This window comes from Excalfactoria chinensis, chromosome 2 (assembly GCF_039878825.1).
Source record: "Excalfactoria chinensis isolate bCotChi1 chromosome 2, bCotChi1.hap2, whole genome shotgun sequence".
Lineage (NCBI taxonomy): Eukaryota > Metazoa > Chordata > Aves > Galliformes > Phasianidae > Excalfactoria > Excalfactoria chinensis.
The window spans coordinates 23,939,501-24,227,858 of record NC_092826.1 but is presented as its reverse complement, the minus strand read 5'-3'; the positions used below and the strand labels follow the sequence as shown (position 1 = coordinate 24,227,858).

Here is a 288,358-nt window from a genome sequence, read left to right as displayed (position 1 = left end):
TGCAACTCTTTTAAAATCTGAGTCCAACCAATGTCCATGGTTATCTATTTCTCATTGCCCTTTGATTGAGATCAAGATGCCCAGCAATTTTGACAGTTGATTCCTAGTTACTATTCTCATGAAGTTTCGCATAATTTGATCGTGAGACACAGGTCTGAAGATAGCAAAGTCTCACTAGACTCATAGGAATTGATATCAGCACTATCATTGTAAGCCTAAAACAACCTTTGAATAAAAGATGAGGAGATTAATTTGAGAAATTAACAACCAGGCTTTTTACTGATATGGCGGGTTAGGAAAGAACTTGAATTTCTTTGCAAATATGCTAATTATGTTGATATCTAGTGATTTTTTCTTTGAATTTTATTTGCATTTTAAAACATTTGACCTAGTTTTAGAAATTTTGGCAAATTATCATCTACCACCAGAAAGACCTAGATGACTTGGTCCATAATCCAAAGGGACCAGGGTACTATTGCTTCCCAGCAATGTAATTGAGTTTCCTAACAATAAACCTCGTTTCCACTGCTTGGCAATCTTACTAACCTCTGTACAGCTGCATTCATTTGCCAATTTAAGTGCCTAACTCCCATTTTCAATGTGGCACAGTGTAGAAAGTCTGAAGTAGATGCTGCAATATCACAGTCTAGTGAATCTTTGTGCATGTAGGAACTCAGTCCTTGATAAATAGACTCACCAGGGAGGTGGTTGAGTCACCATCCCTTGATATGTTTAAAAACCATTTTGATGTGGTGCTCAGAGACATGATTTAGTTAGGGTAGTATGGTTAGGTTGTGGTTGGATTTGATGATCATTAATGCCTTTTCTAACCTGAGCAATTCTGTGATTCTATGATTCTATGTCCAGGACAACAAGCATGCACATTTATATTATTTATTTATATTGGCTACATGAATGCTTACTTGGGCATTTCCATTCTGGGATCCTTTGACTAGTGTACACATCAATTTGAAGTATTTAGGATTAAAATAAAAATTATATATTATTTTAAAGAAATTAATTTCTTTCAATTTATAAAAATAATGTCCTAATATGCTATCAATTTAAAATCATATGGAGCATCCATACTCTACATGTCTGCTTAGTAGATATCAATCCACATTCAGTACATAGTCTGGTCACATCTAATTTCTTGTACAAGTGTGCATGCTGATTAACATTTCCATTTGTGAACTGCTAAGGTGAGGTGACCTTGGTCAGGAGTATAACACAGCAATGTGGCACTGCATCAGATTGCTGAATTTAGCCTCTTCTGAAATATGGCATCTCCTTTCTTCACCCCAAGCTATTAAGTGAAGCAGGCTTTCTTTTCCTCTTCTTTATTTCTATGTCTCATTGCAATAAATATGGAGACAGACTGAATGAATGCACGGTTGTAGGTAATAAGCTCGGGCTGTTATTTCTTTAATCTAAGTTTTGCTGTTAAAAGTCACTACACAGAATTCTATTGAGTTTCACCATTAACCTTCACAAACTATTGTGCTGCCTGGTCATTCAGACACAATTTCAGTACTAAATACAGATGCAATAAAGGCTGACCTTGCCATGTTTATAAGGCATAACGTACAGGGCAGATATACTGACTACTGCAAATCTGTAAGAAACAAGTGTTTAAATGCATCACTTCATGTATTTTTATATGCTTAAGTGTTTATAATGATTGAGTAGTCATATATCTTTTTGAAATTAGTTGAAAAAATAATTCAATGTGAATGCAGTATCAAAGTTTAGTGGAGGGATCATACAAAAAATGAAATGAAATATAATAAAATAAATCTAATCATAGAAGTAAGTCTCTTTAACTTCCAAGAACAAAAGAATTTAACTTGTCATATAAAGCTACTCTATATGAATATACTGACTCACAGTTCCTCTGATGGGATATTCAAACCATTCACATATGTAACAAAGTAATACATTAAATTCATCTTCACACAAGAATATTTATAAAAGTAGATAGGTTTGCTTCAACAGGGCAGTAAGACAATTGGGTTTCACTCTGTTTTTAATTCCAATGAGAAAGTGCTCTATTAAAATAGGTTCTGTACAGTAGACTTTTCATAGAAAAACTAATCTTGGACTTCAGAGACAAATAGTTCTTGGTAAATTGTGGCAACAGAAGAAACTTTAAAATTTTTAACCAAACTTTCCAACAAAAAAAGTAACAGGCTGAAAGCAGAAAAAAGAGCTGTACCATTGTTTGCTAATGTGAATGTTTTAGCATTTATACATACATATATATATATATATTTGGAGATAAAATATTAATAGTTTATATAAACTACTAATGAATTGGTGAGTAAAATAAGTAACACTTTGTCTAATTTCTAAATAATTTCATGGCTGTGTCTAAATTCCTTCAGCAAACATCTCTACACTAGAAATCAAGAATTCCAAGCCTGTATTACATCTTTCGAAAGGTGCAGCAGCCCATCACTACAGTAGGCATTTTGCCATAAATATTAGTGAAAGCTAGAGTGAAATTCCAGTAAATGAAGATTAAAGGAAACCACTTTGAAATTGGCTGAGCTGAGCAAAGTAAGGAATTCATGTACCTTCTAATGTTGTAAATCAACTTACACTGTGCAGTTTCAGGCTATTTAATTAACAGCTTCTTATTCTGCTACCAGGGTCATGAAGACAAGATACAGAATATGTAGTAATTTTACCAAGGTCTGCAGTACGTTTTAGGCCAAAATACTGTTTTTTCAATGAATAAAACTCCTGAGTTAAAATCAGACAATTTTTTATCCTCTTTCTTCTTTATTATTTATTTTATTACTTTATCTCTTTGTCCATTTATTCATGGCCACCTCTCATATTCTTGCATAGTCTTAGTCCTGTGGCAGTTATGACAGCAGTCTTTCAGTTTGATATATAAATCTCAAAATGAGTACAAAGTGAAATGAGGCCCAGTGGCATTCAAAAGCATAGTTCCTAATACATGAAAGCTATCACATCTGTAGTTAAATGAGTATTTGCAAACGCAGCATAAAGATGTAAATGCTTATTCTTGAGAGCCTTAGGTACAAACAAACAAGGGTGTTTTTCTACACTAGCAAATTTTCATCAAAACCGCATGAAAATATTAGATGCTACACTCAGGCCCAGAAAAAAAAAAATAGAAATGCTGTAGTTCATGGTCCTTAGTAAATAATCCTCCTAATGAGTGGTTCACAATGTTGAAATCTTCAGTGCCTTGTAGTTCCACCAAGTCTACTACACAAACAAAATTTTTACAGGTATCAGACTTGGAGTTTAAACAGTGAATGTTGTCCTTATTTAAAAATGAAAGCTGACACAGAAAAACAAAAGTAGTCATTCTTCATAGGAAATGGTACAGTGATAATTCAGAGATGGAAGTTGGAAGACACAAGGAATTGCAGATCTGGACCTTTCCATCCAGATGAAAGAATTAACTCTGTACAATACTTCTAATAATTCACGTATTTTTAAATTTGCATTTTCTTCTATATGGTTTCTGGAAGGGAAAAAGTATATACCAAAACCAAAGATCTCCTACCTGGACTGTTGAAGTAAAATCTAACGTACTTCTTCTATGTAAAGACTCAAGTTTTCCATCCTCAGAATCCACAGTATATCAACAAATATGCTAGTGAATTTAAAAACTTACCAAGGGTAAGTGCTGTAAATACAGCAAGCAAACATTATTTGTTCAGCATCATATGCATGTTTAACTTTACCTTCGGATCAAGCAGGGAACACAGAATACAAAAACAAAATGGAATTTTTCTGATACTGAAATCCCTTCATGAAACAGATCTCCCACTAAATTAAAAATAATGATTATTTTAACATTTCTACTGTTTTAATGGGATTCTAATCTGAACTGAGAAATTAGGTAGTACTCCAAACCAAATTAAAAGTTGTTGAGGTGCTTAGATACTAGATAGCAATTGGATTTCAAGCAAAACCTATTTTGTTATTGCTTTAACGTGCTGTGATTGTTGACTGCCACATGTAGATGTACAGAATGGTGTGAAAAACTGATATTTTTAATTCTTTATTTTAGGTTTTTATCTAAGGTGAAAGGACTCAGCACTTCTTCCACTGCTTAATAAAGGTTTTTTTCCACATAAATTGATGAAAAGCTTATGCAAAGAACATAAAAAAGAATCAAAGCACCCATTATTTAGCACACTGGCCAAATTCTCCCTCAGTACAAAATCTTGTTTATTTCTTCTATTTATTTATTTCTTTATTTATTTCCCGGTGTCTTAGAAAACAAGCTTCCTGGCAGGACTGTTAGTTTAATTTCAAACACATTGTTGTTAATTTCAAACACATTGTGAGAAAATTTCTTATAAGTGGTCAAGACTTTTTAATGGTCATAAAATTTTCTCAGGATCTCTACATCTGCAGAAAATAAATCACAGTCATTTCCTTCCAAACAATTTTTTCTCAGTATTTTCAGAATATGTACATAAAATAAACTATTGTCAGTTCCAGTGATGAGAAAATGAATAATGTAGAAAAAATTATTATCTGTTTCTCAAAATAAATCTTTTCCACTTATTATTCTTTAAAGTTTGGAGACAAACTGCTTTTTTCTGATTTTAAGTGTTACTGCTATCTGCAGTTGATAAGTTTGCTTAAGTGTGAACTAAACACTGATAAGAGTGAAAGAAAACATCAAACCATCTTCAAATTTCTGGACTCTCTGAAAGCTTGTGAGAAACGAGACCCAGGTGTACACAAGTACCTCTTCACATTCTCTGCTCTTAGATTCACTGTTCTCACTCTGATTATCCTTGTCTGGGTCCACAGTAAAGTCCAGTTAGAAATAGCTTTCTGAAAAGAAAGCCTGCACAGAAATATCTTAAATATTTGTCTGCTGACTCCCTTCCAAATCATTAGTAAACTGAGAAACACAACTTGACTTTAACCTATTCTGAAAGAAAACCTGTTCTCCTTAACCATCCATTATATAAGACTTGCAAGAAGAGGGAATATCACTGTTCCAAGAGCGTTAGCTGTGCACTGCATTTTAACAGGTAAAGGTAATGTAAAGGAAATGTAAAGGTCAAGGTCAATTGCTTCTTTGTGTTCTGAGGCATGGAATACAATAAAGGAGCATATGTTCCTTCTTCCCTGTAGATTATGTGTCTTTGTTCCTCTTTACCTACCGTTCAAAAACTAATTCTCTCTACCACTGTGTTAGCGTATGACTAATAATAAAAACAGATATAGTATCATGAAGCCTTCAATTCACTGATTTTTTTTTCTTTTCTCTTTACACAAAATTGACTCTAGTGCCACAGTTGGAAGAAAAAATGATTTATCTGTAGAAACTGTGCCAGAAGTCTGATTTTAATATTTGTCATTGTATTTTGCCATTTATTTCCCAGCGTATCCAAAATTTCCCTTAGGTTTACACACATCCTAGAGGAAGCAAATCTGCAATAAATGTAAACAAGTTGTTCCCTCTACGCTTGTTTTCTTAGCATGTCTAACATAAAAAATGTGTGACAATCTCTAGGTACACTTCTACGTGCTATAGAAAAATAGTTTTCATGTGAAAGCACCAACTAAGGAAAATCTGTTATTCGAAGAAGTTATCAGAATGTCCAAGAGAGATGATCTGTTTTTAAAAAGATCTTAGCAAACAGTGGTTAGGGCATTTATAATGAATGTTTGAGACACAGATTCATGTCAAATATTATTCAAAATAACAGTTGTGCACCAAATTTCCATTACAGTTTATGAGAATGAACTTGAGTTTACCACAACCCATTGGTTCCTCACTATAGATCAGATCACTGATATGCTTTGAAGGATAGTCTACCTTTTTGTCTTTTTCTTCTACTGTTTCCTATCAGCTGACTTCTCTCTTACTTGTGTGTATTTGTGGGTATATGTAAAAATAAGTGCCCAGGAAACACAAGAAAATGTTTAGAGAAAATTTAGGGGAAATATTTTGCTATTTATCATGAGCAATCCCTACTTTTTTAACAAATAAGAAGAAAATGAGCACTCCTTTTACCAAGTTTCATTGTTTTCTGCACTTTGAATTTGAAGTGAAGCGTTCTGTTGGAATATTGGTGCTTGTGATCACTAAGCAAGTTCCTCAGGAACCCACTGATGTAGGTGTCATTACAATGCGTTTCCACTGAAATTTCAAGCATGGTGCTATAAGTGGCATCAATATAATCAATATCACTTTCACCATGAATTCTCATAAGCATGTACAACATCAGTCATTCTCCTTTCGTTATAATTTCTAAAGTGTCACTGCCAAATGCACAACATTCCAAAACCTTACACAGCACAAAATAAGTGTAAAAGCACTATAAATTTAGTAGGTGCAGGTTATTAAAAATTAGTCTCATTCATGTTTTATAGAATGCTGAACTTGTGAAGCTACTTTGCATGCTGTAATACACATGTTGACTTTCTTAAGAGAAAGTTCCCTACAAGCACATGTTGTGAAACATCTAAATTACAATTTGTTTTCTGATACAGAAATTCTTGAGGCGCTCAGGATGTCTTCACCACAGTTTCTCAGTGCTAAAAGAAGCTCAAGTACTGCACAATTCTTTTTTGTAGTCTTTAAATGTTGACCTTCCTGACTAATGAACTGAAATTCCCAAAAGAGAATCATAAACTCCATGGCCATCCTGATGGGCAAAACACAAAGGAAAAGGAATGAGAAAATGCAAAGTTAATTAAAACCGGCAAATAAATTTTGTGAGATACGTACAGATCTTCATACCTATAAAATGAATGAAGAATATAGTTTCTCATTCTAGCAAAACCCACTGAAAAATATCCCATTGTGTTTCAACATATTTTTATTGTCATATCCTTTGGCTTTTAATCCAGATCTCTCCAGGTTTATGTACGTATGTGCACATCTCTTGAACTTATGAAAGCTTCCTAGCCAAACAGGCTTCCTCATGTAAATAGTTTTCAATTCAAAGGGACTTTATTTCTGGAATGTCTGACAAAATAAATAAATAAATAAATAAAAGTAATATAAAAATTAAAAAAAAATAATAACAAAATAAAAAAAATAAAAATAAAAATAAAAATAATAAAAATAAAAATAATAAAAATAAAAATAAATGGTGTTCATAGTTGTATAAGAGTTCCAAAAGCTGGGTCTCTGTCATGAAACTTCTGCGTTACCATGACTTTGCCCATACTATCTATGACCTTTATTTCTATCTTATTTGGACTGTTCAAAAACTTTTCACTCACAGCCCAAAGGTATGAGACATCTGAAACTTTCTGAGTAGATTATACCCATACTGCAGAAGAGAACAGAAAGTGTCAGGATAAACTGATGCAGGGATGGTGATGGGAGTGGTGCAAGTAAGGCCTCTCATTTACGTCCTTCTGAGGAATTAGTCTTTTATATTGCTTCTCAAAACAAATGTCAATACACAAGCAAGCTATTAGTCCAAACAGCTAGCCAAAGGCTGTATTACCTCTAATGATATCAGCAAGACATATTTAGCTTCCTAAAATCCTTCAGGAAAAATTGTTTGTATCTATGCCATCAGCTAGACTTTTCTGTCCCTCAAGTCATGTGTCCTGATATTTGTGTTAATATAAATAAATTCTCTTCTCCCCTAATAGTGATTGGCTGCATGCAGACTGCTTCATCATGATTTCTCCTGTGACAGCATCTCCTCAAGACATGTCACTTCATGGTCTTGTGTTGATTGGCACAAGTGGAACTTTGATTGTAATGAACGGGCAATGCTCCAGTCCTAACTTCTTCAGCCATAAATATATGCGCTTGCCATCTGTTTTTTATTGTATTTTGAAATATGCATTTCTCTTTGTTTAGCATGCTCATGAATGATCCCTAATTCGCATACCTAGATAAATAACTCTAGAAATTTTGTCAATACTTGGAAACAAGTCTTCCTGTGGGCAGGTCAGGCCATTATCTGTTAATGATTTATTTCCAATTTACTTATAGGCATCACTGTGTTACCTTCTTTTCATTTTCTTAGCAGCTCTGTTATCAAATCAAACGAAAAAATACAACAACAAAGACCCGTCTTAGTGGTCCAAGGTCTTCATGCCATACATATGGCCATAATACATAACTGAGTTATCTGCCCTTCACAGCTCTCATCATTGTTTCTAACATCTGTGTTAGACACTTTCATTACAATTAACACACCATCTATATGCACATCCTACCTTTCCAGCATTTGGAAAGCCCAAAGAATAAAAAATAATAGTGTCATGTTTTTTTTTGTTATCGGTATTCCACATCATAGCATCACATAAAGCATGGGAAATTAGAGTTAATACTCCAGTTCCATGGACTGACAGCTTTCTGGACACCTGGTTCTCAGAAGAGATGAACTAGATATCCCGGAGGATGGTGGTTGTGACTCTGGCTCTCAGTACAACTTTCTTAGCATGGTTGCCTCTCTCTGGTTCCAAACTACTTCCTTTTCTTCCTTTCTTCATATCTTCATATCTGTTGGCTAGGGGGACTTCCGGGGCAAAGGAAGGCACTACTTCTTCTCTGAGGATATTCAAGATGCTAACCTCCCAACCTCCATCATCCCGCATGTGTTTGCTCTCTGGAAGCCTTATCTTCTTTCCCTTGCTGTGACTTAAGACAGGGCTGTCAGTCTGCCCATGCCACTGTGTAACGCCTGAGGAAAATCTCTCTCTTCAACTGATTGATACATCTCAGCCGGTCAACGTCATCTCACAGCCTGGACAGCTGCTCAACAAGATTACCAAGGTGGGATCATCTGCACCCACAGCTCCTCCCTCTTACCTCAGTCTCTTGCGCAACTTCCAGATTCCAGATTCCCCCTGCACAGAGGCTTGGGCAGGTCTTTCATTCCTCAGGAGCTCCATCTGGGTGAAGACATCAGACAGAAAAGTTGTGGCCTCTCCCTGTGTGTTGCTGCCTCAGCACAGCCTTGAAGGTATTTGGGAGCCATGTTAGTTTCAAGAGAATGCCGCTCCCTCACATTCCCAGATGAGAGGAGCAGCCTGTCTGACACCCCCCTGCACACTCTGCCTGCATGAACTGATGCACAAACCTCTGCACCATGCCCTTTTTGCATGTCCTGTCCACAGTGCTCCTGGCAGCTGTGCTCCCTGGGAACAACACCCTTTGTACATCTCGGGGGGTTGGATGCCCTCACTCACAACTCTGCCCATACCGGGTTAGAGCTGCCTCTTGTCACTGACTCTACTCTTCCCACTCAGAGGAGCTCCTTTGCTCTCCCTGTGCTGCTTTGTGCACTGTTTTTTCTGCAGAATTGTCACAGTTTTATCTCTGTGAAGGATACCTTGGTGACACCCTCTGCTCTGAGGTGTATCTGGTTGAGTTTTTTGATAAAATGCATGTTAAGTTATTCTCTCTCAGGGTTCTTTAAAAAAATTGGTAATTTTCCAAATATACATGTTAAATAATCCAATTATGACCTTTCCTCTGATCCATAAATATAATTATAACCAAACACAATAATTAGTTTTTGTACAGGAACAGTCAGGAGAAGTACTTGTTTCTAACCATACATCACTGTTACAGCTCCTCTGACAACTACCAAGCTTTGAAAACAATAGGCTTCAGGGTTCACTGCACATCATACATTCTAATTGCATGAAAGCTAACGTTTCAGGCCTTAGTTTCCTAAAGAAGTCAGCAAACACAGCTCTTCTAAGAGCAGAGGTGAGCTTCTTTCTTTCTTTTTTTCTTTTTTTTTTTTTTTTGGATATAAGTAAAGACACTAATTTATCTTTGTCTTTTTAGTTTTTCTTAGTAGAAAGTCTGGAAGATTGCTAGTCTTTCAACTTCCAAATAACTTTGCTCTAGCAAATTCATTTTTAAATGTCAATTTGATATGTACATCAACTATTGAAGCAGTGGTAATACAAATCAATGCAGTGTCCTTTATCCTCTATTCCCCTACAATCCTACCTTCACCCCCCACAGGTTATGGTGAATGCAAAAAATTCCAAAGTACAATATCACAGGTGTAAATATATTGGATAAATTACTAGTCACTGCTTGATTCTCTGAAATGTTAACTGAAACTAACGGTCTGCTTATATGCAAAGCACACATGTATCTGAGGGTCTGATTACTGGAGCTGAACACTAGATTTCTCCCTTGTCAATTTTGTTATGTTCTATCCAAACTACCTTTCCAACTCAGTCAGAAATAAGCAGCTCCACTTGTGGAAATGTCATCATGGCATCATGCAAAATTTTTGCTGTAGACGATGATCTAGTCTGCAGTTATGAGGCATATTAATACAATCATTCCCTATGAAGCCCTATGAAATCTCTCTGTTCAGTGTGATCCAGACAAAATGAAGTACTAGCACCCAATCAGCGACTGTGTTGTTGCCACATTGTTTGGCTGCCTCACAGCATCAGCAGCTGACAGGGTAAATTACAGACAATTGAATGTTACTGATATAGTTTCAAAATGTTTTCTATCTGCTTGCCATTATCTATTTTAATTATTTATTTATTTTTCTGTAACTTCTGTGAACACTTAGAAAAATTAGCAAAGACTTTCATTACAAGTGTACCTTTATTTTGAGTGTTCAGATATTTTTCTTTTGTATTTACTCTTTTTTATCTCCAACTTCTTTGCATTGTGCTTTAAGTTCAAGACGTCAGATATTTGATATCACTGACAATTTATAGTTTGTAGTCAGGCATATTCTTTGTCTCATTTTTGAAAATCACATCTAGCAGATAATTCAATGACCTCCCAAAATCCCAAACTGCTACCTCAAGTCCAGTTATACATAACTCATAATTGTTGCTTGCTTCCTGTGAGATGTTCTTTGTCCTTCATTTGTTGATTATATCACACATGTTATCTGATCCAATATATCTTATCTGATATTTTCCTTCCTTAGGACAATCACAATTAGAGTTGTTTACATGATTCAACTTCTGCTTTTTAAGCCTGTTTCTCTTGGGTTTAGCCTTTTTACTGAATGGGAGTTTCATCTCTTTCTACTAACATTATTTGACTGTAACTCACAGCCATTGGTGCTGTTAGTGTCAAAACTGTTGCATGTAATACAGACATTTTCTGTATATTCTATTAAATAATTTTAAAAGATACTATCATATTGGGGATATAGTATGTTCTAGCAAAGCCCAGAGTGTTTTTCCTTGTGTTTGAACTAGTCCTAAACAAATAACACAAACATAGCCTTTAAAATCACCACCATATTTACAAAACAATCTTGAATCTTGAGAAAATAAAATTGAAAAGAGCAATAGATCAGTCAACTCTGTCTGGGTAGATGAAGGAAGAGCAGTGGGTATTATGTACCTTGACTTCAGCAAGGCATTTTATACCATCTCCCACAATATCCTTGTTATGAGATTCGTAGATGAGTGGACAGTGAGTTGGACTGGCAAATTCCTGACTGGCAGAGCTCAGAGGTTTGCCAGCAGCAGCACAGAGTCTGGCTAGAGGCCTACAACTAGCAGTGCTCCCCACGGGTCGGTGCTGAGACTAGCCTCACTCAACATCTTCATCCATGGCCTTGGACGAAGGGATGGAGTCCACCCTCAGCAAGTTAGCAGATGATACAAAGCTGAGAGGAGTGGCGGGCATACCAAAAGGCTGGGCTACTATTCAACATAACCTGGGCAGGCTAGAGAGTGAGGCAGGAAGCCATTTGATGAGGTTTAACAAGAGCAAGTATCAAGTATCAAGTCTAGCACTTGGGGAGGAATAATTATATACTCCAGTACATGTTGGGCAATGACCTGTTGGAGATGAGCTCTGTGGAAAAGAACCTGGGGGCCCTGGTGTACACAAGGTGGGCTACAAGCCAGCACTGTGCTCTTATGACCAAGCAGGCTGTTGAGATCCTGGGATGCATTACAAAGAGCATGGTCAGCAGGTAGAGGGAGGTGATCTTCGCCCTCTACTCTGCCCTGGTGAAGTCAGATTTAGACTACTATGTCCAGTTCTGAGCTCAGTATTTAATCCTCATCTATCTTTACTGCCATGCTGTTAGTGGAAAATAGTTGGTATAAGCTGCTATCATACTTCACGTGACCATCTCATTACTTCTTCCTCCAAAAAATGATAGACTGATTTATTGAGAGAGATGTGGTTCAGCCCCATTCAGGTGATTCACTTCAGGTTTTCCGAGCTCAGAGCACATTGTAGGCACATTCTGAGTCTTCCTTGATAAGTAACTGGCTCCTTTTAGTAACAAGTGGCAGAGAGAAGCCATTAGTACTCGTCTGTTCTTTGTTTATCAATTCCCAGACCATGTCCTGGCAGGGCTTGTTGAGAGGGCTTCAAACTAGGTATGAAGGGGAAAAAACCAGGACTGTAAGAGATGAACCTATGGGAAAAATGATGGGATTAGGGATGAGGCAAGAGGTATCCAGGATCTTCCCTAACACAAAAGGACATTAGTCACAAATGAATCTTAAAGTCTAATTTGAAAACATACTTTACTTTTCAGAGCTTTACTAATGAGCTTCAGACTAGTTTGCAACATATGCGAACTTGAGTTCATTAGAAAAACAATTCATACGTCTCATCGTTGTGATAACTGAGGTCACTTGGTTTGCCAGCTGATATTATTTTACTTGTTTACCTTGGCTTAAAGAAGTGTGACGCCATCACAGCCTACACATTCCTCATGATAGGAGTAGAGGGGCAGCGCTGAGCTCTGCTCTCTGGTGACAGTGAAAGGTCCCAAGGGAAAGGCATGGAGCTGCATCAGGGGATAGTCAGGTAAGTTTAGAAAAAGGTGATGGGCATGGAACAGGTTTCCAAGAGCAATGGGTTTGGCCCCAAGCTGGTGGAGTTCAGGAAGTGTTTGGATAACACCCACAGAAATGTGGTTTGAATTTCAATTGTCCCTGTGTGGAGTCAGGAGTTGATCTCCAAATTCTTGTGAGACCCTTTCAGCTTGGGTAATTCTATGATTCTAGGATTGTTTGGAAATAAAACATTTGAAAATAGAAGGATTTAGACCTTGATTACTAATATTTGGAGAAACAATTACTAAAGTAAAGCAGATAAGGAACCGAACACAAAAAGTGCCAAAGGGAATTACATAATAGATATTACTTGTAGGTAAGCATTACTTACTAGGTTCCTGGTACCTGGCCTCTCTCTGCAGCTGCAGAGCACTGCAGATTTTCTACATTCTTTTTATTCTCTATCAAACAAATAGATGCAATGGCTTCAATGCCTTAGGGAATCTAAAATAATGCTAGATGCCAACATTTAAGTTATTGAATCCTGCCCAAAGTGTCATGAAACCCTTTCTCCAGTTGTTAGGTCTGGATTTGTCATCAAAAGAACTGAGATTTTTGCTCCACAGGGCTCAGTTCCTCCTGAGGCAGTATTACTGACATATTTGTTTACTCCTTCATATACCTGGGTTTTTATGATTTCTGCTGAAGTTTTAATGTGTGGCTGAAGAATTCTCTTATTTCTGCACTACTGCACGTAGAGAAGCTCTTAGTGTTCATGTCAGTTTTAGTTTTTCACTGAAAAAAAAAAGCCTGTGTCATAAGTAAAAAAGGTTGGAAGTGTCTGATACCTCTCCTGCTTACATCTAGCCTTAGGAAAGCAGTCCACTTGTGAACAGTACATAGTCTGAATACAAGGAACATAGAAAATGAGCAATATCACAATGACGAGATATATTGTCTCTTCATCTTTTCACTTTGATTCTACTTTCAGAGAAAAAAAACAAAAACAAAAACAAAAAACAAAAAACAAAAAAAACAGTAAATAGCTACGGCATACAGGTGACGTAGACAGTAGCAATCAGAACAAGGATATAAATTAATGGAATATCCATACTGTGTACAAAGGAAATGCATGCAAAGCAAGAAATGAAAATGAACCAAATGCAAACACCCTTACTTATGTGATCTTCTTGACATGGAAATCTTATTTTAAGTCAAACAGACAATATATGTGTGCAGAGAAAGATATTGGGAGATTTGTGTGCAGAAGACGCACCATATCAGGTACACACTGACAGATTCTATGTGACATTGCTTTAAATGAGATGTGCATTTGACTACCTTATAAAAGGATTTAAGACTGATCACCAGTTATTCTGCATAATTTTGTGATTTCAGACATCATACAGAAAAGCAACATGTAATTTCATAAAGTTAAATCTTATTATTTCCAAGTCATCTGTAATCTCACTCTTCTTGGTTGAAGGTTTCTGAAACTGTGCTGACAAATTCATTTTAGAACAAGAAGTAATAGAGTGGCTGGACTGGAACTGAAAATTAAGCATCAGAGAATAAGGAGTTAATGGGTACGACACTATCAGAGAAACAAAAGCAGCTGCAGTGCACCAAGTTGTTGGGCAACACAATTTAACCAATCAGAATTTCCTTCTTATCTAAACAAGTATAATTATCTGTCAGTGTTAATTATTGTGCTAGGGTCTAGATTAATGGAATCCTATAAAGCTGCTTTTGTCACCTGTAGTTCTGTCTTGTTCAATTGTTATGTAAATCCTCTCCCTTGTGTTTGGAAGGTTGCTGTCAGATTTTGGCTTAGCCTTGTAAGAAGAAATGAGTTTACCAAGGACAAGGTCAATAATAAACGTTTCTAAATTTTGTATTTTATATTACTTCCAATTAAATCACAACTACACTAGGATTAAAATATGTTCCTGTCTTGTCTGGAGCCTAACTGCAATGCTGTGGCAAAGTGTTGGAGAGCCTTGTGCCATTCTCTACAGATAATCCACCAATTACATTGACTCATCTCTTTTATTATCTTTGATAAGAGAAATAGAAGAGTAACAAATCGCATACATAAGAATCATAGAATCATACGTAGGTCATTCCAAAAGTAATGCCTCCTATTTATTTCTATGGAATCTACAAGAGCAGAATAACTCTATTAAATTACCTCTCAGTTCATAGGGGAAGCTTATAAAAAGGAGAGAAAACATCTTTTTACAGGAGAAGGTAGTGATAGGAAAATGAGGAATGGATTTAAACTAAAAGAGGGGACATTTGGATTAGATGTCCCAGGGAAATTTTTCACTAATTGTGATGAGGTGCTGGAACAGGTTACCCAGAGAAGTTAGGGATACTTGGAGGTGTTCAAGACACAGTTGGATGGGGCTCTGTGAAGCCCCATCTAGCAGTCCTTCCAGTGACAAATGCAGAGTACACAGAGCAGTCTATAACTGTCATTAGTCTCATGATAGTTTTGTACCCTTGCTCTCATCTGCTCTGAATTTGTCAGTTTCTGTTGTGATAAACAGGGAACACTGTTACTCAGTTTATCCATATCCGCTGATAAATAAAATCCATTGTTTGGCAACCCATAAACAATTTGTTTAAAATGATAAGTCAACCTCAACTGCCAATTGAACATGGTTGAAAAAGAGGGGGGGAAGGGGGAGGGGGGGGGGGGAGAGGGAGGGGGAGGGGGGAAGGGAAGGGAAGGGAAGGGAAGGGAAGGGAAGGGAAGGGAAGGGAAGGGAAGGGAAGGGAAGGGAAGGGAAGGGAAGGGAAGGGAAGGGAAGGGAAGGGAAGGGAAGGGAAGGGAAGGGAAGGGAAGGGAAGGGAAGGGAAGGGAAGGGAAGGGAAGGGAAGGGAAGGGAAGGGAAGGGAAGGGAAGGGAAGGGAAGGGAAGGGAAGGGAAGGGAAGGGAAGGGAAGGGAAGGGAAGGGAAGGGAAGGGAAGGGAAGGGAAGGGAAGGGAAGGGAAGGGAAGGGAAGGGAAGGGAAGGGAAGGGAAGGGAAGGGAAGGGAAGGGAAGGGAAGGGAAGGGAAAGGAAAGGAAAGGAAAGGAAAGGAAAGGAAAGGAAAGGAAAGGAAAGGAAAGGAAAGGAAAGGAAAGGAAAGGAAAGGAAAGGAAAGGAAAGGAAAGGAAAGGAAAGGAAAGGAAAGGAAAGGAAAGGAAAGGAAAGGAAAGGAAAGGAATTGCCTACTAAACATCTATTTTAAAAGAAAGCAGTGCATGTGAAATGAAATAACTTAAAATCAACTACTGAGCTTGTCTTGTATCCTTGTGTTATTTGGGGTATATTCATAATGTTTAGACACTCAAATCAATAAAGAAGGGTTATCAATTAAGGCTAAGGGCTGAAAACACAAAAATGACTAGGCAGTGGGGGTTAAGCACAACATAGGCAACAATGAAGTTATTTATTTCTCATTAATAAACAGCTTCAATGTCATCAACATCTGTTAAATGGAGATGATTCTGCAGTGTGCGTTTGACTATGGCAACATATCTCTCACTAACCTTCTATTATTTTTTTCCCTAAATCAAAAGCAAGTCTCATTTTTTCACAAGTTTCTGACCTTCATATGACCCTGTATTTATTTGCCAAACACATGATAAAACAGAGTGAAATTACTCTTATTTCTGATACAGAGCTACATTCTCTTTGGCCAAGTACTTTGTAAAGAAAAAAAATATCCAGTTCATTTTTCATCTTTGTAAAGAGAACAATGAATCTGTTCATTTTCCAGAAATGAAAAATGGACCAGGCATTATTTATAACATCTGCCAAGACTCTGGCCAGGTGAGCATCTATAGCAGCTTTGGAACAAGAGCGGTGTTGGCTGAATTTTCTCACCTTCTCTATGTAAACACACAGGTGTTGAGAGAATTTTTACATATGTTGATGGCTTTTAACATACCATTAATAAAGGACAGGAGAACACAGAACAATTAGTAATGCAAAACAGTCACACACTATTACAAGACCACCAGGAGATTCAATGAGTGATTAATCAATCATGGTTCATTTTCCTTGGGGTGTAATAAATCTTTAATATTGATTAATGAATTGGGTTTGTTTTTTTACTAATAAAAAATACAAGCTGAAGTGGAGAAAGCTGCTGTCATCTGTCACCAGATTGGCCATATGAAACTAATAAAGTCTACAAGCTATGAATGGGAAAAAGAGATAAAGATCAGCATAATAATAATCAAGTTGCAGAAGAAAACATTAGCATTTCTTTTGATTTTTTAAAAAAACACAACTATGAAAAAAAATAAATATTCCAAATATCTAAGGAGAAGTCAGCCATACAGCACCTTGCTGATAGCAGTGGCCTCTCAGTGACCACTGAAACTCAAATGCATATCTTTGTTGTAGGGTTTCAAAGATTCCAGCAATATGTCCTAAAAAAGTGTCAGTGTCCCCAAAACTGAAAGGCTGTTACAGAAACTACTCTGAACTCTACAGAACAGATGGCCACTAAGATATCTTCTATCTGATCCCCTCCAAACTTCCTGTAAGACCCTTGGGCTAGAATATCAAATTTCAGTACTTTGCTTCAACACACTCAGTTTTCTTACAATTTTTTTTGTTTATAGAACTGTGATGTTTACAAGGCCAAATCACTGCCATTTTATATAAGCAGACTGTATTTCCTGAAGAGTGCTGTTACTTCTATTCAGTCCTCTTAGGATTTAATTAACTTTCTCTTCCACAATAAGAGACTCACTTTCAGTGCAAAATGTGAAATAATTTTCAGCCTAGAGATGGCACTAGGAACCAGATATCTTCAGCTAAATGCCAAGTGGACATTTTGGTTGTGATTACTTATTAGGGGAACAAATTTTGACTGGAACTTTTGGAGAAAAAGCAGTAAGTTTTCCTCAGCCCTCTTTTACTCACCTGGATCAGTATGAATTATAAATATGCAATTGATTTTGGGAATGTATTTGCTATTCCTTTAGTAATTTATCATGTTTCTGTGCGATAACGCAAATTCTATCAGGAAAATTATTGCTTAAGTTTGTAAAAATACTTCTTATGATTATTGAGAAGTATCTATTGGAATTATGCAAAGATTGTAATTACATTAGCCCTTCTTGCCCTCTGGAAGATAAAAAAAATAAATTAATTAATTAAAAAAGGCAAGAGCTTTTTTAAGTAACGATGTCATAAAAACACCTTCTAGAAGCATAATTTTATGTTACTATTTACATGAGTAAAGTAGATGTTTAAGATAATAACATCATGAAAGGAGTGATATTGGAAATGTAGCTTTTGTAATTTTCAGAGCAGTGCTTTGCTAGCAAATATTTTTTTTCCTCAAATCATTATCACTACTTTTTGCATGTATGAGACTTGATCTCACCCATCCAAGGCTCATTTCTGAAGTCAGTGAGGAATGATAAAACTGTTCATGCATTCAGTGGTACCTGCAATAAAAGAAGAGGCCCAATAGTAGAATGAAAATAAAAATAACTGGAAAGGGTAAACAAGAAGAGAAGAGATAAAATGTATTTTACATTGCGGAATGCAATTACATTTGAAATATAAAGGCTTTGGTAGTGGGAGTAAAGTATACCACATTGGGGTTTTCTTTTTTTCTCTACACTCTGCAGTCTATTTCTTTTCTTTTTTTCCTCATCCCAGCTCAAGAGCTACCTTCATCAATGTTCAGAGATAGTTGTGCCTCTTTCAAGTTTCATTTCTTGTGGAAAGGTCAACAAGAGGCAAGAGAATACATTAAACAGTTCCTGATTTAACTTTTCTAATCAAACATAAAGCTAAGAGTCTCCTGGTACCCACAGATTTCTGGAGACTGCTAATGCCGGGCAGAAGGGCAGGAGGTCTTAGAGACAGAGTTAGTCAGAGGAGCTGATAAAGGGAAAAAATAGCTACAGCAAAGACATTTGATGAAAACATATCAAGTGTGCAGGTTTTATGATATTTTTTTTTTAATAGTAGTTTGGTTTATTATTTCCCAATTACTTACAAAGTATTTTTTATTATTTCTTTTTGTGTAAAATAGTCTCAAAAATGAAAGTTAAGACAATGAATGATAACATTTTTTATTGAAGAGGAACTAAACCTTCTGATTACAATGGTAACGGAATGGTCTTTTGATTCTCTTCTACTAACACTCTGTGGGACAATTAATATATCCATAATATATCAACCTGATCTCGTACACAGATTTATCTTCTGTCATTGTTCATCTGTCTGCATAAGCTATATGCTTAAGTCTGGCAAGCTCTTTAGGATGGGAAACTTCAGTAAGAGGAGAAAAACACAATGCAGAGGATGTGTAGAATAGAACTACTAGCCCACACTTCTGCTTTTTGGGGATCTGGTTCTCATCTGAAAAAGAGCTTCCTCACTAAAGATGGTGCAAATACATCCAAGAAGCCTCTATAGGGATCTGTCTGGAAGAGCCTGCCTCTGTCACATCTTTTGTATGACCATCACTTGTTCCCTTCCAGACCATCTTTCCATCACTTCTGCCCCAATCAGGAATGGTTCTTCTGGCCTGTTTGTAAATAGTAAGGTAAATATACACATAATTAATATGCTTCTTTGATAAGTAGCTTATTCTTATCACACTTTTAAGTCCCACAGTCTTCTTAAAGCAGTTTTCTTAATGTTTTTTTATCTTCTTATATTTTTACAGTAAGTTCACGTATATCATTTTTTTTCAACTCTGTGATTTGCTTTATTTGCTTTACACTCTCTTAGCATTGCTCTGTAATTCTTTTGTTTGTCCTTTATTCTTGAATAACTTCCTGCATGAATCATACAGATAATGAATAAGATTGTGCGTTACAAAATGTAGGAATATATAATTCCTTTAGTAAATAAGGTATGGTGCAGTTCTCTGTATTTATATTGGTATGTCTTAATTACAAGAATCCTGGGTAATATAGGCTAATTTGAATTTGCTTGGGCCTCTAACTTTTAAGAAAATTCTCCGTACCTAAGTGAAAAGCTGTAGTTTTTCTGAATATTAGTGGCCAGGGATGAATTTCCCTTGAATCGCAGTATGTGATACCATTCTTATTGGTGCAATTACACTGTTTTTCAAGATGTGCAGTGATTTATTCTGCTGCATAAGGAAAAGCAAGCATTTTTACCCTCACAATTTTTTACACCTTCAGAATTCTCATTGCAATGCTTCCCATCCCACTAAAACTTATTGGAGATGTGTTTCCTTGTAATTGAAACTGGGAGGGCACATACCACATCAGCAAGTCAAGGGTCTAAGACAGCAGGATAACTGATGTTCAGAAGTACATTCTGTGACACAATGACGTACTGTCATAAAGAAAACCAAATCATCAGAAGCATGCAAGGACTCCAGAAGTGTCAGATTGAAGGCAAAGCAGTCTATGAAACTTCACTGAGCAATCTCAGTAAAGTAAAGATGGGTAGCATTTTATTCAGTTATGTAATCTTAAATATTTTTCTAATTTTTAAAAAACAGTGCAAGATTGTAGTGACTGGATTGAAAGGAGGCAGGAGGATTCTCCTTATCATTGCTGGTCACATGTGCAGAAGCTGAAATTTACAAGGGCAAACAAAAAAATACTTTGCCCAATTGGTCGCCCACAAACATACATGATACCAAACAGAAACGTCTCAAGTTAAAATCAGTGGCCTGAAATCTATCTACAGCAGAAAACATTTCTTACTTTAGTTAAAACCATTGTAATGTGGGAAACAGATAATATGAACTTTAGCTTTCTTAAACATGAGCATTAACTTCATTACCAGGGCAGCCTGGTATAGTGGTTGGCAACCCTGCACATAGCAGGAGGGTTGAAACTAGATGTACATTCCTCCCCACAGCAACCAGACATGAGAGATGGGAGTGTCCAGAACATGGGAAACAGATGTCGAGAAGGGAATATTTAATCCTTCCTCTTGAAATGGGATGCAAGAAAGTGGGGGAAACTTCTACAAAATCGCAGAATCATAGTATATCCTGAGTTGGAAGAGATCAGCAAGAGTCAATACTTTCAGCTCCTGGCTTCCTTCAGGACCACCCAAAATTCAAACCACATTTCTTAAAAACATTGTTCAAACATGTTGTGAACTCCATCACTTGTGGCCATGCCCACTGCCCTGTGAAGCCCATTCCACGCCCACTGCCTTCTGGTGCAGATCCTGTCCCTCATCCCCAGTCACCCCTCCCCTGATACAGCCCCATGCCATTCCCTCAGGCCCTGTTGCTGTCACAGAGAGCAGAGCTCGAAGCTGACCCTCTGCTCCCTATAAGGATCTGTGGGCTACCATAAGGCCTCGGCTCCTCATGTATCTTGTACTCTTAAATTTTTCGTCACGTTCCTATGGAACTTCCTATGCTCCAGTTTATGCCTGTTGCCCATTGTCTTGTCACTAAGACCACCAAAAAGAGCCTGGCCCCATCCATTTGACTCCCACTCTTTAGATATTTGTAAGCATTTGTAAGATCCCCTCTCAGCCCTCTCTACTCTCAACAGCTCCTCCCAATTTAGAATTGTCTACATATGTATTCTAAGTATATTCAGCACTGAAAATATACCTTATGGTCCTGTATTTCTGAGTGCTGTATTGTAGAAATCTAGCTTTCAGAGATAGGTGCTTACTGGTCCTTGAATGTAAAATCACTGATTTGCATCAAAATGATCACCAGTACTTTGAGTCATTTAAAGAACCAAGTCACTCCTGGAATAGATATTAAGCTTTTGCTTTTTTCCCCAAATATATGCACTTAGCAGCCTTAGACATCAGCCACAAACATGATTACAAAACCTTTAAGTCCTTTGAAGCACTGTCAGTAACTAGAACATTTATGATCTCTCTTGAGCCTTGTTGATGGAACTGTAATGAAACACTGCCCTGATGCACAGCTGACTTTCCCAACACTGAGTCCTGAGTTTCCCAACATTCTCAATCTCTAAAAATGAGAAGAGTTGCTGCTACATTTTAGAACATTTTTTTAATAGATTGCAATGTTTTCTTCTGCTGCGAAATTTTCTTTACTGTCTTTGAGGTAGAGGTCCCAGTTTAGAGCTTTGCTATGGACTTTTCTGCTGTGTCACTTGTAACAGAAAGTTGCATTTAATGAATTATTTCATGCACCCCTAAGTGTATTTGGTGAATTAAAGTCTTGATATTAAATAAAACAAAACAAAAAAACAAAAAGACCATAATACTTATGCTATACTACTACAAAGAGGAGAAATGAACTCAGGCTTGTAAACGTCTTCTATAATCTCATTTTAAAACCTGAGAACAGAGGGGAAAAAACAGCAAAGGAATGTGCTGCATCAGGTTAAACAGTTCAATAATTTGTAGAAGTATGGATTAACTTAGTTCTTCCACGTCACTACAGAGTAAATAAGAGTTGTGCAGATCCTGAGCAAAATACTCCAGTAATAACTATATCTTAGACATGGATTGAGCCTAGTACCCCTGGAACAGTTGTATGGTCAATAACTAAAATGACATTAACAGCAGGGCATGGTGAAATCCAATTGTTTCCTCAGTTCCATTCCACTTCACTCTGCCACGTGCCTGGTAGAAAACCTGTTTGTAATGAAACACAGCATACCTAAACTCAGATTTGACTTCTTTGAAGGAGTTAAGGAGAATGCTTGCTTCTGTTTAGCTTTCAGTTTAGTTTAGGGAGACATTCACTCATTCATCCTCCTCTCACTGGATCAACAGCTGTAATATTTCCAAATAATAGACATACAGCATGCTCATACAATTAAAGCAATGTTACAAAGATGGCTGGGGAGTTCAGTGACTAAGCAAAGTTACTTTAATCATATCTTCCATTACTGTCAATTGCTAAACAGGAAATATCATGCAGTCATTGAACAGGAACAGAACATTTCACTTACAAGGCAGTACTTCTTAGAAGGGAGAGGTTGGAACTTCAAGGGCATAAATACACTGTGAATTTCTTCTGTGAGATACCGACACAATCAAGGGATTAATATTCCCTGTAATTCTGTGAAGTTCAGGAAGATGCCTATGAAGTTGCATAGAGAGGGCCATGGCATTCACAGATCTGAGATCTGTGGAAAATGTGCTGTTAGAAAGGTCACTACTACATGTCCAAAGGGTGTCTGGGGAAGCAATATTTAGATTAAAAGACAAAGAAGTTACCCAAAAGAACTATATCTGTATGTGTGCTACACTGGCCCTGGAGTAAGAACACCACTATCAACAATAAATCTATTTATTTTTTTCAGTGGCTTGGATTTTTCAATAATTTGTTACCATTCCCCTTCAAAGGATGATAGAGAAGTTTGTGTGATGGATCTAAATCTTTCCTTCCTCTGGAGGAAGGAACCATTTGGAGTCCAGTGGGGTGGTGTAATTGTGAGCTGTAAAAGGTCAGTTTAGTCATCATTTCAGGTCACAAATGCAGCATGTTGCTAGGAAAGTACACAGGGCTTTTTTTGAGTGGCATCAAGAAATTCATCTGACATCTAAAGGCCAGTGAAGGCTAGTATGGCCAAGATGCAGTAGTCAGTTTGTAGATGTAAATGTCAACAACTGACAGCAGTAAAAGAAGGTGAAAAATAAGCAGAAGCCCTATGAAAAGAAAAATTTTTTAGGAAATATAGGTAAGATGTGTTCAACAGGTTTGCACATGCAAAATGGTCACAATACATTTTACCAAGTATGCCTCAAGGACACAGAGAAGGTAAGAAGTCTGTAAGATAACATTCAAATTAGATTCTCTCCTGTTGGAAGTTAGAGCAGGAAAAGTTTAATTTATTTTAGGATTAGAAGAGTAACACTTTTCTGTAAGACAGCCTACTCAAAAACAAGTAGTTTACCTTTCTATGAGAGTCATCCATACGATGAAGGAAAAGTCTCTCAAGACTTGAGCCTACCCATCTCTTCTTAACTCCCCCGCTCAAGAGGAGAGTTTATCTTGCCAAAAGAGGTCTTCTCCTTACATGCTTTTGAATTTTTTGCATGGGGAACGTAACATAAATGTTAAAATTCTGGTGGCCTGTTCTACTTACAGCCATTCAAATTTATTATGAATGAAGACAATAATAACAGGAAACACTCCACAGTTCAGCTTGAGATCTATATCGGTGTCTCATATTTTAAGTAATTTTATTTTCATTTGCTAGGAGGAGCCATTCAGTCTGGACTAAATATCCCTTTCATGTTTATCACAAACAATAAGTCTCTGATCTAGCAATTTGCACTCAGTAGGTATTTTTCTGTCAGAAAAGTTTCAGCAATAGTGCCAAACTAATTTTTTTTTTCTTTTTCTTTTTTTTTTTATTTTTTTATTTTTTTTTTTGCAAACCAATTTGTCTGGTTTCTACCAGACTGCCCAGAGCACCTGCTATTCTGCATCAGGAGTTTGCCAGAACAGAAGTGTCTGCATTTGTGAAGGCAAAGATAAGGCACAAGTAGTGCTACTTAGTAGTTCCAAACCACAGATGGCTAATATAAACACTTAGTGAAAAGCTCGCTCTCACTAATGAGAATATTTCCAGTATTCAGAGCTCTATGAGGCAGATAAAAATTTAGATCCAAGATTCTCTATAGCACTGAGTTTTATTTTCGCACTGCAGATAAAGAGACTACTGACAAAATACAACTTCAGCTTGGATTTGACTTTCCACTTTGTTTTGATATCTTTGTTTTCATAGTGTTACGTGGATCTACATGTAGGTTGTTAAAAAAAAGTCTGCAGGCTATTGAAATGGCACACTCTTTTCAAACCTGAAACTACCTGAAGAAGCATGTGCAGTTGTTATCATCTCTCCAAGAAGGAAAAGACTCTTGGATATTTCATGACAGAACAACATTATGTTTATTTATGCTAATTTCTTCTTATTTCAAGGAGTTTTTCTTGTTATTTTAAAAATGTTTGCAAATTTTATTAGCCTTGTTAGAAAACTCAGTTTCATAGCTGGCAGGTAATTTTAACACTAATGACTTCAGTAGGAGACATCATTTGTAAAACAAACATTTAAGGCCCTGGGCACTTTCAAGAAATGAAAGTAATTTAATTACCTTAATTAATTTTTTCTTTCTGGAGTTAGAGATAGCTTCAACCTTTCACTGTAGTCTGGCACAATTCTGTAACTTTGAGAACTCAGTAGAATTTGTAATCATAAGCAATATTAACTTAAATCCATGTTTTTTTAAGGAGTCTGCCATGTGCCTATTTTTACACAGAAATTCTCCAAATTTAATCTGTAAAGTTGCCTCAAAATTTTCCTATAGATATAATCACAGGTCTCAGCTCTGCAGAGTTTACACATTTTGGAGGAACTGCCAAATTCTTAGACTATCCTTAAGAAAGCGTCTGGCCCCTTTCTTCCATGGTCCCTTCCACTGATCTGGCATCAAGGTGTGATGGGAAAGACTTCCCCTCCTGCTTAGAAATATATATTCTTTGAAGAGAATTTCAGTGGCAAAGTGAAGCAAGATCCCACAGTAACTGCAGAGTTCTTCCCATTTGAGGCATTCCCAGATGTAGATAGAGTGGTCCTACTTCTAAAGACCACCCTGGATCACTAGTAGGGACTTCCTATCTATGCAAAATCACTTAGAAAGAGAAGGAAAAACCCAATGAATTAAATTTCATTGTTGAAAATCGATACTTGGATACATAGCAAGACAAAGAGTCACATGGTAAGATAACTCAGCTACCGCATTTGCATAAAACTGGTATGACAACATCATTATTTTCTTCCCTTTATACTGAAATATTTGTATGCTAGTTTTGGGGCGTATAAAAGGTATTTGGACCTCAGATATGTGTGAAGTTCCTGCCTGAAATGAACATACAAGGTTCAACTTTAAAATTTTATAATAAAATCACAGAATCTTAGAATCCTTAGAGTTGGAAGGGACCTCTTCAGACCATCTAGTCCAGCTCCCCTGCAATGAACAGAGACACCAGAGCTAGATCAGGTTGCCCAGAGTCTTATCCAGCCACTCCTTGAAAGCCTCCAGGGAGAAGTAATGGATTCTCCAGGGGATAAAATGCTGACAAGCTCTTTATTTTCTGGTAGTATTGCTAACTACCAGCTCCGGCAGTTGGCTCTGGGGCCGACAAGTGATGAAAAGCCTTTTTCAACACTCGTTCTTTCATTTCTGAAGCACATGTCCTGTCCTAGCATCACTTGACTTCAAGGAAGGTCCTTTGGGATGTAGTTTTTCTTCTCCCATTTTCTAATGTGGCTCTTATGCATGCATCAGCTTTTGGGTATGTAACTCCCAAAAAAGAGGACAGGAGGTTAAAAAGTGCTGAAAACTTACAGCCACAAGGGCAGTTCCTGAAATGTGTGAGTGTGATCGCCTGATATTTAAAACCAAGGATCTCCAGAGCAGCTATTATCAGACACAGTTGTGGTAAATGCTCTCAAAAAGGAAAGCTACAAGCATATTGCACACTTACCCATAGGTTTGGCATGACTGAATTACAAAAAAAAATGGAAAAGAGATGGCTGTCTTTGATGCATGCACTGCCTAATTAATCCTACCACAGGAAATGTTTCTATTGATCTGTGCTGTGTAAATTTCTGTTGACCAGTATCGCTTGTAAGTGCCACATACTTCACGCTCATGCAGCAAAGAAAGGTGTTCCCAGAAAGGATGCAGTGATTGGATTAATCATGAAGTCTTAGAAGACAAAATATGGAACCTGACTCAGCACATTTTTTAGTAATCAGTCATATGCTTCTTTCCATTTAGAAATTTTAAAAAGAATGTGAAGGCATAGGTTTTGAACAAAAAAATTTCCATGCAACTCATGATTACCAGTAAGTTCTCCCTCAGAGTAAATCTAATTCATCATGTAAGTATAAAAAATAATCTAATACACATTTCATTTAATTTTCCCACAGAGTTTATTGAAGTCGTGTGTCAGATATTTGCTGTAAGATATTCCTGCTAAGCACTAACATCTGATGCAGTGAAATTCTATTGAACAATCTGAAAATACGAATTTCAACAAAGTATATCCATGTACAGTAAGGAATCAGAATGACCTTAAAAAAGTGCTGTAATTGAAACTGAACTTCACAGTAATGGTGTAGGTATTATTGCTGCCAATTCAGAAGTATAGCTTTGCTTCTACCTCTGTATTTTTACTCAGCTAAGCAATTATCCAAGTGAAAATTATTTATTCTTCATTTTTATAGGACTGTAAAAAAACATGTTTCTGGAATTGATTAATTTCAGAAGTTAATTCAGTGAAACTGTTTACAATTCAAACTTCAAATAAAAAAGAGTATATTAACTTCCTTGGTATCATCTTCTGCAAGTACATAGGTTGTTCTGAAGGTTTTATTTACAACTGATACAAAGAGCACAATAACACTATTTGATAGAGCAAATCCTCCACTACAAAACAGTATTTTTCAGCACAGCCACTACAATTAGCTATGCATTTTTACAAGTGATGAACAAGAGCCTGCATGTCACCCTTGTAATAATCTGCACCAATATAGGTGACCCACTCTTTCTGCACTGAAGTAGATGATCTACAGCTGCTGTGATTATGAAGTTGTCAGGAAAATGTTGCCCATGCAGTCCATCTTTCATCATCTCAAACAGATAGAAGTCAGAAGGCACCAATTCCAGACAATTTGGTGGCTGTGTTAGGACAGTCCAGCCAAAACTGGCAAATTGCTCTATGGTCTTCAATCTGGTATGGGTGCAGCATGTTGCAAGAGAAAGGCTGTCTTCTCTGTCTCTCTCTCTTCTACAGACTTATGGGGGTTCAACATGTCCTGACAAGCTTGCATATGGTGCTCCTTTTGTTCTTCTGTAAGTGTTCATGGGACCCATCTGATCCACACTTCACAATATTCCAGTGTTGCCCCCACATTTTCCAATGCATTGAAGCTCCATACATAGTTCCCTGGTCCTAATCTACTGATTTGAATGGATGAGCTGACTGAGACGCTTTTCGTTTTGTGGTATGACAGCTGTGTATCACCACTGGGAACGTAGCTTGTCTTTCATGTCACAGTTGCTAGTGCTGAAATGTACCACCTATGGCCTCATGGGGCTCACATCCTTTTTTTGGTCTCCATAAACTTTCAGCAAGCATCAAAGAATGTCAACAGGTGCATTTTTTTTTTTTGCACAGAGGAATTCAATGACACATCTCTGCTTCATACCCACTTCCATGTCAGATGCCCTTTTGTCAGACTGTCCCTCTGCTGCCATCTGTTGCACAGCACAAAATGTAATGTAATATTGGCAGGAAGGTTCAGTGTCTACTCTCATATCACCAACATCTGCCTTTGACATCATAGGCCGATACAATAAAACAAGAGGCATTTCCCAAAAAAAAAAAAAAACGTGAGAGATTGTTTGCTTGTTTGTTTATTTGTTTGTTTTGTTTTTAACAGAAAAATAAAAAAAGAAAAGAAAAGAAAAGAAAAGAAAAGAAAAGAAAAGAAAAGAAAAGAAAAGAAAAGAAAAGAAAAGAAAAGAAAAGAAAAGAAAAGAAAAGAAAAGAAAAGAAAAGAAAAGAAAAGAAAAGAAAAGAAAAGAAAGAAAAGAAAAGAAAAGAAAAGAAAAGAAAAGAAAAGAAAAGAAAAGAAAAGAAAAGAAAAGAAAAGAAAAGAAAAGAAAGAAGGAAGGAAGGAAGGAAGGAAGGAAGGAAGGAAGGAAGGAAGGAAGGAAGGAAGGAAGGAAGGAAGGAAGGAAGGAAGGAAGGAAGGAAGGAAGGAAGGAAGGAAGGAAGGAAGGAAGGAAGGAAGGAAGGAAGGAAGGAAGGAAGGAAGGAAGGAAGGAAGGAAGGAAGGAAGGAAGGAAGGAAGGAAGGAAGGAAGGAAGGAAGGAAGGAAGGAAGGAAGGAAGGAAGGAAGGAAGGGAGAGAAAGAGAGAAAGAGAGAAAGAGAGAAAGAGAGAAAGAGAGAAAGAGAGAAAGAGAGAAAGAGAGAAAGAGAGAAAGTGAGAGAGAGAGAGAGAGAGAAAGAAAGAAAGAAAGAAAGAAAGAAAGAAAGAAAGAAAGAAAGAAAGAAAGAAAGAAAGAAAGAAAGAAAGAAAGAAAGAAAGAAAGAAAGAAAGAAAGAAAGAAAGAAAGAAAGAAAGAAAGAAAGAAGGAAAGAAGGAAAGAAGGAAAGAAAGAAAGAAAGAAAGAAAGAAAGAAAGAAAGAAAGAAAGAAAGAAAGAAAGAAAGAAAGAAAGAAAGAAAGAAAGAAAGAAAGAAAGAAAGAAAGAAAGAAAGAAAGAAAGAAAGAAGAAAGAAAGAAAGAAAGAAAGGAAAAGAGAGGAAAAAAAATGCAATTTGGCAAAAGGAGTATCAAGGAAAGAAGTGATTTTGAGCTAAGGCTTAAGCACTACAAATGTGCTCGCAGCTACGCAATTATAACAAAAGCAGAAGGAAAAAATTAAGGGGCTGAGCAATTGATTCGAATTAGGGAAGACAAAGGAAAAAATAGAGCTTTCTCCTGCTTGAGTTTTAAGAAGCAAAGCATTTGCTGGAATTCTCTAAGAGGGAAGATCTTTTCTAGGTGACAAACATCCTTTCTGAATGGCACTGTCCTTATGAGAAAGACTGCAGGATGATTGATGGTGCAGATTTTATCTCTCTTGTCTGTAAGCTAGTGTTAACCCCCAGATCTGAGTTCTGAATGACTTTTCACTCATGGTACTGTGCCCACAAGGAGTCTTGATCGTGACACCAAAAGTGGTGCTTACTCTATATTTTTTCATGGCTTTCCCTTTACACAGAGGGGATGACATGAAGAAAAACTTCAGGCACTTATTTCTGCTTCTCACCAGTCAATTCCATCTGAACAACATACAGTTTGAGTGTAGGGGATGGAAATTTACCAGTGTAAGAGGATGAGAGCTGGAAGGCACAGATTTTGTGGTACAGATCAAAGTGGGACAAGGATTCAGAGTTGAAAGCATTAGTTCAACAGTAGAGACAAACTATCAGTGGCAGTATTATTGCTCCTTACAGAACACAATGGTTTTAGAAAAAATAGCCAATATATCAGCTCAGTCACTAGAAAAGATGGAAAGATCTACAACAGAGAAAGATAATATATTCTGTGGTTTATATTGATGGGAACATGAGTACAATTTTTTTGAAGAAATAAATAATATAAGCTTCTATCTTCACTGATCAGATTAAGGAAGAAATTCCAGAAGTGCAATTACCCTATATAACAGTGGATTTTCCCCTTTAAAAAGAAAAGAAGATAGTAAAAACAAAATATGAATGTTGGTGTCTACTGTACTCTGGTTGACTATGTATAAGCATAAAGTGTATTTGGAGAAGAAAAATATGACTATTAGGTAAGCTGGTATGTCAGAAGACATGATAAGAATATGATCTAGCTCAGAGTACTATCAAGCAGATTTATGCTCAGCTTGCTGGATCAATATGACAAACCTAAAGCATCCCAAATTGATCAGAATAGATTCACATATGCTGATATGTGTGATGAATATACAACACATCTGCTGCTCCCAGAGCTGTTGGACTCATTGCATGTGTCCACTCACCCATCTAAATTTTCCAGATAAAACCAAATAATCTTGTAAATAAATGAATTGGTTAAATAGCACAACAGAGAGAAGTAACAATGCACTCACTAAAAATACCATATATCTACTTAAAAAACAAACAAAAAAACAAACAAAAAAACAGAAGTAGAAAATTTGGGGAACTGAGTTCTTGCCTACCAGAGTCCTAATTCCATAAGGCTGACAATGTAAATCCCACAGAATCTTTTTATTTCATTGCCTTCATCTTATTAATAAGAGCTGACAACAAAGGAAAGGAAATTTCTGTACCCTAAAACAGAACAGATTCACTAACTAGCACATAGAAGATGCTGGAGCATACACAGAAATGAAAATATAAAATAGATGCATGTGGTGTTACAAAGACTTTTCTCTGATAAACTTGCATTTTCCCAGTAAAGAACAAAATTTAATTTCATGCACAAAGCCTGTGTGTGTGGTGTTTTTTTTTGCTTTTCTGGCTTTGACATCATCCTGTAGCTCTAGTTATTACTGTGTAATTGTCTTGAAATGTAGTTATTGTTAGGAATTGTTGCAGATGTTCCCTGTGTAATTCAAACTAAATGAATATAGAATTAAATTACCAGCACAAAGCTTTACCAGTGCAAGTTGCAGTAAAAATTGTAAATTATTTTATCTCTTCAGAGGAAACTATCCAAAAATGTAATGGAGGATTTAGTAAGCAGTATTTCTTTCTTGGGCATCTAGAAAGATTCAAATGGGAATGTCAAAGTCAGTGCTGAATAGCTTAATATATTGCCCCCATTCAAGAGATGTAATGGTGAAGTACCATTCTTCTGTGACTCTGATTAGGGAGAAGTCAATAAAAATGCACCAACAGCTGCCTTAAAATTTATTGGGACCTAGGATACTTCTGTAGACTAGTGGAGCATGCGACTACTTTTTATTATATACCATAGCTTCTAGGACTTTCCACTCTCTTTTTAAAACCTCAAAATGTGCTAAAGACCGTGAAGAATATTTAGTACCAGCCCAGCCATTGAACAACAAAGAGGTAACAATTATAACATAAATCACTTTGAAGAGTTGAACCTGATCCTCCACAACCACACAAATCAGGCCAGCTACTTTGCCAACATCTGAAGAACTGGGTATTAATATACCAGTTATACATAGTGACAAGGCAAACATCAGTATTTCAAGCTAGGTTTCAGAGCTGGTGTTGCATTAGCACCAATAACGAGTGATACCTTATGTTCAGTGTCTATTTAAATGCCAACACATAAATGAAAAGGGTGCATCTGCCACAACATTTTAGGTGCCTTTCTGGGGATATAAGGGCTTACAGTGAATCATTAATTACATGATTCAGTTTTGGACAGCTGGATGGCAGCCCATGAATGCCTCTGTTTTAACTTATTAGCCTTGCTTTATTTCTCTTTACAAAACAGAGGTGAGTAGGGGATTCTTGTAGTTCTAATTTTCTTAAAATGGAGTACCAGTAATATTTTGGGCAACTTTGGACCCTGAATGCTGCTGAATATTCTGCGTTTGTGAAGTTCAAAAAACGTCCAGATGAAAACTGTGATACTGTGTGTATCTTAATGAACTTTGAATGTCTAAGAAGCAGTTTGGAAAGGGTAGGTTTATTTGTTGATTTACTGTTTGTTTCCTATGGCTATTTTGGAAGCTTTGAACCACTTTAAGATTGGTATTTTCAAATAGGTCTGGATTTCATGAGTGTAGCTAATGTTATCAGTAAAATCTGGATTTTTGCTAGTGTATTTCTTTTATTCTGTAGACAGTTAATGCCAGCAGTAAGCTCTCCAGACTTTCATTAAAGTCAGTGACAAAAGCCTACCAGTTCTGAAGAATAAATGCTCTTTTACTAGTAGAAACTAAATATCATTGTTTTTTATTATTGTTGTGCCTGTTTTTTGGTTGGTTTGATTTGGCTTTTTGTTGCTGTGGGTTTTTTTGTTTGTTTGTTTCCTGGTTTGCTTGTTTGTTTTTGTTATGTACCATTCATGACAGATTCGAATCAAAATCCAGGTTCTGCAGTCCTACAGGAATCTCTAAGTCTACTAGCTAAAGCATTGGTAGCATGATTTCTGTATTTGGATTTAGGCCTAAAGCAGAAAATAGACATTGTTTTTTTCAAAACCAAGTTCAAAAGATACTAGGCGAGATACTTCACAACTATGTTCCCTGTACTATCAACTTGTGCAGGATGATTACTTCTCTAAAAGAGAGCTGGAGTAGTCACTGTTTGGTTCAAGTTAAATTGTTAATTCCATGGGCTAAGCCACTCTACAGGGACAAAAAACATATGCTCAGAGTGTGAGATCTAACAATCCACTTGGCCTCTCAAATTCTTTCCCTCAGGCTGCACATGAGACACACAGAGCAATAACTTCTGAAGCTGTACAATAGTACTGAACACCTTATTTAGAGTCGTAGCTTTGTTCTTTCTAGTCTTGTCAGTAACTCATAAAAGATATTTTCTGCAATCCTTGACATGCCTTTGCTCAAAACCTTAACATATATTTTTAAGGTAGTTATTGATATGCACTGAAATTGATTGATTTAATTGATTTTATAAGTAAAAAGTAATCATTAACAAGCAAGTAAATAGGTTGTAATAGGGATACATAACTATTTTTGCTACATTTTGTTGATGGCATTTTAATTAATTGAAGTGTTATTGAAAAATATTTTCAAAGTAATATATTTAGAACACTAGAATTTATTCTAGGCCATGATCCCATGAACCAATCTGCACAAGCATACTAACTTTTCTGCCCAGAAATACATGTATGGTGCAAATAGGTAGGTACAGCATGGACCTCCAAAAGTGTGCAGACACTTTATTTTGTTCACTCTACAATATTTTGTTCAAGCAAAACACTTCATACATACTTTATTATTCATGGTATAATAAAACAGATAAGATTTGAAGTTTGTTAAACTATTGACAGATTGGTATAGGTATTTGCACATTACATTTCTTATCCCTTTTTCTTTGTTCCTGGGTTTTAATAGTAGTCACAACCTCCTTCTTTTTGTAGGTGGTTTTAACAAACTTGCAAAGGTGCTTACCTTTTCCTGAAAATAGCTTTTGAGGAATTTTTGCATTTCTGTATTAAGCAACAAAGTTTCTTTTGTTCTTTATATCTTTTTCCCTTTCTTTTCAAAAGCGTTCTCCTCTTACCCTTCAAGTCTTCAAACTGAGTACCCATCTTTCTTTTTTCTTTCTTCTTTTCTATCACTTCCAATCTCATGAGTTATTTCACTGAATCTTTAAGGTCTGCACTCTCTTGTGTAGTTAATGGTCTAAATAATCAGCACAAGCTTTTATCTATGTCCGAATTGTTTGTTCCAGCCCTGAAACATCACTTTCCAGGTCTTATAAAAATGCTGCCAAAGTGATCTTTCTTATATGTAATTCTGATCTTATCTTTTAAGCACACATGCTGAAGTTTCCAGCTTGGGTCTTTCCCTAATCACTCCTCCCTTCTTTATATAGCTTTTCCTGATGATCCCACCAAAAAAAAACATTACTTTTAAGAAATCCTTAGGAAATTTCTTGCAGTGAGGAAAACTAATGATGAGTTAAAATTCAGTTTGAAGGTACTAAATGAATCATAATGCAATATTGGTACCTATGGTATACATTAAGATATATTGTTGAATATCTGACTGAATCAGAGCCTAAATAAATGTAAATTTTTTGTCTTTGTCTATGAATAACTTAATGCATCAAACTGATATTTCTAGTCTGCCAAGAACACTGTTTGTATAAAACAAATAACACTAAACCAGACTCCTACAAATTTTTACTATGATGTTTTGCACTTAGATTATCATCTGTCAAAAGACTGCTCTCAAAGCACTTTACAGACGGTAACTAATTAGGCCTAATGACATTTCTCTGGAAGTAGGGAAGTATAATTAAGTCCCTTTTGTGAGACAAAGATTTAAAGCACAGAGAGATCAAATGATTTCCCAAGGTCGTGAAGGATATTATGGAAGATGTGGGAATATAATCCAAACAATCTGATTCTCCAAGACTGTGCTTTAGGGTCAAGAACACAGATATCAGCTATGGGTGGAAAGTAGCTTTTCCTTTCCTTTCTTTGTTATTACAGAAGTACAGGAAATTAATTGCCACAAAGACAAGCTTTCATTAATTCCACACCAATGTGCTGCTAAAGGGTGCCTGTATTAGTCTATTCGGAAGGAAGTTATTTCCCTTATCTAAGAATGGCTGTTTACACAGAAAATGGGGAAAGCATGTGTTACTAAATTGTCCTCAGTAGACTGACAAAGTATTGCCTGTGTTATCCATATTTATTGATAATATCATTTTCTACTTATTGTAGATTTGTCAGCAGATTTTGTTCATTTTTTTTTTTTTCTAATTCTGAGTAGTTCTATTTCTTAGATTTAAATCTTGCAGTGAAAAGGAAAAGGCCATAGTTTAAATTTATTGCAAGAGGTTATCTCAGTGACTCCTGGATATGTAAACTCATGCCTTAGCTTTAGCTACAAACTTTTAGGATATCATTTAGCATTTTTTAAACTTTGATTTAGAGTAAGAGCATTTCCTGATCTTTTCTGAGTCAGCACTGATTAACAGGAAAATGAAATGGGCAGCTACTATCTACAGGTAACACATAATCTATTTTTGAAAAGGGGGAATAAAAACAAGGAAAGAAGGATACAAAGAATTGTGGTTTAGAAGCTAGTTCCCCTTTGTTCTCTGCTTAAATTCCCAAGGGTCTCGCCTAACTAGATGATAGTGGGGCAGGTCTCTTCTCACTAGTCACAAGTGACAGGATGAGGGGAAATGGCCTCAAGTTGCGCCAGAGCAAGTTTAGGTTGGATATTAGGAAGAACTTCTTTACAGAAAGGGTAGTTAGGTACTGGAATAGGCTCCCCAGGGAGGTGGTTGAATAGCCATCCCTGGATGTGTTTAAGAGCTGTTTGGATGTGGTACTCAGGGATATGATTTAGTGGAGGGTTGTTAGAGTTAGGGTACTGATTAGGCTGCGGTTGGACTTGATGATCTTCAAGGTCTTTTCCAACTTGGGTAATTCTATGATTCTATGATAAGTAAAATAGGTATATATGACCCGGTTTTCAAAGGTGCTTAAGTATTTAACCATGTGGTTAAAAAATGATAGGTCCTTGTGAAAGCACCTCAGTCTCACTGGATAGAGAATAAAGACAGAGAATAGGCATCTCTATACAGACCATGTCATGCAACACTTTTTTAACTATATCTTTGTCTCTGTCTTAAGTTTTGGATGGCTCTTTTAACTTGCTCTTAGTAAAACTGAAATAACAGTGCAGAAAAGGAAAGCAGGGACCCCTCTGTCTGCCTGTCTCAGTACCTACTCTACTCAAAATTTAAGAAAACAGAGACTTGAATTTTGAGGCTTAGCTGATGATGAAAAGCAATAGACTGCACTTTTTTTTTTTTTTTTTTTTTTTTTTTTTTTTTTTGCATACTTTTTAGTTTATTTCCAGTGCTAACTGGCTTACTGGACAAAGTTTTATTGTAGTTCATACAAAACAGCAAGCAGTATTACCACTGGAAGCTACAGTTGGACTTGCTGAGTTAGAATATACAGGGATCTTCAGTCAGACAAACATAGTATCTTGTTTCTCACTCTCCTGTACAATTTGATAGGAATTTGCACCTCTTTGTGTGCTGATTGCACTGATAAGTCACCAGTCTAAATGTGTAGCAACAAACAAACAGATAAAGAACTGAATCAAAACATTGCAAAAATAACCTTTTTTGAATAGCCACACCATTTTTGCTGCATTAAATATGATGGATTTGATAGATTTAGCAACTGAATCAGGCAACAAGCAGTATATGAACCAGAAAGAAATTGATAAAATGTTCCCCATCTGGACAGTTTTTTTGTTTAGTGAAAATTTATTTTATTATAAATGTTTTATTTTTAGTTTATAAATTGCAACTCTTAAACACTTCATTGAGAAACCAGCTATAACCTAACTACAGTGCTTTTAATATCTACAAAGAAATGCTTCACTTCAAATGAATACCACTGACTTTTCACCATGCTGACTTTTCTCCTGACAGTTATTTTCTAGTGATGTAACAATTAGCAGTATGGCAGCACCCGGTATTTGAGATCAAGGTACATTATACTTGCTGTTGCTGCAGTAAAGCTTTGCTGTCCTCAGTGTGAATGTAGGTGAGTGAAAATGGCTGTTTCAGAAGATGAGAGATAACATCTGCAGGATTCCAGTTATCCAGCAAGGCTATTACAGCCTAATATTTTAGTATCTAGTTCCAAGGGCATCCAACAACAGGCAGGGCTCAGAATGATTCCCAGCTGGCAATGCTTCTAAAAGAAACCAGACGCTGTCTTAACTTGGTTCCAAGTTTAGAGATGTAATTGTGTACTGATGGCCATGTGGCTTTTTAAAACAGAACATTTAAATAATGAATATTTATCACGTACCTTAAGGATATGATGCTAATATCTTTATCTCTTTTTGCACTAGAACTGTCAAATCTTGATCCAGACAATGGCGCATTTGTGTTGTGGTTGTTGGGTTGTGTTTTTTTTTATTTTTTTGCTTTCTTTTTTTTTTTTGCTTTATTTTTTCCTACATGGATCAGCAGTCATAAAACATTGTCAGTTTGTATGCCTGTGCAGTGTCTTTACTATCTCCCAAAATCATACTGGCATCCCATTCTCACCTTTGGTTTCCCGCATTTAATCCAACTGTCCCACAATAAGAGTTACTGTATAGGAAAACAGCACTGCAGGTTCTCTCATCTCTTCTCCTTTCATCCCAAATTCCAGGTGTGATCAGAACTCTCGTAGAAGCTGGCAGCTCTTCACCCCTGTTCATTGCTGATGTTGTGATCTTGGCAGAGACAATCTATAGTGCTCTACTGGTAGCACCATGCAGCAGTTCTCACCAGCCCAGACATCACACAGTGACACTGTGAGACAGCCTGGCTATTTGGAATCAAATATGAGAGGTAAAAAGAGCTTTGTTGCTAATTTATAAAGTCTAGGAGGGACTCTAAGGAGTCAAGGGGAAAAACTCCCTGCTGCTGTTCCCTGAGGATAGTCATCTCTGTGCTGTACGTGGACTGTACACATTGGAATAGGAGAAAAAGCAAACCAAAAACAGCAGCCTCCAGACCAGAGGTTGTACCTGTCTACCAAATTTCTGCCCCTAGATATTTCAAGTGCGGGACTAAGACACATCATCCTTGAATTTTTTTTTAATTTTTTTTTTCCAGTATGTTTGTGTTAGTTCATCACATATTCCAGACTAGCTTAACGGGCTGAGTAAGATCCATATAGACAAATGAGTTAAATACAAGCTCAAAAATACATAACCTGTGAGCACAGGCTTAAGATGCAGATGGTGTGTCAGCAGTCCCTTTACTTCTTCTTGCTCATAATACGATTGCGTTATAGCACTCGTAGCATAAACTCTTTGAATGACATTACAATGCAAGTGCTGTAGAGGCATAATATTCATACATTATAAGGTATTTTTATTACAGTGCTACCATTTCTGATACGAATACACTTGTCTGCCAATTTTTCATAATGAACCTATTTTTCTCCTAGCATATGAAAGAAAACTAGCAATTTGGTAGTTCATATTTGTGTTTTCATGTCTCAGAAACAGATCACAATTCAGAATAATACTGTAGAATTTGAATTAATTCTTGAGTCTTTCATTTACCTTTCCTGTGTGTAAAATAACAATATTCACCTGTGAAATACTTAATGTTCATCCTTCAAAATACAATACTTTGAAAAAAGTAAGCATAAAAGCCTCCAAACTATTTCAATTAGAGGGCTATGCCAAAACACATAATAACATAGCACTAACAGAGAAGCTCTAAAAAAAAAATCAGATTAACCACAAAAGCAGATAAAAATGACTTCACTGGCCCATATTGCTTTGTCTGAGTTGGGTTGTATTCAGAAATCATCCTTGCTAAATATGGAGTAATTAAAACAAAAATCTTTGTTAGTAAAGAACTGTATTTACATCAGTCTTCCAGAAAACCAGAGGCCGTGCCAGAACAGTGATGAATGAGCATTAAAGAAAAAGTTAAAATCAAACATTTTAAATAACTGATACTTCTGGGTGTTGGTAGGATACAGCTCAACTGACTTCAGCGCACTTAAAAGTTAGCCTGAGCTAAGATCTGGAATTGCCAGGCCACCATCCATCTCCCTCAGTGTAGACAGGACAGGCTGAGTTGTCTCTAAGTTGGCTCTCTCCCATTTTTAAAGAGGGAATATAGCATAGAATAATTTATACTCAGGCCTAAAATGAGTAAAATAAAGGGAGATTAATTACATCTTAAAGCCTGCACATTTAATACTGATGTGAGTTTTGTCAGAAACTTCTGGGAGGGCCAGACCACATCAACACAAAATGATCACATCAGCAAAAATGTGGAAAATGAGACTGATCTAAACTTGAGATATGCTTTTCATTATGTGGCAAAATTCCTCTCAAAGTGACAACTGCTGCCAGGAGTGATTTTCAGCTTTCAAATTATATCTGGCAGCATCTTTGCCCAGATTTCAGCTAATTATACAATGGATGTTTAAAGGTAGTTTTTAATTCCATAATGGATTCATCACAATTTTTTTGCTATGAAAAGTGCTGAATGTAGACCACATGCTTCACTTCCAGTGAGATGAGTGTAGGAAAATCTATAGCTGTCACAAAGCACCTTAGTTTTACCCAAAATGCAGAGAAACAAATTTGATTTATTAAAATTTTTCAAATAAGATTTTATTCAGAAGTGCTAATAATTGTAGATGGGAAAAAAAATCATGGAGAAAATACATACCGAGACACATCCCTGTGCATAAAAGACAGCTATATGCAGCCCTTGGAAAGCGTGCATTAAACTACGTGCACAGTCAAAACACAGTACATTCTTTTGTATGAGCAGCTGGCCAAACTGGACAAGATGTCCACAAGCAGTCAGGGTGCTTGGAGTGGTTCATGTGCATCCAGATTTAACTCAGCATATGTAGCAGAACCATCTGGTGATGCCACAGTTTTATCTTTTTCCCAACAGCTATCTGCAGGCAATCCCTTAGCCTTTGGCCTCTACCACCATCAGTTGCCTTATCCATAGCCTAACCGTTTTCTCATTTGTCTGCTTCTTCTGTATTCTCATGATTATGCCTACATCTGTTTTCTGTAGCCTTCAAGGTTTCATTGCTTCAAGGACTGCTAATTATCTACCTGTTCTCGGCCTGTGACCATCTTTTCATAGGACACCTGATCCCAAGGTCTAGTTCATACTAATGGTGCTCACAAGCTCAGCCTCACAGCATGCCTAACCACCACAGAATTAACACCCCTCAAAGGCAGAAACACACTTACTTGTGTGCTGTGATCAGCATAGGCTACACTTACTGGCCAATGGAGCATCATAAGCACTCTAAAGCACAGCTACCATCAATAAATTGGGAAGGAGAAATCACACAGCTAAAGAGAACTGTTTTGCTGTAACTCTACCATGCTGTTTTGCTTTTTTTTTTCTTTTTCAGTCCTTGATCCTTTCAGAAAGCTATATTATTTTAGTATGTGATGGAGAGAAAATCTTCATTTACATTATATCTGCATCAAACGGATGGTAATCTATTTGTGCCTTTCCTTGTCTTGTGAAGGTGGGGGTTCCTGAGCCTCTTGATGTCAATGTCAGCCTTCAGAGAGTCTGATAAACAATCCGTCCTTCTTTGCCAGTAAGACATTTTTTCCAACAAGTTTCTAGAGAGCCACTGCTGTTTTGGAAACCTGTTGGTTTCTGTGAAAGAGCTTAGAACTTCAATTACAGATCTGAGGCAATCCCTGAGCCAGGGCTTAATTTTCTCACACAATAAGGGGTGGAGAAAGTTCTCAGAGTGGAAGTCACGCACCTCTCCCTTTCACTGTTGAGGTCTGAGAGATGCCCAGTAACCTCTGTGACTCACTCTGAAGTCATAAATCAGTAGGCTGTTGGGATATTTTCAGATGCCTGCTGTTAGTAGCAGATGAGAAATCTGTATCTTGCATGCCAGCCAGAAAGATAATTCAGGAAGTGAATGCTGCATATTTAGAGAGTAGAAAATGTTGCAGAGTCAAATTTTTCATTTCCAGCAAATCTTTTAATTAACATTTATATATCAGGAATTAGCACACACATCCAAGTTATTCACACAATTTTTTATCTTTCCTGTGCAGGTGCACCAAAATCAGTTTACTTTCCCTTTCCAACTCTGTTATGCTGAAAACATCCAGTTCCCTTAGGGTGCTATTGGGAAGCAAGGACATTTGCCTCGTGTTGAGGTGCTCATTAGAATAGAGTACTCTAGGAATAAATTGATACCATCAGAGTAGGGAGATTTGTGTAGGAAATCTTATTATAATGGCACCTAAACTAATACAAAAATAGATGTGTAGACAGGTATAGAGACCTTGTGGTAATCAATGGACTAACCCAAAATTACAGATGGGATTCCAGGGCAAACTAGGCTGTAGAAAACATTCTTCTTTTTCTTTCTTATCATCTGTTAACAATGCACATCAAAGCACAAAAATATTATTTCAATTCTTTCATTTGCACAACATGGCAATATTGAAATAGTCACTTTGATTAATCTGCATTCATTGTATGAAGAATAATTTGAAAACTTGAATCAATCTAAAATGCATTACTTTATTCAAAGTAAAATCTCCCATTGCAAATGCAGAAGCAAAACATTAAAGTCAGAGGCATTTTAGACCATAGAGTCTTTATGTGTGCAGCACAAGATTTGGTACAAGCAACTTCTTGCCACAGACTCGAGCAAAATCTGTGTAAAGGAGACCTGTTGTTTTCCTTATATTCTTTCTGATGAGAACACTGTTGCAGTCCTGTACTCAGTAACAAGTCATACTATATGGATTTTCTATTCCCTTAGGAAGTAGTGGCATAAAATGTTTCTTCATCCACATGAGTATTGTCTGGATTATTGGGAAGACTGGCCATATCACATGTACTGAGTCAGTTGGAGTTTTGAACTCAATGTCACTGTTGAGTACCAGTCATTGATTAATGTCATTGATTTGTTGTGTGGCCCAAGATAGATTATTAAACATGAAAACATTTTAAGCCAAGCATGTACAAATGTTTTACCTTCTTAGAATATACAGCTGAATCCAAACATAAATGTACCATCAAATCAAGTGTTTATGCAGAGATGTAACATCATGTGCTAAAAAGCTAAGTTAAAATTTTATATTTAACCTTCAAAAGCCTGTTTGAGCAAGTATTCTTGTTAATAGTCATTAATACCAGTAGGAGACTTCTTGAGTACCTCCAGCTGCGCAGGATTAAATTTGCCACCTCTACCAGAGCAGAGTGAAGCATTTAATGTAGTCAGTGTTTTTGAGAAAAGCACCACCACTTCTGAGTACAGCTTTACTTTGTTTTGTTCTGATTTATTTAGTATCTTTACCCGCTGCTGCCTTGTGCTTTTCTTTACTTTTTCCTTCTTTTTAGTTTAATTAAGTGAATTGAAGTGAACAAAAAAATCTCAGTTACTTTTAAATTCCCTGTTACCACAATATCAAACATTCCACATTTGTGGAAATTGCTTCTTGCATCTTTAATTTGTATGCTGTATGTAAAAGGACTGTAATCAGGATCGATCCCAGAGGATTATTAGGCAGAGAAAAAATGTAATGCAATAATAGTGAAAGAAAAAGAACAGTGCAGCAGTGAAAGAACAGCTGCAGAGAACAGACTATTAGAGAATGGAGTTATCTGTCATGTAGCAAGGAAACCTTTCCTGATCCCTTCTGAATTGACAGAAATTATGGTGGGGAAAAAAGTTATTTATACATATTTGACAGATGAATTTTCAATGATTAAGAAAAATAAATGCAGCCAAGTAAGTCTAATGAGTGATTAGTCATTTACAGTGTAGTGGGTTTTTTTCAGCTGTCATCATTGTGCTAACAAAATCCAAGTCAGGTTTCTACAACAATAACAGAACAGTTATCCCAGGATATTATAGGATCATTGTAATGGTGCCCTAACAAAGGAATTAACTTTTATCTTCCATATGTGGATTAGAAAACAGAAAAAAATCCAGTCATTAAGTATACAAAGAACTCTTACAGGAGGGTGGAGGGCTAGTTACTAGACTAAAGTAGACTAAGGCTTAGTTAGTAGACTAAGGGTCAATATCAAAGGAATATCATTGTGTTGATAACGGAACTTTTGAAACAAGTCTACAAAAACACATAGTCTAAAAATCGTGAGTGCTTTTTAAGTCTCCTGAACTAAAAAGGTCAAAATGTGACTGACCTGAAAATCATCAAATGAATATTTATTAGACCTAGGCAGCTGTAACCTGGTAAATGGAAAGATAAGCTGAAAAAGATGACTGGTAGAACAACATAAAACTGATCTCATATGTAAGTCTCCAACGCTACTGATCAAGGACTATTGATACGGCCTGAAGAACTGAAACTCTAGGAGTGAAAAGTCTGGTAATTTGAAAGTAACATTAAAGTTGATAAGTGATGATTACTGGTAAAAGTGCAGATATAGCATCTGAGATAGACAGCAGAGGCTTTTTGAACTACAACTAAGGGAAACTGAAAAGTAGGAAACTGGTAAAAAAAATAGCCTGTGAATGATTACAGCAACAAGGCCATGAGAATATCAACAATTTCAATTCACAATGTATTCTCACAGAAATGGCATCTCAAGGTGATGTACAGAACTTGAACTGTCAAAATGTGGTGATGACTTTGACCTTGGACTAACTTCTAGTGTTTCTGTTAATTACAGTTCAATAGCAAAGAGAGAAGTGTTACTGAAGGAAACTGTTATCAGCATTTTGGTGAGGGGATGCATATTTTGCCAAAATAGAAGTTATTGTGTATCTCAAAAAAACTTATCTGAAGCGATGTATGAGTTTGAAGGAAAAACAGAAAATACTAACGTAGACAGTAATTTCTATATTTGATAGATTCCAGAGAAAATGCTAGGACAGAGGTGATAAAGACTTTGCTCTTAGAAAGCACTGTGAGAACAAGGAATAGAATGTGGACAAGAACACCAATGAAGCATTTTGACTTAACATGGAAGAGTCATGCCATGTGAAATCGGCTTTTCACCTAAAGAAGCTTGAAAGGTGACTGCTGATTCCTCAGCGGTTGGAGGAATGATGGAAAAATTGAGCTTGAAACCAATTGGAAGCCAATAACGTATTTCGTGCCATACATAACAAACACTATTTTTCGTATCTGGTATCTGATGACTGACCTGCTCTACTCCTGCAGGCAGCAACATAATAATACTGTGAAAGACCAAGCAGGAATTAAAATCCATACCCGTGCGAGGGAAAATCAAAGCATCGAGATTCTTACCATTTTTGATGTCACTTACTTGTATTTTAGTAAACTCTTTTTAGGCACAATAAGCCTGTTTTACTAGTATCTAAGATATGGCTCCGAAACTATAATTGTCCTTCAAAATTTTAAGCTTGTTTCAACGCCAACTGAAAAAAATAAGCAACTTTGTTTTTCACACCAATCTTCTGACATTGTCTTCTCAACTTCAGTTATGACAACTTTGAGCTATTACATTTCAGAAGATAGGATATTTTAATCGTATCTTCCCAGAAGCCTTACAGGCAATCTCTTCCTTACTTTTATTAATGCTTATTATGTCAAGATCAGTCAGTTCTGCATCTGCTTAGTTTCTACAACAATTTACAGTGAATCTGTCCACTGAATCCCAGGAGTCTCATTGTTATTTCATAGCTGACACTATGCCAACACAGAGATGCTCTTGAGATACCTTTATTTCTTCCAAGATTATGGTTATTTTTATTACACAGATTTCCCAAAGTTGCCTAATCCAATTAATAGTTTCTGATGTTTCTGTTCTTATACTTAAAGCTTCAACACGTTCCTCAACTGTCCAGAAATGCCTGTTTTATGAAGAGAATGAGATTACCTGAGGTGACACATGGACACTTGGAAACCATACTAGCTTACAAAGGTTTCCTTCCATGATACTTTTCAACTTCTTGCTGTTTTCCAGTGGCTGCAATGTCTCCTTCTTTGCAAATATCATTCTGTCTTAGGTTGTGCCATCCCTTGTCTCATTCAGGTGTGCAAAACACTTTCTAAGAGGTAACTGTTCATCATACTGATAGTTCACCCCCAGACTATCCCTGAAAAGCCTTGATGCCAGTATTATGACGGTCTAACAAATACTGCTCAGAGACTTCAGAGCCAGTGTGAAACATGGCTTGTTGTCTTTGACTAAGTCTACATTAGCAAGGAGTCTGATCCAACAGAAGCAAATGTTTGGCAAAACAACTGCACTGAGGACCCTTTTGGAGGAGATCTGAGAGGCCTGTTCTCATGGTAATGAGAAGATACACTTGGAAATGGCTGGATTATTTTCAGCTGGCAATTACTGTGTTTGCTGTTAGTCATTCACTGAAAACTCCTATCCCAGGATACTCTTCCAAACAGAGTGCTCCAAGGATATCTTCCTAGTTGCCTCTGTTGCCAGGTGTGTTCTCTGAAAGACTTCCACCTCTGCAGATCTTGTTTCTCTTGGCTTTTACTAGATAGAAAAAGTGTCAGCAGAATTTTCTTTTCTTTGAAAAGTGCCAAATAGGTCATTAAGCTAGTGCTGAAAGTGTCCCTGACAACACAGTCAGATTTCTCTGTCGAACAAAATACAAAATACAATGAATTCCAGCTTCTCTTTGTGAAGAGGGGATGGCTTCAGACTGCTTTCTCTGAACCACTTATTAAACTGTTGCTGATGGCTGCATCAGAGTTGGTGTTTAGCATGTTTAAACTGCAAATAGCACAAATACTATGCTCTGTGTTGACTTGATAAATTCCAGAGACTAAGAAGACTATTCCTATGCATCTGGAAGAACAGGTACCCAGTGGAATCACTTATGTCAAAAGGAGCTTGCAAACAGGAATGGCATACCTGGACAGGCATATGAATTGTGTTACTCTCTCATTTGCACCCAATATGCCAACCTTGACATGTTTGTCACCCTCTTTCTCCTGTGTCTAAACTGGTCTAAGGTGTCAGAGCAGAAATGTCTATGCCACTGCTTTCTAATATGCAAATCAGATCAAATTTACTTTGACATTTTCTACCACTGGATATTTTCTCCTTTAGCTCAACTGAGGCTAGAATTTATCAGATTAATATCTTAATTATAGATGTAACCAATGTAATATCCATGTAATTATACTGGAAATTAATTAGGCATATTATATTTAAATATTTATTTGAGCACAGTCTCTATCCCCCTCACTTAAATATTGCCTTCTCTCATGTACAAAATCTGAGGCTGAAAACAGCCTGATTGTTGTTGTACCAGAATACAGTATCAATTACACTTAGACTCCCACAGAGAGGAAATCAGCCAGTGCAGGGGGTTCCTTTTCCAAATTAGATTTCTTGAAATACTGGAAATGGAAAAATGCATGAAAATCCATTATTGCAATGAACAGACATTTTATATTCATTCATGCATAGCAGCACATGGAAGATTTTTTCCCTTGAAAAGATTCTTTGCATTATGTTATTATACACAGAAGAAAACAGGATCTGATTTGAACAGAATTAAAGCCTATGAGTATCCAATTCTTTTGTTGTTTTTTTGTTAAGCTATTGTAGGTAAGTAGTGCTTGAATTTTCCTAGCATTTTATCACTGATGATTTTTGCTTCTGTTCTGAGGCCTAATTAAGTCAAAAGTCAACAAAATGTATTATCTGAGTATCATAGAATTACAAGGTTGGAAAGGACCTACAAGATCATCTAGTCCAACCACCCTCCCATTCCTTGGTTCTTCTCTTACCGTTGATATATTTGTAAAAGGATTTTACAGACCCCCCACCTTGCCTTAGGTTCCCCCCTAGGCAGGTCCTCCATTTCCTCTCCTCACTCTCCCCCACTCACCTCTCCTTCAATTTCCATCTTCTCAAATCTGTTGCTTAGAGGGAACTGGGGAAGTGGGCTAGGCAGGCAGGGAGGGCTCCCATAATGCCAAGTCAGGACTCTCTTCCAACCCTTCTCATCATGTAATGTGATGTAACATCTCAAGGTCATGGAGTTTGTCATTGCTCAGACATCCTCTAGCAAAGGTCTTCAAAGAGAAGAGCGAGACCAAGGCTTTCTTCCTGTGCTCTCACCCCATGTGCCAGCAGTGACTGCTCTGAAAATTGCAGAGAAGTTATATCAGTAAGTGACAGTCACACTGTTATTCCACTGTGGTCTCTGAGGAAAAAAAAAACCACCACATTTCCATAAATCTCTGTGACAATCAGATCTAGGTCTAAAACTGGAGGAGTCAGGAGAAGCCAGGTGAAATAATATTTAAAACAATAATCTCTTGAAGTTGCAGTTTATAGTCTTTGTGGATGGAGATGAACAAACTGTACATATAGAATAACGCATGCGTTATTGAAAAGAAGGGTAGCAAAGAATACCATCGTACAGCAGTATACATGGACTGGATATTAAAATTTCCCTCTGTTTCAAGGAGATATTAATCACAGCAGGAAAAAGTAACTTATTTGCCTGTCATCTTTACGGACAAGTATATGTATAAAAATGTATAAAAGTTCACTAAACAGCTTCAAATGTCATCAATACTATTCAGATAAAACCTTAAGATCTTTCAGTCCTTTATGCCAAGGCATCACTAAAAGAAATGCAGGGACACAATAGCTGTGAATATAGAAAACTGTTTGTACACAATCAAGTTAGGTAATGGTGCAAAAAATTGCTCCATAAATCAATCAGCCCTCTATACTTGTTTCATTATGGAATAATATAGCTCTGATATCATTTCACTAAAGTTGGCTAAGCTTCTTATATTTGATTTCCATCCAATTTTTTTTTTAGCAGAACTCAGCATTTTAGAAACAAAGGAAAGAAAAAAATCCAGTACAGATGTACATTTTCATGATGTTTAATGCAGAACAGCAAGGTTGCAGTACATTAGTCATCATGGCAAGCAGCCTATGTGGAATATTAACTAAACTTTGAAGAAAAGCTATATTTGTTCTAAAAATCTGTATGGGTGTTTGTAGGACATTTGAATATTCCAAAGTAAGTGTGAGAGTTATTGTTAAACCAGGGAATTACCGCCTAACCTCTCCCCATAGGCAAACATGTGCAGTTCTAGCTCACAGTAATATGTAACCATATAGTGATACCCTAGGTCAATTTTTACTATGTATTTCCATCCTGATTTGTTTGAATTTACTCTGAAAAGCCATGTACCAAATGATATTTCCAGGTTCATGGCAACACCTCACTCCCAGTTCACCTCTTGTATAGCCTTGGTTTGATTCTGTTAAATGTCCACAACTCTTGTGGAAGGTGCTAAGCTCCCTCTGTTACCATTTAGCTCAATGGAGTGACAGGAGATTTTGACCACAAGTGTGATCATAATGTCACATTCAAGATTGCTTAGAGTGAAATAAAATCATATGGATCCTTATAATCATCTTGGATCAAATTTTGACACATAATCAGTAGTCATCTTTTATATTAAAAGTAAACACAGCCTCAAAAATATAATCTTACCGCCTGTACTCCTTTGATGATGGAAAGTAAAATCCATCAGACTGTTGTCCTGGAGATTCTTTTATAAAGGGTAAGACACAGTATCTCTTTTTCAGTGTGTGAAATTATGCTGCTACGTAACAGATCATTTCATGGAAACATGAAAAATCATGCAAGCAAGCAATTTACATGATTATGCTTTTAGTGCTGCATGAGCTAATCATTGTAGGGTAATTCTGGCACTGATGCCATGCTATTTTGCAAGTTTAAAAAAAAAAAAAAAAAGTTAGGTATATGCATGCCTTTAAAGAGTTCTCTTTGTGTATTCATATTGCCGATCTTTTACATCTGTATTCTTCATCTATTTCTACAACAGTTTTGTGGATTTTTGTTTTATTCATTCTACATTTATTTAATTACATTTTGACTTACCTTCTTCCTCCTTCATGCTGTGATACATTCCTTCCTCTCTCTGCATCATAGAATTTTTCTCCATTTCTCTGTTGATCCGGACATAGCTTCAACTGTATCTTGATTTGATCTTATTCCTTATATAATTAGGTTCCACACTGTTCTGAGGAAGATATACCTCACTGCAGAAGGTATTTATCCAAGTAGCAAATAGATTACAAAGGAGTTTGCAAGATCCATCCTATTTATCAGTCAGTCTTGAACTGACCAGTGATGCACTTCTTCCCATGCTCTCTACCACATGACACAGTAAAATATAACAAGTTCCACACAACACAGGCCCATCTCCGATAAATAGGGATCAATGTTAGCTTTGTTTCATATGTCCATTTGTGTCAGACATGAGCATCCAGATTTCTGGAACTGTGTTCATGCTGCTGGGTCCATGTGGTACTCCAAGACTTACAATCTATTCTGTAAGTTCTTGGAGCTCTTTGAAGTATATGGTCCTCACCCTCAAACTTCAAAGTATATTCCAATCTGGATAAACACATATTGCCTGAATCAATCTCCCTACACCGTATAGTTTTACTGTAATAGAATATGGCTGAATCTTTTATTTATTTTTTTTATTATTATTATTTTGTCCTTAATGGAAGGCTTAGAAGCAGGTGTTTTACTGACAGGAAAAGTAAAAAGACATTCCAGTTTTTCATCCTCCCTAAACCAGGTAAATCATCATCAGCTGGCAGAATCGTAACAGCTAATGCAGCTAACAGAACTACAGTGAAATATGTCTGAGGTTACTTAGACAGAAGGAGGTTGGTGAGCAGATGTAGACATAGCTTATAGGTAAATATATCAAAAGAAGTAGGAAGTAATAGCTGTAAAATAAGGCAACTGGAGAAGAACAGCTGACAACACGACAGAGACAGTGAAAGTGAAAAAGGAAGAAAGGGAGAGCAAAGCTATAAGTCTTCTGAGTTACAGAACAATCACTTTTTCTTCAGTTTTACTCAACTTGAAAACACATATACTTCTGAACCTTGCTTTTCAGAGATTAGGAAAATGGTAAATCTATAACCTAATCATTTGGATAGTTACAGTGTTGCCCCCCTGTTTAGGTAAAAATGGCTAGATTGAAGATTAGTTTGGTTTAAACTAGAGATTTGTGTAATTATCTCAGTCCTCTGTGACTACACTTGTACTTCTCACGGGCAGATGCAGGATAGCCAGACTGCAGCTATCTGCCATTACCAGATAGATAATTATTTTATTTTTTTTCCCCAAATTAGATTTGTTTTTTATTGATAAGCATCCAACCTCCTGTCTCGCTCCAATCTGTAGGAGGGAGGCAAGGTTCTTTGATATGTGTATACCCGGCGTGAGATTAAGAAGCAACGGTTCAAATGTTGGTCCAACCAGTTTATTAAAGTCCTGGCCGTTTTAGGGAGATGGGGAAGGGAAGGTGGGCGATAGGAAAAGTAGGAAAAAATAAGCAAGGAGTCTGTAGAGAGCAAGAGAGATAGTCACCACCGTGGGTCCAGCGAGGTACACAGTAGGTCCGCTGATTTCAGGAACTCGTCTGATCACCGCGGGGGATGGGAGAAAGTCAGGGAGCACTGCAGCAAGCCGGCCTTCCGAAGAGGTTTCCCCTCAGGGAATTCTCCGTCAAAGCCATCTTTGGGAGTTCGTCTCCAGAGATCGTCTCCCAAGATCGTCTCCCAGATCGTCTCCAAAAATCGTCTCCCAAAAAATCCCCAGTTTAGCGAGGGCCTTTTATCCCCCATTTCGGTGGGGTTGTTTTTCTTCTTCTTTGAAGTTTGAGGATATCTCGAACAAACACTGAATGTCTAAACAAGCATCTTCTGAAGGCAAACACTCTTTGTAAAATGGTTTAAAACCAGCTTTTGTGACATTCCTGGCCCACAGATAAGCCAGCAGGGGTTGGTGGTGCTTCTGTTTGCCAGACACAAGCATTATCGCCTTCTGCAGTGGTCCGCTCCTTCAAGCAGCACCCCTGAAAAAGACTGCTTGTCCTGTCTCTGCTTATCTTTGCAATCATAAGCAGAAATGGCACAATAGCAACCACCATTCACCCTCCTAGATAGTTAGCAGTCGCCAGTCAGAGTCTTATCATCAGAAAAACCTCACGAAGCAAGCTTTGAGACAACAAAAGAAAACCAGATCTGTCCTTCACACCTCCTCTATATCATCCTCTCTGTAAGAAAAGGAGAACAATGAATTTGAATGATGGGAAAAAAAAGAGACCTGAGATACAAGCAACCCAGACAAGTAATTCAATATTCTAATTCTCAGCCAGGAAAAGTTCAAGATATTGAAAGGTTTTCAGAAAGTTTTTGGGAATTTTAGTCCACAGAGAAAACTGGCAACATGGGTTATTGCTTGACAAAGAAAGAACAAATAACATGGGTCTACCCTTTACATAGACTTCCAGGAAAACCCTTGAATAAAGAAGGCAAAGGAGTGGTCTTACAGACTAACCTTTGGTAAACTGGTTTAAAATCCTTTTCTCTTCTTTGAAGAGAAGAAATAGCTTTAGTTCTCTTACCTAAAGTGAAGATCGAAGCACCTACCAGGATCTAATATCCTGCTAGTAAATCTCAAAAGAGATTTACTTTGCAAAAACCATTTCAGATTTAGATGAGGAAGGTAACTTAAAGATTTTTAATTTCTTCTTACTCCTCAACAGCTGGAGTTCATAGTTAATGACTGTAATGGATGGAGAAAAGAGTGCTGAGTTTGTAAATGAAGTCAATATGGAAAGTTTTTCTAGCTGCAAATTCAGAAAAAAAAAAAAAAAAAAAAAAAAAAAAAGAAGAGAAAGGACAAAACCAGGACAAATGTGTTTTACAAATGCTAGAAACATATGCAACAAGATTGCTGTATTAGAAACATATGCTGAGGGAAAATTATGATTACATTGGAACGAAGAAGGCTTGGTTAAATCAAGCTATCAACTGGGAGATAAAATTACCAAGGTATGAAGTTTGCAGATGGGTGAGGTAAAACAAAAGTAACGAGGGAGGGAGCAAATTGCGTATTGGGAGAATACTGAATAAACAGAAATAAATGACACTAGGATTTTGGCTGCCTCAACAGAGGCTATCTGAAGTAAAATGAAGAGTGAAATATGGAAAAAGTTAGTCCTTGGACCGTGCCAGAGACTTTCAGGAGAGGATGAGAAAGCATATCAGGAAATGTTTTTACAGATGAAGGAAGTGTGTGTCAACTCCAGTGTAATGATTGTGTTTGGAGTTCAATTACCTAGACGTTTCCTAGGAAAATATTAGTGGGAAAATTTAGTAAGGAAGCAAAATTATGAGAGCAATACAAGATTGCTTCCTCACAGAACATGCTTAAAATCCACTCAGGCCACAGGAAAAGAATAATGTAGACATAGCGAAAAGAAATAAAGTAAATACAGGAACAGAGTGAATGCTGAGTGGGTTATTAGATAATTTATGGAATACCCAAGATGAAATGCCAGTAAGAATATGAAGGGGTAAGCAGCAGTTGTACTTTGAATAAAATCAGACCCTTAATAAATAGATCAAAGGTAGTGCTAAAGAATTAAGCTCCATGAAAAGAAATTCTGCAAAATATCTTATCTGAAGATAAGAAGAATAATTCAAAATACAAAATAATACATCATGAATGAAGAAAGAAAATATCTGCAAATATGTCTGTGTAGCATAATGCTTTATCTAGTCCTATGCACTGAATAACAGGAGTAGAAGCATCTTATTGCCAGCAACACAAGTCCGAAACAGAATGAACTACCTATGCTCTTTTGTCCATCTATTTTCTTGCCTGTGTTGAAAAGAGAAAAAGTGAGTACAAGAGAAGGGACTGCAGCTGAAAAATAGACTGACTGTGAAGAGAGAACTTACACATTTAAATGGATTACCTGACATTCCCATTCTTCCAGGTGATGGAGTTCGTGAATGACTTTGGGTGCCACACACGAAGATTCACAGTGATCCTCCACTGCACATTTCAGGCAAGCACTCGTGTCTATGTGGGGAACCTATGTTCAATATCCTGTTTTGGATACTAGAGATTGTACTCAGGTCTCTGAGGAGGCTACTTTCACGTGAAACAGGTAGTCTAGGGTAGAGTTCTCTTATACTTTCTTTCTCTGTATCAGTGATTCAGTATTTGCTATTTTTTGAGTCTTGGTTGCCAGAAAAAAGCTAAGTGATTAACTGAAGAGAGACAGGGAATATTCCATGGAATATACATGGAGCGACTTCATGCAGAGGTGTTGAGTGTCCTAAATTTTGTATTGTCCTGCAGCTAGTTCACAACATTCTTATCAAGAGTGGAAAATGAGTTTAAGCTATTATTTTACTCAAGGAAAAAATGTGAAGCTGTACCTGACACATCTTGGTCATGCCCCTGATCCTTCCAGCTTTTCTTCTTCATCTTTGTTACTGGTTCAGAGCTGTTGCAGAAGTTCCTCCTTCATTCATCACTCTACTTTTATTTAAAGAAATAAATGTGTCAGAAATTATACTGAAACTAGTTTTGTTTTAAAATCATCTCTGCTATATTAATTTAATATCTATAAAAGTTTTCTGTTTCACGTTATCCCAAATTACTTTTTTTACTCTTGGAATTGCCACAAAATAATAAAAAGAACAGAAATAATTTCCACTCTCCTGACTGTCATAATTCTTTTGTTAGAAAACTACTTTTCCCTATTTTTGTATAATGTTCAGAGCCAATGCTCTTGTGCTAATCATCTCAGCCAAAATCATTTTTCATTCCTGTCTAGACACAGGACTAGACAGCCATTCCTAGACACACAAGGGATGCAGAGAGGGCCTCTTAAAGTTATCTCTGGGGGAGGAATAGACAGATACTCTGATGGTTTACACTGTGCAAGAAGTGCATTAGGGTGTATTTCTACTTCTCTCTCAGAAATACATACAAGACTCCTCAGGGTAGAATTCTTCTAAAAAAAGTTGTTCGTTTTCTGAAAAGTAATGATTATTATTAATAGGAAGTTTAGCTACACAAGAATATTCACATATGTGAAAAGTAAGTCAGGATGAAAATTTATTAGGTAGTGATCTTAGTCATTATTCTTGGATCTAAGACTATATATCTCAAAACTCTTCATCATATGTTGAGTTAATTTACTCATATTAACTTCCTCCTGTTGTTCAGTTTTCGCTGCTCTTCAGTATTGTACAAATGGCCAATATATAAGCCTCAAAAAACAACAACAAAAAAGTGTATGTGAGTTGTATTGATCCAATAAACCGGTTTCTACCCAGTTTCATCCCTGCATCTATCTTTGGATCAGTAGATTTTACATGTCCTATTAATTCAACACTTTTCAGACAAAGAATGGTATATTTTTTACTCCCCAAGCAGCTTTCAAAGATTGCATGGTCTTCTGGTAGATGAATAAATACTATACAAATGGTTTTAAATGCTAAAGAAAAACATGTATGCAACTGAATTCTAGTTGAAACTAAATCTTTGAGGTTCTCTTCAACCCAGGCCATCTATGATTCTATGATTCAGTTCTTTCTGGAAAGTATCTTATTGGAAAAGCTGAAAGGAGAAAAGAAACATGAACAAACGACCTGGGTCAGAGTATCGCCACCTGGAATGCTATCTTTATGTGATGCAAAATGTAGTATGCATACTTCATCTTGCAGCTCTCACACAGCAGAAGGTTCAGACTTTCTCTTCCTGGAACAACTTGAGAAATAAGAGTATCAGTAGCTTGCTCACCAAGATTACTGGAATTAATGTTGAGGTTTGAAAGCCTAAGGCTAAGACTCTAAAGATTAAAGTATATTTCTAATATTTTATATATTCCTTGACATTCATGGAGCAGTATTAAATAGTTGCTTTCATAGCTGTTTCATTACAGATTTCTGATAATCTACATATTTCTCCTTTCATTCATATTAGGCTCACGCTAATATAAAAGAGGCTGATAGTAGTAAGTTCTTGTCTCTGTCAAACAACTATCAATTTAGGAAAGATCTACGAAATATTTTAAGTAGATATTTTCAGTAGATGTCTGTAAGGATTTTAAAATTTCCTACTACATTTAAGATCATATTTGCACAAGGAATGTGATTGATTCCTATTTCAAATATCTCCTTGTGTTGAATCTAAGCATCAAGAAGGAAAATCTTTCAGGTTTGTTTTTTCTTTATCTGAATGAAACACACATTAACATATAGTTCATTGTATTGCTTATTAGTGATGTTGTCATTCATTCATACAGTCCACTCCAGCAATGTGGAAGTACAATGGCATAAAGGTCAAAAAATAGCTCTGAAAAACACCTGATTAGTCACATCTAGAAATCCAATCTTTTTTTAAGCACTATTCCTAACTGCCAAAGTATAAAACAGCAACAATAGGCTAGAATCTCTGGACACCAGCTCATTCAGCAATCTGAGATGCCAACACTACACAGCAGTCTGCCCTGACAGACCTATTCTCTAATCTGAACCCAACTAAGTTAGCTGTACTCCAAACACCTGCAAGGAAGTACATGTGCACATCAGGACCTTAATTATTCTCTACCATCACAGTATACTCATATTCTGAAGTCAAATTTAGACCTCCATTTTCTACTTGCATTTAAATGTGGAAATTAATCACTTGGGATTATAATTATACATATGGTGCTTGGGGAAATTATTTTAATATCCAAAGTACCATATCTTTAGCCTGCATTTTGTTTTAGACATGTTAGATAATGCTTAATGAACCATTTTACATCCTATTAAATCTTTATAGCACTCACTCCTCCTACTAATAAATGCTTAGAGTCAGTATCCAAGTGCAGTGTAAAATCAGATACACATACAAACATATAATTTTCCCACATGCTAGAGTTATATAACTTCATAAAGAATTATAGAGCTCCATGTATTTGGGGTAGTGTTATAGTAATTATTGCTTGTGGTAAACTATAGTAGGGAGAGATCATGAAACATAAGTGCATTATGGTTACCAGAATTTTTATATGTGACTCAAATTAGTAAAGTAAATGTGATATTTATTTAATATAATGCACCTGGATGCAATTCCATTAATGAATGATAATGTGCTGTAGAGTTTTCCAATTTATTAGAGTAAAAACATTATTCTAGATGCAGAGGCACATAGTATTCTGAAAGTCTTTAGACTCACACAGTAGTAACATTTGCCAATAATCATGTATTTTCATAAACCTTAACAACGTTAATTTAAAACAAGTGTGTATTGATTACTGAAGAATGGGACAGATACCGAATCTGAATCAACTTACAAGCAAACAATTAAATCTCACTCATGCTAATAGGGCAAATTAACTCACCCACATAAAGATTCAGGCAAATATAAAAGTGAAAACAGAAATTTGTAAAGAAGACTTGAGGATTATACCATATTCCAGTGTTAAGAAAACATTTGACCCACAAAATTTATTCCATTGATATCTTCAGCAGCTGTGACTTGATCAAATTTTAAATACTAAATGGAAGAATTAAATGCCCCATCCTTGACTGTACCTCTGAATTCCAAGTCCTTGCTCCCAGCACTAATCTTGTTGGAGAACAACTGGGAGAATTTCCAAACCGAGAACACTTCTTCCATTTTCATTCTTGTAACAAAAATGAAAGCAAAAAAAAATGTGCAAAAAACAAAGAAACAAACAAAAGGCTTAAACTTTCCAAACACTTCAGGCACATGATCTCCAACTTTCTAGTTTCAGCCTAATTGATTAACACTACAAGCAACAAGATTCTTATTATATGGCGACAACCATATATATTTTTGTGACAATATTTGTCTATATTGATGGGATAAGCAAACTATAAAGATTTACTAATATCTTTACTGGAGCTGCAGTAATACCTGGCAAAAATCACCATCTAACAATCACAAAGCTCTCTTGACAAAATTATCTTTCCAAACTGATAGAATCTGCTGGTCGTGTTTAAAATGAATCTTTTATAAAATGGTTCCACTCTGACCAAGTAGTTTCACGTCTATTTTAGGATGCACTTCTAGCAAATAATACATCATACCTAAAGATAAAGCAGTCAGTACTGCTTAACAATCTCATTTTTAACCAAATCAAATGATGTTATTTAAGTTTTATTTTCTTCTCAATCAAGTAGAACATTCTCCAACCTTGTCTCTCAAGGAAGCTTTCAAGTTGTTTGACTTGGAACATGAAGTATATTTTAACAATAGGAGACAAAGAGACAGCACAAGGCTCTGTAACACGTGAGCCTACATTGAAGTGATAAACTGTGATAGCTTCCTACTGTTCATAGACATAAATTCTACTTTTCTCAAAGACTTGACCCAATGTTGTTTGTTAAAGTTCTGAAACTAGAATCTGTCCAGTCATAATAATAATTTACAGTGGAATTAAACATGCAGAAGTATTACTCAGAAGGGACACTATTTTACAAATAAAATGTCATCAAAATACTGTAATAAACAGAATAAACAGGCTTTTAAAACACATGTATTACTAATATAGGAGGGACGATTTCTTGTGACATTATCTTGAAGGTGACTGCAATGTAGAAACTGCCATAAAGCTGTTGGTTCATCCAATCTCATATTTTGCCTCCAACAGAGGACAGTATCTACAGCAGTAGATAAAGACAAAAATGTTCAGTGTTTAATGAGGATTCTAATGAGATTTCATTTAGCAGAATCGAAGAATCTCGTATTAAAAAAAAAAAAAACGAAAAAGAAAAAAGTTGTAGTTGGACTCTAATGAAGACAGAACAAGGGTGTTTTCATGTTTAATTTCTCTGTCAGAAATGCTTTCTGCTTCAGAACATTTGCATGATCCTTTGACCTCTCAGTATGCCAAGCCATTTGAGAGTACCTACCCTTTGCACCTCTGCATTCCTGCTCCTCATTCAGTGTTTTCATCTGCAGTGACACTGTCATCAAATTGAAGCAAAAACGCAATGAAGCACTTATATGCAAAGTTCAGGAATCAAGGCTTCAGGCTGATGGAAGTGATTCAATGGCTGCCTCTCATTAAATGTTCAGAGAAAGGGAACAGTTGTGCTTCTTTAAATAACCTGCTCTTTCAACAGTAGAACAAAAAAAAAAAAAAAAGAGAGAGAGAGAGAGAGAGAGAGAGAAATGCCCCAGTCGTTAACATTTTCCTTCCAAAAATGAAAACGGAGCAACTTATGTCAATGTACAGTCAATTATAATAATATCTGCCAGCTTGAGCAGATCAGGACTGAAGGATAAAACTATATATTTTGTTCTGCTAAATGGTTTATTAAAGGGTAAGGTTGGAGCTTTTATCATTAATATGCCTGAGAACAGGAGGAAATGGGAACAGAATAAGAGATCTTCAATAAGCAACACTGGGCTAGTGTTTAGAAAAGAGGATGAGGGGAGATGGCATTTTGATTCCCAGTTCTGCTGAGACTCTAGTGTGCATGAGAAATGTTTAAATCTATGAAACCTCATGAGCTTGACTGAAGCTGGTGTGTAAATAACTATGACACTCACAAACTGCACAAAGCTAGTCCAGTCCATAGACTACTTTCAGGGCCTAAGGTAGTGAAAGTACCTTCCTATTTGTTAAAGTACCTTCCTATTACTTAAAGTACCTTCCATCCGTTGTGGATGCCCCCGTCCCTGGAGGTGTTCAAGGTCAGGTTGGAAGGGGCCCTGGGCAACCTGATCTAGTAAACGTGGAAGTTTGGTAGCCCTGCTAGGCAGGGGGGCTGGAACTTCATGATCCTTGAGGTCCCTTCAAACATGGGTCATTCTGTGATTCTGTGATTCTGTGATTCTATTTAATCTAAAAGCTTCCCAGGCTCTTGTATTATAGCAGGCTGCAAAAATGTGTGTCTGTACTCAGCATCAACCACATCTAAAACATCCCTCACAATTGCTGCAAGGGTAGAAAGTATGCTTCTGTCCTCTGGATGAAGCTGAGCCACCTTGACAGCAGTGTCAGAGACACTGAGGCTCCATAGAGAGCTAGAAAGGCTATTCCTTTCTAATAATTAAGTAGGATTGTCTTGGACAATAAATCAGCTGAGAGGCTCTGTGAGAGTGAGTGGGTCCTAGGTGTTTAGAGCTAAATACAGGTAGATTTTGAGAGGTCAACCACCCCTCAAAAGATGTAAACCTTCATTTGAATCTTTCCAATTTGAGCTTTACAGCTAGAGAAACAAAGATAATTCCAGGGAATTTTGCCTAACCCTGTTTAGAGTCTGGAAACACCTATACTGTGTGAGACAAGATGGTGCCAGTAGTTTTGTATCATAAATGATTGGATCCTCTATCCTTTTACTTCTGAACAGTTGAAATATCTGCAACTACATCTTTTCCTTTTTTTCTCCATAATTGTGCTTTTTTTCCTGATGGCTCCTCTCCCTATTGCCCAATGAATTTCACAATAGAACGGGGCATTGCCAGGGCTTGTGCTTTCTCAACTGTCTGTTGAAATGTAACCTACCAGTACTTGACACAGCAACCACCTTCCAGATTTCGTGCTACTTAGGCCTCAGTTTCCGTCTCTGTTTAGAAAAGTGAAAATGAAAAGTAGTTAGTGGCTACCATACTGAAAAGCTTTTAAAATGTTGTACGGAAGGTGCTGTAATTGCAATATGCTACTCATTTCTAACTTTAATCATTTTGAGGGAGAGATGAATCAGACAAAGACTTTAAAAATCTGTGACATTACAAGGGTCTACATTATGTTCACAAAAACATAAGTCTAGCTGCTGATTTAGGAACATGATGTTGATTTTATGTAATTGAATCAACTATATGTAAAATTATTACCAAACTTTTCCACCAATGTCCTCGAGTGAAAGCTGAAAGACATTCTGAATAGTTGTTATGATATGATGTATTTCTAAAATTGAACCCTAGGTTATTCCCTCATTCTTTTATGCTAAGTGCCCTGTGGGTCATGATTTTACCTGGAAGTCCTCATCTCCATAAATGACTCCATTTCCATAAAATAAAATGAGGATAAAAAATTGTTTGCTTTGTTTCTGACCTTTTTTTGTTCTTTGTTGTTGTTGCTTTGTTTTGTTTTGTTTTGCTTGAAGTTAAACAAATCCTTACTGTTAACTTCTCTTTGCTGTGTGGACCTGGGACATTAACACTTTAATTCCCAGTACACTACATGATGTGATGATGTGGAATACTGTTGACCATAAAACTATAACATTTACACACTGGGACAGTTTTAGCTGAAGCTGAATTAAATGTGACCCAATTTCTAGCCAATCTCTAACATAAATAGCCATTTCTGATAATGCTGCAGAACACATAATTCCAAGTAACCTTCTGCCTACCAATAGGAACTCATGCAACACCAGAATAAATCAAACTAATGAACTTTTTAAAAATAAAGTGAATTAGCACTGATAGTTTTGGTTCAGTGCAGTAAAATTAGTGATGAGGATGAGTTTTATGATTTGGCTTGTGAAGTTCCTTTTACAAGTTAGGGGGCATTTTGATTCAGATCCTAGTCATAATTAAATGATTTCATTATTAATCCCTGCTACTAAATGAGTTTGTCTTTCATTATACTCATCCATATTGTAATAACTGATAGCATGAACTAATTGTTGCACTCTCAGGGAGACATCTGGCAGTTTTGATCAGAACCACTTAGATTATTACAAGGGGAAAAATAACTTATTAAAATTGGCAGTCGCAGAATATTTGCAAGCCTGAATCGCATATTTAAACCCTTTATGTCTCATTTATGAGCTGCATGAGATGAGCTGCACTGTATATTTCATGGTGGTTTATAGAGGTAGATAGATAAAATCTAGCAAAAACTTTTCATCAAAATCAAAGTTTCAGGGACAGTGAGTTTCTCAGATTTATTATTATGAAAAAGTTACCGTGAAAAGCTCTATAGGACCTAAAATATTCTAATTTAACATTTTCAGAATATTTCATTTTTTCTTTAGTTGAAAGTACACACTGATATATGTTCTGTGTTATTTTATATCTACAGAAAATCAAAACAAAATATCTCAAAGTTTTATTTTCACTAAATAATCAAAAAACATCATAACAGACTACAGTATTTTGGAATTTTGTTCTAATATGAATTTAAGCTACATTTTGAAATCCTGAGTACTAGGAATTTCAGAAGTTAAATGCATGAAAACAATTTTCTCTACTTTTCTTACAACAGTTCTTAGCACAGATAGGTTACATAGAAATTCTGAAAAAAAAAAAAAAAAAAAAAAAAAAAAAAAAAAGAAAAAAAAAAAGAAAAGCAGAGAAAAAGAAAGAAAAAAAGAAAGAAAAAGAAAAAAAAGACAAAAAGACAAAAAAAAAAAAAAGGGAGGGAAAAAGTAGAGAAATAAAGAAAGAAAAGCACTATCAGGTTTTGGTGCTGGTTTAAGATTTCCTTGAACTGTATCTGTCTCCTTGGTCCTGTATCTGTTCTCTACAAATATAAGAGCTACACCTTTCCTCTCCTCACTTTTTCTGCCTGGGATATACTCTTCATCTCACCGCTCCTCTCCTTATCTCAATCTTCAGTTTTGCACACCTCATGGACACACCCAAAAGCTGTCAAATTCCATAGGCAATCCTCTGTTCTGCATATTCATTCAAGAGCTTCCTACCATGGTATCCTTTGCAGTCATTTCTTCTTATTAACTATTTTGTCATCTTCCATAGCACTTCTTTCAGTATCACATATTTGCCCCTTAAATATAAACATAAAACCTGGTCAAAAAAGAATGTTATGTGTTGTAAAGGATGGTCTATGAGACAAAAGTTATTGCAACATGTCTATCAATAAAAACTGTCTGTCTGATTAAATGTTTTTGGAATGTTGATTGTCACTGAAATAATATTCCACCTGTAACTGAACTATCTACAAAGAGAAGGAGTTATAATTGTTTTGCTTTCTCTAGGGGCAGTATTCTCAATTTTTTTCCAGTTGTGATTCTAGACAGTTTGACACAATCTGTCACTGTTATAGAACTATTGGAAAAGTAATTAAGCATGTTTGATTTTTATTCTGCAAGCTAACTTTAATTTAATTTATATTTTGTTTTTGTTTTTGTCATTGGATAATTCAAGTATTCCCATTAATACAGACAACATTTTTGGATGAGTCAGTGAAAATAATCATTTCATGTTTATGATGCCATCAATTATATTTCACACTGATGTGAGTCACTGTTTATTCTTTACGACTATTTAAGAACTTCTCTATCATATTCTCAGAATCACATACATTTGTTTACATAATATAATCATAGACTAATTTAAACTGGAAAAAACATCATGAGGTCATTTAGTCCAACTTGTTATCTTCAGTTTAACCCACTGTTTGTTCATGTAATCTATAGTACTTCTTCCAAATTGAGTCTTGGAAATATTGGGAATACGAATATTTCTTTTTAAATTGTCAGTTTTGCTGGGAATAATTTTTTCATGGGAAACTACAAGATGTACTGAATTTATAACTTTGAAACATTTTAATATCAGCTTTTAATATAATGTCATTGAAACAATTCAAGCAGATAATGTAAATATTTACAGAATAAAAGTATACTATTAAATGTGTTCATGATATTACTTTATTGTTTAATTGTCATGAAATTGTAAAACGAAACTGGGAATATAATTTCTCAGTTCTGGGGGAAAAAATACAAAATGTACTTGCAATCTTGGAATTATATACTGATTTAAACTCTACATTCTAATTGTTCATCTTCATTTTTTTTCAGCATATTAAGCCTGAGAAGTGCAGGTAGTATCTTACTATAAATTTACTCATTTCCTTTACCACGTTACTGAACTTGTAGGAGTTTGAGCACAATTGCTGCTTTTTGAATTCAATGAAAATCAGTTGAACTCATTTAAAGTTGAAATAATTTTTAAAAAGCAAGGTACCAACTTAAGGTACCAAAGGAAATAAATAAATAAATAAATAAATAAATAAAAATCTTTACTATTTCAAATCAAATCTAACATTGTGAAATTGCCACATACTCAAAGTATAGCAGTCAGTGGTTTGTATTCTACATGGCAGCAGGTCATGAGTCATTGCTGTAGCCAATACGATTTAAATTCTCTACTGTTTATTTTCTCATACTATCTACCCTTATTAAAAAGGCAGGATGTCAGTGCTCAGTCGAGTTAGAGAGCTCTCTTAGTTTCTTGTAGCATCAGAATAGTTCTCTTTATTGTGTTCAACATACATCTTATATACCATTCACTTACAAGCAAGACATTCCTGTTCCTCTAACAGTTCCTCTAATCAGTTAATTGGTCCCAGCTTCTCCCAAACAACAGTGATAAAAGATGAAAGGTTTCTTAAAAGTAACAGGATTAACAATGCATATCAGAAGAACCTCCTGTCTACCCTTAGTTGCAGACACTGCTTGCTCTTTATCTCACACTCTGGTCTTCCAGGGCTTCACAGTGATAAGGTCTACCAAAGAGTCTGATAAGCTCTTTGGTGACTTTCTCACAGTCACATCTTCTCCCACAGTAAAATGCATTTTCAGCAAGTCCACACTGCCGACTGTGTTAGAAAATAACTAATGTGTAAGTATACCTGAGGCAATTGCAATGCCTGGAACAGACTAGGTATCTCTAGAGTAAATAATATGGTGCCAAATGCTGGATTGTTTTTAGACCAGTCCTTGGCATGCTTTTGACTGGGCATAGTGGAGAAGATAGTGTAATCAGGAGGCCGCTCCCTCGAGGCAACTGATACGCAGCAAGATGGCTGTAGAGGGTAAGAGAGGTCAAAAATATAGATAAAGCTAATTTGGAAATGTGGTTCATTTGCCTGACAGGTTTTGCTTAGTGAAGGAACTGCAAAAGACAACCAGGGAACTGCAGGATACCACTCAAAGCCTATAGGTTTTGTTACTTCTGTTTCTCTCCGTGTATTCATTAGACATCGGAATGAGATCATAAAATAATCAAAGGGAAAAATGAGAATACAGAATATAAAATGCAAAACACAGGAACACACTGAGTTTTGCTGCCAGTCAGTTGTCTGGACGGCTCCATTTGTGCAAAGTGGCTACAATCTCCACTGTTTCTGGTTCTTACTGGGAAGCACAGCCAGCAACTTTCTGGCACGGTTTCCACTGAGAATGTGGAAGTTGCTTTGGATGCAAGATTTTACTTTTCCAGAGGAAAGACATGGTCTTGGATTTCATGTGGTCTTTTGTCTTTTTATGATCTTCTGTCTCTGCATGGCCTTTACATTGATTTTATTTTTACTCATTTAATCAATCTTCTTGTAGATTATACTTTGATCATTTATTTGTTTTTTTACATGCATTTCACTTTCCAAAGTAAAGACATGGTCTGTGGCACTTCAGCCACATGCTGAGGTTTCACAGCTCCCTTATTCACTGCTCTAACATATTCCTCCTTCCCTAAGAAGAAATCTGCTTAACCTCATTCTCTCTTCCCCTCAGTTTGCAGTCCCATCCTTTCCCTTCCGAAAGCTCTGGCTTGTCAGGTCCCTTTGTAAATCATACAAATTCATTAATAGGGAATAAAATCAACCAACTTTCCAGTTTTGCTTTCTGCAGGTTTAGCATGTTTAAGGGATCTATTAAATGTTGGGGCTAAATAAAATAAGCAATGGGACAGCGTGCCTAGAATTGGGAAAGGAAAGAAGAGTGGGGTAACAAAAGATACCCCCTTCAGCATAGTTTTGGTAGGCAGTATCTCCCCTCTCTAACGTGAAACTGCATTGCAAAGATCCATTCAGGAAGGACAATTAAGGAATCAGATCTTAATGACACCTTGGAGATACACAGCAGCTTAACAATTGTATCAAAAAAGTTAAACATGCTTTGCTGTTGGCTGTGCAAGTTGCTACTAGTAACATTCTGTTACTACTGTGCAAGTTGCTGGCTGTGCAAGTTGCTACTAGTAACATTCTGTTTCTCTTTTTCTATTGGAGAAGACTGTGTATAGTGCAGATAAAAGAAGTATATTCATCAGCCTCTACTCTCTACAAAGTCCACTGAGTTTACCCCTGGAAGAGAATCAACAGTAGAGACCTGCTCTTCTTGCTTGTGCTGTTTTCTTTTGTCCTTTATTTGCTTTTCTTTTATCTATTTATGAATGAAGATCCATTAGGAGTATGCTGTCTATAAACTTCCATGAAGTCACCAGACAGTCTCAGACTGTTGTTTGGGAAGTCTTGGTGATGATTCACATTCATTTCCCTTCCCCATTCACCCCTCTTTGCCTTAAGATCGTCTCAGACACTTGATTTAATTCAGGTGCTTTCTATTTTATGCTTTGCAATACATTAATCATAACAGCCTCTAGATGAGTCTGTTATATGAGAATTAGTCATCTCCTATTCATTAGTTCACCAGTAATTTGAGTTGTCTGACTCTTAGTCTGATTTAAGAAAGTATCTAATTATCCCAGGAAGATTTCTTTGAAAACATATGAAAGTATTTTCCAGTCTGTTAAAACTCCACTGTTCTTTTTTATAGATAATTCTTCCAATAGATAATTGCAACCTATACTTAAATAATGTAAGTTTATACAGCTTGCTTGAACTTTATCCTTCTCTACTGGAGATAGAAGAGTAGCCCCACAGAGATTCTCACAAAAGGTAACTTCAGCTTACAAAAGCTCATCTTTTCAAGTTGGCTCTAGAGTCATTGAAGAAGTAGGCTTCCAAGGACAAGACAGAGCCTTCCTTAGGTGGTCTAATCACTCATTAAATTGGAAGTCTGGTACGTCTGCACTTCTGATAATAAACTCATACTTAAATGATCTGATTCAGACTTTCATCCCACAGATCTGTATAAATAGAATCCCCTGTAATTTACTGGGTCTGGGAGAGTAGCTATCCTGTATCTGGAATACCCTGTATTGTGTGCAGATACATAACTCTGTTTCTGGTCCATGAAAAATTTCAGAGTGAGGTGGTAACATTTACACAAAGATTTATGCCACTATTTCTTACACAAAGATTTATGCCACTATTTCTTCTCATTATGCTCCAGTCCAGTCCACTACCATCTTCCTATCTCTTCTGCCTGACAAATAACTGAGACATGGTCTTAACAATTCTATGTTTAAATAATGTAAAACTGATGAAGAAGTTAAGAAACGGCAAACAAATGTTCAGAGCTTTGCTATGGAAGATTTTGTGAGTTCTGTGGAGTCTCATGGTATTGGGAAACAGGACCAGTACAGTGGAAACAGGTATGACAGTATGAACAGGTAGTCCCACTGACAATATGCTAGAAATGTAGTTCACAAATTTGAGGCTGTGATCCCAAGAGGCTGAAGTTCCAAAACTGTATTTTCAGTTCCTTTATGGGAATTGCTGAACTAAAGTAGGGAATAAAGCCCAAACAAGCCAGTAAGAGAACAGACTCCTCTAAAAATAAGAGAAAGAGACAAAAGGAAAAAAGATAAGTCCCCTGCTTCTGATACACAACACTGGATGTTGGTTTTGGGACTAAAGAAAGCAAAGGAGGAAAAAAGATTTTAGTCTTAGTCCTCTGTGTTTCTGCATGCATTCTCAGTAAAGCACAGGAGTCTCAGCAAGCAGTGCAAGAAAACATGCAGAATTGCAGGCTGGTAATTAACAAACATATAGCACAACTGTTTCCAAATGGGAAAGCTGAATGTGGAGTCTTCCTGAAAGACACAGAGCCTCAACAAAGTCTTAAAGCAGCTAACCAACAAATAGAAAAAATGGTATCTATTTCTCTGTGGATAAACCTGACTGTTCTGCTAAGTTTCCTGATGAGGATTAAATTCAGAAAACAGAAGGAAAAGTGAGAGGGAAACCTTTGCTATCCAAAAGCCACAGACAGGCTGCAGACAGGGCCTACCTCCCCTAAGACTGAATGGAGGTGAGTGAATTTATGTATTTACACCTGCTTCATCCAGACTTACAGAAGAACGCCAAGTAATATCATAGGAGATTGTCTTTCTACTCACTCTTTGTGTCAGCAGTTGGAGATCATCCCCTTTCTTTTCAAGTGAATGATGCATCCCAGTTCTGACCTTGTATCTGGTTGTAGTCAAATGGAATACCTGAGGCAGAGTAGAAGTGTGAATGTTGAAATATTTAAAAAACAGCAAAATCTGTTTTTTTTTACTAGTCACATGCCACAGGTGGTTCAAGAATATACATGCCTCACTAAGCACCAGCCCTCTGGGTAGCTTTGCATAAAGACAGATAACAAAATAGTAGATAATATAACACTGACTCCTTTGAGGAAGTCCTAGGAGCTGTGCATTTAATGTCAGTGTTCCTGAGCCTACCCAGCAGCCACATACTTATGGCGAGGTTGGCTCCTCCAGAAAATTTTTGAAATAGAAGCACACATCAGTGGTTTCTTACTAAATTGCATTTAAGTGTAAAAGAAGTATATAACAAACTTGACAGAATGAGAGACTTGGTATATTCATTCTCAAGACTGAATGAGATTTCTTCTAAGCTTCTGTAAAAAAAAAGTCTACTTTCTTGTGCTTGTGTGTGTGTGAGGAAGTATTATTTTTCTGCTCTTTTTTTTTTTTTTTTTTTTTTTTTTTTTTTTTTTTTGACTGTTCAGCTGTGTAGAAATAAATCATGTTTTTACTAAAAGTGAAAACATGGTTTATCTCACTGGGGCATAATAAATCTTGGTTAAAATACAGATTTATTTTTTTAATGTAATGATTCTATGTTTGAAAAATGTTAAGGTTGTGACAAAAATCAACAAAAGCCAGGAAACTCAAAGTTAATGTTGAATTGTGTCCATAAAGCACCTCGTTAAGCACAGTCATTGTATTCCATATGGAATCATACATTTCCAAAGACACATTAAATTGTTTGTAATAAAAGGGCATATCAAGGACAGAATCAGTGGATGATCCTGATCCACCAAAAACTGATCCTAGTACTCCCATGTTCTGTAGTCCATGAAAACTGGCTCTGTCAAAATTGTAAGCAATGAAGCATTCTGCTTAGGGTAACCCGTCAAAAAAGAAAACCCAAAGAAATAAACTAAATCTTGAGTTAGATTTCAGTGCAAGTTATATAGCAGCAGTGCTTCACTCCCTGTGCACTGATACTTGTCACAGTTTTCCATAATGTTTTGGAGACTGAGGACCTCATGCATCAAGCATTTGCACTGACACACCAGCAAATACGAACTGGAGCACTCCAAGGTTTTCCGTAGGGTCACTGTGGGGTTGACATGTACCCCATTGCTTCCAGAGTTTGTAGCTTTGAAGTAAACACACCACACAGCATGCACTGCACAAAGGTTTGAAAAGTCTTTGAACAGAGTTGGAGAGAGAATTTCCAAAATCTCTTCAGAAGGACAAACATTTGTATAACGTTTAAAATAAATGTTCTATAATTTCCATCCATATTTCATATGTACAGTTTGAGAGCTCACCTTATTTTTTTTCTTTTCAGAATTTAAATAGTGGAAAAAAATAATTTTGAGATACAGAAATGCTCTGTATCTCATTTGCTGTGCCTGGGAGTGCTCTCCGGTAAGCTAGCTTAGCAGGGAAGTGACTGCTTTTTATTAGACAAAAGGGCAGGATAAAACCATTTTCTTTTTAAAACCTTATTGTGTGCAGTATCCAGGAAGTCTGAAGCTTAAAGACTGCAGAGGGCTGTGGTGGTCTTGGCACTGAGCAGGCAGGTGATTCTCCCTGAGTCCCACTGATGAGCAGGGACTGTGGGGTCACAGTACAAGATGAGTGCCATGACATGGAAGCCAGAGGTCACATTCTTACAGGGGGATCTGAACATATGATGTTGAACAACTGCACCCTGATCATCAAAACCCAAATCAGGAGGCCAAAATTTCAAATATCCAAAATCATCACTCATTCTGAAAAATGTAGGCCATCTTTTCCCCTCTCCTTCCTCTTTAGTAGCTAGAGCTGTCTTTGATCTACAGTTGCTTTACATTTTTCCCCAGCTAAGAGAGAGTCTAAGCCAGATCAGATTGAGCTGTCACTCACAGTCAGCAGCATCAGAGCTATAAGGTGTGCAAAGCTCTCTAGTCACAAAGGCAATTTTACATGGATATACCTGCGCTTGTTACGTGAATTCAATCTCAATAAATAACTTCAATTTGTAAGGTAAATTTTGGATCTTGCCTAACTGGTAAAGAAACATCCCAGGTATTTTAGTGTGGTTGTTGGCTTAATTCTTATTTGAAGAAACTTACATGACTTTGTTTGAGATTTATTCCACTAGAAAAAGGATTGGAAACACAGCCCCTGAGTATTTGTACGTAGTATGCTCACACAGGTAAGCAGATTATTACGCGGTTGCTGCTGAGGTACGGCTTCAATTCAGACATCATTTGCCACCTCTCATAACATATGTTTAGACATGAGTTTCTATATTAAACTCATTTTGATTTTCAGGCCTAGAGAAAGATTCAGGCTGAGTTTAAGCACCTAATATCTTGCCTACTCACTGATGTGCTGAAAAGATCTGGGAGTCTCTAAGGCTTCCCAGCTTACACTTAATATTTCCTGCTTTTTCTTTAAACTCTCTTTGGACCAGTAACATTCACAAACCCAAATTCTCTGCTTCCGTTCCCAGAACAAGATGTCTGTGTCCAAACTGCCTCTGGCATAATGCCCCTGACTGCGTGCTATTCCTCTCACAAGGGCCACAACTTGATGTCAATAATTAAACTTCCCACTCGATTACCAGGAAGTTCCAAGCCCTTACCCTGCATTACTAAGTGGTATGAGTGCTGCTGCAAGGGAAGAGATAGATGCTTTAGTGCTTAGTGCATACTTTTCCTTCAAGGCTTCTTTAAGGCTTTATTTTTTTCCTGAAAAAATAAAGCACAGGATGCACTTTTAAACCTGGCTGACTATATGAGCCATCTAAATTCACATATAATCAGCTAACATCCTGATTTCCTGCAGTGTTTAAGTTTGCAGCACATTCCGAGGTAATTCTTGGTGTGCTGGTACTCATGTTTATTCCAGTCCATCACTGAATAAATAACTCAAGATCCCTTACTCATTCCCATCATGGTCAGCATGTTTGAAAATCATCTGTTTTTTATTTTAGAACCTAAATAACAAACCAGAGCCTAATTTCACAGATTTGAATATTTTGACCACAGGAATTGGTCTTGAAAAGCTTTTGACAAAACCACTCTTATTACTTCATCCCGTTGAAGCAGTAAACTGACAGATAATCCCCTCTTTTCACTTGTCAGTGCCAAAATGTTGACTCTTAGTAGGAAATACAAATGCAACTGAACCAATTCTGGACATGTTTAGTGTTTATTGCCGAGATTTCGATTTTCATGTGTTCTTAAAATAGTTACATTGCATTTAAGCAACACTTTCATGACTAAGAGCATAATCTCACTGAACAGAAAATTTCTAGAGAAGGATTTGCAAGCAGAGTGATTAGAAGAATTGAGAGTAATTTAGAAAAATAAACTTACTTGTCTTTCTACTATGATTTTCAATCTTGACATCGCTGTACTATTGCTATGACTATTTTAAAAAGCATCTAAAGTGAAAATGTTGTACACTTAAAATATCAGTTATGTTGAAATGCTCACATTTTTGCAGATATATGAATATTTTACTCTCTCTTTTAGTTCCAGTTTAATATAATAATTTCTTCCTCACATTAACTGTTATATGGACCTCTGCACTATGAGACCGTATTCCACCTCAAAAGTAGCTGCATTTTGATGGTGGATGAAACAAGCCATTACGCAGTTCAATGTGTTAAAGTGCTCTGAGACCCTTTGGGAGAAGGTATTAGAAATATGTGTACCAGAGGTATTATTTCAAGGCAGCAACTCTGCCAAATGTTCAACTGAGATTGAAGCCTTACAGCTGAGTTGTTAACCTCTGGAAACGGGAGTTTAAACTGCAAATGCTGACCTAACCTTACCTCCAGGGGAGCAAATGGTAATAATGAAAAATTATTCAGCTTTCACCTCCTCTCCAAAGAAAAAACAAACATTTTAAGCTCTCTTTCTCCACTTAATTTAGGCATGCTTATTGGAAAGATAATAATTCCCATGCTTAGTAAGCAGTATTTCAACTTTCTGACTCCTATTCAGCAGGAAAATCATAAGGGCAGGTTGCTTTCATCCTTGCTTTGTCAGTAGAAAAGAATTCAACTCTTGACCTGCTCAGAGCCTCCAGCAAAAAATACAACAAACATACAAGGTACATGTACTGGATACTCAATTTGTCTCAGAATATAAAACCTCAGAAACAAGCAAGGTGACAGGAGAACAATTGGAGGCATAAGATGACAGGAAAATTGTTATTGTAGATCTATCAACTTTGGTTATTACTTCTAAAGAGAAGAAAAAGAGAAAATACTCTCCAGAGATTTAGTAGACGGTAAGAGAGAGGAAGGAAATCAACCATGTTCTCCTTTGTAAGGCAGAATATGTTCTGCTTATAACACAACTTTACAGATGCTTGGAGGTAGACATTACAAAGCAGCTTCATCTGGTGGGACGGCATTTACTCATCAGAAGTTGTTGTCATTGCATGTAATAAGTGTTTTATCTCTTCTGCTCTAAATATCTGACTTATAAATTGAATGTGATAGTCTGCCTGAAACTCCCAGGAAGAGGGCCTTAACTACTGATTACTGTAATACAGATAAGGCAAGGAAAAGCACTACTGAAATGATAGTATTTGCGAGGTTCCCATGCTTTCTCCTGAGCTTTTTCTGCTAACAGAAATTGGACCAGTTGTTAAGACAAAATGTGGTCATTTTTTATGCTTTCATAAAAGCACTACTTTTAGTTTCTTTTAGTTACTTTTACTTTACTTTTAGTTTTTTTTACTTTTAGTTTCTTTTCACTACTGCTCTCTGGAGCTTCTCATTTCTCAAGAATATCACAGTCCTTCTCAGCACCTTCCATTTCCACAGTTTGGCCTGGAGATTTCTGGTAACTGTATCTCTACATATGAATGACCAAGGCACTCTGTCTTACAGAAGGAGATGCCATGGGACCCTGTGCTCCCCAGCCACAGCACAGCTTCCTCTCTGCACAGAACACCAAAGCTTATTTATTTGTACTTATATGTGTGGTACATGTAGGAAAAAGAAGGCATGCTTAATTGCTTAGAAATATTTTACAGCTTTGAATCTTATATTCAAAAATACCTTCAAGTGCTGACTGTAAAAGTTTCAAGTGGTCCCACAAGAATATACAATGCATTCTGTATATTACTCCTCCACAATCTTCACTATCAACAACAAAAACAAAATGAAAGAAAAGTCACATTTATTTTCTGAGTCCAACCTGAATTATCTATAAGGATTTAAACATAGATTAAAGTAAATGTAATTTTTCCACTTCCTTCAATTCAATTGATCTAGGTTACATTTATATTGGAATATAAATAATAACAATAGCTTAAATTATAGTAACAATGAAATCAGATTATCTGAAGTGCTATATTTTCATACTTGCCGTCCCAGTAACTGCCCTCCATCATTTCCCTACCAGGGAAAAGTCAGATTTCCTGTCAATAACTTTGTATTGCCATTTTTTCCTAAGACAAGAGGCTAAAGATAGATTTTTCACATGTAATACAGTTGTGAATCTGACTTTATTGGAATTAGATACTTTAAATCCCAGTGGTCATCATGGTGCAGAACCTAAATTATTTACTGTTCTGTGGTGAATTATTATCTATATTGATCTTCAGGTGAGTAAAATTTTGGTTAAAAAATCCATCCTTGAGTAACGTGAAAAAAAAAAAAAATCATCATCTCATAGAAAGAGAAAAGCTATTTTATTTCTGAGAACAATTTTTATTGGCTTTATTGTTTTTTTTAGTTGGTGCCAGAGGAAAATATTTTATTTCAATATGAAACTCATCACAGCTACACAGAAGTTGGCGTATCAGAGGTAAACATGGCTGTAAAATAGTGAACATTATTATGTAGATCTAATTCAATCAAAACCAAATTCTTCACCATTTTTTTTTCCTAAAGATACAGCAGCAAATGACCATGGCATTATGGTATTAAGATCTGTCAGATCCACTATTTGAAATGTGCCAGAAACTGTAAAATCCTTCTCAAGAGATCTTCCAGCATGCTACGGATCTGTGATCGGGAAGATATCTCCCCTACTCTTTGCTGCTTGATTCTTCTGGCAGTTTCCCAGTCACTAAAAAAGCTCAGAAATGCCACAAGATACATTTAAAAAGGAAGTAATATCCTTACTAAGCTCATTCCCATCAGAGATCATTTCTTTCCTAGGAGAGGATCATACTTCTGTTGGCTACGTGCAGAGAATGCAAATGGGAAAAATGTGCTTGAAGAAACATTGTCAGAAAAAGCATATGCTGTGCAGACCCCTAAAATCATTTCCAATTACTCAAAGACTGCATCAGGCAGTGCCTTAGGCAAATGTAAGGTACTGTTGTACCCTAACAGTGTCTAACTACTGCAGTAACTTTTGAACTCTTAGTAGCTGCTAAGATAGAGAGCTCAGGTCAATGCTCAGTGGAGAAAACTAAAAGTATTCTTAGTACCATAAAGAGGATGGAGGGAATGAAATAACACTGAAGTCACTTTTGAGCACAATAACACTATTTGATAGCACAGATCCTCAGGTAAAATACATTTGTTTTCAACACGGTCACCACCATTAGCTGTGTATTTTCATAAGTGATGAACAAGAGCCTGAAAGCTGCACTCATCAAAATCTGCACCAGCAGAGGAGACCCACTGTCATTGTTGCCACTCTTGCAACATACCACCCGCCAACTCATTGTGCTCACATCCACTCTTTGGTTTCTATTAATGTTCAGCATGAGTGAGTGAATTTATGTTTATGGGTACAATTTTTTCCATGCAGAGGAATTCAGTCCCACACCTTTCCTTCATGTGTGCTTCCACATCAGATTTCATTTCTACAGAGTATTCCTCTGCTGCCCTCTGTCACACAACATCAAAATATAGAACATCAACAACAAAGTCCAACCTCTACTACCATAGCACCAAAATCTACCTCTGACACTGTAGGCCAACATAATAAAACAGGAAGCACTACTTTCAGATCAGCCTTGATAAATATCAACCTTTTATGCAGGTTTTATGCTTTTATACGAGCTAATACATTTGAAATAAAATGTTACTCCTTTTCTACTTGGGCATTTTCATTTTGGAAAAGCCTAAGACATTTCAGATCATATACTCCACTCCATGTAGTGAGATAATTACTTACAAGGTGACACAAACAGTATCAAGAAAGAGGAAATGAAAGAGAGCAAAATAGCAAGAGTTTCTGACACAGTAGTCTTTAAGACTTTGATGCATCAGAAAATCTTCCGTGTTTAATATTGAATTTGCTGGCAAAAGATCCAAATAAGACATCAGGAAAGGCAAAAGGATTCTGGTGGTGGAATAGATTGTATTAACTTATCACCTTGTAATTTACTGAAATACTTCACAGAGAATCACAGAATTATAGGGGCTGGAAAGGATATTTTGAGATATCTAGTCCAACCCCCTGCTAAGGCAGATTTGCTGGAGTAGATTGCAATGGAAAGCATCCAGGCAGGTTTTCAGTATCTCCAGAGGATGAGACTTCACAGCCTTGCTGAACAGAGTATGCACAGCTCTCCACTCATCTAACTGGCTGGGCATGACACCAGAAGGGTGACAGACTGGTTAAGTATGACTTCCATATGGTGAAAGCACGTCAACTACTCATGATAACCTTCTTTTCTTCAACTTGCTTGGAGGTGACAATCGAATAAGCTGCTCCATCACCTTTCTGAGAATGGAGGTGAGGCTAACTGGCCTGTAGTTTCCAAGATCAACCTTCTTGCCATTTTTAAAGACTAGAGTGATACTGGCTTTCCTCCAATATTCAGGAACCACTCCCATTCTCTATGACCTTTCACAGATGATAGGGAGTGGTTTGGCAGTCACTTCTGCCAGCTCCCTCAACACTCAGGGCATCCTGTCAGAGCCATGGAATCATGTATGTCAAGTTTTCCTATCATCTGCTATATTTTTTCTCAGAAATAATAGGAGGCATTACTTTTGGGGTGACCTTTATATACATATGGAACTTTCAAATCTTTTATCCTACAGTACATTAATCACCTTCTTTATATCTTGTGTCCATCTTCTTGTTGTTTACCTACCACTGCAGGAGTTGGCCCCTCTCCTGTGTCTTCAAGGAAACAACTTAGCTCTCCAGTATCTGGCCTATCACTCGTCCTCTCCGTTCTCAACACCTTATGGTACTGGTGCAGTGTCACACAGATGTTTCAGTATATTTGATATTTTCTTTGGCATTATTCTGCACTGAAGAATGCTTCTAATCAGACTATGAACAACTTCCAACACTAAGAATGAGACAATACTTCAGTAACCATAATAATCTCAAGAGGCTGATGCTGAAGCTTAGTCCCCCACCTTGGCTCATTTGAGCACTGATTATCCCCAGAAGCCAAGTATTTTAGCGCCTCTTGATTCCAGATTCCAGATGTTTCTAGTTCTGAGCTTCCACCTTGCAGATTTTTGTACCAGACATTCTCTGCCTGTAGTTTTCTAATAAAATGAGCAACTATTCCCAAACTGTTTCACCTCAGCAATGTTTGGGTAATGCATTTCCATTTTATATAAGGTATACATAAAGAGGGAATGCATAATTAATTATGCATTAATTAGGCATTTATCTTTGCAACAGAGAGAAGGATAACAAAAGCCGTGCATAGAAGCCATGAAGATAAATAACACAGCATTTCATGTGTATAAAATATTCCCAGAAATCTAGGTTCCATTTCATTACTAGTTTTGTTTTTTTTTTTTAAAAAAAGAATGATTTTCTTGGTTACCTTCCAGAGGTAGCTGTCACAAAGGCTAATTTCAGATTGCTCAAGGCCTTGGGAACAGAGATGCATTTATGCAAACCTTACCCTAAATTAAAAACAAAGAAAAAAAAGAAAAAGTGAGCAGGACCCAGGTTCACAAGGAAATGATACACAGGAGAGTTTTACTCCTCACAAACTTCCATCTCCCACAGTTTTCAGATTTTTCTGTCATTCATCAACATTTACAGGCTGGTTTTCAAAACAGCCAAACTACTAGGCAGGAAAAAAAAAAAAAAAAAAAAAAAAGAAAAAAAAAAAAGAAAAAAAAAAAAGCATTGTTATCTGGGGAGATTGACAAACTGTTTTCTGTAGTGAAAGGATTCCTTTGATCAGTGTATGAGAGCCTTCCTCTTTACCTATCTCCACTAAGTTCTCTCCTGGAATGTTATGTATTGAACGATTCAAAAAAGATGTGAGAAACAATCAGCAGGATCAGCAGGGATAATTAGGTGTTTCAGTGTTAAGGTCTGAATGAATTTGGGTTGTTTAGACTTAAAGAAAATGAGACTGGAAGGGGAACATGGCAATTAATAGTATACAGATCACTACCAAAAATTGTATCATCAAGATAGAATAAAATATTTTTTATGTTCACAGTAAATTGAAGAATCCTAAAAGATTATGAGAAAACCTTTGTAATGGAAAGGCAGTAAAACACTGGAACAGATAACAGAAAATGCTGTGGAATTTGCAGAGACTGATATGAACATTTGTCTAGAGATAACATAAGAGCAGCTAATTCTGGTTTCTATCAGGGAAATAGATCAAGAAACCCGTGGAACTACAGGCCTGTTAGCCTGACCTTGGTGCCAGGGAAGGTTAAGGAGTAGATTGATCACATGGCAAGTGTGGGACAATGGGGGGGATCAGGCCCAGCCAGCATGGTTTCATGAAGGGCAGGTCCTGTTTGACCAACCTGATCTCCTTCTATGATCTGGTGAATGAGGGAAAGGCTGTTGATGTGGTCTACCTAGACTTCAGCAAAGCCTTTCACACAGTCTCCCACAGTACTCTCCTGCAGAACCTGGCAGCCCATGGCTTGGATGGGTGCACTCTTGGCTGGGTGAGGAACAGGCTGGAGGGCTGGGCCCATAGAGTGGTGGTGAATTGAGCTAAATCCAATTGGTAACCTGTCACGAGTGGTGTTCCCAAAGGGTTGGTGCTGGGGTCTGTCCTCTTCAATATCTTTATTGATGACCTGGATGAGGACATTGAGTGCACCCTCAGTAAGTTCGCAGACTACACCAATTGGCTAGAAGTGTAGATCTGCCTGGGGATAGCAAGGCCCTACAGAGGGATCTAGACAGGCTGGATAGCTGGGCTGAAGCCAATGGGATGAGGTTCAATAAGACCAAATACTGGGTCCTGCACTTCGACCACAACAACCCCAGGCAGCACAACAGGCTTGGGGCGGAGTGGCTGAAAAACGGTGTAAAAGGAAATGGACCTGGGGGTATGATTGATGCTTGGCTGAACAACAGCAGTGTGCCCAGGTAGCCAAGAAGGCCAGTGGCATCCTGGCTTGCATCAGAAACAGTGCTGCCAGCAGGAACAGGGCAGTGATTGCCTCCCTGTACTCAGGTCTGGTGGGGTTGCACCACAAGTACTGTGTCCATTTTTGGGCCCCTCACTGCAAAAAAACATTGAGGTCCTGGAGTGTGTTCAAAGAAGGTCAACAAAGATGGTGAGGGGTCTGGAGCACAGGCCATATGAGGAGCATTTGTGGGAGCTGCGATTTTTCAGTCTGGGGGAGGCTCAGGGGAAACCTAATTACTTTCCATAACTACCAGAAGGGAGGTTGTAGTGAACTGGGGGTTGGCCTCTTCTCTCATATAACTGGTGATAGGACTAGAGGGAATGGCTTCAAGCTGTGCCAGGGGAGGTTCAGGCTGAACGTTAGAAAACACTACTTCTCTGAAAGAGTGATGAAGTAGTGTAATGGGCTGCCCAGGGAGGTGGTGAAGTCACTGACCCTGGAGGTGTTCAAAGAACGTTTGGGCGTTGTGCTGAGGGACATGGTTTAGTAAGAACTATTGGTGATGGATGGACGGTTGGACTGGATGATCTTGTAGGTCTTTTCCAATTTGGTGATTCTGTGATTCTGTGAAAGACAAACCAGAAACTGTTCAGAATCAGGATAACAAACAAACAAACAAACCACTGCATAATAAATATACACCTATTCATATAAAGCAGTATATATATAAAATTAATAATAATTATTCAGCAATCCACCTTCTCCCACAGCTGTTTGCTTTCTTTCAGATGACTTGCTGGCAGCAACACAATTATTTATCCTAGAGACAAGCAAGCTATTTTAAGGTTAATTCAGTATATAGCATTTAGATTTTGTAGGGTTCTTGTAAAGCCCCTGGTTTTGCAATACAGTCTTTACTTCAATAAAGATAAATTAGTTACTGTAAGGATATGTGGAATTAAGAATGGAAACTGGGTTCTTCCAGGGGTGGTCATACACTATCCTTGGATCCAAAAAAAAAAAAAAGCACCCATGGGTGTAGGTGGAGAAAACAAGTATCATAAAACTAAAACACTTAATGCCTACCAGTTCTTTTTATTTGCACTGGAGTTGGTGGTTGCTCTTGTTCCTTTGAGAGTGATTCTTCAATATCCTAATATGATGTAATTCTGTAATTGTAGGAATAAAATGAGAACTTATTCCAGGTGGGAAAAATTGAAGGATGCTTAATCTGTTTCCTTGTAGCAGATGAAATAAGTGATATCCATTAGTGTAGTAGCAAGCAGCTTCTTTTAATCAGGAAGCATAAGATGAAGCTGAAATGATCTGTACATATCATCAGAAATAAAAGGCCAGCCCAACCACATGTATCATTTTATTAGAGTTTAATAATTCCTTAAGACAAATCAAATGCCACATTCTCATTTTATGGGTAGCATTATAATGAAGATTAGTTATTAAGTATTTGGGGACAGTAAGCATGATAGATGCAAAAAGTTACTGAACTTCAAAAATATTTCATGGATCCAATCATTCTAATGGCCGTGATTTTCCCACAAATAATTATTTTCAGACAAACATATGTGGGTTTATGAGTGCATGATTTCTATGTCTTTCTCCAGAAAGGTGGATGAGAATTTAGGATCAGCACTAAATAAAAACAGAGCTTACATATCCAAGGAAAAGCCTTCCTTAAATGGTCAGAACCACATATCAATAGCTTCAGACCAGCCCTTTATCTGGGACTGTTCAGCATGCAAGCTTCCAAGCTGAAGTGTGAACCTTCCAGTGGTTAGACTCCCACTACCTAGAAACCATAACGACCTATTAATTCCTCAAGTTTATTCACCTGAAAGTGCAAGTTTAAGAACTAGATTTGTCTTCCCCAGGGGAGGAAACTGAATCAGGAACTTACCTCAGACAGTATTTGATCTGATCTGAAAGGTGACTGAAGTGCAGCACTGCACAGATGAGTGCTGTCTTTGTAAGTCCTCCCCTTGGTGCTTCTATGCACAATGGTCTCTGACAGAGTTTCTTGGCTTAGTCTGCAGACCTGCAAGCTGAAAGTGGCCCTCTTCTTTCTTTTTGGAAGTGTAAAATGTCAGTTATTTGAGGATTTTAAACTGCAATACACTTTCTGTTCTGTTCATTTTTAACACTTCTAGTTCAAGGGAGAGGCATTCATATCTTCAGGAGATAGAAAATCTATAAAAAGACAGAAGGCTTAACATTTTAGCTGAAATAAACTGAACAGAGAATCTGTCATAAGACACTTATTAAGATCTCGACCTATTTTTCAACTGCAAAATAATTATTAAAGTAAAATTTGTCTGCTCGTGATGATTTGATCCAAAAGCAAAGCACAATGTTTTTAATAACTCCATTTGTTTCACTGGAGCCTTCCCCCAAATCAGTTCATCTTTTCCCCTGGACATTCTTCTGATTTTATAGAAATTAAAAACTGGAAAATTTCCTTTTAACTGGAAAATTTCAATCTAATTCTGCTTTTTATGGCTTACTGTTTTATACTTTTCAGGATATCACTGGGAGCCTGACCTATGGAACAGAAACATTAATTCTTGTTCACTTCTGCTCACTCTTGGAGCATATTAAGTGGCTACTGTCACATCTGGACCTTCAGTGTGAGGCAGATCATTTGCCATGGGTCACAGGATGCACACTCAGACCCACATACATGCAGAAGCCAACCCTGAAGAGAGGGATGGATGACCTACCTCTAGCACTTGTTTTTTTTGCCTTAAAAGTAACTCTTGACCTTGTCAGGACCCATCAAGTCCTGAATGTATGAACTGCATTGCTCAGCAGGATTTTGAGATTGGTCTCCTGATCACAAGTTGAATGAGTTCTTTGATGGCTGTGGAGCCAGAGTTAAAATCTAAACACTTTAATTTTCTAGCACAGAAATTTGTCAAAGATGAAGTTTTGATGTTTCTCCAAACATTTTTTTCTTGAACCAAGCTTGATGCCTCAGGTGAAAAAATGGCATTAAGCCAAATGGCATGCCTGTAGAGCCATCTAAGTGTAAAGAGAAATCCCAGAAAAGGACATTTAAATCATTAATAAATAAATAAATAAATATAGCGACAACTTCAAGAAGAATTAAGTTATACTACAGAAAGGTTTGAGAATTACCCTAAATAACAAGTAAAATTCCAGGCAGTGTCTGAGAAGAAATAAGGTGATGAACATGCTAAGAGGGCACAGGGAGTGCGGAGAAGGGGGCAAGGGATGTCACTGGTATGGCTGGGGTAGAATACAAACTCCTCACTGCTGTCCCTGTATGCCTTCACCTGGGGAATGAACTCATGGATAAGCAGTGCCAGAAATTTAGGCTATGCAGCGTGTTACACTCTGGCAGGTGGATCACTGGGTGGAAGCAGCAGTTGTGTTTACAGTGACAGTAGATAATAAAAGTAAGATAGGTATTTGAGTTGGTTGTACTTTTGAAAGGTACTTCTAATTCGTTTCCTTGAAACATAACTATAGGTGTTTGATTTTTTAAGAAAGCAAAAAGCAATCACATCACAAAACAAAGATGAATGTGTCAATATACTTCTAACACGCAGGTGCTGAAATAATTCCTTTGCAGTGTAAACACTCGCAGTGCCTGAAGTACAGCTTATTGCAGCAAGTTGATGGACACCAAGGAACACAAAACAGTGATTCATCAGCACTGAGAGGCTGCAGATTTAAGCCAGAGCAGCAGCTGCTAACAGGTGCTTCATATTCTAAACTCTAATATTTGTGCTCAGCCTTTTCTCCTTGCTGTGGAATGGAAAATTTGACATTAACGCTCCCTGCAAATTTTTCACAGTTTAAGTCCCTGTGTTATTCTGTTACATTCATCGTATCCTGGATTAGGAAGTACAAGAGAGAAACACAGGTGCAGTGCATACTGAACTATGACAGAAATGGCCTGAAAGTTATATAAACTAAGAGGGAGGCATGGTTCCACGGCCGCAACTTGGACAGATTAACAACCACAAGAAATTATGAAGATTCTGGCTTCACATGGACAGGGGTGACTTGCTGTCTGAAAACACAGACCCTAATGGAGTTTTCTATGAAAGATAGCAGGGACAAACCTAGCTTTTCAGTGACTCTGCCCTAAAAGCAGAAGATGAAATGTAGACATTATTGTACATTGCTGCATGTTTCACAGTACCATTCCTCTGCAAATCAAATAGCTGCAACGCCAGCTGTTGACCAACCCTTTTTGTGAAAGTTCTCTCTATTTACACTTCTCTCAAGACAGGAATGAATTTTATTCCATTAAAAACTTCTTCCAGTGATGTGTACTGTCATATAAAAGCAATGAACAATGGCTACTAAATTCTATTTGAAAATTAATGGTTACAGAAAATGGTTTTACAAATAGCAATGAATTCAGGAGGTCAGGAGTAGGGAAAAAAACAACAAAACAAAACAAAAAAAAATGATTACTAAGCTAAGAAGAAACAAGGGGGCTATTATAAATGTAAAGAAAAATCAAATATTAGGTTCATGTAATCTAGCACAATAATTTAGTTCTGGAAAAATGTTCATGAATTAATTTGTGCTACACTAGAAGGAATTTTATAGTTAGAAGCACTGACATAGAAGTAATTTAATAAATGTACTGTATCTGACTGTCTTCAATCAACAAGTTTTTCATTTAAGTTAAGAATTATTATTCACTTGAATATAACTATTTGTGTCTGTATGTCTCAGAGTGGCCATTACTGAAGGATCATCATTATACAAAACCTCTTCATTTTGCCCATATTGTCAGAAACATTCAAAGCAATAAATACGTACACACGTAAATATGTAAAATAAAAAGAAATATCTACATAAAGTCACATCAACTACCTTAAAAATGTCAAATAAGATGCCTTATTTGGACTCAGTTAACATTCTAATATTATTTTCTGTTCTATCTTTCCTACGACACCAGTATCTCCGAGAACTCAATATTTTATGCATAATAAGTTGATGTAAGGAGTTTTAACATGAGAACTCAGACATCTCATCCTATGCCTTCTTTCCTATCCAAGACTAGAAGTTTCTGTTCCCCATTATTGGAGAGAAAGTGAAATTTACTGTCGATAAAACATTGCAGTGAATCTCAGGATATCCAACCTCAGTTCTCAGATTCTCGGTTGCATATATCTGTATTGAAAATTGATTTATTCAGTTTACCCACTACAAGTTAGACTTCCTCAAATTAGCTACCCGGAACTTGACATCACATTCCAGTTGCTGTCCTCTATTCGTTTCAATTGCAATGAGATATTTTTGGGAGTACCTCAGCACAATTTTAAACTGATCCACACTAGGAATTTTTCTCCAAAAAATTGTGAGTGACTTTCCTTTTCCTTTCTATAATAAATTGTTGGAACTCAGATGCTAATGCAAGAATTCAGTCATTTAAGTGACTAGTGAGTTAGTGCTTCATTTGCAATTATCCAACACTACCAAAGAGTCAGACATTTGGAATTTAAAATGCAATATTATATGAGTGAGCAGACATACTTGTGTGCACAAGATCTGGACACAAACACTGCCTGGATGAACCAGCCTACTTGTACAGGCTCAGGCAATAATCTAATCTCTTTGTACTCCAGTAACTCTATTTGAGAAATGAAAATGATTTCTTTCCCACACATATTATATGCTCAGTCTTTTCCAAGTCTTTGAAAGTCCAAGAAATCAGTTGCTGTCAATATAAGAACATTTCTTCAATTATGTTTATAATAGACTTTGAGACACAGGATGTCGTCAGTGAGAGAACTATCCACTTGGAACTTGCATTTTGATTCAATGTGTAAGAGCTTATGTAGAGAAGATAGCAAATTCTCAGCAAGAAGTTAACAAAAAGATTTCAAAGTATTCTCTGCCTTCCTTTTCTATAGTGGCATGGATATATCTCCATGTCCAGGAAAGAGGAAAAACCATATTAATTTTATCAGTGCTTATTTCAAACTAGGTACACAAAGGGGACTGGATTCAGTGTTGAAAGCTGCTGCTATATGAACTGTAATACAAAAGAATAAATTTTATTTGTTAATTCAGTATCCATGCAATTGAAAAATAGCAGGAAGGACTTAGCAAGCACTGTCTTAAGTGAACTGGATAATACTTCATACCTGTTTGTTCCTGGCTGTTAGAAAAGTCACTGCTGTCCCCCTACTGTAAGATATTGTGAACTCAGTAAACATCAATAAAAATCAACAGTAAAAATCAGTAAGCATCAATATACATTATTGGATAATGCAACTGGAAGTGAAAAAAGAGATACAAGTTCAGAAAGTACAGATTATTTTATGTACATTGCAAGTGTTTCTTTGTTCATCTATTGCCTAAACAGCTGTAGTCTATAGAATTATGACAAAGAAAGAGTACATGTGTAGTTAATGCTCCACAATCCCACTGTTTCTTTTCTTTCCACACAAGTACAGTCGAGTCATTTATCTGCAGAGCTGATGATAGCTTTTCATATTAATATTACCCAACACCAAGTATGATCTGGTAACTCGTTAGAGTTACTAGTGATTGATAAATACCTCACTGGAGTCCATGCAAGACTTACACTGGATATTGGGGGCAAAAATGTCGAGATTTTTACTCTTTTACCAATGTCAACTAACGAGCTACAGAATGCAGAAGAAATTCCTCTTATGAAGCTCCAAGGGCATCAGCTTGTACTCTGTGTTCCTTTGCTTTTGGGACATGCCTGGATTATCTTCAATCTCTGTTCTGTCATTACTGTATAGTGGACTTACTTATGCTTTCCTGTGTTCTTTTTATTTATACAGCTGAATAATCTTTCGCTATTTGTTTAATTTCCTTTGCAAGCTCTGGCTCAGACTGACTTTTGGCATGTCTCATGTTATCTCCATACTTCTTGATCTTCTAAACATAATTGTATTGCTGAGCAGGACATTTTCCTGTTACTGGTAGGGTGTCTACTTACTCCTGTGATTTGCTTTGTGGTGATTATTCATCCAATGAGATCTGGAGTCCTACCCTAAAATATCCCCAAGTCCAGAATATAAACTCCACATGGATTTCTGTGCTTTTTACACAATCAGATTTCACGATGCCAGTTGCTACTTCCTGATTTTTCAGCGCAACTCATTTCATAAATCTTAACATTTTCATTCACACTCCAGATGCCAGCCACCACGATATTTCCTCAGCAAACAGAAAACAGCTTCTGTCTGCACAAGCAATCAAGAGATATTTTATCTTCTAACAAAATGCAAGTACCAGCCCACTGGCCAGATAGCTCATCTGCCACCTTCAGCTTTTTTGCATTGCACACTTACCGTAGTGTTAGGTAACTTGTAATATTTGCCCCATCTAGCCCGACCTCTTTGGCATTTTTGAACATGTCAGCCTGCCACTATGAAGAATCCATAGACCTATCAATGAAATCTGTTGTATACTCTGTTCTTTTTTCTTATGTTTAACAGAACATGAAATACTGATTTTCCATATATTTGATATTTAAAGTATCGTATCATTAGTGTTTATTATTGCAATGTCCCACCAGAACCCAGAAATTTTAATAGTGAATTTATACTGTCAGAGAGCTCTTTCTATCCAACTGTATCCTGTCTACAATCAAAAAGGAAAATCATCATGCCCACAGAGTGCTGACCCATTTTCCTGAGAATACCTAGGATATAAATAATAGGTCATATTTGCTGGTGTCACGTTAAGAAAGGGGTCATATTAGCATTCCTTAGAGGCTCCTCAAATCACATCTAATTTACGTGCACGATTCTACGTGCACCAGCATTACTTTGCTGGTGACTCACTCCTATTCAGCCAGCAGCTGTTTCTTGAACCTTCTGACAAAAATGTTGAGCTCTGCTCCCTTTCATTTCCACTGTTTTCCCCGAGCATTTTCACCTGTTCTTGGTTTGATTAATGTCTCCTCCACTTCTTTCTGCCTATTCCCAGGCTTACACAGAAAAGTTTTCATGTGTTGTACATGGAAGGTCTAGGACTTGCCAGTTGACTCCCTGGCTCATTTCCATCCTCCCTGGCACTGCTTCAGAACCAGATAATATTCTTTTGGCAGTGCACCCTGACATGCATATTGGTAAGTCCCTCTCACTCCCAGGAAATGGAGACTCCAGAAATTATTCTAGTCACAGCCAAAAGAATACACAGAGAAGTCAGGAGCGAATTCACCCTTGGTTGTTATAAACAGTGTGCACAGGTCAGCACTTTGAGAATGGACTGCATCTTGAGTCATGCCCCTCATGCAGTGACGGGCAAATGCCACTTCCCAGGCATCAGCAAAACTGTAATCAATCAGGAGGAATGTGCATGGTGGGCTTCAGCGTTGGAGGGAACCATAGCAAAGGTATTTGTTTAAATAACCTTGAGTGGTTCCAGTATTCTATAAGTGATGTGGAGGGGTATAACCACCATAATGAAGAATTAGGCTAATAGGAGGAAAAGCAGTGATCAAGTATGCAAATTTCACAAATTGCGTCCCTACAATTATTTTGTATCTGCAAGGATATCTTGATTTATCCAGAAAAGTGAGACTAGGCTACAAACCAATGAAGTCTTGCTTCACTGCAACAGTGGAAAAAACAACTGGAGAGGTGCCCGTGGCACCCAAAGCAAAAAATTTTACAAGGTATTTTTAAGAATTCTTCTATCTGCACATACTGCTTGGCAAAACTACTGAACAAATCTCAGAGCCAATTTTTGTTAAAATGTCACCATCTTTCATGCAAACAGGTTTACTCAGTACACGACCTCACAAGAAGTGTATAAGTGCATTACTGACTCAGAAAATAAACCTACGAAGTTGAAAATGCAGCACAAGCATTAAAAAAAAAAAAAATAAAATAGGATAAGGAAGAAAAAAAAACATTAAAACCACTAAAAATTTCATTAAATGCAGTTCCTTCTCAAAATGTAAAAATTTTTGGACAGTAAGTACTGCAAAGCTTTCATTATCACTGCTATTCTCATTGTTTATGCTGTATAATTATGCTTAAGACTAGAAAAGTAAATGAAAACTACTCAGTGAAACCATTGAAATGGGAACATTATCTGAAAAGCCAATTCTAATAATGCATAAATTTAAATCTTATAATAATTTCGTAATAGGAGAAGAACTCCTATTATTTCAGCATATGCAGTACTGTCATGGAGAGTAAATTTAGCTTGAATCTCACAGCTCTGTCAGATCAGCCAATGATCTGAGTATCTTCATAAAGAACAGATGCACAATACGATAACTCAGACAACTTGCTAAGTTTTCTCTGCCAGTGGGACCCACTTGGTGCAGCCAGAGTCAGAAGCCTACTTTCTCACACTGTAGCAATGGCATGGCTCCAGTAGCAGCTCTCATCTTCCACCCAGCTGCTGCTCTTCACATAAAACCTCAGAAAGAGAGCGTTTGTTATCCATCAATTGCAAAGGCCTACAAAGAACAATGGGACCTACTGACTGCTCCTTAGCCAATCATTCAGCATTTTTAAAACTATTAGAGACAGCAAATCTCTACTCTGCCCATCCAGCCATTGATGTTGTTCAGAGCAAAGTGAGCTTCAGCTCAAAAGAATGTGATATCACAAATATGGATTTCCTAGAAATAGAAAACTTGGACACTGTATAGCTATTAAAATTTTCTCACAGGGAGAGTTCTGGATCTTTGGATTTCTCTACGCTGGCTCTGACATTGAGATTTTCTTTAGAAGCGGTTTCTTTTCAAGTGCATTTTCATTCGAGAAACTTCATTCCTTGTTTGCATTTCACGTCTAAAGCCAGCCTACTTTGGATGAGTCATGCTGTCAGCAGGCATTGGAGCTTCGAGCATGTTGGATCTGCTGTCTTTGGTCATAAATGTCTCTGTGATTTTTGGGAGTTCAAGACATGGTTCTCTGCACTGCAACAAGCCATTTTTTTCCACAAACTCCTTGTCAAAGGAGTGTAATAGGACTGTAGTGGGCATTTGTGAAAAAGTGTGAAGAACTGGAGATACCAAAATTCTAACTTCATCTAAACATCAAGAAAAGCATTGTTAGAAGTACTTAAATTAAGATTTTAAATCCTCTATTCTCTTCCATGTCAGCTGCTTCAGGTATACTCACATAAAGCACTACTCAGGGGCAGGGTCAGCCCCTGATCACAAGCTGACTTGTTTCTCCATCACAAGGGTCCTTGCATTGTGCCCTTCAGTCTGGGTGATGCTTTCCAAACAATCTTAACAATGAATTCTTATCATCTGAGGTCTTGCTGCATCCATTGCAGTAGGTGCTTCTGTACTGTGTTGTTGTAATTCTTCATGTTCCTCACAGGATCACAGACAGGAGTCCTCCATTTTGACATATTCCCCCAGGCTCTCATTTTCAGATTCCTCTGATGTCTGTTATTCAGTATTTTGATTTATTTTTATTTTTTAATCCTCACCAATATTTCAATTAAATCTGCCACATCAGGGAAAAAAATATCAGTATTTCACTGATTTGGAGGTTTTTTGGTTTATTTGTGTGTGTGTGTGTTCTTATTGTTGTTGAAAACAAAATAAATTGTGTCTCAAAGCAGAGTGTTGTAAACACTTATAAATCACTATTACATAGATACATTCTTAATTTATAAATCTTATATTTCCAGGAAGTAGACTCTATATTGATTTTAAAGTAGTAAACAATTCTCACTTTCTTAATTTGACTAGTAAAGACATTAAAACATCTTAACTGGGAAATGAGCTATTAACTACAAACTTCTATAAACAAACAACCATTTCTTAAGTAATAAAACTGTGCCCAAATACACCACATTTCTTACTGCAACAAATCAGCATTGTTCAGATACTACAACTGAAGATTACACGCATACATTTATGGTCAGGCATCATAAAGAGACATGAATTACCATTTAGGTGCACCCTACTACATTGAGATGCAATTCCACATGCGGAGGGCTGTTATTTGTGAGGCTGAGGAATGACAAACTGGATAATAAATGTTTCCTATTTGTAGACTGTGAGGAGGTCAGTTTTCTTTTGGTTCTAAGGTGAAAGATAATACATGAAAGTTTGGTCTGGTGAATTTAGTGAAAATTGTGTAGTGATTTTGTAGTCATAATTGCGGATTGTGGTCTTGGAAGCCACTAAATTATTCGTAAATTTACATGGGTTTTTCATCAGTACCAAGCTCAATTATGCAAAAAATAAAGGATTATTGTACTAGATCTTTCAAATGCACTATTATTCACTTAGTAAAAACTGAGATCGTTTTCCAGAGGAACATACATTTTAGAGTCTGTATATCAATGGAGAAACAAAAAATCAAGAACAGTTTGGGGAAAACTATTTTAGCTTGGGAATTTTTCAGCACAAAATCAGACATGTCAATGATACTTCTATGTCCTTTTTATAGTAACTTGCAGAGTGAAGCCAACCAATCTGCAAAAATTGTGCATACACCATAAGAGAGCAAATATTCCAATTCCCTGTGCTGTTTGATCTCACAGTCTAGAAGAGAAGCAGAACTATATTTAATGACTCCCACAGCCAGAATTGCAATTTTAAAAACCATCCCCAAGCCCTATTGTTCTTTGAAACATGAAACCTCCATCTCATTTTCCTGCCCAGAGAGCTTGAAACAGATGATGGCAGGAGCTTTCCATTAAATTGCTGACAGGTAGCTGGCTGCCAGGATTCCAGCCAGGAGCCAGAGAGGTCAGGGGTGGAGGTGAATGTCATGCATCCACATACAAGTCTTGCAATAGACAAATGCAGAAGAGAAGGCTTTTTAGAAGAAAATGTCATGAAGACATCAGAAGTGGAGATTACAGAATGAGGAAGGCATGCTTCATCCACTTGTACTTGCATATTAGCTTCAGATAATGAGGTCCATAATTGAAAAGGTGGTAGAAGCACTGACAGCATTTTGTCAGCATCTCAATTACCAGGTCCACAAAGTTGCTCATGTGCCATGTCACTATCAGAAAATAGTTCTCTTAGGAACAAATCTACTATTTCATTTTCAGGGCTGAGTAGCAGCTTCTCCACTACCAGAGAAGCGTTCACAATTTCTGTTTAAAAGAGAAACTGAGGTTATTTTAATTTCAGATGGGATGGAATTTTTTGCTTCAGAGCACCTGGTAGGATGCCATGTTTTGGTTCTGGGAGAAAAACAACATTAGTTGCTGCAGTGTTTTACAGAGCCAAGGCCATTCTTAGCAAAGGACCCAAGGAGCTGGGAGGGAACAGAGTGAGGACAGGTGACTCAAACTGGACAAAGAGAGATTTGATATCATACGACATCATGTGGAAAGAGTTTTGAAGAGGGTGGGAGTTCATGAGTTCAGCTTTTTTCCTGATCCTCTCCCCAGTACTCCTGGGAAAGTGGGCGAATGACTGTTTGATGCTCATCTGCCGGGTTAAACCACAGCAGAAGTTCATTGCTGTAATGCAAATAACATTTTTTCCTTTGGGAGTTTCATCTTTCAGTGATCTTCATGCGTGTTCCTTTGACATGGCAGTGAAGGGTAGGAAAACAAAGAAGACTACCACCCTCACTTGCTCTTACCCCAGTAAAATCTCATACAGGTTAATGTGGGAAAGATGATAATGGGAGACCCCACTGAGTTGGTCAGGTAAGGAAAATAACATAGTCCAGAATAAGAGATTTTACAATAAAGTAAGGTGAAAATAATATAGTAGGAATAATAGGAACAAATAATAATAAAAATATATGCTTTCCTCAAGGTTCTGCATACAACAGTGTTACTGTTGGGCTGCATGGAGCACAGAGATGCTGATAATAAGAAGCTAGCCTACATCTCCTGTTTAGTATTCATCCCTGTTTTCCCTTGCTTCACGTTTCAGTCCTTCAAAAGTAAGTTGACACCAATTTATACTAGCTTGAACTTATTCCTGCTATACCTCCTCTAAAAATTGCTTATTTAACTTGAAATGCAAAAGCATTTCATATTCCAGAACCTAAATGTCACACAGATACTGTAAGAAGTGAGGCATTTGCAGTTCAGAGGATGGATTTTGATTTCATAAGTGTTTAGTGATAGGGGAGGGTTTGAAAATATTTCTGTCCTAGCCAGATATTTTAACTGAAATTAGTTTGGCCATCTCTGCTTAATAAAGATAAACTTTAGTTCCTGAAACTCCCTGATGAAGGATTGTGTTTTCATAAGTGAGGTAGCTCCATTACATTTTGCAAAGAAGGATTTCTGTCTCTGCCACATTATAACATAAATCACGTATTATGTAGGAATGTATCATGTGAACTCTCATAGTTTTATGGGATACTGAGACAGCTCTTTCTCTCTAGAGCCTGCTGGTAGTTCGATAATGGTCTTAGACCTTGACATTAGTGTCTTTAGGTAATGGGACATGTACCAGCAAATCCTATTGACTATAAATAAAGGGGGAAAATATAGATGATGAAGACAAATTTTTCTTAGTTACTAATGGAAGAAAGTGTGCTCGATTGCTGATATAAAGAGAGCTTGAAGAACTAAAAGGCTGTTTACTGTGAAGTGGCAAATGCTGATGGAAAATTGTTCTGGCAGCATGTGAGGAAATGGGGAAATGAACAAAAGACAAAAGAAACAGTCCATGTGAAACTTCCTGTACAAAAATCCTGCATCAACCTCCCTAACTCTGGGGAAACTGTGAGTTAAATATTTTATCCCTCACGTCTGTCATTTTTAATTGTTTAAAATTTTAAAAATACTTCCAGAATTTAGTGGTCACTTATGCTACGAACACACAGTATGACAGTGGTATTAGATGGAAATTGCAGGAGTGCCATTGAAACCTGGCATTGGTAAGGTCTTGTTTTATGTGCAAGACCACTCATCTATGCTTAAGAAAGTTAAAATAGAACTAGAAGAGGAGGAAGGAGAATTTGGAATGTCTGTTAAGTGAAGCCTTACAGTGACATGTTGCAGAACTTGAGCTCTTTAGACATGCATGGTACAAGATGGAAGAGCATTTGAAGACCTTAGAAATATGTATTTGGATTAGTATCAAGGAAAAAATAAACCCTCATGTCTTATTCTTCCATACGATCTGCCATAATTACTGAGCAAGATTCTGAGGATATCCACACAGACTTTAGGAGAAAGTGAATTGAATTTGTTTTAAGGTGAACTTCAGACCATTGTGGTAAGAGAAGTATAACACAGTAGGAAAATGTCTGGGGCTACAAAGTTGATGGCTCAACATCAGTTCCCTAAACAGAGATAATTATTGCCCTTAGATATGCCCTTGAGTATTGTTCCTGACTTCTGACTACCAGAAGAGAGGTGTCTAGAAAAGTTTTTCCTGCTGTATAGATCTGAGTAGTATTTGTCATGCCTGAGCAGATGTTTTTGCTAGGCTACAGCATCTCAAATGACATTAGGTGACCACAGTTCATTTTTGAAACAGGCCATGAGTATGGACAATCAAACTTCAGTTATGTGCTGTGTAGGCAGAGCAGTGTCCAAGGAACTGAATCATTATAAACTTGAATTGCACCTATACTATAATGTCTTCTCAAAGATTTTACCTGTCACATTTGGAGGCCAGGGAGGATTTCCCCCAGATGAATGTTCTGTTTTCTAGGGGAGGAAGGTTTTGCTTTCAGCTCTGAAGCAGAAAATGTTCTCCACAGCTACAGAGAGGAAGCTCACAAGATACATTTTGAGGTCAGACTGTATCATATTGCTTCAGACTGATGCTAAGAGTAAAAGCAGATGTTGGTCAAGTGCAGACTTTTCTCCCAAGTCTGACTTAAAAGTTCATTGTATCTGCTTATTTTTTTATCTTCTGAATAAAAAGAAAGGTATTCTGTCTCTGAGGTAGTCATGTTTAACAAATTCTGTGCTAGTTTATAGATTGGAGATGTTCTCCTTCACAGCTTTCATGGCATAGCTGTAATACCTAGCCCATGAGTGTCCAACTTTTTGGGCTATGCTGAAAGAACAGGCAGTGTCTTGGGCTGCATATAAAGTATATATTATGGTTAATGTATATAAGTAACAAATGTAATTTTTTATTAAAACATTCTCCTCATAAAAGCAACAAACACATAAAACCAGTGGGATATCTGACCTTGTTTTTGTGAAACCAATGTATCAGTGTCTGGTTCAATGACAGTAGATGCAATTCTTAGTCAGTTCTCAAGGTGTTCATCAGAAGTTTTTGCTTACTTTTCCTACTCTTCATCCTTTACAATAATTGTTCACAAATGTACATACAGCCAAAAAGGCTTTGATTGTGATGCAAGGGATATCTTTCTCTGGTAAGATAGGTCTTATAAGAGTCTGGTAAAGAGACACGATGATTTTTTTCTTTGAGTTGAATATCTGATTGCAACTTTGCACATTCCATTTGAAAATTCTCAGGTAATGTATTATGTTGACTGATAATGAAGGCACATTTTAAAAAATAATAAATTGAAATCTCGAAACCTATCCTCAGGTTTCTTTAACAAAAGAGAAAACAAGGCTGCACCATTTTTGCTGTTCACAGGACAAAATGCATGAAATTATTTATCATAACTTGAGTTTGCCATAATTTAAGTTTCATTTCAAATGGTGTTATCATATCATATCATAGTATCATAGTATCGTGCGAGTTGGAAGGGACCTTAGAGATCATCGAGTCCAACTCCCGGGTTTCGAGCCCTCTGTGTAGCGAAGCGGCACTTCTACCCCTGCGCCACAGGGGGGATTCAAACCCGGGCCCTTCGGTGCCGCAAGCAGCAATTCTACCACTGCGCCACCGGGGGCACAGTGTTATGGTCTGATAGGTGGATTTTTACCTTGAAGATGCATGTTTAGCTCACTTTAATGAGTGGTCAAATCCACCAAAAATGCTAAGTCTGTGAACCTGTCATGGTTTTGCAATTTTGTAATTTTGCTATCAGTATTCCACATCATAACATCATGTTAAGCATAGATAATTTTGACGAATCTGCTGCTCACAGAAAGAAGACTACATGTCCCAGGGAGCACCACGGTCAGTCATATGACCAGGACTATATAATCTCACTTCAGTGCTGGACTTGCTCTCTTGGATCCTGCCAGCCAGGGGGAGAGCCGTGTGGGAGCGTTCCAGCCGTTTCGCCTAGAGTTACAGTAGGCCTCTTGGTTTCGGGACTCACTCTCTCTTATTTTACTTGATTCGTTAGCCTTAATTCCAATTATATTGCATTATATTGTGTTATTCTGTATTCCGATATAGTATTTAGTAAAATAGTGTGCCTCCTTAGATCGCTGCCGCTGTATTTATTTTCTCTTTCCCTGTTTTCTTTTCCTTTTGGGATAGCGGCCCTGCAGGCCGTCTATACCCCTGTCATGGGTGCCGGTAGATTTTAGGGTAACCTGTGACATAATTGGTGGAGAATGCGGGCAGATTGCCAGCAAAAGTGGGCATAATTTGGGCAAAAGTGGGCAAAAACTGCAAAAGCTGCTGTTTTTCCTGCTGTCCTTTTAGTTTTTTACAGAGCTACGAGTTTTTTTTTCGTTAAGGAGCTATCTGAAGTTTACGTTTCTGCACCTGGGAGCTTGACCTTGAAAGTCCAGGCGGACTGCCAATACCCCGGAATATTTTGTAAACTTTTAGCTCTGCTATCTCGTTATTGTAGAGGGGAAAAAAAATGTGTGCTCTGGTAAAACTGCTTGTAAAACTGCTTTTCAGGGTGCTGTATGCTCCTCTTCCCTTCCCTGAATCCTTTATGCAGTTTTTGAATGCCCATTTGACCACACTGTTAATTTCCCTGAACATACTGTTGGTTATTTTATTAATCTCACTCAGTATCTGGATTTATAACATTCTGAGGAAGTCTTCCCCAGAACCAGAGAATACTGAGTGGCAGGGAGTGTGGAGAGGCTTTGAGGAGACTTTAAAAAGGCAGACATCTTCAGTGTCATGGAGCTTTACTCCTGAACACTTGAAGAATCCTGAGAGCTTGATCGCATATTTGAGGCAGGAATGTTGCGGCACAGGCAGATCTCAGGAGGCACAAATGATTTGGGGCCTAACTAATGCTTATCGGGCCTTATTCAATTTTGAAGCTGAGAGAGAGAGTCTCAGAGCTGAAAAGGCAGAGAGGGAAAAAGTTTTTGAAGCTGAGAGAGAGAGTCTCAGAGCTGAGATGGAGAGTCTCAGAGCTGAGAGAAATGACCTCCTATATCAGCGTGACACCCCCCGGTCCGAACTTGATGCTTTCTGGTCCAGGCAAGACGCACCTCAGTCTGTGAGAGACACCCTTCAGTCTGAGCGAGATGCCCTTCAGTCCGAGCGTGACACTCTCCAGTCCGAGCGTGACACTCTCCAGTCCGAGTGTGACACCCTCCAGTCTGGACATGACACTCTCCAGTCCAAGTGCAACACTCTCCAGTCCGAGTGCAACGCCCTCCAGTCTGAGCACGACGCCCTCCAGTCCGAGTGTAACAACCTCCGGTCAGAGCAAGGCTCCTTCCCGAGCCCAGACGAGGCAGCCTGTAGTGGAGCAGCGCAACCCCAAGAGGACAACACTGGTCTCGGCTCCCCCGGTGGGTCTGTTCCATATCTGGAAGGGGTTGGTGCGCTTCCGGGCTGAGCAGGCGCCCGCTGCTATGGCCACGGGGCAGGAGGTCGTGCTGCCCCCATCCAGCCTGCTGGAGGCCCGGCCGTCCGGCATGAGGGGTGGCCTTAGATGTGGCTGAACGGGAGAGATGGCCAATGCTTCATCTTTATACTGATTCATGGATGGTGGCAAATGCCTTATGGGAGTGGTTGCAGCAGTGGGAACAAAACAACTGGCAACGACGAAGAGGTAAACCTATTTGGGCTGCTGAACTGTGGAAAAACATTGCTGCCCAAATAAGAAACATTGTTGTAAAGGTGCGCCATGTAGATGCTCACGTGCCTAAAAGTAAGGCCACTGAAGAACATCAAAATAACCATCAGGTTGATCGAGCTGCCAAAACTGAGGTGGCTCAAATAGACTTGGACTGGCAGAACAAGACTGAATTATTCCTAGCTCGATGGGCCCATGAGACCTCAGGCCATCAAGCAACAGATGCAACATACAAGTGGTCCAGAGACCGAGGGGTGGACTTAATTATGCATGCTATTGCTCAGGTCATTCATGACTGTGAAATATGCGCCATAATTAAACAAGCCAAGAGGATGAAAACTTTTTGGGGGGAAGGGCGATGGCAAAAATATAAATATGGGGAGGCATGGTAGATTGATTATATCACCTTGCCATGATCTCGCAATGGTAAGCGTTATGTGCTCACCATGGTGGAGGCAACCACTGGGTGGCTTGAAACATACGCAGTACCAGTACCCCATGCTATCTCCCGAAATACCATATTAGGGCTGGAGAAGCAAGTTCTATGGAGGCATGGTACTCCAGACACTGCCCCAGCAGTTCCACTCCTATCCCTGTCACCTGGGCAAGAAGCAGGAGCTCATGGTGAGGATGGTGTGGATGTGCCAAGTGAGCCACCCCGCAGTGAGGGGGGTCATCCCGCAGCCACGAGGCCTGGGTTCACTGTTCCCCTATGAGGGTTTGGAGCTGAACTCTCCAGGCCAGGATGTGAAGCTGCTGGCACAATCGTGTGCCCCGGTGGCGCGGTGATAGAAGTGCCGCTTGCAACACCGGAGGCCTGGGTTCGAATCCCCGCTGTGGCACAAGTGGTAGAAGTGCCGCTCTGCTACACAGAGGGCTCGAATCCCGGGAGTTGGACTCGATGACCTCTAAGGTCCCTTCCAACTCGCACAATACTGTGATACTGTGATCACCTGCTGGGGAGTTTCTTGCTGAGCCTCTCCTTGATGCTTCGGTTCCACTGAAGGGAATGGATGACTTGGAGGATGGCCATACCACCAGCAGTGATGCTGGTCTGCTTCTCCCCTCTGCTTATGCTCTGGGCTCCTGCCCTGACATCCAGTGATGGAGACAGAGGAGGACAGTCCCAAGAAGTCCTCTGTGCAGTGGCCCTGTAGCTTAGGGAAAGGATGAGTGCACCTTGACGTGGGGGACGCCCTGCTAGTGCTGCCTTTCTCCCTTTCTTCCCTCCACCATGTTCCTCTTTCTGGCAGTTTTGCCATTTCCTTGACTTAGCAAATAATAGTGTGTTAAGTTACGGAGTTTTATTTTCAGCCTAAATATTTGCATGAAAATAGATATAAATTGTTAAGAAAATAAGGTTGCTGATTGCTCACGACTATATATATGTGTGTGTGTGTATAATAAGCATAATGTAATGATGTAGAATAAGGGGTGGAATGTCATGGTTTTGCAATTTTGTAATTTTGCTATCAGTATTCCACATCATAACATCATGTTAAGCATAGATAATTTTGACGAATCTGCTGCTCACAGAAAGAAGACTACATGTCCCAGGGAGCACCACGGTCAGTCATATGACCAGGACTATATAATCTCACTTCAGTGCTGGACTTGCTCTCTTGGATCCTGCCAGCCAGGGGGAGAGCCGTGTGGGAGCGTTCCAGCCGTTTCGCCTAGAGTTACAGTAGGCCTCTTGGTTTCGGGACTCACTCTCTCTTATTTTACTTGATTCGTTAGCCTTAATTCCAATTATATTGCATTATATTGTGTTATTCTGTATTCCGATATAGTATTTAGCAAAATAGTGTGCCTCCTTAGATCGCTGCCGCTGTATTTATTTTCTCTTTCCCTGTTTTCTTTTCTTTTTGGGATAGCGGCCCTGCAGGCCGTCTATACCCCTGTCATGGGTGCCAGTAGATTTTAGGGTAACCTGTGACAGAACCATTTTTAATCTTCATGTCCTGGAACAATTTTTCTTTTCATTCCATAAAGTACTTGATTTCATTTTGCAAATTATAAAATTATTTCAGCATTTTACTTCAACTTAGCCACCTTACTTCATGAAAGTAAATGATGTCTCCATGATCAGCATCCATATTTTTCAAGAACTCCTGGAAGTGGTGATGTTTCAGTCCCTTGGGCTTCATGAAATTCATAGCTTTGATGATGACCTGCATAACATGATCCATTTTTAAAGCTTTCTCACATACATTTTTCAATGTACGATGCAGTGGTACTTCATCAAACATGACTTACTGGTGGAAACTGCATCATCTTCTATTAGCTTTATTACCTCTTTTTTGTCAGTCATCACCAGGGTACCATCAGCAGCTCTATCATATGTGTTGACAAAAGTTAAAGAAAATCACTTTAATGTATTTTTTTTTTCCATTTCATACAAATCATGAGATTTACTTGTGTCTTTCAGTGAAACAAAAGAAGCCATTTATTCTGTGATATTACATTCACTGTCAATACCTTCAACAAAGCTGAGCTGTATCTATCTGCAACATCAGCACTTTCATCTATCACCAAAGCATAAAAGTTGAAATTAGCAGCTTTACTCTCCAAATTTTTTAATAGATTTTCCTATTTCTGCAATTCACCTGGCTAGCAGTCTGGTTTTAGAAAAATCTGGTTTTTATCAAGACACATTTTATCTGCCATGCTTTCCAAATATTGCTGAAGAAACTCACCATCGATAAATGCTTTATATTTATTTATTTATTTGTTTATTTGCAATCAGATTTGCTACCACATAATTAACTTTTATAACATATGCTGTTTGAGTTTTAAAATCTTTTTAAAGATTTTGTTGAGGTGACAGACTTCAGTTCCACTATTTTACAAATGTCTTTACAAAACATTCTTAGATGCTGTATGGACAGGAGAAGAGACACTGATGTCATTTGTCCTGATTTCAGTAAGGCCTTTGACACAATACCCCACAACATCCTTCTCTCCAGATTGAAAACATATGGATTTGATGGGTGAACTGTTCAATGGACAAAGAATTGGCTTCAGGATTGAGCCCAGAGAATGTTGGTCAGTGGTGGATGGAGACCAGTGATGACTGCTGTCCTCCAAAGGTTGGTGCTGGGACTCATACTCCTTAATATCTTCATCTGTGACATTGACAGTGGGGTTGAGTGCACCCTCAGCAAGTTTGCTGATGACAGCAAGCTGTGGGTTGAGGTCAACAGCGACCAGTCAACAGAGAAAGGATGCCAACACAAAGGCTTTAGCAGTGTGCCCAGGTGAACCTCAAATCAACAAATCCAAATGTAAGATCTTGCACCTGGGTCAAGGCAAACTTCATTACCAATAAAAGCTAGAGGATGAAAGGATTGAGCACAGCCCTGTCAAAAAAGACCTGGGGTTACTGGCAGATGGGAATCTGGAGATGAGCCAGCAATGTGCCCTCGCAACCTGGAAAACCAAATGTAACCTGGGCTGCATCAAAAGATGCATGGCCAGCAGGATGAGAGAGCTGAGGCTGTTCAGCCTGGAGAAGAGAGGGCTCCAAGGTGACCTGATAGCGGCATTTCAATATCTAAAGGGAGGTCTATAAGAAAGAAGGGGACAGACTCTTCAGCAAGGTCTCTGATAATAGAACAAGGGGAAATGCTTTCAAGGTCAAAGAGGGTAGATTTAGGTTAGATATAAGGCAAATGAGTTTTACAGTGAGAGTGGTGAGGCACACTGGAACAGTTTGCCCACAGAATGCAACGCTGGCTGGACCAGGCCCCAGGGACCCTGATTTAGCTGTGGATATGCCAGCTGGGAAGATGGACCAGGTAACATTTCAAAGTTCCTTCCAAACTCTATGGATTCTGTGATTCTATGATTTCTGGGGAAAAAGTAAAAATCTACAACTTATGTAGTACTTGGGTGATTAATAGGAAAATGCACACTTGACTGTCTTTACCAGCAAATTAAAAATGCGGTCTCAAGATCTTGTTCCTCACTCTCAAGTTCTCTGAGAAGACTTTGAGGGGAGCTGAAGCTACTCCCTGAGACAGCATTTGCTTCGAGGAAAAGTCTGTTTGAGGACCTATGCTGTCACAGGATTGTGATGCTAAGTCAGAGCATCCTTATGAGAAATGGCATGGTTTCAGATATCTCAAACCAGGGAACACAACCCAATATGTAAGACACTACAATGATCCACCATCGTTCTCACCTGGCTGTGAGGAAACATCCCTGAATTCTGGAGCACAGACTGTAGCTGGGCTTTCCTGTGTCTCATTTCCACCTCAGATCTCACTTCAGACTAGGCCAAAGTCAACAGGCTAGCTACAAAAATAGTGCAATAGCAATAAACTAAAGAAAGCAGAATTACACAGGCTATCACTTTTCCTTTTTTATTTTACTGTCTAGTTACTGGGCATAGAGGCCACTTGAATTTAACAACTAGTCAGATACCCACTATTTCAAGTACTGCGCAAGTACAAATGTTCCTCCCTGCTCTGCTGCTTTGAGCCATCTTCAGAGGTGGCTGAAAGCTCCCCTTGATCTCACCCTGAAATGGGCTAAAAGTGCTAACTGAGATTAAACAGGCCTCAGTTGCTTGCTCATGTGGGTCGGAGACCATGACTGAATCCATATGTCTGAGTTCTGCAGTTGCTGACATGCCAAACCTGGATCTGAGTTAACATGTCAGCAGGTATGTTGATGACTAAGTCCAGGACGAGAGCATCATAAAACTATTGCAGCTTTCCCAGGGAGGGGTACAGAGGAAGTCTGAAGAAGACAGCTGTGTTTGGCTAACAACTGATGAGTTATGAGCTGTGCGTAGGCAGATTACAGCACATAGAGCATGGATTATTTTATTGCTGTTTTCTTATATCATGCATTGTTACTGTACCCTGAAAAGGCTGTTGAGTCACCGTCTGTTCCTGCTCACAGTTCCCAGGAGCAGAGCAGCAGGTACAGGACATAACTCAGGCTTACTGAGGCAATCACAGCTTAGCACACAGGCATACACAGGCATATGGCATTCAAACACTCTTTTGGAAGTTAAAGAGCCACTTGATTCAATCTGAGGCAGCTGACCTCAAGTCCCATTCAAACTGGGCAGTAGAATGGATGGAATGGTAATATGCTTTTTTTTCAGACATCATTTTAGCTTTGTCTTCAAAAAGATTAGTAACAATTCCATTATGACAGCTAACATCCTTTTTTTATATATTTTTTATATATTTTTTAATGAATTCATTGAATATTTACAAGCTCTGATGCCTTTACAAGGAAACTGATGACACCTCCTTCTGCTATTTTCTTCATCGCAGTTACATTAGTTTTAAAAGACCTGATTAAAGAGCTTGTCTTCAGCATTATTTCCAGCTCCAACTCAAGCTTTCCGTGTTGCATATCCCCTCCAGCAAGAAATAATTTTATGACTCCTGAGAATGTAAAAGGTCCAGAAGACTAAAGATAATTCCACAATTAATGTGAGGGGTATTTTTTGTGCATTCAGTCTGCCACAGCACTGCTATGAGATGCTACTTTATGCCATGTTTTGTTGAAAAGATGTCCAATGGCAGACTTCCCATCATTTCAGGAATACAGAAAAAACAACAGATCTCAGCCAATGAAGGTGAGAGGTAGAAATAGACTTGAATTTTTGGAAGTATTCCTCTTTCTGACATCTGGGAATGAAAGAGTGAGAAGACAGGTAGGATTTTTCTCCCTGACTCGCTCTCTCAGTTCATTTTCTTTTTCTCCACAACTCTGATTTTCTTTCATTACTCAAGGAGGTCCAGACTGTGAAAACCAAGTAGTGCTTACCTGATCACTGCTATCCTACTCTGAGTGAGACCACTCAGAAGCATATCTACTAACAACATAGTTAAGTCCACAGTACAGCTCTTGTTGGTCTTCCTTTACCAACTATAGTCAATACTTGCACTTATGCAATTTGTGGAAATGACATGACAGCAAACACCATCATCTAGAATGCAGCAGCACCTCCCTCTCCTCATTCTAATAGAATTATAAAGGTTTTACAAAGTACAAATAGGCACAGAATAAAATAGGAGGTGATAAGAAACATTTATTTCCACATACCACAAATAAAGACCAGGTGTACAAATACAAAAGGGAAAGGTAGGTGTAATGAAAACTGACTTCTCACAGGTCTTTCTGCATGCACAGATAATCTGACCTCTTTTGCAAGTATCTCTTGGAGCTGAGACAGGAAAAAAATGAATTTAAGCTACATCTACCTAAGCAGGTAGTGTTTCAAACAGAGAGACTCTGGAAGGCAGAAGAGTTGTTGACAAAGATGCAATGTACATATCCAGTTTAAAGGTTTTGATGAAAACTAGATCTGGTTTGATCCTTTTTAATCACTACCCACTAGCAGTTGCAGTATATTAAGCACATTCCTGCAGCATTTATTCCTGATTTTCATAAAAGATGAATTCAATTTCCATGCATCAAGACCATTCCAGATTCTGAGGATGATAAGGAAATTCACAAAAATGCTCCTGATCCAAACTAAAACAACAGGATTCATATTTGTGCCTACAGAGCCCACCAAGATGTATCTTCAGGGCAGTTGCCTTTAGGGGACTACATTCCCAACTCCACCGATTTCAAAGTAAGACACTATTATTAAGCTATTACAACCCACTAGCTATTGTATTTCTTTGGCTGCAGTTTCACTGAAGCCCATAAAACAGAGTCCTATCTTCCTTTTTTGCTAACGGCTTTCTTCAGCACCTGCTTAACTCTGTGAAATTTTTTCTGGTGACTTCAAGTAATTGTAGAAGTGCTTCCAGGTAAACCATTCACTCATTTGCTTTGAATTGGATCTTTTAAGTGACTTTCATTGTTATTCTGGAGTGCTGTTTTGTCTTAGCACCAGTGCAGAATCTATTTTATTTTGGCAGGAGCAAACATTCCTTCTGCTGAGAAGACAGGAGATGGTATAGAGCCAACTGAATTTTCTGTAGTTCCAGTGCTTTTCCAACACCTTCCAACACCAACACCTTGGCAGCTGCTGCTGTTGCATCTGACCTTAAGCACAGTATCTGTTATTACATCTACTGCTCTATATTAACTTCTTTTTTTCACTTTTCCCATGACTAGGTGCATTGCGTATTGCTCTTCTTCCCTTATTAGTCCAACTCTGCCAATAATCTTATTTCATAGCCAAAATAAATACTATTTAAGCTTAATGAAGAGTTAAATATCCATTTCTGTGAAGCCTACAGTCATTCAGTGCTTCATGTTGGTCTATCTAATGCTTTTATTGCATATATGTCCACAGTTTTATTACATCATGAGGCACACAATGCAGTGAAGTACTGCCAGCAAAATCCACGTCTCTGTCCATGGAACATATCCTTCTTCATTCAACAGTTTCTTTGCTGCAGTGGATATGGTCCATATCCTCTAGCTGAAGAACAGGTCCCCAGAGGACAGTGCCTGCTGTTAGCAAAAATATAGTCAGGGAAAAAAAAAAAAAAAAAAAGGATGCCTTCTTTAGTTTTAATGTCTAATACGATCCCACTATAACCCATAGAACACATACCAGGGCCTTCCAACCTAAATGCCATGGGGCAACAGATATAATTAGTTAAACGAATGTCCTTTTTATTTAGCAAAACATTCCCTATATGCTCAGTCACTGAGCTCCTTTTGCTGCAGTTTAACTTTGTTTGAGCTAGCAGACAATTTTGTGATGAAATATTTGTCATGAACTTGATGTGTCAAAGTAGAAAAGTAAAGCTGAGAAGCACTTGTGTCAGTTTTAAATTATGAGACTTTCTGGTCAAACTCATGTTGAAGACAGATGTTTGCTAACCTTAAAACAGTTTCAAGTAGTCACATGGTAGAAAGAATTCAACCATGCTGTTCTAGCTTAGTTCAGCCCATGCAACTGAATATTTTGCTCCCACATACACACCAGGTTTTCTACTCACTGGACTACTAAGTCATATTCCTTTGCACTATAAATAGTTACCCATGTGAAGTGAAGCATCTTCGGTAGGAATGACTGTTAATGTTATTTACTCAACAACATGGTTCATGAGCTTTCTTAAAATCTGCCATTACAGAGATCATACAAAGATCTCATAAAGATCAACACATCAACTCAAGAGTAGACAGAAAAACAAACAGAAGCTCAAAATTATATATATGAATGTTTGTCATGTTCAGACAGAACACACTGGTCTCTAATGTGCCTGCTCACAAGATGGGATAGATAAGTCTACCTTGTTTTACTAAAAACTTTGAAACACTTTGACATATAAAGTGTATGGACTTCCTAAAAGTAAACAATGAAAAAACAAACAAGCAAACAACAACAACAAAAGAAAAAACTTCACAGAAATTCACAGTGGGGAATGGAAAACTTTTCATCACTGAGATCTTGCTGAGTTCTTTCTATAACACAAAAGTTGGAGAATCAGCAATGTCTTGTACATATATGGTCCACTGAGATCTCACGTTCCTTTGTAATAGTTAAAAAAATTCATCTTCCTGATGTTCCTTTGAGGTAGTAAGGTAATATTTTCCTCATTTTAAAGGTGTGAAAAATGCCATATGGAGGTAATAACTAATCTGTATCAAATAAAATGTCACTGGCAGAATGCATAGAGAACCTAAGCATATAGACCTCAGTCTTAACTACAACATTGCCATTTTCCTTAAAGTGTTCCTCTTTCTAAGGGTATCACGGCATGAATAAATAAAGAAACAAGATACCTTTTTGCCTTATCTCTACTGCTGAGGTTTCTCCTTTTCTCTTGTTCCATGAGATCTGATCAATTATTGTTGTTAAAGTCTGGGAGAATCAGCCAGATCACCCAGTTCACTGCGTTTCAAGCATATCCTCTAATTACAAGACTTTGAATTCTTCTGGCTTGGGATCTCTTTTCCTAATGTCAAAGAAAAACTTTACGGGAGAATTTGAGGTTTATATATAACAAAAATTTTCACTGAGGTCATCACAATTCAAGAAATGATTTCAATGAATCAGTTTATTTTTCCCAGTGAAAACACAGTTTGCTGAGAAATTTCCAATCACTTATTTTTCAGAAAAAAAAGTTAAGAATCTGCACCTCAATCCTGAATTCTTTCTTGAAATGTATTTCATTCTCTCACGGATTTGGTCTGACAAATAAAAAAACTGGGAGTAGTACTAGAAATAACAATAGTTTATCACTTGTATTTTGTTAGGAAAGCAGTCTTATTCATGATGAAATTCTTCTTGGAACTTTCTTTGGACTGCAGTGACATCTACAGGTACTTAGAAAATTTTCTGAATGTGAAGTAAAAATGAACTTAAAATCATAGAATCATAGAATCATTATGATTGGAAAAGTCAACTAAGATAATCTATTCCAACCATACACCTGTTCCCACCATGTCCACTAACCCCATGACCCTCACTGCCACATCTACACATTTCTTAAATGCCTCCAGGGACAACTTCATCACTTCCCTGGGCATCCTGTTCCAATACCTCAAGACCTTAAAGATCACTGAGTCCAACCACAGCCTAACCATACTACCCTAACAGCCCTCCGCTAAATCATGTCCCTGAGTACCACATCCAAATGGTTTTTAAACACATCCAGGGATGGTGACTCAACCACCTCCTTGGGGAGCCTATTCTAGTGTTTAAGTGCTTGAGTTGCTCAAATGCCATTTATCTGTAAGTTCTGAAGAAGTATCTAAAATATATTACATATATGAAGTGTCACAAAACACAGCATGGAAGCAACAGATTACAGTAATGCACTCAGTAGCAATTTATCCACATTTTCTTCCTTAAGTGAACAAAAAAACTTGTATAATTGTATACAATCTATTTCCTAATATGCAAACAGAAAAAAAATATGTGTGTTAACATGTTGCCTTGTATCACTAATGCAAAATAATGAATATTCTGAAAATTGGTACTGAATATATTCAGATATCAAAACATTGCCAAGTCTTCCTGAAAGAATTGAGAAGTATATTAAGAAATATTGTCCAGGGACAACAATTTTATGGTAGTCCAAGTCAGAAAGCAGCATTAATACACTAAATTATTCTGTTCTCCTCTGCCTTTCAGTTAAAATCAAGAAGATGAACGCTAATAAGAACAGTGGGTCATTTCTCTGGACTTTGCAGTCTTCCACATTATGTATGAATCTATCCTACAGCCATTTGGAGAAGCACTGGGAGCGAATGAGCTATGAGTCACAGGAAGATGAAAAGACATGTCACAAGTATTGAAATGAAATGCAAAAGAAAATGACAAATAGTGGAAATGTGAGCTGCCTAATAAGCGACAGATAGTAGAACAAGGCAAATGCTGGAAATGCTAAGTAATACATGAAGACAAACACTGAGAAGAAAACATGGTAAAATAAAAGAATGGAAACAAGTACAGAACTAATGGTATCACTGATCCTAAGGAATTTTGAAAGAGTGAGACAAAAATAGACAAATAAAGCTCAGGGGAAGATACTAAATTAAGGCAGAGTACAAAATAAGGGATCAAAAGATTCACTGAGAAGCTTGATCAGAAGCATAAGAATTGTCAGTGATGGACTGATGCTGTAAATTGCTTTTTATGTAACTTCCATACACACTTTTCTACAGTAATCTCTTTCTTTTTCCAATCTTACTCTTTGTTTTTCTTTTTTTTATTTTCTTTTTTTTTTCTTTTTTTTTTTTCCCCTTATTCTTTTTCTCTCTATATTAATATGTTGATAGAGTTTTCAGGATTATGGAAGTTTTTAAAGACATTTGGTCATTACTTTAAAGCTAGGCATCCAAATTTTGATCTAAACATGAGTAGTCTTAACGACTTGCAGAAATTACACTTGCTAAACAAGACAATTTTTTTATAAGTAAGTTCATTTACTGATTACAGAGGGAAAAAGAAGAAAAGAGCATGAAAATAAAGGGGAAAGGGCACAGTCTCAGTTGACATGTGAGTGGAGTTAGATGGTCCTCTGATTTATATTCCTTAGGAAACCATGTTACTACTTTGAGAATGACAGCTTTTGAAAGGGCAAGGGAGAAAATGGATTTGTAATTAAGAGCATTATTCTCTCAACTAACCTAAAGCAACTTCATGAGGCATCTGCTCTGAGTCATATTTGACTGGACGCTCTTTATGCTCTAACTTTGCAGAGAACCAAGGAAGATAAAGCCATACTTAAAAGGCAAAGAGGTTGCTACACCATCACACACTGGGGAAAAGTTCACTAGAGTGAAACTTATAGATGAATCTGAGAATAGGGGACATCTTAAAGAAATGATATAAACAAACTTTTCCAGCTCTCGTGGCTATATCCAATTTTAATACAACTAATAATGGGATTCAACTGAGAGTGAAACTTCCATCCTTTAAATAAAAGCTGGCAACATGGTAGATAGCAGTTGATTTTAGAGGCTATGCATGATGCATTCTAAGAACAGGGGTTTTCTGTTTTAATGCTGCAGTCAGTAGCTCTGTAAAGGAACAAAAACTCGTATATGTATTAGAGGGAACAAAACCTACAATGGGAAACTCTGATTTTCTCTTGATTGAATTAAAAATCATTTTATACTGTTTTTATATTAGCAAAGAGTCTTCATGTGAAGACAACCAAGTAAAGTAATTATCCAAAAAACTTCAATATAGCATAGCTTATGAAGAAATACACCTTTTTATCCTTTTCTACTCAGTTTTACGTTAAATTTTAGTGCCTTGTCAATACTACTTGTCAGTTGAAATATGGTAAATCAGGATATTTACCTTAACAGCTTTTCTGGGGTTTATTTATTTTCAAAACTGAGTGAAGGGAAGAGGAATTAATAGATATATTTCTATAAAATATACAAATTTTCAAGTTAACAACAACTTTTAAATTTTAAAAAAAAAAAAAAATGCTTTTTGAACCTGGAGTAACACTTTCCATGGAGTAATAACACGATTGATTCCATATTACTACAAAGAGTTCCATGAAATTTACAAACCTTTTTAGAACAGAATAGTGAGAACAAACTCAGGTTATACTTGAATACTTTTTAACAGGACACTACAGCTTGAAAAGTGAGGACAGGTGAAAAACGAAGATATTGAGTTACAGAAAGTACAACTGTAATTTAACAGATAAAAGATTGCTTTCAGAGTGAAAACAGGGCGAAAAATAGCACAAAAATAGTGGCTATTTCTGACGCAAAATATAGGTTCTGTTTAAAAGTATCATCATTTGTAAATGGGGGTTCTCTGTACACCGCGAAGGACAGAGACGTTAAATCAAATCTCACCAAAGCAATAAAGAAAGATTTGTTCTTCCTTGTAACATCTGCTATTATCATGCACCCCCCTGGAACACTTACAGGTCCAAACACCTGACATTCAATACATAAATGCACTATGTTATATAATTATACTCCAAACAACAATGCAGTTAGTTAAACACATGGAGCTCTGCTCAGTAGAGAGAGATCAAGTGAAGTATTCACTTTCTTTGACATAAGTTTAAGTTCAGAACCCTGCAGACAAACACTATGCATAGACTCATCATGTGCAGCGCTTTCCTGAGTCACACCGTGTCACACAATATAGGAAACGACCTACAAAGTTTTCTGTTCAGGACTCTTGGAGACAAGCTTGAAGTCAGATTAATTGCTGATCTCTACAGCTTTCCTGTTGGACCACACTCACAGCTGACTCTAACCTACTCTTCCAAGTCTTTCCCCAGAAATGAGGGTACCACACATGATTAACAAGGCCTTCAAAGGCACAGTAATCCATCAGCCCCCCCAGCTGGAGCTCTGCAGAGTCCGTCTACAGATATATCCCCAAAGTGTCAGCTTCTAGCAGTATGCTTCCAAATCCCACATCCTCCATTCAGCAACCTAGAGGAGCTTTTGGATTACACATAGCAGGGCAAGCAGATTTATCAACTCCATTTATACATACAATGGGGGTGACATCACAGACCCATTTATGTTTGCAAACTATGTATACTAAAATGAAAGTGTACAAAGACTGGAAACAGTGACGATTAATGATAATTTGATTATTTCACTCATTTCCTTAAAAAAAAGAATCCATAATGAAAAGAATTACAGAAAAACAATCCTGAAGATAAGTTAATAGGGAAAAATAAATGTTTAAAAAGTTGATAAAATAAGCTTACACACAATCTAGTAGATACAGGAATAAGTACACAACATACACAGACCACTAAATAATATTTTAAGGGTAAATATTAATTTTGAATCTATAGAAAATCACAAACAAATAACTAGTAAATAATGTAACTAAAAACCTGATTAATCAGTTCTAGACTTGTGATTCATATATACTGACTTGCTATACCACAAAGATAAAAGCGAATAAATGTGAAATAATATCAAGATGCCCTCAGATGCAATAGGCCAAGAGATTACTGAAGATACAACCTTATTTTATGGAATTTTATTACTTTTATCTCTGCTATTCAAAAAATATGTGTACATATATAATTACTTAACAGATGTACTCAATTCCGAAATGCCAAAGCTTAAACCCTCTACAGCCTGCCTTAAGCAGCCAGGTACTGTGAAATACAGTTCATCAATACTTAAAGTCTAAAATCACAAGCGATTTTGTCCACAGAAATAATAGTGAAACACTGACTTAACTGGACAGAATAATTTCCAAGTTTAAGCATTTGAAAATTTGCATAGATTAATTACAGAATATTAATGCTCAGCTACTTCACTTGGAGCACACCAACTTTTCATTATATGTTGACTTTACGCAGATGGACTGATGTACCTGGGACTAACTATACTGAGTGTTATATGAGTTGGAAAACTATACCTGTAGAGTTGTTGCAGCATAGTATGAACTTTCTTCCAAACAGTGATACTGATGATCTATTTCAGTGATAAGAAAAGAAAAAAATAATAATAATATGAAAAAAAATATATAGAGCAAATGCATGCTTTAAACTAGAAGAAAAGGTTTCAATACATATCACTTTTATCACTTTATATATCGCTGTAAATACTCTCTCTCACATGAATGGCCACTAATGCAAAACATGACGGCCCCTGGTATTCCCAGGGGATAAATCCAGAAACACAATTAACACTTACAAATCCAAGGATGGCACTTCAAGACAGAGCATTTCCACTTCAGGCTTCCACTCTGCAGTGCTGGAAACCACAAGTTTTTCAGTTCGTAGAAGTATGCCTTCTATCCAAGGATCTTGATGTCATTCATAAACTTTAATTAAGCTTCACAGCATGGCTACCGATCAACCAGGAATTACATCATTTTCGGAGAAAGCATGGCACGGCCTTCATTCTTTACACTTCTGCTTTAATTACATGCTACATTTTCTCCATAATGATATATCGAGTAAGTACACAAGAGGAGACCAGAATGCCCCAATGTGCTCAACTTTTACTAGTTCAATTTTCTTTGCATGGATTTCTTTCTTTTTCAATGATACGTTACACAGACTGCTGTGGTTTTCAGCTCTGCTACTGAATTCATACCTGTAAACCTAAACTAAGGTTATGGATAAGACACACATAATTTAAATTGGGTTGCACTTTCTCTTAGAATCAACTACAGAAAAAAATGTGTACAGAAGGCATAACAGAGACTAAATAAATTTGTAAACTAATTGCTGCAGGAGTGGTTCTATTCAAAGACACTATCTGCTACAGAGAAGCACAAATAGAAGAATGATTTTGCAATAAACTGAAAGGCTGTAAATTGCAGGCAGGCTGCCTGGCGAGCCTGGCACAATGCAGGGACCTGTGGCCAGGTGTTCAGCACATGGGTCACAGCTCCTCATCCTTCTCTCCCAAACACTACGGTTGCCTTAGTAGGTGGAAACTGTGAGATGTTCACCCATCTGCTAGCTCAAGGCAGGGAGCTTGAGAGGCCTGGAATCACCTGTTAAGATAAAGGATGTTGTCTCCACAAACACGTCTCCTGGCTGAGTTGATGTCAGGCTCAGCAGCAGCAGGGCCTGTTGCCTCCTCAGTGATCATTTCAGCTCACAGCAGGCCAACTTCAGCTAGCACAGCTGAGAAGCAACCTTTGCTTGCCCTTCCTTGTTCATTTGAACTGAAAACTTTCCAGAGCACAAATCCTCTTTTTTCTACATGTTATCATACATGTAGAACAATACAAGTGCATTTTTTGTTTTGGGACGTCTAAATAGCTCAGTGAGAAACAGGTTTTGGTATTAATAAGTTATTCCCTCCCTCCTTCAGAGTGCATCTTAGGGTTTATGCTTCATTTAAACATAGCACTGCAAAGCAAGCCACCATTTATCCAGGACATACTGAGGAAATGAGAGTAATATATTATTTAACTTCTGGCTAAATGCAATTGCAATTTTAGTGATCCTGTCATGCATCTGAACACTTCCAGCTGGAAGAAGTGGGGTGGTTATAAGCCCTTATAATGACAAACTGAAGTTTGGTATTATATCCACAAATGAGAAAAATACATTCACAAAACAGTTAAAAACAAAGTCGGATTTAAAACAAAGTGAATAGACGTTGAAGTGGACACTTAATCATGAAAGTGTATGCGATCAACTCTCCTAAAGCACCTGTGATTCTGAGAAAAAACTATAGAACATGGATGAAATGTAGTGTATGCAGTACAGTCAACCAAATGTACAGCATAAGAATTTACTCTAGAGTATTAAAACTATGTTTTACTAATAACTGAAATAGTAAGAAGAGATCAACATAACTCTTATTAGAACTTAAACAAAAAGCCCAAGGAAAAAGGCATTCATGCTTAAATAGTCAAAGTATTTCACAAAAAAGATTGAGACACTATACAATAACCTAATTTATTTTAGGTACAGAAAATGTTAATATTGAAAATTGATGTGGAAAGCGACAAAAACCAAAGCAAAATAAGAATTGCTGGCATGGTACAGTTCCCATTTTAATAGGCCAGCTTTTCTCAAAAGCATAATATCAAAATATCAATAACACTGTCATTCCAGTTATCACAGGATTCTGCCAGGGCCCACCTGCCACCCACAGACCGTTCTATCAGGATTACTTGCAAGCCAGAAAATGCCTATGTCTACAACCTTTCTCAGTATCTTTCAGTGCTAGGGGCAACTCAGAAATAGCTCTAACTTCTTAATGGAAGACTGTAAAAATATACTTTATTGGAGTATGTTTTATTGCAGAATCTGGCAAGAACTTCATGAAGATCAACAAGGAGAAGTGCAAAGCTCTGCAGATGTGGAGGTGCGGCCTCAGGCACCAGCAAATGCTGGGGGTACTCAGTTGGGAACATCTTTTCGTAAGAAGACTTGGGAGTCCTGGTGGACACTAAGTTGACCATGGGTCAACAACATGCACTTGCTGCTAGAAGGCCAAAGATATTTCTGACTGCATCATTCAAAGTATCGCCTGCTGGTCAAGAGATATGGTCCTTCCACATCTGGAGTGCTGTGTCCAGTTTTGGGCCCCCAGAACAAGAGAGACATGAGTATATTAGGGAGAGTCTAGTAGAAGGCTAACAAGATAGTAAGGAGCCTGGAGCATGGGTGTCCAACCTTCTTGCTTGCGTGGGCCACACTGAGTGAGGAGGAATTGTCTTGGGCTGCAAATACATAAGCCACTCCAAAAGTAATGCCTCCTGTTTCTTTCCTTGGAAACTACAAAAGATAGAAGGAGTACATAACATTTTGATAGAGAAAATTCTCAGCTACAAAACATTAGTTTTCAACAGTCATCACAATTAGCTATGCATTTCCACAAGTGACAAACCAGAGCCGTCATGCTGTAATAGACAAAACCTGCTCCAGCTGAGGTGACCTGCAGTCACTGTCACCACTTCTGAAATGCACTACCTGCTACTGACTGTGCTCACATGCACTGTCTGTTCTCCATCAGCTTTCACCAAATATGAGTGAATACCAAAGGGTGCAAATGGAGAAATTCGATTCCACACTGTTGTTTCATACACACTTCCACATCAGACACCATTGTTTCAGACTCCTCCTATGCAGACACCTGTCACACAACAACAAAATTTAATGGAATATTGGCAGGAAGATTCAGCCTTTACTGCCATGCCACCAACATCTGCCTCTGATGCCATGAGCCAACACAGTAAAATAGGAGGCATTAGTTTCAGAGCAGCCCTCATAAAATAGATAATATAGTTAACATATATAAGTAACAAAACTTATTTTAACTGTTTGCTATAACCATAACTTGAGTTAGCCCTGAACTGCGCCCTCCCATGGCTCTGGTTTCAGCCAAAACAGCACTAACAGCACACTGACATTTGGTTGTAGCTGAGCAATGTGTGCACAGCTGGGCCAGCCCAGGCTGCTCAGTGAGGCAGAGCCATGACGGCACAAGGCAGGAGGTGGGCCACAGTGTGAGTGTGCCAGGCCATATGCAACCTGCGGTCTGCAGGTTGGACATGACTGGCTGGAAGCATTTCTCTTATGAAAATATACTGAGAGATGGGACATTCAGCCTGGAGAAGTCAAACTCAGGCAGATCTCATCAGTGTCTATAAATACCTGAAGGGAGGGTGCCAAGAGGACAGAGCCAGTCTCTGTTCAGTGGTGCTCAGAGCCAGAACAAGACGTAATGGGCACAAACAGAAGGGCTCTGAGTACCAGGCAGCACTGCTGTGCTGTGTGGTGCCAGAGCGCTGGCACAGGTTGCCCAGAGGCTATGAGGTCTCCTCCTTGGAGACCTTCAGAAGCCACCAGGCAATGGGCATGGGCCCCCTGTTCCCCTGCTGGAGCAGGGGTGGGCCAGATGGCCCAGAGGGCCCTGCCAGCCTCAGCCGTCCTGGGGCTCTGTGATTCTGTGAACATGTTGATTAAAAAGTTACCTGTAAGGACGTTTTTGCTTTCATATAGGTGTTATCTTCTAAGAAACCATATGAATACAGGTTTGTGTCTGTTGGTCTGTCTGCATTATTTTTTGCTTTTATATTATATGCTAAAATATTATAAAACAGCCATGTAAAGTGCTGATTATTATATAATCCAAAAGCTTCATGATTAATAACTTTATAATTACTAAGGTTTAATTTATAAAAGAGTTTATGCATAAGGCTGAATGTGTCTATCTATCACGCATCACTTTTCTAGTAGGCTTCAGTTTCACAGAAATGTAGCAATATCTATGAGATAAACATTGCTAGCAAAGCAGTAAAGCTATCTAAAAACCCGCATTAATAGATTTTGTCACTTAAAAAAATTACGACACCTCATGGCAATCACAGATCACCACCCTTCCTCCCTTCCGGAAACACTCGCACATTAATTCAGGACAGTGCTCCATTGAAAGTGTCACTTTGGGTCATGCAGTTTTGCTGACTGGCAGGAACTCAGTCCAGCATGAGATGGCCGCAGTGAGACGCCGCCTAATTGGGCTGAGCCTTGCCTGGTGCAAGGTAAGCATCTCCCAGCTCCTCTGCTTTGCCGCAGCAGCCAAGTACTGCCAGGAGAGAAGCATGCCCTCTTCTTCCGCATTTGACAGGTTCGTCACAGGGATATTCACTGCTTGCTCAGCTGCTTTGTTAATGCATAAGCATGAGCCTGTGGGTTGTAGTTCAGCTGAGCCAGAAAAGTGGATCTTGGTGCAGGGGGGTTTGAGCTCCCTGCTGCACTGAAAATGGTCTGCATGGAAACTGATATTGGAAGTCAGATAAGTGACATTATCTCCCTTTCACTAACACCCTCTTGCATAATGCTGGGAAAAAAAGGGGAAAAAAAAAAAAACAAACCACCTCCCCAGTCTTTCAGTTCTCAAATTTTAAGGAACTAAAATTTTCTGCTTACAAGTATTGTGTGTTATATGACATAGTTTGCCAAAATATTCTTTTCTATGCACACCTTCATCTTTTTAAAAACACCTTCTGCCTGCAAACAGAAAAATTAAGCTCACTCTTTATAGGCCACAGAGTCTGAACTGAAAATCAATGTCTCCGGGTTTCTGTGTATACACTACTTACCAGCTAAGCCTCTGCACAAATTCAATTGACCCTCCTGAGACAGTTTGACTGCTGGAGAGATAATAGTAAATCATTAATATTTTTATCATCTGAAAAATTTTATAACATGCCGTCATGGCAATAACTGTTCATGTGATAGCAGCTCCTAAAAATACCCCTGAATTCATTATAGGATTAGCATGTATGCAATCCCTTAAAGAACTCTTTCATAAAGTAGCACTTTTGAGGGCCTGGTACCAGTGCATTAAAGTTTTTGATTCTATAAAGTCACTGGGAGAAAGTATCTGCAATGACTGAAGATATCTCCTTTGCAGTAAAGGGAATTTAACTCATTTACATGATGAAATCCCATTTGGTCCCGTGGAAAATCTGGTACCTCATAAAATGATGTAGTATGGGCAGAAACCCCCCACCATGGTTTTTTGACAACAGATAGATTTAATCTATTCCCATTAACAGTGTCTTTAATATCAAGACAGACTTACAATTTCCAAAATGCCAGATTCAGCATTTAACTCATAGTAAACCTATTCAGTTTCAGAGAATTCTGCTGTTTTATTATAGGCTAAATAAATAAAAATAAATAAATGTATGACATTTCATTTAAAAATTGGCCTCCAAAGGGTTATTCTCATGTTCACCTGATGATTCAAATGTGGGTTTTTCTATATGCATAGATAGAGTTTCAAAGCAAGATATATAACTCTACAATAAATCATTATGAGTGCTTCAGTTATAAAAAGTTGCTTGCCTGAGCATTGTGTCAGTATCTTAGTAATGTTCTCCTGGCTGACAGATGTGGAATAGTATGGAACAATAAGACACTGTCACAATATGCTTATGTAACACTTTCTGTTTGAAAAGTGCGTTTAAAGTAGAGCTGTCAAAAAGTATCTTGAGACAAATACATATTAATAGAAATACCAGATTTTGCTGGTTCATGGTGACTCTTGTTTTCATTTCATACAAGGGCAGTGATTAATGAGAACTCTGCATGTGTGATATGATTAGGGAAGAGAAGTCCAGCTTTCCCAATACAAGCAATATTTTTCCATACAAGTTATCAGGGCTAAGCTCTTGCTCATCAGCCAGAGAGTGAAGAGAGAGGGATAAAGTAGAAGTGGCTCATCTGTTGGAAACAAATTGCTGGAAGTCACAGATTCAGGACTGGATCTGTCATCTACATGATGTACGAGCCTTCGGAGGCAGAGGCAGATGTCTCCTGAAGACATCTACAAATAGCTACCCTAAATTAGTTTGATAACAGAAAAGCCACGATAATTCAGCATTTCAGGACTGCCTAATCAGTCCACTCATGTGACTTTCCTTGGGCAAGATCCTCAGTGTGTGCCTGCTTTATTCTTTGTGGGTAGATGATTTGGAGGAGAAAAGGTCCTAATAACTCCATGTCTGTTTATGCAAAGTTTGCTGTAAGATAACTGCAGCAGTAAGGCCTACGCAGCAGTAAGGCATATGAGACCTACTGCAAGGATCAGCTCCACCTGAGTTTCAGGGATTCCTCATTTGACTTCTGAATTTAAAGCATTCATCTTTTCCAGACGTCTGGAGAAGCAGTACAAAGATTTTTACCATGTTTCTCATCAGGAAGACTTGTCCTTCAAGAGATGTGTTTCACGAAACCACTGCAGTACTTAGCACCTTTCCCTCAGTGGCTGTTCTTGTTTTGCTGTTCTGCCAAGTAAGACGAAAAAAATTCCATTCTTCAGGGTATGTCTTTGGCAAAGGCAATACAAGCTTTCTCATACAATCTTTGGCACTAAGGAGACAAGAAGGACAGAGCTAAATAAGGTTTCCAGGAGCTTGAGCTATGCTGAGAGAGAACAGCCTGTACTGACAAGTGACTAATCCTCAGGACGTCATGCATTTTCTGAAGAGGCCATAAAAGAAATACCTGACTCAGAAAACCATATTTTTGTCGGAAATTTCTTCACCCTTTGTACCTACCATTCTTTGGAGCATTAGACAATCATACATAAATGTCTCTGTCTTTCAGGCCCCCGCTCCCTAGCTTTTCAGGGATCGTCTGTACAAATACACAGAAGGAGCCCCCTTAAGCTCTCTCGGTTGGACTGAAGTAAAGGAATATCGAATATTACCTAAGTAATGCAAAAGCTGCATCAACCAGCATTTACTTTGGCTTTTTTTTTTTTCAAATGCAAAGCAGATACTCCTCCGGAAAACAACAACAACAATAATAATAATAATTAATTAAATTAATTTTCTTTTTACAATTTTAAGTATACATACAACTATTATTAAATATTACTGGCAAGTAATGACAATAAGATAACTGCTGCTTTCCCAAAGCCATGTGTTCTTCTCTATCATTGTAAAGTACGAAAGAAAACAAATCTGCATCATCTATTTGAGAGATAAGACTCTGCAGGATCTCTTAAATATGTTTAAGAGGGATGATATATTCTGGTAGATATACCGATACATAAAAACATCTAACCATATACTCATAATGCATATGGCATTTTAAATTAGCTTACTATATCCTAAAGGGTTTCTATGAAAAATAGGGAATACAAATCACAACATTTAATTATATTTGTTCTGAGAGTACCTGAGGAACATATAGAAGAAAACCTACCTGCGAGAGTGTTTTAATAAAGCTTATTATTTATATAGCTGCTTAAAAGGATCTGTAATGCTGCTCATCTGAAATGTCACATTCATGTTCTCACTAATATTAAAACACAGCTAACCTGGTTTTCTCAAATATAAATCTGAGCAGCAACAGTGACATCGAGTGGTGATCACTGTTAATCGCTGCTGTGTATTGACACGAAGCCACTACCAACACCTCTCTGCTCTAACAGTAACTGTGGAGTAACAGAATCATAGAATCATGAAATCATAGAATGGCTTGTGTTGGAAGGGACCTTAAAGATATAGTGGGTTGCCATCCACTAGATGAGGCTGCCCAGGGACCCATCCAACCTGGCCTTGAACACTTCCAAGGATGGGTCACCCACAGCTTTTCTGGATAAGAATAGGCATCTGCCTTAGCATTGATGTCAAGCCTTACAAAACACTGACATCAAAGGCCTGAATAACATGGCTTTACCATTCAGATATTTATGGATGTGTTTACTGTCAGGCGTATGACCAGCACCAAATTCTGTGCTTTCTTTCTAGTAACAGAAGTGTTTCCCCCACTTGCTCTGGCACCACACAGCCTCTATATGGACAGCAGGCCTGCAGGCCCACACACCTTTGGCTCCTCAAATATCTCATACCTATGCAAACCAACCTGTACTGAATGGGTGCCAAATCACAACCAACACATCACTTTGCTTGGGTAATCAGAGGACCAGCACACCAGTGAGGGCTTTCAATCCTTAAAAGCTAAACAATGTGCAACAGATGAAGTCACTGAAACTTCCTGAATAATTGATCATACACATAAGCACACAGCCGGCTGCAGTCATATGCTTGTTTTTTTGCAAAGCTGAGAAGGCTTCACTGGACAGCAGGAGGCTGAAGATCAGTAGTCAGGGATACAGTGAACACATATGGTTGTTTATGATGCTTATTGATTCCACAGCGTGTTCCTAATCTGCTGTTTCTTTCCTCACTCTGCTCCCAATGCCCATGACCACAGCATGATGCAACTTGTACTAAAATTCCCCAACTTCTTCAGTTCTCTAATACCGTTTTCATTTCTGTGCCTTAAAGTGTCATTTCCTCCTTACTGGCTTTGCTGTTTATGTATTAGATTACTTTGTGACAGCTGTCAAAAATCACTGGAGCTTTTCACACACTTGGGAGCACATGAGTATTTCTCATCCAGCACAACTTTCACGTAGTAATAGACTCTGCTGAAACACACTGCCATACATTTTTAATAGAAGACTGCAGATGCAGGCTAGATGCAAACTATGCCTTCAATAGCAGATTCTCTTCTGTATCTTTAGGTATGTTGAGGGAATGTGCTAAGAGTCTGATACAAAGACTCTGGTCTTCAGATTTAAAGGAATTTTGTCCACATGTTGTGCAACAGCTTCTGCATGTGGTGTGAGACTTCAGAGCATTTGAAGAACAATGCAGAAAACTAATTTATTTTGATAAGTTCTTAATAACAACATAGGTGGATAATCAATGCATTTCTCAAAGGCATTCAGCATGTACAAGATGTCCTGTTTGATATTTCCTTGTTCTGATTCCCACAAGTCATTATCCACTAACATGAATTTTAATAATAATAGTAATAATAATAATAATGCATAGCATCTCTCTAAGAACACTACTCAAGAGCATTACACTAGTGGATATTCACAAATGGGATTAAGCTGATGTGAGGCTGGGAGAGCTGGGATGGTTCTTTGAAAATCAGAGGGCTGGAGCACCTTTCCTATGAAGAAAGACTGAGGCCATCTGGGGTTTTTCAGCCTGAAGAAAACTTCAAGGAGACCACATCATGGCCTCCCAGTAACTAAAGGGAACTTTTAAAAAGGAGTTCAACTGACTTTTACAGAATCTGATTCTGAGAGGATAAGGGAGAATGGTTTAAAACTAAAAGAGGGAAGATTTAGGTTAGATGAATTTTTTTACAGATTGCTCAAAGAAATTGTGTATGCCCTATCCCTGGAGGTGTTCAAGGCCAGGTTGGATGGGGCTTTGGGAAACCCTGCTTAGGACAGCAGGAATGGAATCAGATGACCCTTAATGTCCCTCCCAATCCAAACCACTCTATGATTCTATAACTGTATGATTCATCACTGTCTATAAATACCTGAAGGGAAGGTGCCAAGAGGAAAGAACCAGGCTCTGTTCTGTAGGTGCCCAGTGCAAGGACAAGAGACAATGGGAAAAAGCTGGAGCACAGGGGCTCCCTCTGAACGCCAGGCAACACTGCTGTACTATGCAGGTGTCAGAGCATTGGAGAGGAGAACCCAAAGAGGCTGTGGGATCTCCTCCTTGGAGAAGTTCAGAAGCCACATGGCCATGGTCCTGGGCCCCCTGCTCTGGGTTTCACTGCTGGTTTGGGGGTTGGGACAGATGGCCCAGAGGGCCCTGCCAGCCTCATCTATTCTGTGACCCTATGAACTAGCTTCTTATGAGAACAGTTCCCAGAATGGCAATTTAACTGCAAATATCAATTGTTTTCTTGGCCAGCATCTACACATTTTATTGATGTTTCTAAGCTAGGCATGAAAAGGACTGACATCCTGCAGATTTCCTTTGGTGTTCCATCTTTGTTTCGTCTGTGTGTTCAGCACAATTCCTACAACTTAAATTCTGTTGTTTTTAATGCTATGTCCTAAACTCACTTTGAGTTGATTAAAACTCATTAAAACTTAAAACTCATTATTTAGTAAGCTTTTGCAAATATATTTGCTCAAAAACTTGCTTAGACATAGCCCAGAGCTAGAGATTTTTGTTTATTGAAAATACTAAAACAGAAACATGCTTTCAGTTCACCAATCTGAATAAATAAATAAATAAATAAATAAATAAATAAAAATTCTCTTTACCATTAAAGACCACAAGGTGGCATGTGAAAAATACAATAAGCCTGCTGGAAAAACTGTAGCTGAAAACACGTATGCTGTTCTACTAAGAGGATGAGCATTGCCATCTTTTAATATATTTTATCCCAGTTCACAGAATCCTTAGAGTTGGAAGGGACCTATAAAAGTCATCTAGTCCAATTAAAAGTGTATTATTTTGACTTGTCTAGTTTCCTGTAATGTAGTCCAGGAAAACATCTTTATTCTGCACATTACTACATATACATTCCAAAATCCAAAAATACCTTTCTGCATGATCCCAACTACCAACATAGCCTGTCCATATTATGTTCCCTATATGATGGTTGGTCTGGTAACTCCAAGCCTGCCATATACTGGCATTTCTAGCCGAGAGTAAGCTGATGGAAAATCTCCACATAAGATGTCTAAGTGACCCAGTCCCCAGTTTGGCAAATAGTCATGCTAATACCAAAGCACTTTGACAAACTGAACTAGTAAAGATTCTGTATGGGGGCTGATAAATTGAGTCCTAATGTAATATCTGTTTTATCTACATAATTATCATGAAAAAAATCCCTCCCCACTTATGTATTTAAGATAATTTTCTTGAATTTTCCTTGAATTCCTTCCAGTATTTAAATGAGAATTATAAAAAGGAAGGGAATCAGCTTATTACTCAGGTAGATATTGATAGGACAAGGGGGAATGGTTTTAAGCTCAAGGAGGAAAGGTTTATATTGGATGTCAGGAGGAAATTCTTTACAGAGGGAGTGGTGAGATGCTGGAACAGGCTGTGAGAGGTTGTGGATGCTCCATCCCTGGAGGTGTTCAAAGACCAGGCTGGATGGGGGCCTGGGCAACATGGTCCAGTACCAGATCTGGAGGTTGGTGGCCCTGCCTGTGGCAGAGTAGTGTTGGAGCTTTATGATCCTTGGGGTCATTCTATGATTTAACCTCTCCCAAACTGTTATATTTGTGCTTAAAATATGCCTTACATCAATCCTTGGTGACACATTAATTACATATACAAACAGGAAAAGAGGGCCATGTGTTTATGCTGAAAACCAAGGAAATGATTAACATGGTTGATTCATCTTGGCTTACTATTTCTAAAACTATAGACCTTCTTCACTAAATTTATAAGGAATTACTTGCTATTAAACATACAAGATTGAACTGCACCTACTAACTAAGGCTTGGATGTGTGTTCAATGTTGTAGTCAACAGATGAGGGGAGGGGAGCTGGCATAACTATTAGTTTTATACAAGAAAAAGTGTATCTACTGGAGATGATTCAGAATCACAGGAATTAAACAAGATCTGAACTCGATAAAAACCTGAAGAATTTCAAGCTTGGATGTGGAAATGGTAGCAGATGTTTCTAAAAAGATTTCAGTCCTGTACAGTACTAAATATGCTCAATTCCTACAATTCTTAGCATTTCAGTGACAGTCTGCATCTTAATTTGATTTCAAGGCATATACATGCTGTCAAATTAACATGACAATTTCTTACCCTTTTTGAAGTGCCAACACAGAACACAAAAGCAAATGCTTTTCAAATATTTTCAGCCTCAACTTCACCAGCTGATTCTCTGCATCCATTTCTCGTAGCCAATTAATGAGTGTTATCCCTCGTGACTCTGTCATGACTGACAGCTCGACAGCTATTTGGAGAGAACGGTAGCTACCCAGGCGGCAGGACTGAGTTCCAACAGATTATGTACTTCTGGAAACTGTAATTATCAACTTGGGAGATTTTTGGCACGCTACACGGCGCTTTCCATCAATTCTGCAACTCTGGTTCGGATTTTAAAAGGGAGAAAGAGAGCGTATTTATTTATTTATTTTCTCTAATGAACTGCTGGAACTAAATCTTCCAGTTTGCTGTCAGCTTAAACCATCGTTAAGTTTTTAGCCACCTTTTGTGGGAAACATGAAGAGCACCTGCATCTGAGAAACTGAAAATTAAAATAAAGGTTACAACTCCGAAGCAGATGGTGAAAGCTGAAGCATTTGAGGATATATTTTACCTAAATAATGAGCATAGCCTGATCCTGAGTAAAGATCAGATTACTATAGAATGGATGGTCTAAGGAACATTAAGCTTAAAGGCCATAGAGAAAGAAGTACTGCAGTGTTACTGTGTCCAAGCAGAATCCATCAAATCTTCCCCGCTTTACCTTCCTCCTACCATGCTGAGTTTTTGTCTTTACATCATTTCCACACAGACAGCTTTGCTGGGTTCATGCAGAGTAGAAATGCTGAAAAGAAATATCAAGAATTATCATTTATCTTCAAGACAGAACCCGAGTTTATCCTGAGATTATATCTGGGAGGTTTCTCACCACACGGGCACCCCACAGCTGGAGCACAAGGAAATAATGAGTGACTCAGAAGCGTTGTTCTCCCAAGCACTCCCTCCTCCCTCCAAACTGCCAGGAAAGCTCCCAGCAGCTCTGCCCCTTTGCTCAGTCAGCTGAGAAGTATCAACATGTTGCAATAGCTGGGTACGTGTACTTTCATGCAGATCTCTTCATGCAAACTTATGTAAACAGTCATTTAAAACAATATGCAATAATTTCTCAAATACAGGTGTTCTGCCATGCAGGTACAGCCCAGATGATGTATGGCCCGTACAAGCAAGGAAGAGTTAAGACTGGTCTGAAACTACACAGGTGACTGCAAAAGGTATTGGTTTCCTTGGTATTTCCCTGCTGTAGCCCTCATTATCAATGGATCTGTGCATGTATATCATTATATTGTGAGGGATAACAAGATCGCAGGCAGAATCTGAACACCTGATGTTGTTTCCAAAACATCTTGTTTCAGAAGTCAGCAGGACAGGGGACTATTTCTCACTGATAAGAACAAGCATAACTGAATAACTACCAAACTCCTTAATTTCTTGCATGTGGATAGAACAGAATATTCAGAGAAAATACGCCTTAGAAGAACCTACTCTAAAACAAATATGCACTCTCTTTTCCAATAGAAGCTTGGAAACTCCACAAAAAACAAAGACTAAGGTGCTACAATAACTGAATGAAAAGTCATTTTCTAAACCACAATCCATTATTCAATACTAAAAATACATGTAAAATTCAGGGTCTACAAAGAGTTCAGAGAAAAATAGCATCTCTTCTTCAAATGTTTCAGAGTATTTAATAAGTAACAGGATCTGTCATGCTTAAGTCCAACAGGGAAAATATAGGAAAGTTATATGACATACACGATGGCTTAATATAGAAGTCATGTTCTGACTACTGACACACTTTTGTATTACTTCATATGCTCAACTAAACAGTTTTCTCTCAGTGATAAAGATTAGTGTACTTAAGATTAGTGTTACCCTGTTCTCAGGTGAGTCATATGCAATAAATCATGATAATGGATATTTAATGTTGTATGTTCACAGCAAATTACACTAGTGACCCAAGTAAGTACACAATTATCTTCAAAAGCAGTAGCCATTTTTGCTATATGATTTTAATTGCTTATCATTTGCTTTTTCACTACCTCACTAAAAATATGCAGCTTGCTATAAAATTCTCCCCAGACTTTGTAGGTAAGCAAGAGGCAGGGCAGATGGTGAACATCACTGTTCCAGAGAAGCAATTGATAGCTGTTCTGTCTGAATAGTGCATCACTTTGTATGGAAACCACAGAAGATGGGGCAGGTAGGAGGGAGGAGATGATACACAGGTAGATCTCTCTCCAGCTCATTGCCAGTTAGGTCATATCTAGGGGACATGGCCAGACTGAGATCAGTCTTCAATCCTAAAACACAGTCAGGGCCTAAGTATCTGATACAGACCACTGGTTTTGATCATCTGCTGGCTATTGAAATTAGAGAGGATCATTCAACTGTTTCAGTGGAATTCCATCCACTTTATTAAACCCCAAAATATACATTTCAGATAAATGACCAAAGAGGCAAAACCTGAAGCATGCAGTCAGTGCAAAATGCATTTTAGCAACTACGTACAAACCAAACATTAATCTTTCCAAAAAATAAATAAATAGATAAAATAATGGAAGATACAGAGAACCTATGCTGAAAAGCAAGTATTTGGAACCATGACAAGTTGAACCCTATTTATTTATTGAGAAAACTACCACTCTTCAGTGAGGATTAAATCAGTTTTAAAGCGTGCATCACAAAATCCTTGTTTCTGTCAACCTTGGCTTGATAATAAGCAGAGCTGTACAATTTTCTGTGCTGTTGTCACAGTGAACGTGGTGCATTTTAAAAACAACACAACTGAATGTGGCGTTTAATATCCATAAAAATTAAGGTACTAAAATTCATCTTGATGGAGGGAAAGATTAGAACAAATTACATTAGAAAATCTCATCTATTAGCAAAGACACACATCTGGTGTGTATTCTTATGCACATATATCTGAACAGAAAGGGATGTATTCACCAGGCATTGGAGACCTATAATGCAGATGGCAATAATGTGTATGAGTCCCACAGATGCACACTTTCCAGGAAAAAAAGCACCTTTTCATATTTACTATCATTTTTCAGCATCTGTTCACAGCATAAATCTAATGGCTCTTTCCAGTTTTTCTTTTTCCAGAAAGGAAATACTACCTCAATATGGTAAATGTGTACAGTTTTAGCTGTTACTTTTTTACGGTCTTTTACACAGAGATACAAAGCATAAAACACATTTTACAAGCTTATATCATCATGCACTGAAAAGACAGTAGCTGCACTCTTTTTTTGCAAGCTGAAAACTAAGTCCACAAACATAGCTGTCACACTTGTAAAATCAGTTGCACCAAATACTTCCTAAGTTCAAGAAAGCTAACTACATTTATTATAGATTTGATCAAGGCATAAAGAAAAATACAACAAAAATATTCTCTTTGTTCTGGATTTCACTATTTCCAACTGCACATGTTTATATTGCAGTTTAATGGTCTTGGATTTTGCTAAGGGTGTCTGCACTAAAAAGCAAAGCTGTTATACTTGGTCTGAAAGCCAGCCCCAGGAACAGAATAACGCACCCACCTATTCATCCTGCTTCATCCCATACTCAGGCTCTTGAACCTAAAATCCAGCTTTCTTCATGTCAGGATTGCTCAAACAGATTAAGGGAAGGTTGTGTCTGACCAATCTGGTCGCCTTCTATTAGATTATTAGATTATTCTATTAGATTAGATGCCAGGGGGGAGTCTTTTACTGAGAGAGTGGTGAGGTACTGGCACAGATTACCCAGAGATGTTATGGATGCCCCATCCCTGAAGTGTTATAAAGCCAGGTTAGATTGGGCTCTGGGCAACCTTATCTAGTACTTGATCTAGTGGCTGGCAACCCTGACTCTGGCAAGGGGGCTGGAACTTAATTGTCTTTGACATCCCTTCCAACTCAAGCCTTTCTATGATTCTATGATGAAATCACCATGTTAATTTTATCCAGAAAATCTACTTGCTGCTACTTTAGAACTTCCTATAGATTTGGTTACTTGGCATGGTTCAGAATTTGCAGGGGAAATACCGAAGGGAAATACAAGCACTTTGAGACCCAGATGCACTCAAGCTTCTTCTGGATGTGCACCACATTCCACTGACCTCTGATAGGAGTGCACAAATCAGGCTGGCACAATGAGTTTGATGGCACACTGCCTTCAAAATCCAGGTGTGGAGCCCCCAGTACAAAAAACACAGAGAGCTGTTGGAGAGGGTCCAGAGAAAGGCTGCAAAGATGATCAGAGGGCTGGAGCACCTCTCCTGCGAAGACAGGCTGAGGGAGCTGGGCTTGTTCAGCCTGGAGAGAAGAAGGCTGTGGGGTGACCTCATTGCAGCCTTTCAGTACCTAAAGGGAGCCTATAAACAGGAGGGGAGTCGACTCTTTACAAGGGTAGATAACAGCAGGACAAGGGGAAATGGTTTTAAGTTGAAGAAGGGAAGATTTAGATTGGATATCAGGGGTACATTCTTTATTATGAGTGATAAGGAGCTGGAATAGGCTGCCCAGAGAAGGTGTGGATGGCCCATCCATGGAGGTGTTCAAGGACAGGTTGGATGGGGCCCTGGGCAGCCCCGTCTAGTATTAACTGTGGAAGCTGGCAGTCCTGCCTGCAGCAGCAGGCTTGGAGCTTGATGATCATTGAGGTCCCTTCCAACCCAGTCCATTCTGTGATTCTGTGATGAAGCTGTGAACCAATCTACAAAAAAAAAGAACCGCAGATATTGTTACATGGCTTTCATGATTGCCATTGCAACACTGATTGAAAGACAATTGTGCAATTAATCTAAAAATCCAAACGCCACGCACACAATTTTATTTATACTGGAATTACTTTGTATTCTAGCTGCAATTTATGCCACATCACTTCAACGATGAATTCTTAAGTCAGTTATCTGATATTATCTGACAATGCATTTACATTTACTAAAGGCAAAAAGGGGGGGTTCCCAAAGCAGTAGTATTTTACCCTGATTTTCCCTCAGCAGTCCCTCCCACAGGGAACATCAAGTGGCCAGTTTATCTTTTTGGAACTTCTGCTTTGGTGTGCCAATAAAACATAAACATCTCACCGCAGTGCTACCATCAGGAGTCAAAGGGAGCACTCCTCTTCCCACTCCACACTTATAGGCAAGTTTGTCTGAACTCTGGCAAAAATCCTGAAGATCTGTAGAAATAAGCAACTGCCTCCATTCATCTTGTTAAAATACAATATCTTAAAATGCTGCCCAGATAAGATGTGGATGCCCCATCCCTGAAGGTGTGCAAGGCCATGCTGGGTGGGGCCCTGGGCAGCCTGATTTGATGGGCAGCAACCAGGAGGTTGGAACTAGATGGTCTTTAAGGTCCCTTCCAACTCAAGGTGTTCTATGATTCTATGAAATGTGGTAAAAACAGAGAGGTGTGTAAGTAAATCAGCGCCTAAAACGTGAATACTGCAAAGACTGCCATGAAATTATGCTTTTAGGAAACCATCAGGTACGTGTGAAAAACAAGGACCAAGTGAAAGCTGAAGACAGAGTATGTCACGCTTTCTGTCAGTATGTCCATAATGCTGCAGCATTTAGAGGGCATGAATCCTCCACGACGTTAAGAAAACTGGAAAAAAATATAGCAAAGCTTTATTAAGTAAATGCACCAGACATGTTCCAAGACACTGAAGTGAGAAACAACTGTTGTGCCTTCAGTCACATGCCACGATGCATCACACGCAACCACAGTCTCAGCACCTGGTTTCTCTCCCTTGTTATCTGATCCCTGACCACTACTGGGGGGGGAAAGGGAAGAAGAAAGCCATAGACTAGGCGATCACCACGGGCTCCTGAAATGAGCAAACGCAGCCCTTAGGGCACTGCGGTCTCAACCCGCTCCATACGGACGGCCACCACACCCGCACCGCGCTCCCGACACCTCCTCCCTGCTGACCATGGCGCGTCCACCTGGCCCAGCCCGGGAAGCTCTCGGGGACGGGAAGCCACTCCTCTCCCTGGCGCTAGAAGCAGAAGGAGGCGGGCTGAGGTGGGGCACGAGCGGCGGGAGCAGTAGGGTTGGGGTGCTGCGAGTCTGTTGCGCCCGGTAAAAACACGGCGCGGCCGGCCCGGGAGAGAGGACAGCGCGGAGCCGGCCTCAGCTGCTCCCCGCGGCGCACTACGAGAATGAGCGGCGGGGAGGGAGGCGGCCGGGCGGACGCCATCAGCAGCGCGCTGCCCGCCATCTCCTCCAGCAAGCTGCCGGACCTGCGCTTCCTCAGCCGCGGCGCCTACGGCACCGTGTCCGCCGCTCGCCACGCCGACTGGAGGGTCCCGGTGGCCCTCAAGTGCTTGCAGGGGCCGCTGCTAGACAGGTAGGGGAGCGGGCACGGGGTGGGAGAGGGCTGAGCAGCTCCGGTGCTTCCTCTGTGTCGGCTGTTGGGAAGGGCGGTGTGAGAACGCAGCTTCTGCCAGCGTCAGGTATCTTCTTTGTCTCACAGTGCTAAGAGAAGCTAATTTAAAGTAGTAGGCATGGGACCGTGTTTCCTGTAGGCGCTGACACTCCATAGAAGGGTGCAGCAGGGAACAGTTTTTCAATTAATCTGCCCCCTTCGCCTTCTATAATGGCATTTTTTCCCATATCGGTGCTAGTTTGCTTCTCCTTATGGTGTTGTTTCTAGTTTCCGGTTTAGGTGTCTTTCATCTTTACTACCTTAGGTTTCTTTGATCTAGTTTTAGGCAGTTAGGAGAAATAGCTTCGCGCAGGCATTGCGAGCGTGCCCACATTCAGCAGTGCGACATGGGTGTGGGTAAAAACTTCTGAGCTGTTCCTCAGTTGTTGTGTTTCGGTTTCCCCCTGAAAGACTGCGAATGAGCTCACAAAACTTCTGGTCTTGTGACCGAGTTGCTATGAGGGGTTTGGTAGTTTAGGACAGCTATGTGTATACAGGCCCTTATCTCTGACATCTTGCCAGAATCTCAGCTGTGTTTTTAGGCAGAAGTATTATGTTCTCTGCTGTTAAATTTAGTGATGTTTTTCTAATTTCAGTCATTACTTACAGCAGGGCCAGCTGAGAGCTGCTGTTTTCTGTGCTTGTGTGGGCGTTACACAGTGCCCTTGGTGAGCAGGCAGGTGTAGTGAATTCCATGCACAGGGATAAACCTCCAAGTGTTGCAACCTGCTTCCTGGTTACAGCAGAATCCCATGCCGATGTGCCTCATGATCTTGGAAAACCCCTGACTTTCTCAAACCTAGTTTGTGCTATAGAGAGAGAGGAAGGGAGCAGAGCTTGTTGTCCCTTGTTTTTCCTGAAGCGAGCCTTTTTACTTGGATCACTTCCTGTACTTTCTCATAATAGATGGTTGTTGTTTTTTTTTTCCATCACGTAAACAAGGTTTGACAGTCAGCCTTAGTTTAACATACCTCCATATTACCTATTCTTTCCATAAGCTACAAAGTCTGAATTGGTGAAGGTGCATCAAATTCATGCATGTAAAAAGGTTTGACTGTAAGAAAGAACATTCACACCACAAAATCTAGGTGTCCAAGCATTGTGAGATCAGTTTCTGTTCCTTGGGCCATCAAGTGTTTTTTTTTCCAGAGGGCAAGTCAAGCAGGGGCACATCTGAAGGAATAATTAAGATGAAAATGTAACGTGATTGGTCATTCAGAAACTGAAGGTGTGTCCCTTTAAAGTATTATTTTAGCACAAAGCAGTGTCATAGTGCTCTAAAACAGCTAGAAAGGTATAAGGTAAGCATTAGTATGCCACTGTAAACACTCTGTATTTGAAGGTGGGCAGTAAGACAAGTAAGACGGAATGTGGAAGCTGGACTGTATGCTTGTTTACTGGAGCTGTGGATGAAATGCAATTGCTTAGTTTCCCAGTGTTGTAAGCAAGGTAACCTTACTTGTTGGTTTTCTTTTTAAGTGATAGAAACCACCTTCTAAAAGAAGCAGAGATACTGCACAAAGCCAGGTTTAGTTACATTCTGCCAATCTTGGGAATTTGCAACGAGCCTGACTTTCTGGGGATTGTAACGGAATACATGGCAAATGGATCGCTGAACCAGCTCTTACATGGGGTAAGTGTTCTCACAGTCTTCAAGTACAGCATCTGGTTGTTTTAGGTGCTGTGGTTTCCATTCTTAAGGGAAATACTATAGTAAGTGTATTATTAATATTACAAATTGAAGGACAGTCACTCTTACTAGTAGTTTTTGTTGCTCAAGTAGGCCTTGTGTATCACAAAAAGGCAGGCAGACTTAGTAGATGTTAGTTATTTCACTTTTTCCTTTAATGCCGTGATCTATATCACAAGCTAAAGGATGAATTACTGTATAAAATCTTTGTTTTCTAATGGGAAACTGAAATACTTACTTTAATTTGGATTTCAGACCGAGTGTTACTGTCAGCATTGTTGACCTGTGCTGAGCTCTCAGCTGTTCCCATTTCCTTGGTCCAAGCATTCACTGTTGCTGCTCTAAAGCTCCTGCAGCTGTTGCAACAGCACTGCAGCCTCTTCTGTATACTTTATTAGTACCTGGTTGTGCCTTACAGAGTTCAGCTATACATTAGTGTCAGAATAATTTTTATGATGTTAGTTTTCCTGTCGTTTTGTTGTTGTATTTGTATTTCTGAAGGTAGCATTTTGTGCTTAGTTTCACTATGGTTTCCCCTCCTTCTCCTAGCATCAGCTGGAGAAATGATTCTTGCCTTTCTTTGTGCAGTATCAATAGGTTACTGGTTTCACATGGGAGTTAATTTGTAATTCTTATAATTATGAATAATATGGTAAGTGTCCTGTTAAGGCATGATAAATAGCACTCATCAACTACTGAATGAATGCTAGTGAATTGCTATGTTTATGTATTTGTTTTTAACAAACAATATCAATGTGCAGTTAATGTAATGCAAGTTTTAAAAAGATTACTGCTTGTCCAACTCACTTTCTTCTTATAATGAAAGCTTTTATGCTATCTTCCGTGTCGGTATATTCTGGTTTTTTGGTTTTTTTTGGCAGAAAGATATGTATCCTGACATTGCCTGGTGCCTGAGATACCGCATTCTTTATGAAATTGCTTTGGGAGTGAACTATTTGCACAACATGAATCCTCCACTGCTGCACCATGACTTGAAAACCCAGAATATTTTATTGGATGATGAGTTTCACGTCAAGGTAGAGTTATCTAGTACTGATGTTCTTCAGCACCCTGAATGAGCCAAAGTGTTTATTTACAGTAGAAGAGTGAGGTCGTGGCTATGGAGAGGGGTTATAGTTGTATGCTAGATGTTTTACTTGTATCCTTGCAGACAGAACTTAGATTTTATTATTTTTTTTAAAACTCTGTTTTGCTCAAGTGTGGATCTGATCCAACTAAAAAGATGATATTATGAACCATAATATGAACTGCTTGCGGCATAGAAGTTTGTATGAAGTTGCTTTCAAACTTAAGGAGAGTAGATTTTAGTTTAGGAAAAAGTCATTTACCGTGGGAATGAGGAGATGCTAGAACAGGTTGCCCAGTGATGCCTCGTCCCTGGAGACTTTAAGGCCGGGCTTAACCAGGCTCTGAGCAACCTGACCTAGCTGTGGATGTTGTTGTTCATTGCATAGAGCTGGGCTGGATGATCTTTAAAGGTCCCTTGCAGCGTAGAGAATTCTATGGTTCTGTATAGTTGTTATTGAATAGCAGTGATGCTTTCTGATGCCAGCTTTCCCTGGTAGCTATGCCTGTAAGAATGTGTAAAATGTAACTCTGAAACTTGGACTTGCTGAGAGATGGCTCTTACAAAGCTCCTAGAGCAAGCAAGCACGTATGAAGTAGTAGTACTAGTTCAAAACTTCAGTTGTGCCTTTTAGAGTATCACTGCCATTATGTGAAAAAGAGATTAAAAGAACTTCTTGCAGAAGCTATGTGCTTATTTAATTGCAAGAGACTTTTTTGAAATAATTGAAAATTTTGTCTGTATTTAAAATTGGTAGAATGTACTATTCAAAGTAAGTGAGAAATAAGAGATATCTTCATACTAGAATGGCTTCTGCTTCAGTGATTTCTGTTTGATTAATCTTTCTGACTTTCTAGTCCTTTGAGCAAATATCAAAGACACAGTGCCAGCCTCTTCCTTCTCCACTGCAATGAAGTTTTCCTTGGCAGCAGGGCAGCTTACACAGCTTTCCCTTTGCTCACTCCCTCAGCAGCTCACACCTCCTCCCACTCAGCTGTGCCAGTATCGCCATCTCTCAAGCTTCCTGATAAACCTGACTAGGAACTGGCCCAAGTAATCCACAGAATCCAGTTTTTTTAACCCCTAGCAACACTGGTGCATTCTGGTGCTCTGCCTGACCACATACAAACAGTTGCTTTGCTTAGAGCACTTTGGGTGAAGTGTGATTGGTCTAGTATTAAATGTGAAGGTTGGCAGCCCTGCCTGCAGCAGGGGGCTTGGAGCTTGATGATCACTGAGGTCCCTTCCAACCCAAGCCATTCTATGATTCTATTCTGTGATTCTTTTAATTTAGGACAGCTGATAAGAAATTGAATGAAAGTTATCACACGTGCTGACCTGGAAAAGTATTGCATGTATATGAATGTAACACAATTCATAGTCTGTTTCTGACTGTACTAGATCTACTGAATGAGCAATATAACCTGACTAGCTGCAGCTTGATATGACTGAGCCGTAGAGGGAAAAGGATATTGTTTATGCCCTCCAGAAAGTTTGTTTCAGTTATCTTAAGTACTCACAGAGACATCTTGAAAATTATTTTACTCTAATAGAAATTCTGAAAAAGCCCAGAGTTTATTTCTGGCATTTTCCTTTGCAGAAAGGTGGAGGGAGTTTCATTTGTTTAGCTTGGAGAACAGAAGATTCTAGGAAGACCTCGTTCTGCCCTTCCCATTCTTGAAGGGAGCGTACAAGCCAGTGGGGTACCAATGTTCTACACAGTCTAATAGCAGTAGGACAAAGAGGAATTGTTTTAAACTGAAAGAAGGAAAATGTAGGTTGGATGTTAGGAAGAGATTTTTTTAGTCAGTGGTGAGGCACTGGAACGGGTTGCCCAGAGAAGTTGTGGATTCCCCATCCCTGAAGGTGTTGGAGGTCATGTTGGGTGGGGCCCTGGGCAGTCTGATCTAGTGGGTTGCAAGCCTACTTAGAGCAGAGTGTCTGGAGCTGGATGATCTTTAAGGTTGTTTCTGTCCTCAGCCATTCCATGATATATAACTTTCTCCCCTGGATGCTGGACACTGGGAGCTCTGCTAGCAGTTTTATTCTTCCATCTGTGCAGCTCTCCACCCATAACCTGGTCATACGTCTTGATCATGATTTGCGGTTGTCTGGGAACAAAAACTGGTGGTTGGTGACCCTGCCCATAGCAGGGGGGTTCAAACTAGATGATCATTGTGGTCCTTTTCAACCCAGGCCATTCTATGATTCTTTGATTTGGGACAGATTTCCACAAGGGATTCCACAGCCACGGAGTATAGGAACCTTCCTTAAAAGAACAACAGGATAGGGCAGTGCTGTAGGAGTGACATGAGTCACGAACTGGGAATGTTTTCTGAAGTGAAGCTGGTGTTTCCTGTCTCTAAAGCAACTGCATACTTTATGTCAGGTTAAGGACTGCAAACAACCAGTTCTTTCAGATGTATTTCAGGAATTTATAACAGGGGTTAACAGATAAATGTGGTTTTCAGAACAACTGCTCTGTCCTTCCCAGATTGCGGATTTTGGCATGTCAAAATGGCGTGTCATATCCATGTCACAGTCACGCAGTGAAACTTCCTTGCCAGAAGGAGGGACCATTGTCTACATGCCCCCTGAAGATTACAATCCCAGTCAGAAAACTCGGGCGAGTGTGAAACACGATATCTACAGGTAACCTATACTGACTTCAAGGGGACTTTGCAATCTGAATTCGCATCTGAGTTGCTGAAATTAGGTTTTAATATGTTTTCAGTAACGTAATAAGAATCTAAGCAAAGTGAATTGGGAAAGAAGAATCAACTGGTAGCTGGAATTGTAGGTTATGCATTTCTCTAGGAAACACTGTGTCAAATGTGATGCTCTAGTCATTAAACTGGAACTGTCAAAAGAGACCAAGGAGACTAGTTCCTGTGAGTGAGAATATCTGCATAAGGTGTAAGGAAGAAAGAAACTGTTCATTAGCTCAGTTCACACACCTTTGAAATTTGTATGCATTAACATTATTTGCAGAATGTTTTGGGAAGGAAGATTTTTTTTTTTAATTATTATTTTTATTTATTTATTTATTATTTGAAGGGAGTTAAGAAAATAAAGAGTAATGGATTTAGAGGAGTTACAGAGATCTCTTGTCTGTGTCTCCGAATAGAGAGCCATCTCCTGAAGAAATAATTTACTGTAAGAAGGTTCGGGTAGATTTGCTTCATTCAGCTCTGAGTCATAGCTGAAAGTAGTAGAGTTGTGGTCACCTGTACAACTAAATAGAATGGCTCTTAGGATGTTAAGAGTTATGATCAGCTAATTTGAAGAAGGTTGGATAGCTCAAAGGTTATTTGAGCAATTGTGGAAGAGGAGGATGAGGGGGAGACTTTATTGCTCTCTTCAAATACCTGAAAGGTGATAACAGGGAGAGCAGAGTTGGTCTCTTCTCCCTGGTGACTGGTGACAGAATGAGGGGAAATGGCCTCAAGTTGTGCCAGGGGAGGTTTTGGTTGGATATCAGGAAAAACTTCTTTACAGAAAGGTTGTTAAGCACTGGAATAGGCTTCCCAGGGAGGTGGTTGAGTCACCATCCCTCAGTGCGTTTAAAAACCATTTAGATGTGGTGCTCAGGGACATGATTTTAGAAGAAGGTTGTTAGAGTTAGGGTAGTATGGTTAGGCTGCGGTTGGACGTGAAGAACTTGAAGGTCTGTTTCAACCTGTGCAATTCTGTGATTCTATATTATTTCAATAAGGGTTGGTAATCTAAAATAACGTCTTCTATACTTTTTGCACTTTAAACAGTTTTGCAATTATTATATGGGAAGTGATGTCAAGAAAACACCCATTTGAAGGTAAGGCCATGTTTTCTTGTAATTTATTTTTCTGGCTTTAGGTGTAGGCTGTACCAGTGACCTGGATTCCTCAGAACTTCATTTTAGGGATTGCTTCATGACAATCCTATTTGTGAACCTGTTCAAGAAGTAACCGAGTTACTTCTCAGATTTGACTCTTTTTCAAATTATAACACTGATAAGAAAAAATGTATTTTGAATTCTTTTCGTTTAAAAGACGAAAGCTTTATTTTGGTGAAATGTAAATATTACGACTGCAATCTTAATTATTCTTCCTACAGTAAGCTGTTTATTTTGCATATATTTCTAATGAAAGCACGATGTCTATTTTGACAGAAGTTATAAACCCCTTGCAGATAATGTATAGTGTGTCACAAGGACAGCGACTAGACTTAAGTGAAACAAGCTTATCAATGGACATTCCGCATCGAGCTCTTGTCATAAGATTGATAGAGAATGGATGGGCACAAAACCCAGATGAAAGACCATCGTTCTTAAGTAAGTTTACTTTGCAAAATGAATACTGTTCTTAAAATTGCCAGCTTTTTGTCTCATCTAGTACATATAGAGTAAGGGTGTAGTCAATAAGTGGAGATGACAAAAATGTCAAAAAATACATCTCTGCTCAGTCAGACTGTGTGCAGTTCTTGTCTGGTTCCATCATATGTATCAACTAATTTTTATGAATGGAATTACATGTGCCATAATATCAAGTTGTTAGTTGGAGTCTCCTACATGTGCCATCTCTAATTTTCCTGTAAACCAAACCATGGTTTGTTTAACCTATTGTGCTTTTAAAGATATATATATGTATATATATCCATTTTTACAATATTCTGTTATTGTTGAAGGGAATATTTTATTTATTTACTTATTTTCAGAAGAGGGAGGAGAATGAGTGAAACACATAAAGTGAGTACTGTGGGTTTTGTAAGAGCTGGCAAAGCAGCAAGTCATTGCACATCAGATGAGCTACTGTAACTTCACTTTATTTTTGTATGTTTGCATGGATGAATGTTTTTCACTCGAACTTTAATTGTTGAGGCCACACAGGTACCTTTTCCTTGTATAGTTTCTTGTCTATTTATAGGTATCTTCAGCCTTTTTCCAATGAATTATGTACTTTAGAGCTGAAGATTGAAGAGTGAGCTTGCAGAGATTAGCATGGCATATTGTTAACTAGAGAAGTTCTGTTTTGAAATCAAACCTGGGTTTGTTATACTTAACAAGCGTATTTGGTGTACGCTGAGCCTAGATATACTCCCCATACCACTTTCTCCCTAATATGAAAAGCTACTAAATATTTTTGTGCTTTCTGGCTCTTGTGTGCAACAGCAGCTCTATAAAAACATAGGCTGAAAGTCATCACTGAGTTTCAGTTGTGAAATCTTCTCGTTACGGTTGGCGTAGTCACCAATAGAATCATAGACTGTCTAGGTTGGAAAAGAACTTCAAGATCATTCAGTCCGACTGTCAGTATGATCTGTTCCCATCAGTAAACCATGTCTCTTTGTACCATGTGTAAAATCTCCGTGGTATGAAAGGAGTATTTCATCCGTCCTCTTTATCAACAGCAATTATAGTATCTTATTTTTTCTTTTTTCCTAATCCTTTTATTCTTGGTACAGACAATGTATTTCTTTATCTGAATGCTCACGTTTCAGTCTTCTAGCTTTTGCTGTATTCTACCCCAAGAGATGGGTCTTCAAACTCGATCAGATACATATAAGTGCTTTTGAAAAGATTTTTCTTTCACACAGAATGTAATGTTTTAATTTGAAGCAATGCTTTAAAATGGCTTATTAGCCTTGCAGCCGATCTTCTTGATTCTTGCTTCTCTGCTGCCATCAAGGCTTTAGTTCTCCTACTACCTCTTAGCTATCAACTATAATTCAGAATCTGGACCTAAAAAAATAAAGTTGCCTTAGAGTTCAGCAGTATTTGAGAGGAAGCTGGGAATTCTGGATTTGCTTAACAGTCATCTGCTAAGCTTTTAGGTTCTTTTTTGAAATAAACCTATGAGTCGTATGTTGCTCCTCACAAGTAGAGAGGACAGTAATCCAAGCACCTCATTTGAAGATTTGCTGAATGAAAGCTTGTTATTTTTAAACCCTTTAGAAAACTTGAGTTTACTAGAAAAATGCTAATCAGACAGCTGAGGAATAAGTGGTTGTCACTCTTTGGACCAGTTTTGCAGAAAAATAGAACCAAACAAAATGCAACCAAACAGATCTATCATCTTCATGTTCAAAGCTTGCAGTTCAAAATTAATTATTTGTCCACTTTTGAAGCATCTTTAACTTTGCCATTAAAAATATTTTCTGAAATGTTTACTTATTTTCGTATGAGTCTGGTTTATATGGTATTAAATCATGGACTGTTTAATTTATTTTTTTTTTCTATAAGTAAATCTATTTATAGTATTTTTAAAAATAAAGTAAGTAGACATGTCACAGTACTTCCTTTAGTATTCTTGCTTGTATATGTCTGTTACTCAAAATAAAATGACAGCCCAAGTCTGTGGTCACATAGGAGGAGTAATTACCTGAGGTAGATGTACAGTACGAACTGTCTTTGGCTCTGTGCAGTACCTGAATTAATGTGGTCTTTGAAGAGAACATGCATTGCTTTCCCTTTACTATCGTAAAAAGAATGAGGAAGTTAGAAATATTTTTCAAAATTAAGGGAAGTGAAGTTCACTGATTGGGAAATTTTGAATCACCACAGCACAGGGAAAAAGAAAGTAACACCCAGCTTCTCCCTCCATCCCCCCTCCCTTCCTTTTTAAATATGCTTAAAATAGAAATGTTTTGTTAACTCATCTGTTCCCCTTATAAAGAAGGGACAAAGGCTACTTATTCCCTTGTTTCTGCATAGCTTTGTAGTTGTGTTGATTCTGCGGTCTTAGAGCATGTACCTGCAGTTTAATTAAAATCAGTAAAAACAGTCCTAGGACTTCGTTGTGAAAAATGGAGTCCCAGATTCTGTGTGAGCTGATGCAAGGAGAACGAGAATCCCACTACTGAATGTATGTCTTGAAAGTGCCAGTTAAACAAGGTCTAATCTGGGAGAACTACAGTGAAACAGTAAAAAAACTATGGTTAAAAACAATAAAAATACATCAATAAGATGCAATGCTGCAGGTTCCTACTACAGTAAATGGATTTTGATGAATGAGTGGAGTTCATAGAAAGTGCACTAGAAGATGTTACCTGTTGTTATCCTTTCCTGAGGTTTGAGCACAGCTTCAAGGAGATATTTGTGTAATATCCACCTCAAAATTTGAAATATTTTATTTTGGAAATCCTGTAGCATTGGGAAATGAGGGCCCATCACATAGACTGTCTCTTGATTATTAAACTGTCATATGGCTTCCTATGCAAGCAGATGATGTTAGCTTCTGCCTCTATTGAGCTTGCAGATACCATCACTTGACTTATCCAGTGAATACAGTGCTTTGACTATCACCATCTGCCCTGGTGACAGATCTCCACAGCAGCTCTTCCAGATATTGCAGTGGAGTCTTGTTTGTTTTCCTCCAGTAATTCTTTGCACTTCTGCTGGAATGGGAGTAAAGCTACCCATCCTGAGATCTTGTGTATTTGATCCTGCTTGGCAGACTAAACTTGCTGAGTCTGTCCTGAAATATAGCAAATCTGTTAATCTGTCCATTCCAGGAATGCAAGACTTTGAGTTTGGCACAGACCTACATTTTTTTCAACCAAGCTGCTGAGAAAGACAGGTCAGAACAGGGTTTGTTTTGGTGATGTGAGACTGTTGTAACAGGTGAAAACAAGGGACTTCTTTTCAGCAACATAAGTAGTTCCATATGATAAGTAAATAAATAAATGTAAGAAAGTAGCTTTAGCAATGTGAAAACTTGATTTCCACATTACACCATTTAGCAAATCATCTTTCTTTGTTTAGAATGCTTAATAGACCTTGAACCAGTCCTGAGAACATTTGATGAAATAGCTATCCTGGAAGCAGTAATTCTCTTAAAGAGATCAAAGGTAAGTCACTTTTGTTACAGTCATGACTGATTAAAACAAATTGGCATCTTTGCTTTTCTTTGCTAAGAGAGATATAATATTTGACATTTCCTCTAGTCTTGCATCAGACTTAAACAAAGCAAAATTCAATATGATGTAATATATCTCTTTCAGTCACAGTATGAATCACGGTGTATCCACAAGAGTGGACAAAAAGTGTTTGTGGAGAAAACATCTCTAAATATACCACTGAATCCCCAAGAGGTAAATTTTGGGTTTTGAATGTGGTTTTTCCCTTGTGTGTCAGAATCATTAAGATCTTGAGAACTTTAAAAGGGGATTGTCCTAGTGGGGGTGGTTCTGCAGTTTAGTTTCCTGTGCACTAAAGAGCAGTTTAACATTCACTGATTGAGATGGAATGCAAAATGTTCATAGCTATATTATGCTGGTTAAGTAGAAATAAGGTCATGTTCAGTATATCTTATAAGTGTGGGAAAGCCATTCCTTTGAGGAATCCAGCAGTGTCTGTAGGTTAGATTGGAACTGATTCTCTCATGCTCCCTTATGCTTCTGTGTCACCTGCTTATATAAAATCATATAGATTTAAAAATAAATCTTAGTACTTAAAATGCTGCTTCTTTTGATTCTTACCAGTGGTTAAACTTGTATACAAAATTACTGTCAGCTTTGGATAACATTTTTTTGAGCACAGCCTCAAGGAGTTGTTTGTATAATATCTACCTCAAAAAGTATTTAATTGCATTGTCGTTTGTGTATTTAGAGCATAGGTGGAAGAAAGTGATGGGAAGGGGCTCTGCAAATCATTAAAAACTTTGTATTTATTTAATATGCAGTTATTTAATAAATGTATTAATATTAATTGGGAAAATTTCAGGAAACATCTGCTTCCATACGCTGTGATGCACTTCCTCTTCGGAGTATCTCTCCAGATATATCACAACTCAAATCTCATACCCAGTGTAATATCCTCTCATCAGGTAATACTCATGACTCATATAAATTTAATTTGCCATTGTAGCTGCCATTGTGCCATTGCATTTGCATAGTAGAATCATAGAATGGCTTGGGTTGAAAAGAACTGCAGTGATCATCTAGTTTCGACCCACCTGCTATGTACAGGGTTGCCAACTACCAGACCAGCTGCCCAGAGCCACATCCAGCCTGGCCTTGAATGCCTCCAGGGATTCCGCAACCTCCTTGGGCAACCTGTTCCAGTGTGTCACCACCCTCAGTGTGAAAACTTCCTCCTAATATGTAACCTAAACCTCCCCTGTCTCAGTTTAAAACCATTCCCCTTTGGCCTCTAGATAACTGGATGTCTGTCTGTGTCAGAAAAAGAGATGTTTTTTTATTACTGTCGACTTAGTATTCTGAAAAATGAATGGATTTTAGCTCATATTTTCTGTTTCTGTCACTTTGAGGAATCCTCATAACATTGATTTTCCTATTGAAGGCTCATGAGTGCAGCAGTACCTTTTTTTTTGTCTTATTATCTTGGTAGTTCAGTTAAGCACTTGTGAAGTATTTCTAAAAATAAAAAGGCTAAACATCTTGAGGTGTTTCTGCAGCTGAGTAAACAGAAAATTTCTAATCTAGGCCCACCTCTAGATCATTTCTCATTCAACAAATAAAAAGGTTTCAGTAAACAGAGATTGGCTCGCAGAAGTATCTGTACATATCTTTTATTGCTATTACCTCATATGACCCTTTATTGTCTTTACCATGAAGGTGATCAAACGCTTCAGCAGGCTTCCTAGAGATGCAGTTGATGCCCCATTCCTATCAGTGTTCAAGAGGCATTTGGACAATATCCCCAATAACAGTCTTTAACTCTGAAGAGGTCAAGCAGTTGATCTTTGAAGTCCCCTTTCTTGAAATGATTCTATATTATAGAATTGTATTATTCTTTCAAGTCATACATCTGTATGTATGCCACTTTCTATGACTTATATCTGTGCTGGTACATTCTTCAAAAGAAATTATTTTTCCATATACTTCTTAGTCATTCTTAGAATTTGGAAAGCTGTACATCAGTTATGCTTAACACAGCTAAGTGTCTAAGTGTGCCTCCTGGGCTGTCAAGTTAGTTCTTTAATAATCACAGGCGTTCATTTCATAAAAACAGTTTTATAAAACAATCAGGTACAAAGTATGTATTGTTACTTTGTCAGTATCTTCATCAGATAGTTTTACATTGGAAAGCAAGAGTCTTCTTTCTTTCTTTGCCAAAATTAGATATAATTGTGTCAGGTAAAAATCTGTTCCCGGGTAGCTGCTGGCAAGAAATGAGTTTGGCAAGGCATTAAGTCAGAAATTAATGACTGTAGGTTTGTTTCCTTTTTTTCTTCTGGTAATACTTTAGGAGTCTTTGTAGAAACTTGTTCCTTCAGAGTTAGGAAGTCTTCCAACTTGCATCCTTTATGTTTTTTAGCCAGCTTCTGAGCACCTGCTCTTGGTTGTTGCTTTAGGCTTAAGTAGCTCTCTTCCCTTTTTTCCCATGGGTCGTAGGGAGAGTAACCCCCTTACTACACTTTCTTTTGCTAGATAAACTGAATAAGCTCTGTTAAAGAATAATCTACTCATTCCTCAACTCAAAATCACAAGGCCTCATATAAAGTCTAGATCTGGTATTTATGCTACCATGTTTCCACTTCTGTTATTTTTGTGTCAACTGTATCTGTGTCTGCCTAGAGATCTACAACAGTCTGTCCCAGCAGAGCTTTCTAAAATCCTTTTCTAAAGCTCTTTTGCTCATAACAGTTCTCTCCTTATGTTCTCTCACTCATGCAAGAGATAATATCTGCTGCATCACAGTGCATAGATGTGTCCCACTTACTTTTTCTGCCCTTCATGAAATAAAATACTAGTTACTGTGAGTTCTAGTCCATTTGGAATTTTCCTATTCCTGCTCTTTGTCCTTGCAGCCATATGCTTCCACAGGTCAGCATTCTGATGTAGGCTTACACTTTCAGAATTCCCCGTTTGTCAGGTAGCTGTAAATCCCAAGTTGTGTGTGGAGATACATCTTATTGCATTTCTAGATGTTGTCATGGTTTGGCTTAGCCCAAACCCCGTGACAATGGGGTGAAAGGATCCATGGACCCACGCCCCAGGAAAGGAAAGGTAGAGAAATGTACCTGGATGAAGGAAAATGTTGGCAACAAGCTAAGGAAAAGAAATTTACTAAATAAAGTAGTGGAATGTAAGCCAACACAATATAATACAACACGACTGGATTTGAAGCTAGTAAATAAAATGAGGAGGAGACAGTTTGCGTAACTGAAGTCCTTACTCTGATGCTGTAGGCGAAACGGAAGGGAGCAAAGAGGGAAGTTTTGTGACTCCCAGTCAGTTTTATTTTTCCCTCACAACAGAGAACAGAAACCGAAAAATAAAGTCTTCCGGGAGTTGTAGTTCATTCTTCTCTTCTGAGACAAAGAGTCCAGAAATACTGACAATCCACAGAACTGCAGCATTAACTCTTTTATCTCCCAGCGTACTGCATGACATGGGATCTCGATGAGAAACCGTCAAACCATGACAGGCGCTCATCTGAATTTCTATATCTGTGTTTCTTGTTCATAGTTAACATCTTCAGAGCTTCTTGTCAAGTGACACTTGGAAAATCTGTAATGAGAACTGTAGGGAGAGTTAGGTATATGCCCTGTAATTTGTTTCTTATCAGCTATTTTTTATCTCTTTTCCTGCCCTTCTGCATCTTTTTTTCTGCTATAAAAATCTTAAAATAGAAACTATTAGGCTTGCAACCTAATACGTACCCTCCTTTAACCTTCCTTAAAAAGTAAATGCAAAGCTTTCTTGAAAGTATATGCTGCTTCAGAAAACTACCAAAAGCTTCTATTCATGTACCTCTGAATGTCACCATTGATCTTTGTATTTTTTTCCTTCACCTGAATCTTTTTTTAATCTTATCTTTGATCTTTGTTATGCTACCAACATTCATCAAAATAAATTAGCTTTCACACTGACTCGCAGCTACCTCTCCAAACATTTCAAATAATTATTTTGTTCTTCCAGTCTGCGCATCAAATGTCTGTCCAGCGGAGCTCCAACAGTTCACACCTACTGCATTTATTGTGTCAGTGTTATTTCAAGTTAAGACCCTCAGAACCACTATCAAGCCCTGGTTAAAGACGAGGGAGAGAAATGTGCTCAGAACACAGTTGGAATGAATGGTGTACTGTATTTGAAGTGAATTTAGGGTGTTAATGTCTTGTTTTATGAACATGTTCTAAGTACAGTTAGTATTTTATGAATATAATGAACCTAGACATATTACAGCTTTGGGTTTTGTTTTGTTTTTAACTTTAAGATGGAGATTCTGGTGCTCCACATTCTCTCAGCTGTCAGACTGTGGATGAAAATCTCTCCGTAACTCAAAGCGCCAAACCGTTTGTGCATCCATGCGGTTGCCTTCCCTCATCTGAAAAGAATATTTCAGTTGCCTCACATTCTTCATCATGTGTGCTACAGACATCACCAATTTCCTCAGGTATAGCAAATTTAATTCCAGGTCCCACATAGTGAATATGTATATGTACAAAGGAGAAAGTGGGCCTGTTTTTATCTTGGAAATGGAAAGAAAGCATGCCATAAATTATTTCTGTGATTCTTCAGCCATCTATACAGAATCTTGGATTTACTGTGGTGGAAGACTCCTGGGAATATGAGGATATGCAACTCTTCACTGTTTAAATCCTCAGTTTAAGGAATATATGCAGGAAACTACAGAGACATTTTCACTAGACGTAAATAAAAATCCTAGTGGGAAAGTGAAGTTAGCACCTCTCTCTTTTATTACCAAGTTGGGTCATACACTAGAGCAGGTTGACTACGGAATCTGTACAAGTTCCGTTATTGGAGGTGCTCAGAATTCATTCAGAAAAGGCCTTGAGCCACTTGACTTATCTTTGAAGTTGGCACAGCTTTGAGTAGGATATGAGATGAGGTGACCTTCTGAAATTGCCTTCCAATCTAAACTGTACTGTGATTCAAATGGAAAAAGTATTCTAACCAACACATTCTGCAATCATCAGAACATTTTAAATATGAAATGCAACATAGTAGCCATGTGACTGCCTGACCAAAATGAACTTCTAAACAGCTCTGTCTTAAATCATTCTTTGTTTTATGGCACTGTTTATCATCAGATGGTTATAATATTAATTTATCTTTTTTTATTTATTTATTTATTATTCTCCCTGATCTCAGATTTTGTTTTGGAAACCATACAACAGAATGTAGCCCATCAGTGGATCCAATGTAAGAGAGAAGAAATTATTGATCAAATGACTGAAGCATGTTTGAATCAGTCGCTGGATGCTCTTCTATCAAGATTTTTACTCATGAAAGAAGACTATGAACTCATAAGTACCAAACCTACAAGGACATCGAAAGTCCGACAACTACTTGATACCTCAGATAGCCAAGGAGAGGAGTTTGCCAGAATTATAGTACAGAAGTTGAAAGATAACAAACAGCTTGGACTTCAACCTTACCCAGACATTGTATCTAATTCTCTAAGACTGCATCTTTAAATGTATTTGTTTCTGTTCGAAGCCATGTGAATATTTCTTAATACACAACTATTTGTTTCTACACAGTAATTTTTTATCTGTACTGCTTTGTCTTTACTACACGTTGGTAGAATCTCAAACAAAGACACTGGGTTTATCAAAGCTGCATTTGGTCTGTTACCAGTTGGAGTTTATTCAGAAAGCCATAAACTTGAAACTGGCGGACTGATTTTATATAAGTATTTTGTTTATATGTGACAAAGAAAAATCATTAAATTATACTTGTTTTACATATTTTCTGTTTATCTATATCCTTCCAGTTCACAGGATAAAGACAACCCAATATTGGTTCTCCCTCCATCTGGTTTTTCCTCTAGAGGAGAGAAAAAGCCATATGCTCTATTAGTCTTGTGCGTTGTGTTTATAAATAAATTCCCTTCTTCCAGCCGTACTGAGTATTCCTCTCAATGTACCTGAGAGGAACAGAAGGTATTTTTACAGGATTTTTATTGTGTTTTGTTTTGTTTTGTTTTTCCCATTTTGTTGCCAGGGCGAGCACTTCAGACCACTGCCTAAGAAGAACAAATCCAAAGAGTAAAGAGGAGTAAAGAGGAGCCTCAGGGCAAGAAGACCTTGTACTGATCATCACCGTTTCACTAAGAAATGGTACATTAGAAGGGGGGAAGCTCTAGTCTCTTACTATTTGGTTACATCTGCTTAAATTCCTCTTGAAAACAGACTATAATGAGATCTGCATATAGTTTATAGAAGGGAACCCTCAGTTGATTGTGCTCTTAAGTTCACAGTTTTGCATAAGTATTTCTCGTCTCATGCTGCTGAATTAAAGCTTCACTTTTAGTATTTACATGATGAGCAGCAGTTTGAATCTGTATGAAGCTCAAACATGCATTGTGTTGCTAAGTTGGAAGTAACGTGCCTGGGCCTCTCCTGTGTGTCAACAGAAGCAATGTGCTCAGCTCTTGGAAGGAAAATGCAGTGTCCTGACCTGCCTTAGCCTTCTCTGGACAATATCTCTGCTATCCCTTTGTTGTCTCAGGGATGGTGCTAGCATGTTGAAGCACAAACGTGACCACCTAAAAGTAAAGGTATGTGTTGGGTTTTTGTTTGTTTGTTTGTTTTAATTATTACTTAAAAGTCATTTCAGAAAGATTAGTGACTTTACTTGGGCAGCTTTAAACTCAGTAAAAAAACACTACTGATTTTAATTTGCCAGAAGACAGCACACTCCGTTGGGTGAAGCACTGGATGGATGGCCAGGCCCAAAGAGTTGTGGTCAATGGAGTTAAATCCAGTTGGCAGCCAGTCACAAGCGATGTCCCCCAGGGCTCAGTGCTGGGACCGCTTCTGTTTAACATCTTCATTGATGATCATGAAGTTGGGAGGGAGTGTTGATCTGCCAGAGGGGGGAAGGGCACTACAGAGGGTCCTGGATAGACTGGATCAATGAGCCAAGGCTAACGGCATGAGTTTCAATAGGGCCAAGTGTCGGGTCCTGCATTTTGGTCACAACAACCCCAGGCAACCCTACAGGCTTGGGGAGGAGTAGTTGGAAAGCTGCCTGATGGAAAGGGACCTTGGTGTGCTGATGGGCAGTACTGTCAGCTGGACAAGCTGCTGATCCCCAGGGATCATGTGGAACTGCAGAATAGATGGGACAGGTCCCAAAGCCATTCCAGGTGCTGTCCTCTGGTCCACACTCAGCTGAGGGGAAAGGGTATCCTGAGGCCTCTCCCTGCTTTTGTCTCTTGCAAGTCAGCAGAGAATTGGGTTGAAGTCACTAGATAATGATAAATTTGGCCTACAGAGTCAGGTTTATGCTGCTGCATTCGCCATGTATTGCCCATGTTGTGTGACATCACCTGGAGGTGCAACAGCTGCAAAACTTTATTTTATTTTTTTTTTTACCCCTAATCATTGTATGTGCACCTATATGTCTGTAAGTATTGTTCTGGCCAAAGAAATGCTGAGGCTACATGCTAGATTAAGGGTCTAGAGATCAAAATGTATGAGGAGCACTGAGGCCCCTGGGTTTGTGCAGCCCAGAGCAGAGGAGCTGGGGGGAGGCCTGATGGCGGGAAAGGGAGGTGGATGCTGTGTGCCTGAGCTGTGCAGGCTGCATGAGGGGTGTGTGGAGAAATCAGACAAATGAGTTAATACATCAGAGCCTGCCCCTGGCACTTTTGTTAATTCCAGTAATGTGAAAGAGGAAGATAATTTCTGTGTGACTGGAACACAGCATTGAGTGACTGTGACAGCAAGTCCAGAACCAGCCCAAGAGCCAGGCACAGTCACGTTGTTCATGCACAGCTTCTTCATCAGGAAGTTCAAGACTGGTGTGCCTGCTGTAATCATACTCAGTGGAGCCTGGACTGCATGTGTAGTAGTTGTAGGCTCTCAGAAAGACGGCCATCTGAAAATCTGTCTGCTTTTATCCCCGTTAAGAAAATCTTCTGCTTCAAATAGGCTTGCTTAATTATCCCAAAAAGAGACAGAGGAGTTTTTAGCTTTCTTTATTTGAGTAAAGGGAGAGTACAAGGGGCATTTCCCCTGTAGAGGCTCTCACAGTATCAGGGGACACGGCCCTTCTTTTATCCCTGTACCCAGTCCCTTGAGAGCCCTTTCCCCATTGGCTAAGGTACCTGAGTACCTGAGGTTCACGTTATTCTTAGTACACCTCAAACATGCACTCCCCACCCCTCCCACCCCATACATACCCCTGTTTATTTCCTCTGTTTATACACACTTTGTAATTTGGATTTAGAGTTTGTTGCTTTGCCCAATTAGAGTTATCTTTGTATCCTGAAGCCCATCACTCTGTGCTGTAACTCAAACAAATTTACACACAACTGCTAAGCTAGCATCTTCAGCCACATACCTGCAAATAAGCTTGTTTAATCAGTTGTTCTCTAATCTTATTTTTCAAGGATATCTTCTTTCATCTCACTCCACAACTGTGCCAATACACAGTGGTATTCTCTGTGTTCCTTACCCCTTCATAAGCAATTCCGAAGAGATTTTTCAGCTTTTTCACTGCTAGGAAGAATGGTGTTGATGTTTCAGAACGCTGTTCTTGCTGACAATAAGAGCTTTCTGCTGAGCTGTAATAGCTCATTGGCAGCCTTTTGATGCGTACATGGCCTTAGTAGTAACCTAGGACAAACTGTTTTGCACTTGTTATCATTAGATCTCATATACCGTTTAACCTTCTATTGTAACTCTCTGCATTCATTTATTAATTTTCACTCTGATGAATATCTGCTGTTATTACACTCATAGAGTATCCTGAGTTGGAAGCGACCCACAAGGACCATTGAGTCAAACTCCTGGCTCCACATGGGACCGGCCAAAATTCAAACCCCATGTCTGACAGCATTGTCCAAATACTTATAAAAATCCAGCAGCTTGGGGCCATGTCCACTGACTGCCCTGGGGAGCTTGTTCCATGCCTACCACCCTCTTGAAAGGAACCTTTACCTAATATTCAATCTGGTTCTTTTTCAGTCTCTTTACTATGTACAATATGCTCCCTTATATATATGTCGTTTGCAGCACCTGGACACCATCTGATCTTGATGATACCTTGCTATACTTCAGAAAGAACCTTTCATAGATAGTCTGTACTTGTGCCAATCTAAATGTATTTCTGTCTGTATAATGTGGAGAAAGTCCAACCATAGCTCAGTCCTGCATGTGTTGCTGCCCCATTGACATGCTGACCAGCCATGGAGTTCGTTGAACTTTATGTTCTTTTTCCACACCATGGTTGGTGGGGATTTCTTGACATGCACTGTGTGCTGTGCTCTGCCCTGTATGAGCTTCATTAACTTAAGTTAACTAAAGTTCTGATTTCAATGAGTCAACACACATATTAACCTTTGTTTGTCATTCAGACTCTTGGAACTAATGCCAGTCAGGATTCAGTGGTGGTTTTTCAGTCAGGATTATTTATAACTGTTCTAGTTGTAGATGAAGCTTGTGCCAGCTAAAGCAGTAAGATACTTGATGGACAGGGGAGGGGGGTGGAGGCAAGTTTTTCGCTCCAATTTGTAGGAGGGAGGCAAGGTTCTTTGATATGTATATACCCAGCGTGAGATTAAGAAGCAACGGTTCAAATGTTGGTCCAACCAGTTTATTAAAGTCCTAGCCGTTTTAGGGAGATGGGGAAGGGAAGGTGGGCGATAGGAAAAGTAGGAAAAATAAGCAAGGAGTCTGTAGAGAGCAAAAGAGATATAGTCACCACCGTGGGTCCAGCGAGGTACACCATAGGTCCGTTGATCTCAGGAACTCGTCTCATCACCGCGGGGGATGGGAGAAAGTTTACTGGGGTGCATTAAAAAGAGCATAGCCAGCAGGTCAAGGGAGGTGATCCTCCCCCTCTACTCTGCCCTGGTGAGGCCTCATCTGGAATACTGTGTCCAGTTCTGGGCTCCCCAGTACAAAAAAGACAGGGATCTCTTGGAAAGAGTCCAGCGGAGGGCCACAAAGATGGTGAAGGGCCTGGAGCATCTCCCCTATGAGGAGAGACTTAGGGAACTGGGTCTGTTTAGCCTTGAGAAAAGAAGGCTGAGAGGGGACTTGATCCAGGTTTATAAATACCTGAGGTGTGGGAGCCATAGTGGCGAGGCTGGTCTGTTTTCAGTAGTGCGTGGGGACAGGACTAGGGGAAATGGGCTGAAACTTCAGCATAGGAAGTTCCGCACGAATGTGCGCAAGAACTTCTTTACGGTGAGGGTGACGGAGCACTGGAACAGGCTGCCCAGGGAGGTGGTGGAGTCTCCTTCTCTGGAGATATTCAAGACCCGCCTGGACGCCTACCTGTGCGACGTGGTGTAGGGAGCCTGCTTTGGCAGGGGGGTTGGACTCGATGATCTCTAGAGGTCCCTTCCAACCCCTATAATTCTGTGATTCTGTGATTCTGTGAAAGTCAGGAAGCTCTGCAGCAAGCCGGCCTCCGGAAGAGGTTTTCCCCTCAGGGAATTCTCCGTCAAAGGTGTCTTTGGGAGTTCGTCTCCAAAGTCCTTAGTTTAGTGAGGGCCTTTTATCTCCCATTTCCGTGGGGTTGTTTTTTTTCTTCTTCTTTGAAGTTTGAGGATTACAAAAATGCTCAGCATTTTTGGGAATGTATCTCAAACAAACACTGAGCTTCTAAACAAGCAGGTAAACGCTCTTTGTAAAATGGTTTAAAACCAGCTTTTCTGACATTCCTGGCCCACAGATAAGCCAGCAAAAGTTGGTGGTGTCTCTGTTGCCAGACACAAGCATTATTGCCTTCTGCAGTGGTCTGCTCCTTCAAGCAGCACCCCTGAAAAAGACTGCTTGTCCTGTCTCTGCTTATCTTTGCAGTGCAAGAGGGATATTGACATCTCTATCAGGCATTGGAGGAAACAAGAGGGAGAGAGATCAGCAGTCTCTATTTTCCCAGTCTTGAATAATGTCTTGCTAAATCCTCTGTAACATTCAAGACCTCACTGCATAAGGAAAATCATAAGCAGGGATGGCACAATAACAACCACCATTCCACCCCATTTACATAAAAATGTGGGATAAGAACAGTCCTCCTTTTCAAAGGAACTAGAATTTGTGTCCACAGAAGAAAAGTTTAAGATTATATATATATATAATCTTAAATATAATGCCCCCAGTGGCGCAGTGGTATAAGCTGCTACTTGCGGCACCGGAGGGCCCAGGTTCGAATCCCCCCTGTGGCACAGGGGTAGAAGTGCTGCTTCGCTACACAGGGGGCTCGAAACCCGGGAGTTGGACTCGATGATCTCTGAGGTCCCTTCCAACTCGCACGATACTATGATACTATGATATATATATATATATATATATTTTATATATATATTTATATATATATCTATATTTTATATATATATATATATATATTTTCATGCAGGCTGCGCGCTATAATTTGGAAAGCTTCAATGTACAAATGCTTTATGTTCCAGTATGGAACTTCTACAGAACAAAAGCAAAGGACTGCAACCAACTTGACAGCACGAAGAGGAGGCAAATGCCTGACTGACAGTAGTGCAGAAGAAAACCAGTTCACTGCCTAAACTAAGAAACACAATAAATTCAAACTTAGATTTCAGAGTGAAAGTAATTATGTATTCTTGAAAATAGGATAGCAGACTTGCTTTCTAGGCTATCATCTGTTAATACTGCTCTGGCAGGATCAAAAAAACTAAAGATGTTAGAGGCCCCAAGTAAAATATGACACACAGCCTCGCTCTTCCAACAGAGAACAGCGTGCCTGCAAAATATCTGTTGCCAAAATGTTTCTTAATGCATTAGGATGTATGTAACCACAAATTTGCAGGCGCCTGAAATTTTGCAATTGTTCTAGTCAAACTGAAAGAGCTGTTGTGGATAAATAACTGTTCTTCATAGATAAAAATGACTTGAAGGCTATTTATTAAAAAAAAAAAAAAAAATAGGCAGAGACAACACAACCGTTTCTACGTAAACATGAACAGTGGGCCTGTCTCAATCTATCATGGAAAGCATGTTTTTACAAGATGTTTCTTTAAAAGGAAGAAATAGGAGGAGCACTGACTTACGATTGAAAGGTTTGAGATGTTTGTGTTTTTCCTTTGGGTCTTTGTGGCTTACAGAATGGAACACGCAACACAATGCAGCGCTCCTGCTTGTTTTCCAGTTGGAAGACTGAGGCTGACTGGAGGAATATCTGTGTTTGAATGCAGTCGTTTCCCATCTGGATTTTGATAAAATCCTGTTACGTGGTGCTTCAACTCAGTCCAGGGACTGAAGACTGTAGACGTGCTGCATCAGCTCCTCCTAACTGCTCTTTGGCACCTGACAAATTTATGCCTTACTATTGGCCTTGTTGTTCATAGGGAAACAGAAATTCCAGGTTAGTGCTCTTGCATTTATTAACTTCTTCATCTGTCCAGAATTGTTTATTTTCTAAATGGTTACTGGTTTTGGTAGATATTGTGCTGTACATCGTACTGATCTTTGTCCAGAGTACTTCAAAGGGAGGACAATATATTGTTTAGAAGACACAGGTTGATACAGCGGGTAAGTTGTATCATTCTTTGCTTAGTTTTTTATCTTTTTTAAAAGCGTGCTTAACTAAAATTTGATCTTAAGACCAAGTCAGCCTCTTTTGTGTATGATGCATTATGTCAGAAATTATTTGAACAGTCAATGGAAATACAGTCACGGTTAGGAAAGTAATCGAGTTGTTAATTATTCCATTGTGAATAGACTGGTAGAAACTATAGGAAAGTCTGCAGATTAACATTGCTGTTTGAAACGAAAAAATACCTCTCCTCTGAAAATCCTTCTGCTTTGTAAAAATTCACAGGAATAAATATATTCTTTGTGCAGTGTTAGTAACAAGTCTTATCATGCCTTTTTAAGTTAACGAGGAGTTAGCCTTCACTCGTTAATCTCTGGAGGAGTGATCTCGTCTTCAGTGTAGGTGGATAGAGGTTTTTCTGGTTTATTGTTTCTAGTTTTTAACCTTCCTTTTGTCTGATTTCTATCACAACTTTCTAAAGAATAGAGAGCAGCTGGTAAGTAGGCTGTCTGCTTCTGGCTGCTAATGACCTCAGTTGGGGTTGTTTGGAGAAAAAGCATTCCAGGAGAGTCTGATCTTCCTTCTTGAGAGCTCTCATTGATTTTAGTATTCATGTAATGCTGTAATAAATATAGCAGCTAAAGGCAAGGCTAATCCAAGTGTGAGAGGTTATTTGTATTACCATTAACTACACTGTCATGTGTGCATTTTTTGAAGAAGCAGTTAGTCACTATTCAGCTACAGTAACCTCTCTGCTAAAGGAAGAAAGCATATCACCTGCTCTCTGGTAAGCTGCTGCTTAGTCTTTTTAATGCCTTAGTTTTGGACTAGAATAGCTTACCTCTGAAATATCCTCCATGACTTGCTTTGGGTTGGGGACAGAGTTCAGGGGATGGAGCAGATCCCTTGTCCAAGAAAACCAGCCTCTGACCACAGGACTGTGAATGGAGCATGTTAAGTATAAATTTATCAAAACGTTATTGTAAGCATAAAATTTGAAAAGCAAAAGGAAAGCTGATGTTTCCTACTGAGTGGGATATTTTCCTTAGAGGAGATCGAACTGACTTATTTATTTTTTTTCAAGTTTTTATTTTACGCTCTACCTTCCTAAAGCATTATCCTGTTTTGTTTGCTTGACCTTCTCTCACAATGGAAATGTTTAGCAGTATTATTTGCCATGAATGCTCCCTTTAAGATTTCTTGAAGCCTGTGCTCAGCAACACTATTTTGAAGTTTGATTTAAGTATTAATATAAAGAGATATCATTGTTGGTTACTGCTTTTATTTTATCTTATTTTTTCTATGCACTACATACATGAAAAAAATATATAGCCAAAAATGTTCTTAAAGAAAATACTGAGATGTCTTACAATTTTTAAATGACTTTTTACACATATATTGGATTCTAATGCAAACAGAATAGTCTAGGCTTTGTTTTAAAATGTCTTAAGTGGCATCTTTAACATCATTTTCTAACTGCAATTGGAAATCTTTTTTCATATCATCTCATTTGAATTTGCTGTATTCGTTGATATCATAGCTGACTTCTGTTGTTAAGAAATTATTTGGCAGTAGACAACAATCACTGTAGTTAAAAAACTATTGAACTGTTTGAAATAACATTAAGGATGTTATTTCAAATAAATGCCCTCAGTTTACAAGGGAACCTGTTGGAGGGAACTGTGTTTGGTATCAGATCCTCTGAGTTGCTAACTAGTTATTTACTGTTTCTTGAACTAAAAGCTTAGAATTTCCAAGCAGCCTAACGGAGGGATGCAGTTCATTCCCGTGGGAAGCCTCTGTGAGCACTTTTTAATATGTCATGTTTCTATAACCCCAGACCAAGTATTGCTTAATCATTTGGCAAAGGTTAATTACTTCCTGAAGAAGGAAGCAATCACGCATTAGGCTGTAGATTCCTCAGAGATGGGAACTGTTTGAGAAAACCCTGCCTTGACAAACCAGCCCTGCACTAATTTGTGGAAGAACTATCTTTCATTCTGCTTTGGTATTCGACTACTAGGGTTTTCGACTACTTGCAAGCTGTTCTTTTTCTTCGCTTTTACACAAGACTTCTGCTGGTCACTTCATTAAAAAAAATAAATTAATTAAAAAAAAAAATACCACAAAAACAATTATCTTTTGAGAATTACCTGTATACGGTGGTGTTTTCTTTCCTTCTTGGCTGACCATCTACAAGTCCCCTTCTATTGCCCTGTTTCTGTTATACAAAGTGGATTTTGCACTCACTTTTTTTCACAGGGGTTGTGGAATCTTTCCAAAGCCTCTTGGACATTGTCCTGAGCTACCTGCTCTGGGTGCCCCTACTTGATGGGCAGATGGCTCCAGAGGTCTCTGCCAACCTCAGCCATCCTGGAGTTCTGTGATTCTGTACATACAGCTGGGAGGTAAAGAGAACATTGCATATAGTTCAGGGTCATTATGCCTATCTGTGATCTCGAGACCTTCTGCTTTTTCTCCAAGAGGAGGACTTTTCCCAGTTTGTTTAGAAAGCTCCTGTGAAAGAACGGGACGCGTAAGAAAGCAGGGTTCTGGAGTTATGCGGTGTAATTTATTTGCCAACACAAGGCACAGGTAAGTGTTGGCACTTGTTTCATTCGGCATACTGGCACACCAGCATGTTGATACCCATCTGAAAACCACTTGCAAAGGGAAGGTCTTTCTACGTATTACAGTCTATGGGAGCCCATCAGGTCCAGGCTTCCCCTTGTGCCAGGAGGCTTTTATGTCCTGCTCTTTGAATGCAAGAGTAACTGAAATATCTGTATGCAACATTTTCAATGCCATAAAATTTTTTATTTCAACAGGGTTGGCCTTTACATATTTGACTGTGCTAAAGTAGAATGCTGTAATACAAAGAAACTGCCTTTTCCAATTACTGTGTACATTCTTTCTATTAATAGAATCATGGAATCATAGAATCATAGAATGGCCTGGGTTGAGAAGAACAACAATGATCATGTTGTTTCAACTCCCTTGATACATGCAGGGTTGCCAACCACCAGACCAGGCTGCCCAGAGCCACATCCAGCCTGGCCTTGAATGCCTCCAGGGATGGGGCATCCACAACCTCCTTGGGCAACCTGTTCCAGTGCATCACCACCCTCTGCATGAAAAACTTCCTCCTAATATGTAACCTAAACCTCCCCTGTCTCAGTTTAAAACCATTCCCCCTTGTCCTATTACTGTCCACCTTTGTAAACAGCCATTCCCCTTCCTGTTTACATGTTCCCTTCGAGTACTGGAAGGCCACAATGAGGTCTCCCTGGAGCCTTCTTTTCTCCAAGGTAAACAAGCCCAGTTCCCCGAACCTTTCCTCATAGGAGAGGTGCTCCAGCCCTCTGATCATCTCAGTGGCCCTCCTCTGGACGTGCTCTAAGAGCTCCTTCCTGTCCTGGGGGCACCAGGCTTGGATGCAGTACTCCAGATGGGGCCTCACAAGAGCGGAGTAGAGTGGGACAATCACCTCCCTCTGCCAGCTGGCCAACCCTTTTTAACGCAGCCCAGAACACAGTTGGCCTTCTGGGCTGCAAGCACACACTGCTGGCTCACATCCAGCTTCTTGTCCACTAGGACTGCCAAGTCCTTCTCCTCAGGGCTGCTCTCAAGTAGATTTTTGCCCAGTTTGTATAAATACCTGGGATTGCACCGACTCAAGTGCAGCGCCCTGCACTTGGCTTAATTAAACCTCATTAGGTTTTCATGGACCCATTTCTCCAGCCTGTACAGGTCCCTCTCGATGGCTTCCTTTCCTTCCAATGTATTGTCTCCACTGCTCATCTTGGTGTCATCCACAAACTTGCTGAGGGTGCGCTCAGTGCCATCTTCTATGTCACTGATGAAGATGTTGAAGAGCACCGGTCCCAAGACCATCCCCTGAGGGACACCGCTTGTGACCGGCCTCCACCCTGACACAGAACCATTAATCACAGTCCTTTGGCTATGTCCAGACAGCCAATTCCTTATCTATTGGACAGTCCATCCTTCAAATCCACACCTCTCCAATTTAGAGAGAAGGATGTGGTGAGGGACCATATGAGAGGCTTTGCAGATGTCCAGGTAGATGTCATCCATTGCCTTTCCCCCATCCACCAAAGCCATTGCTCCATCACAGAAGGCCACCAGATTGGTCAGACAGGATCTGCCCTTGATGAAGCCATGCTGGTGGTCTCGAATCACCTCATTATCGCATATGTGCCTTAGCACAGCTTCTAGGAAGATCTGCTCCATGATTTTCCCAGGCACAGAGGTGAGGATCACCGGCCGGTAGCTCTCTGGGTCTTCTTTTATCCCTTTCTTAAAAATGGGAGTAATGTTTCCCTTTTTCCAGTCACTAGGGACTTCACCAGACAGCCATGATTTTCCAAATAAGATGGAGAGCAGCTCAGCATCTACATCAGCCATCTCTTTCAGAAACCTAGCATGGATATCATCTGGCCCCATGGATTCATACACATTCAATTTCATGACGAGGACTCAGACTTGTTTCACTGTTACAGTAGGACAGAAACCATAACCACACCCTCACCTAGAGCCTCAGGGTCCTGGCAGACATTGGAAGACTGACCACCCTTGAAGACTGAAACAAAGTACTCATTGAGTACTTCAGCTTTTGCTATGTCTGAGGAAGCTAGCTTCCCATTACCTTTCAGGGAACACTCTCCTTGGCTTGTCTTCTCCTGCCTATATACCTGTAGAACCCCTTCTTGTTATCTTTCACATCCCTCGCCAAGTTCAGCTCCATTTGCACCTTGGCTTTCCTAATCTTATTTCTGCACACATGGACAACAGCTCTGTATTCCTCCCAGGCTACACAACCCTGCTTCCACTTTCTGTACATTTCCCTCTTTTCCCTCACTTTAAGCTGCAGGTCTTTTCACAACCATGATGGTTGCCTGCCTTCCCTGCTCAACTTCTGCTGGGGGATGGAGAGCCATTGCACTCTCAGAAGGGCATCCTTAGAGATCTGCTAGCACCGTTGTGTACCCATGTTCTCAGGAATCTGTTCTGATTCCCTGTCTCCTAAAGGATTTACTGTAAAGTTTCGTTGCCTAATGTAACAATTTTCCAAGTGAAATTGGCCACCCATTCTAAGAATTCAGCTTGTTATACCTGTGATGTTTGTCCCCAGTATTCAAGACCTCACAAACATTAACTTGTAGTGGCTTTATCTTGGATTATATATACCCTTGAAATGTGACCTACAGGGATGCCCAAGTGACAATGAACCAGTCATGCTTGACCAGTGAGTCTTCTTAACTTAAGCTTTTCTGCGCACCAGTTCAAAGGCAGAAGCAGTGATGATGGTCCCAAGATGGGGAGCTGGTAGGATAAAGAGAATGTGACGCACAAAAGTGAAGTGATGTGGCAGCATGACAGTGCAGAAGCAAAACTGTAGGTCAGAGTTGGTAGCATTAGACCATGGCAGCAGACCACTGCATCTCCTCAAAATGCTTTTGTCCTTCTCTGGATTATAACAGCAGTAAATTCTTCATACCTGTAACAGCAGATTCTTCTCCTTTTGCCACTGTACAGGAAGATGTGACAGAAGATAGACTCCTAGTTATTCCAGTTTTCTGTGGAAGACATTGATGAAAACTGACGAGACCTAATTAAAACTTTAATTAAGGAATACATAGTCTTGAATGAAGAAATAAATAACTTCCATGTTGTGACCACACTGAATAACAGCAGTGCACTATCAGTGCTGTCAGGAGTACTGAGACAGAGTAGGGCAAAAGCAAAGCTGCTTATGAATGTTTTGTCTTCAGGAAACTACTTTCTTGCAGAACTTCAGCTAATATAAATTGGGAGGACAGCAAATTTACACCTAATTAATTATGGAAATTGTATTTCTTATCCTTTGATTCTCAAGACTGTACCCATTTGTGGACATAATTCGGTGTCTGGTTAAACATTTTACTGATCTGCATTTCTTAAAGAACAGAAGTTTGAACTGTTTCTTCATCCAGTGTATTTTCTTTCCAAGTGTTCTTATCCACAGTCACTGATTTATGAAAGAAATTTTTATCTGCACAGCTTTGGTTACACATTTTCAGTGATTTGAAATAATCTTTTGCTAACACAAGAGGGAAGAAGAAGAATATGCAAGACATTGTTACCGAAAAGAAAAATAATGTTTAACTAAACATAAAAATAATTTAATATTAAACTAAATATCAAAGTTCAGGTTTTATATCATGTATACAAGTTACGTGCACTAGTGACTGCCTATCGATTGCATTATGTGTGCTGCTTTACAGGAAAATAACTTGATCTCATTTATCAATGAGATTTCATTTCAGGGAAGCAGATAGTCACTGGTTTTGATCATCTACTTGCATAGCTCCAAGCTCATATCATCTAAGGAATAGCTGCATTTTAAATTCTTGCTCCCTTTTGGCTGTACCAGCATTTGTGCTTTCTGGCTCAGACCCAGAGCTCTAAATGACCCAGGAAAGAAAAAGGAAAAAAACAAAACAAAACAAAACAAAAACCCTAGATCTGGCACAAAAAGCACAAGTTGATTTAAAACCAACTCTGCTGCCAAAATAGTTGTTTATGGGAGTTAAATGCTGAAGTTCTGTGTGTGTCTGTCCCAGTGGGATATTTAGGCAGCTGGGGTCACGGGAAGAGGTTCCTACCAACATCTCATGTAGCCATGGGGAGCAGAAAATAAACAAGCTTTTATTTATTTTTTATTTACTTACTAATAAGAAGCTCCTGCCTGTGTTTCTGCTCCCCATATAAATAATAGCTTATTTATTTATTTATTTATTTATTTATTATTTTTCTTTTACCTGAAGGGGAAAATAACTTCTTTTCCTCCTTCTTTTCACACCATCAGAAAATGTGTGTCAGTGGTAACAAACTGGGAATGCTTATCAGGATTTTAAGGGAGAACCTTGACTGATGGATTGGATACTCGAAATTCCTTTCACAGGCCAAGGTGATACTTTTGATTCTTCAGGGTTCAAAGTGAAAAGTAAAAGGAATCACCCATGTGTGAAGAGAAGGTCAGCATAAGGTGGGATGAGCAGTCAAGTTTGAACACCTATAGTAAAAACTAATATTTAACTTTATTCCAGTGTTCCTGCACTGCTTCTGTGGTTAGAGAAGTGCATTTGGGATGAAAAAAGGAGTTTGACTTTTAAAGACAGTTTGATACCTTTTAATCTTTAATCCATATCAGGCCTCATTAGTTACTTGATCAACCAGGAGACTGAGTTGCACCAAAAATATAATTGGTAAACGTTATTGTAAATTATTCAGAGCTTCTGAGACAGCCATACTTTACAAAGGAAAAGAAGCATCTCTGGAAGTTTAGAATTTTGTTTTTAATGGCCATCAATCCACATTTTAACAACGTACATTTGGGATCAAATGTTTTTGGCCAGCATCGTGCGGACAAGTTTTGTTCAACACACACACAAAAAAAAAACCAAAACATTGCTTTAGCTCTTATGATTTTGAGGAAGTTTCCTTTGGAAGCTCTTCGGAGTGGGTGGATGGAGGGAAAGGAAGGAGAAATGCATTTCTTCTGAGACAGGTGCAAAAAAGTCATTGTTCTAAGCAAGCATTAGTATGAGTAAGCCCGACCCAAGGATAGGCGTAGTCAGGAGACATCACTGCATCCAAGGCTGCAATATTTTCTTTTGCTGCCCTTTGCCATCTCAGCCCCATGGAATGATGTGTACACAGGGTTGATTTATCTGTGTCACTACAAAGCTACATTGTTTTTCACAGTTTCTGCTGCACTTGGATCTTGCCCTGCAAGTGCTGGTGTTGGTCTCCCATGTATGAAAATGTTTTAAGAACAGGGTGCTCAAAACGCAATCCCTATGCATGTGAGTGGCTTTCACCCAAAATTCAAGATGCGCTGTTCTCTGTAGCCATAATTTAATCTCTTTTTCTTTATGCTCATGTTAACATTAACAACCTGAAGGTGGAAGTTTTGAGTATCTTTCTCTTTTTTTTGTGTGTGTGTTCCTCCATAGATAATTTTCACTTGGACGTGATCTGATAAAGAAAGTGATGAATAATGAAACAAAGTTCTTCCTGACATGGCTGCAAATTTTAGGGAGAGGTATACCTGTATGGGAAGAGTCTATCAGAGTCTTCCTTTCTTCCCTAAGATTACTTTAGAAACAGAATGTGGATTTTGTTATTTGAGATAAATAACAAAAGTGAAGTCAGGGTTCAATTTTAGGAATGTGAAATAAATAACGGATATTTCAGGATTGATAACCATGGACAGTGACCCATTCACCCATTAGAAAGGTAGACAAGAGTGAAAGTTAGGGTTATCCACTCCTGTGTGGTTCTTGGACTACAAGAGGAAAGGAGGCAAAATAATTGTTCTTTGTACTGTTTGTGCCTTGTACACTGATTATCTTGCTGATGTCTGTGATGCTACATGCTTTACAAAAGTTGTTGTCTCCTCTTGTTTTCAGGTAATACTATTTGAAGATGCCAACATCCTGGCAAATATGCTGCAAGAAAAAATCCAGATCTAAGAATGGAAGTGTCGAAATGGATGATATGGCAGACCCAAGTGAAAAAATGCAGATGAAAAAAGAAATTACGTTACTAAATGGAGTTTCTTTAATTGTGGGAAATATGATTGGCTCTGGGATCTTTGTATCTCCCAGAGGCGTTTTAATGTACAGTGCTTCCTACGGACTCTCTCTCATCATCTGGGCTCTTGGCGGAATGTTTTCTCTGTTTGGAGCTTTATGTTATGCTGAGTTGGGAACATCCATTGTCAAATCTGGAGCTAGTTATGCCTACATCCTGGAAGCATTTGGTGCCTTTGTGGCCTTCATTAGACTGTGGTCTTCTTTGCTAATTATTGAACCAACAACTCAGGCAGTGATAGCAATCACATTTGCTAACTATATCGTTCAGCCGATTTTTCCTCATTGTGAGCCACCATACGATGCAGTCAGATTGATTGCAGCTGCCTGTATTTGTAAGTAAAGTTCTGATTATTAGAAATTAATAACTGTGATTGTAGGTGCCCAGACAAGTTTTTCAAAGTTTTTATTCCTTCACCTACTGTGAAAATACTTATTTCCATCCTTGAATACGTTCTTAGGAATTCATGTGCTTTTGTCCAAATGTCTTTTGTTTAAGGCTGAGATTATTAGAGGAGACAAGATAATTCCATCAGTTTGAGGGAAACTGTGATTGCTGAATTAAAATATCCTTGTGAATCTTGGGTCCAGTTTGCTGTCACCATTTGGCCTATGTCTTCTTCCCTGTTTCTTGCAAATCATATAGAATGAATAAAAATCACAAAGCTTAAATGAAATTAAAATTACAGTGCCTTTTTGGTGACCAGTGATAGGACTTGAGGGAAAGGCATGGAGCTATGTCAGGGAGTGTCAGGTTGGATATTAGGATAACATACATCACTCAATGGATGGTTGGACCCTGGAACAGGCTTGCCAGGGCAGTGGTCACAGCCCCAAGCTGTCGTAGTTCAAGAAGTGTTTGGACAATTCTCTTAGACATGGGGTTTCATTTTGGGTGATCCTTTGTGGAGCCAGGGGTTGGACTTGATGATCATTGTGGATCTCTTCCTGCTGAGGATATTCTGTGATTCTTTCATTCCAGTATGAGTTTTGTCCCTAGAAAAAATGAGTAGTAATCTCATGCTCCTCAGAGTTGACTTTATTGAACACAGGGATAAACATTATAACTCTGACCTCCAGTAAATGGACTTCACTCAATTTTTTTTTCCATAAAATTTTGTCAAGATGGATTATGTTCCTTTCAGGCTTTGCTATAGTGTGATCTTTTAGAAACAAATTGTATAACTCAACAAAATCTTACAGAAGGATGAGTATTTTTAAGTTATCGTAATATACGCTGCTAATTCTGAAAAGATGTTCTCTCTGTAACTCTGATTCCTGACAGCATGCTATAGAGGAAGTTTACTTCTGAAGAGGGCTCAGTGATATAACTTGAGGCCATTATGACCACTCCAACCAGTGGTCCAATCAAAAAAAACAACAACTAACCCTATTCCAAAAGGCTTTATCATCTGAAAGCCTCCACTTGCATAGGAAAGCAGTTATTTATTAGAGCAAAATTAATTTCCCAAGTTTTATAGATGCATCTCATGAAGTTCTAATACTTGGGAGAAGCAATCTTCAAATGCTGATTTGTCATTAAGACTTCGCTTTTTTAGTTATTCTTGCTGTAGTCTTTGTGTGACTAATCTGTGGTGTGCTCTAGTACCTCTGACTTTATATGAGCTGATGAACAAGGTGTGGTTGGCAGCTGTTGCTTTCTCATATAGAAAATTAGCTGCTTCACCACTGAACAGGTTTATAACCATTGCTTTAAGTACCAGCTCAGATTGCTGGGAAAATGACGCTTTACTATGTTAACTGTAATAAGTAATTTGCCTTATTACTGGCTTGACAAGGTTAAGGAGCAATGGATTTAATTGATGCTTCACCAACACAGTGCAGAGAACGCGTCTACATATTTAGTAGTATTTACCAGGATTCCCATGGCAAGATGCTGTAGCCTTTAACTACATAGAATGCATCTTGTTTTCTGTACATGTGCAATAACCATATCCTTTCCAATATTTCAAATAGCCCTTTACAACATTGCAAGTAACTCATGAATGTTCAGTATTAAAAATTTCAGTCAATACTTGTATCATTTTTAAGAAATACTGCTGGAATTCCACCCCTTACTGATATATACTACTGTGCTATTTTTTCATACCTGAACAAAACCAAAGTCCTGTCCTTATTGCACAACATTGGTATATTAACAGTGGGGGCAAATCAGGTCCTGATTCTGTAAATAGTTAGGTGCGTCATCACTTTCACAGCTGGCAGGGCACCCAGTCAAATATGTAGGGCTGCTCGTGACAGAGATGACAAAAGTCCTGTGAGTGTCTGCAGTTGGATGGTAATTTCCTCCCTAGATGGTTTTGATTTTAAACAGTTACAAAATCCTTTTTCTTTCTTTTGAAACTGTAGTGCAGATGATAGGCAGGTCAGAGAAACAGAAAAATAGAGCAGGAAGACTTGCTGGAGAAGAAATAACCCACAGTGTTCAGCACTTGAGGCAACTAACTGCCCATGCTGCATTTAGTTGCTGTTATCAGACAGCTGGATATCATACCTGATTCCAAATGGTATTTCTCTCTGAATTAAGGATCTGCCATGGAGATGAGCTGCCCACAGTGCTGTTCATGTGCTCAAAGAGCAGGAGGCATGCTTGCAGAGCACACAGCATTAAAGGTACCGGTGCTCCTCACAGCCTTCATCTGCTCGTCAGGTTTAACTTGTTTGACAAAGCTGAATGCAAAAAGCATGGCAGGAGGGAAGGAGAATGAGTTGACTCCACTCAGTCTCTGCAACCAGCTACTTTGCTGTTTCCAGTAGACTCTGTCAAAATCAATGCTTGAGAAAACTCTGTAAGTACTTCTGTAACCTTCAGGTCTGCGTTTGAAGCATGGATGACACAGCTCCAGTCCATGGGCACCGCAACAGCATGCTGAGCTGGCTCAATTCAGGGTCCTACAAAGAGCATCCTTGGTGCAGGAGCTGTCCTTACTCTGTATATAGACAAGGGCTTGGATTGGTGTAGAGGACGGTGCAAACAAAGAATATAAAGAAATTATACTTTCTGCATGTGCACAACTTGCATGTGAACAACTTGCATGTGAACAACTCAAGCTTTAAAGAAAAAGGCAGGAGTCACCCTGCCTTCATTCTTCTTCATGCCTTCATTGTCGTGGAATATGCATGTCAGTATCATCCAGAGTAAATATGGCTTTCAGTTCATCTTAATATATCTAGGTGGTCCTGAAATGTTGAAAATTGATTCTATTGTATTGCTTGGCACAGGGGTGGTATTGGAAGGATACGTTTGAAATATGTGATGTCAAACATACGGTGCTTCTCCCATGCACGTTATTTTTCTCCTTAGGTTCCTTAACATTTATTAATTGTGTTAATGTGAAATGGGGAACTCGTGTACAAGATATTTTCACATACGCAAAACTTATGGCCCTTGTCGTGGTGATCTCTGTTGGCCTTTACAAAATTGGTAAAGGTAAGAATATTTTTTACTTACTTGTATTCTTAAAAATGAAGTGCATATTAATTTCAAATTCCAGAATTGGACTCCATGAGACTTGCATGTGAAATATTATTTCTTCTGAAAAAGTTATCTGTCACAGGAAGATTAGTGGAATTTTATGGTTTACTAAGTGCTGGTTGTTTAATTATGCTTTCATTCTTGCTGCAGCAGACCAACACACACCAAGTTCTGCATTGCTTAGGCTCTATAGTAGATAGCAGTTGAATTCATAGAATCATAGAATGGCCTGGGTTGAAAAGGAGCACAATGATCATCAAGTTTCAATCCCACTGCTATGTGCAGGGTCACCAACCATCAGACCAGGCTGCCCAGAGCCACATCCAGTCTGACCTTGAATGTCTCCAGGGATGGGGCATCCACAACCTCCTTGGTCAACATGTCCCAGTGCATCACCACCCCCTGTGTGAAAAACTTCCTCCTAATATCTAACCTAAACCTCCCCTGTCTCAGTTTAAAAGCATTCCCCGTTGTCCTATCACTATCCATCCATGTAAACAGCTGTTTCTCCTCCTGTTTATACACTCAGACAGGAGGAGGAACAACTGTTAACATCAGTTTGATCTTAGCTAGATTAGAGTTAGTCTCAGTGTCTCTGGCACATGCTAGTAAAAATTAATAGCATGTCGGTGCAATTAGCAGCATGAAGAAGCAAAGTGCTGCACCTTCTCCTGGAACTGAATAGCATAGCAGAAATGTCGGGAAGGAGGAACTTGCTTTTCAGCTGTGTGAAAGAGATGCTGTCAGTGGTGAGAGGGCTTGCTAATTGCTACAAACAGGAGACAATACTGTAACACTGCACTGCTGTGAATCACTGTGTTATGGTAAGGCATCACAGGATGGATGAGACATCTTTTATCTGCGGTAACCAGACTGAACTGTATAAACCCGAAAGCTAGATACTAATTTCTTCCAGTGCTGCTTCTAATCTTTGCATGTGATAAAAGTTTTTATTTTGTTAGACTGGCTCTGGTACATTGAGATCTCGTCTAGCTCTGTTACTTAGTAATTACAGTTTCTTTTTCATCTTCCTTTGCCATTAAATCCCTAAACAGCCACTGTGTAGTAAAAGTAAAGATGATTTTCCCTCTTTAGTTTGGGAATTGTCTTTTTTCTTTTTTTTTTTCTTTTTTTTTTCTTTTTTTTTCTGCAGAACCTAATTTGTAAAACCAAATGGGACTGCTTGCTTTACTACATTTTCTATTCACCTTTCCTTGGCTCCAATTCTAATACATCAGCTGTTATTACAGCATAATGTTTTTAAAGGAGCTTTTTTTTTTGTTCAACCATATCAGTGTATGTCATTTGTCATTGATTTGATCAAATCTAAACAAAACTGAACAAATAAACATAGTCTTAAGGTTGATTTATTTACACTGCTACCTGGGTCAGGAGGATAAAGGCAAAGAGGAAGCCTTCTTGCAAGGAACACAAAATGCTGAGGGTTTTTACTGGTGGCAAAGGTCTCATCTCTAATTTGTATGAATATATGAATAGAAACAAGTGCTTAAACACAGAAAGGGCTGGCAGGAAGAATGATCGAGACTTCTGGAGGAAGTTGTGATCAGGTCAGTGCACTCTTTTAAACTCAGCTGCTGTTTCAGTGGAAAGAACAGCTGTTGTATTTTAGCCCTGCTGTGCTCCTGATGTGCTGAAGTGTGCCACTCCTTTTAACATGCTGTGAATATATCTGATTTGGAGCAGGTGCTCTCTACTTTGGAAGCTTTTCTTGGTCTTATTGGATATTTTCCTTTTTTCATTATTTTCTTATTTATTTCCTACAGTTTTCTTCAGCTATGTCCTCCAAGTGTGTGTTGATCTTGCAGCTTCACCTTCCCAAATTCTATCAGTCTATGGAGAAAAAGATTTTGTTATGAATGTGAAAGACTGGCGTTTACTGTTCTTCAAAGACTGAATTGCTTTTGTGGTATCATTGTATTTCTTAGTCTAACCACAAAATGAAGTTGCTTGATTTTACAGCAAATACTTTACTTTCTTCCCTCATAGAGGTTTTGGCATGTTTCTGTCTTCCTTAATACCTAAACCCACTTCCATTTATGTTAGACAGTTCACTTTCCTTCTGCAAATTCAAGCATGTTGTTCTTCCTCTTTTCAAGGCTGCAGAGAAGGCCTACATGGTTTCATGAGCAGTTCCTCCTTTTTGCTGTGTTCTGCAGTTTCTTGTCTCAACTGTTTGAGCTAGAGAATTTAGAAAGGGAGTATTTTCTGTGTCTTCTCTTAATTTTGGTGAGCAACCGTCCCACTGAGATAGGGTCTTGAGAATTTCTCACTCCATTGACCACCAGTTCATCTGGTGACAATACAGATAGGAGAGGATGGAATATGAGACAGATTCAGGAATTGAAATAGGGTTTCTCAGCAGTCTCTGCCTGCTCATAGCACTCAGCACTTCACCCTCTCTTGGTAGGCTAGGGATTGGTGCCAGGGAATGAGGAAGTTGTGAGGACTGGTGAGATTTCCCAATTGCTATCCAAATAGCAAACATGGGAAAATGTGTTGTCAGTGTGACTGAACGATAACTGACTGAAACTCTCCCATTTGTCAAGTGAAAATTTAACTTTTAAGAATAGTGATGAAGCCTGGATGAAATAGTTTTCATTTTGGGGGGAAGGGGGCAGATGAGGCATTTCGTGTAGTGCCCTAGGTCTTAGTCTTTGATATGTAACAGGTAATTGTACCTGCCATTTCTACAGGAGAAACAGAAAACCTCAGAGCTCCCTTTGAGGGCTCAGCAACAGACCCGGGGATGATTGCACTGGCTCTGTACTCAGCCCTCTTTTCCTACGCGGGGTGGGATACCCTGAATTACGTCACTGAGGAGATGAAGAACCCCGAGAGGTAAATGTGCATTCTTCATTCAAAGCATTGGAAAGTGTCCTGGTAAGACAGGACAAGCTCCTTTCTGATTAGAAATCAATCTAACCATTTTCTCCACAAAAACACTTATTTCCAAAAGAACTAGTAAGCAAGACCTCCTTTCTCATCAATTGTATCACATTAATAATTTTCCTCCAGATATGTGTTTTATACCTTACACTTTGGACCAGAATTTGTAGAAGGAGAAGAGCAAATCCTTGCTGCAAGTGTGAGTCCGCCTAAGCTTTCTAAAATTCCCTACTTCTTCTCAGTCATACAGAACAATTATTTTCCATGACGGCTTTTGCCACCGGTAGAGTAAGACTGTCAAGTTTAAGACTGTTTTATCTTGTGGCCTTCAGTGTTATTGTTTATGGGCAAAGTGTTTCATTTTGCTCAAGGCAAAAGGTTAAATGAGAAATAAAAAGGAGTGCACAGTAGTTCTGGATGTTCCATCCCCTCCTCTTTGAAGGAATGTCCACCCTGTGGGAGTGGTGTGCTTCACCTGCTCAAATGATACAAGTCCACCTTGTCTTGCAACATGCATGGGTTATGAGTCAGGAAAAATGCTACAATCACGAAAATGCCTAAGCATGCATTTAATGTTGATTAAGTGCTCTCTTAAGCTGCTTTATATTAAAGGCAGTTTTTAAAGGATACAGGTACAAATGTACAGTTTTTCTCTAAAGCTTGTGACAAAGCCACAAGAAGCCAACTAAGCTGATTATGTAGTTGTTTCACACGTGGCTGGACTTTTATTTTATAACCCCATGATTACAAAACGTTGGATTACAAAAAGTGACGGATGTATCCATTTGCAAATGTTTGAATTTAGGGACAGTATTATATTTAAATGCGCAGAACGTGAAATAATTTTGCCATTTTCCTTTTGCAGGAATTTACCTATTTCCATTGCAGTTTCCATGCCTATTGTGACTATTATTTATTTGCTGACTAACATAGCATACTACGTAGTGCTGGACATGTCAGCGCTCCTCACAAGCGATGCAGTGGCGGTGGTAAGTTACATAAAATGACATAACTAAAAGTTACTGCCTGGAAGTAGCTTCTAAATTCTTCTGCTGTGGAAGAATCTCAGGTAACACACAGAAATATTTCTGTGCTGAAGATGTTTGCTTTGTTTTAAACCTTGTTTTCGTGTAAGACTACCACAGTGTTAGAAGGTGCCTTTGAAGTTCGTAACCAATAAATCTGCTCTTGTAAAATCCTCTTGTATACGCTGTAAATCCTTCACCTCACAGTACTTCATTATAGATGCTTTCATTAGAGCCAGACAGAGAAACATCTATGGAATATCTAAAGTGCAATCATAAATAATGGATAAATGCAATCAGGATTTGTTAGAATACCTTATTAAAAAATAAATTTTCATATATTCTATCATTTATTTGGTTTCAGCTTATTTTTTTTATTAATCTTTTTTAATGCATCTGTCATTTTTATGTTGATTGATTGATTGATTGATTGATTGATTTATAGATCAATTTCTGGTCTCCCAAGTCATTACCAGTGCCAGAGGAAAGCAGTGGCTATGGCACTAAAATTGGGCTAGGGTGTTTTCATGAGGGCTTCCCAGAATTGTCCATATGTTTTTATGTAATGGCCTCACTATTGTTTTCTCTCTTGCATTACAGACGTTTGGCACTGAAACGCTTAGTTATGCTAAGTGGATAATTCCTATAGCTGTGGCCATGTCTTGCTATAGTGGGTTAAACTCATCAATAATTGCAGCATCTAGGTATGAAATATATGATTTATTTGAAGTAATAAAAAAGGAATCATTTGTCATTAATCTGCATTCTTCACTACCACACTGTAAAAGGGACCCTGATAATTTCTGTGTGCTAAATTGTTCATTTATGCTGGAAGGACAATCATGATATAAACTATAGGCACTGGTGAACAGAGCGGCATTTACAATACGCTGATAAACTAATTAATTCTGTCTTTGTCAGAAAGCAATGAGATATCCTGTGGTTAACTGTATGGTTGTTAGAGGGGGCTTTTTTGTTGTGGTTTTTTTTAGGCTTTTCTATGTTGGAGCCAGAGAAGGACACCTCCCTGACAGTCTGAGCTTGATTCATATAAAGTGTTTCACACCAGTCCCTGCTCTTCTCTTTAATGTAAGTGAAAGCCCAGCACTACGTCTGGCATGATTAGCTGGGGTTGCAAGCACAGGGAATGTTACATCTCCCTAATGTACACTGCTCCCCAGCTTTCCTGCACCGAGGACATCTTCCTCAAACGGCCAGGATTTCTAAAACTCATTTTATCTGGTGCAAAGAGAATGACCTGATTTTGTTATGTGCTCTCTGACAGTGGAAGTAGTCAGAATGAGAAACAGAAGCTTAGAAAATGGCTGTGTAACATGTAGACAGGAGTTAAGTTTTAATATGTGTTTTCAGTGTCCATCGGAGAAGAATATAACAGGAAGAACTCTCTGATCCCCCTGTAGGCCAATTTACTAGGGCTCTAGTTATGAGTGTTAAAGCATCTAAATTTAAAATCATAATATTGGATGACTATAGTTGTTATTACTATCTTCTGCTCTCACAATATAAGTAAATCCCGTGACACAAAAGCAAGAGAGCATAAGATACAGTCTTCATGCAAATGATTTTAATAAATAATGCATAAATCTCATAGATTAAAATAGAGGATACACACAAGCAAAGAAAGTGGAAAGAGGGAGGTGATCGCCCCCCCTGCTCAGCTTTTGTGAGGCCCCATCTGGAGTATTGCTTCCAGGCCTGGGGTCCCCAGTATAGGAAGGATGTGGAGCTCTTGGAGTGGGTCCACAGGAGGGCCACTAAGATGATCAGAGGGCTGGAGCTCCTCTCCTATGAGGAAAGGTTTGGGGAACTGGGATTGTTTACCTTGGAGAAGAGAAGGCTTTCACAAGGAGGGGAGACCTCATTGTGGCCTTCCTCTACTTGAAGGGAGCAAATCAACAGGAGGGAGAACGGCTGTTTACGTGGGCAAATAGTGATAGGACAAGGGGGAATGCTTTCAAACTGTGACAAGGGAGGTTTAGGTAGACATTAGGAGGAAGTTTTTCACACTGAGGATGGTGACACACTGGAACATGTTGCACAAGGAGGTTGTGGATGCTGCGTCCCTGGAGGCATTCAAGGCCAGGCTGAATGTGGCTCTGGGCAGCCTGGTCTGGTGGTTGGTGACCCTGCACATAGCAGGGGGGTTAAAACTACATGATCATTGTGGTTCTTCTCAACCCAGGCCATTCTGTGATTCTATGAATCATTCATAAGTATTTCTTTGAACTTGTGTTTCATTTGGTGTCCTGCCTTGCCATATGTTACATAAGAAGTATGAGCAGAGTACCAAGTCCTGTTGTGCATCAGATAATGTTCTGGTAAATACTGTCTCATTATGGATACTCCCTTAATACAGCACCATCCTCCTTTTTCCCGGTGGATTTTTTCTGCCGATCAAAAAAGCCTGCATACTTCTGTTTCTCGTGTTTGTTAAAGCAGCCATTAAATTTGTGGCACTTTATCCTTTCCATGCAGAATATACAGCACACCTGTGTAACATGGAATTTACTCTAATGAGTGGATTGTGAGCGCCTCCAAAAGAGAAACAAAATTAAAGGCGAGGTTTCAAACTGAAGCTGATCAGAGCAGTTGGCCCTGCCAAGACTGCGCTGCTCATCTGTCCTTCTTAGGAGCATTTTCTGTGATGCTGAAATGCAGCTTCACAAAGGCAAGACCTCTTCAGCCAGGCCTGGAGCTGTCACTGTTATATTTGAGGAGGAGAGACCAGCAAATTTCACGCAGTGCCTTTGTGGATTTTTTAGTTTTAATTATATCCTTCCTGCACGGACCTGATCTCCAGACAAATATCTTTGAAACTGGCCTTTTTATAATTTTACTACCTGTTTTCTTTTTAATATGATATTTATTAATTTTCCCATTAAAAGCCTTTCTTTTTTATCTCTAGGGTTTAATGACTTTGCTTTATCTCCTCGTGGAAGATGTTTTCCTCCTCATTAATTACTACTGCTTCAACTACTGGCTCTTTGTGGGCCTGTCTATTGCAGGACTAATATATTTGAGATACACTCAGCCACGTAGACCACGGCCCATTAAAGTAAGTGAGAGGAAATAAGCTAGCATACAGGTTTATGTTACACATAATCCCAAAACTGTAACATTACCAGTTGTGTTACAGGCTATTCATTTCAGCCATAGAAATCCTATTAGCATAGAAGGTAAGAAATGAAGGAGCAAAACCTATTTAAATTTCCACAAGAATATCTGTATAAGTCCTGTTGCTGTGAACTTGAAATGATTCTTTCAATTTCCTTTTCCTTTCATTAAAGTTTAAGTGTTTCTTTGTTTTTTCTCTCTCTCTCTTCCCCCCTCCCCATCATAAATGAGACTAAATAAATCACTGGGGTTCTTGGTCAGTTCTTAGTCCTTTTAGTTTTGTTCACAGAGGATTCCGATATGTGACGAGGATTCCAGGGAGATTCACGCTGGTCAAACTTAGACAGCATAAGAAGTTCATCACAAATTTCTCCAAAGACCATAAATGCTCAAAATTCTGCTCATATACAAGTTCAAAAGCTTGAATAATCAAATCTAGACATTCAGCCTTCCTCATGCACAGTGGTCGTATGAGGTTAAATGCAAGCTTAAAATTGACAATAGAAGAGCATCTGTCTATAGCAAAGTGAAGGAGCCAGCAGAGAAATGAAGCACATGTACAGTTCATTTGTAGCTTTAATCCAGTGACTACAGGATGCAGGAATGGAAGCCCAGAGCTTCCCTCAGGCACAGAAAGCTACACGCTCTTGTTTGACTGTGCTCCCTTGGCTCCATGACCTGTATCCTAACTCTGCAGAGATGCAGCAAAATTATGAGAAATCCAAACAGAGATAAAATTCTGCATTATGGACAGTGTGGGTACTGTCTACTAAGGCAAGGTAGATAACAGATAAATGACTATTTAATTCCTAATAGCATTTACCAACTTAGTCAATATCACAAGTTTGAATACACTTTTTTTTTTTTTTTAATCATAGCCATTTGTTTTCATCACTTTATAATTATAACTTTTTATAAGTAAAAGAAATATTTATGCCAGTAAAATCGCCAGTGCTCAAATGCCATCTCCTGAATTATTTACAAATCTCGTGACTACAGCCAGTGAAAAGTATCCTAGTAAAAAATCATAGAATCATAGAATTTCTCAGGTTCAAAAAGACCTCAAAGATCATCAAGTCCAACCGCAGCCTAACCATATTACCCTAACAACTCTCTGCTAAATCATATCTCTAATTCTATAATTCTATGATCAACTGAAGCTACCTACCAAAAGCATACTGCCTGTAGCCATTCAAAAGGTAATACGCATTACTTACTAGTCATATAGTCAATAATTATCTTTTTATTATTGACCTGTCTCATTTTAATCTACAAATTTTGACATTCCAATGGAATATTTACTGCTTCTTTTAATAAATGTTTAATTTTGTTCTTTTCTCCACAGCTTAATCTCTTCTTCCCTATCATATACTGTTTATGTTCCCTTTTCCTGGTCATAGTTCCTCTCTACAGTGACACGATCAATTCCCTTATTGGCATTGGCATTGCTCTCTCAGGCATTCCTGCATATTATTTAGGAGTCTATCTGCCAGTTGAAAAAAGACCTAAATGGCTACAGTGGCTCTCTGGTAAGTAATGCTATCTTTTCATAGTCATAGCACCAATGTTTTGAATGCTTGATCAGAAGAAAGTATACCTGTTCCTACGTTCTTTTTCCCCTATGATGTTTTCCTGTGCTACCTACAGCATATCACATCATTTGCTTCATCACATGGTTCTGAAAACAAAGTCACACGTACCTGTACAAAACAGTCCAGTATGTGGATGTAATATGGCCATCCAGTACCTGTGGTATTAAGCTATTTCAGCATATTGGCTTATTAAAAACTGTAGGATTGTGAAGAATAAATGCATGCAGTTTAGTATGTCGGAAGGAAGAAATACCAGAAGACCACTGTTTCACTTCCTGATTGAGAAGTGGGATATCTGAGTTAGAGGAGCCCATTTATTTTCCTAAATAATGAAGCAATGAATGGTCGGCCTGAAGGCCATTTTCTACTTCTAAAGTTCAGGCAATCTTGAAAATCAAAATTTTAGTATTTTTACTGTTTGACCTCAGATGTCAATCTATTAAATGAAAATGTTGATTAAGAGAGACTTTATTTTTAATTATTAATTTCCTTTTGCCTCTATCTATTCATTATGTTCTTCTAATAGTGCTTTCAAGTGTCTCAAAAGCCCATGCATTTGTCAAAGATATAAATTTGTCTCAGCTACCCATTTTTGCTCTGTATTGCAGTTACAACAACCAAATACATTCAGCTGCTCTTCTACTGTGCCCTGTCAGACCTGGACATAGACATGGAACCTACAAAAGCTAAAGGCAAATAGGGTTGCCTTGACATCAAGAATTGCACTTGATACATCCTGTCTGGAACTGTTTTTATTACCTGAAGTTCCCTCCATATCCTCAGATACACTAAAGCATCAGCCACTCTACTTTGCACCAGTTTGATGTCTGTTAATTTCTGCTTGTTTCGTAAACCACTTGCCAGCTTCTGTTTTACAGGATTTTTTTAAACTGTTGGTTAACAGGTACTGAACAGCACTTTGAAACTATAATGCATGGTACAAACACTTATCAGTAGGTAATTATTGGGTCCATTGCAAAAGCTTAATGAAAGAAAAAAATGAAGTTCCATCAGAATCCTAATAAATTGATCAGTGTAACAAAAAACAGATCAGATATTTGCAAGATTCAAAACCTGTGCTGGGAAGTAGAAGTCACAGTGTACTTCTAAAAGTATTCCTAAATTCTTAGCCAAATGGAAAATATATAGTCGGTACTGGATAGGATGCAGTTGGCAATTGGTCTTGGTCAGTTATATTTTGTGAGATATTCTTATGTGGTTATATGCCGTATTCATTATCCTTTTGTGGAAGAAGAATCTTCAACAAACAAATGACACTCCTGTAACTGACGTGTTTTTGCTTTCTGGCAGAACACCTCGCTGTGGAGCACTCTAAGGGACTGAGACATGCTTCAGTTCAGTATATTCAGAGAAAACACATTTCTGTAGCATCCACTGCTTGCCTTTCAGTATCGAAAGCTTGACCCAGTGAATCATACTAACTTTTTTTTGCACAGTGGAACTTATTTAAGGATTTTTTAAGGCAAGATTTAAAAAAGAAATCCCATGAGACACTGCCTAACCCGCAGGCTGGTCTTTCACAGAATGGTTGAGGTTAGAAGGGGCCTCTGCAGGTCACCTTGTCCAAATCCTGCAGCGTCACCTACAGCAGGTTGCCCAGGACTGGCCTTACCAGTTCTGCTGGCACAGCAACCTGCAGCCCTGCTCTTCAGCACACAGAGGGCATCCAGCACTGACCGACAAGAGACATAAAACAGGGAAGAAGGCAATTGTTGCCACTGTGACCTTCTTTCATTCCCTCCCTACAGTGTAAGGTCATTTGCAAGGTGATAACCCCATGCACCTCTAGCCTAATGCTTGCTGTCAGTTCTGTGAAGCTTTCTGCTCACATTCCAGTGCCATCCACTGCAGCACTTGTGGGATTTTCCTTTGATGTAAAGTGTAAGTGATAAAAATGCGCTGAACTAAGGCACAGTACTTACATATTTAGTACTTAAAGCACTAAGATACTAGAAATGTATATTTTGCTTTTTACTAGTGTGACTTTCATGCGCTAAAATCACTTAATATCACAATCACGGAACATTAAGAGGAAAGAAGATCAAGGGTGTAACTTAGCTCGCCCTGTTCCAGATACTCTCATGTATTTTTCATGTACACAAGCGCCTATGTTATAGTATAGTGTGATGTTCATTCTGCTTGATGACTTCACAGAAATGCTGCATTGTCATCCCATGTTTTGAAGGCATCAGTTAACGATGAAGTTGAGATCCCACAGGGCACACAGAGAATATAATGCCTACAAGACAGTGCCAAATTAAACCTAGAAGTCTTTGTCTCCAGAGTTCAAAGTCACGCTTGGTGATGAGCTTCATGTCACATCAAGAAAGCAATGCACGATGCTATAAAGCTGTTCATTACAGGACCAAACATGATACGTGGTTTGACACAACTGAAATGATATCTCAGGTGGTAACAGATAGTGGGCACCAAAGGTAGTGTAAGAAAGGCCATGAACATTTACATAGAAATTCTGAGCTGATAAACTGTGGTTTTTGGGTTTTTTTTGACAAAATCTGTTTCTACATGAATCTGTTAGCTTTCTGGGCACCACACACAAGCTTCCATTTTCTTTCTTTCTGGACAGGAGACAAGTGGAAATGTCTTAGTAGTCAGATGCAATGCTATGAATGTGGATACCGTTATTGGAATTCTTTCTGGGCGTTGGAATCTCAGCAATGTTTGTGTATTTGATGATTTTTAATTCCTTACAAATAATACATGTAAGTTGTTTTCAAATATCTAAAGCCAAGTCATAGATGCTGAAATATTTAAATAAATCACATTTGATCCTTGGCAAATGCTATGGTTGTGTGCTTTTAAAATGTAAGAATAGCACTGCGTGTGAAATTTGTCCTACCTTTCATTTCATAACTTGGTTTCTCAGGAGAGCAATGAAACTCTAGTTCTTATTTTTCTTTTATTTTCTCTTCATTCCTCGGTCTGTACATATACGCAGGGTTTCCCTGTGCCTCATTCTGAACCTGTCTATATACACCAGCTGCAGAATAAGAGGTTGGAGAGCAGCCCCACAGAAGGGGATCTGGGGGTTCTGGCTGACAGTAAGCTGCCCATGGGTCAGCAGTGTGCCCTGGCAGCCACAAGGGCCAACCATAGCCTGGGGTACACCAGGCCCGGCATTGACAGCGGCTTAGGGAAGGGCTGTCCCACTCTGTGCTATGCGGCCTCACCTTGAGTGTTGGGTTTGGTTGCCACAATATCAGAAGCACATGAAGCTATTAGAGAGCATCTGAAGGAGCGCTACGAAGTAAGTGAAAGTTGTAGAAGGTAAGATGTTCGGAGAGTGGCTGAGGTCCCTTGGTTTATTCAGCCCAGAGAAGAGGAGGCTGAGGGGAGGCTACATAGATTGGAAAAGACCACCAAAATCATCCAGTCCAACCATTCACCTATCACCAATATTTCCCCACTAAACCATGTCCCTTAGTACAACATCAACATCTAAACGTTTCTTGAGCACCTCCATGCATGGTGACTCCACCACCTCCCTGGGCAGCCCATTCCTGTGCCTAGCAACTCTTTCAGAGAATAAATTTTTCCTAACATCCAACCTGAATCTGCCCTGGCACAACTGGAGGCCATTCCCTCTAGTCCTATCATTAGTTACTCAGGAGAAGAGGTCAACTCCCACCTCACCACAGCCTTCCTTCAGGTAGAGGGCAATAAGGTCTCCACTGAGCCTCCTCCAGACTGAACAACCCCAGCTCCCTCAGCCACTCCTCTTAAGGCCTGTGCTCCAGACCCCTCACAGCTTCATTGCCCCTCTCTGGACATGCTCCAGGGCCACAATGTCTTTCTTGTAGTGAGGGGCCCAAAACTGAGCACAATACTCAAGGTGTGGCCCTCATCAGTACAGAGGGATGATCACCTCCCTGCTCCTGCCAACAACACTATTTCTGATACAAGCCAGGATGCCATTGGCCTGGGCACACTGCTGGCTCATATTTAGCTGAGCATTGGCTAACACCCCCACATCTGTTTCTACCACACAGACTTCCAGCCACTCTGCCCTAAGCTTGTTACATTGCCTGGGGTCGTTGTCGTCAAAGTGCAGGACCCAGCACTTGGTCTTGTTGAATTTCATCCCACTGGCTTCAGCCCAGCAATCCAGCCTGTCCAGATACTAAAAGTATTTATATTAGGTCTAAATTTTTCCTTAAGTATTTGCATATGTCATTCCTGAGTACGTTGTCCATATACAGGTACCTTCTGTATATTTTTTATTTGTCTTTCTTACTTCTGGAAAATTAAACTTTATTTTCCCGATGTGTAAAAAATATTGAAATCAGGGTGCATTAACTACTTCTAATCCATCTTTTGTGGGTAGGGCTGCCAACTATCAGATCAGGCTGCCCAGGGCCTTGAACACCTCCAGAGATAGGACATAACTTCTCTGGGTAACATGTGCCACCACCTCATCACACTCCGAGTGAAGAATTTTCCCCAGCATCTATCTAAATCTCTCTTCTTTTAGTTTAAAGCAATTCTTCCTTATCCTATCACTATCAGACCATGTAAAAAGTTGGTCCCCCTCCTGTTTATGAGTTCCCTTCAAGTACTGGGAGGCAACACTGACATCTCTCTTAAGCCTTCTCCTGCTAAACAAGCATAGCTCCTTCAACCTCTCTTCATCTGAGAGGAGCTCCAGCCCTTTGATTATCTTATTTACATCCTCTGGATCGGCTCCAAAACCACCACATTCCTCCTGTACTGAGTGCCCCAGGCCCGGACACAACACTCCAGATGGGGCCTCACAAAGTCAGAGCTGAGGACTGTTTCCTCCCTCTTCCTGTTGGTCACCTCTCTTTCGATGCAGCCCAGGATACGGTTGGACTTCCAGGCTGCAAGAGAACACTGATGGCTCACATCCAGCTTTTTGTCCACCAGAGCCCTCAAATTCTTCTCAGCTCTCAACGAGTTCTTCTCCCAGTCTATATACATAGCTGGGATTGTCTCCACACAATTAAAACACTTTGCTCTTGGCCTTGTTGAACTTCATTAGGTTCACAGGTGTCCACTTTCTGAGCCTGTCCAGGTCCTTCTGGATGGGCGTCCCTTTCTTTGATTGTGTCAGCTGCACCACTCAGCTTGGTATTGTCAGCAAACCTGCTGAGGCTGCACTCAATCCCATCATCTGTGTCCTTGATAAATACATTGAAGAGTGTAGAATCACAGTTCTTTGAGTAACAGCGAGGGAAGAGTTTCAATATCAACTTCAGTTTCCGTGTCAGCAAAGAAAAATGCAAGTTGTTGTTGATAGGGGAAGGACAAATCACCAACCACAGACAGTCTGAAGAAAATGTCTGAGGTCTGCATGAGCCTGAGGAGCTGTAATGGTTCTTGTGTACTCTCTGGCTGCAAAGGTGAAGAAATGCACTCACACACCGGGTACAATGAGTTTATTGAATGTGTAAAGCAACCTGACGGGGAGGCAGATCGCAGCACTATTGCAGGAGAAAGCTTTTCTAAATCAGGAACTCACAAGAAATGCATAAGTGCTTATTTAGGAATAGGCATTTGATGTAACGGGTGATGAGATCACTAAAAAAAACATGAAAGACAAGGGGGCTACCAAAATATCTGGTGATGAACAACATAGGAAGGCCAGTGCTAGAGCCCAAGGAAACGAGTGGAATTAGTTCGATGCGACCATGGTTTTGAAACAGGAGAGGTCAGCATTAAAGCAAATGATCATGAATCAGTCCTCATCCAGCAGAGAGAACAGATGAGAATTAAATGGTTCGTGCTACAATTCAATTAAAAAGACACAGTAGAAATGACGAGGTGTTTAAGGAGTGGTTATCCTAAATGTGCTGCGTGTCGACTGAGGGAACTGAATACACTTCAGCACACAAACAGAACAAAGATGAATTCAGCAATACGTGTACTCAGCGCTCAAAAATGTTTATTTCACAGAGCCAAAACCAACAGTGGGCCACACCTCTCGGAGGGAGGGCAGAGTTTGAATTGGGGGAAAAGGATATAAAACAAACAAAAAAACACCCCCCACCAAACCAAAACAAAAAGAAATCTGGGGCTGTTTGAGCACATTCTCATCTACATGCAGAGATCAGAATAAAGAAAGGAATATGCACTGGTTTAAAGTACTGATAAATCCTTCCTCTTTATAGAGTAGAAGTGCAAAAAGTAATTTAGAAACAGAAGGGAGGCCAGTTTGCTGGTTATTGCCATCAGTTCAGTGCCAGGCATCTGAACTGGACGCTTTGCTCAATTAGATGTGCACCTAAAACAGCACGAGAGAATTTCAGAACGTGGTTGAATTGATGCAGTATGTATTTGAACCAAAACATCTTTGTTCGGATGATGATACCTTACTTGTGCTCTTGCACACACCACACCAACAAATAAGAGCTGCACACCTTTCTTCTGCTGTTCTGGGAGTCAGGTCCGGCCTGGCTCTGAGTGCGCAGAGGCTTGGAAGCAGCATTTAGAACTCGCAGTGGCGTTCCATTTCATTCCACAAGAGGGGGATCGCCTTTACTCGATGCTCACAAGAAAAGAGAGAACGTGGTTTTGAAACGGGCTCAAAGCAGCAGCGTGTGCTTTCCTGCCCATAGCAAGTGCTGAGAAAGGGGGCTTGGCTCCCGCAAGCGTCAGCCACGCTCCCTCCCTCCCTACCTCTCTCCCTCCTTTCCTCCCTTCCTGCCTTCCTTCCGTCCTTCTTGCCTTTTTTAGTGACCCATCAACATCCTGTCAATGTGATGTCACCTCATGGCCAGCCGTGTATATTCATCTCCTGTTTTCCATATCACTATTGAATCAAATTCTGCTTTAACTTCCTTCTGGAGCAAACCCCCTGCTCTGCTCATCAGAGCACACCATCCTTGCCATCTTACTCAGCTTATGATACCTGCCTGCTGCCAGTAATACTATTGATATATTAAGGTGCTCTGAGTTAGCTTCTGCCAGTCATGGTTGCAAGAGAATAGTATGTGCAGGAGTAGCGATATCTCTATAAGCAGTTGCCAGCAAAACGTAGCCAGTAGAAAGGGTTATTAGTGCTTCATATTCCTTTCTTCACTGTGCTTATTTCCCTCTCAGGCAGACCATCTGTATTAGTTGTAGGTTTGCAACAAGTAAGAATAGCAGTAACGCACATTGGTTGGCGTACTGACATCACTTTATGTACCTCAGTTGTTCTTCCCCCGATGCTTAAGTAGTGGCAGGCTTGACACTCCTCCCATTTTCTATTCAAGCTCAAGCAGTTTCAGAACCCCATAAGGTTTCTTGCTAGATGCTGCTAACAGAATGACTGCACTTGTGTCATTTATGGCAGTGCCACCTTACACTCTGATGCTGAATGAGCTTTGCCTCTTCCTTCTCCTGTGGGACACATTAGATGTGGGCTTGAACAGATCTGAGGAGGAACTCATAGATGCTGCAACAATTCCATTTGGCCCAAAGTGTGCCACCCAACCTTCTGCATGACCTCATCTGCTATGGGAATGTCTGCTTCAGACTTCACATTGGCTCTGTTTGGCAGCAGATGCCAGTGATAGAGACAGGTCACTAAGCTGTAAGAAGTCACCTAACTTAAGAGCTCTGAGGACTTTTGGCAAGTAAGGTTTATTCAATAAATTCAAATTTTCATACATAAAAAGTAACCAACCTATATTCTACCTCCTTGCTGAGACTGAAAATGAATGGAGCAACAAACCAGAAGTTCATTCTTGTTCCAGGTAAGAAGTTGCTGTGCAACAAACTCCCAGGGACCAGACATGAGATGTTGCTGCAGACCTTCTCTTTGAGGTTGTTAAGAAACAGCAGAGAATTGAGAAATGGAGAGAAAAATTCTCTCTAGAGTAGTAAGAATGAAGATTACTTTGCATCTCGAGTACTGTATCGCATCTCGAGTACTGTGTCCAGTTTTGGGCCCCTCGCTGCAAGAAAGACATCGAGGCCCTGGAAGGTGTGCAAAGGGCAACAAAGCTGGTGAGGGGTCTGGAGCACAGGTCGTATGAGGAGAGGCTGAAGGAACTGGGAATGTTCAGCCTGGAAAAGAGGAGGCTCAGGGGAGACCTCATTTTTCTCTATAACTTCCTGAAGGGAAGAAGTTAAAATCAGCCAAGTACCCTGCACGCTCACAGCATGGATTTATTTCCACAAATGTAGAGAATCACGAGGAGAAAAGTAGCTGTGATTTATCCCCTCTCCTCTGACTGGTGTTTCTACAGTTCATCAACATCAAGTAGGTAAACATTTTCAGCGCAGACAACATTTACTTTTACAAATGTCTTCACAAGTCATCTACCTGCTGCCCATGTGGTCAGCCATGTAATAAATGATTGCCAAAGCTTGTTTAAGTGGTGGGAGTGTGGGGCAGAGTAGAGGATCTAGAAAACAACTTTGTTTTGCTTTATTTTAAGCATTTCAGAAGCTGACTACATGAAACACCTGATTTCGTGAGTCATTCTAAAACAAACTGCAATACTCTTGGAAGCAACCTGCAGAGAAACATAATGCAGAGGTTGTTTGAAGTCCTGCAGCTATTCCAGACCTCTTTAGCTGAACATATGCTCACAGTTATAGTATTTTAGCTTAACAGTGAACAGTGAGCAGTGTTAACTGATTATCACATATCAATAGAGCAAGATTTGATCTGACCAATTCAGTGTCTGAAAAGTCAATGGAGATTTGTAATCAGCATTACTTGAGGACTTACTCCATCTTTCCTTTTATTTTTTGTTCTTTAAAAAGGGCAATTTTTTTCCTAAGCCTTTCTGTTTTCACCCTCTTGCTTTCAAACGTGCAGAGTTACTGGAAGACAATAAATAGCCCAGCAACCCTCAGAGAGCTCAGACCTGTCTTGCAGTCTGGGTGAGTCTGTCACTTGTCTGTGACTCCCCAGTGCAGTACTCCCACCACACACCTGCTGTGAATGTGCTGGTGCTGCCCGACACATCAGACACTTCAGGGGGTTGGGCTGAGTTTGTTCAGTTGTATCTGGATTTTTTTATCTTTTAGCCTTATTATTCCCACTATGCTCTTTTCCTAGTCTCACTATTCCTCCTCATTTCCTAGTAATATGAACTTAGCAGGCTTCTCCAGAAAGTCCCACAGCAGTCTAGCTGCTCATCAGAATTAACTTCCTGAGAATTTCTCCCTTTTTCCCTCACATACTAAGTCATGCAGCACAGAAGCTTAATGAACTTGGCTACATCCCAAAGAAAGAGGTTAATAAACTGTGTACAAGACACATAGCGAAGCACTGAACACGTCTGGTGGATTCACATGTATAGCCGATGCTCAGCTCCCCAAGAAGATGCTGACGAACAGTTCCAAGAATCATCTTTGTGGATGATCTGCTGGACTCTCTCTAGATCTCTGTTTTGAAATGAGAAGTTCAGAATGGGACACAGTATTCCAGTAGCACAGGAAAAGACATCATTGGACAAATGCTGTCCTCTGGCCTTCTGCATAACTTGGACAGACACTCAACCCAATCTGGCATATACCAGGATATGAAGATAGGAGCTACAAGATATGTTTTAGTAGCTTGTGGTCGTAATGATGATGAGAGGACGGTTGGACTAGATGATCTTGTAGGTCCTTTCCAACCTTGTGATTCAGTGATTCTATGATTCTACGAATAATCCCTACAACTACCTGGAGGGAGGCTGTGGTAAGGTGGGGTTTGACCTCTTCTGAGTAACTAGTGATTGGATGAGAAGGAATGGCCGCCAGTTGTGCCAGAGGATGTTTTTTTCTGTTGAGCCCCTTCGTATCTCTCTTTACAATCTCTATTTCAGATTTTCCTTTGCAACAACGAGGCATGGAAAGAGTAGAGTTTGAGTAGTTTTGTTCTCCTTTAGTTGCTTTTTATAAAAGGAGAAAATGCTGCAGAATGAAAAGAATCGTGTTGAGATTTAACTACAAATACTGAACAATTTATAGTTGGAAACAAAATTAAGAGATTTTGACAATCACGTTATTTCTCAGAGTCTGAGAAAAGGGCAGAGCTCAGCTGGGGTCACCCTGCAGTTCCCAGAGCTGAGGCTGCTTCTGGCCACATCTGCTCATCAATTCCCATCACCTGCTTCATGGGGGTCCTTCCAGAAATTGTGACAGAACTGCACAGAGAGCCAGCAGCAAAATAGCTGACGTGGAGCTTGGGAAGGAATCAGAACTGGGTATGAAAGAACAAAATCAACCTTTCTGCAATATTCACAGTAGCAAAAACTATACAAAGGTTTAAGAAAGCTTGTAGGATTTCTTTTTTCTTCTTCTTCTTTCTCTCTTCCTCTTATACAACAACATTAAGGACAGCAATTTCCTTTCATTGCCTCCTTCTTTCCCTCCTTCCCCTCACCATTGCTGTAATGACTTGTCCTAATTAAGTTTGAACAAATTCTTTATTATATTCTCAGATTTTCTGTGGCCCGATCATTTAACCTACAAATTACAATTGCAGGTTTGGTGCCCATGCAGACTGATCATCATAATTGGCACCTGCTAACTCCCTTCTAGTTTTCATTATGGCATTAAAATTAAGGAAGTTCAGACAGTTCCATTTTAGGAATAAACAGGATACAGTGTAATAAAAGAAGAGCCATGGTTCTCTTTCCAAGCTTGTATTTATTTCATAGAATATCTTCAACTTTTAAAAAGAGTGATAGCTGAATGACGGTGGGAAGAATTAGAACACAATCTCAAACCAATACATCTAAGCTTATAGAAGCAATAAGGACCAAAAACCAAACCAGTGTTTTTGAAGTCAAAATTTGAGCTGAAAATTTGACCATTACTTCCAAGAGTCATTGCTACAGCAATAATTGTGACCCTCTGCAGTGAAGAGATGACTGGAAGATGTTATAATCCTCCCTGCAGTAACTGAACTTCCTTGCGAATTTCCATGCAATGAAGAGAGCAGAATGAGAGCTGAGCCTGATTCAACTCAGGCTGGATATCAGGAACAGGTTCTTCACCAGAGGGTGGTGGGCATCAAACAGGCTCTTAGGGCAGTGGGCATGGAGCTGATAGAGTTCCTTTCAAAAGAATTTGAACAATGCTCTCAAACATGGGGTTTCATTTTTGGGTGGCCCTATGTGGAGACAGGAATTGGACTCAATGATCCTCATGGATCCCTTCCAACTTGGGATATCCTATGATTCAATAGGAAAGCCCTTCAAGCCGGGGAAGATTCAATAACAGTTGGTCTGAGCTTTCTCTGAGAAAAAGGATAAGCAGGAAGGTGAAAGAAAGCTCTGTTGCCACTTAATAGCCTGCATAACTGAGTCTTGAGGAGGTAACTTACTACATTTTTTATTGTTTGATTGCTTCTAGCATCTCTTGTGCATTTACCATTTCATTCCCAATAGCATGTAGAAACCTTCTGTGAAGTGTTACATTTTTTGACTTAGTGTCTGTAGCTATAGTCCCCTACTGACTATGATAATTAGGCTTTAGTTAGTAGATATTTTCCTCTTTAATTACCTGTTCAGGGAGCTCATATGAAATGCGGGTCTGCCAGTGGTACTAAGAGCAGCAAAGACCTCCAATACCATCACCAGCACATCATTTCCAGCAGCAGGACTCACTTAGCCCTGTGCAGACTTGATTTGTTTGGGGCTTTTCCTATGCAGACATTGAGAAAGGCAGCTAATTCTAGTGGTGAAACAATTCTTGGCACTAGGTATGTCCTACGACCATTTTATGTAGCATATCCCCAGGCTGGCACAGCTTTCTCAACTCAGTCATTGCAGGAACATACTGCAACTCGTCTGGCACAGTCCAGCAAAGCAGTACTATTTTATCCTTCCCACATTGTCTTTTCTCCTTCCTTTCTGGGCAGTTTGCAAGGAAACCTCTTTACCAGTTTTTCTTTCCTCTTCCTTCTTATTTTGCTCATTTCTTTTTGCTATGACAGTCATTTATCACACTATTCTCCCTCCTCAATACACCCTTCCTCCTCCCTGTCTCCTAGTAATATGTACAAGTACCTGGGGGCTGGAGGTCTACTCAGTGTTTGGACAACTTACTGCACTCGTGAGCACTAGTGAGTAGTGCAGGACTGTGGTGCATAACACGCAGTCATCCTAAGCTATTTGCAGGTCAACAATTCCTTCTTTCATTGTTTACTGAGAAGCATTCAGCTATAAAGTGTCCCTGATTATTGTCACCATTACACTAAAAAGTCTCCCCAACTAAGCAAACTGTTTCCGGTGGTGAGTACTCTGCCGTAATGCAACAGAGAATGGAAGGGACATGCACTGCTGAGGCCAGATGGAAGTCAGGCTGTGGCAGACTGGAGACATGGGCAGAGAAAACCCAGCCACCAGAGGAGATGACACAGGGCTTGTCAGGGTCCGTGGGGGTTCATATGGTCCCAGCAGCCAGTGATGGAAATGGTGGTCAATTTAGCCCAGTGGTGAATGGAATGGATCTACATCCTAAATAACAAAGTATTTAATTAAAAAAAGAAAATAAAAAAAAGTTAATGAAGCAACTCTTGTGCCAATAAATGGTAAATTATCACTGAAAAGGCTTGTTACACACTCATCTAGCATGCAGTTTCCTTCAGGAAGAAGTAGGCTTCTAGGTCATGGAGTTTGGTTTACTGATGGTATTGACACCAGCTTACTCAACTAATTAAAATCTTCATTAGTGATCTTAACTGAAAAGCTGCTATTTTCAGGTCAAGTTTCTGCCTGTGTTCATTTGTATGATCCTGGGGTTTAAAGCACAGCAACAGAAAATAGCTCTTCCCAGCTATCTCCCTGTCTCCTGGTGAGTCCTTGACAAGTCACTTAATCTCTTTGACTTTCTTTGCCATGTGAAGACAAGAACTTCCTACTTGTTAGTTGCACAGAAGCTAATTTCCTTGTATTCAAAAAATAAGGTGACAGAGAAAATGGAATTACTGTCACTTATTCAAACACGGACAGTCTGTGAGAACAAATGGATGAACTGGGTCAGTACCAGAAGACTGTTGCAACAGTTTTGAAGCTGCATGTACACAAGTCATAAAAGTGCTTTAAAACTGAGTTTCTGGCACACCTACCAGTAATACTGTTGTGTGCAATACAGACGTGATTAAGAAAGGAGAGTGGAGGACTTGCACACAGCAGGTGTGTATGTCTGTACATGAACACTGTCACAAGTCAAGTACTGAGTCCACCAGCTTCCCCTAAAGCACACTGATAGGGTTCTACTTGGCTTTCAGTGTCTTCAGAGGCCTTAACACTGAGGTGTACCTTAGGTAATCAGTTTGCAGTACTGTGTTTTGGCATTGCACTTCAGAATTTCTGCTTTTAAAGAGATTTTTCCAAGCCACATATACTAAATAGGACTGTTAAGATTCACACTGACCGGAAAAGATGAATCTACATTAAATAAGCTGAATGCAATTACACAAAAAGTGCATTCACGTGCAAACAAAAGCTGGCACATCAGTATTTATGCTACTTTCTCCCTGTTACTTTATGAACAAAGTTCAAATTAAGCCTATAAATTTTACTAATTTAGTTTCTGTAGCAAAACCCTTACCCTGCGATGTTGACAGCAGGATTTTGCAGTTTGCTTGCTCAATGTTCAATACATATTTGAAAGAATTATGTCCAGAGCTGGCACATTGCTGCACAATAAATACAGTGCGTAGAAACACCCTGTACCACAATAGAGCATAATAGACAAATTCAATATGCAAAGCAAGGAATATGTAAGAGCTACAAAGGTGAGATAAGTGATATCTCCCAAGATCCTTATCAACATCAGCAAGTCCATGACTCTGTGCGTTCAGGACTGTGCAGCTTCTATTCACTGTTGATAGAAGATTGTTCACAAAAACTACCAAAAATGTGCAATGCATTTTCTGCCATGCATTGACTGCTGTTGTGTCAAACAAATTAAATGACATTCTCTGTAGTACAGTAAGCAACTCAAAGAAGGAAGTTCACATAAACAAAGCAAACAAAATGAGCATACCTAAATGAGCATAGCATCATTTAAATAAATCTTCAATGGCTTCATACAGGTACTGTTACGATTACTCAGTTTAATACTTATGTTGCAAGCAGCAAAAAGATGGAACAACTGTCTTTACTACGAAACTCTCAAGAGTTCCCTCTTGTGGAGAATTTCACTGTGTATGGGCAAAAGACATATCCAGAGATTTGAAGAATGAGAATCTGATGGAAAAGTTTTGGCTGGAACAGCTTTACGTTAAACAAAAGAGGAAAGGGCTATCATTCCTTGCCCAAAAAGACAAGGAACTTCTTGGAAAAAGCTGAAGTACTATATACAGTTCTCTGGTTATTTAGACACAGCAAACAGGATACTGTGGGCAGTTAACACAAACAGCATACACATGATATTTCAACATTGCCTGTAGTCACCTAGAATGACCATAAGTAATATGTGAGAAAAGTCAAGATGAAGATGAGGTTAACCAATGTTGACAATGACCGTACACTCATCACCATGCCAAGCTCATAACGAAACAGAAAGTTTAGGGAGTAGGCTAAATGCAACAGTATTAGCAAATCCTCCCCTGCAGTGTGATTCAATCAGTTGCATAAATGTCGTTTCAACCATAGTGCAATCGACATACTTGACACAAAAAAAGCTCATGTCAGTATCATTTATCCTTTTTTTGCCATTAGGATCTGTTTGTAAAAAGGCAAGTTTTGTTAGTACTTATTAATATATAAAAGAATAAAAACAAGACATACTGTTGGGTGATGTTGAAACAGCACAGTGGTAGCAGAACATCACCAAGCTCTTACACATACTTCTCACTTGCAATTCCATATACTGGAAATTAAATACAGGCAATTGTTGAAAGATTTATTAGAAGAGCCCTGTTTTGAAATACTGCTCTCCAGAACCACCCTTTTGATTACACAGGCCCCAACCTCACTAACTCATTATGAAAAGCAAGGTGTCTTCAGCCAAAGCAAACTAAATATATTTAGGCCCTGAGTACAGAATGTAACCAACATCCCTGAGCTACCAGCACAATAAATAGCCTGTAATGCTGAACAATCAGCAGCCCTCCTTGATCTGTACTTCTAGGACATAACACATTTCATCAACTGAATCAAGTGCTCTCAGGGCAACTATGAAGGTGAAATGAAACAACAATGGTACACCAGAAAGAAGTATTATATAAAAGCTGAAAAGGACAGAAGCACCCAGTTTTAAGGGAGGGAACATTTCTTAGAAAATAACCTCTGTATTTTATGGATCCTTATTTTGGATGCTCCATTAGGAATCATACATTTCTTTCCAAAGGAAAAAAAAATGGATGCTTCCATAAACCTGATGGATAATAAACACTGTGAACTAAGAGACAGTTATTTTCTTAGATTAAAACCACATTTCATCTTCTGATGTCTTTATTCCTTGGTCTCCTCCTTCTTCTATTACTTCCTCTCTCTTTTCTTCAGAAGCATCAGCTATGTTCTCTTTGAGATGACCTGAAGCACAACTGATATACCAGAAGACAATGATCTCAACTTCTGCTTAGCTTTGAGGGCTGCTGCTTCAAGTTTCGGGCATTTTAAATGAGTCACATGCAGAAAAACTTGTCTAATTTTCCCAGTGGTACAAGTTCGTCTAATAAGAGATGCTTGCTCCACCAGCAAACTGTCTTGGCTATGTCTTTAGGCTGTCATAGCAGTAACAGCACCATCCTTATTCTTCACATGACATAGTCAACCAGCATTTTGTCTTTCCATAAGTGGTGCTTAAAGCAAAAGAACCCCATCACTTGTGGTTTCTAAAGATATAAAAAAACAATTGAATAAAAAATTAAATTCAGAGTAAGGAAAGCACAGAGAAATATATTCAACCAATAGCACCTAAATGGCAAATAAACTCTTGAATTAAACTGGAATTATTTGTGGAAATTTCTTTATAATGTGGAATCAAATTGAATACTACACTTAACCAAACTTACCAAGCATACTTTCGCTTCCAGGTTTCTTTCTACTTCTGTTTTTAAAGGCTAATATCTATCAGGGATACTTTTTTGAGGAGAAACGGAAGAGAGAGAAAACCCTGTATAAGGAGATCGCTGGCCAAACAAAGATGGGGCATGATAGAAGCATGAAGTGCAAAAGCTACCAAGAGAGGTAGTCTGTTGGGACTGCTTGAATAAGTACGCAGTGGGGGAAGGGAAAAGGAAGGAAATAAAAGGCATGCAAATACTTTGGCTACATGTACAGAAAATGAGCAAGTCTTAGGAATCTGATGTAGACTGAAAGGATCTGGTGAAGCAGAGGGAAGGGAATGCAACAACCAGGCCATGGCTTGGTCAGTGAAAGAAGATGACAACATCTGTGTGAGGATTATAATCTCCATCCAAAATGATACGACAAAAAGAATCAGAAATAATAGAATTACTAATTACGTATCGGGAACAGATATTCTTAAAGCCGGTTGTTAACCACTGCTTTCACTTAATTTCTGTTATAAAATTCAATCTCATGTTTCAGCAGATGTTAAAGACCTCAGTTGCTTCTGAACCAGATGACTGTTTTACATTTGCAGATTAGTTTATTTTGCAAAAAGTCTAATCTGCTAAAGGTAAAGCAGACACTACCATGTCAAACGTCTTTCACTGACGGTTGCATTGTTTTTAATGAGTAATGGAGAACCACTCAAGTATCTGTTTCCTTGAATAAGTGCCCTAGAGGCATACTGGGGATGATTTGCACACATATTTTCCAACATTCATTTGGATCCATCACTTTCACTTTTCACACTTCTTTAAAAGAAGAATCAGACATCTGAAGTCCAGTGTAAGTCCGCGTCCATCAAGCATCTTCTTCTGCACAGGTGCAGTTGTATTCAGCACTGAAGAGAGAAGCAATTTCAAAGAGCTGACAGTGTTATTAGAAGGGGATTAGTCTAAAGGATTAACAATGATTGTTTCGGTGCTACACTACACAAAGGCAGGGAGCTTAAAATAAAAGCTTTCAGATACTCGCTACCTACTATATCTGAAAGAATATTTCATTCTCCTTTTTAGAGTATTCCAGACATTAGTTTTGAGCTCCCCAGAAAACAATAACTTGAATGCTAACAAGGTCAGATATCTCTCCCTGGAAGGGACAGACTCCTTAAATAGAATGGTGACTGCCACAAGTCAAAGAAGGAACTCAGTAGTGAACAGTGTGGGGGGATGTCCCTTGGTGGAGCCTACAGGAGAACATTCAGTATTAGTTCAGAAATGGGGAGCTGGAAGTGATCATAAGGTGATGGCTGTTCACTGAAAGGAATGCTCTATCAGATGAGATAAACTTCACTCAAATCTTAGATAATTATGCCGCCACCTTTTTCTATCTTCTCTCCAGTTTCCACACCACCTACAAATAGTTCAAATGCCTACTTCACCCAAAAGTCATACACTGAGAGTCCACCAGAACCTAAACTTTGTGGATTTGAAACTTTTAACTATGGTTGTTAGCATAAAGTTCTGAACTTTATCCATCATCTTGCCTTATTTAGTCTCAGGTACCTCTGTGGCTACAGAGCCTGAATTTTATTACCCTATGAATAATCATTGGAAAGGGCCTGTTGAACTCTATGCAGGCACAGACATTTCTCCTATGCCTATTAGTAATTTTCACATGTCCCTACAGAGTACTGAGGTAACTACACCAGTGAGTTCCTGAAAACCACTCAGCATATCCTACTGGAATAGGCTTCCCAGGGAGGAGTTGAATCGCCATCCCTGGATGTGTTTAAGAGCTGTTTGGATGTGGTGCTCAGGAATGTGATTTAGCAGAGGGTTGTTAGAGTTAGGATACTATGGTTAGGCTGTGGTTGGACTTGATGGTCTTCAGGGTCTTTTCCAGCCTGGGTAATTCTATGATTCTATGATTCTATGATCCTTGAGGGGATCAACAATTGCTAAAGACACTAGCATGCCATAGAAAAATGATTTCTTAAAATAACTGCTACTTCCTCCTTTGTTGGCTATTTCCCCACTAATACATATTTTGTGGATTTCAGATTTTGGACATTTATAAACAGTTATAATGAAACTTCTCTTTTTTTTTTGAATGATGTACTGTATGAATATACAGAACCGAACATCATTTGCACATCAATCCCAAAACCACACAATGATACTAGAAAGCTGCAGAAGTCCTCTGTTGCAGGGGAGCTGTACTAGATGACCTTAAAGGGTCCCTTCCAACTCAAACAATTCTATGATTCTAGGAGTCCATGATTTTAAAGTACTTGTCTGAATTTTCCAACGAAACTCAATAAATCTCATCTCTTATGCTTCCTTAAACTTTAAAACATGTGAAAAAAAGAATCTATATTGCTATGAAAATGCATCAAAGTTTTTTTCTAAAGTCAGATTCCTGCTTTAAACCTCAATGGAACTGGTTTCAGATTAGAAGGTTCCTTTTGGTAGACCTTATTGGTGTCTCTTGGTAGCATGTGGTGAATAAAACTAACATAGACTTCAGCAGGACCTCAACTGGCCTAAGGAATCCAGCATCAGATCAGACAGGTAGAAGTCATGAGCTTACTTCACCATCTTTAAAGACACAAAAAAGTCAGAGCTCATTTTGTTGAGTTCTGGTTGGTGGTGGTGTTTTTAATTATGTCTAACCAACTCATTGACCAAAGGCAACAGTCGGTGGCCTCTGGAGAACTCATACTTCTTTTCTGTAAGAGTTCATGTTGGATTTTCTGCTCATGTTTTTCATTCTCTGTTCACGTAATCGTCTTAACAAATTGTTTGGATTACAGCTTTCCTTCTCAAGAGCGAAGTGTTAACTGAGTTCATTTGTAATCCGAAACATGCCCACTTAGCAACCGCTCTTCAAAACGATGCATTAAAATTCCAAAATGTTGTTTTCAAAATGACATCCAAAATGAAGGAATCAAATCAACGCATTTTGTATTAAAATTCATGCAATCCTCAGCACCGATTTCAGATTTCATTATAAATTCTCTTAAAAAAAAAAAAAAAAGAAAAGCTTACAAAACATTATCAAAGTATCTATATTGGTTCATGTCAGGCAACATGACAAAACTCACATTTTCCTTATTAGATAAAATCTATTTTTATGTGAACTCTTTTGGAACAGCATGAGCTCAAGCAATTCATGAACAATATAATTTCTCCTCACCCACTGCGATGCACCTATAAAAATACAGCTGCGCTGCCCTCTTTTATGGAACTGAGGCACAGTAACAAATTCCCTCCGGCTTCTGATGGAGAACTCATTAATAGTTCTGCTCTTTTGCAGGCAGTGTCTGTTCAAACTGTTGTGTCATAGTGTGGGACCAGGTGACAGGAATGTAAAGCCAGGTCTGAGACCTGGGTGGAAACCTACTGCAGATGCAATGAAAAGAGGGCCTGCAATGGAATATGATCCTAACCTCATAATTCATCATTTTCTAATCTAAAATTAATTACTTGCAATACTTGCAGAGCAGATTTCTACATCGCACCTTCTGCTGTCTTCATTTTAATGAGCCTGTTGGTATCAACATAAATTTTCCATAAATAAGCCCCATGGACTACAATCTGAAAACTTTTCTATCACTGGCAGCTTCAGCTAGCAATATTTGTGCAGCTGCCATCTCATCCCCGCTTCTGAACGTGGGCAGGTTGAGCAACAATGTATCTCTCAGATTATGTTTCTTATTTTAAATATAATTAGGCCCTGTGGATGGGTGAGGACAGTTCACCTGGCTGTGTAGTTTCTCCATTAGAGCAGTGTGGTGCTCCTGCTAGTAAGGTCTCCCTGGAAGACATTGCTTTCAGATGTGACCAGACTTAAAGTCTGACAGCACAGTCTGTGAAGAGAGCAAATGCACATCAATTTCCCACTGCCTACCTTGATACATCTCTTTATTGGTCTATAGCGACACAAGATGCCTTATACCATGCATGTGTTTTCTTTCCAGGTCCTGGCAATGCATTAAAATTGAGAATAAGTGGAGTAATATTATAGCAACTTCAATATGGACGTCTTTTGACAGCCTAATGAAGAGCAAGATTCAGAGGCTGATAAGTCTGAGAATCCCTACAAAAATGATGTTGCTTAGACCAGTGCATTCCTATACGAATGAAGTTTTGGCAGTATTGTTCACTCGAGCAGTTCTGCAAAGGTGACTTTTATTGCCTTAAACACATATTCTGTATCATGCACTCTTGTCAGCTGATTTAATTAAACAGATTATGTTCTATCCTAGAGGTAGCTGGCTTTGTTATGAAGCTGTGATTTACCATTCAGCATCTTAGTTGCACTTGCACATTACACTTTCCACTGCCCTCTGTTCCAATCTGATAGCTGTTCTCAGTGAATAGCATTTCTAGAAAAAACAAACAGCTGTTTCTACCAAAAGAAGGTCTGGGTTCAAGGAAAAGAAGTGTTTGCTTAACACCAGTTACTACCAACTGCAGATCTGGTGGTTTAAGCTGACCTCAGTTGACTTTCATGGAACAACAAAGGTGCTGACTGGTAGGAAGGGCCTCTCAGAGCTGCTGGCTCTCAGCTGCCAGCCAGCAGCTCAGCGGGGTCAGCAGCTTCTTGTGTTCCTGCACAGGGGGACAGGGAAAACAAGGATACAGACTGGGAGAAGAACTCAATGAGAGCAGCTCTGCGGAGAAGGAACAGGGGATTCCTAGTGGATGAAAAGATGGAGAGCAGAGCGTGATTGCAGCCTGGAAGGCCAACTGTATCCTGGGCTGCATGAACAGGGAGGCATCCAGCAAAGCAGGGAAGGGATTGTCCTCTTCCATTCTGCCCTTGTAAGGCTCCATTTGGTGTACTGTGTCCAAGCCTGTGGCCACGCAGCACAAGGATGCAAAGCTGTTGGTGAGGGTCCAAAGAAGGGCCATGAGGGTGGTCAGAGGGCTGGGGCACCTCTCCTATGAAGACACACTAAGAGAGTTGCACTTGTTCAGCCTAGGAAAGAGAAGGCTCTGGGGAGACCTCACTGTGGCCCTGCAGTATTTGAAGGGAGATTATAAGCAGGAGTAAAACCAGTATGTTACATGATCTGATAGGGGGGAGTGGTTTAAAACTAGAAGAGGGGAGATTTTTATTAGATGTCAAAGGAAAATTTTTCAGTCAGAGGGTGGTGAGGCTCTGGCACAGCTGCCCAGAGAAGCTGTGGATGCCCCATGCCTGGAAGCACTCAAAGCCAGGTTGGATGGGGCCCTGGGCAGCTTTGTCTGCTGGGTGGTATGCTGGGGTTAGAAGTATATGAACTTTAAGGTCACTTCCAACCCAAGCCATTCCTTGACTCTATGATGCTGTGATTCACATACAGAGTAGAAGCAACTGGAGCAAGACTAGTCAGTTGAAAAGCCCTATGATTACGAGACTATGAGATTTTCCAGTTACTTGAGTCATATTAATCATAGCTCAGCTAATTAGCAATTTTAAAAGGATCAACCCACTAACAAATTAAAAGAAATATCTGTGTACAAAGAGACACTGTTCTGTTTGGCTCTGCTCTTGACAGTAGGAAATAAAAGCATCTATTGTGTGAAGGCAGGGAAATGTCTCATCTGTAATGATAGCTTTGTTTCGGAGTGACACAGTCACGGCTTCTGTTTTCTCAGTGTTTTGTGGGGAACATTTGGTTTTCTGTTTATTGAGAGTGAAATTGAAGGTTAGAGCCTAAATTATGTCAAAATGCCTTTTGATCATCTGATGTGACAAGGCAGCTGAGCTGTTCAGGGATGTGTCCCAAATGCCAAGAATAGATGGTGTTTAAAGGAACAACGTTGGTGCACTTATTGTTTCAGTTTACAGCTCAGATTTCAAAAATAAAATGACCAAGCAGGAAATCTTTGTAAATACTGCAATATTCTTCTAACATGAGAAATACTGTTACACTAGCACATAGACTGCCATACAAAAGTGATTCAGGAGGTGCTGGCTTGATGCCTCATTGCCCTAAGCACTGTGATGGCTTTTATGGATGCTATGAAACATTTCAGTTTGCCTTGGATAAGGACACTGGCAGTACAGATCATGTGATATCAGCCTCAGCAAAACATTCTTTCTCTTTGGGATACAGCTATGGAGTGATTTTTCCTAGGAGATTTAATGAATCCAGCCTGGGCATCTCCAACACTTTTTTTCCTCTCACATAATGGAACGCTTTCAATCAGAAATGCAACCCAAGCTAGTAACTGGGGCCCTACTGGTTTTCTCAAATCAAAAACTGAGAAATCAAAAAATTCCGAAGAACTTAAACTGGCTCTCTGTGTAGAACTCAAACAGAAAGAGCTCCGTGTGCCAAAAAGAGATTGCAATTGCATGCTCAACAATGATTCCACAAGCAACCAAACCAAATAGTTACTGGTATAATGCTATCCCAGTATTACTGCTGAACACTTGTTAAGATAACTTCAGAACTGCTAGTTTGCAAGCAGCAGCAATACATGCACAGCTCCTGGCTTCCAGGGATCAGGCACAGTGGAAAAACAATCGATGGTCAGACCCTCAGCTCCTTGGTCCTCAAGCAGTCCCAGGCAATAATGAAGTCAGTAGACTTTATAAGTGAATGCCAGAACAAGACCTACAAATAATATCAACTTCTGAGAGGAAGATTTTGGAAATAAATTGCTTTTCTTGTTAATACAGTAAGACTGTATGTATACATGTATGTGTTTTTGATTTGTGTTTTGTTGTTTTGTCATTTGCTCTGTCATTATCTGCCACTACCTGTGATGAGACCTCTCTGTCATACTGAGCATGACAGCCATTGCTGATGGTGGTAATGCCGAAGTAGAAAAAGTGACGTTTGGGCTGGGAGATCTGCCAAAAATAAGGAAGGGTGCTGTTGGTTTTTATTCTAGTTGAAATGACATGCACAATTACGTTCTGCTAAGATAAAAATGATAATTTGCTAACTTGATTAAATTCTCTTGTGCCCAACTGAGGCATTTCTAAAATGCATGTTAGATAGATGATGATGAATAAAGGGAATGGATTAGCACGAAGAGTAGGAAAACGAAGTCATATAGGAAAGAATTCAACAGAAGAATTCAGTAAGAATAGAGGTGATCTGAACAGTTTTCCACATGCCAGGGGTCCAAGAGAAGAAGGGTAAGAGAAGAGGGGCTCTGCAGGGATGGGACAAGCTGTAAAACCAGAGAGGAGTAGAGTTGACTTCTAAAATTGACTTCTAAAATTAAAGCCAAATCATAATTATCTTCAAGCATTTAAACCAAAGTTATGAACAGCTGAGGGTGAGTGGAAACTATTTTTTATAAAGAACATAGCTTAGGAGCAACAGTAAATTAGACCAGATTAGATGAAGCCTCTTTTGGAAAACGAAGATAGAAGTGCCCATTAGCTACTAATTGCAACATGAAATCTGCTTTTCATGCTAAGAATGGAGAAGACGGCTAATTTTAATTGTAACTAGTGATTCAAACTCAGAGAAAAAGCAATCACAGAAATGAAACTCAGATCAAGCATTGCTTTCCTCTCTGTCCAGGTTATGATTGATTTTACACCACCTTAAGTACAGAATTTACAAGCACGAACCATTCAGGAATCCACAATGACTGCAAGTGCAAATAAACAGTATGTGAAACAATCTCATGAGTCACACCTGAATGTATGAAAGAAAAACTGAGATATCTGTAATACGTAATTCTCCAAGATGAGGTTGCCAATATGGACTAAAGGAATGTGTATTGCTGCCATTCCACAAACAGTGTGGAAGCACCAGGAGTATATATTCACATCCTGCATCTCTGAGTAGTTCTGGTTTATATGTCCTGAAATGCTAAATGCCTGCAATTGTTTCCTGTAGTATGCCACGACCAGTTGGCCAGCCTGCAGAACAGTTAAGCCTTTATTGTTACTAGACTTAACATTTTCAGCAAGGTTGAATAAAGCTATTATCAGTGAGTCTTTTGCCTGTTGTTTCACTAATGTAACATGAGGCTTTTCAAGCAAATGCAGAGACCTATACATATTACTGAGCACTGATCCCGAAACAAAGTTGCACCAGAAAAACTAAGCCACTTAAGAACACCCAAAATTACGACCCATGCTTGCCTCTGTGCCAGTTATTCATGATAACTTGTCCCCATAGATTTTCATGCAATCAAACTGAGAAGCAAGATGACCTTTCTTTTTCATCGAGTGCTCATCCAAAACTACACATTGAAGAAGCAGATCAGTCCATTCAGTCGGTAGCAAACTATATTTGACTCCTGAGATAAACAGACTGAGGATATAACAGCATCTGTTCTCATCTAGTACTGAATACTGCTCGTTCATTAAAAAGATTATGATAAACATGTCCCTGTATTGTAGTGTTCCCCAGGATTATCATCCAGACTTAAGTGTAACGGTACCGTATGCTGTACAAAACAAGAAGAAAGCACCACCACTCCCTCAAACTCTGAAGAATTCAGTACTTGACTGACAAGATGAAGAAGGACAGAGTGATGAGATTAATTGTATAAGTACTGGAATACATCGTATTTCTCATAAGAATTTTTGAAGTGTTATTATTAAATACCCTCTACATTTGGATTCCTTTTTCCACCGATCAACTTGTTTTCACTTAGACACAGCTGATGAGGTGAAGCAAGTCTTACTGTTGAGTGGATTCATTTTGCCAATTTTGATTTTCATATCTGATTTCACTGTTACTGTGTTACTGTAAAACGCAAAAGTTATATAGTCCAGTTGGGGCAGGGTTTCTTATTTCACTTCCGTGGTTGAATAAATCCAGAAAAACTACATATAATACCATATTGGTTACTACATATTACAACTTATTTGATACTACATATTATAATATTGGGTCAAGTACTTTGGTTTTAACAGGCTGCATAATGCAAAACAGCATGAAGGAGATTGTGGCCCTGAGCAGATCTCACTGAGACAAATGTCTGCATTTACCCTGAAAACATGTCCTTGAAGTTGTAATACATTATGGTTTATAATGTGATTATGGTCTTTGTCTCATGTGAAATAAAGTGTAACAACTGCATTAGAATGCAGTAAATACAGCACACCCTATTCAAACTGCCATCGGATTTACCACAATGATAGGATAAACTCAGATAAATAATCTTTTAGCCCACATACAAGAAGTCAAACAGGGAAAGAAACAAGAGCTAAAAAATAAAAGCATACTGTACCTCAGTGGCTTGTGGAATAATCCATTTATTCTCAGGTAGAAAAACATAGAGTTAGTGTTTATTTATGTGCTTCCAGCTACATCTTTTCTCAAACTGGTGCTTACAAACGCCCATCTAGGACACCATGTATGCTTTTGTAAAAGCAAACAAGCTACACGTACAATCGGTGCTGGCAAATGCTTCCAAAATACTGAAAGTCACCTCTCAAGTCAAATCCCATCCTGTCTTCAAACACGCATGGAGCTAAAGGCAAGCTGCACACCATTTCTGCGGTCTGAAAAACAATACGGGACACAAAACAAAAGCTTAAGTGTCAAAAAGGAGTGAGAAAAGTCATGATCAGGCAGTCATGAAGAGTCATGGCGATACACTTGAAACACAACAGAAACTCACGTTGTTCTTTCTAAAGCTGTCTGCAATACTTGTTCACTGGCCAGCTTGATTATTTTGACTGGGTTTTCTCATTTTTAGGACGCACGCTTGTCTCATTTGTAACACACATGCTATGGCTAATCTCATGTTTTGTTTCAGTACATAAACCTCACAGTTCATACAGGATTCTGTCTTTTATAAACATGAAATGGTTAATAACTACGACAATTAAAAAGGAGCGGCTAATAAACTGAAATTCATGTTCATATACAACCCCAAAGTTTGGTCGAAGCGTAGTTGCTAAGGGGGTGTAGCTGTAACCAAGCTGTCAGTGGGCACCGTGCTATTCTTACATTTAAAGACATCTAACATTTAAATGAATAAAATCTTAGTCCTTTTTGGGGGTTTCCTTTCATGTCTACTGAAAAGCAGGAAGTTTGGTAAAAATATCTGGTGGATTTTGGATAGCGTGAAAAACGACTTCAGCAATTTCATCTCCCGTTCTGTGACATCGCTGTAAGTCACTGGCAACAGAGTGAGAAAAATGCATTTGTTGCTCTCAATTATTATAGGTCAGCTTTAGGAAATGAGAGTGCCAGATTAAAAATAGAGACCAACATCACGATCATCTTGCAGCAGAATCAAAGAAGCACTGACAGTCTCATCTACACTGACTGTGAGATTTACCCCACGCAAATGGTTACAAAGATAACTGAAAAGCCAAATCAGCCCTAAGTACATTTTTCACCAAAGTATTCTGGTCATGCAGTCTCTTCATTTTCATTCTCACTTACTGACTTTGGTTTACGGAACAAGCTGAAAGCTCTAATCAGAGCCAAGGCTCCAGCATGGAAGGAGCTGCCCAAACACACTGGCATGCGTTGTCCTCCTAAGAATGTACTCAGAAATAAAATGCTACAAATAGCTGTGGTGGATAACAGGAGAAAGAGAAAAGAAAATCAATCTAAGATCCTATACATAATTACATTGCCCAGTTCAGTGCCTGAAAGCTCACACTTTCCTTTATTACCTAAATACCTCTAAGAGCTATTCCTGAACACTGATCTTTTAGTACTTGATACCACTGTTTTGATGTTTCTCACCCACTCCCTCCTTCACTTCCCATTCAGGCAACACAAGAAAAGTATGATTCAAAGAAATGTGTGAAACAGCAGAAGTATGAGGACACTTATGGCAGCTGCCTTGTGAATAGATTAAAGGGGGGGAGGAATATAAGAGTCACAGCAGAAAGAGACAGGTTGGAGGACACTATGTTGCTGCCTTTTGCAACGGAGGAATTACAGCTCTTGTAAATAATGGTCTTTTGTCTGCTTGAAAACCATAGATATCTTTACTGGTATTAAGCTCCAGATACCTCACAGTTCCATACATGGCAGCCTTGACCAGCGTGTTTCTCTCACAAGTTTCTCCCAGCCCTTGCAGAACAGTGCTGGTACACACAGTGCCACCGCAAGGATTCAGCACTGTTCCTGGGAGGTGTAATGTGACCTTCACAAGAAGCAGGCGCAATCTCTATTTCAGAAGAGGAGATTGGAAAAATGTTAAGCTTGTGATGAATTCAATTGCAATTCTGACATCTTTACGAGCATGTTATTGTTTTTCCAGCTTCCCCTATGTGAAGCCTCAGGCTGTGTTGCTGACTGAGAAGGTGGCATGAGACGTGCACTGGATACTGTCAGGAACAAGCAGAACGTTTGTCACATTTATATAAAAATGCTGTTTGCATCACGATGCTATGTCTAAAAGAAACCAAAGCAATGCAATGGGACTAGCTCAAAGTATACAAGAAATGGTGAGGAAGACAAAATATACGGAGCCAAAATTCACTTATCTTAAATAAGTTACATTTGATAAAGTCTTTTTTGCATTAGATGTATGATTCATAGATTTTAGGATTAGATGCAGCCAACAAAACAATGTGTCTCCAGGAGCAGGACATCATTGGTAAAATAACAAGCATAAAGAATCATAGAATCATAGAATTACTCAGGTTGGAAAAGACCTTGAAGATCATCAAGTCCAACCACAGCCTAACCAGTAGCCTATCTCTTAAAAAAAAACAAAACAAAACAAAACAAAAAAATACAAAAAAAAAAAAAAACCAAAACACACAAAACAACACCACAACAACAAACCTCTGCTAAATCATATCCCTGAGTACCACATCCAAACGGCTCTTAAACACATCCAGGGATGGTGATTCAACCACCTCCCTGGGGAGCCCATTCCAGTACCTGACCACCCTTTCTGTAAAGAAGTTCTTCCTAATATCCAACCTGAACTTGCCCTGGCGCAACTTGAGGCCATTTCCCCTCGTCCTGTCACATGTCACTAGTGAGAAGAGACCTGCCCACTCTCACTGTAAGAACCTTTCAGGTACTGGAAGAACTGCTTCCTCCAAAATGAATGTGCATCTGGATATATGATAGACAATGGATATTTGACAGAAAGTAGCATTACTTTTAACATTATCTTTTGTCTTAGGATGGATTTCTTACAGAATAAGACTTTCAAAGTAAACAAGATAAGAACTACTATTTGTAGGTGGGACGTACCTTTGCTGAAAGGCTGCCAAAGGCTGGAAGCATGCTTGCATTGCACACAGGTCAGTGCTGAACTCCATCTGGAACCTCCACCGATCAGCAGGACAGTGAATTGTAGCATCATGGAGTCCCAGCGGGCACAGATATCACAGCAGGACTGCACCAGCAGGCTCAGTGATGGCAGCTTCCAGTACTGGGAATCCAGCCTATTCAATATTGTGGCTTTCTCTTCATGGAGTATCTAGTTTTTACAGAACGGCCATTTGGTATCTCATTCCCTCTTAGGAGAAAACAAAACATACCATGTGCTACCAGAGAGATGAAGGATAAACACCTATTGCAGAGCAAATATATATTCTCTATAATACCTACCCAAAGAACACTAATGCAAACTTCTCACCTCCAGAAGACTGTTTTGCCTTGCTAAAGCGACCCTGAAGCTTCACAATGCTGGCATAATTGCCAGCATGTTTGAAAGACTGTTTGATAGCAACATGATTCAAAGCAAGTCACTGGTCCACGTTTTAAAGAACAGGGACTCACAGTCATTTCCACTCTGATGTTTCCAAACCTGTTCCTGCATCACAGCATTTTGTATTTCAGATGAGCTACATGAAGTGTGGGATTTTTATTATTATTATTATTATTATTATTATTATTATTATTATTATTATTATTAGTGCTTGTTACCAAAAGCATTTAAAGTTACAGCCACATCCAAGAAAGATTCAGAGCTGTGTGACTGCTTGGACAGAAACAGTACACTTGTATTAGTAGAAGAACCCGTGCATCAAACTTTTCTTCAGCCAACTAGGCCTAGTTTTATGTCAGAACTACTAAAATTTATTATACTTTAGGCTTAGAACATACACTTGGCCTGGGCCTGGTCAAAGAAGTAAAACAGATGCAACAGTATGCAACAAACTGTCATTGGCTTTTGTAGAGCAATCAAAAATGACTTTCACGTGCATTTCAAGCATATTTTTCACGTTTGTTACTATGAGGAGAAGGTCACAACAGACAACTGTAGAACTGCAAAAAGAAACAGAACTTCCAGACTAATTATATTTACAAAATACCAGTGGCATATTTTATCAACAGTTGATTTGTTATTATGGAGAGCAGTCAGCAGTTTTGCCGAGAAACAGAAAAGTTTCTAAATAAAACCTCATATTAAGTGTACTAGATAATGTGCTAGTTAAATCCATTAGAGACACGGCAGGACACAAGCTTTACTTCCCAGTAAGTATTCCTTTACCACAGATAACTTGGTACCCTACAGCCACAGCATGTCACGAATCCAAAATGCAATACAGCCTTGGTTTATCTGTCCTAGTAACGAAACAGTTGCCTCAGGGATTAAATTGATTAATTGTACAGAACAGGTCTAGAACATGCCATCGGACATGTCCTCAGTCAGAGCTTCCCACACATCCAGACATACTGTTGCAAACAAATCTATGGCAATTTGGAATATTTTGCCTTGGAGACATGCCATAGAACTTGTTGCACACCTTTCAAGATGTTTACTTCCGTACATTTGTTTTAATCATCAATTTCTACAGTTCTCAAAGCCTTTAAGATCTAGTCCTACCACTTCTCACTAGTCTGGATGATGCCACTTTCTACTGCTTCTTTTTGCATCTAGCTTCTTCCCAGACTCACCAAATGGTAACCAAAACCCTTCTGGCTGTTCTCCCTCCCAGCCATGTCATCTTTAGACCATAGCAGAGATGAACCATTGTGGCAAAGTCACAAATCCCTCAGAAGACTGAAAGTTGTTATCATCCATCCATCCATCCATCCATCCATCCATCCATCCATCCATCCATCCATCCATCCATCCATCCATCTTCCTGAGACTATGGATGATTTGGTAGCCCAGAGTGGCTCATCTCCAGCACTGGGTACAACTGAAGGTAGCTGTCCATACGTGTCAGCTGTGGCTGTGAGAACAAGGCAGTAGCTGCCACTTGGGTCTCTGCAGGAGACTAAATACGTTGTACCATCTGTAAATGGAAAATTTGACATTATCTTCATAATTAAGTGCTTTTTTTTTTTTTTTTCTGGAATTTTTGTTCATCCTTCCTCTTAAGTACATGCGATCTGATTTTTACAAGCTCTTCTACTAGTAGGTTTTTTTCAAGCATTCATGCCTTAGGAAGCTGGTTTCAGCAAACTCCCTAACAGGGAAGCAACCTGGAGAAGGCTCTGCAAGACTCCTATTTCTTCTAAAGTAGCAAAACTCATCATTACTTTGCTGCTATCTCCTAATGCTTACTTAGAATTCTCTTGCAAAGGATTATCTTGATTTTTTCCAAAAACACACAGAAGAAGCTAACTGCTAGCATGGATGCTTGGATCTATAAGCTCTCATCCTATCTACAAGACTGATGCCACCAGCAGACCCCACGTGGTCCATCTCTTCCATATGTTCCATTTTCCAGAGATCATTTAGGCCTGTCATGTCCTGATCTTCCAGGCTTTCTCCAATGTGACTTTGTCCATCTTCCGAAACAGTCCTGTGCTGCATTATGAAATGCTCTTCAATGTGCATATGATGCTGTCACAGCGTCTACCCTTGGCTGAGAGTTTTGACCTTACACCATCAGAATTCTCATATCCTGACATATCCCAGAATAATACACAGCCCCTTTTGAGATATTCAGACAAATTTCTCTCTGCAAAGTAAAAAAAAAAAAAAAAAATCCATTAAAGATGCTCATGTCATTTACTTTGTGTTATTAATTCTTTGACACAGAACTTACTGCATCTGTATTCTTCAAGCAAGTACTACTTTATGAGCACTGGGAAGCCCTTGAAGAAAACCAGGCTATGAAAAGACCCCAGGAATCAGACAGACCTGCTCCTTTAATCATAGAATCATAGAATCATCAAGGTTGGAAAAGACCTAAAAGATCAACCATTCCAACTGTTCACCTATTACCAATAGCTCCCACTACACCATGTCCCTCAACACAACATCCAATTGCTCCTTGAACATCCCCAGGCTTGGTGATTCCACCACCTTCCTGGGCAGTCCATTCCAGTGCCTGACCACCCTTTCTGAGAAGTAATACTTCCTAATGTTCAGCCTGAATCTCCCCTACTGCAACTTGAAACCATTCCCTCTAGTTCTTTAAGCTTCATACCTTGCATTTGTCCCTCTCAGTAAGTACCTAGCTTTTTTGGAATGATCTGTCCTATTTGCTACACAGCTTCTTGATTGAGACTCATTATTTTTCCTTAGCCATGCAGAGACTTGTCTTACAGCTACACTTCTCAGTTGCTCTTGCTTAACAATAGTAAAAGCAAATAACCTGAAGCCTTCCTAATCTCTCCAAAACTTTCTTCAGCACTTGGTACCTCAGGCTGAGTACAAACTTTGCTACAGACTTGTTTGCTTGTCTCTGAAAATGTTTCACTACGCGGTAGCTTACTGGGCCTTGCAGCTCATGCATTTTTCAGTCAGTTGATGTTACAGTGAACAAGTCTGTTATCAATGAGACATCTGTCCTGAGGAAGCTCTGCACTGAGATACTGCATTATTTATCAAGACAGAGTTGCTCATACTCCTGCAGTGACATTTGAAGCTTTACAGCTCTATTGTCTACTCAACTTATACTTTAATCTCACATTGCAGCGGGTGGAGGCACAGAAATCTTACCAGCATGTTGCTTCCCATGCTGCATTACAACCAACAGGTTGTCTTCTTCAGTTACTCACTGATCTTGCCGCTTTTGCCACAGAAGATAAAGCCCTCTTGTTCCAGGTCATGTGTCTCACGTTCCCCTGAGATACCAGTTCCAGGCTCTGATGCTTCCATCCTATGTGGAAGCTGGTGCATATACGTACCTAATTGATCAACAAGAAGATTTGGGTAAGAAAAACAAACATTGAAAACAACCTTGTGGTAAACAAAGTGATATTCCACATACTGACAATCACTGACTGAACACTTGGGGAAATGGTCTTTTAAGTTCAGCTGACTTTAAAAAACTATTTATTGAGCAAATGCACAATTTTATTGTTAATGAAATACAGGAACTTTAAGCTGGTCATCATGATTTAAAACGTAGAGAACTGTAGTACACCTAGCACACAGTCACAGCCTGAATCTACTAACAGAAATGAGCGGAACAGGAGATGGAAATCCCTTTGAAGTGTGATGGGTTTATAAAATACTGTTTTTCCAGTCTACCTCTTTTGTATTAAAAACTGAAGGTCCAGCATAACAATTCCCATTTCAAATGTAAAAGTGTGCTGGGAAAATACACACTCTGTAGGCATGGACACAGTTGTGGCTGTTTTTCTCTTCTATTTAAAGTCATATCCAAGGGCAAAAATTAATAATAATGCCAGTCTAGCTGAAGCTGAGTTATATCCTAGGCAGCCAGATCTACTGATGGGCAGAAACGACAGAGGAGGCTGTGACCAAAGGCTGTGTGGTGCCTAAAGCTGAGTATGCCCTTCATGTGTCAACTTCAAAGTCAGTGTCATCTGACCCCACTGTCAAATGGCTTAGAGACACCTGGAAAACTTCCTTTCTGCTACAGCCAGTTTTCTCAAAGCATGAGGTTTCTGTTGTATATTTCCTGTAATTTGATGCAAACGAGAACACGATTCTAATAAAACAAGGTGTATTATTCAAGTAGGGTGTTATCTGGTAAACAAGCAAGTACTTCATGTACCTTCTTGAACTGAAGACACTGTTTTGTAAGGGTAGCTTCTGTTTAAAATCTTTAGAGGCAGAATAATAATAATAATAATAATGACAAGCTAAAAGAAGCTTCACATTCTTAATTCTGGTCTAAAGATGCGTGACAGGCACTGTTAGGTAAACATGAAGAACACTGTGTTTTGTACTCGAGAAAGAGATTTTATATCAAGATTCTCCATTTCCTCAAAACACAGGAAATTAAACTGGCATGTGAGAAAGCACGTTTCATTGTGAGGCTGGTCAGCACCCACAGAGGTTGCTCAGAAAGGCCGTCAAGTCTCTGTCATTGGAGATCTTCAATCTGACCGTGTTGTCAGTGTTTTGAGACATCAGCTGGATGTGATGACAGGCTGCATGTGACCCTGCTCTGAGCAGGGGACATTAGCCAAACGGTGCCTACCAAGCTTGTAATATAGCTAGCTTTCTGTTCTGCTAATACCCACATGTACATTTGTATAGAATCACAGAATGGTTTGGATTGGAAGAGACCTTAAAGCCTTAAAGTTCCAAGTCCCTGCTGCTTGCAGGGCTGCTACCCACCAGCTCAGGCTGCCAAGGTCCTATCAAACCTGGTCCCAAATGCCTCCAGGGATGGGGCTTCTGCAGCTACCATGCCAGTGCCTCAGTACCTTCTGCATAAATAATTTCTGCCTAACATCCAATCTATGTCTCCCCTCTTAGTTTAAAGCCATTTCCCCATGTCCTGTTGCTAACTTAATATGCAAAGGGTTGGATTACTTCCTGTTTATAAGCTCCCTTTAAGTACTAGAAGGCTGCAATGAGGTCTCCCCACAGCCTTCCCATCTCCAGGTTGAAGTAGCCCATGTGAAACCTGACTGTGCAGCAGAAATACAGGATGGGACGAGGGGCTGCACGATCACTGTGCCTGCTGCTGGCATTGCAGCACTGGGTCAGTTGAGCAACAGCAAAGCACTTCCTTCTCTAAACACAACCTGCTGTGGCTCTTGACTCAAAAACCCAGCACGAAGGCAGGAAACACATTTCTTTCTCAAGTTTTCCCGCAGAACCAGAGCAGCAGCTCCCACGACATAACAAAAGGCCTAACGGGTTGAAGCGCCAGGCCCAGGACAGCGGGATCCCGCCTCGTCCCGCTCCTCAGCGCTTCCCCGCGGCGGCCACAGGTGTGTGTGTCCGTGCCGGTGGTGGCGCGGCCTGCCGGGAGGGCGGGGGCAGCCGCGGCATGGGAGGGTCTGCGGGCGGCCGTATGGGCCGGAGTGGGGAGCGGGCCTCGTTTTTCTCTGCGGGAAGGCTGGAGGAAGCTTCTCCCCTTCGCCCGCGGGGCGTTAAACGCGTTCTTCTTTACCCCATCACTGGGCGAAGCGTTCCGCCCACTCCCTCGGCGGTAGCGCATCTCCCTGCGGGGCGGGCAGGAGGAAGCTCGCTCTCATCCCGCTCCTCCCTCCCGGTGCCGGCGGCGGCTCCTCCTTCCGCGTGTGACCCGCAGCCGCCTGCGAGCGGGGAGGAGGCGCGGCGCGGCCCCAGTGTGGCGACGGCGGGAGGAGGAGCGGGAGCCGCGGAGCGACGTCCCCCCGCAGCCCCGCCGCCGGACCCCGCCGGCACCCCGAGCCCGCCGGAGCCCCCCATGCCCGTGTGGTGCTGCCGCTGCTCCTTGGCCGGTCCCGTCAGGTGAGGGGCGGCGCGGCGCCGGAGCCGCGGCCTCCACGGGAGACGTGCGGAGCGAGGGGCGGGATGTGAGGGGCGCCCCGGCCGCGCGGTCACCTTGGGCGACGCCGAGCCGGGCTGCGGAGCGCGCTGCCCCGCCGCCGCGCGGGGTGGTGTGCCGTTCCGCCTCCGTCGGCCCTCGCGATGCCGCTCCGGGCACCGCGCGTCCCCGCCGGCAAATAAGAGCAGCCCGCCGGCGGGATGTGCGCTTTTGGCACCGGGTGTCACTCGTTCCTGCGTGACGAGATCTCCGTCAGCTGCGCCGCTGCTGTCAGCCTGCCGCTACGCGCGGCGTTGTGAGGGGCTTCGGAAAGTGCTCCGTGAGAAAGGCTCCTCCGTTAGTAACTTGAGGGGAATAACGGCAGCTGTAGCGAACGGTTTGTTCTTTTCTAAGGGAAGAGAATGTTTACGTGTGGTATGTGCTTTCCTGCTTCTTTTTTTCCCCCCTCGCTTCCATTAGAAACGTTGACTAACTGCGAATAACTACAAAGCGAGAGGGAAGCGTCAGCGCCGGGTCTGGCAGCCTCGCGTCGCTGCGGTTCCCCGGCTGGGGGCTGAGCGCAGGCCCTGGGCCGGCGCATCCCATGGGGATGGATGCCGGTCCCCGCCATGCAAAACGGGATGCAAAACCTGGTGCTTGCTTCTGGGCCGTCAGTGCCCCACCGTCCTAATTCAGGACCTTACCAAGCTTTGCTGTGCCGTTCCTAGGAGGCAAGGAGATGCATCTAATGTGCTGCTGCTTCGTGCATGTGATAGCTGAGGAACTGAATATGATGCACAGGCAGATCTGCACAGTTCAGTTCTGCACAAGAGAGATTTTTTCAGGTGTTTCTTTTGTTTCAGCCTTCCATCCTGCGAGGAGATTGTATTCAACCCCCTCTGCTCTCTGCCAGTCCACCTGCAAAGCACAGAGCGCTGCTGCCAGAGTGAGCTTGGAGTGCAGGCTGGCAGGTAATGGAGCCTACCTGCACCTGCCTAAAAGAGCAGTGTGATGGTTAAACATCCTCTCTATTCACTTTGACGTGTGGTTTGTGCTTTAACACACATCCATTGTCGTGACAAGCCAATGCACAGCTGTAACTCAGTCAAATCTTTAATTTCCAACTTTTTCCCTGTGGTGCAGGAAATACAGATGCAAAGTAGTCACAATAAAAGCAGGTTTTTAAGTTGCCGTTGCCTTTTAAGCTAAGCTGATGAAATGTTTGCTTCTTTGGTGACCTGAAAGTACTTCGGTAGGTGCTAATAAAGAGAGGCAAGCAGTCTGAAACGTGCCTTTAGTATGGGTGTATTTTTAGAGCATGAAGAACTGTGTGAGGAACCTAGGTTGGTGTTGCAGAGAAAAAGCTGACAAATTAAGGAGGTGACAAGTGGTGGGAGCAGTCTGTCATGCAGTAGCTAACCTGATTGGTGCGTAGCAATTACTTGCATCTAGTTTGTCTTTTGATTGTCCTCTTGTGAAAAGATGTTCTTAACGTGGTTAAAACCCCCATGGTCTGCATCTAGGGTTTCTAGGAATCACAGTTCTCTCAATGTTTTGCGTCACTGCTGACTTTTAGCTTCTCATCTACCTGATCAAGGCTGTGTAGGTGTAAAGTCTTGTGTGCCGTTCAGCAGGTAGGAAACCATGTGGGCCGCAGCTTGTATATCTTAGCTGCTTGGTTGGTCTCTGTGTTGTTTGTGGGTTAGGCAGGGTTTGTCTTCTCTTCTGTTGGGGATAATGAAAAATGAGCTTTTCTGTGCGGTGGATCAAATAATGTTCATTGGTTATACTTTGGCTTTGTATAAACTGAATTGGAAAGCTGTGTCTCTGTGGAGCCATCTGTCCGTTTTTATTGTCTTGCTGTGGACTTTCTAGGAGAAAATAGACTTGGATTTGCTGTTAGAAAACAACTCTTCTGGAGAGTAAAATTCTGTAGGTTGGATGAAGCATATCTATTTTAGTTTGTTTTTTGTTAATTCTGTAGCTCGTCAAATAAAGCATCAAAAGCAACTTTATTTTGAGAAGGTTGTTTTGACTCCAGTACAACTGTTTCATTTTCAGTTTTCTTCCATCTGTCCTTCTCCATTAGAAACTACAACAGCTCTGAAACTGAAGGACAGCTTCTGAATTCCTTTGGCCAGTATTTTGGTGACAGCCTTGGGAAGAAGATAAAAAGAATGCCTTTATTAGAAGAAACCGTTCTGCCTGGAGATTCTCCTCTTAGCCTGCCTGTGGTAATAATAGGTGAGTTTTTTGACTCTTAAAATTCTTCACTGCTGCCATCCCCTTTATAGACTTGCTATATGAAGCCGTTTATCACTAAATGAATAATGCTTAACATCCTTACAGTGAAGATGCTCATTAGAAAAATAGTTATTATGATTAACAGCAGTGCCATCAAATCATATTAAAGTTCTTGCAACCAAAGTACATTTGAATTCAGATGATGATTTGGCAAATGGAGCTGCATTACTTGGCAGCAGATAGATGAGTCTTAGCAGCACTGCTTGGATTCAAGCATTGATCACGAAAGGCTTGGTTAAAGTGGTACAATGTCTTCATTGGGTTGCATGGAGATTGTTGATGCTGTGGTGCTAAAAATTTGTGAAGTCATACAGAACAGTGAAAAGCATAATGTAAAGCATGTGTTGTGTATTGGTTAGAGTCTAACTTGGTTTATTAATTGCATTTCTCTGTAGCATCTGTCATTAACATCTGAATATCGTCCCGTCTTTTACCAAATGAATCCATGCTAGTTCAGCCAGCTGAGAGCAATCCTTTGTAGTCCTAATGAAATAGTTAAAGGGTTGTAGTTGTAAAATCTTGCTGAATGACAGGATGGCAGAGGGAACAGGCTCCCTGGGTACGCAGCATAGTGGTTGCTGCAAGGGTGGTTTGTATTGGGCTAAGGCTCTCGAGCAGCAGCTGTCTACTAGCTCCTTATGCTACGAGTTGATGAAGGGATAAAGAGAAGGTCTGGAATAAAAGAGGCTTTCAAAAACCTCCAAAGTCCAAAGCTGTTGGGACTACAGCAAATCAACACCTTTAATTGTACGTGCAAACAGGCAGAGAGATTCCAGAGAAGATATTTCAACATACATTCACACAAAGTCTCCATGTCTTGGAAAGATCAGTGTTGGTACAGTGCACATTCTCAAAGCTTTCTTCACAATGGCTTAAAATAGTGCTCATGGAGTATATTTTATGTGAATGTGACAGACGTGAATCACTCGCTAAGTTCTGCATCGCAGTTGAAGAGCAACAGCTTCCTGGCATTTCATCAACCTTAGTTTAAGTTTGCCATATGGCTAATGACTCAGTTTTCACTGTTTAGCTTTGCAAATATGTGTTATGCAAATACCTGTGCTCAGTACTTACTTTGTCTACAATGCCTTCCTCTTTGCTGATACCAAACACAGCTGCTTTGACTATTTCTACTTGGGAGGGGGAAAAGTTACCCAAAGGTTATTTCACAGATACATCTGAGAAATGTCTCAAGTTTATCTCCCTCAGCTGCACGTTCTCTCTCATTCATTGTCTGTCTGAAGAAGCCTTACGAGAGATCTAAATTGATCTTTAATATTGTAGAAGAACACCACTGTTTTTTCCCTTCATGCATGTGTGTGCACAAACAGAATCTCTGCTGGCCTAATCCTGTGTGCTATTCCTGCGTGAGTGGAATTTAACATTCTTTAAACTTCCTAGTGCCATCTTTTCATTGCACTGTTCTCATAATAAATAAAGAAATAAGAATATGGCATATTTCATTAGTTACTTCATTATGGAACAGCAACTTCAGTTGCCCTCTTTAGTTTCACCATTCCATTTCTCCCCTGTATGATGCCCAGTTTAAGATCAGGTTCTTAGACTTATGCTGTGCAGTGTATTGTTATACTGTAGGGTGTACAAATGTACTCTGGTAAGATTAAGTAACTTCTGTGCTGTCCTTATTTTGCTCAAGAAAATGGGAAGAAACTGTTAAATTCTATTTGAATGAGGTAAAATTGGCAAATTTTGTGGTAGAGCTCCAAATCTAGAGAATGTTTTGTGCCAAACTTTGTTATGTGCGCTGGTATTGATCATTAACACGTAAACACAATGCAGGCTGATGTTTTGATCCAAAGAACGGGCTTTGCAGTGATGTTTGAAGTTGGTTGTCTACTTCAAATCTAGGTACATAAAGGTAAACTTCATCTAGAAGATGTCTGTGATGGAAACTCACAGCTTTTTCTTCTCCTTTCCAGTGCTTTATGGTCTTATAATGCACAGGCATTTAAACACTTTTTTTGGTGGCCATATACTCACACAACAGCTGCATTGAGAGCCTTTAAGGAACTCTGTGCCGCCTGGGTTATTTGCTCAGGTTATGAGGAAATATCTGCACATAGTCCCATGTTTAGATTCTATAGAATAACACCTATTTTTCTGATATTAACTTGCCCGAGATTTTGTTATTTGGTTTTACAACATTAGCACTACTGTACTTGTATGTTAATGTGATCCCTTACTTAATTTAATGCTGATCAAATAAATACTTTCCTTATAGTAATATCTTGGTCCCATCCATTTCACACCTTTTATAAAATAAGTTCATCTATTAATTACAATAATTCATATAAACTATGGGAAGCCACACAACAGAAAGATGTTTGAATTGGTATTGTTGCAGTAAAGCATAATGCTGAATGTGGTTCAATACAAGTTTTTTGTACTGTGCTACATAGGTACTATGCATGTCTTCACTCAGCATCTACTTTGTCATGCTGAGTGTGTGATATTTCATTGTCTTTGATCATTTTCAGCTTTCTGCTCATCTTCTGCTCCCTGGGCAGCCCATTCCACTGCCTGACCACTCTTTGGGAAAGCAGTGTCTCCTAACATCCAGCTTGAACCTCCCCTGGTGCAGCTTGAAGCCATTCCCTCTAGTCCTATCACCATTTAATTTCACATGCTGAAGTATAAAATCCCTTTATGTTTGCTTTGTTTCATAGTGCTAATTGACATACACATGTTTTTCTCACCTGGTAAAAACTGTGCTTGGCTTATCTGGAGGAAGTTCTAAGGCAGGTGTTATTTTACTGTGATAATTATAAGCTGCTTTGAATCAGGATGGTAGTGGGTTATGCCACTTCATTGTAACTTTATTGCTGCTTATTTAATTACTTAATAGAAATAACCTAAAGTTTCTAAAACAGTTTCCTCTTTCTTTAATAGGAAATGGACCTTCAGGAATTTGTCTTTCATACCTACTGTCTGGATACAGGCCGTATTTGTCTCCTGAAGCTGTACATCCAAACCCCATTCTCCACACAAAGTTAGAGGAAGCACGGCATCTTTCCATTGTTGATCAGGTAAGCTTGTTTTGCTGTCCTGTTCAGCTCTTTTCCTACCACAAGCTGCATTATGGACTGGTAGTCTTTAACGAGCCTATTAAAATGCTTTTGTAACTTACATAAGTAGTGTGTAGATGAAAAAAGGGCTTAATGTTCTTACCTTGCAAAGAATGAGACTGAGTAGCTGTGTGGCCTCAGCCAACCAGCTTTAACACTTGGCCTGTGCTGCTCTTACCTGCAAACTGAAGGGCAGTAGAACAGAATCATAGAATTACTCAGTGCATCCCTTCTTCAGTGGCTCATTAACAAATTATATACAGGGCACTTCCAGATGAAAAATGGTACATTCTGAGAACTGCTTCTCTTATAGCAGAAAAATGTGTATAAGCAGCCTGCTTAGCTAATTGCATTTCCAGTGCAGTAATAACGTTCTTCTGTTGATTTAAGTGATCTGAGGCTCATGATCCAAGGCTGCTGTGTTTGTGATGGTAGTTTGTTTTGTGGATCTAGAGAACTTTTTGTTTGTGGCATTTTTGGGTTTTACAGTTTGCCTTTTGTAATGATTTTATTGCTTGCCAAAAGCGTCTGAAGCACCACTTTGTCAGCGAGGAGCTGATGCAGGCCTTCTGGCTCTCATGTCCTAGTTTGGGTGCAGTTGTGTGGTGCTTTAAGGTTGGACAACACATGCTGGTAACGTACTTCAGATATGTGTTCAAGTTACATTCATGAAAATACTATCAATTCTCTGATAAAGCAGTCCACTATCAGCACATATAAATGTTAGCGAGTTACTCTGTTCTTTGGATATTTGTCCCAGGCTTTAAAATACCACTTAGCCCCGCTGTTAGTACATTAGTAGTATGTAATTTTCAAATGAGGCAAATGTACTGTATTCAGAGTTACAGGAGTAAATCACAGCAGTTATTTTTAAACCAGGATCTGGAGTACCTGTCTGAAGGCCTTGAGGGACGCTCTTCAAACCCAGTTGCAGTGCTCTTTGATACGCTGCTTCATCCTGATGCTGACTTTGGGTATGACTACCCATCCGTTTTGCACTGGAAGCTAGAACAGCATAATTATATTCCCCACGTAGTGCTTGGTAAAGGACCACCTGGTGGGGCTTGGCATGTGAGTAAACATTTCATATCATGATAATTTTGTGGTTTAGGACTTTTCTTAGTACGGTTGTTTTAAATGTCAACAGTGGCAATTGCAGTTTCCATTATCAAAGGTCAAGTGTGTTAAAAATTGGCAGAGGGAGAAGTTACTCTTTAATTGTTGGTATTGTGGTCTAACTGCTGTCTTGTGTTTCTTATTAGCTTAAATTATAACAAAGGTTATTCTCTAGCTTTTCTCCCATTGTTCTTGGGTGTGAATATACAAAATCTATTAATATGGCCATATCCTGTTGATTTAATCTTTCTTGTTTCAAATAACATTATTTTTAAGTAACCTGCTTTTATTTTCCCTTTCACTTGTCCTCTCTTCCTACTTCATTAGATCACCTATCTGCTCATTAAAATATCGAACTGTAGGCCAAAGATATTTAATCAGGATGTGTGAGGCTGTATTTTGATATCGGTCTGAAGGAATACAGTGAGAAGAACTTTGCTGTTTCACATAAAAGTATCTATTTGAAATGCATCTGGTTGTGCATCGCGGTTTTTTCCTCCACTGTAGGCCATGGAAGGCTCTATGCTAACGATCAGTTTTGGGGACTGGATGGAACTGCCTGGACTCACTTTCAAGGAGTGGGCAGCCAGCAAGCGCAGGTAAACATGCTGCCTAAAGTACTGGGAAATATGCTGTAAAAGAATGCAGAACCGGAAAACATTTGGGCTTCGTTCTTTACAGGAAAGCTTCTTTTGTTTATTAAATTGCCTGGCATTGGAAATGATTTATGTACTCTGGAAGAAAACTGATGACAGTTGGCTAGAATATAATAGCTTTGAGTGCATCAAAAGCAGACATACCAGCAGTGGTGTGTTTTAACATTTCTCAAATTAGTGCTGTTACTGTAAGCTGATTCAGTCATATGAAACCTACCGAAGTATACCAGAAGTTCCTCTTTCGGTGTGGATGTCAGCTTGAGCAACTTAAGTTGCTGTGGATACTAGCTTACAATTCAGGAAGTCGGTACCTCTCCGTATTTACTTCACAAAGCTGCAGCATCTGAAATGTTACAATCTATGAGCTGTACTTTTAAGAGAATAATTCATTACTTCCCAGTGTTACTTTCCTGTAGTAAGTTCCTTGGAAAGCAAGTTAAAGAAAAAACACTGTCTTGTACAATCTCCTGGCGTTTACTTTGAAGCTGCAATTAGTTCACAAAGGTCTGCGTTAACAAATGCACTCTGCTTAAGCCTGTTCTAAAACAAATGTTCCTAACTTTGTTCCAGCAACTTCCTTCTTAAAGGAAGTTGTTTTGATGCATAGGGCAGAAAAGTGGAAGGGTTTCTTGGGCATGTGTCTTTAAGAGCAGAGTGTTACTCATTTCAGGACAACACTTACAGTGAAGAAACTGTACCTTTGTTGTTTAGTAGCTTTCTTAGATAATAGGGAGGCAAGATTACTGTCATTAACTGAAATCCCATAAGCTGCTTATTATCTGAAGCTAATTTGTTTATAGTATTGTTGAAAATTACAATATAAAAAGAAATGCTGAACTGTTTTACTACAGTTAAACAGGCATGTTTAAAAGTACCCATGATAATTAATGCTTACAGCCATGTGAAATAGATTTCTTATGCCAGGTGTCACGCTGACATTCATCCTATCCATTAAAGACCTCATTAGGATTTTCAGAGCAGTAACCTGAATTGAAAGCACATACACTGTCTTTTGAATTGTTAAGAATAAACAACGCTGTCTCACGTAAACAAGCTTCAAAGCTTAGTTCAGTGGTTAACCTGTTATTTGCTGCTGTTTCTTTTGGCTTATTCCTAGAGCGTGCTTCTGAAGAAGCAAACAGATTCATTCAACTTCTCAGACAGCTCAGTTTTTCTAAACAGGTCAAACATAAGGTACTATCAGGATTCCAGTGCAAAGATGCTTTTTACTGGGCATCTGGTCATTGTAATCCTATTCAGATGTGAATTAAGGGTCAGCGTGATACTTGTTTTTTTTCATTCAGGTTGGATTTAATTCTCTGTTACAGAGCTACTTAATTTGATGCTTACTGAACTTATCTGTACTCACAGGAGAGTCTTTCGAGTTAAGCTCTTTTCTTCATTATGCTTTGCAAGCAATATGCCAAACCTACAGTTTCAAATTTGGCTCTTAGCTCTTATGATATTTATTCTAGTAGTCACTGAGTGCTATTTTAGCTGGTGTTGCACTGTAGATGGTCGTGATGTTCAAGTGATTTTGTGAAATGCTTCCATATAGGCCTCCTTTAACACTGCAGCTTTTATTTTTGATGTGTTTATCAACTTAGCACTTATTATAATTATTTACATTGCTTAAAAAGAAAAAGCTAGCTTGTCTCTTATCAAGAATCAAGAGAACAAATACAGCAACTCGAGTGAGTTTAAGTATGGTGAACTCCACGCTGATTACACTGGGCAGATTTAATGCTCTTAAATCTGACTGTTGTGTTGTAGATCATAGATGATGTTGAAAGTATTGATAAGGTCTTTATATTAACTGGAAACATTCAATTTTGTTTCAGAAATATAAAGAGTGACCGAGTAATGCCAGAGGAAATAGCTTGTTACTATAAACACTATGTTAAAGTCATGGGCCTCCAAAAAAACTTCAGGGACAATGTTTACATAACATCAGTATCCAGACTTTACCGAGGAGATGATGAAGACAGAAGTCAACTGAACGAAAATATTCCAACGCAGCATTTGGAAATGGAAGATGGACAGAAACCGCTGATTAAGCGAAACTGGGAAGTCAGAGGTTATCAGCGAGCAACAGATGGTTCTCATGTGCCCTTCTGCCTCTTTGCTGAGAATGTGGCTCTTGCCACAGGAACCTTTGACTCTCCTGGCCGGCTGCATGTTGAAGGTGAAGATTTTCCTTTTGTCCTTCATTCCATGTCTGACTTTGGAGCTGCTATAAGCAAAGGAAAGCTACGTGGGAAAGCAGACCCTGTGTTAATTGTGGGTGCTGGACTTACTGCGGCCGATGCAGTGCTGTGTGCCTACAATAACAACATCCCAGTAATTCATGTGTTTCGTAGAAGAGTTACTGATTCGAGCCTGATTTTCAAACAGTTACCTAAAAAGCTTTACCCTGAGTACCATAAGGTTTATCATATGATGTGCACTCAGTCACATACCGGAGACTCTAATCTGCATTCTGCTTACACTAGTTTCCCTGAACACAATGTACTTTCTTTTAAGCCTGAAATGAAATGTGTTCTTCAGAGTGCCTCTGGACTGAAGAAAATTTTGAAGTTTTCTGTAGCCTTAGTTCTGATAGGTTCTCACCCAAATCTCTTCTTTTTAAAGGACCAAGGACATGGCATAGGCCATCACTTAAATCAGCCCATCACGTGCAAGGGGAATCCTATTGAGATAGATCCATATACATACGAATGTACTAAAGAAGCAAACCTCTTTGCTTTAGGTCCTCTGGTTGGAGACAACTTTGTGCGGTTTCTAAAAGGAGGTGCGTTGGGCATCGCACGATGCTTGGCAATAAGACAAAAGAAGAAACACGAGTTGATGGAAAGTGGGGATGGAGGAGGTGATGGGGTGCCATAAATAAGGCATTAGTAACTTTTCACGTGTGGAACTAGACTTAGTCTAACAAAGCCCTCACTGACAGCAAAAGTTGTTAGCAGTCATATTTCTGTATACAAGTAACCTGTGCTTGTATTGTTTGATGAAGGATGCTGATACCGTAATACTTCCTTTTCAAAAAGCAAAAATTTGATCTGCTATTACAACTGATCTCTACTGGAATTACTTCCAGGCAAGCAGAATATGAGACTAACTCTTACTGACCTAACCTGTCATCTCTTGCTCAGCTGAAAGAGCAGACTTCCTCTGGGAAAAGCAATGCATGCCAGGGTGGGTTAATCTTTTAGTGTCAAACTTGATGAAATATTCCCATCCTGAAATTAAGTTACCTTCAAAAAGCAGAAGGCTGTTAGTAAGTTAGAAAATGATTCTTGGTCCGAAAGCAAACTTGGAGCCTTTTGAAGTGGGAATTTTATTTATTTGCCATAACAATACCTGGAATGAGCGCTTACTAAAATGGTCTTTACGAAGGATTTTCCATAAGCAGTGAAGTGTTGGTCAGCAGTTGCAAGTGACCCTATTTGGTAACTGGAATAAAAGAATAGGCATTCACATTTAATCTTCAGTGCATGATTTGACAATCCATTCATGTTTTTTTCCTCATGCAATGCCTAGAGTTTGGTGAGTAGAGAAAGACGTGACATGAGATGTTCCCCTGCGGCGATGTGTATATTCTGAGAAAACTCACCAACATGAACAATAAAGTACTGATGGAAGTGCTCTTACTACAGTGTCAGTATAATGAATGTTTAGTATACTGGTAGAAAAAGTCTACATGAGAAAGCTTTTCAGCTTCTTGCCTCCTAGCTCAGGAAGACTGGGATCACTTGATTGATGAAGGTGGGTGGTAGATGGTAATATTTCCCATTTGGCCAAATATTGGTTATTTTTCTTTTCAGCTTGTGTATTTTTCAAACGCCATGGAAAAGGATTATATCTTACAGCCAGCGTAACAAAAACAACCATACTTTGTATGAAGGCTTACGGTTCGCTGTAAAATATAAACATTTAACGTGTAACTACCTCTGAAGTTTCACATTTCTCCTCCATAACAATAAGGTCTAGATTTCATTTGTTGGATTTTGGTCTGAACGTGCTCTAGTGATTGACTATAGTAAGCAGCAGCTCTCTGTTATTCCAGAACTCTCAAGTTAAGTGCTTCAGTTCATTACCAAACACTTAAATCAGTTTAATTCATAGACTAATTTGGGTAGACTCTTAGTTTAATTTTTCATTAGTGGTTTTCTGTGTTGAAGAATGTCATGTCCATTTAAGGCATTGTATTTGCGTGTTTGAAATCTCCATATTAGAAGTTAAGTTGATTTTAGAGAGGAAATGAGGTTTAGACTTGGTCTGAAACTACCAGTGCTTGCTGGTACCCCAGGTCACTTTCCCAGGTTATAGATGCCTATTGTGACAAACGCCTGTTTTCTGTGCCAACTGAATTACTGAGTTCTGTGCCTGCTGTCAGCCTTTATGTACCTGAGGAAGGTAATTAGGCTTGGATCATGGAAGTCAAGTCAAAAAGGCTGAAGTATATAAAGATTAAAGAGAGTTGTTGTTTTTTTTTCAATGGAAATCCAGAATTATTTATGAGATGATGCTACTACTGATAAATTTTAGAGGCAACTGCATTAGCATAAGGAGGGCAGACTTCGTGTTTGCTTTATTGCCTACATGACTGGATTCAGCTGTAGGTTTTCAGCAGTGAACGTATTTTTAATAGTGGCATTTGGACTGGTTTTAATTATTCTAGGTTTATTTTGTTGATAAGTGAATTGAGATTCTATAATTAGCCTTCGTTAGTGAGAACTGTGTATATAAATCTATCCTAAATCTGTGCTACCTTATCATTTAACTGAGAATTAGTGTTGCAAGTGCTAGATTATAGACTGCAGGTTATAGAACTGAGTATTTTAGAACTGCTAAATACTTGCTTACAAAACCTTATTGCAATTAACATATTGAGAATGTATCTACGCTGTGATTAAATTCCTTCAGTTTTGTATAAGTGGCCGAGCAGAGCATATTGCAGCACGTTACAGTACCTCCCTTCATTACATGAAACAAAATGCCATCAAAACACAGGAAACAATATACTGAAAAACTTGTCTGGAAGGATAAAAGGTCGTGAGTGGCCAAATCTCCAGCCTCAGCTGCTGTAGCTGCTAATGGGCTGTGTTTATAGTGAGAGAAACGTGGCCAGAGGTGTTTGTTATGTTTGCTATACAGGTATCTTTCACAGCAGCATTACAGCACCTTGAGCCTTAGCTGCTTTCCTCTTTTCCTCAGTATCTCTAAGATGAGAATTCATGAGATGCATTATTTGGGCTGAGGAATTTACCCAGTGCTTGTTAGGCTGTCGGTATACAAAAAATAATAGCCTTTAACTGAAGGTGTTCCAAAAAGGCACCCTGTTTGTTTTTTTCTAGGATCTGCCAGTTCTGAAGTTGCAGCCCTACGTTTGGGTTTCTGACTTTGACTTCTTGGAGAGGGCTCCATTTCTCTCTTAGATACGCTGTGACAAAAAGATAAGCAGAAGCTCATGCAGTTAGGACAGCTCGTCCACAGGATAGCTTTCCCTAAAGCATCGTATCACACTTGCTGCGACTGTTATGGATTAGCAGGGAACACTGAATATTTGCCTTTGGGGAAGCGTGTTGTCTCTCAGTTCTCAAATATATACATGTTCAATATATGTATTTAAATTTCCTTTTTTCATAATAGTTCCCAAAAGGGAAACTTTGCTTCCTTCAGCATTTCTTTCAGTGAGGAAGAGAAGTTCTCAAATACTGAGCATTAAAAAAGGTTGCTTATTACTGAAGCTTTATTACTAATATACGGAAAGAATATAGCTGTTAGCTGAAGGAATTTTGTTTGGATTTATAGAACTTCTAAAGGTGCAATAACCATGCTAAGTATTTTCTAATAGACTGGTGGGGAAATGTCTTTTTTTAGTTGTTCTGGGTTCTTTAATGCTGAATGCATCTCCTCAACTATTGCTAGGATTATTTTAATTAGTTCCCAACTGTGTTGAGCTGGGACTAAGATGCATCTGGGTAGGTTTTCCTAGTATGTAATTATTTAATAATAGGCAGTTTTGAATGAAGGCATGTAACTGGGTAGTAACAAATGGCCTGGTTTCTGTTGGCTTCCAGTGGCTGATGGATGAACTTCTGGCTTCATTTTACCCTGTAAGTGCAGAAATCCACAGTAGTGACAGTAACATAGGGCTGTTCTGTTCTGTCTCTGAAGAGAAAGCACTGCCTGCAGCTGCCGGCCTTGATTTTACACTGAGCATATGGAGAGAGCGTAGGACCCAGATGAATAGGTTCCAGAAACGGCCTATGTGCTGAGTAAGGGACACCAAAGAGCACCCCCACGGTTATGGGTCCCTAGTCCTCAACACTGTGGGGGCTGCTGGCAGGTGTCATGGTGTCCTTCTGGCCTGTTGTGTAGGCACTCTTCAATTAATTTCTTTCTGATAGTTGCCTAATGAAAAATAACAGTTCTGTAGAAAGAGGTGGCTGTAGGTTTTCTCTTGTAACTTTTAAATGGGGAAAAAGGTGAGAGACAAAAAATGGGGTACTTGGTTTAACTTCCTGCAGCACTGAACAGACCTAGACTTTGAGGCAGGCTTGTCTTGTGTGGCCAGCTGGAGAGAGAAGGAATTTACCTCATGAAAACTTGTTTTTAGGAAACCTGCTCTTGAGAAACAAAGAAAGGGTGTGAAATCTTCCAACTCCTCGTGCTAATTAACAAGTCATGACCGGTAAGGACCAATAGAAGAAAGCACTAAAGAATCTGAGCAATATTAACTGAAAGCCTGTAGGTGTCAAAAAGAGCCCATGTGGCAATACAGGGTGTTGGGCTTCCATCCTCTATTAGGTTTATACTGTTACATTTTTCATTTTCCTAATATTACAGAATCACCTGGCTATGATGTTCTCTTACCAGCGAGGATTATTTGGTGAGGGTGAGAGCCAGATGGGAGCACAATAGCTCAACTGGTAGAAGAACTTTCTGGATATTCACTTTTTTCCTTGCACAACCTGGAAGAGAATGCATGCTTTGTTTGAGGTTACCACAATGCTTGGTCTGTTGAGCAGAAACAAAGGAAGCTGAAATGCCTTTGACAAAGGAAGGCTTTGGTGACACCAGGGTGGCAAAGTTAGATACTGCTTTACAAACAGCCCTTTCTGCAAGACAATAGGGCCTTTGGGGGGAATAGGTACACTTCTGAGTTAGGTGTCTGAGCCAATTCTCAAAGCTTGAATTGCACTAGGAAACGTGAAATCATACATCAGTGTAAGGAACGAGGATTGAGTTGAAGTGTTAAAGTAGTGATTGAGGTAAGGCTAAGCGCTCTTCCAGGGATGGTTTTGACAGTGCAGTCAGTGTACCCTGGCATCCTGCTACACTTGTCTATGTGCTAAGTGACTTTCTAGCAGTGATCACTAAGGGGCATATTAAGCCCAACTCTTACAACTCACAAAATTAGAAGAAAAACAAGTATGTTATTCATACTTATACTCAATATTCTTAGCTCTTTTAGTAACTTGATTTGGAGACTCATCACATTTACATTTTCCTCCTCCATCTCTTTGTGATGAGGTCAGTGGCAATGTGCTTGTATCCAACCACGCTGCCTGTGGTGGATGCTTCAATCAACTAAAACTCAGTGTAGTTCCTGGGTGACCCCTGTGGACTTGCATGCTGGCAATGAACATCTAGTACAGAATCCTGGCATTATTCATTTATTATTATTTTTAAACTAGATATATAAAGAATGTTGTCCACAATTCTAGAGACAAGGAAACAAAAGATTAGGTGGACTTTCTAGAGGATGCCCCGAGCAGAAGAAAAGAGTGTCGTGTTTAGTGGTAGGACCAGTTGTGTGAATACTGAGGTGATCTTTTTCAAGATCCTGCCACTTCACATCTGTAAAACACTGAGTCAGTGCTCTGATATTGGCCATTCCTGTTAGTTCTGATGCTCTGATTGCAGATTTCCTGTTCTAAATGGGCTGAGTATTTATATTCACCCACCCACACTTCCTGCTCTCACGCAAAGCAGCTGGAGCTTGAAGTACCAGGTAAACATTGCAGAGCGTCAGGCTTCACTATTTCTGCTTTTGCTGAAGTGCACTTAGGTCATATCCTTTTATAGAAGTACAGTGTAAACATAACACGAAGATGGTATCTGCTGTCAGCTGAACTAGATTCTCCTTTTGAGCTGTGAGCAAAACCTCAGTTTTGATGAGATGATAAACCTACCTGAAGCTTGCATACAAACCTTGTTTCATCTTCAGGTGTGAAAACTGATGGCAGATGAGGGTTCTCCACCTCCTTTGGCCTTTCAAGTCATGTATATGTGGTGAGGCAAAGGTGTACAGTGTTCAGGAGGAGGAAAATACATTGATCTGGTGCTGCAACTAATGCTTGAGAGAGAGATTCTGAGAGTCAGACCTGAGAGGTGGAATGGTGCAAACAGTGGTAAAGCAAATGGTAGGGCATGCTGCTGGCTGGGGAGATACGGAAATGGTAGGCAAACTGGAATGTGGTGATGGTGGTCATCAAAACTTGTTAACAGGGAGGACAATACAGGTGTTTTGCCGTTTGGTCTAGGAATGAAGATACCAGAATTAGCAGAGAATTAGATGAGGCCTATTTGTGATTCAAACACTGGATGTGGCCAGATGTGACTGGGGGTAGATTCAAGAAATTGAATGGAGCAAGAGAAGGGCAAGGTGTATGGGAGGGGAAGTGATGGGGAGGAGATGAAGAATTTTCTGTACAAAAGAGCTGATGAATGCAGAGCTGGCTGGGGGTGGAGGTAGGCCTCAGCACTGCCTTCAACTGGTATGTCAGCTATGAGCTGAAGTTTGGTGGGAAATACGAAACAGAGCCTCTGATTGAGGAATGGTGGTCAGTGGACAAAGGAATGTGAAGTTGATGGCAAGCACGTTTTCAGGCTATAGGAATTAATGCAGTGCCACAGGAGAAGCTTGCCTTGCCCTCTGCTGCATTAGCCCTGAGAGAAGATGGAGAGTAAGGGCGGGAGAGAAGGAGGTGGGTTGTCACAAGTGGAGGTGGACAGAAATGGAACACAAAGCTTAACAGTCTGAGGGTAGCTTTGCCCAAGGCAGAGACTTCCTAAATAGATATATGGGAAAGGCAGGAAGTCGGTGGAAAGTGAAATCAAGGATGATGTTCCTGCACTGATGCAGCACCTGGGTGTTGTGCTCCAGGGGTGTGCAAGTTAATTCAACCTGTGTGGAACCATGCTCAGTGAAGCTGCTGGATGCAAGTCTGTACTCTAAAAGCCTTGAATAAAAAATCTATTTAGTTTGCATGTTGTGTGCATCTCCTTCCTGTGAGCAATGTGATCAAAGATAGTTCTAAAAAAAAGCAGACCCACAACCCCTTACCTAACCACATGATGGGTGAATCTATCAGTTCTATGATGCTGAACTGAAAAAAAGAATTGAAGCTGCTAAATCAACTGGCTGGAGAACTGGATGTGAGGATCCCTAACTGGTATAATGTGAACATAAGAGTGGTCTCAGCTGTGCCTCTGGGGCTGGTCAAGTTGCTGAGTGGCAGAAAACTTGGCTTTTACATTCTCTCATAAAGCCCATGGTATGTTTCATTAAGAGTTTCTCAAGAGAAATGTTTCTTTTTTCTATTGACTTTTACAAAGGTAAATGCAACTTTCTGAAGGATCTTGTCCACTGATATTCTGCTTAGTAACTACCATCAGAAAGGTCATCCTCAGCAGTCTGCAAGGACTCGGATCCATCAGAACAGAGAGAGCTTTAAACATAAAAACATGGAAATTCTGAGATGAAAAAAATTCACCTTAAATGTGCAGCAAATAGTATTAAGTACATCTTCTCCAGTGAATACTTCAACAGCTGAAGAACCATTAAAGGTGGTGGGTGGGTGAGATCAGTCCCTGCTGTGATGCAAGTTATAATTCCAACATACCTTATGGCTATCTGCTGAATTCAGAGTTATCAGTCTTCCTGTTTGTGAATCATTTTGGACATCCCTGAGCAAACAGTCAAGAATCCGTAAAGAAAAAACTGAGCAACAACTGCTTTTTGGAACAAAATACTTTTTGTCTGAGCCCATGTAACCAGTTTGACTTCAGCATAATTGCTACCAACACGCAAAGATCTTGGGGAATTGTTCTTCAGAGCTGAAACACGACATAATGGTTTGAAATAGCCTAGTTCACCTGACCTGCACGTTCTGAGCTCTGTCAAAAGAAACGAGCTTTGTTGTCTCATCACATAAGAAAAGGGATCCTACTGTCTTACAAACAGTGATAGAAGTACTGTTCATCATAGCTTTATGTAAGTGAGCAACTTCAAGGCTTTTTGAGCTGAATTTAAGTATGACGAAGAAAAACTGATATATTTCCAGCTCCAAAATCTTTTAGAACAGTAGCACTAATACTTGCTCTACTTAATGAACCACTGAGAAGGCCACCATGATTAGGCATTAGCTACACTTAAGTCTCTTAATGGATTCTTAACTCTTAAGACAATATCCCTGAAAAAGTGCTCAAGAATTCAATTAGCTTCCTTTTCTCCCTCTTGAGACCAGCTCCCTTGGATTCTCTTGGCCTGAATCTTCAAGACCAGATAACTGACATTATATCAATAGCAACAGCAGTTGTTTGGCTTTCCTGCCACTCCCTGATCCGGAATTTTCAACTTTTTTCTTCTTTCATTAATGGAAAAGATCCTACACAATCCTAAAAATCAGGGACAAGTCTCTACAAACAGTATTTGGACAGCTGTTTCCTACTGACAGATAGATGGAGGGTGGAGAAAAGCTAAATTCTCTGTTTAATTGAAAACAATGATTAGTAACTCTCAGCTCAAAGAGTGAGCTGACTTCACACTTCTCAACCCGAAGCATGCTTCTTTTCTGTTACATGAACCTTACATAGAAAATCTCCTGAGTAGCTCAGGAAGTAGAACTGACCACGTCCCTTGAAAGGAACAGCACTTTGCATTTATCAGTTAGCAGAAGACCTACATCCAATTCCCTTAACTATAATGTTCTACTGCATTTAGAAAAAAAACACAAGTCTCATCCCTGTGCTTGTGGAAATCATCAAATCCTCCTCCCCATCTCTCTCAAGTCCTGCTGCAAATGAAAACAATTTAGACATTTATACTTTGGAGGAATTAATAAGGCTGCTTTTCACGTGATACTATAGGAAAGTATATGAGCTCCTGTAAGATGATTGTCATCATGTAGCTTTTTAAGAACAATCTGTGTGAGGAAGAAGCAACAGCCATTTTCAAACATGGTTCTTTTCTACTTGCAAAGGAAAGGGAAGAAAGAAACGATCCTTGCCTCTCACCCCTCTGAAAGAAACAAAAATCAATTGAATTGCTTGTTGTTGTTGTAAAATTTTCCTGAGTTTACAGGACTGTTTCTAGCCCAGCTGTAGGGTTCAAACAAATACTGACTATCTGAATACTGATATTATATATACTGAATACTGAATACTGGGGCAAGATCTCTCGTTTTTTAATACTAAGTTTTGTTTCAATATTTGCCATCACAAAAAATTGGTGAAAAATTGGTGTCTATCTATAAATAATTTGTTGCTACCAACTTCAAGAACAGGAAGAAGTTGGAGTTGATTAACATTAAATCTGTGCCCAAATAAACAAGAAATACTTAAGGTTTGGGGTAACTTTTGTCTTGATTGTACACTCTTCAAAACCTTTCACTGTAAGGCAAAAGTGATAATATACAAAAAGCTAATTAATTAACAAGGCCTTTCCACAAATAAAAAAGCCTGATCCTAGCTTCCTTACTTCCCATAACCCCCTCCAATTTATAGACAAGTAAACATTAGAAAACAGCTGCCTGGAATTAAATCCTAAGTACGTGCGGTATTTTCCTAAGCATTGCTCTGACACAAAAACGTTAAGGTCTTGAATGCACAATCCTTGATAGAAAGTCATACAATAACAGATAGCTCAGACAGTCATACATATGTATATATTACATACTGTAACCAGCAAACATATCAGTAGAGCAGAAGACAGATTTTGATACAGAACTGCTGTGAATTCAGGTCACAATTCATCTTCTCCTCTTCACATTAGGATCATATCTGCAACAAAAAAGAAGTTGTCACAGATGGACATGGCTCTGCGATATGTAAATATAAGAACGTAATGGAAATGTTTATATAGTCCTAACAAGGGATTGGGCAGCATTCAGTCCTTTCCCAGACTGCACTTCTGTGATTAACTACGGTCGCTACAATTTGACTGAAGAACGCAGCATTAAAATCTGTGCATGAGCAAAAGGTAACACCCTTTCCTGACTTCCTTCCTAGCTACTCAAAATCTTTCCATCTATCCCACTTACAAGAAGATTCTCCAAGCGTGTAACGTATCGATGCATTAACCTTGAGACATCCTGCAAAACTGCAGAGGTCAGGGATGGAACAGTACTGTACGTTCACAGCAATCTACATTTGGCCAAAGCTCCTTCAGCAAAAACCCTTCTGTTGCCTCCTACTGCCATACAGCAATTCCCTGTTTTATCTCCTCCTTTATACAGCTTCCGATTGACTTTTAGTTACTAGTATCTACTTTCTGGATAAAAAAAATGTTTTCTGAGTTACAGCACTACGTTTATGACTCTCCTGTGCTACACCCCATAGCCTTCTTTTACTCCATTTGTGTTTCAGCTCCCCAAATCCTATGTCACTTCTTTGAAATTTGATATGCTTCCTACCCATGCGTGAATAACTTATGGGCAGAACAAATGATCAGGCAGTTTTACTTCTACTAATTCTGATCTCATTCATCAGGAATTTTTTTTGCTTAGGCAGGAAAATGTCCCAACCTCTGAGCCAAATTACATCACCGTATAACTACAAAGCTATTGCAGAAGTCACTGCTCTAACACATGAAATGTGTATCCTTTCAAAGCAACGCTCTGTTATTAACTATTAATGACAACACGAGCCGTTAATGTGGTAACATCTTCACAATCTACACTTTTCTACCAAAATGTACGGTTTTTAGTGTAAAATGCATGGCAGGTCAGAAGACAAACAGTGGATTCTTGTTTCTTCACATAAGAAAATAATTAAAGTTTTGCTAACTAAAATGAGGCCAATTGTACTCAGTCTCATTTGACTTCATCGCTACAGCATGGTTACAAATCAATTATAACATTTAAGGGTGTCCTGGACACCAAAACATATTTGGAGGTCTTGAAGAACAGATAAAACCAGAGGAGACATTCCTTGGTATCCTGATGGCAGGGTTCCAGTTTCAACCCCATCTGCAACTCTCTATGGAGAAGCTGACACTGACCATCACAAACACCCTTCTATTTAATTCCCTGTCTCACCTCCAGCCATTTTTCATGTTACATGAATCCTGGATGATATTTTTCAAACAGAATGAAATCAAACAGCATCTGAGAAAGGGAATTCTACAGTGCCTGTGGTTTGGACCAGAAAGAAAGCTACAAAGATTCCACTGCTGGCATGAATGTACAAAGAAACAAAAGACCTTGCCAGGAAAAGGGAATGAAGTGCACAGAGGGGTGTTACCAAGCATAATCCATTCATTTGTAGTCCTAGCAGAAAGATATTTCCTTGCCTTCCTCCTCTGTTTCTCTATGTACTGAATCAGAAGTAGATGAAGGCACAGTTCTTTCCAGCTCATCTTTACCTTGGAGCACAACTGTTTCTAATTTCATCTTCAAATGCAATTTTCAGGGGAAATTGCAGCTGTTAACATTAGCAGCACACCAACCAGTTTTGCTCAGGATTAAGGACACAAATCAGAAGCAGGTTATGATCTGCTGAACATTAAACAGTTTTAGTATTTTTGGAAACTTCTGTACACGTCACTATCCTGAATAAATTGGAGTTAAGGTCAAAACTGCTCTAAGCATGAATGCACGTCAATTATCTAAGCTGCCACTGCTTTCGAAAGGTTCAAATTAATCAAGATGTTTTGGATCAGTTAATTTTCTAGCACAGTAATCAAGCTGCACCATATATTTGTATAAATGTATTCGTAATTGACATGCATATAAATGCACCACAGACATAAAAACTGGATAAAATAGCAAACTTGGCCTAGAGCATCTGGAAAGCAGTTATAAATCACTGAAATAAGATTAGAGTTGAAACTGACCAGACAAGAAATCAACTGAATAAAATGATTTTCCATACTCTTTCAAAAGAGAGATGAGGAAAAGTGGGAAACAACTGAAACAAGGGTTAACAGAAGAACATCATGGACATACTTTAGATGTAAATATAATGAATTATGCTAAAAAGCACAGGTATTTATACATTGTTAAGTTTTTGGGAGTCTTTACCCCAAAGGTTAAAAAAGATCACTCTGATGATCACTTCTTTCACAGAAATATCATTCCATTGCTTTAGTTTCCTCAGCACAAGACAGACAAGTACATTTAGCTAGCACTAAAGTCACAAATTCCAGAACTACTTCTCAGGAATTAAGATGAGCAGCTTAAATCTAACCCCAAACTATTTCATCAGGCAAACGCTAATGGCACAAAGCCTGACTCTGGAAATCTCTTCCAGTCTTTGTGTCAGAGAACCACACAGTATCTTGAGGAACTGAAAGAGACCCACCAGCATCACCAAAAGTTCGACTTCTGGCTCCACACAAGATTAAGGCATGAGACAGGAAATGGCAACGTTCTCCTTTGAGAATTTTCTAATTCAAATATTACAGTAATTCTGAAGAAAAGTGGAAGTTTAAAGCATAAAGAAAACAACTGAGAGTTGTAACTGAAAGCCACCTTGAGTATAATTGCATACATGGGAATACATGAGATTTTGAGAAGAACAGGCAAAGAAATAGCCTTCTGCAGAACTGGTATTTGTCTGAAAAAAAAGATGATGATGATGTGATGAAATACAGAGCTTTCCTAAACATAAACATAAACCTCTTACCTAAAGAGATCATCAGCAAGTGATTCTTCCCTTGCACGTCGATTCTGCTCCTGACAAAATAAGATTTTTCAACACTGTATATTAAGGACTAACATATTTTTTCTTAAGTTCATGATGGATAATAAATTTCATTAGTCAAGGCTGGCTACTGATACCAACTAGCAGATTAGTTTGTGAATTGGTCAGAAATTAGCTTCTTGTTTTTCAAAGCATGATAGAAATAGGGGAAATTTTGTCTGATTATTGTGGTATAAGGGAAATTTTAATTAGCATTATCTACATCCAGGAACAAAACAAAAAGGGAGATAAGCAATGGGATCTTGATCAGGCCATGGAAACAAAACATGGATCATCAGCAAGTATTTTTGAAGAAATACTGGAAAATGAAAGTGCTGGTGAAGTGCTGGGATAAAATTGTAACTTCTGTGTACAAAGGGAAAAAAAGAATAAAACTTCTCAGTGCATTTCTTAGTATGTTGCAATGGAATTTTACTCAGGTGTTTTCTATTCTGTTCAAGAGAACACAGAATATCAACTGCACATTGTATCGATTCAAACAAAGATTACTAGGTAGAAGTTCTTCCTGCTTCTCTGTCACATTTTCAGGAATCACAACTTACCATCCTCCTTATTTTAGCTACTAAAAAATAACAACAAAAAATCCCTCTTTCATGTTACTGACCTTGATTTAAATCATTATTCTGATTATATGAATTCTTGATGTAAAATGCATTCAAATTATCAGCAAAAAAACCCCAAACAAGCATTACCTCTGACCTCTGGCTTTCAGTAACTTTTCTAATACAATCTAACAGCCAATTGGCTGAGCTTTTGAAACAAAGTAAAATCTCCATGTATATGAGAAATGACCACAGGTCAGTATGACCACTTTCAGGAGTGAAGTTTTGGTTTTGCTCATCTTTGAGAAAAAAAAACCCTTACCTCCAATTCTTCTCTTAACCATTCTTCGAGCTCTGAATTCTTTCTAGCTTGGTGAGCAACCAAATCTGATCCTCCAATTATGTATGGAAGTTGTCCTGCCCCTGGATAAGGGACCTGGAGACAATAAATTGTTACAATGCAAGACAAGCATAACGCAGGAAAAAGGTCAGCAATGAAGGTCAGTCTTCCTTTGAATAATATTCACCAGACATTATACTTAAATGAGACTGAAGGGAAAAAAGTATTCATTGCAAGCTATTGAGTGCCTCCTTTTGCCAAAGGAAACAAACAAACAAAAAAAAGCTGAATAAATATGATATAGATTAATCTGAAAACATTATAAACTAATTTCTCCTGATAGAATCTATTTTACATCAAAATAAATAAACACCTATTACAGAAGGATGGCAACAAAAATACTATCAGAAATTTCAAATACTTTCTAAAGTGACTGCTTACTCACAGATCACTGGAAGCTTCATTATTCGATGAACATTAATAGATTTCAGTGAAATCCAATTCCAGTGATCTTAAACCGTATATCCTCCTTAGAGATATTTACGGCATATATACAAACATATATGTACTTATTTTTATAACAAAGAGGTATTTTTACATTTGACATGAAGAATTTTCTTAAAGTTATCCTCAGAATCCAAGCAAGCAATAGTCTTACAAAAGTAAGATACTAATTTCAGTTCCATTTAGAAAATGCAAATGTTACTTTCTAAGATGCAGGACTCAGAATCAGCATATGCTCTTCAGAGACGTTTAATTGCAAACTTCTGGAGGTACAACCTCAAGTTACACTTTTACTAAGGTTACATTGGGCATCACTTAGCAACTCAGAATAAGTGGCAGCTTGGAAGAAATTATGAGGACCTAAAGAATCTTTATCAACCTAGTATGTTCACATCAGTTAGAAAAGTACTTGTTAATAATGCAGTATGATACTGAAACTGTTTAGTTTTCTGTGATTGTTATCAATTAAAAAATATTCTGGATATTTTTTCTACAGTATTAAGGAACATTTCTACAGCATTAAGGAAATAACTCCAAACATTTTAAACAGTGCCATCTTGTGACCATTTCAAATACACACCTTTTTGAATGTTTTGAAATTGTTCTGTCCCCTGCATCTGGTATTGCTAATAGTTGGGCTGTTTGTTCTTGGACACCTGACAACCAGCGATCGAAACTCAGTCAACAGAAGTTTGCTAGGGAGATGGCTGGAGTCATCTTCGAGTTTGTTGTGGTTCTTAAGTGGGAAGAAAAAGAATGGAACACTTTAAGCGTATAAAATGACATACAATGTATCTCTCACATTTCTCATACACTACCATCAGAGATTGCTATGTGAATTTATTCCTCCCATATTTACATCTGCTGAAAGCACAGGATTATTAAAAAACTGCAATCATAACCTTGAGGTTATTGCACCTCATTTTACTAGGATATCTACACTTTTTTTGCAATGAAGCTATTATCTGAGAATTACTTCTCTCCTCCACTCTGCCTCTAACCTGGACTAATTTAATTGTTCATTCTAATAGAAACAGATTTAATTTTAGACCAACTTAGTCACGATAGAATGAACCTGATAAATGAAACATCTTTATCTTGTACATGCAAACGCTCATTTGTCAGCAAATCTGCAAGCATCCTTTGCACCTTGGGGTTAGATCTGTGCAGATTAAAAATGAAGTCTGGGTGTAAGACAAGTACACAGACTTTCAATATCCTCAGGGACAGCTTTAGCCCAGATACAGCACTGCTATTTCATTGTAATGAAAGTTCCTTAATCTAAGATAACCCTGCACTTTGGTATACTTGCACAGCATTCCCTGTTCTTGAATTGTACTGCGTACCCATGCTAAAAAAGTAAAATAAAATCCTGCTGCTTGTGGACTATCTACACTCTTCTTTCTGCAGAATCTTTCCATTTCTGATGCACTGCCATTCCCAGCTATTCTCCTTTCTCCTCTCTTTTATTGATTCATCCTCCTGCAGTAATTTCACCTATAACAGTTAGAATGCTATTTACTATTAACCAGCATGTGTTACATCTGTTTTCCAACGGTCCATCTATTTCACTTTAGTTCTGACCTCCTTAGAGCAGACAAGGAGATGCCATTCTTGTTTGTTCTTTAAGTAGTTACCTAACATAACATCTGTACCAGCATTAACGACATTGAAAAGTTAATACAATTACACTAGGTTTCTGTAATCTCAGTCATCTTAAATATCCATAAAAAACAACTTTATATAAACACAAACTATAGTTCTGCCTTTGCAAAGTCATTAAGTTGGTCTATACTATTCAAATTTACATGTGATTACTTTCAGGAGTTCTATCTCCGGAGTTTCCTTACCCTGATTATGATTTCCCAATATTATGTTCTTAGCAGAAAAATTTTTGTGTGTTTTCTTAATGATTCTCAAACTTTGAAACTTACAATTAATTTGTTTCTTACCGAGACCGATGATTCTTTCTTGATCTCATTTTTCTCTTCTGGAGTCAGAACTGATTCAACTTCTTCTTTTCTCTATTGATTAAAGGTGGGAATTAAACATAACTTTTAGTGACGATTAGATAAAATCTCATTCTGCCTCTTATTGTGGAATAAGCACGTTTAGATCAATATAAATACATAGAAAATAAATCGTGATGCAGCATGCTATACTTAGAATATCACATGGTTTTATGTACACTGTAATAAATCTGGTTTGGGTCATAAATGAGGATTTTTTGCTGACATGCTTTTTTTCTTACATAAGTAGCAAATACTTTGTGCACATCTTCAAAGTCCTGCCACGTTCTACAAAATATTTAAAAGCTCATGAACATAATAAACAGTAGAATTTTCAATTTCATTAAAGTGTGCATGTGTAAAAAGTAAATTCCATTGCTAGGACAGAAGAGCATTCTGTTGGTTGCCTTCATCTCAAAGGTTAAATCTGCTTTGCTTCCTCTAAATGGCTTTCAATGGTTGAAGAAAATCAGGTCAACTTTATGCACCCCAAAGATTTTAAGTCAGTCATCCACATTATCTGTCTTGCCAGACAAGCAAAGCGCTTCTATGTCTAAAGAAAGCAGGTCATGTGCCAGTGGGGTTTTATCTTGAACCCTTCCTATTTCACAGAAAACATGATTTATCTGAAGAAAATAGGTCTTTGTTAATTAATCACAGAAACACAGAACGGTTTGGGTTGGAAAGGAACCAAGATCATCTCGTTGCAGCCCTCTCCTATAGGTAGGAACACCTCTCTCTAAGCCAGGTTGCTCAAAGCCGCACCCAGCCTGGCCTTGAGCACTTCCCAGGGAGGGGACATCCACATCTATTAGAAGATTTTTTCTCAGCAAAAATTTAGTGTGCAATTAAAATAATAAAAGAACAGCGAAGCAGAACTTCTCAGATCATAAAAAACCCCCTAAGACTATTCCAAGCAACCATTTCAGTCTCTCAGTACAGTCTCTCAGTACAGACACAAGAGAAAGTACTTCCTCTCTAATAGCATAAACGAAACAAACAAAATAACAAAGAAACAACTCTACAATTAGATTAATTCCTTGTCTTTAAAAATATGCCAGCTAGAAACATTAAAAAAGAAGTTTATAAAATTATACCAAAGTTGAAAATTCAGACCTCACGGAGGCAATTTCAAGTATCAGGAGAAGAGCATTAAGCTGGTAACAACTATGGATGCATGATTGATAATGCTGCCTTGTAAACTCCAGCTACTCAATTGTGCATTTCTTACAGCATTTAAACACTGCTTGGACAGTGTAAGAACTGGCTGGACAGTGATCTCTAAAATTTTTTAAATAGAAACCTTTTCTTTCTTTTCGTTACTGTTTTAGTTTGGTTTAATTCCTCCCCTCCCATTAAAGTGTCTGTTTTTCTACGTCTCTCTTAGAAAAATACCTTACACTGAAAAACAAGAGAATTGAAAAAATGAACAATAAGCTGCTACATGTTAAATATAATGTATCTTCTTCCTCTACTCTAGTTTACTTCGTGTTTCAGGGTAAAAGTCAAATATAAATGTTTAGATTAAAAATCAAAGAAACTGAACTGCAATATGCTTTTAAAATTATGTACCTTTTAGATTAAAATTTAAGATAAATTTTGCAGGGCTCCTCAATTTGCAAACTGGGGAATGAATATGGAATGAGAGTATTTTACACTATGATGAAGCTACACAAATCTGAAGGCTGACATTTTGGAACTTCTGGAGTTGAAGTAGGGCACCTGGTCACCAGATACTAACATGAGCCACATTTTGCCACCTGGCTCTTATTTCAAGTGGTATGTTTGCAAAACTTCTGAACTACTTCCTAAAATGTGACACTGCACCTGCCCATATTTTACCAGGCATTCTGTATATACTGTTCAGTGGCACCACTTATTCATTTCTAATGGGCATTTAGGGTTTGAATTGCCTCATGCGGGAATTCTAATTATCTTCCATGTCACATCTAGAAATGCTGAGCGAAAAGATGCTGAAGACCACAGCAGAATCCAACAGAAGAGGTCACTGTAAGGTTTCTTCAGGAAATTCATTATATATAACTGCATATTATTTTAGCATCTATATTAACATTACAATTAACACAACAACGCACACCATGAGAAGTTATTGGACTACTGATGTATTCTGCCATTCTGCTTGCACTGCTTTGAGCAAAAAGAGAGGAAAAATGTCAGGATACAAGCAGCTTTCAATTCACAAGGAGACAATGTTAAAAAAAAAAAAAAGAAAAAGAAATTAGGTGTAAAACTGTGATGTATGAAAATTCGTCCTTATCCTTAAAGAAGCCATTTGTTTCCTTCATATACAGTCACAGAATCACAGAATCACAGAATTATAGGGGTTGGAAGGGACCTCTAGAGATCATCGAGTCCAACCCCCCTGCCAAAGCAGGCTCCCTACACCACGTCGCACAGGTAGGCGTCCAGGCAGGTTTTGAGTATCTCCAGAGAAGGAGACTCCACCACCTCCCAGTCATAAACTTCAAGATCAGGCACATAAGAATGTAACTTACCAACATTTCATTCTCCTCTCTCTGCTTTATATTTCCTTCCTCCATCCTGATGTCTTTGGTTTCTAGACATCTCTTCTTTCGTTTATTGCTTTGAGCTTCCTGCTCACCATTTGCTGTTTGCTCTTCCCAGTCTAGGTCTCTGCTTTCAAACACCATCTCTAGAGTCTCTACATCTTCATATACATCACCTAACTCCTTTCTTTTCTTCGGTGCAGGTTTTTCACTAGAAGTAATTTTAGTGTCAGTTTTATCACTTGCTAGTTCACCATTTTCCCTTCCAAGGTGGATGTTATTTCCCTTTTGATGCTGTTCTTTTTCACTGTTCCATGTTGGTGAAGCTGAGGATTCAGTGCACTTGGAAACAGGCAATGGCCTTTTCTCCAGTTTTGCTAGTTTGGGTAAAGAAGTTTCTTCTCCTTCTTCAGCCCTTTCCCTTAGCCATGAAGTAATTACAAAAAAAAAAAAAAAGAAATTACAAAAGTGTCTTTGAATATGATTAGCTACATCAGCAACACAGCAGCTTCCTGTGGTTTAAATGATAGCACCGTGAAGTTTGAATGTAAATACTCTTGTGAAATAGCTTTCCCTTTTCAGGAGCTTTTCATTAATTCTGTTTTGAATAAAACATACACCACTTGAGCTATGCAGGAACAGCAATAACATAACAATAAGAAAAGTAATGTCAGAAACATACATACCTTTTCTTAGCTACGTGGAAGTAATTTGTAATTGAATTAGACTGCTGACGTGGAGTGCACTCTCTAGGTTTATCAACTTCCATAATTTTAGATGGAGGTACTGGATGACTTTTTTGACTAAAGCCAGATGTTCTGTTCACTCTAGATATCAGTGTTCCTGTATTTGCAGTGCTACTTGTACTCGGGTTCTCCTCTATAGCAGTTTGCTGGAAAGCCCCTTTTACTCTCCCCTTTGTCTGGGAAGTGTTCTCTATCTCCATACTATAGCAGAGAAGAAAAACAGGTATTAGGTGAACACACAAAAAGTTACCACTGATATAAACTGCTGCATAGTATTGCTTTTTAAAAACTCAGGAACATACTTATAAACAATGTATTTGTGCTGACAACTGATGCTGAAAATCTGCTATAATACTTACTTTTCATTATCACAAAATGGCTTAAAAACTCTGAATACAACTAAGATAGTCAGATATGCAACATCTACATTCCTATTTATTAATCCATATTGTTACTTATCACTTGAAAGCAGAAATGGCCTCACTGCAGACAAATGACAGCAATTTAGTAAGTGCCATTTTGAACAGTGTGTGCTTTTGTCCATGGCGCTGATGAAGTTCCTCTACCACAGAAGAGTGCTTTATTTGCAAGTTTTTGATGGATGAGAAGCTGGACATGAGCCAGTAATATGTGCCTACAGCCCAAAAGGCCAACTGTGTTCTAGGCTGCATTAACAAAAGGGTGGCCAGCAGGGAGAGTTGATTGTCCCCCTCTACTCAGCTCTTGCAAGCCCCATCTGGAGTACTGCATCCAGGCCTGGAGCCCCCAGGACAGGAAGGATGTGAAACTCTTGGAGTGGGTCTTGAAGGAGTGCCACTAAGATGATCAGAGGGCTGGAGCACCTCTCCTATGAGGAAAGGTTGAGGGAACTTTGACTGTTTAATTTGGAGAAAAGAAGGCTCCAGGGAGACCTCATTATGGCCTTTCAGTACTTGAAGGGAATATTAAAAAAGGGAGAACAGCTGTTTACAACAGTTGATAGTGATAGGACAAGGGGGAATGGTTTTAAATTGAGACAGGGGAGGTTTAGGCTACATATTAGGAGGAAGTTTTTCATGCAGAGGGTGGTGATGCACTGGAACAGGTTGCCCAAGGAGACTGTGGATGCCCCATCCCTGGAGAAATTCAAGGCCAGGCTGGATGTGGCTCTGGGCAATCTGGTCTGGTGGCTGGTAACCCCGCACATAGCAGGGGGGTTGAAACTACGTGACCACTTTTGTCCTTTTCAACCCAGGCCATTCTATGACAATCATATAGTCTACAAAGCTCAGAAACTATTTCCATGCATACTTTACCATGTCTGCTCTTCTATTTCTGTATCAGCTACATATAATGTACTGTTATCTGCAGCAGCAGTTGGCATTACTGTTTCATCCACAGCCGAACTCTGAGAAATGGCTGGCCTTGCTCCTGATGCAGTACTTACAGTTACAGCTGCAAGATCAACACAAGAGAAGAACAAAAAGATTAATATCCAGTGCTTTTCTTTGCATGTAATATACAGAACCACCTTAAACGATCAGGTGAGACTTTGGAAAATTGTATTCATAGAATCAAAGAATTGCTCAGGCTGGAAAAGACCTCAAAGATCATCAAGTCCAACCACAGCCTAAACACATCATGCTAAGTCTAACAACCCTATGCTAAATCATGTCCCTGAGCCCCACATCCAAACAGTTTTTAAACACATCCAGGGATGGTGATTCAGCCACCTGGGGGCTCAACCCTAGAAGCCTATTCGTGCAGTTTTGATTTTAAAAAGTCACGTAGATTTAGTCAAAACAAACAAACAAAAATAATAAACAAACAAAAACCCAACTAGAAGAAACCATGTTCTAAATGACTAAATTCTAGGGTTTGGTTTTGGTTAAATATTCCACTGAATTAAGAAACAGAATTTTGCTTAAAAAAGAATGAAGTAATGTAGAAAATTAATTATTTTTATGGCCAAAATATATAAATCAGACAATTCCACATCTTACATGATTTTACATGACTACTACAAGTTAGATGAGCAGGGTATTAGTATCTTGACATTCATTGTTGAGCCAAGACTGGAGAAAAAGGTCTTGTTTATAATCCCTGTGATTTGCAACACGTACATAAAAGTTTCTGATATCATCCAAGCACTAGAGTTTGTTCTCTTGACAAATAAACTGCAAACATAGTTAGCTTAAAATAATACAGATAGTCTTTTAACATAAATTAAATCATTTAACTTTCACCTAACTGAATCATTCAGACAGGAAAAAAAGACTTGGTATTTCTAATTCATTTACTCGCCTGCTGCATTAATGGCATTAAATTTAATGTGAGAGTCCATTTATTTTGTGTTGCTCCCTAAGCTTCAGTGGATAGACAACCAACTACAGATAAACTACTCATATAAGAACTCAAGTCAATCAAAACATCACGCCTCTACCAGTATTGCTGCCATATCTTTCTCTCTTCAAAATACATTTTTGAATAAGAAATGCTCTTGTATGTAAGGACAAATTCATGGTGTTTACTGAATTAAAAAAACAAAACAAACATTCAAACAACAGCAACAAAACAACACTTAAGTTGTAGGATTTACTACCTGATCTACCACTCTGTAGAAGAGAATAGAACCTAAAATTATTCTATGAAATTGTCAGAATTATGTGTAACAAACTTCATTCTAACAACTTTGGAAGCAGCATGAAAAGAAAATTAGACCAAAAAACATATAATCTGTCTCCCAAAGACTTTCACTGTTGTTCTATTGGCAAATATATTTACGCTTCAGGACAACACACAGAATTTGCATTCCCCCTACTGTTGCTTTAGCAAATGTGGCAATGCTGCCTCATTGTCTTGACATGTTGCTCTAAGATTAGGTTTGATTTTGAACTCAAATTGGGGGCTGGGGGGAATTCCCTACAGTAAATACTTCTATGTGTAAAGAACACAAGTCTTTACAATTTAATTTAGTTCTTATTCTCTAGATTTCTAACATCAGCCTATTAACTCACTACCCCAGTCTTTTCATAAAAGATAGAATAGCTTGGAATTCACCACTACTGTACACATTGATTTAGCAGCTACAGAAACTACCAACTTCAGAACACTATTTTAAAGTATCTTTCCTTGCAAGGTCAAATAACTGCATCTGTTCCTCACTTTAACTTTAGATGATACTTTTTTTTTCATTTTAAACCTACACCTGTGGGTCACATTGTTTTCAATGTAGCTTATAGCAAGCTGTTGAGAAAACATTTAGCTTTTCAGATTTGCATACATATCTCATGCAGCATCATTCTATTTTAGTGGGATTGCACAATAAAAGAACCTTGGCATTACTATCTGATGCCCTGTACAAAAAAAAAAAACAAAAAACAAAAAAAAAAAAACTACTTATTTACTGCTGTTAACTTAGTACTACCCTTCTTCTAATTACCTTTGTTATCAGGCTGCCTCTGGGGGTTGCAGTACCTTTCTGTAGACATGAAGATAACTGCCAATCCAATTTCTGCTTCAGGAATAGCCCTGAGATTGTTGCTGTTAACATACAGAAAGTCAACACGTAAAAATAAGTTCCTCAATACATGTTCAAAGCTGAAGAGGCAAACAAGCACATATATGTCAAGATACAAAATGCTCATTGCACATCTTTACTGTACTATAGCCATGAGAGGAGCTTGAATATAGATGTTATCTCTGTTCAGAAGGGAAATTGGGAAATTCATGGTGACTAGACTGAGCTATTAAGTTAAGGTTTTGGATTATGTTTCCATTGATAGCTTACTATAGTACTATAAAAGTACTAACATCTACAAACAGCCTGCTCTCTTAAAAAAGAAAAAAAATAGATGTGTGTGTGTATGTGTGTGTGTGTGTGTGTGTGTGTGTGTGCATGTATGTGTGTAACACCAGCTGCCTTTCACAGTCAATTTAAGCAAGCAGACAGACAGGATTGAGACACATGGCCCCAAAGTGCCCCGTACTTCATGGAAAACAAGAAATATGTATGACTGTTGAAAAAAAAATCAAAGATCCCCCATTTTTAGAATATATTCATCTTTAACTTTTTCTAAACAGCAGGAACAGAGCTTGCCTTCTCTAATTTCAAACCAGTTCAATGAGTAGAAGAACCTCCTCCAAAAAACAACCCAAATCCCTAACTGCCAAATCCCCCAGTTCCTGCTTCAAGAAATTTTAGTTACCGTGCCATGGACTTAAAACAACATCCATCTAAGTATACTGGTGCATTCATACATATGCAAATACAATGACTAAAATAATTGCAGAAATTCTAAAACAATCCCCTCTCTGTGCAAGAGAACAACTATTCACCTTTCCAAGACACTCAGAATGGAATCAGTCCAGTTTCTTACGGACTCAGATCCCAGGATCTGAGAGTTTGCTATCCCAACATCAACAACACAAACTTCAGGAGAAACCAGTAAAGAAGTTTCTTTTCTTCCTTCCGTGATCAGTTTTGCTTCTCCTCCTCCAAGAATAACTGCTGGACCCAGTTTCTTGTGCTAAGAAAAGAATGCAATTAAAACACTCTTAAAATACTTTCATTGAGAAGTATGCTAACCTACCAGCACAAATCTCATTGCTCATGTATTAATGCAGAAGTGATGTGTTCTGTTTCTACTCCTGCACTTCATCTTAATTAGGTTGTTGTCTTGTAAAAAGATAAAATACACAAAAATCTTTCCTGATGGACCCAGAACAAGCCTGAATCCAGAGAAAATAGAATATATGTTTGCTGTCTCCCAGCATCTTTGCAGTGTAAAGCCCAGTTACCTGCTTGGCAGTCAGAAATACAAAAGTTTTTCCACTGAATATTTTTTGCCTTTCAGGATGTCCAGATAAATCCATGTTCTCAATACCAATGGAAGGCTCTTCAAGTGAAGGATAAAAGCTGTAAAAGCCAAACATTAAAGTTACAAAATTGAGATTTTTCTACCAGTACTGATTGACAGACCCTCCTGTTTTAGCTGTAAGCTGGGAAATTAAAATACTTCACTGCTTTGTTTCTGTTAAAGCTATTTATACAAATATTTCTTCAAAGGATTAAGAGAAAACAGAACCTCTCATTTCTCAGTATCTAAGCTTAGACCAACACTTCCTATCTCAGTAAGTAAAAGAACCATTTTTGTAAAGTATTCAACATTCCCATCTTAAAACATCAATTCTCCAAACATCTACATTCTCCACCAACGATACTGACAAACTAGATTGCTATTTCATTCTGTGCTTGCCCAGGCATATTGCTTCCACTACCCTTCACCTGGGATAGCCACTCCTGTTTCTCTTGTATTGGACAGGGAACATCGTGTTCTATCATGCTACATGACAGCCTATTAATGCAACAGAAAATAAGCACACTTTTTTTGCTGGTGGCATAGAGAACTGAACTGATTCACTCTGCAGCTTCTTAGTGTGTGTCCAATACAAGGAAAATGACATTGGGGGCTCAGATTAGGTAGAAGCAAAACTCTAATCTGAAGTTCTAACTTTTGTGATCTTTGATCTGAGCTCTAGTTAATGACAGTATGTGTTTATCATAAAAAAATACCTCTAGAATAAAGACAAGCATTTTACTGAAAATACAACAGTATTTACAGGCTCTCAGAGCCACACGTTCTCTGTTACAGCAGACTTAGCACACCACAGTGAAAGCATATGCTCAAAAGGAGCGAGAGCATTGGTACACAGTTTATCCATGTGGCCTGGCAGAGCTTATGATGACTTATTATTCTCCTGATCACTGATTACACATCCTGACTGCTGAAACACAGTCCCAGAATCTGATTTAGCAGCTGAAGAAATTCCACATACACATGTACATACATACAAGGGTACATGCTACAATACTTTTCTTTTCCTAGCAAAGATGATCAGACTTTAAGCAAGAAACATAATCCATGAAATTCTGAAATCTTTAAATCCCTGAAAAACATAAGCATTACATTGGTATTTTCAACACTAAGCATTAAAATCACTCTTCTCAATCTCTGAGAATATTTGCATAATTAAGGTGGAACTCAATAAGCCTGCTCATTTTCTACCATACTCATATTCATAACACAATGATGATAGGCCAGAGCAGACTCAAATAATTACACTTAATTTTAAATGACCCTTGTTCTTATGTTCTTCCAATTAATTCCTCAAGGTTTACACACACAATTAACAAACACGTACCTTTTCAAGGTACAAATAATAGCAATATAGGCTCAGACAAAATTCGTTCACACAATAAAGGGATTATGTTATACTTTTCTATGTGGACCACAGAATGACCAAATGGCTATTATTTATTCCAGAGGTCCAAGAGGTCACAGAGTAACTAAAATGACAATTATTTATTCCATTGTAAAAATACACTTTTCAAATTATTTTAGCAGTATGTGATTCCCACACAGTGAAGATTCATATGAGTCTCAGTCTCTCAAAAGTAAAGAAAAATCAAAATATGGTCAAGTTAACCTGTTTTGATCAAAACTTAAAAGCTCTTTTCTCACATGACAAGTGGCAGAATGCAAACAAATGATCTCAGGATGTGTCAAGGGAAGCTTAGTTTGGATGTTAGAAGTAATTTTTTGCACAGAGAAAATGGTCAAACATTGCATCAGGCAGCCCAGCAAAGAGGTGGAATCCCCAGCCCTGGAGCTGTTCAAGAGATGGGCAGATGTAGCACTGAGGGACATATTTTAGTGGTGGGACGTGGCAGGTGAGAGGTTGGATTGATGGTTGGACTTCATAATCTCGAAGGTCTTTTCCAGTCCAAAGGATTTTACAATTCTATGACTAAACTCATAATCTAAGCATTTTCTGGGTGAAATATTTTTTATAATGAAATAAGGTTAATATGGTTTTTTTTGCACAAATCTAATTTTCTTCACTTTAATCTATCAACTCACAAAAGAGCTTCAGTGGTGCTTCACACACATCAGCATAGAGATTGCTATGGCAACCTCACTGACAACAAGCTCCTATCTAGGGCTAGTAACATCTCTAAGCATATAATCAAATCGAAGAGTTCACCTTACGAGTCTAGGTATGAGAAGAAAATTGCCTAAAGATTAAAATGGTGGGCGTTCTTCCACAAATAAAGCTATTGTAATTCACATATTCTGCCAAGTAACAACAGGTAAGTGTGCAGTTATTTGATAATCTAAGTCACATAAAATTAATTATGTGACATTGAAAGCAATACTTACCTTTCAGGAGTTGGCAGTTGTTGCCTGGACTGAACAGCTTTCATTAATTCATTAAAAAACTCTGGTTTTACAATTGGTCGTCCACAAATCAAAGCACATATTGTCTGAGAAGAGAGAAGGTACATGTTTAACATACAGAAAAAGCCTAACTAGAATATGGTTCAACTGACTAGCTTTATATTATCTTAGATCACAAAGACATCTGTACACATCAAATCACATCTGTGTGATGCGAACAGTATCATACAAATATAACTGTACTTGATTTTGCTATGGAAACAAAATGCCAGTTTAACTTCTTACAGCACAGTTTTTAGCTGCTGCCTTAAGCAAAGCTCTGAAATCGCATATGGCACCTAACGAAAAATCAGCTACAGTCTTCATGAGAACTAAAGCTCAAATACACAAAGCGTATTGTTGCTGTTGTTGTTTTGGTCAATTGGTTTACTGTCTTTTTGTTTCTTGTTGTCTGCGAAGTGACTAAATAAACATTAATACTCAATTTACAATACTCAAGTTACAATATAACCAGTGAACTCAAAATTGTAAAGGCTAAACATTCTCCCCAAATAAAGTGCACTTCTATGAAACTATCTGAAAGTTAACATAAAAAAAATAAACTAAAAGAAAGATGGAGGCAAGCAAGATGAATACTACTAAAAACTCTGTCCTTCATTTAGAAGTAGAAAACATCAGTAAAAATGGAGAAAAAACAGCACACATCAAGCCTCTGCACTAGGCAAATACTAAGAATGATTAAAATCTAAGCAAATACTGTCTGATTAGACAGATTTATTTGACACAACTAGAATAATGCAAACTTTAACATTTTTTATTAACTTATTAATATCTAAATTCCATATTCAGAAAGAAAAAAATTGCACAGGCTCCCAACAAAAGAGAACAATTTTTGTTGTTGTTGTTCTTTTATAACCATCCCAATACCCTCAGTAGGCAGATGTAAGCTTTTCCTCCAGGTGTGCTCTCTGATCCTAATTATTGTACTGCTGTATGAATGGCACAGCCAGCACAGGAGAGGGAGCTACAGTACAGTGGGAGGAGACTCAATATATTCATGAACCGTGGAACCGAATCAGTGAGAAATTTAACAAAGTAATAAAAGAAAATGAAGAAAAAAAGAGAATAACTGCACACACAAAAGAACCAACCAGCCAATATGGCCATCTTTTTTTATTGACAGATAGGATTTCCCATGAATGCAACAGCAACACTGAGAGGGAGGAAAAAGATTTTTCTTCATTTCTCGAAATTTCTTAATCGTTAAATACAACCTTTTCCCCTGTTCCATTTTTACTTCATTTTAAAATGGCCAGAAAAACACCTTTCTGTTTCCACCCTCTTCTCGCTCCCTCCCTTAAACAACTTATTTTTTCTTTTTCCTCTTTTCCATTTTCTTCCCCTCCAACGTGCCTCTCTTCATGAAGTTGGAAGAGTCGACTTCACAGAGGAAAATGCTGTCTAACTAAAATAAAACAACGCTTTGCAACAATATTGAGCAGGTCTAGAATTTAATTTCATTAACAGGAAAAAGTCAAAAAGTCAAACCAACCCGATCAATACACAAAAACTCAACATACCTTAACAGTAACTTTTACTGATGCCATTACAAGGTGAGTACATTCTTTTGTCCATTCATTCACGACAAGCCCTCCGAGCTGCTGGATGGCTTCATTTAAAGCAGTTTTCTGAGCAATATCTAAACACGAAGAGCAGACAACTAAAGATTCATATTCCACTCTGCAAAGAATAAGAGAAATGCCTTAGTAACTGTGGTAGCATTATGATGAACAAAGCAGTCTTATGAATCACTTCTGTTACACAGGGAATTCCAATAAATAAACAGACTCCTGTAATTCGTACATAGATCGATGACTGTGCTTTAAAATGTCCTGATGAAAGTAAGTAACTGATTTTTACTGAGAAAAATAAGCAGATTTTTGATTTGATGTTTCAAATGATTATTCTTGAGACTTTTGATCTCAAGAAAGAGCAACACCAATCAGAATCAGTGCTTGAAGCAAGGTTTGAGAACTGGAAATATAGGATGAAATCCAGCATGAATTTCCAAAAGCAAAAATATGCTCAACAGAACAGACCATTAACAGATGACATGAGTTTTGTAGCTCAAGAAACCTTTTCCTGAGACTGCTCTTACATTTGAACATACACCTGCTGTTATCTGCAGATCATTCATTTAGAATTAGAGAATATCAAACTCTATGATTTAACTTGGTATAGGCTACAAAGGAGAAAATACAAATAGAATTATATCAATCACGGAAGTCATGGAAGACATGTTTTAAAACACCAACAGTAAATAAACTACATTTTTCTTAATAAATTAAAAGCATTTCAAAATTAATTATTATAAAAATATGTACTGAAAAGGCTTTCAGAAGCAGGATGTAGAACACAGGAAAGTATTATTTGTTTCCTCTGCTTTCTGAAAACTCAACAGGTAAACTCCCGTAGTGTTCTATCACTCATCAAGTTGTATGATGTGCTAAAACACTGTTTTTGAAAGCTGTTATTTTTCACTCAGTAGTTTATTATCGGTCTGAGTACTTCTTACCTAAACTTGCTTTCAAAGACTCCAAAATTTACTCTGTCACCGGACTGCAAAGACCTTGAAGCACCACTCAATTTTGATCCATTAACAAAAGTACCATATTTGGAGGTGTCTTTTATTGTTAACACAGGGACTGAACCAGACTGGCTCTGAAAATAAACATAAATAAGCCTTGGTAGCTCATCAGAAACAGGTTACATAAAAGCAATTTTGGTTGACTGGCTTCAAAATATCCAGAGAAACTGCAATACATAATTGATACTGAAGTGCTGCCTGCTGATTCTCCTTGGAATATTTTTCTTTTCCACACTCCCCTAAACGAATACAGAATTAATGATGTGGAGTGAAACATGCACTCCAGAACCGATCCCGCAGTAATAAAATGAAAGCAACTTTCTAGAACCAAGTTCTAAAGTTCTTCTACAAACTGAAATGTAATTGCATGATTTTCCTGCCTTGGTTACTTTAACATAAATTTCTAACCAACTTCCACTCTGAGATAAAAAGGAATGTCCAAATAGGAGCCTGGACCACTAGGATTATGGATTTTCTCAGAACAGTCAAGCAACCTAAGGAAAAATAAGTAAATAAATCAAGACTAAGAATGGGCAGATGTCCAATGGTTCTACCCCAACTGTACTGTCATGGTATTCCCAGTTAACAATGCTGAGTAATGCAGTAAAATGCTGGCTACTTACATGGGTTGTTTCAGGATGATTTACTGTCAGAACTGCATGACTTCGACTGATTGATTGATCATCTTGAATTAAAATAGCACAATTTTTGCGTCCAACAACATATTCAGTACCAACTAAAAGTCGAAATGGCTCTCCTGAAAATAAACAAGAGACAGAAAAATATCAATTTACAAGAAACACCAGAATACCCAAAGAACTTAGAATCAATTCAGAAGTTTGTAAAGTATCTAACCTTGTCTATACCTTGATATGTATCATTTATTTGCCTGATCAGAATCATGCTTTTTATTTATAGACAAAACCTGTTTCTTCCTGTCTGTTACGAAAGGACAGCATTTCATAATTAAAAAAAAGCAGTAACAAAAGTGGCTGTACTAGATATTTGTACTAATACCTTCTATCTTTTATCTCTCATTGCATCTTCATAGAAGAAGTACACAAAGCACAAACTTTAGAGATACATAACTTACTAATGATATATAACTCAGGGACTAATTTAAGCGTCTCAGACAAAAATGCCTCCCTAAAGGATGCTGAAAGATCTGCATTGTAAGTCAAACAGATACTTCATAAGTTTGGTCTCTGATCTATGTTGTAACTTTCTGTCATCTAGACAACACTGAAAGAGAGCATGGCTTGAAGACATCCAAAAGGTTTAGATCACCTACAAGAAGTGATTCAGAAGCTTTTTCTTGATAAAAATGAATGAATTAGAGATGAAATTCTAATACAAATAACTGTCCAAATAAGAACACTGCAGAACTCATCATCCTGACTACAAAGACATTACCAATGTTCTGACATTTGCTGGAGAGGTTTCCAGACAGTAAAGATCAAACTCTATTCATTTCAGTACAAATACATAGTGCTGTCACTAAGATGTAAACCAAGCATCCTTAAGTCACTCCTAATGAAGCAAGAAAGAAAAAGGAGGTACAGCAGTGTTGTGACTGATTTTTATAAGAAAGAGAAAGCATTCAAGTGAAAAAGCTGCATCTGCACTATGAAATACCCATCATCAAAATTGATCAATAAATCAAAACTCCTATGGATAAAGAAACTGATGAACAACAGTGCAGCGATGACCGTCTCAAAACTGCATTCAAGAAACAAGACAATGTTTCACGTTCAGCACTTGGTCCTGAAAAATCAACGTAAAAGTCAGACATCATTCCTGGAAGGAGAGACTGAGTGACCTCTGCCCCTGGGCTCAGCTCTTCAGATCCCGCAGGGCAGCACCTCGCTGCCTCCGCTGGCGGGCAGCAACCCTGGGACGCATCGCTAGCAAGGATAACAGGGCACGTCTGCCTCATCGCCAGCAAGGATAACAGGGCACGGCCTCCGTGATCAGGGCTCCAGTGAAAAAGGGAGCCGTGCCCGGTATCGGAATGGAAACCGAAAGCAGAGTCTCTAGGCGTGCCAGCTTCCCAAGGAGGAGGTGGTAGGGGCCGACCCGAACCCAGGCGCAGGAGAGGCGTGGAAGGGCCCCAGGCCCGCAGTGCCCTCACCTGGTCCCGCGGCGGGCACCAGCTTCCACATCCTGAGGCCGTAGGGAGCTCCACGGTGAGGAGCTGCGGTTCGCCTTGTACTCTCCTTCCAGTCGGCTGCCGGGCCGGGAACGGGGAGCCGGAGCTTCTCCGCCCGGCTACCGCGCCCGGCAGTGCAGCGAGAGCAGGGAGCGCCGCATGGCGGCGGGCGGACGGCACAGCCGCTACAGCCGGCCCCAGTGGGCATGCGCAGCGGCGCGGTGAGAGCTCGGCCCGCCCCAGCGAGAGGTGCGCTGCCCGGCCTGGGGCTGCGCCCTTCCCCTATCGGAGATGTGAATTCAGGAATGTTGTTTTGGTGGAATCTTGATCTGTGTAATAGAATCATTGAATAGTTTGGGTTGGAAGGGACCTTTAAGATCATATAGTTCCAACGCCCTGCTATAGGCAGGGATACCTCCCTCTAGATCAGGTTGCTCACAGCCCCATCCAGCCTGACCCTGAAGGCTTCCAGGGAGGGGACATCCACATCCTTGCTGGGCAACCCTGTTCCAGTGTCTCACCACCCTCATTGTAAAGAATTTCTTTCTGATATCTAGTCTAAATCTACCCTCTTCCAGTTTAAAGGCGTTTCTCCTTGTCCTGTCCCTGCCTGCCCTTATAAAACGTCCTTCTCCAGCCTTCCTGCAGGTCCCCTTCAGGTACTGGAAGGCCACTTTAAAGATCCCCCTGAAGCCTTCTCCAGGCTGAAGAGTGCCAGCTCTCTCAGCCTTTCCTCATAGAGGAGGTGCTCCAGCCCTCTGATCATCTCTGTGGCCCTAATCTCCACATACGATGGCTTTAAGCATTCTTTAATATTTTCTCACTTGCATTTCCTCTGAGATAAATGACCCCAGTTCCTTAGTACCTTTTGGAACAAGTTTTCTTCATCATCTTTACTCATTTCTTCTGTCCCTAATAATTCAGTCCCTAATAATTCTATCTTCTGCTATCATTCTCCTATTGAATCCCACTTACCTTCTAGACTTTTTGAGTTTCTCACTGCTTCTCCAATCCTGATTGATTAAAGAAATGCCTGTTCTTTAAGTTTTTTGGTCCTGATCAAAAATGACTCATCAGGGTTCAAAACTTGATTTCCTCAGTGACTACCAGCACATAAAGAGGTTTTCAGATAACCATACAGGCAACAGGCTTAACTCAACATACTAACTCATGAAATAGCACCACAGTCCATCAAGCCCAGTGAAACAGTATCTAAATGGAACACTGAGGCGATCCACCATTCATCTTTTACCCTGAACAGAAACATAGACCAGCACCATGACCTAAGTGCACCAGCTTTCTCCTTCTTGTTACTTACACTGGGCTGGGGATATTTTTTCCTTAGTACACTTTTGTATCAACAGTTTTTTGGACTATTTATGAGCTTTATCACCAGGGGTTAACGACTCCTAAGGCGATAGCAGAAGACGAGCCACCCCGCCCCTCCCACGGCCGCGGGCAGGGCTGAGAGGGGCCGGAGGAAGGCCGGGCCGCCCCGCCCAGCGTACACCCCCACCCCCGGAGCACAAGATGGCGGCGGTAGCGATTGGTCGCAGCGCTCTTCGCGGTAACGCCTCAGTCCGCTTCCTCGGCACCGGGCGGGTAAGGCGCTCCCCGCTCTCGTGGAGATGAGGGCAGGCAGAGAGATCCTCAGGCTTGGGGTACCCCTATACCCTCTCAGCTCCCCGTGTTCCCTGTGACACGTCCCCTGACTGTTTTCTCCCCGCTCCCTTTCGGGCTCGGCAGTATCTGCTGCAGGAATGCGCGATGCCATCTGGGTGAAAGGTCGGAGCAGAGCCGTGCTCGCTTTTTGTTAGGAAAAACTTCCTCTGGGAGAGCCTTCTGTGGTAATTCCATGGTTCACTTCCACCCCCTTGTGCTGGTGCAGTTTGTTACATCTGGTTTTTGTCCTTTTCACGTTGCTTGGCTTCTTTATACCTCTCTTTGTACCTGTAATTTAATTAATGACCTTGACCTTAAGTGCTGGAATGATGAACTGAACGAATCTTCTCAAGGAAGCCCTTTGTGCAAACCAGTGTTGAAGCCCCAAGCAGACTGCTGAAACACGTGAGCTTGTTGCAATTAGAGATATGTATTAACTTTGGTGCAATACCCCGTACTCTGTGACCTGCTTTCTGGCTGCCTTCTTCAGCAGGAGCTGATTGCACAATCTCTGTGGTGGTGAGCAAAGGGGAGAGCTGTGTCCATCACTACACAAAACACTGTGGAGGGTTTGTCCCATTGACCTGATGGAGAGTGCGTCCCAGTGACACCTCCAGCTGATTGACTATTCAGCTATTACTAACAGTGTCACCTGTTAACTTCAGTGTTGCAGATAGGAGTTTGTTCATGCCACAAGTTATTAATTGTTCTTTCTGTTCTGTTTTAAAGTATCTTTTCCTTCTTCAACACGTTTCCTGTTGACACAATGATGTTATGTTTTTTATGTGTAACCACAGAATCTTCCTAAAATTATACTAGAAGCGTCTGCAGTCAAAAGGACGCGTTGAAGATTCAATTACAAATTAGTATTAGAGAAGATAGATATAGCTTAAGTTCTTCTAATTTTTCTCACTTAAAGAATAGTCCAACTGTTGTAGTTAGAAATGTTTTCAGTTTCAAATTGAGGTAACTTTTGTATTCTGAGTAATTTGGGAATTTCTGAACTATTTGTTTTTTTATTAAGTACCAGCCACACATCTGCTTGCAAAAATGAGCTAGTTAATCTAGGGCTAATTTGCTGTAAACGGTATTCAGTATGTATATGAACATGGAACTCATCCTACTGTAAATCTAGTAATTAGCTGGTAAGATATTTCCACATATGAGCAAAACAGACAGCTGTAAGAATAGTTAACATTTGAAATAATCAAAACTGTAATTAAAATATGTTCTCAGTATTTTTGTAGTTGGACTGGAGTGTCTAAAAGTAGCTTAGTTGCCATACCAGTTTAGGATTTGCTTTACACTATGGTGCAATTTCAGTAACTTCAATATAAATACAAGGTAATCATTCTCGTATTCAGCTTGTGTAACAGAAAGGTAGCTATGAGGTTGTTACTTTTGCAAGGAAATCTAATCTTTAGTAACAGTCCTGTAAATGGAAATGGAATTTCTTTTCCTATCTTTCAGTTCTTCAGCCATGGACCAAATGTGTTATTGCAAGAGAGCAAAGCTCCACAAGCTGCCTTCTTTTCGCCCCTTCAGAAAGTGATGTTGCCACCAAATTCCTTTCAGGGGAAAGTGGCATTTATAACTGGTGGAGGTACTGGGATTGGCAAAGGCATGACAACAGCTTTGTCCAGTTTGGGTGCCACGTGTGTCATAGCAAGCCGGTAAATATTAATGAACACAATTTGGAGCTTTTAGTGTCAAGTTCTGAATGGATCTGTTTTTCTTCACAAGCTGATAAATTTAGTTTATTTACTCCATTCACTTTTAAATTATAGTGTAGTATGTACTGATAGTATTGATGACCTGATGAGAAGACTGTGAAAAATCTTGTGTGTTGGGGCAGAAAAATAAACAACCCAGAATATTAGACATAAATCCCACTGAAGCATAAAAGAGAGCACAAAATTGAAATGGATGTTATTGGACACTTCTGTATTAATGTAGGTGTTCTTTATACAGATTTTAATAGCAATGACAAACTAGAATAATTCCTCTTAATACTTAACAAAGATAATCTTTATAGAGTTCTCTTACTGTTGTAGTGAAATTAGAAAAACTGTTTCATTTTGAAAATAAAATTAGTGTTCTGATATTCTTTCAAGTAGTAATTTAGATATTTGAAACCTGGCCTTGTAAAGTATTATCAGAGCAGTAAATAAAGCTGGGTTATTATGTTTATGTATCAAAAAAGAAAAGTACTTAGCTTACTACATTTGATTAGTTTGAGATTGTCCTCCTTCCATAGTTATTTCTCATTCGCTTTTAAGTAACAATAAACAGAGGGTGCTTAGATTATTTTTTTTTAATTAACTTTTAGAAAGTTAGTAACTAAATATTTTTATTTTGAAGCTGTTTCCATTAAAATTCCAATATGCATCACTTTTTAAAACTTAGCTCGTATCTGCTCATCAAGGATTCATCAGCTTTTATTGTTCTGAATTGTAATTGCATTTAATTGAAATTCACTGATATATGATTATTTCTAGAAAGCTTGATGTTTTGAAAGGAACGGCAGAAGAAATTTCTTCTAAAACAGGGAATAAGGTAAATTTTATATTACTGAGAATTTTAATTACACATTAAATGGTTATAAATCTTTTATGCTTTTATATGCTTCTGGGAGATTGTTTAATTTGTGTGATAAGCATCTGAAGTCTTAAGGCTGTCTTTCTATCATTACACAGGTCCATGCCATCCAGTGTGACGTGAGAGATCCAGCTTCTGTTAAGAATGCTGTTGCTGAATTAATTCAAGTGGCAGGACATCCTAGTGTAAGTGTTGTAAAGAAAGTAAAGAACTTCTGTCTTTGAAAATGCCCTGAATAGGTATGAAGGAAATAACTGTCATAGAAAATTTATGTAATCTAGAGAGACCCTCTCTCAGGAAGAGTTATTTTTAATTAACTCCTTGTGTTTCAGGTTGTGATAAACAATGCAGCAGGAAACTTTATTTCCCCTTCTGAACGACTTTCTGCTAATGCATGGAAAACTATAACTGATATTGTGCTTAATGGTACCGCCTTTGTAACTTTGGAAATTGGAAAGGAACTCATTAAAGTACAAAAAGGTATCTCCAATTTGCATTAAGTAGTACCTAGGCCTTGTAGCATACTGTTACTTGCTTTCCTTCCCTTACAGTGGCTATGCATAATAGCTGGTTTTGTGAGTATGAAAGAAGCCACACTTAAAAATCAAACAGCAGGACTGGTTAGCAATTATTCTATCATCAAGTCTGCTCTTAAGATTGGACCCAGAATATAGAGGTTGCATTTGAAAATCTTATGTAGAGTCTGCAATAATTGTTAAACACTTGTAAAACTGAAGAAACTTTAAAGCATATGTTATTTCTCCTGGGCATTCTTCATCTGTGTTGGTTTAGTTAAGAAACTAATAGTACTGATGGTACTAGCGAATACTGCCTTTGAGGCTTTTTGTTTTTCTTAATTGTCATGTAGCCATAGAATGGGTTGGGTTGAAAGGGATCTTGAAAGATCATCTGTTCATCTGGTATCATATCAAGTAGGATTTTGAGTGGTAAGGTAGGTTGTGTTTTTTTCATATGGCCCTACAAATGATGTTCTCTAGGTACATCCACTGTGCTGAATTAATCCTTTTTTTTTATTCCTCTAACTTCAGGGTAAATACTCGAAACATACTCAATGATGTGTACTTCATAGACAGTTTGTATTGTATTAATGGTAACAACATAAACATGTTGTCTAGGTATTTCTGCAAGTCTGTAGTAGTTTTGGTCGTTTAATGAGGTAGTTCTTTCTTAGTTAAAACCCCATCCCCAACAATGCTTCATTGTATCGTTCTAGCAAATATGTTAATAGTTTGTTCTGTGGCTTACTGGATGCTTACAGCATCTTATAGTAAGGTAAAATACAGCTTTAAAAATGTCTGTCTTTTTTTCTTATGAATTAAAACTACTTTTGCTGCTTCTGCCTTCAAATTCTGCGTGAAATAGAAGTCATTCACCTTCATGCTGTCTTTCTTCATTTCCCCACTATGCTTACAAAACACAGAAATTTCACTTGCTGTTTCTTGCATGCCTTCTTTCTAGGGATTTTGTATGTAAGCATTTTTGTACAAAGATTTTTCTTTGTTTTTAGATGTATTTTTGCCAGTACATCAGGTGCGCATCTGTTTGTCCTTTCATTATCTGCTTTCATTTTCTTTTTGCTTATTTGCTTTTTATTGTTAATATTCAAGCAGAGACCTTAATTTCTGAAGTGATAGAAGTTCTACCCAATGCAAATACTTTAAGACTCTCTATCAGGATGCTGTACATCTGACAGTTACAAGAAGATTTGCACGTACTTTAGGACAGCAGGGTGACCTGTATTAGATGTGCTTTAATAAATAATAGAAGAGCTCTGCTTTTAGACTGTAAGTTTGCAGTGACGTGTAAAAGAGGTTTGTAATATGTTAGTGTATTATTTATGCATTCTCACTCACAAAGTGAGAAGACTTAATTGGTTAGATATTTTTATGATTATAAACTTTAGAAATAAAATGTGTGTATGAATTGAAGTGTACTTCAAACTTATGGGCTGTAATTTTACTATTTTTGCTTCTGGGTTAGGTTCATTCAACACAGCTCTGTTTAGCCTGGGCCCATTATCAGTACAAGTCTGAAGCTAGGCTTTAATAGCCTGACCATTGCCTGTTTTCATGTGTGTCGAACAACTCCAGCATTCACAATAGGGGGAACTGAAGGGGGAAAAAAAGACTAGATCTTCTAAAAACTTTTTTCAACATGGAGCAGATGGCATCCCTTACACTGAAACTGCAAACTTCTATATCACTGAGGTTGCTTTTTAACTTATTGTCTAAATTTCATCTTTGTATGTGTTGTTTTTTGTTTATTAAACTTTTTTTCTTGCAACTTCCAGGAGCTGCATTCCTTTGTATTACAACCATATATGCAGAGAGTGGTTCAGGATTTGTGTTGCCAAGTGCCTCTGCCAAAGCTGGCGTAGAAGCAATGAGCAAGTGAGTGATAGACAAAAGTTGCTTTTCACATCTCTGTGATAGGGTAAATAGAAAAACAGAGGTGCAATTCATGTAGTCCTCCCATGCCTTTATGTGATCAGAGAACCTTCCAACCTCTAGTATCCTTGCAACAAAACAATATGCTGACAGATTCTTCCAGAATGAAGTGCTAACTGCTATTACTGTGATAAATTTTATCATGACATGAAAGTGAAAATGTAAGTGCATGTGTTTGTAGAAGCAGATGTAATTATCAAGAGTTTTCATGCTTACCAGGTTTTTTTCCTTCTATTACTTTTGAACAAAATCAGCCAAAAGCCATTTGATGTGGTTAGAAGAATCATAGAATTACTCAGGTTGGAAAAGACCTCGAAGATCATCAAGTCCAACCACTGCCTATCCATAGTACCATAACTCTAACAACCCTCTGCTAAATCATATCTCTGAGCACTCACAGAAGAGAATAACAATGGAGTCAGAATTTCTTTGGTTGAAGTAGTTCTATTTACAGTGACTCTGGAAAGCATCTGATGCATTTGGGAATAAATTGTAGTTTTAAAACATGTCAGTTTCTACTATAGGAGCAGCATTCCCACTGGGGAACGTTTTTGTTTGGTTTTTTTTCCTTGTCACTTGCATGTATTTCCCACCCTTTTGCCCACTCCTCTCCTCTAGTTGTTCAATTTGTCTCTCTTAGAGTTGGCTCTGATGTTTAACTGTTGTGTGCTGGGAGAGCTGTTCTTCATGGCTGCCTGCTTTTGCCCCTTGCCTTGAATGGACTGTGGCACTTAGCCAGACTGTAGTGAGCCTGTTAAGCTTGTTAATTTGCTATAAAATAACACGGTGACTAAAGATATATTTTTTTTTCCTGCGGGTTTGTGAGTTGGAAAAGCTTCTCATAGAATCCAGAAGTGTTAGAGCCAATGCAGGAAAGTTAAATTATGTCAATTAAATCAGCGTTCTTGTATTTCTGAATGTGATTTTATTTTGTTACTTCTGAAATATTATTGTTCTTAAGAAAAACATCAAAACCTCTTAAGTGGAAATACCTGGTTCAGGACTCAAATTTTAGTATTTGCACATAAGATTCAGTTATTTATTTTTAATAGCATTATTTTAATAATGTGCTTAAAATACTGATGTATTTTTTTAAAATGCATTTTTAGGTCTCTTGCAGCTGAATGGGGTAAATATGGCATGAGATTCAATGTGATTCAACCAGGTCCGATAAGAACAAAGGTACATAGCATGAAGTAAAAACACAGCCTTGAATATGCTTTGTAGTACAGACTTGCACTTAAGATAGTCTAATCTTTTCTATAACCACCAAATCAGAGTGTGAGTTCTTTGGAAATCCAAGGTTGTGCTGTAAGATTGGTAATTAACTTGTTTAATAATTATTTGATAAAATAGAATGCTACTAATGTAAAAATAAATCTTTTTTGAATGTTTCAAAGAATTACATGCTAAAATATTTTAATATATTTTCTTTCATATGGATTTGAGGCTATATGTTATTTCTCAAGCGAAGTGAGTTCTTGATGAGTACAAGTGCCTATTTCTATTTAAAGTCCTAATTCTTTAAACAAAGCATCTCAATTCCAAAATTTCAGAGTCTTTTTTAGGTCTATGAGAACAGAAACTCACTAGTTTTGTTGAAAATCACAAAACTAGAAAGAGGAAAGCGTAAGGCAGCAAGGAAATGTGGAAGCTTTGATATGAGTGAAAAGGACTGGAGGGTTTGAAGGAAGTAATCCAGACCAGCTGGAGCAGGAAGAAGAAGGGATGAGTGCTGCAAGAAGAGAAAGAAGAATCCTTTTCACACTGAGTCTAAATATTACAATTATGAACAGTAACAGCTAATAATGGTATTACAGCTACCTGTATAGTGCTTCTTGATTTTTTTTTAATTATATATATTTTTTTCTTACTGTTGTTTTGGGGGCAAGTGTGCAAGGTTGCTACTTTTTTGTTTCTTCAGTTTTCCGTGCTATTCCAGACAGCTCATCTTTAGCTTTTTTGACTGTAAGAATGGATAAATGACAGTATCAGCAATGCTGTTAAAAAGACATTACAGGATTGGACCGAAAGTTCTCCAGGCCTTGTACCCAGTAGATTTGTAAGCAAGGGTATAAGAAAAAAATGTAATGACATTTATTTTTTTGTTTCCAGCCTCTGGTAGGCTGTGGCACAACGAATTTGATACATACAACTCTTCATATTGTGGTTATCTTGATGGATTTATTTATTTTTTTAAGTCCTATTCCTTTTTGAATCTGTATAAACTTTCAGCATCTGCTCTATCATGTGGCAGGATGAGTTTGTTTTATGGATTCTCAGAATTTTTGGCAAGTTAAGTACTTTAAACGTCATGTTTCTGATTTAAGTATTTCCCACTTGAAAAGCTCTGTTTTTCTCTATGAAGCGTTAAATTTGTCATGCTAGTTCCAAGTTAAAATTTCTCTGGAAGCATAAATCTATGAACTGGCTTTACTTACAAAGCATATTGTAAAATCAAGACTTTCTGCCTTGTGTGTCTGTGTCTTTAGAAAACATTGCTGGAAATCACGGAAGGATAAGGAAAAAGCATGTGAGAGCAATACTACTAGGCATATAAAATGCCATTTAAAAACATGGCCATTGAAGACTTAAATGTCTTGAGTGGAGCTGTAATGACTTGATTTAGAGTGTAATAACTTCAGTAACCTAAGATAAAAGTTCCTGATGCTGCTTGAGGAATTGTTTCTTTGTGGAGGAGCTGGGAAGAGCCAGGAAAAAACAAACAAACAAAAAGACACCTTCAATTTCCCATGCAATTCTAAGCTCTTCAGATACTAGAAGCATAAAGAAACTTAGTTTAATTCTTTAGCCATTGTAACAGTTTGTTTGTTTTTTCCCTTTTGCTTTTCAGTTGTCCTCTATGTTGCATCTTATTTGTTTCTGTAACTTTGCTGCTCTTTCTCTCCCTGTTGTGCAGCAGCAGTACATTAAGGGTGTTTGGGGAAAATAACCATGTTTGTTTGTGTGACTGTCCCAAACAGGTGTTAAATTCCAGCTTGCCACCCACAGTAGATGCATATTGGTGCAACAGAAGTAAATTCTGTTTTTTCTTTCCTACTTCTTTAAAAATCCCACTGACAAAGATGGTGTAGGCTGCTTGTTCACAAATGTTAATTTCCACGTTAAGCTTAGATCTCTCTGTGATTTTAATTTCTGATGTAGTTAAAACATTTCATATGTCTCTCTTCATTCTCAGGGTGCTTTTAGCCGTCTTGACCCAACTGGCATGTTTGAGAAGAAAATGATTGAGAGGATTCCCTGTGGCCGTCTAGGAACCGTAGAGGAAATTGCAAATCTTGCTACCTATATCTGCAGTGACTATGCAAGCTGGATTAACGGAGCAGTAAGTTACAGTTGATTCCATTTATATGGTCAACCTCATGATGGTCTGAGTTTTTTTCTGAATTTTAAGTGTGTTACGTTATAGTATTTCAGAAATGAAAAAAGTAAATTACTTTGAAATATGAAATCATGATCTTTTAATTATTAATCTTTCTAAGCAACTTCAAAAACTTTTTTTCTTTTTAAAGATTGAATTGCATCAATTTGAGTGTGGATTTTGTTTGATCGGAGTCACTAAAAATGCTTAGATCAACGGGACGCTACAGAAAAAATGCTGTTGTTAAATACACTGCTTATGCTTTCTCTAGGTTATTAGAATGGATGGCGGAGAATATGTTTCTATGGCTGGAGAATTCAATGATTTGAGAGAGGTACTAAACTTCTTGCCTGCCATTTTCTGTTCAAGTACTTGGATGTGTAATTATTAAATGAAATTCCAATAAAATGCTCTTTTCCTTTTTAGGTTACCAAGGAGCAGTGGGATATGATGGAAGCAATGATTAGGAAAACAAAAGGCTCTTAACGTGCCTACCTGCATGGCGTTGACTTCTGACTTCTGGAAATAAGCCACTGCTAATTCATGGATATTTAAAAATAACCAAATGAGAAAGTGACCTTCAAAATTCAAAATCTTTGTATTTGGATTTCAGTAAAATATTTTGAAGTTTTCATATTTGGAATGTAACTTGACTTTTTCCATCAAATTATAGTTTGAACAGGATTTCAAATAAATTATAGATACTATAACTAGAGGGACTCTGCCTCCAGCCAGGGGGAGGAAAGGGACAATTAAGTGTATTGAACTGTGTGGATTCAATGGCTTGGCACATCAGAACCACAGAATCATGAGCCTCTGGTAGACACTAATGCACAGTGCACCCTGATGCCATTGAGTCATGAGGGAAGAGAGTCCATCTACATTCATGGGGCCCTGAACAACAGCCTTTTGAACAAATTAAGTGGGAGATGTCCCAGAGCTACTGCATGGGCTCAGTCTGGATGGGATGTGCTGTAAAAAAAAAAAACATGCTCTGAATTGCAGCTGTGGAGAAGGGCTTCACTAGGAGCCTTTGTCAGATAACCTCAGGGGAGACCCAAGGTCAACCCCATGGATTTTGGAGTTGAGGATATGGAGGGTCTGAAGAGTACTACACTCCAACTGAAAAGGAGCTGTTAGCCACGTATGAGGGAGTTCAAGCTGCTTTGGAAGTGACTGGTACTGAAGCTCAACTAACTGGTGCTAAATTGGATGTTTAAAGGGAAGGTCCCTTGCACATGCTATGCTACTTGGAGAAACTGGATTGTTGATTATGTAGTGGGCTTGGATGGGGAACACTAATCATCCAGGAATCTTGGAAGTGATCATGGACTGGCCTGAAAGTAAGAACTCTGGAATATCATCGGGGAACAGGTGAGGTGTGGAAGAGGCCCCTGCCATGCAACGAGTTACCAGAGAGTGAAAAGAGATACACCTTATTCACTGATCTGATGAGTTTTACCATATAGTGGGAAAGTATTGAAGATGGAAAGCTGCTATGTGGAGTCCTTTAAGATGAGGAGACCACCACTAATCTGACCTCTAAAAATGGACGAGATTCAGGGTGTGAAAAGAATATGCACAACATGCGGACGAGGACATTGTCACCTGGATGCTCTGGTGTTGGGACACTGGGGCCAATAATGTGCATCTAGATGGCAAATAGGCCCTCTGGCTATTAGAGGTTATTAGGGATGCAGCCAATGGCTGAGGATTTAGTAGAAAATAGAATTGAGCTTACACCCTCTGTAAGTTAATTTTAACAGCCGTAAGGGAGAGAGATCACTTAAAGGAAGATTTAATGTCTCATCCAAGTAAATTGCCCTTCTATAATTGTTAGTCAGAAAAAAAACTAAATAATTAAGTCCTAATGTTTACACGTTGGTAATAAGCCCTAAATTTTTGAATATCAAAGCTTGAAGTTTATAGCAATGCTATATATTTTTACATGAAATGTAAATGAAATGTAACTCCTATGGTTACATACATTTTGAAATACATGACTATCATGGTCTCAGCTTTTTGATGATATTTTCAGTCTGTTATGAAGTTCAACATAAAATAAGTGGCATTTAAGAAATAGTAATGCCTTCTTAAGTAGCTCTTTCTTTAGCGTGATTAACTTAATGTTCCTGAAAAAACTGAAAATCATTTGCGACTAATGCGTGTGAGAGAGGGGGAGTCTCTACCTTGCATTCAAATTTACAGAGGGGTACCAGAGAATCTGTAAGACTGCATTAGTTCTGACTCTAGTCAGTTCATTACAACCAACGTGGTTCAAACTATTCAGTACCTGAAAGGGGCCTGCAGGAAAGCTGGGAGGGACTTTTTAAAAGAGCATATAGTGATAGGATGAGGGGGAAAAAATAAACTGAAGAGGGTAGATTTAGGAAGAACTTCACTGTGGGAGTGGTGAGATTGGAACAAGTTGCCCAGCAAGGCTGTGAATTGTACGGAAATGAAGTTGAATGGACAGTAAGGTAAAGGAATCAGTCAGAAAATGAGATGGTACGCAATGGAGATAACAGGAGTAAGTGGGGTTGCGGAGTCAGTTTAATTTTCTTGGATAAAATAATAAAACACTTCTGGTGTCCTAGCACCTTTTCTAAAGTGGCTTTTGCTTGACATGTTGGTCAAAGATGTTACCACTCTCATGAGCTCAGAGATGCCCTAGCAAAGGATTCACCACTGTCTGTTTTCAACAGAGAAGTATGTCTTGGCTGCTTGATTAAATCTCAAAATTCCTCTTGTTATTTCAGTTGATGACTTACTGTCATAGACCTCCTGATATAATTACTTATATTAATTAATTCCTCTAAAATTGTCGCTTTATTAAAGTGGAGGTTTATAAACAGTTTATGAAAATCACAGAATCATAGAATGGCCTGGGTTGAAAAGGACAAAAGTGATCACGTAGTTTCAACCCCCTTGCTATGTGCAGGGTTGTCAACCACCAGACCAGACTGCCCAGAGCCACATCCAGCCTGGCCTTGAATGTCTCCAGGGATGGGGCATCCACAACCTCCTTGGGCAACCTATTCCAGTGCATCACCACCCTCTGGGTGAAAAACTTCCTCCTAATATCCAACCTAAACCTTCCATCTCAGTTTAAAACCATTCCCCCTTGTCCTATCACTATCCACCCTTGTAAACAGTCATTCCCCCTCCTGTTTATATGCTCCCTTCAAGTATTGGAAGGCCACAATGACGTGTCCCCAGAGCCTTCACTAAAAAGTCATTTGAAGTTACTAATGAAAAGAATTGTATTATCTCTTTGCAACGATACAAGAACTGCTGTCAGTCTTGCTTCTCTTATGTCCAGGAATTCTCTGCTCTTGAATAATTCAATTAGTTTTGAGGGTATTTCTATTAATTTCCAGTTTCTGCTTTACAGCACTAGCAGATATTTGTTGGTGCCGTAGGTTCCTATGTGTCCATACTGTCTTCCAGGTTCACTGGGACATGAGCTGCTTATTTATCTTAACATTTTTTAGGTCCAGATTTGGTATTAAAGAGCATCTAAGGGAAAGATATGAAGGTGATGGAAGGTCTAGAGGGGAAGATGTATGAGGAGCGCTGAGGCCCCTGTATTTGTGCAGCCCAGAGCAGAGGAGCTGAGGGGAGGCCTGATGGCGGCTGCAGCTCCTGACAGGGAGCGGAGGGGCAGCGCTGAGCTCTGCTCTGTGTGACAGCGACAGGGCCCGAGGGAACGGCATGGAGCTGCGGCAGGGGAGGGGCGGCTGGGGGTGAGGGACAGGGTCTGCACCAGAGGGCGGTGGGCACGGCTGGAATTCAGGGAGCATCTGGGCAGCATTCTAAGTTGCGGGGTTTTAATTTTGAGTGGTCCTTTCTAAGCCAAGCTGGGGACTCCGTGATCTTTGTGAGTCCCTTCTGACTCAGAATATTCTATGATATTTTATTTTATTTTATTGCATGCTGATAACACCCACGTAAGTAAAGTCAGTGAAGTGCAAATTTCCTTTTCCGTGGAGCAATTTTACGTTGAAGTGAGTAAATTTGGAACCTCACTCCAACCTACGTAAAAATTCCAGTCTTTCCTGTGATAATTTAATGTGCATTAAAAGGAAATGATCTTTGGGATTTCGGTCCTTTGCCTGCTTTTAGTTGGTGCAGAGCAACTTCAGTTAATTTCAGTCGGGTTTGGGAATGCTCAGCAATACAGAAGTTCAGACTACATATATTTCGGTGCCTATGTATGGATTCCGAGCCTTCTTGTTGACATTACAAGTAGGTGTGGATTTTGGTACACCTCAACTACCAATGACTACATCCAATCATTACAATGAGTGCTTAATATGAACAAGATAACAAGTGAAAATTAATTAGAAAAAGCTAAGGTTGTCTAAAGGAATAAACAATCCTTGTGAATGCAGAATTCCAGCAGCAGGTATTTCGTGAGACGAGATTCATTTTGTGCAAAAGTGCTGCTGGCTCTGATCTCTATTTGACATGCCCACAGTACACAGTATGCTGCTCAGAACTTTCTGAAGCTTGCCAGAGTATTCTTTGAAAAAATACGTGATTTCCTAATTTGAGATCTATGGTGATTAGACCACAGCAGTGATGCTGTGAACATGATCTGTTCAGGATAGAAATGTGAAGCAGAGGATGAAGGCTAAATTGCTTGCTTCAGAGCCTGTGTTTGCTCTTGTTAAAATCATCAGTGAAACTTCTCTTGCTCTTCTCTATAACAGGCAGTGATTTACATCAAAACTTCAGTGGCTGATGACTTGCAATCAGGTGAGACACCCTGAGGTGCACCAGAGGGATGTCTGGATACTGCTAAGGTTTACATTAGCAGATGGGGCATTTATAATGTCAAAGGTTTTTAAAAGGGCCAAATAGATTTTGGATTTTGTTGCTTGTTTGTTTGTTTTCTTTGAGAATTAGGAAACTTTTGCTGCCTTCTATTGTAAAATGATTAGATAATCTGTTTCACTGAATGCCTGCCAAAAGAAAGAAGCTTGTAGTCTTCCTCAACATCACCTCTCTTATTGACCCTTGTTCAGCCCCAACCCTGGTAGTTCTAAGAGCTCTGTCCAGGAGCATTGAAGAGATTTGAAAATATGGAGATCTTACAGCAGCTTTGACTTAGCTGTATCATTTGCTATAAATTTAGCTTTTCATTGATATAATAGACATCTTTTTTAGAATGGTGTTGTTGAATCATTGTCTTTTAATTCAAGTTTTATTCATGAGAAGATACTGGAAGAAACATTGCTCTGTAGGTAGCTGAGAATTGTTGTATGGAGGGAGAAAATTACCAACAGTAGTATGGGCATCATGACTTCAGAACAAGCCTTTGACAAGTAACTTTGCTCATGCTCAGAAAGGCATATCTCAGATTCTGTGATGACTTTTTGTCAAAACACTTTAGATATCTTCCACTGTAGGGATTTTAGCAAACAGTCATGTTACATCATATTTTGCATACAATACTTTTTCTTAACATTTACACTGTTAAAATGTTAAAATAAGGCAAAATCCAGTGTTTCAGCTGCACAAGATGAACAATATTAATCATTTATTATACTGATAGGCAGATAATCTATTCACTATTCCTTCACTTTACATACACAATTGTATTTCACATTGCATAGAGCGAACAAGCAGGTGTGAATTTAAATCACTGTGTGGAGCAGGAGTAAAGCCATGGGAATGAGCTAAATTAATCTTACTTCAGTTTTTGTGCCTTTCTTCAGCAAGGCCCCATCCTGCACTCCATAACATGCCATGGCCAAGGCTGAAGGAGCCTGGGGCCATAAGGCTGTTTCTGAAATGGCATTTAGTTGCCTGAGTTCACCTGAGGTCATGGATTAATTTCAGTGGGATTTCAGTGCCAAAATAATCTTGAAGAATCTAAGCCTCACTGCATGAGATACATTTCAAATAAAATGCATTTCCTTCTGCTTGTTAAGTAAGAGATGCATTTGAGAAGTTATATAAAGCTAATCTTCTAACCTGCTTCTGAAACAGCTCTCTGTGTATGGAAGCAACGCAGATTTAATGACTTTAAGACACAGCCCAATTTCCTTCCTACATCAGCGTATACTGAGTGCAATGGCCTGGATATTCATGGAGGTGCTGGTAAAAAATGGTGTGAAATAAAAAAGACAGGCCAAATAATAATAATAGTAATTAATTAAAATTAAAAAAAAAAAAAAAGAAAAAGAAAAAGAAAAAAAGGAAGAAAAAAGAGCTTGTTCCATATTATATTTCACATTTAAAAAAATACCTCTCTAGCTTAATAAAAAGCAGAGCACTGGTAATTACTAAACTGTTATAAAATCTTCACTAGGTCTTGTGTTCATTTTAGTGTTAACTTTTATTAGTATTATTACAGATTAATAACTCAGTGTAAGATCCAAGGAGGCACAATTTTTTTCAAAATAATTGTTTTTTTTTCCCTTAACATGGTACAGAAAAGAACATCCAGGAGATAGACAAAGTAGACAACAATAGTCTTAGGATATTAAATTTAATTATAGATTACACAGAATATGATGTAAAAACAGCAGTTTACTAGAATAATATAACCTGCAAAATGTGAAAATAGTTTAGAAAATGGATTGTCATATTCTCTGACACAGCAATAGTCATGAAAGGTACACTTATAATGTCATATGTTAATCTGTGTATTAACTATGCTATCTGTCATTTAGCCAGGATTCCAAGACAGATTAAAGGCATTTGTTTCTGAAGTGCCTATGTTTTAATTCAGTAAAGTTAAACAGCAAGATTGAGAACAGAATATTTTTGTCAACTACTGCATGGAGATCTATCCCAGATAAATGCTTCTTCTATATACTTTGAGTTCATAGTGAGTAGTTGAAAAACTACAGACAGCACAGACCTGTAAGTGGGTGGTTTGACAACTGGAAATATTTCTTGGTAACATATTGAAGTGTAGACATGCCTACTTCTTTTTCCTATTCCAACCTTAATCACATTTCTTCGGAATTTGTATCGTACATTAAAAAACGAACAAACAAATAAAACCAACCCAAACAAAAAAACACACGTGTAGTTGTAAGCGGGAGAAAGATTTCTAGGCCTTTTCTTACATAGTTCAACAAGGAAAAATGTTGCAAGTGTCAAAGGATATGATGACCACAACAACATCAGCAGGTGTAATATTTTTTTCAGGCATGTTCATGAAAGCAGAAGAAAAAAAAAAAAAAAGAAAAAAAAAAAAAAAGAAAAAAAAAATCCAACCCCAACACGTTTTAGTTTCTTTTGAATATACAGACTGGCCCAAACATAGACATTCTCTTTATCAATCTTATTGTTACAAAAACTGTACATTACAAACAGTATAGAAATGAACTTAAAGGAATGTGCCACACATCCTGGCTAATTTTCTATATGCAGTTTAAAAATACAGCCTACTCCCTTATAGTGCACAGTTATTGTGTAGATAGAATACATCACTAGTTAAGTGGACATGAGAGAAGAGTTTTAATTTTCCTCAGCACAGAGAATGAGAGCCAGTTCTGCTCGGTAAAGCTTTCCTCCATCAGACAAGGCCATGATGCTTTTCTTGTATGTTGCAAGGTTGTTAATGTCTAATTCCTATTTAAAGAACAGATAATGCTCTATAATCCTGTTTAGTTACCAGCATGAACAAGTTTGCTGCCAATGGCAGAAAATAAGGAGGGGAAAAAGAAGAAAAGAAAAAGAAAAAAAGAAAAAAAGATGTTCTCAGCCTTTCTAACAGTAATGCATTGAAAAAGTTGTTGTATATTTATATGATCCGTGTTATAGGCATATGTGGGAGTGTTGAGTGCTGATGCCTCATAAGCAAGGTTGTGACAGTGTTGCTGTGTAATCACAGTTCCCTTAGTTAAGGCTTTACACTGCCATGACTTCTGCCGAGATTTTTAGTTGTGCCTTGACTTCAGGAATTATGACTTAGAAGTTCTATATTTATCTTAATTGAGTGGATTAAAGTGTCCTTAAAATCCAAATTAAATCTAATCTCTAAGGGGAAGAAAGCCCTCTAGGATTACCTTTTTGTTCTTTTCACAGAGATCCTTCAGCAGTGCATCAAGTTCATTTTCATCTATATATCCATTGCCATCCTGAAAAACAACATGAAAGAGAACATCAGGCATTTATTCTTCTTTTCAGAGCTTTTCCACAAATTTGGAAAATAAGTGCCATCAGACTAATCAATTAATAAAAAGGCTTTCTAAAGACTTACTTGATCGTACATCTCAAAGGCTTTATTGAACTCTTTTGCACACATTTTGACACCCTAAACATCAGAAGGAAAAAAAAAAAGAATCCATTTATGTCACTGAGTATGTGTAATACCAACAGTTTAACCATAAGACAATGAATATTCTTACCTGAAATTTAATAAGAAAATTTTCCTGTACTGGGAGTAGCCTTTGGAGACAAAAAACAAAGGTCAACATATTTACTGTAATTGGTGCTTGATATTTGCTGTGATAGGAGACAAGAGGCATACCTGGCCAGTTCAGTAAGCTCCAACTTTCCATCATTGTTTGCATCAAACATCCTGAGCTGGAAGAGTAGATATCTTTACATTATTAATTGCAATTAATTAACGCAGTAAAGAATCTAATCACTCTTAATCATATATTGGTTTAGAGTGCTTTCCATTCAGCCCTTGAAAGGATAAGCTCCCGCTGCATATATTTGTTATTAGAAATAGCTGGAGATATTATCCCTGCATGGAACTTCCTCTCCCATTTTTTTCTATCTATACAGATCAATTTTTCTACTTTCAAATAGTATTTTGCCTTTGCTGTATAAGAGACACAAAAGCAGCAAACTGTACAAAGCATTTTTAGTCATGGTACTGAAAACAAACACCACCACCCACACTCATCCTGTCATTTTCAATCACGGTAATTCCAGATGTAATTTTTAGATAAGAGGGAAAGTTGAATTGTGTACCGAGGTAAGTGTACATCCTTTCAAATACAGAAATAATGCCATGAAAGAAGACTCATTTTCATTTTTCTAATGTACGATAAATGGCAATGGAGAACAGAGAAAGAGACCAATTCTATAAACATTTATTTCTGCATAACACCTTGGCTCCTTCTAACACCTCCCTTCCTTGTATAAAAGCATCTGCTTTGCATGCATTTCACATGAAGGAGTTACATTTGGAGGAGGTAAACAGCGGGAGCTGTAAAGTCATTTATTTTGATAGATTGTTAGTAGGTGGTTGTTCCTGCCTGCAGCTTCTGGATGCTGTATGTTTTCCATTAGTCTTAGTTCCGAGTTTCTGGGGAGCTTACGGAAGAACTGGTTTTAAAAGTTCTTTCCTATTGCTCTTAATTCTTTGTCAATGTGTCTCTCTGCAGAGGCACTTAAATACAGAAGTCCAAAAGCTCCTTAAATGAATAGGAAATGTGTTTTATCTTCACCAGGGAATAAACAGTGACACTTGCTAAATGTAAATTTAGGTAAATGGGTTGTACTAGTTCAACAAACCAGCAGTCGTCTGTCAGGAAAGAATCAAGTCTTGAACAACAGTTCTCAGACTTCAGGTCAATTTGAGAACTTGTGTATTTACCTAGCATGTTTTTGACAGCTGAAAATATTTTGGGATGAAACCAAAACAGGAAAACAAAAGTGCAGTGTTAGAAATTTAATGCAAACAAGAGTTCTGAGTCTTTTTTTGTCTTGAAATTTCCCTTCAGATGATACCAGTAGTGGTCTATACCATGCAGCACAATAGTGGTAGATAGAAGGAATGCCCCAAGGAAAAAACTGATTTAAGGCCAGGGAAGTGACAGTTTGGTTGTAGTGTATATAAAAAACATTAATTTATTCTTTTATAATTGCATAGAGGAAGTGAGAAGAGTGTGGTGCTTGTAAACCTGTTAAGAAGCCATCATACATTGATGGCTTTTAGGATAAGAGACAAACACTGCAAGCAGGGAAAATATACAAAGTAATCACAAATTAATTTGATTGAAGTATAATAATGTAATTAATCTTATGACAAGCACAGTTTTTCTCCTGTGAGCTCTGAAGATTTTGGTTTTACCCTTAATGGAATGGGGAAGTAAAACAGGAACATTCTTTGCACCACACTATGACAGGATCTACTGCATAATAAGCACTGAGAAGGTTCAAAGTCCCTGAGCATTTTTGTAGTAGCACTGAAAATTGCACAACTACAGAAGTACTTGCAGCACTTGATGCCATCTCTGTGCTGCAATGACACGGCAGCCTGATTTGGTCTGATTATGACTTAGTGGGGCCCAAGTAATTTGGAACCTTTCAGCAGCTGAAGATAAATACAGTCTTGATGAAATATGCCTTTATATAATCTTACCATTATTTCTGTATATTCTGTTAGCTTTGAGTCTTCAATCTGCTTATTTGCTTTCTGTAATAAATCTTTCAAGAAACTCTGTTAAAATAAAGAGAGCGTAACAGGTGAATTTTTATCTATAGTATAAAATGCTTGACTTGCTAACTTCAAATTAGAGTAATGGGAAATACTACTTTGCTCCCACATTAATTTTTATTGTTGCAGTTCAAAATAGTAAGGAAAGGCATAGCAATTAACAGTTAGGTCTGTAACAGTTTCTTTATGATAATTTCGACTATAATACACACTTTCATAAAGCATTATACAATGTATGACGTTTGTTGTAAAGTGAATGTGGAAGAAATGGCTTGGCGCTTAAGTATACTTCTTCCTAATCCGATCTATCAGTAAATTAAACTAATTAACCTTGAGACTCCTTGGAAAACTTGGATACCATCATCAAAACAATTTTACAAAGATCAGCGATTAGTCGTTTTCCTCCTTGGTGATGGCAGTACCTGATGCCAGAAGTGAATGTGTTAACCTCAGTCACTCCCTCTCACCTCATACTTCAAATCTGTATGGCCAATTTTGCTAGTTTTTGTTTGTTTGTTCTTTTCTAATGAGAACTGGATGTAGTATCCTGTGGCTTTCTAATCAGATACTTTGAATAACAGCCATTTTTACTTTGAAAAAAAGTATTGATTCTACCCATGCAGAGGTTGAAGCTTCTGTACTAGATTGTTACAAAGAGTATGGCTGGAATGTTGCAAATAGACTTCACTATAGAACATGTTTAACCTTTTTTGCTTTCATGGAAAATAGGACTCACCTGTTCACCCGAATGTATTGTGACACGATCATCAGAAAGGGTAGTTAAACACAGGAATCGGCTCCCCAGGGAGGTGGTTGAGTCACCATCTCTGGATGTATTTAAGAACTGTTTGGATGTGGTGCTCAGAGATATGATTTAGCAGAGGGTTGTTAGAGTTAGGGTACTGTGCGGTTGTTGTAATGTGAATGTGGAAGAAATGGCTTGGCGCTTAAGCATACTTCTTCCTAATCCTATCTATCAGTAAATTAAACTAATTAACCTTGAGGCTCCTTGGAAAACTTGGATACCAACATCGAAACAATACTATATATAATATAGTACTGTATACTATATATAATATAGTAACTATAATACGGTACTATATGGTACTAGGCTGTGGTTGGACTTGATGATCCTTGAGGTTTTTTCCAACCTGAGTAATTCTATGATTCTGTGATCTACATCTAAACTTTCCATGTCACTGTCTGATCTGAGCTGTTGCCAGACTATTCCCAAATATACAGCGACGGAGAGTCTGACTCCTAAGACAGTTCCACTGCCAGTACTGTTGGAAAGTTTTGCTCATTTCCATCCTAAACTGCTCTTAGAAAGTAATTAGGTAGGTGTATTCCTTACATAATAAATATTTAAAATGTTTGGGCTTGGCAAAAAATACCAGTTATTTCTAAAACTGAAACTTCTCATTTGTGTCTTATATTTGGAGACTTGTTTCTCTGAGATCTCATAGCACATGAGAGATAGGACCATTAGGGATCCAGTTAAAATTTCTTAATTCTTCAACTGTCCCTAAATCAGCCCTGCCTTTTAAACTCTATTTTAAGTTATAGCAGCTGGCAACAGTCTTTAAAGAACTGTCTAACTGCTGGGTAGTTATCAAGAGCTGCATGCTTGGCCTCCTCCTGCTTGTGACAACTTCTGATACACCAATATGCTGTGAGCAGGCAGCAGCAGAATGTGCTTGTCTGTGGGCTACCTTGAAGGGGGATTCCTTGGCAAATGCCATACAGGTACCAAACTCAAATAGGAAGGGAAAAGGAATAAATTGAACAAAATAGTCCAAACTAGTTGGATAAACACTGCTAGGTCTCTTGCTATGAATGATTTTGATTCCTCTGAATATAAGCTACAGCAACTGAATTGCGGAAAAAAGCTCCTTTCTACTCAGAGTCTGCTGAAAATGGGCAGCTTGCCTATGAGGAAAGGCTGAGAGAGATCAAATTATTCAGCCTGAAGAAGATGAGGCTCAGGAGAATCTCATCAGTGTTTATAAATACATGAAGGGAAGGTGCAAAGAAGACAAGAGACAGTGGGCACAAACTGGAGCACTGAAGGTCCCTCTGAGCAGCAGGCAGCTCTGCTGTACTGAACAGTGCCAGAGCACTAGCACAGGTTGTCCAGAGGCTGTGGGGTCTCCTCCTTGGAGACCTTGAGAAGCCACCAGGCCATGGGCCTGGGCCCCCTGCAATGGGTGTCCCTGCTGGAGCAGGGGTGGGAGAGATGGCCAAGAGGGCCCTGCCAGCTTCTGTGATCCTGTGACTCTGTGATTCAGCTTCTACAAATTTCTGTTATGTTTAAGACTTGGGTAAATCATTCTAGTTTCAACTTTTGTTAATTCTGTAAGACTGAGGTGACTAATGGAATGATTCTGCCCTTTTTGTGCTTTTTAAAACTGATAGCTAACTCCCACCAAGTTAGCTGAGCATGGGCACGACAATTCCAGCTGTGTTAACAGTAGCACAGTGGAAACTGAACAAGTTCTATGATACTTGAGAGGGCACAAGCTGCCCAGTAGCATAATGATTAATAGTAATGATGCCCTTAGGAGGGGGGAAAAAGAACAAAAACAGAGAAAAAAAAACCCAAAACACAAAACAAACAACATCACAAAACCAGCCATCTACCCTAAACAGCCTCTAAGAAGAACAGCGTGTCTTATACAGGACTGTCTGGTTTCCAGGGGCAGAAATCATCTTTCCTACTTCTCAGTGAGAGCATCAGCCATCTAAAGTCACTTGAGACAAATATTCATCTGAATTAAACCACATTTTTGGAAACATTTATCAGATTAGAGATTCACTTTAAATGATTCACTGGTGATAAAAACACCAGCTAATCATATTGCTTTCAGTCGTGTCTGAAATGCAAATATGTGTACCAGTGGGTATGAACAAACAGATCCAATGTCTGTAATCCAATCTTGAATCACATTTTGTGCACACTCATAAGTATCAGCTTACCTTAAGTTCCTCAGAATCAATGAAGCCACTGTGGTCACTGTCATATTTTCTCCATGTCTGCAATCAGATAATTTGATAGTGAATTTACGGCAATCAGGTCTTTGGATGATTTTACAGAAGGAAAATTTTCACAGGGTACCTGCATGAAGTCTTCACTTGACTTGAGCTGCTGGCACCTAAAGAACAACAGGAAATTCTCTTCTGTCGGCAACACCTGAGCAAGCTGTGACGGATTTAAAAGAAAAGAAATTAAATTCTGATTTTCCATTAGGCCAGATGAGCTTTTGAACGGGTGCGACACACTTAAAAGATTGTGAAGTTCTTTGTGGTCCTACTGTCCTAATGTAGCTGCACAAGAACCTTCATCCCATAAGCCCAGTCATCAGGATGATGCCTCTGAAAGGCTTCTGGCTTGCAGCTTTTTCATATTCATCCACCTCAAACAGAAGTGAGGTGTGAGATAAGGCAGTGAAACAGCAGTTTACTGAAGGAAAAAAGAGAAAAAATTGACCTGTTTAAAGTCAGGATCTGTGGTGATCACCTCAGAATCACTGTGAAAGGGAAAGAATGAAACAAAAATGTTTAATCTGTGAAGGACCGTGAAAATTAAGAAAATGAGAAAGAATACTACTACATTCTGAGTATGAGGAAAAAGAGGCAGGAACACGTGCGTAGGGAGAGCAGAAAAATAAACAGGAATAAAAGAGAGTATATGAAAGTTGGTAGGGCAAGGGGATGGCAACCAGTTGTCATTTATTAGATACAGAAATGTGTACAAGAAGAGCTATAAATATCAGAAGGACATCAGAACGACTTTTAGCCCCACAGAATCAGGGGTGTTTTTTTCCAATGCCTCTGTGTCACAAAAGGCTTTTTTGAAATCAGACATTATTGTACTGATTTTTGAAAATGTTCATTTACTATAACTCAATTTTGGCAAGTGACAAATGTAGAAGATGGAGAGCATGCTATATAATTTAAAGCAAAATCATGATTTGTTTTTAACAAAAGCCCAATATTTCTTTTTCTGTGCTTAAAATGTATGAAATATGTTTTGATTAGAGAAAAATTTTAACTTGAAGAATAGACCAGCTGTGCTTACAAGGAAGAGAAAACAGGGAAAGCAAGATTTCTCAGCTTCATTCTTTATGAAAAATGACATCTGCAGACTTCCTGTAGCCCCATCTTAAATTTGTATTCACATTCTTGTTTCTGTGCATTCATTTCACATGCTCAGATTTCTTGTTCTGCTATTGCCTCATTAATGCTATCACCCAACTGCTCAGGTTTTTTGGGGGTTCCCACAGTGTTGCAGGTGACTTCAGCTCTCTCTCTCACTCCAAAGGCACAAGGATATGAAAACAGATCTCTGGTTTCTCTAAAATTATCTGCTCAAGAAGTCAGTCATATTCATTGAGTGCTTGTACAACTGAAAACACACATCAAAGTACTCTTCCTGCAGAACAGAGCCATTGATTACAGACTGCCAGGCACATCAGAGTGTTTTGAGTGCTTTTGCTAAATGGCTGAACAGCAAACCTAATCAACTTAAACAATGTGTTTTTGTCAGCAGCTTTTGAAATCTGCTCTGTTATAAATAGCAAATAACGGATAAGTATGCATTCATATAGGTGTAAAAGCTAAATCTGTGGAATTTAGTACTGATTTATGGAAAATTTTCCTTATTTCTCCCATGAGAAGCTCTGACTTATGGAATAAATCGGCAGTGCTGCTCAACAGCAAACACTGCATGGAAGAACTGATAAAAACACACAGTTTTGGAAAGAGACTGCTTATGACAATGGGACCTTTCCAAAGAATCATGAACAGCTTACTAGCAGTACCAAACTGGCTATGAGGCACAGACTGTATTACCTCTGGAAGAAAATTGCCATATTTTAAACTGAATCTCCTGCCCTTGGTAGGTCACATACAGAGGAAAAGCACAGCCTTTTACACTACAAAGGTGCAGTAGCTCAATATGCAATATTAGCTCAGATTCCCATCAAAGGTCTTTCAAAAATCCATGTTCCACATCTACATTTTAATCCAAGTGTTGGCCTGAATGAATACAGAAGGTGAAAGAAAGGTCTCTTACAAAATGATAAGCAAGTATAGAGGTTTGGCTCTGCACTTAGCTTGTGGATGCTGGCTAAGACCTAGAGGACAAAGTGCAGTGTGCTTCCAAAGACGAAGCTGACATTTAATCTGAACACAAAACCTAAAATCCACTCCTCCCTCTACGAAGCCACCCAGGTCCCCTCTTTATCTCAGCCCACAAAACTCATCATGTGAAAGACGTTTTCCTTCATCTGCTGAGGTATCCAGTCTGATGAGTGGGAATCCAAATGCCCTTACATATATATATATTTAAACAACATTCACACTTTTTTAATTCAGAAAAAGTGTTTACTGTATTATGTAAATAGGAGCAATCTGGAATTGCTGAGAGTTCTTATTTATAAGGAAAGAGAATCAAGTCCAAATACCAACTTTAATATTGTACTGCACGTAAAACTTAGGCTGAGTCCCATCAGCACTTTCCAAATCAAGCTTCATGCTGATGTCAGTGAAATAAAATATAGATATTGGGTTAGGAAACTGCTATATTAGGAGAAAGAGTCCCTTCAGTCACTAAACTGAGTGCTGTCATTATTCAGTGGCTTCAGTGGATGCTGAGTATGCTTGGCAGCTCACTGGAGGTGGTAAGCACCTTACCGTATTAGGCCCTGTGGGATTTGCTCACCTTTACGCATTAAGTCAATAGTACAATCAGAAATAGAACTTGAAAGGCAAAACTCTCAGTTATCTTCCCTAAGTAAAGAACAACAGTCACTGCAGGCACTGTCTACTCATTCTTCTTGCATAATGCTTGCTATTACACAATTCAAAAGTACTAAATTAAATGGGATTGTTCAATAATAAACGGGTGAGCAGTTGGTAGCGCAAAAATAATTTGTAGTGCTAAGTGCTGTCAAAAGATGCATTTTAAAATCACTTGTAACCGAAAGTAAAAGAAACTGTGTTTCCATCATTTAGTCATACCTAGGTTTTCATCTAAACAAGTATGTTCAATTCAGACACATGACTGAGGAGAAAAGATGATATCCTGAAATGATGTGTTATATCAATAGTGATATATCCTACTGTGTATTACAGGCCCTATTCTGTCTCCTATTTTAAAAATAGCTACTGACCCAAGGTTGGTCACTGTAGAAATTTTGCAGATCTGGCTTGCTTCCAGTTGTCTCTTAATTAGCTCTCTAGATCATATTTCATTCTATCAGAAAAAAAAATATAATAATAATCACATTTTATAATAAAACTGCGGTCTTACTGCACTCAGTGTAACATGAGTTGTAGATTTAGGCTTGAAATAGTGGTTTCTCAAGCTGTAACCCAATGAACTCTCCTTTCTGATTTTTGAACAATGAAAGCATGTGAAAATACAATGGTTCTCTACTTCCTAGAAAGTCATCTAAATTATACAATTGTTGAGAGTCTGTAAGTGTAGAAATGTTGGCTGACTGCATCTTTGTCCTCTTTAGAAACTGGTAGAAAGGAATGGGAATATTCTGCCTTGAAAAGAAAAGGCTGGATCACAACTACTCCTAAAATTTTGTTTAAGTTTGCCATTACTAACATATTATTTTGACACTCTGCATTGTGCACTGAGTACACATAGTGACTGCCCAATTACATTCAGTTGTAAGTTACCTAACCACAGGAGCGGTGAGAGTGTTAGTTCAAAATCATATGTAGAAATAAATCATATTTACCCTCCACAGTTTAGATTCCTAAAATAGAGCCTTAAGCTGCTTTACAGGAAAACTAAATCGCTGTTGATGTTTATTTATACTGAATCAAACATGCAAAGTTAAACGAAGTGTAGTTAAATATCTGGCAAAGGGTAAGGAATATTTTGCTTTTGGGTAAGGAAAAAAAAAAATCATTAGTGAAAAAACACTAAAAATAAAAAAAAAATATTCTTTCTATAGGTAAATGCATTAGTCATTTGTTATAGGGTGACTATCTTACCTCAACAATTCCTATTTTTCCATCAGTAGCCTTGCCATACTGGTCCACAAAGGCTTTCATTTCGGGTGTTAAATCCTGTGAAGTTACAATGAGATAATCAATATTTTTCAGACGCGGAGAAACACATGCAAAGTACTTTAATATTCTATTAGTTGTCAATAAATTTACCACATTTGATGAAATATTCAAACTTAATTGTAGCTGGATACCTCAAGCTGAAGTGAAATTGAATAATTATTTTTGGATGGATAACGTCGTTGTGATAAATTTTACTTCCTAAGGGGTGATATTATAGTCAAGGTGAGTGACTGGTTTCTAGATACTTAGAACTCTTACTTTAGTTTACAGAATAAAGAAATTGAGAAGACAGATGTGTTGAAAGATATGTGTAACTGTTCCTTTGTTTAAGAGGATGACAGTGAAGTTCATGAGCAATTATTAAACAGTTTTCTCAGTTTTCAGTATTAAATGACAAACTTGAAGGCAGTGCAAAATCCTCCTCAGTAAGGAACATTTCAGTGCAATAGCTCTGAATATCAATATGGCCTTTTCACATCTTTGAGCTTTTTTTACCCAAATAATGGATGCTTTCTAGAACTAATCAGAATATTGTATTCCTCACTGTTTAGTATTTAGTTATCACAAAAACAGAATCCAAATGTCACTGCTGTAATTTAGAAAGAGAGAGGTATGGGAGAGAGACAGGTTTGAGCAGCACCTTAAATCTGATGTAGTAAAGCCAGCATAATTGTTTATTTCTTGTATAAGTTATGGCTCCTACTATATATTTGTACTCAAAGACTGCCTAAGCTACAGCAAAGGTGCCAGCATCAGGATGAATATTTGAACATCTGATTTGACAATTCAACTGGACTTGCTTTGCCTTGCTATGAGCTGCCATCAACTTTCACTACTGATTAAACTTCTATTTTCACTTGTATTTCTTGTCACTCTGAGCTAGTAAAACCATGCAGCAAGAACCAGGACTACAGCTATATTAAAATAACTGAAAATTCTGTGCTTATAGATGAAGACACAGCTGTTTTTAAAAATTAAAATTTCAGTTGCTGTAATAGTTCTGATTATATAGGACCTATGTGAATTTCTCACTGGAGACACAGGGACTCTCAGCTGTACGAAGTCTGTTGAAGTTTGTCCCAAATTTCAACTTCAAAAGCTAACTTAAATGTCAGTTCTTTCTGATGATGCAATCATGGCCTAGTATCCTATTTATGTCAAAGTCATCCATGGCAGGTTAGTAATTTGCCACAGCTTTAATTAGAGATGTAGTTATTAATACAATGCAGTTCAATGTCACCTCTCATCTAATGATCCCAAAGTGGGCATAAGTTTGCTTAGTAGTTGGAATGGAGAATTTAGACACCCGGATTTTAATTAGTCCTTGTTAAATGTTTTGCTAATTCTTCTAGTATCACCTCCACAGTGCCAAACAGAAGGCATAGCTGCTTAGAGGCTAAATGAAGCAGGATGCCTGTGCTTGTCCTCGAGTACATAGTCCAGAAAGTCTTTTTTTCTTTTTTTTGGTGCTCATTTCAGCTGCTTTTGAGGTAGCTGACAAGTCATGTTATTCATATACGCATTCAGTTAAAAAACTTGTTTGAACTTAACCAAGTGTAGTTGCTTAATGCTTGAAATTAAGAAAATAGCCCTTCACACCTTCATCTTCCCTCCTAAAGCTTAAGAGTCACTTACTCAACCAAGAGGAGCTGTAGGAAAAACAGCTCTGTTTTGGAATGATTTTTGAAATGTAAGGATAGATGGCACTACAGAAGCTCTTACATGATTGCATTCATAAATGTCTATTAAATATTGAAATTAATATTGAAATATTGAGAAATACTGTCCTCATCTGTATATGTAGAGAAAGTGAGTTAACAGATGCGGAGTAACTTTCCAAGATCCACTCATCAACCCTGTATTGATTTCTGTGTCACTCACTTACACTCCACAAGTTCTTCTCATAACTGGCACACTTAGAGAAGGTATTGCATAAAAAGTAGGGCACAGCAAATGGAAGCTCTGTCTATATATTATACAGGTTTTATCTTTAAAAAGTGTCAGTTCTTTCAAAATAAGTATGTCAGATCAATTCACCAGCTACCACAGTGCATGAAAAGAAAACACATAGTGTGACCAAAGAGAAGCCCAAGCCCTTAAACCTAGTACACATCTATCCTCTGGATCGTTGGCAGTTCCAGCAAAGGGGGTAACATCAATCAAATTGCTTGCTATTGCTCCATCTTAGAAAAAGCATCTGCGAAAGTAGTACAGGCTTACTGAGTGGATTAATAAAAAGATTAGAATTAGAACATAATTAGAACAGCTCTCTGTAGCTGGGAATAATACTTGGAAATGTTAAACCATCCGATTCAATGACAGAATCAATGTGATTCTTTAATGCATATGGCATGACTGATGTAAAATCCAGCTATGAAGAATGCATAATTGAATATTTCAAAAATAGTGAGCAGGAAAGTGACTTGAAATACAGAAGTTAATGATGACAAAGAAGCTTTGGCATGTTAAGGGAAGGACAGACAAGGAAATGACATATAACCTACACTGGTTTCTCAATGTGTCCCTTCTGGCAAAAGAAAAGAAATTTAAAGCTACTGAATTAGCATTCCACTAGACAAGAGATGCATTAATGAGATGCTTGTTTGGCAAATGAACCTTCAAATCCAAGAATCAGCTTGGATTTGAAACCTAAAATGACATATACCCATAATCCAGAAAAAGACTTCAGAGATCAAGGTAACATCTATGAGGCAGAGCTAATAAACCGTGTACCAAATTTGACGTTGCTACTGTGAATTGCTCTTTTCAAAAGAACATTCCAAAAGCAGGCTTGATTCAGAGAAATGGCAAAAGAAAGCTTAATTAAGCACCTGAGTATTTTCAAAATAGAGTGTGAGATACAGGGAGATGTTACTCAAAAAACAAAACCAATGATGAAATGTAGCAGATAAGAGCAGTTCTGCAAAGCTCTTCTGTGTCACTTTAAGCAAGCTCTGTGTTCAAGAGATGCACACTACTTTTGAAAAAGAAATGAGTCTGATTTTGAAGTAACTCGTCTTTTTCCTTCAAGCTTCAAATTCATATTGTCATCATTTCTACCGAGAATGACATTGACACTAAATATAAACAGGCTTTAGTATCTTCTTTCTAACAAATAAACATAAGTTTCCTGCACTTCTCTATGGAAAAGAGATGTTTTGTATTGAAATATCTTAGTTTTTCTGTGTGTGTGTGGAGGGGGGGGGGGGGGGGGGGGGAAGAAGGAAAAAAAAAAACCACCTACTCCCTGTGAAAACTACTTTTCTGTATGTTTTTTTGAGGCTTTTGAAATTTTAGTTTGTACTTATTAACACTCATGAAAATGGGTGTCTACAGAAATTGCCGTAAGAATTCACTGGTACTAACTGTAGAAATGAGGCATTGCTGGAAGACAGATTTTCAAGTGTGTGAAGTCTGCACTCATAGAATTACTAAGAAGAGAACTACAAGAAGATTTTCCACAAAATTTAAGCATGTGATTGTTGTTTTTTTTCCTTTGCTTCTAAAATATAAAGCAATATTAAGGTACGTTATTGAAAGATTATCTTTCAATTCAGAGGGTTGTGGGTTTTTTTAATATAAAATAATAATTTATTTTCACCATGCACACATGATAATTGGCTATTTTTTTCCCCCTTCTGTTACTTCAGAAGTATTTTAGCATGGATTGACTTGAGTAGACTTGGTAATGTTATATATTTGAATTTGGTGCTAAGTAGCTTGTTTTAGAAACTGATTACCCACAATTTATTTGTTAAAAAGATTCACTTATATATTAATCCAGATCTTTTCATGGAATCATTCCCCTCTCTTTCTCTGTCCTCCTCCCTGCACTCTCTCTTTATTTTCCCAAGTGGTTATAGTTTGGAGGAAATTAATTAAAACATTAATAGCTCAAGCATAGAATTGCTTTGACAAGAGTGTCAAAAACGTTGCTGTCTCTGTTAGCAATCTGAACTACCAGGATTTGGTGCTCGTATTCCTGGTGTGCAACACTGGCAAAGGGCAAAAACTGTTTAGCAGTCATCTGCAGATCTATTTACTGACCACCAAGGGGCAGGAATGCATTTCAGCCCGTACTGTCCATTAAGCACTAAATTAAAAGAGCCCAACTAACTTGAAGAGTTAGGTTTTCTTTTCTATTTACTCTCCCCTTTTTAAAGAAATATATTTAATTTTTTATGTATCCGTGTGTATCTGGATCAGGTTGCAATAGGATGGAGTCCACCCATGAAAAAAGGATAATGTGCATGCATTTCTGACTTTTCTAGTTAAGCCTTTTGAGCAGTACCAGCTCACAGCCTGGTGAGATGTGAACAAGACCTGCTCTCCAGCTGAATGGACACCCCTGACACCACCTTTCCAAAGCAGAGGGATGTTTCGTTTAAAATCTGCTTATTTCTAACCCATCTCCTTCTCTGCCTCGTGAGGCTAGTGCATGAGATGTGTTAAGGCAACAAGAAACAAAAGGAACCAAGGCACTGGAGTTTGCTCAAGAAAACTCTTCCTTCCCAGAGGAGATGGAAAAAGTGGGGCGAAAGCATAACTTACCAAGCCTGCCTTCTTCCGCGCCTGCTGCAGCTCCTGGATGAAGTTTTGTAGCTCTTTCCCATCCATGTACCCATTGCCTACAACGAAAAGAGTTACGCTTGGTGTCACCACTCCCTCCAAACTCTCTCCACTCTTCAGCGCTGCCAGGGATGTCTCTAGCCCGTGTTCTCCCTGCGGAGCTGCTCCCGCACTCCTCGCCCGACCTCAACCCCAGCGGTGCGGCCGTGCCGGCTGCGGGATGGGGGCCAGGGAGTGGTGGGACCCCCAGCCTCCCCCTCTCATACCCCCCGCCAGCCGCCCCCCTGCCACCCCGGGAAGGGGAAAGGAGTCACCGTCGGAGTCGTAGTGGTGCCAGATCTCAAAGAACTGGGCGGCCGAGATCTCCACGCCCTGCAGGTGCGTCTCCGCCGTCATGATGGGGGTGCGGAGGGGCTCAGCGGGGGCGCTGTCCGCGGTGCTGACTCTGCCCGCGGCCGGAGCGGCGACGGCGGCGGCTGCGGCGGCGAAGGCTCCGAGGGCTCCTCCCGCCGCCGCCCCGCCGAGGGCTATTTATGAGGCTGGCCCGGCACGGCCACTCCCCCCCGGCGCTTCCCTCCCTCTCCGCGGGCCTCGGCGCGGCCTCCCGCCCTGCGCGGGGGTAGCCGGAGTCTCCCGCCGGCGTCTGGGGCCCCGGGTCCTCGCCAGTCATCCCTGCCCCCGGGCAGCTGCCTCCCAGTGCGAGGTGAAAGCTGCTTGTTTGGGGCCCCCGGGCAGAGAAAGAAGTTCTCTCACTGATTTTCACCCCTCACAATGTTAGAGTGTGCCCATGAGATACAGAGGATGGTGGATGAGCAGGATGTCCCTGTTGAGCCATTGGGCTTCCATCTGGGAATGTCTTGGGTGTCTGAGCCGTGCAGGATGTCCCAGTGAAAGAAAAAAACACATGGAACGGTGTGTGGAGTGCAAGGAATCTGTTTTGGTCATGATATTTTTGTCTCCATAGCCCGGGAATGGAGATGGTATATTTAAATATTTGGTCCTAATTTCATACTAGCAGGTAGGAATGGAATATCACTCTTTCTCACTACAGAAATGTGAGAGACACTACCACAGCCACTTCTGAATGTTAAGAAAGCTCTTTTGGTACACCAGCTTTGAAGTCTTACCCTCCTCTAGCAGTAGTTTGGTGTGAGTATATGGTGTAACTTACCAAAGATTTTCCTTCTATGACAGAATAGCATGGTGATGGATCAGTAATAACTATTAGGTTCCCTTTGGGATGGGCGATTTCAGTCTTTAGGCTTACTTGGGTAAGTAAGCCTTAGATGCTGAACCTGCCTTTGTCCTACAGTGTCCCTCACATTCTACACTGAGTTAGCAGAGTTGAATGGCCAAGAGAGTTGACTGACAGAACATTACCAAATACCGTAGATAGTACTGTTAAGACGGGGGATAAGAACAGCTGGGAAGCTTGGGAATCTCCTTGCATTAAGTAATTGACATATGCAACAGTAAGACAGTAGTATGTTAAGTCTCATACATAATGTGAGGACCAGAATTGGGATAATGCATAACAGAAGATGGCAAAAAGCCAAGGGGGATGGATAACCCAGCAGGATGAGAGGAGGATGCTTAGTTAAAGTCTGACATGTCCTGAGAGAGATTTCAGTAGATTGGGTGGCTGAAATCTTGTATGCATTGTGGAACAAGATGTGGGCATAGCAATTAAGTAATCATGAGACCTTGTACTTGATTCCCTTCATCTTTCCATTCTCCTGTTTCTCCACCTGTTATGCGCAGCTTTTACTCATTCTCTTGCTGCTGTTTGGCTCTTCAAGGAGGTATATCATGTTGATCTATGTTTTGTGATCTGCTGAACAAAACACAGGTAAGATGAAAGGCACAATATTTGATAATTCATCTCTTTAGTTCAAAACAGTTGTGTTAGTGAAGACTGTTTACAAGAACTTAACAGCCACAAATGCCTTTATGCACTTTCAAAGTGGCTACACTAATATTAAATATTTCCTTTCAATCTGTTTTTGTGTGTTGCCTTGTGAAAAAAGAAAAAGGAATAAAAAGTCATGGCTATGCCGTTTTCCCATATAGGCACACTTTTTCAGGAACAGCTTTCTTTCTCAGAGTAGACTTCAGTGGGAACCAGATCCTGAAACTTCTGTGCCGCTACACCTTGTCTTATAAAGAAAAATCTCATGCTAATGCATTTCAAAAAAAAAAAAAAATAACAATAATGACAAGAAAACAGAGCATTCATGAGGCTTTTTCTTTTTTTTATCTTCTTTTTAACAAGAGCAAGTACCTGGCAGGGCCCTGGCCATGACAGCGGAAGTACAGTGAATTGAGCCTGGGACTATCTTTTTACCTGGGAAAGACAACAGGGTGCTAGTGACGCAAGGACACTGGAAGGAGACAAAGGTGGAATTGGCATTTCCATCATTTTTACACAGACGAGATCTGTGCCAATGAGGCAACCTCTTGTGTTTGCCAAGCGTATTGAATTACTAAGTTCAGTGCAGAATTTCAGCTTCCAACAGCATGCTCAAATGGAAACTGAGTATTTCAACAGTTCTTTGACTTGCATTTTATGTAGATTTCCTCCTTGCTGTGCACCATTTTCAAATGGCTCATCAAACCTTGTCCTTGTTACTTACCACTGACCCAGAAGTCTGCAGCTGGATGTTAGGGAAGAATTCAGTGTTGTTTGGGGCCAGCCCAACCTTTCTTAGATGACTTCTCAAACTTTTAAGTGGAAAGGAGCTGTAATATTTACATTTTCAGAAGTTATCTGAATAAAATATTTTGCATGAGTCACTTGTGACCGAGATGGTTTGGAAAAATCTCATAGAAACTTTGAATATACTCTGCTTCATCTGAACAGGAACATATATAATCATGTGCAGGTGGGATACTTGGATGCAATGACTTATCATTGTGCTAACAACTACAAAATCAGTATTGTCTACAGAACATTTATGTGTCATTGTGCATTCTGTCTAAAATAGTATATTGAAATGAATGGGTTTGTGTGTTCTCACTTCTGCACTTGAAGTGATTCTGCACAGACATAAAAGTAGCAGACATTTCCATGCAAAAATAACCACTTATATAACTAACTGCTCATCATATTTTCATGATTAATGAATTACCAAGCCACCATTCATATTTAATCCTGCTGGACTCTGCTTCTTATGCAAAACTAAATCGGCAACTGGTCATTTCAATTCCAAGAAGCTATTAATTTCCATTGGAAAAGAAAGCACAAGAAAAGGTTTAAAAATGCAGATATATACAGGATGTGATCCATAACCCAATGAAGTCCATGCAAATTTTTGCAATGACTCTAGAGGGCTTTATACAAGGACAAAGTTCTTCATATTTTCAGAAATTATATGTGTGGTAATATGCATATATACACACTAATTAATGAATTACTTCACCAAGAAGCATAAACCTTGTCATTCATTTCAGCTGGAGCTACTAGAAGTTCTTATTACAAAAAAATAAAAAAAATTAAAAAATGAGCCAGATCCATATCCAGCAGAAGTCAAGGAAGCTACAGTGAAGCCAGCTGGGAACTTAACCCAGAATCGAAGTGAATATGATTTTCTTTGAAAGCATTTGTTGTTCATAGGTGTTCATCAAATGCTTTTAATTAATATATTTTGCCTGTAGACTTTCTGAGACTGTCTAGTTATGACTACCAGACTTCTGCCTTCAGTCTCTGAAGAGAATCTAGATATAATATCCCAAGGGTTTCTCAAGATGTGTGGAAATCAGACACACCATTTATAAAAGCAACTCAGTCTAAAATATCACGAAATAAAAAGCAAGAAATAGCAAGGTTCAACCAGAAGCCCCAGTGGAGGAAGAGAAAAACACAAAAACATGTCATCATGGATTGAAGCATCTCAGACTTGAATTTTGATGAGCAGACACCCAAATCTAAATATTTTCAAATCAGAATATCCTACATGAGCACTACATCCTTTCATTAGAGAAAAAGGATATAGGTGATGTCAATACTGAACATGTGGCTTGAACTGAACTGCACATGTGGCTTGCCGTGGATTGAGGAATGTGTTATTTTCAAAATATTTCCATAACACAACTGGACTGTGTATTTCTTACCTGGGTGAGGCCACATTTGGAGTACTGTGTCCAGTTCTGGTCTCCACAATTCGAGAAAGACAGGGAACTGCTGGAGAGAGTTCAGCACAGGGCCACAGAAATGATTAAGGGCCTGGAGCACCTCCATTGTGAGAAAAGGATGAGAGACCAGGGACTACTCAGCTTAGAGAACATAGAGTGGGGATCTAATATCTAAAGGTCAGGATTGAAGTGGATGTGGCCAGATTCTTCAGCGGTTCCCAACAACATGACTAGGGGCAGTGGGCATAAACTGGAACACAAAAAGTTCCATCTGAATGTGAGAAAAAGATCTTTTCTGTAAGGGTGACAGAGCACTGGAACAGGCTACCTAGAGAGGTTATGGAGTCGTCTTCTCCAGAGAAATTCAGATCCCACCTGGACACTTTCCTATTGTAGGGATCCTTCTTAACAGGGAGGCTGGACTCAATGATCTCCAGAGGTCTATTCCAACCACTATGATTCTGTGACTCTATGAAGTGTATTCCTTATGCTGTCCTTGACTTCTATAGCCATTATGGCAAACCACAGTTTACACAGTAAATATATTATGTAAATAGGAATTTATATGAGGCATTCCTGTTTTTCACATGCAACATTGTATTGACACATATTTCTCATGCGCCAGACAGAATTTTCCAAACTATTTTAAGAATGTGAAATATGTTTTAATATAAACTGCAAAATGGTGAACCACTTCTAAATTTGGATTATAGCATATTCCTGGTTTTAGCCTTCTGACTAGTGAGCCTGGGGCCTAATTTATCCCTTTTTTAACCTATTTTATTCCTATAGAATCTCACCTGTAACTTTCCGAGAAGCAGCATGCTGAGAAGATGGCAACATTCAATAACAGATTCCTCAGAATTACATTGCCCACAGTCCATGCCACCATGCTTTGCCACATCCTGCTATCCTGTAAGATCCTTGAGGCCATCAGAGCATTACTTTCTTAACTTTACAGCTCACTTCCTTCAAGGACCACATGGATGTTCAACACAGCTTCATCCAGCACAGCTCCTTCCAGTCCAGCAGATGCCAAGGGCAGAGAGTGTGAGGCTGCAGATACTGCACTGGGGGTACAGCCTGTTGACTGAAGGAATCTGTCAGTATGTTAGCTCTACAAATACACAAAAGGCTGTAATAGAGGGCTGGCATTTCAGTGCCACCAGGAAAGGACCCCGAGGAAGGTAAGATTAGTTCGATGCTCTTCAATACTATAGAAAATCTGGAAAACCAAAGCAATTCTTCACAGTGAAATTTAAATTGTATTTCTGAATCAAGCCTTATCTTTTCCAAGATGATGTTTAATGGTGTTTTTAAATTTTACTCTGTAGGCCTAATTATGAGATTTAAAAGAGGCTCAGAGATGACCCAACCCTTGCCAGGAGAGAAGAACTGCTCTCTCCTGTCTCCCACCATCTCTTGATACTGGGGGACTCTGTGGTCTTTTACTGTTACATTCATGAGGAAAGCTACCCATGGCACTAGGAAATCTTCAGCCATTTCCTTGAGATCTTTGCACCAGGTGGTCTGGGGGGAGATGGGCTGTTGCTCATGGGCTGAGTGCTTTTCTGCTAGTCAGGTTCAATGCTTACCAAATTCAGTATTTGTCTTTTTCTTGATTTCATAGAAACATAGAATCAGAAAATTATTCATGTTGGAAAAGACCTTCAAGGTCATCACATCCAATCACAACCTAACCATACTACCTGAAATCTAACAACCCTCTGCTAAGTCATGTCTCTGAGCACTACATCCAAATGGTTTTTAAACACATTCAGGTATGGTGACTCAACAACCTTTCCAGCAAGTTTCTGCAGGATTTTTTGTGGCTTATGTTGCTTTATGCAAGGCTGTGTTTTTATTATCTTTTTACTGTTTGGATTATGTGTATTTGCACATAATCCCAAGCAAATATGGCACAATGTAATAGTCTAGCAGACAGTTAACTGGAATGTTCATGCTACTGATGTGCTATGTGGTTGTTTGCTAAATCTTTCAGAGTCCCATCTTTGTGAGAGATCTTACTAGGAGACTGCTAGAAATGTAGTTACCTAATTTAGGAGGATTGCCTCTTTGGAAGGTTTTACAGTGCCTTTTGAGTACTCAGGACCATGTGCAAGTTACAGGACAGCATTGGCTCTGCAAAGGAAAATACAGTGGTGTGAGTCACTGTCCATTGTTTCCAGAGTCCTTGGTTTCTGAGCACCAATTTTTGGGGAAAAGAAACATTAATGGTGTTTGGGGTCTGTCCCCAATAAACAGAAGGGGGTTGGAAAGCTTCCCTATCCTCTCTGTATGTTGCCTTAACTAAAGTTAATGCATGTTAAGAGCACAAATCAAGAGAAACAGAAAACTGTGTCCTAGAGCTGTTGTGCAGGATAAAAGCATACTGTTAATTTGTAACTAGGGAATGCAATGTTCTCCAGAAAGACTGAATTAAAAATTATAAACTGGAGTTTTTTCTTGCTTGTGCTCACAAGCTCACAAGTTCTGTCCTGTCCAGTCTGTGTGCTGTAAGGGTCTATCACAACTTAGTTGCTGCTTGAAAAATTAGTCATTTTATCAGGGCTATGGACTATGGAAGTGTTCAATACGCAGCCTCAACCGTTTGTAAATAATGGAAAAAACTTGTGTTATCTCATTCCAAATTCTTTTATTATAGTTATAAGTCAACGCATGCAACTTCAAAGCCATAAAATTACATGGCAAGAGTCTCAAAGTGTAATATGGAAAAAACAGTAAGTAAAGCAAACAATATTGTAAGGTGAACGGGTTCATCTTTCAGCTCTGGTGAACTCGAAACTAGCTCAGCAAAAATGGCATAAGTGCCACTCTAATAAAGATCTCAGTCACTGCATGCTGATACATAGCAGTGTGAGTTCTTGGTATTGGCAGAAATCGATTCAGCCTCTGGCTGTAAGGCTGCAGAAATAGGCATGTAACTCTATTTATTTATTTTCTGTGCAAACTGCCAACTGTAGTTCTGCTGTATGGTCCATTCTTACATTTCTCTCTGAAGATCAATGGCTGCTAAACTTGCATATCAAAAGGAAAACAACTTTTCTACATGCGACTTATTTCCCAAATGATACGAGCTCTTTCTACAAAGATTGATTAATTCTTTTTTTTTTTTTCTTTCATATTTTTACCAGCTTCACTCCCCTTTTTCTCCCCAACTAAAAAAAAAAAAAAAAAAAGAACCCCGCAATCTTATCAAAATTACATTGGGAAGTCAGACTTGCTAACTGAGTATTTTCCATCTCTCTGATGTATAAAAATATTTAGCGTTCTTTAAAAATGTAAATAATTTACTCTGTAGATGAATTCGAGATCAGAAAGGAGATATTCAGTAAGGAATCTCTGTATTAAGTCTCCCAGGCGTATCAGTTTTGATGAGAACTGACAACTACTTCTAAGTATCTCCTGGAAAGTATATCAGTATCTAATAGGTACAGTGGCTTCTTGGAAGCTTGTAAAGGATACGTTAAAGAGAATTAGTTTTACTTTATTTGGTCTACCTGCCTCCTTTAGGGTTCAAGATTAGAAGCTTTCCCTCCAACAGCTCATAACATAAACACTTCAGAAAACTGTTCAAGGTTTGCAGTATTGATTTGATGATCAGGTTTGATGGAAGAGCTGGACCTGTTTCTGAGCAAAGATCAGGGCCTGTCCTCATGATCATGGAAAGAAATGACATTTACAACAGCCAGAGGATGGAAAATGTTAGTAAGTCAGAGCAAACAGAAGATAAACATTAGTCTTTCACAACACAACAGTGCAGTGTGTCCAACTTATCAGTTTACAACTTCAGACTCAAAACCCTCTTTCCAAACTGACAAAGTTCTTTGTTACTCCTTTATTGAGCTGTGCCTGTGCTGCAGTACTGTTCCCACAGTGCCTCCTGCAACACTGGTGCTGGGAGAGCTAACAGAAATCTAAAGGCTGTACAGCCCAACGTATGCTGAGAGGGGTCTTAATACTTACCACCATTACATTTTTGAAGAAGTTCTTTCTGCCTTAGAAATAGAAGTGGCAACATGTGAGGCTGCTGGTTGGACTGGATGGAAACAGTGATTCCAAGTGAAAGCAATGTAAATTGGGAAAAGCTCGTCCTATATTTAAATAGCCATAAACTAAGCAAATCAATTAAATGTGATGGTTCATGCTGCAGACATACCAATTCACCAGGTTTAGCATTCAGACATATGAGAACGTGTCATGAAAACAAGAAACAACTGCCCTCCTATCATAGCACAAGCTTACTCGCCTGTGCTTTTCCCTCAGTCTCTTCCAATTGCAGTGTAAGACTGACCTCAGCTCCATGTTCCTAGTCCCCCATTTGTTTGAGAGAGGCACAGGGACACTTGCAAAAAACTTTTGTCTCCCACAGTCCCCACAAGAAGGATTTTTGCACAGTTTTTCCGTGTTATTCTCTATTAGTTACAGTAGGGCTCTTCACCTGGGGCATGGAAATCCCACATCTTCAGGTGCTGGGCTGGCTGCCAGGTGCCAGCTTGTCTGCAGTGAGTGTGTCCCAGAGGCACTGGCAAGGAGAGCAATAGCCAGATGTCCTCACGATGTTTCAGCAATGCCTTGCTGGCTAAATTAGTTGCTTAGTGTCAGAATGACACTGTTTTGAAATGCCTATCCCTCTGCTTCTCATCATGTACCTACTCTTTCCACAACATGGAAGAGGGTATGAAAGAACTTGGCTCCATGCCATGGAAAAGCATGGAGGGCAAAAGTGACTGATAAAAGCTATCCCCTCTAAACCAGGTCCTCTGAAGCCTGAATGAAGTGAGAATCTCTAACCATGATGCACAAGGTAAATCTCCCGGAAAGCTACAAATAATTGAGTAAACAAGTCATGAAAGAGCAAAACATGAGCTTAACACCAGCAGTGGTGTGTCTTTGTGAAATATAGGGGAGGCTGTGAGATTAACCTTATTCCTCCCCCTGCTTCTCTATGAGCTGAGCTCCTATCATCTGTGAGAAGACAAACTACCCCTATTTTGTTGTGGGCAGAGCTCCGGTAACTATTCTGGAAATCATTCTGCAGGTGGAAGGGCAGACATGCTGGGAGACATGCTATATTTGTGCCAGCACTATGACTTGCTGAGCTCCACTCAAGTCCTGCAGTTACCCTAAGGAGCTATGCTCCTCTAGCTAAAATCTTGCTCTGTGGGTACCTCGCACACTTCAGAGTAAGTAAGTTGAGGATGTGTTACATGGATGCTGAAGTGTGGCTTCTTTTAATTCACAGTGACAGTGCACATCTGTATATGTCTGTTTTGTTGATGCTTTGCATGTTGATATAAAAGCTGTAATACAAAGATCTTCTCCAGTTTCTTGCATAGGACTCACTTTCTTCCCTTTTGCTACCCATAAATCTTCAAGGTCATCTGTTCCTAAAAGTGATGTACAAAGCAGATACAATTCAAGAAAGTGGGAGGAGGCTTTGATTTCACAGGATGGCATAGTGGGCAGTCTGGATTCTTTAGGTGAAAAAGTCAGCGGAAGCTTCTTAATGGTGAATTCTTCAAAGGCAGATCACCGGTAATTATGACTCATATCCACATATTTAAAAGACACAAGCACACAGCAACATCTTCATCCTAAAACTGTGATTATCAAAACATATCTGAGACTTGCGTGTGGAAGAAGTCCCATCCATAGTGATCCCCCTTTGCTCAAAGTTCAAGCAGGATTTTTGCACTTATGCTCTGTGCAGGACATGGTGAAAAGCTGCCTCAGTCTGGAAAAGTCTGCAGACAGTCTTCAGTGTTTTCTGAAGGTCTTTAAATCTT

General features: G+C 38.9%; 6 protein-coding genes and 1 long non-coding RNA gene across 11 annotated transcripts; 4 read left to right on the top strand and 3 right to left on the bottom strand.

Annotated features, from left to right (window-relative positions):
* Nucleotides 1-126,276: 126,276 nt before the first annotated feature.
* Nucleotides 126,277-143,476, top strand: RIPK2 (receptor interacting serine/threonine kinase 2). Of its 2 annotated transcripts, XM_072329375.1 has the most exons (11): nucleotides 126,283-126,807; nucleotides 128,365-128,518; nucleotides 129,457-129,612; nucleotides 132,157-132,314; nucleotides 133,427-133,476; nucleotides 133,813-133,974; nucleotides 137,404-137,489; nucleotides 137,643-137,732; nucleotides 138,364-138,466; nucleotides 141,823-142,002; nucleotides 142,722-143,476. In XM_072329375.1, exons 1-11 carry the CDS (start codon nucleotides 126,620-126,622, stop codon nucleotides 143,045-143,047), a joined length of 1,653 nt encoding a protein of 550 aa, XP_072185476.1. In that variant the 5' UTR covers nucleotides 126,283-126,619; the 3' UTR covers nucleotides 143,048-143,476. The 2 variants fall into 2 exon arrangements, with proteins under 2 accessions (XP_072185477.1, XP_072185476.1); XM_072329376.1 differs by lacking the exon at nucleotides 129,457-129,612 and having other exon boundaries at nucleotides 126,277-126,807.
* Nucleotides 143,477-149,669: 6,193 nt separating this feature from the next.
* LOC140248121 (Y+L amino acid transporter 2-like) lies at nucleotides 149,670-171,832 on the top strand. Its single transcript, XM_072328571.1, has 10 exons — nucleotides 149,670-149,927; nucleotides 158,573-159,090; nucleotides 162,081-162,206; nucleotides 164,966-165,110; nucleotides 166,024-166,147; nucleotides 166,784-166,887; nucleotides 167,176-167,272; nucleotides 169,110-169,259; nucleotides 170,664-170,847; nucleotides 171,519-171,832. Exons 2-10 carry the CDS (start codon nucleotides 158,589-158,591, stop codon nucleotides 171,608-171,610), a joined length of 1,524 nt encoding a protein of 507 aa, XP_072184672.1. The 5' UTR covers nucleotides 149,670-149,927; nucleotides 158,573-158,588; the 3' UTR covers nucleotides 171,611-171,832.
* A 29,239-nt stretch (nucleotides 171,833-201,071) lies between these two features.
* On the bottom strand, nucleotides 201,072-205,168 carry LOC140247712 (uncharacterized). Its single transcript, XR_011902748.1, has 3 exons — nucleotides 205,050-205,168; nucleotides 202,673-202,860; nucleotides 201,072-201,686 (listed from the first exon to the last, which is right to left on the bottom strand). It is a non-coding gene; the product is annotated as an uncharacterized lncRNA (long non-coding RNA).
* OSGIN2 (oxidative stress induced growth inhibitor family member 2) lies at nucleotides 205,077-216,200 on the top strand. 3 transcript variants are annotated; one of them, XM_072327588.1, is made up of 7 exons: nucleotides 205,077-205,372; nucleotides 206,252-206,359; nucleotides 207,478-207,632; nucleotides 210,603-210,739; nucleotides 211,658-211,849; nucleotides 212,402-212,493; nucleotides 214,392-216,200. In XM_072327588.1, the coding sequence occupies exons 1-7, from the start codon at nucleotides 205,329-205,331 to the stop codon at nucleotides 215,434-215,436; spliced, it is 1,773 nt and encodes a 590-aa protein (XP_072183689.1). In that variant the 5' UTR covers nucleotides 205,077-205,328; the 3' UTR covers nucleotides 215,437-216,200. The 3 variants fall into 3 exon arrangements, with proteins under 3 accessions (XP_072183689.1, XP_072183687.1, XP_072183688.1); XM_072327586.1 differs by lacking the exon at nucleotides 206,252-206,359 and having other exon boundaries at nucleotides 205,201-205,372; XM_072327587.1 differs by lacking the exons at nucleotides 205,077-205,372; nucleotides 206,252-206,359 and adding an exon at nucleotides 205,622-205,823.
* A 6,382-nt stretch (nucleotides 216,201-222,582) lies between these two features.
* On the bottom strand, nucleotides 222,583-246,409 carry NBN (nibrin). Of its 2 annotated transcripts, none has more exons than XM_072327585.1 (16): nucleotides 246,212-246,409; nucleotides 244,704-244,837; nucleotides 244,009-244,154; nucleotides 243,014-243,173; nucleotides 241,416-241,519; nucleotides 238,993-239,110; nucleotides 238,531-238,721; nucleotides 237,635-237,735; nucleotides 235,509-235,647; nucleotides 234,154-234,414; nucleotides 233,452-233,888; nucleotides 230,883-230,947; nucleotides 229,511-229,666; nucleotides 228,409-228,522; nucleotides 227,467-227,516; nucleotides 222,583-224,622 (listed from the first exon to the last, which is right to left on the bottom strand). In XM_072327585.1, the coding sequence occupies exons 1-16, from the start codon at nucleotides 246,240-246,242 to the stop codon at nucleotides 224,592-224,594; spliced, it is 2,238 nt and encodes a 745-aa protein (XP_072183686.1). In that variant the 5' UTR covers nucleotides 246,243-246,409; the 3' UTR covers nucleotides 222,583-224,591. The 2 variants fall into 2 exon arrangements, with proteins under 2 accessions (XP_072183686.1, XP_072183685.1); XM_072327584.1 differs by having other exon boundaries at nucleotides 230,883-230,954; nucleotides 233,456-233,888.
* A 1,301-nt stretch (nucleotides 246,410-247,710) lies between these two features.
* Nucleotides 247,711-258,943, top strand: DECR1 (2,4-dienoyl-CoA reductase 1). Its single transcript, XM_072330052.1, has 10 exons — nucleotides 247,711-247,831; nucleotides 249,362-249,564; nucleotides 250,390-250,447; nucleotides 250,588-250,674; nucleotides 250,822-250,969; nucleotides 252,801-252,900; nucleotides 254,067-254,139; nucleotides 256,157-256,303; nucleotides 256,611-256,673; nucleotides 256,766-258,943. Exons 1-10 carry the CDS (start codon nucleotides 247,760-247,762, stop codon nucleotides 256,823-256,825), a joined length of 1,011 nt encoding a protein of 336 aa, XP_072186153.1. The 5' UTR covers nucleotides 247,711-247,759; the 3' UTR covers nucleotides 256,826-258,943.
* A 3,879-nt stretch (nucleotides 258,944-262,822) lies between these two features.
* On the bottom strand, nucleotides 262,823-278,928 carry CALB1 (calbindin 1). Its single transcript, XM_072328490.1, has 11 exons — nucleotides 278,732-278,928; nucleotides 278,400-278,476; nucleotides 273,771-273,845; nucleotides 269,872-269,955; nucleotides 269,733-269,789; nucleotides 266,682-266,759; nucleotides 264,834-264,889; nucleotides 264,712-264,751; nucleotides 264,564-264,617; nucleotides 264,370-264,441; nucleotides 262,823-263,932 (listed from the first exon to the last, which is right to left on the bottom strand). The coding sequence occupies exons 1-11, from the start codon at nucleotides 278,811-278,813 to the stop codon at nucleotides 263,819-263,821; spliced, it is 789 nt and encodes a 262-aa protein (XP_072184591.1). The 5' UTR covers nucleotides 278,814-278,928; the 3' UTR covers nucleotides 262,823-263,818.
* Nucleotides 278,929-288,358: the final 9,430 nt, after the last annotated feature.

Coding starts and splice junctions, on each gene's coding strand:
- RIPK2 (XM_072329375.1), top strand. CDS start 126,620: ATGAGCGGCGGGGAGGGAGGCGGCCGGGCGGACGCCATCAGCAGCGCG. Junction 133,975..137,403: donor TGAAAGACCATCGTTCTTAA/GTAAGTTTACTT, acceptor TTCTTTGTTTAG/AATGCTTAATAGACCTTGAA. Junction 142,003..142,721: donor GACATCACCAATTTCCTCAG/GTATAGCAAATT, acceptor CCCTGATCTCAG/ATTTTGTTTTGGAAACCATA.
- LOC140248121 (XM_072328571.1), top strand. CDS start 158,589: ATGCCAACATCCTGGCAAATATGCTGCAAGAAAAAATCCAGATCTAAG. Junction 162,207..164,965: donor CCTTTACAAAATTGGTAAAG/GTAAGAATATTT, acceptor CCATTTCTACAG/GAGAAACAGAAAACCTCAGA. Junction 165,111..166,023: donor GAGATGAAGAACCCCGAGAG/GTAAATGTGCAT, acceptor TTCCTTTTGCAG/GAATTTACCTATTTCCATTG.
- OSGIN2 (XM_072327588.1), top strand. CDS start 205,329: ATGCCCGTGTGGTGCTGCCGCTGCTCCTTGGCCGGTCCCGTCAG. Junction 207,633..210,602: donor CCTGCCTGTGGTAATAATAG/GTGAGTTTTTTG, acceptor TTTCTTTAATAG/GAAATGGACCTTCAGGAATT. Junction 210,740..211,657: donor ATCTTTCCATTGTTGATCAG/GTAAGCTTGTTT, acceptor TTTTTAAACCAG/GATCTGGAGTACCTGTCTGA.
- NBN (XM_072327584.1), bottom strand. CDS start 246,242: ATGTGGAAGCTGGTGCCCGCCGCGGGACCAG. Junction 230,955..233,455: donor GAGAGGAGAATGAAATGTTG/GTAAGTTACATT, acceptor TTTAATCAATAG/AGAAAAGAAGAAGTTGAATC. Junction 228,523..229,510: donor ATTTCAAAACATTCAAAAAG/GTGTGTATTTGA, acceptor TATTGTCTCCAG/GTCCCTTATCCAGGGGCAGG.
- DECR1 (XM_072330052.1), top strand. CDS start 247,760: ATGGCGGCGGTAGCGATTGGTCGCAGCGCTCTTCGCGGTAACGCCTCA. Junction 250,675..250,821: donor AAGTGGCAGGACATCCTAGT/GTAAGTGTTGTA, acceptor CTTGTGTTTCAG/GTTGTGATAAACAATGCAGC. Junction 256,304..256,610: donor CAAGCTGGATTAACGGAGCA/GTAAGTTACAGT, acceptor TGCTTTCTCTAG/GTTATTAGAATGGATGGCGG.
- CALB1 (XM_072328490.1), bottom strand. CDS start 278,813: ATGACGGCGGAGACGCACCTGCAGGGCGTGGAGATCTCGGCCGCCCAG. Junction 269,956..273,770: donor GAAAAATAGGAATTGTTGAG/GTAAGATAGTCA, acceptor AATCCGTCACAG/CTTGCTCAGGTGTTGCCGAC. Junction 264,442..264,563: donor CCTTTGAGATGTACGATCAA/GTAAGTCTTTAG, acceptor GTTGTTTTTCAG/GATGGCAATGGATATATAGA.